At 42.8% G+C, this 288358-nt stretch overlaps 2 protein-coding genes and 1 pseudogene across 2 annotated transcripts; 1 reads left to right on the top strand and 2 right to left on the bottom strand.

The window, feature by feature from the left end:
* Positions 1 to 69769: 69769 nt before the first annotated feature.
* LOC124730936 (glutamic acid-rich protein-like) lies at positions 69770 to 162753 on the bottom strand. The gene is made up of 2 exons (XM_047248506.1): positions 162730 to 162753; positions 69770 to 70126 (listed from the first exon to the last, which is right to left on the bottom strand). Exons 1-2 carry the CDS (start codon positions 162751 to 162753, stop codon positions 69770 to 69772), a joined length of 381 nt encoding a protein of 126 aa, XP_047104462.1.
* A 515-nt stretch (positions 162754 to 163268) lies between these two features.
* Positions 163269 to 195008, top strand: LOC124730770 (histone H2B-like). Its single transcript, XM_047248503.1, has 3 exons — positions 163269 to 163274; positions 181119 to 181285; positions 194756 to 195008. Exons 1-3 carry the CDS (start codon positions 163269 to 163271, stop codon positions 195006 to 195008), a joined length of 426 nt encoding a protein of 141 aa, XP_047104459.1.
* A 54691-nt stretch (positions 195009 to 249699) lies between these two features.
* LOC124728182 lies at positions 249700 to 249817 on the bottom strand (annotated as a pseudogene).
* Positions 249818 to 288358: the final 38541 nt, after the last annotated feature.

Raw genomic sequence — 288358 nt, 5'->3', positions numbered from 1 at the left:
GGCAGTCGCATTTCAACAGCATTTTACGATAAAAATTAAGGTGATATTTTAAATAAAGAACTCAGAGGGGCTATTCTTGAACTACCTGTAACTGGAAGACGTGGCCCATAGTCGTTGCCGTATCTCGTCCGCAGCCCCTCCCCACCCCCCGCCCCCTGCGGCTGCTGTCACTGTACAGTACAGTACAGTACGCTACTGCGCGGCAGTGGGCAGGCTGAGCCGAGGAATGTCGTAGCGGACGACTCGCCTTTGTCGCGCGCCCACCCTGCGCCATACTCGACGAATAATTGATTCGGCCCGATTCACACTCAAAGGGCTCGTCCGCGCGGAACGGAGCGCTCTTTTTCCTGCAAAGGGCTCCCCCTCGCAACCGTGCGTGGAACGTGTCCTTTTTAAAATGACCAGACATATTTTCACAGGCACTCACAATCATTGGTCGTTCGTGTGAACGTTTAGTACGCTAAAAGAGAGAGCTAAAATTTTAGTCCTCGCATGCAGTCTAGTGTGAATAAACACCATAATCGTTGGTTTACCTTTTATAGTTACGCTCCATCTAATATTCAAAATACGATCCTCTGTTGCCCTATAATGTTTCCTCCGAGAGACAGTGTGCAAAATGCCTAGTATTTTATTATACAGGGTAATTCAGAATGAGTATAGCGATTACAAACGGCTATAACTATTTAAGGCACAGCGGTACATCGACATGAATTACGGGTGACGCAAATAAAATTTCAAATAAATTAGTTTCTGGATACAATACTTTCCACCTTGAAGAAATACAGTTGTATCTTCTTTTCCTTCACACATGTTTCCTTGAATTTACAGCATCAGGGATGGGTTTCTTATTTTTTTCTATTAGATAACAGGAAAAAAAATCTTAATTATCTGCACATGGAATATTATTTTTGAAGAAAAGTATTTACAAACTTGAAAACAGAAAAAAATTTCTGTGTATTCTTGGTAACACACTAATTTGTTGGCTCAAGGCGGAACCTATCGAAAAACAAAGTTATTTGTAAGCAACATAGACAGAACAGTGAAGTTCAAGCTCAAGATAAAATTTCAAAATTTAGAATAAGTCATAAGTGAAAGTGGCATATAGAACGCATTCTGCGTGATAGAACTGAAAACTAATATTCTGTCACCAGAAAGCGGAGAAGATGTCTTAAGTGATACACTCAAGCACCTCTGAACGCCAACAAAATTCGCAGACGGATTTTGGGCCCTTTGAAGAAACAGGATGTTTGTTCAGAGGGAGATGTATCGGCTGGCCACGATATCAAATGGTTCAAATGGCTCTGAGCACTATGGGACGTAACATCTATGGTCATCAGTCCCCTAGAACTTAGAACTACTTAAACCTAACTAACCCAAGGACATCACACACATCCATGCCCCAGGCAGGATTCGAACCTGCGACCGTAGCAGTCGCACGGTTCCGGACTGAGCTCCTAGAACCGCTAGACCACCGCGGCCGGCGCCACGATATAAATACCGCACACAATGAATTTGGCTTTCGTTCCAACCCAGTCCATGGAAACCGACGAACGAAACCAATAGGGAGCTACAAATGCTGCGAAAAAAAGTTCGGTGCGTTCACAAAACGAGACTGAAAGTGAAACAATACGTAACAGTAATTTTAGAGGAACTGCAACCGGGCGCTGCTGGAAGCTATGGAGAAAGAAGCATTTGATGCACGTCTCACTGTCAGCGATGAGGCAAACTTCCACAAAAGTGGCAACGTTAACTGACTCAGCGTTCGAATAATAGGCACAGACAAGCCGTGATGTGTAACTGAACATCAGCATGGTTCACTAAAGGTCTGTCAATTCTGTACATTGTACGGTCTTTTTTTATACATTGACGTAAGTGTTTAAACAAACTTTTACCTATACCCATGAAATACGAAGGAACTTAAATTTTCTTTTACATTCTCTTTATTTCTTATCGGTGCATCGCTGTGCATTAAATAGTTGTAGCAGTTTGTAATCGCTATATTCCTTTTGAATTGCCCTGTATTCTTAATACTAGTAACTTTCGAGTCATGGAACAATTGAAATAACTCTTAAATTCTTAAATCCTTCGAAATTTTGTTAATGACATTGAGCGGCTATTTGGGAATTTATGTTACTATAATTCGGTGTTTGAAATGAAGCCTTTAATAACAATAACCTACAAATCAGTAAATGTGAGTGCTGAGTATCAGCCAGCCTCAACATGCAACGTTTATGTAGGGATAGAGGTGATATTATAAGGTGCTGATACTATTTTCTTGACATTTAACATGTAACTCAGCCTGTTCGTGAAGGAATTAATTAAAGAAATTGGAAAATTGAATGGTGCCGGTTGCTGGTTCGTTTGTTTCGGTTTCACCTATTTCAGATTCTACAGTATTTATATTTTACTACTGTCTATTAACTCTGCCAACTTTTTATATATGCTGAAACGGTCACAAAGTCTTTGGTTCATCACAGCATCGAAATGTTTGTCTTTGACGAGTCGTCGGCCATCAGCAAATCACGTACCTTGACGGTAGTGTGGCATGTGCTTCTTCGTTCGAAACGAAGTGGGCTATTCCAATTTATCTTTAATCGTCTTACTAGTGTAGCATTGTATTGGAGAGAGTCGTTGTTCAATGCCTTGAAGTGTTAAGATGTGTCTGATTTTGGAGCCATATTAGGAGGAGGATACCGTTCTGGTAAAATTACTGTGAAAGGTTGTAAATTGTTTACTGTGCTGAACTGTGTCTTACACTCTGAGGAGTGTTGACTTGTGCTTCGTATCCTTGCACTTGCTGTTATACTTCCGCGCATTCACACGCAATGACGTAGGTAAGGACTGGTTGCAAAATATCAGTAATCAAAGACAAGTTCATTCAATTCTGTTTTGCATTAAATTATCTCATGTTAAATTTCTTGACAAACACGTAGTCGGTTTTATCGATTGTATCCGATTATACACCATCCAGTCACATTATTGTGAAAACCTTTCAAAAGTCTGCAGAGCCATCTTTTCTAGCATGGACTGCTGCGAGACGTGCAGGAAGAGAGTCAACGATGTTCTGGAAGGTACGGACAAGGATGTGGAGCCATGCCGACTTCCTCGAATGAGGATCCATGGCGCGAACAGCTCGATCCTGCTGCTCCCACAGATTGTCGATTTGTGGCCATGGGAGAACGGTAGATTCACCCTGGTGCTCTTCGAACCACGCATAGGCACAGCAAACTGTGTGATACGTTCCTGGCGGATGCCACCGTGTCGATGAAGAAAAAACTGCATGTGTTTGTGTACATGATCCCCAAGGATAGATGCATACTTGTGTTGGTCCATTGTGCCTTGCAGAATGGTGACATTACACAGGGAATGACACGAAATCATTCTCCGCACCATAACGCTCCATCCTCCGGCATGGAGCCTTCCGACGACTGTTTCAAGGTGTTTGCTTCCAGATGTTTCACGCCATACTTGCCGACGGCTATCTGTCCGATGGAGCATAAAGTGTGATTCTTCTGCAAAGACCACCTGTCGCCATTCAGTGGACTCCAATCGCGGTACTGGCGTGCATGTTTCAACCTTCGTTGCCAACGAACAGCAGTCAGCTGTGGAGGCCCACACGCAGGAACATTCGTTGAACGGTCGTTGTGGAGACACTGTTGATAGTTCGTTGCTTCGTTTGGGCGGTCAACAGCTCAACACATGCACTTCTATTCACCTGTAAACATCCCCGCAGCGTACGATCACCCCTGTCATCAAAGACCTGTGGTGTTCCACATTTGCCACGGCGCCGGTTTTGAATAGCGACATTTTTCCACGCCCGGTATACTTTAACGACGGTGACACACGAACAGTTTACAGATTTAGCCGTTTCGCAAAAGTTTCCAACCCTTGCAGAGAATGCCAATGTCATGTGCTTCTGGACGTTAGATACATCGCTCTTTTTTGTGTGTTACAACATCGGCTGCACTTATCCACCTGACACGCTTTGCATCGCTCCATTGTTACTGCTTCCATCTGCCGTCTGTGAGTGGTTATTGCATGTTGAAGCCGAACACAGGTGGTGTTTCCCTAAATCACTCCAGGCAAATGCCGGGATGGTTCCTCTGAAAGGGCACGGCCGACTTCCTTCTCCATCCTTCCCTAATCCGATGAGACCGATGACCACGCTGTCTGGTCTCCTTCCCCAAAACCAACCAACCAACCACAGGTGGTGACCACATTAATGTGACTCGACCCTGTGTTTTCGACGATGCTGGAATTTTCTCGTAAGACTGAATGTGAACAGTACTCTGACTTCAGACTTGTAATTTTTGTCTGCGCTTTTGAGAAACAATATACCCATTTTCAAAAAATGTTTTGGACATCATTTCTAAACTTTATTCATGTTTAGCTTAAATGTATTACACATAGGGTCCCGCCACCTTGATGACCTAAGGTTAGATGAGTAGTGGCAGGAGCGAAAGTTATTCCGATGATTATATTATGTGGCATGAAACAAAGTTTGAAACAGGTAACAGAATTAAGCACACTCTCTTTGCATGCTGGTTATCGTTTTCAGTCACTGAAGAATGTAAGGCGAGGTGAGGCTGTTACATGTGTTAACACTGTATCAACGAATCATATCTGTTTTAAATATGAGAAATGATGGACTTGTATTGAATGTTTGTTACTTAGCTGTTTTGGGCTCATAATGGAGTGCTCGGGGCTTGTTAAATCTCTGTCGTGAGTCGGCCCGGCATTGCAGTACCGCCGGGTAGATTAAACCAGACTTGGAAAACAGTCCCATTGCACTGGTATCGCTTCATGCGGGAAGCTAACAGATATCAGTAGCACCTGTTGCTTCCATTGAACTATTTCTATTTCGCATTCTATTCGATAGTGATATACGCAGGCTGTTTTTATCCTCTATGTTAATTATACGAAAATGTGTGTTCTCCGACTATCTCGGCGGTGTTAATATCTTCGCTGCTGCTACGGTCACAGGTTCGAATCCTGCCTCGGGCATCGATGTGTGTGCTGTCCTTAGGTTAGTTAGGTTTAAATAGTTCTAAGTCTAGGGGACTGATGACCTCAGATGTAAGTCCTATAGTGTTCAGAGCCATTTGGTGTTAATATGTGGCAATTAATGTTGGAAATCTTTAGGTGGTCATTACATATTACGTTTCCATACGACTGTAATATCAGGGCTTGCACGTAGCTATCTATGAGAGTGTTTGATGCTTTTCACCATACAAATCCACCTTGAAAGATAGCGGTGTTGCAGTGCACCCTTCTCTATTCCTGAGCGGCCAACATGCATGATTACCAGTCTGAGGGCTCCAGTTCGATGACTAGTACTGTGAAAGATTTTTCGTCACTGGAAAGAGTCTAACGTTCTGCACCCTCACTAACAATGACAACTGAGAAGCTACTTCAGGTAACGTTTCTGGTTTCAAAAAACCGCCACTAACGACTGAGAGAGCAATAGCAGTAAATAATCAAACCTTGTAAGGTCAGCAAAGAATAAAAATATATTGAAAACAGAAAAATGTAGTAATGAGGCCGATAACCTGATTGTTAAAAGCAATAAATTCACTTTAGAATGCAACACAAAAACAAAAATCGACTAAACACCATCCACATTGCTAAAGTAATTTCACAATTTAAGAACGAGAAAGCTATTTAGAAGGATGTTAGAGAACTGTATATCTGGAGACGAGCTATCATAAGTGGGGAAAATAAACATTGTCATTGCTAATCATAAGTTAATTCAAAATGTAGCTTAACAAAAATCTATTTACTGAACGGTTATGCAAATTGCAAAGAATAATACGACTACCAACTTTAGCTTCTACATGAACCTATAACCGTATAAAACATATAATCTTGTACTGATTATTAGTTCGAGAAGGACATCGTGTTCTTTTATCATTCACAGCTGCGCTGCGCTCATGTATTGCCAAGCGAAAAGCAGTAAGCCTTGCAGTAGTGATGACATTCTGCAAGGCCATGGAGCCGCGATGTCATCATCTTGAGAGGTGTCGGTCACTAGTTCTTGGAGTTGCGTGAGTACTGTGCGGATATTCACCCTTTGAACTCCGAGAAAGTGAATGCCACAGGGATCGAGCACGTCAAGTAACAGACGCCGCCAGGAGTAGTTCATCATCAGCAAATGTGACCGTTGTCATTGTTACAATGCTGCTTTTAGTGCTCTCCTCCTCAAGCTGTGTCCAGTATTGTAGTGTACGTCAGATCTGTCGACAACTTTCGAGTAAGACTCACGGAGGTTTTCCATTTTCGATTTTTGTTTTTCTCCACATTATGTTGACTTTTTTAATGAGCATATTATTCGGTTTATTCCTTGTGCAACGCTTTGTAAAGACCAGCTACAACGTATCTTCCTCATTCCTCACGTAGCACGTACGCTACGCGCAGTTTTTATTTCTTTGTGCCTTACGGAATAAACCAAATTCGCTGTTCCCCATTGTGCTATTAGTACATCCCTTTCTGTCGTTTCTGTATCTTCACAACAGGAGGCAGAAGATCCTTGAAGAAAGGCATTTTTCGCATTGTCAGCATGTATTCGAGAAATAAAGGTATATTCTGTTTTTCTTTTTGTGCTTTAGGACTAAAATTTGTTTAGAATACGTTGTAATTTACTAATAAATCCTATTCTGTCATAAAAGTGATTGTTTGTTTCATCACAACATACAGATATTTTATTTTATTTTTTTTTTCGAAGTAGAACCGGGTCTAAATTTGGCTACTACTTGTACTTTCATGTTCCTGTGCAAACGTTTTCACAAATTTCAAGTGTTTGAGATTGAGTGTTTCTTTAATATTTCACGTATTTCATTTATATTCTAAGATAAATTGTGTTCACTTTGAACATCTAAGGATTTTTAATGTTCTATTTTGGTCTAGTTTGGCGCCAGAACACTGCATTGACACAACTATAAATTTTCATTCATTAGATCAAAGTCGGTGCTGAGGAGGGTACAGGGTTTAGGAGTGACTACGCTGCTGTTCACATTAGCAACAACACTATGACTTTCTTGGGTCAGTGATTTCACAAACAAGTATCTTCGACGCGTTTGTGATCCCTCAGTTTCTTAAATTAGCAGGAGCTGACTTTTCCTTGTGGGAGTAACCTAAGGAACCTGCTTACAAAGACCTCAGTAGCGCCATTCCCGAACTGCAGAAAGCAGTTGATAGATACGTTGCTGCATTTCCCAAACAAAAGTTACAAAATGTGTTTAACATTAAGTTACATCGTATTAATTTACTTTCATTCTTGTTTCCCGGTGCGACAAGATTGCCATTTCCCGCTCCTGCTTTTGATGTTAAGCAATTCGTTATTCTTCTCTCTATGAGATCAGCAACTTCGCATGCGCCATTTTGAAATAGATGGCAATAGTGGGAAGTGGTGGTTTAGGAGGTAGGTCGTAAAAAATGTAGCAATAAACTTAGGCGTTTGTAAAAATAACACCATCAAAATATTAATCGATTCGTGATGGCATCATAAAGTCATTCTAGACTGAATATGTCAAATTTCTAGCCCAGCTCTCGTTATTTACGGGAAGTTTTAATTTTCTACATTAATGGAAGAAGTCGGCGGCTGAAGCTCATCATAAAATACTGAGTTGATCTATGGTGAGGCACCTATTAGCGAAAGAAAATGCACATAATGGTTTTAAAGCTTCAAGAACGGTGATTTTGACGTCGAAGACCGACGTGGAGGTGGAAGAGAAAATGTTTTAGGAGTACTGAAACCGAAGAAAGCAACCACAGGAGATTGTTATCGAAAGGAATTGATGCGTTTGAGCCGGTCACTCAAAGACAAACGGTCGCAGTAGAGCGATACATAGGAAAAGATGATTTTGTTGCATGACAGGGCTCGACACCATGTCTCCAAATCGATCAAAACGTGCTTGGAAACACTGAAATAGGATGTCCTACCACACGCGTTGTATTCTCCAGACATTGCGCCTTCTGAATACCTCCTTTCCCGATCAGTGGCACACCATCTGAATGACCAACACCTCCGGTCATATGTACAGAGCCGGCCGAAGTGGCCGCGCGGTTCTGGCGCTGCAGTCTGGAACCGCGAGACCGCTACGGTCGCGGGTTCGAATCCTGCCTCGGGCATGGATGTGTGTGATGTCCTTAGGTTAGTTAGGTTTAACTAGTTCTAAGTCCTAGGGGACTAATGACCTCAGCAGTTGAGTCCCATAGTGCTCAGAGCCATTTGAACCATTTGAACCATATGTACAGAACAAAATTGGACCGATTCGGGTATCTTCTCAAAAGGTGCCCAGCTGTTCCGCTGCGGTATACGTATATTGCCCTAAAGTACTTGGAATCGAAATTTATTTCTAAGTTTTTCACAATAAAGCCTAGGACTTCTAAAACTAATCCCAAAAAATTTTGGTCGTACGTAAAATATATGAACGCTACAAATAATTCAATACCTTCCCTTGCTGACAGTATGGGCAATGTAACTGATGATGATAAACAGGCCGCAATTCTAAACCTAGCCTTCAAAAACTCGTTTACGGTAGAGGACTGCAGCACCGTTCCCCCTTTCACTTAGCGAACAAACCAAAAGGATGGTAGACATAGTGTTTAGTGTATCTGGGATTGTAAAACAGTTAAGATCCTTAGACGCCAGGAAGGCATCTGCCCCGGCCGGAATCCCCGTAAGATTTTACGTTGACTGTGCTACAGATATAGCTCCATTCTTATCCATCACCCATCAGAGATCATTGGAACAGTGGAAAGTTCCACGGGACTGGAAGAAGGCCCAGGTCATAGCAGTCTATAAAAAGGGTAGAAAATCGGATGCACATAATTACCGACCTATTTCACTGACATCAATTTGTTGTAGAATCATGGAACGTATTTTGTGTTCCGGCATAATGACCTTTCTAGACTCTGATGTGCTCATCTGCAGAAACCAGCACGGTTTTAGGAAAAAACGGTCATGCGAGACACAGCTGGCCCTCTTTGTGCATGATATACAACAGGCTCTAGATGCCCGGCTCCCAGGTTGATGTCATATTTCTCGACTTTCGAAAGGCGTTCAACTCAGTTCCGCACTGTCGCTTGCTACAAAAGCTGCGGGCTTGCGGTCTATCCGATGACATACGCGGTTGGATAGAAAGTTTTCTAGCAGACAGGAAGCAGTATGTCGTCCTGAACGGGGTGTCTTTAACAGAAACAAGCGTAACTTCAGGTGTGCCCCAGGGTTTGCAGATCATAAATATGTAGTGCAATGACTAGCTGTTATCTCTCAATATTAGTAAGTGTAACCTACTGCGTATAACAAGGTGAAAATCTCCATTAATATACGAGTACAAAATAAATGCCCAGTCTTTGGAAGCGGTAGCATCCGTCACGTATCTGGTGGTGACTCTTCGAAATGATCTCAAATGGAATGATCAGATGACACAAGTAATGGGTAAGGCGAACTCTAGATTGTGGTTTATTGATAGAATCTTCGAGTATTGTTCGTCTGTGTGGGACCCTTACCAGTTGGGTCTGATTCAAGAGATTGAGAAGGTCAGAAGAAGAGCGGAAAGATAGAAGGGGCTGCCCACTAAATTCCGAAATCCGACCTTCAGAGAGGATGTAGAGCATATATTATTACCACCAACTTTCAAATCGTGCAGTTATCACAATTCAAAGATAAGAGAAATAAGAGCTCGTACTGAGGCGTTCAGATAGTCGTTTTTCCCTCGCGCGATCCGCGAGTGGAACAGAGGGGGGCGAGGGAAATGACTTTGGCGCGGATTGTGCCCTCCTCCACACACTGCTTGGTGGGTACCGGATTATATATGTAGATGTAGAGAAAATACGGTGGAAGCAAAATTGTAAACGTAATCCTATACTTCAAAGGTTTAATATTTGCTTTGTTGAATGTTAAGACAGATTTAGTGCAAAGTATGTTGCCGACTCCCGAAACATGTTTCCTAAGTCTTTCTTACGATAGACCAGGAGGGTCATGCTGCCTGCAGTGCATATAAAAGTCTGTAGCACCGACACAGGGTTATTTAATTCATGACCTTAGATGGGGAGAAAGATCTAGAAGAGAATTCGAAACTACATACGAAACGCTTCCCTGACCCGTTCCACGCACCATCACATTTCTTGACCAAGTGACCCCCTGACTAGACACCAACGATGTACGTTCTGCGATTGACACGGAGCGCCTGCCCTCCCGACGACGGCCGTAATCTGGTAATGAAGAGGGTCTCTGCTCGGCGCCAATCCCGACGGAGGCCGCTGGAGAAGGGCGCGCCGGCGCGGAAGGCGAGCCGAGCCGAGCCGGGCTGCGAGCCGCTGGAATCAATCAACGTCACGATTCCGCTGATGCTGGAGTTCATTAATCAGCCGATAGCGGCCTGGCAGCCCCTCGCGGCTTGGCGTCGCCTCCTCACCCCTACCCCCTGAACCTCCCCCTCCCGTACCACTCACCGCCCTCCAACGCCAGGCGGCGCTGTTTTTCGGGCTCCCGGAGGTCACAAATCACCCTTGTCAGTCAGCTTTGCTTCCGCCCAGACACCTTGCACCACGCCCCACGGACGGCCGGCTGCTGGTGCCTGCCTGTTGTAGTGTTGAAGCCTTGTACCGCTTCTGTCCTCTGCGTTAAATACTCTAAAAGCTCTCGACGTCCCCGCTCTCTTAATGATTCAAGGAGATGTGCCATGTAACCGAGAGTCAGGAATACAGCTTGGGCCACCTTTGGGTTTCTGCGTGCACATATACACATCCTGACATTTTCGTTCTGTGAATAAAGGTATCACGTTGCATGTTGTGTGTGCCATACGGGGATATGATCCGAGACCCTTAGGTTTCGCTGCCACCACTCTTACTCTGGAAAATACTAACGTCTCGCTTCACAGCTTTCGTCTTCCGGTAAATCTCTACAAGGTTGCTCATGGTCCTGTGGTGTAGCGCCCTAAACATCACTCTCCCGTCACACACACACACACACACACACACACACACACACACACACACAGAGAGAGAGAGAGAGAGAGAGAGAGAGAGAGAGAGAGAGAGAGAGAGAGAGAGAACCTTTCTGAAGTATTGCTAACCCTTCTGAAGAACCCCTGGGTAACTTCTGTAATATTCACGACACAATGTTCTAGCCATAAGATGTTAAAATGAACTAAGTGTACAAACTTCAACAAATATTATCGATAATACGTATAAAAAGACTGTATCGTGTAAAAATGACGATAATTATTTCTATAATAATTTAATTTCTGTGTGAATTGAAACTATTATCAGAGAACTACATTCATAGACAACGACAATTATAATCTTTTTTTGTTATCTGTTCTTCTTCCTGTGCTAACCGATGAACTGTTCGGACGTGGGACGTGTGAGGTCTGTAAAAAGAAAACCTGTAACTATATTGTTAATTATTATTTAAAAAATAGAGTCGCTATTGTCTGGACTTGGATTTGTATTTATTTAAATTGTAATCCAATCTAATTTATGTTTTTAAGTGTAAATTTTCAGCTCCTCAATTAGGAGCGCAGCCATTAGCGCTAGTAACTTACAGCAGAGTTTACTAGTAGCTGGTATAAAGAAATATGAAGTAATTTTCATTGAGAATAATTTTAAATGTTAAAGAATAGAGAGCAAAAGGCTTAAAGACTTTTATCTAAATATATTAACTTCATATAAAAGGAATCGAGAATAACAATAGACAAATTGACTACCGTCTGTCTGCCGCCATCTTAGCAAAAATATCTCCGCGGCAGTTTTGAATCGAGAATTTTAACAAACATAAATGTTGTTAGATGTAAATAAATGGAAATAAATGTGCACCGGTGGTACCGAATCTACTTTAAAAGACAGAACTCAACTCATATTAAATTTTTAAAAATAGTGTTCACAACACATTACGTAATATCAATTTCTTATTTGCTGATGTATGATGCCTAATTATTTCTGACGATTTACATGAAATATTTTAATAGGAGACATACGTCAGTGGTGTGCGAGGGTAGTATTTTGTGACTAAATATTCCTTTTACTAGAGAAAAGTGCTTCCATCTTAAGCAACAGTTGTGTAAAATCTGATAAATAATACGCAATTTAGTGCCACTCACACGACTTTAGAGACAACATTTCTGCACTACGTCAAGGGCAGATTTCTTTAGCAGAGCGAAAAATATTAGACGGGATAGTCATTTTTGAGATCAAACGAGTTGTTACGCTGACAATAGGTAATTGGTTTTATGTTTTTTTATCTACCTGAAATATCATTTATAAGTAATTAAAGTCACGAAGTACTATAAACCGGTTCCGCCACACTTCCTAGGCTAATATGAGTGCTCCAGGTGTGTAACAATGTTGCAGGTAATGATATTTTTGCAGTCTAAGATTTGGGTCGAGACTGAATCTCCTCCAGTACACATAGCTTTTCAATAACGTTAGTGAAGAATGAAATATGTTGTGTTGCAAATTCTTATCATATCTCATTTGTTAGTGAATGCCTCCCTGAAAAATGACAATAGTAAGCATATTTCACTTGTTAGTATAATTCACAACAAATATAGAAAAAAAGTGGACAAGTGAGAGTAGCAATCGCTCTCTGAGGGTTGTGTACTAAATTAATTATGTGTAGTTCTTCTATAGATTTTGATGAGTGACATAAATGGCCGTATCTCGCATTGACTTAGAAGTTTCAGTTTTTCACATCGTCAAGGGACTGTATTTGACGTAAATTTCCCTTGGTATTTTTACCCGTTCCAGAGAAAAAGATGTCTTAATAGACGGACAGACAGACGGGCGATGTGCCAGAAGTCGGGCGTATTCGGAAATAAAGCCGGGAATTTGCTTCGGATCTCCGTACACGGGCAAATAAATCGAACTGCCAGTACTACAGGGAGCGAAAGGCTATTTACAATTTGTACAGAAACCAGATGGCAGTTATAAGAGTCGAGGGACATGAAAGGGAAGCAGTGGTTGGGAAGGGAGTAAGACAGGGTTGTAGCCTCTCCCCGATGTTGTTCAATCTGTATATTGAGCAAGCAGTAAAGGAAACAAAAGAAAAATTCGGAGTAGGTATTAAAATTCATGGAGAAGAAATAAAAACTTTGAGGTTCGCCGATGACATTGTAATTCTGTCAGAGACAGCAAAGGACTTGGAAGAGCAGTTGAATGGAATGGACAGTGTCTTGAAAGGGGGATATAAGATGAACATCAACAAAAGCAAAACAAGGATAATGGAATGTAGTCTAATTAAGTCGGGTGATGCTGAGGGAATTAGATTAGGAAATGAGGCACTTAAAGTAGTAAAGGAGTTTTGCTATTTGGGGAGCAAAATAACTGATGATGGTCGAAGTAGAGAGGATATAAAATGTAGGCTGGCAATGGCAAGGAAAGCGTTTCTGAAGAAGAGAAATTTGTTAACATCCAGTATAGATTTAAGTGTCAGGAAGTCATTTCTGAAAGTATTCGTATGGAGTGTAGCCATGTATGGAAGTGAAACATGGACGATAAATAGTTTGGACAAGAAGAGAATAGAAGCTTTCGAAATGTGGTGCTACAGAAGAATGCTGAAGATTAGATGGGTAGATCACCTAACTAATGAGGAAGTATTGAATAGGATTGGGGAGAAGAGAAGTTTGTGGCACAACTTGACCAGAAGAAGGGATCGGTTGGTAGGACATGTTCTGAGGCATCAAGGGATCACCAATTTAGTATTGGAGGGCAGCGTGGAGGGTAAAAATCGTAGAGGGAGACCAAGAGATGAATACACTAAGCAGATTCAGAAGGATGTAGGTTGCAGTAGGTACTGGGAGATGAAAAAGCTTGCACAGGATAGAGTAGCATGGAGAGCTGCATCAAACCAGTCTCAGGACTGAAGACCACAACAACAACAGTACTACTGGCGCAAATGAGAAACCGATATCTTATCCCCATGAAACACCAAGTGCAATCATTTAAATAACTGTGGCGTTTCGACGAAACGTTAATTTAAATCTCTATTTCGTCAAGGGGTCTCAGTTAAGCGTTTATGGACGGAGGGCGTTGGCTACTTAGTCATAACGGAGGGATGAAAACCAAATCATACTATTTGATCTGCTGTAAAAATATATTTATTAATTCACGAATAACACGAAGAAAATATATTTCTTCGACACTCATTTTATAACACAAACCAAAGAGCAAACTATTTAGAAAGGCAAACTAGGGTAGCCACTGGCATATTACTGGACAATACTGGCTGAATTACTGTTAAATTACTGTCAGCAGTTTAATTCAACCGTGATTTATTCACTAAACTAAACTCCATCTGAACGGACTGTGAAGACGCAACGGTACCGACCGACTGTCGTGTCATCCTCAGCCCAAAGGCGTCACTGGATGCGGATATGGAGCGGTGTGTGGCCAGCACGCCGTTTTCTCCGCCGTTGCCAATTCTCGTGACCGGAGTGATTTACTCAAGCTATTCAAAAAAGGCAAGAACATGAACTGAGTTCACAGCGACACTATTAAAATAATGAGATAGAAATAATCGTATTAGTATTATCTCAAACAGATAATTCATCATTTTCAAGGCGATACCTGACTGGTGCTTCGTTAAAGTTTTCCCGGTGTTAACCATGGTAGGAAAAGAAAGACGTATGCAAACACTCGTGTGCAGTGAATAGTGCAGCAACAGATTAGCGGGAGCTAGAACATACAAATGAAACCCTCTCTCTTCAAACATCTGAAATTCCTGTCGCCAGTCGGTCACACGGCAGTGCAGGCTTACCGTGACTGCAATGAATCAGAGTGATGTGTCCGTACGTTGTGCTGTTGCGACCGCTACAGCTAGCTAGCGCATGACAGATATAACGAGTCTCTCTCTCCTTTATGTGTATAAAAAAATCTCTGTTCGTTTCGTTGTGAATCGTGGATGAAAACATTTATAAGTCGTGACGTAGCGTATATTCCGCAATCTCGTAGTAGCGGCTAAAATACACGCTAACAATCATGAGTGTTACCACATAGGCAAATAATTCTGACTAAAGGTACTATTTTTGATTGTAATAATTTACTTATGATGCTAACACACACGTATAGCTCAATAATACATGTGGTCTGCTTAAAACTGTAGTAGTTAAAGCTCGATAAATAAATATTGTTGCAGAGCGAGACAGGAGGTGAACACCTACGTAGCTGCACTATTATTCCCAATGTCATGTAATTTCCTTATTAAACATTGGCCTCTTACACTGTTAATTACGAATTCAATACTATTTTTTTACCAGTCATCAATTTACTCATAATCAAGCCTGAACCTCGTATTACCCAGTATTATTTTTTATTATGTATTTGGGTGAACCCCGAAAAACATGTGATTAATTACATTTCACGCAATGGCTGCCAATGCGCCATTACGACAAAAGCATGGCAGATGGCCAATGATAAAACCTGAATTCTAGCGAGAGGGGCAAAGATGTGAAATGAGATTACAAAGACGAATACTTCTTCATATTTTTTCTGAGAAAACCTGCATACAATTAACAAAATAATGCGCTTAGAAGCAACCACGTGCAAAAGGGTGTAGTAGCTTCGAGAGCTGACACCAGACTGATCGTTTCATTCATTCAAGTCTTTATCACACAGCTATACAGAAATACCATGACATGACATACTCGCAGTCTTTGTTATTCCTACTCTTTGTCATCCAGGAATATAATTGTTATTAATATTTTTATGTTAAATACTTCTAATGGTGGAGAGTTTTTCTCGTTCAAAAATACGAACAATTTAAATTGAAAAGAACACGTAGAAAATGTTGTGAGGAGGCCAGCGGAAGACTGCGTTTTATTGGCAAAACACCTAGAAAACGTAATGTATGTACCTAAGAGATTGTTTACGCTAAGGTTGTTTGTCCTCTTTTGGAGTACTGCAGCGCGGTCTGGGATACTTGGTTCAAATGGCTCTGAGCACTATGGGACTTAACTTCCGAGGTCATCAGTCCCCTAGAACTTAGAACTACTTAAACCTAACTAACCTAAGGACATCACCCACATCCATGCCCGACGCAGGATTCGAACCTGCGACCGTAGCGGTCGCACGGTCCCAGACTGTAGCGCCTAGAACCGTTCGGCACTGCGACCGACCTCTGGGATCCTTACCATACAGGATTAACGGAGTTCATCAGTAAAGTTCAAAGAAGAAGAGCACGTTTTGTATTACCGCTAATTAGATGATAGAGTGTCTCTGACATGATACAAGATTTGGGGTGGATATAATTGAAAAAAGCCGTTTTTCGTTCCGGCAGAATCTTATCAGAAAATTTCGAACAGCAGCCTTTTCCTCCGAATGAGAAAATATTATGTGGACGCCGACCTACATGGAGAGGAACGACCATCGTAATAAAGTAAGGGAAATCAGAGTTCGCGCGGAAAGATATAGGTGTTCGTTCTTTCTGCGCGCTGTTCGAGATTGGAATAGTAGAGAATTAGTGTGAAGCTGGTTCGACGAACCCTGTGCCAGGATCTCAAGTCCGATTTGCAGAGTATCTACCTAGATGTAAAGGTAGAGGTCGTAGTTCTAGATTTATTGAAGAAAAACGTACAAAAGTAAACATCAAACGCACCCCCAACACTCGCTCTAACGTCCCCTCCCTCACATAAGTTCGTAGTGTTTTTTCATAAGTTAAATAAGCACAGTAGACACACATAACAGACACATTAGTGATAAATAAAACATTCTCCTTCACTGTTTACAACAGTGTGCCAAACGATCGGGTAACTTTTCGATTCCGCAACTGTAGAAACAACGTGGACTAAGGTGAAGAACACTCCGAAGCATGTTCGGAGAGTATTTTCATCCCGAGAGGGAGTTCCTTGAAAGATGTCCGATAGAGGGCATAAAACGTAGAAGTATGAGGGCGCAAGATCAAATAAATAAGGTGGATGCGGAATGACTTCCCAACCCATCTCCTATATAGCGTTATTTCTCGGTCCAACTGAATGTGAGCGTGCGTTATCGTGGTGTAGCATCATTCCACGCAGTCTCCTAGGTCGTTGTTCTTGGGCTGCGTCTGCAAGACGTGTCATTTGTCGATAATAAATTTCAGCAGTAACTGTTACCCCTCGGGGAAGCAACTCGTAGTGCAACACACCGTCGATGTTCCACCAGACGCACAACATTCCCTTTTGAACATTTCTTATTCCATACAAATGCCATACAGCGGTAGACTGATCACAGTTCATCGTATCTGCTATTTCTCGAGTACAATGACATGAGTCATTGCGGATCTTTATCAAACTCCGGAGGTCTTTCTGAAGTGTCACTAATGTCAAAACGATCCTCTTTAAAACGAGAAATCCATTTTCTTGCCGTGCTCTATCCAGTGGCTTTATCCCCACACACGGCGTAAATGTTTCTGGCTACCTCCACTGCTGTCACCCCTCTACTTGAATCAAACAGAAGAATGTGTCGGAAATGTTCCGATTTCTCCACTTTGCACTCCATTTTGCCGCGTCCACAGCTCGACTTACTATCACCAGATGAGAAAATGACAATGTGCAAATTCAGGGGAGTAACAGTGAACTACAAATAAGAATTGAAAATCGATAAATAACCCAATAGCAGCCGGAATACAGTAGACATTCTTTTGTCTCCACTGACTGGCCTTGTTACGTCACCGGCTAAGTTGAATACTTACAAATTGCAAAACTGACGATCGCCTAATTTTTTCGTAACAACTTTTGAATTTTAAAAGCATAAAGTTAACACTTATACCGCCGAACTCGTCAGGCCTTCTGAATACGAAACTACTGCGCTTTTAAGGGATAAGTATGGATCGAGTTATCAACGACATCCGTTTCAGTATAGCATATACAAAAGTCGTTTTCCTTTCAGTACCCTGACGAGCACGATAAAATTAATAACGTTAACGAAATTGTCGACTATTCTGGTTGCGTAATAGCCCAATCGATAGAGACTGAAAAAGTTCGAATATCGGGAATAGTTCGTGTCGCTGGAAAATTTTTGCTCAGCGGAAAGAGAGGTGTCACGAACAACATAATACATACTTGAAAATAGGTTTTGCATCACCCCGGTTCCCAGAACTCCTCAAGATAGACGTTGACTGTGGATATTGTATCACAGACTGTTCAGAGGTGTCATTAAACCTGCCCAAAGATGTAAACAACCATGCATGAGCAGCGCCTATTAGACAGAGGTCGTCCCAACAGTCAATCAGTTCCAGACATTCCACCAGGAATGAGGTGCACGGCTCGTGTTGTCTGTAGTTCAACCATGTCTAGACGGTCATTACCGAGCTTCGATCGTGTCTGCATTGTTACTTTGTGCAAGGAAGGGCTCACAAAAAGAAGTGTCCAGGCGTCTCAGAGGAAACCAAAGCGATCTTGTTCGGACATGGAGGAGATGCAGAGAGACCGAAACTGTCAATGCCATCCTTCGCTCAAGCCACCCAAGGGCTACTATTGCAGTGGATGACCACCACGTACGGATTATGGCTCGGAGGAACCCTGCCAGCAACGCCACCATGTTGAATAATGTTTTTCATGCAGCCACAGGACATCGTGTTAAGACTCAAACCATCCGCAGTAGGCTGTATGATGCGCAACTTCGCTCCCGACGTCCATGGCGAGGTCCATCTTTGCAACCACGACACCGTGTTGCGCAATACAGATGGACCCAACAATATGCCGAATGGACCACTCAGGATTGGCTTCACGTTCTCTTCACCGATGAGTGTTGCATATGGCTTCAACCAGACAATCGTCAGAGACGTGTTTGGAGGCAACCCGGTCAGGCTGAACGCGTTAGACACACTGTCCAGCGAGTGCAACAAGGTGGAGGTTCCCTGCTGTTTTGGGGTGACATTATGTGGGGCCGACGTACGCCGCCGGTGGTCATGGAAGGCGCCGTAACGGCTGTACGACAGGTGAATGCCATCCACCGATCGATAGTGCAACCATATCGGCATCATATTGGCGAGGCATTCGTCTTCATGGACGATAATTCACTCCCCCATCGTGCACATCTTGTGACTGATTTCGTTCATCATAACGACATCGCTCGATCAGAGTGGCCAGCTTCTTATCCAGTCATGAACCCTATCGAACATGCCTGAGGTAGATTGAAAAGGGCTGTTTATGGACGACGCGACCCACCAACCACTATGAGGGATCTACGCCGAATCGCCGTTGAGGAGTTGGACAGTCTGGACCAACAGTGCGTTGATGAACATGCGGAAAGTATGCCACGACTAATACAGGCATGCATCAGTACAAGAGTACGTGCTACTGGGTATTAGAGGTACTGGTGTGTACAGCAATCTGGACCACCACCTCTGCAAGTCTCGCTGTATGGTGGTACAACATGTGGTTTTAATGTGCAATATAAAGGGCAGAAATGATGTTTATGTTGAACTCCTTCGAATTTTCTGTACACGTTCCGCCGGAACTCTCGGCGAGATGATGCAAAACTACTCTGGCATGTAGTAATTTTATGCTTCTGAAGAGAGCTGGATTAATTTAGCCGAAACCTGGTAAAGACCAGAAAATTTGAGCAACTGAGGCTGATCCTTCAAAATATCAACATTTTGTTATTTTCTATCATAGCTGTTGCTTAAGTGCTAACGATCAGCAGTGAACTTGAAAACTAAATCTATTAAAATTATGACCGCCCAATAGCGCCAATAGGTTGAATGATAATCAGGTACGCTGGTTGTGGCACAAATTGAACTGTAACACTTGTCATAGGAACTAGATACAGAGATACTCTGAAGTTTTCTATTCCTTCTTTCAGAGGTAGAAAAAGAGAGACCTTCAGGCACGCATTTCTGGTGGCAACCGGATGCCACAGGCTCATGCAACTGTCCCCCTCTCCCCCCGCCTCCCCTTACTGCGGTGCAGCGTTAGCCGAGGCAAACTCGGCTTGCAGTCGCTGCGGCATTTATTTCCAGCGGGTACTCACCAGTGGTACCATGCGACAAGGAAAGACCCCGTCGAAACACAGCGCGTCATTCGAATAAAAAAAAAAAAAATGTGAATTTCCTTTACCGGGAAGCGTAAATCACGGCTCTGGCCGCGTTAATGCGAGAGCTGTGTCGCCTACTTCGTGATGAATCGCCCCATTGAGGGAGAATTATGCGGCGATACGCTATTGGCGGGCGACTTTATTACGCGCGACAGCCGGCGGCAACTGTTGTAGCGGCGCTGTCAAATAAAATCTGTGGTCCGGCTCGCCAATGTGTGTTCCACGAAAAGCTAATACTCCTGCAAATGGGGTTATCCGTGACCTTTTCTGTCGCGAACGGATGCCCATTTCGAGAGATAATTCCAGCCGTCTTTTGGAGGCGGCAGCGATAGTGTATAGTAATGAAAGTCTGCGTGGCAGTCGAGCAACGCCGAAATTGAAAAATAATTCAATAGTGATTAATATTGCCAGTTATCATAACTAATACGTTGTAACTAATCACACTCGACACTTTCTTTCCAGTTCGAGGAAAAGAATCTCCCACAAAAACAGAAATTACCATTCCCGTTCTCCCACCCAATTGACATACCAGTTAATTCTTTTTCGTCCTAGTGTGCCAACATTTTCATCTCAGAGTAGCACTTCCGACCCATGTTCTCCGTTATTTGCTCTATATATTCCAATCTCTGTCTTCCTCTGTAGTTTTTGCCCTCTACAGCTCGCTCTAGTACCATGGAAGCTATTCCCAGATGTCTTAGCACATGTTCTGTCACCCTATCCCTTCTTTTTGTCAGAATTTTGAATATATTCCTTTCCACGCCGATTCGTCGATGAACCACCTCATTCTTTAACTTATCAGTCCACATAATTTTCAACATTCTTCGGTAGTACTACAACTCAGGTGCTTCGATTCTCTTCCGTTCCTGTTTCCCTATAGTCCATGTTTCACTATCATACAATGCTGTGTTCATAACATACCTTCACAGAAATATCTTCCTCAAATTAAGGCCTTGGTTTGCTACTAACAGACTTCCCTTGTCTGGTCTAGTTTGCATTTCACATCCTTCTCGCTCCGTCCATCATAGATCATTTTGCCGAACAGGTTCATTAACTTCATCTATCTCGTTATCATCAATTTTTATGTCAAGTTTCTCGCTGTTCTCATTTCTGCTACATCTCCTTACTTTCTTCGATTTACACTCAGTCCACATTCTGTACCCATTAGACTTTTCATTCCATTCAACACATTCTGTAGCTTTTCTTTACTTTCTGTGAGGATTGCAATCTCATCGGCAAATCTTACCAGATATCCTTTCACCTCGAATTTTAATCCTGCCCTTAAACTTTCTTTTGTTTCATTAATTGCTTCTTCGATGTACTGTAAAGAGGTTGAACAGTAGGGCCAAACACTACATTCCTGTTTAGCACGCTTTTTAATCCTAGCACTTCGTACTAGATCTTCCACTCTTATTGTTCTCTCCCGGTTCTTTCCCTACAGCTTCCCTCCGTTTTTCTCAGAATTTTCAACATCTTACTCCATTTTACACTGTCGAAAGCTTTCTGCAGGTCGACAACTTCTATAACCGTTGTTTGATTTTCCTTCAGCCTTGTTTCCGTTATCAACCGCACAACCGCAACGTCAGAACTGCCTCCCTGGTGCCTTTCCCTTTCCTATAGCCAGGCTGACCGCCATCTAACAGATCATGAATTTTATTTTTCTCTTCTTCTGTATTTTATTCTTGTTAGTAATTTGGAAGCATGAGATTTTCAGCTAATTCTCATACTTGCCGGCTCTCGGAATCTTCGGAATTGTGAGGATGATGCTTTTCAGAAAGTCTGATTGTATATTGCCAGGCCCACACATTCTGCACACCAACGTGAGTAATCGTTTCGTTACCACTTCCCCCACTGATTTTACAAATTCCGTGGAATATTGTCTGCTTCTTCTGCTTTATGTGATCTTGAGAAAAAATGGTTCAAATGGCTCTGAGCACTATGCGACTTAACTTCTGAGGTCATCAGTCGCCTAGAACTAAGAACTAATTAAACCTAACTAACCTAAGGACATCACACACATCCATGCCCGAGGCAGGATCCGAACCTGCGACCGTAGCGGTCTCTCGGCTCCAGACTGTAGCGTCTAGAACCGCACGGCCACTCTGGCCGGCTGATCTTAAGATTTCCAAAGTTCTTTTGAATTCTGATACTGGATCCCCCATCACTTCCCTATCGGTTGTTGTTCCTTCTTCTATCACGTCATCAGACGCGACCTCCAGGGACGGACCATAAAGAATTAATTTTCATCTTGAAATAATAAGTTATGTATTTAATTAATAGCTCGGCTGCAGGTACATGTCTGCAGTTCATATTCCCGTGCAACTGTACCTTAGCATACCTCTAGAGGAATCACAACTAGATGACACAACCCATCTCCACCATAGACTTACTTAACGAATTACACCGCCCATTGGCGCTAGTGTACCATTCCTATATTGAAGCTTCCATCTGAAGTTTAATGCTGTGTATGCAGTTATGATAACTGCCTAATGAAATCTTCGATACACAGTGATTTAACACATGAAAATGACGTTAATAAGGACTCTGTATGTCTGCTAGAAACAAATGTAAAAATGAAGTGACTAGTTCAAAGTATAATGGAGTGTAAAATTACTCAAATGTAAGTTAAGTGAAGGCAAAATAACTATAAAATTGTGGAAAGGAAGATGGATGAAATTGTGCCATACAAAAATTAGTTTGGAAAAAAGTACAAAAGACTAACTTAGAGATGGTCCAGGAAGTATTAATCAAGGACCGACAGTGAAAAACTTAATGAAAGATGCTGCTGTTTCGCCCAACAGCAGAGGCATCCCATGTTGACTAGGAATTATTACCAATACTGCCTGTTAGTAAGCCATAAGGAGAATGGTACCCTCTCTCTCAATCTGCCCAGTGACTCGTGAACCCACCACTGTTCGCCACTCACTTTTAAGTGAAGACGGACCGGTCAGATGTTGCGCATGTGTAGATGTAGCAACAGCCAGATCACGAGGGGATTCCAAACCTCGCTAAAGGTATCGCGGGTGTCGTCAATGGCGCCTCATTATCGCTGAAGCTTTGAGCAGTAGTACCATTTGGCCAACACAGCTGTTTACGGACTGAGCCAATTCTTTTTGTGTTCACTCGCAACAATCACAGGTCCTATCCATAACGTAACATATAAAAAAATCTCTGAAAAGTACGAACGAAGCAGTCAAGAGGAACTGACAAAGTACAAACATACCCCCACGGAAGAAAAAAATTGCTCGACTGTGGCGCTACTGAGGTACGTATGTATGCTAAATATAATGCGAGGAGAACAAACCAACTCTTGAATCTACATTGCAGAATTCTCAATATATCCTGTGACCGCAAGACCTACAAACTCTTTAAACAGAAATAAATTTTTCTACTGAAACTGGATGCATCAACAACTACTTTTCACTAGAAACTTTGCTAAAACTAACGCTAATACAGAAAATAATACGCGAACTCTAAACCAGTGATCTAAACTATACGCTGTATAATAATATGAGATTTAAATGGAATCACATGACGTTGTGCTTCTGGCTGCAGAAAGCTCTGCTAGAAAGTAGCCTCAAACAAAGATATGAACTAAACTTTACTACAAAATCTGAGAACAATTTAGTAAACAACAGTCTGCTCCGAAAAATCCTTCGAGCAGGTAATTAGAGAACCAACACGAAAACATAATGTCTTAAATCTCCCAGAAACAAGCAAACCTGAACTCATCGAATCTGTTAAAATAGAGGAAGATGTCAGTGGTCACAAGGCTGTGATGGCACCTATGACTACGCGTATTACAAGGAATGTAAAGAAAGGTAGGTAAGTATGTATGCTTAGCAACAGTAACAGGACACAAATTGAGTATTAGCTGAGTGGTGAACATCAAATATTCAGTGCTGAGAACGAAGATGTGCTGCACAAATGGAAAAAGTTCAAAGTTATTGTTCAGTACACCTTAGATAAGAATGTTCTGAGCAAGGTCTTAAGGGATGGAAAAGACACCCTGCTTTAATAGCCCTGTAATAGGTCGTTTGGCATATTTCATTTAGAGGGAATAGCTTCGAAACGGTAATAAATAAAAGAAATTTCTCATATAAAAGCTGATATGTAATTAACGTTCGTAAAACTGTATAAACGAATTATGTATTAATTTGAAATTTTGCCAAATATCCCACCACCACTAATTAATTCTGAAAAATCAAAAAAAAATTGTTATAACGTAAATTAAAGAAACTTTCAAGGCACATACATCTATGTGTAATAAAGCTCGGTTCTGAAATGCAATTTTTGGAAAATAAGCTGTACAAAATCTGCTTTAGAGTATTTTCAACATACCTACTTGAAATATCCGAACATTCATTATTAGTCTAGTTCTATATGTGTTTTATATTTGAAACTGTTATTTTACGAGTGACAACCTTTTCTTGTTTTTTAATTTACTGTTTCACATACGTGTATTTTGTTTGGCCGACCGGTTCTAGGATCTTCAGTCTGGAACCGCGCGTCCGCTAGGGTCGCAGGGCCGAATCCTGTCTCGGGCATGGATGTGTGTGATGTCCTTAGGTTAGTTAGGTTTAAGTAGTTCTAAGTTTTAGGGGACTGATGACATCGGATGTTGAGTCCCATAGTGCTCAGAGCCATTTGAACCATTATTTGTTAATTGAAAATACTAAGTGTATATAGATTGTATATATGTAGATGATTGTGATACAAAAATTTACAGTAATGACAATTTGTAAATAAATACTTAAAATATAAATTTTTCTTGCATGATGAACATCAAATGAATGAAATTCCTTCAAATACTACACACGATGGAGAACACAGTATAATATAAAATTTCAGCACGTTTTCAACTTGTCGCAGTTGATCCTCAAAATATGCTGTTTTGTATCAGGCATATTTCAGTACTAAGCCGTATCGAAAAGAACTGATTGTGTACTAGGGACTGCAACATAATTACATTGTTTCTCAATTACATATCAACTTTTGTATGATAAACTTCTTTATATATTTCACCGTTTCAAGATACTACTTCCAAACCTTATATGCCAAATTGCTTCTCCAGTTGTGTTTTATCCCTTAAAATTGAAATTGGACACAAATCGAAAAATGTGTGTTGTATTATTTTGCCCCCTTTACACACCCGTCAAGTTTCATCAAGGCCGTTTATTGGCGCTTGGGGTTGTGCTCTTGTTAGTAGTGGAAAGGCATAAGGAGCAGATGAGATAGCCGTAAGATTCTGCAAAGATTATGCAGAAGAAAATGCTCCTCTTCTAGCAGCAGTTTACCGTTATTCGCTGGATCAACGAAGGCTACCTAGCGACTGGTAAAAAGCGCAATCTTTCCCATTTCGAGAAAGGCTGTAGGACAGACACACAATTATAGGTCTATATCCCCATTTCGAGAAAGGCTGTAGGACAGATGCACATAATTATAGGTGTATATCCCTGATGGCGTCTGTTGTACCACTGTGGAGAACATTTTATGCTCTAGAATTATGCCATTGTTGCAGAACGAAAATGTCCTCTATAAAAATCAAGAGGAATTCCGCAAACAGAGATTTTGCGAAATTTAGCTCGATCTGTACCTTCAAAGCGATCCACAGCGCTTCAGACAGCGGCGCTCCGGTTGATGCCGTGTTCCTTGATTTCAGGCCTTCGATATCGTCCTGGTCTGCCGTTTAGTGAAATAATACGAGCTTATCGAATATTGGTCCAATACGCAAATGGACCAAGACTTCCTCGCAGATAAAACTCAACACGTCACTCTTAACGAACAGAGTCGACGGATGTAAAGACAATTTCCGAAGTACCGAAAGGAAGTGTGATAGGACCGTTACTGTTTGCATTGTATATATGCAGAAGACGTAGGGAGCACTTTAAGAATGTTCACAAATGCTGCCGTTGACTATAAGAAAGTAGCAACGCAAGAAGACAATACCAATCTGCAAAATAATCTACAAAGGGTTGATGAATGGCTTACGCTCTGATGGTTAATCCTGAACATAAATAAATGTAACATATTGTGCATACATATTGCGGGAAACAGTATATATTGTAGAACATCTAGGAGTAACTTTCAAGGGCGATCAGAAGTGGAATGACCACATGAAACAAACAGTAGGAAAAGCACATGCCAGACTGAGATTCATAGGAAGAACCTTAAAAAATGTAACTCATCCACGAAAGAAGTGGCTTACAAGGCGCTTGTTCGACCGATTCCTGAGTACTGCGCATCATTTTGGGACCCTTATGAGGTGGGACTGATGGGAGACGCAGAGAAAATCCAACGAAGAACGGCGCGTTTCTTCACGGGATCCTTTAGCCGGCGCGGGAGGGTTACACAAATGCTCAACTAACTCCAGTGGCAGACGCTACAAGAGAGGCGTGCATAGCGGGGACGATTAGCTGCTATTGAAATACATCCACTGCTTGCCATAACTGGAGAATATAATATCTCTTGCATTTGCGTCCAAGTGTGCATAGGAATAATAAAAAGAAGCATTAACACTCGCTTCAGGGAACACTAAATCAAATGTCGCCTGGACAAGACGAATAAATCAGCAGTAGCAGATCAAGCAGTAGGGCAAGGAAACCACCAAATTCTTTTCTCTGACTTCGTGGTTTTACCAAGACCTATCAATTACTACGCTAGGATGTACGAAGAGACCACAGAAATTGAAAAGCACAAAATCAATTTTAAAAGGAAGAAGAAGGATTGAAATTGGCCTTGAGACTAAATAAAATAAGCCTGCCGTTGTGGCCGAGCGGTTCAAGGCACTTCAATCCGGAACTTCGTGACTGCTACGGTCGCAGGTTCGAATCCTGTCTCGGGCGTGTGTGATGTCCTTAGGTTAGTTAGGTTTAAGTAGTTGTAAGTTCTAGGGGACTAATGACCTCAGATGTTAAGTCCCATAGTGCTCAGAGCCATTTGGACCATTTGAACTAAATAAAGTAAACAGTCTCAATTTCCCCCACTATTAGCTCTACAGCATATGTCAGCGAGTCTCGACGAATTCAGCCTTCATCGTTGATCCATTATGGATCGTGGGAAGACGGCTGGCATGAAATTCTTGATGCAATAATTTACCTACAGCCGTATGATTTGTAGAAGTGTATTTTATTTTATGAACTCCTATATGCTACCAGTTTCGGCATTACATTGATGTTATCTTCAGGCCCCACTCTTCATAGTTGTAAAACCGCTATACACGGAAGGAGCCATATAACTGGATCCGTGAATCAATCGTCCTGCAACAGCTCTTCAGTGTCGCCTGGCCATCAAGAGCTGTTGCAGGACGATTGATTCACGGATCCAGTTATATGGCTCCTTCCGTGTATAGCGATTTAACGACTATGACGAGTGAGGCCTGAAGATGGCATCAACGTAATGCCGAAACTGGTAGCACATAGAAGCTCATAAAATAAAATAAACTTCTACAAATCTTACGGCTGTTGGTAAATTATTGCATCGAGAAAAACTTAGCCTTCTGTCTAATGACCTCACGAACCGACTGCCGCTTGGATACATACAAACAGTTCAGTAAGCCGAACTTATTCGAGTCTTTAACTGCTTTCTGAATTGTTTCGGAAGGCGAAACGAAACGCAGAGAATTATGCATTTGATTACGGCCTTATGTTCATAAAACAAACATCAGCTCTTACGCTAGGGACTTCTGTTTGGATATTTAGATGAAGACTTCTGCTTTGGACGGACCTCTTGCTGTCTCGACGTCGGGTCCTCTGGACGTATAATAAATAGTGGCTGCAGACATTATTCTACCGTGCTCCGAAAGCAGGTATGACATCCGAAGAGAAGCCATTTACCTATGAAATGCGTCTTTTCCATGTTCTAGTGGAATGTTCTACGCAGTCAGAGACAGCTTAAATTTACATTCAGCTTCCCTTTACTTAGAATATTTTTGTTGTTGTGCAGTTAAAGCGTTGCTTTTATATTTATATTTCCTTCTCATTTTACTGATGTTTGAAATAATCCATTAGAGGAATAATTCAGTCCTAAATGTATATGGCAAAATATGCTGCTTGTCAATAATGGAAAGAACCCTTTAATAACTTTGATGAACATTTATACTCAGCGAAACCTCTAGAACTGTCGAAGATGCTGAAATAATGCCGTTGAGGATACATGATAGAAGTGTCTTGTGATTCATCTGTAATTTTCTCGACTAGTAATTAGTTATTCACTATAATTGGTCGAGTTGTTTATTTAAAAACAGCTACCATTCTGTCACCTTATCTATATGTATAAAAGGCAATGTCCTCACTGACTGATTTATCATCACACAGGACAAGCCACTAGGAATAGAAACTTGAAATATGGAGATGCTGTTGATCCTATACTGTAGGCGTCGTTTAAAAAGGGTTTTCCGAAATTCCACCACTAAGGGCGTGAAATAGGGCTGAAAAGTTTCTTGAAAACATAACGCTATTAAGGTAATTTTATTGCTACACCTACGAAAATTGTTGTTTGGGTTCTCTATCAGAAATAAGGAAATACGTGTTTCAGCATTTTGGAAATTTAACCCCTATAGGGCTGAAATAGGAGACGAAAGTCTTTTTTAAATAAATCATCATTAATGAAGTCCTAAAATATTTTTAAAACTAACTCTGTGAAAACTGGTATTACACTTCTCGGTTAGGTATAAAGAAATATGAGTTAGGAGATGAAAGTTTCTATGGAAGCAAAACCAAAACAACGCAAAGGAATGGTTAACAAAAAGCCTTCGACTCCAGCTACTAGAACTGCTTTTTGGTCAGAAGGACATTCGAAAAGAACCATGCTTCCGCAACCTTAATTGGCGTGAAGAGTTTAGAAGGTCTTGCAATTTGTGAACAACATAAAAATTCGATTAAAGAAAAACGAAAACAAACAAACAAAAACTTGTGCGGACCAAGCAGTGTACGTGAACAAAGTAGAGACCGTTAAGTGGGCTGTACAAATATTTTGTAATGTGTTTTGAATTTTTTTCAGCGGCAAGATAACAGCGGCTGGGGAAGGAGGGGGGAATGTTTTGAGGGTGAATGACCGAGCACTGTTAGTCTTCTTTCATTAATTGCTTCTCTTTTGGAATGTATAATTTACTCCATCCCCTCCCCAATCCCCCCCCCCCTCCCTTGCATCCGCGTAGGTACTTTATCCGATCATTTTCCTTCATGTACATAACGTTTTATGTGTGGCTACTCATTAGCATGATGTGGATCCGATCATGATAAAAACAGTAAGATGAAAGAGCAATTCAGACGAACCGCAGTCAGAGTACAGAAATTCCAGTGAGCTGCACCGTATGGTCCGTCATCAGTGAGTCGCGACAGTTCACTTGAATAAAACGATTTTATTTTATGAACTGCTATCTAACAGCACACCAATGAGAAACTTTCGTTTGAAAACCTCATTGTAAGGCTGATGGTAACGCCACATGCTCGTAAGTGTTTTGTACTGATAAGTGTCGTAACTGTGATATGCATGGATGCATTCGTTTCGTCGTTGTCCCACGATTAAGTAACCAGTGTAACAGCAAAATTAGTTCTGATATACAGGGTGGACAAAATAAAATTGGCCAGGAAAATATTTAGAACCCTGACGCTGATCTGACACTCGTTAATAAACAGGAGAACTGTCCATCACAGAAAATGCAGGAGGCCGTGATTTCGATGCACCAGACGTTTACTGTCACATTTACGCGCATGTGCTTCTGCGTATGCTTTGTCCCGTGTTTTTCGTTTTGTCATTACATTTGAGTGTGTGTGAGGAGCAGTCGTGTTTGGCGACCATTTTAATGTAATAAAAAATGGTGGTTACGATAAAACAGCGCGTATACATTCTCGGGTATTATGCGAAACGCTACGTGTGGAAAACGTATCCGGAATTGTTTTCTTGTTGGTTTGGACTGGGAGTGTTTTGGTAAAACCTCCAGCAAAGTCCACAATGCAAAACTTCGTGACATAACGCAGCGAAACGGTCTCTGTAGCAAATTAAAACCGTAACTATTCGAAAAGGATTCAAAAACTAGAAAAAATTGCTCGAATGAAGGGAACCACTATTTGAAAAAGAGTTCGCACACCATAAAAAATTGTTCGAGCGAAAGAAAGCCTGAAAGAAAGTCCAACGAAATTTCAGGGTCGTTTGTCCGTGCAAGAGAGAATCAAGAGATTGTCGTGTCAGATATTACCGTAAAGGACCTGCATCTGTATCATTATTAATTTACGTTTGTACATGAGCCACGGAATATGCCCCATTATGGATCAGAAAATCACTATTAGTACTCTGAAGAGCCGTTCCATAATATCAAGTTTGTTGTTTGGTGCAATTGTTGCACAATGGCTGTTGTCCGCATCGTAACAAGATTTTTTATTTATTTCTTTATTTTTCATTTTATTTTATTATTTATTTATTTTTTTGCAACACTGTTAATGTTAACTTGCACGTCCGCCGACTGACCACCACTCCCAGTTCCAATCGCAAATGCCATTTAGGAGGAATTATTTGCCGGTAAGCCACTGTAATACCTCTAATCTCTCTCATTTTCTCATCGTGGTTATTTTGCGAGATTTATGTGGGAGGAAGTAGTATGTTGCGCGATTCTTCCGAGAAAGTAGTCAAATATCCAACACATTTTTTTTAATTAGACACTGTATCGACACCGTATTTTCTGATTACTTTTCTGGAGCGATCTACGCAATCAGACAAGTTGTGGGCCTTAGTGCTCAACAAAACAAACAGTGCCAACTTTCTTACTCACTGCAAGCTCTATACCATACGTCGACGCGACTCTGCGATCTTGCTTCAGGGGTCGTTAAATCCTCTAATGACGTCTCCTGTATTGGAAAGTGAAACGCTAAGGAGACAGTTATGCTTTGGACCACTGCCTCATGACCATAAAACAAATATCAGCAGTTACGCAAATACTGGCCTTAAAAGCCTGCGCTCTCCTGCCTGTACATCAGAAATACCTACCCAATATTCACGTAACAAACATATGTTGATCTTCCTCCTACGTGATTTTTTCTTATTTCCGTCATCATTCAGCATACCTCTGAAGTTTGTCTCATTCTCATTGACGAAATTGTCTTTTCAGTCCCGGCAACTGTAAAGTTTGTTATAAATTACCATTGTGCCAACTTCCGACAAAGAGCTATGTTTATGGCTTCTTTCCCAGCTGTATTCGTTTTGAGTAAATTGGTTTTTCTCTTGAGTTCACCACTGAATGATCCTCGGTGTCATAGACTCTCATAGTCACGACCTTCTACAAAGTACTTTGCTATATGCCTTGCCGATCTGATTCCGATACACGATGGGTAATTTCCTCACCTTCTGCGTTTACTCTTGACAAGCATAGCGCCATGCTTCCACTACTTAAAACCTAAGGTACGCTACGAAATATTCTCCCCAGACAGATTATAATATACTTCTCTGTCTTTTCCATCGTTTTCCATACTGTCATTAAAAATGTTCCATTATGCTACAGGGTCAAATGTAGAGAACGTATCATAGAATAAAATTTTCCATATAACCAGATGTGCGGAAATGATTACAAGCGCGAAATAGGGTGGCAAGTGTTTCAAAGGTCATTACAGTAATTCTCAACATGGTAGGAGATTTCTAGAGAGGGAACAAATAATTTCTTCGAAAATGCCGATTTGGTAACAATATTTGGTACAGAAATTTAGATCATATACTGTACAATATAACATTTGGAAACGATGATTAAAATTTAATATCGGTTTTCTTTTTCATCAGAAGCTTTGTCTACAGTTGGCGAAATATGGTTTGACACAGCTCTCCGCGCTAGTCTACCTCGAGCAAGGCTCGGAGCCCCAGTCCTTTTAAAACTTTTACGCTTCATTGACAGACTGACTATCGCTTTTTTTTTTCTTTAGTCAAGTTGTGTCGTAAGTGTCTTCTCTCCCCAATCTGCATTAGCTATCCAATCTACTAACCTAACCCTCAGCATTGTTCTGTAGCACATCATTCCATAACCATTCATTCCCTTCTTGTCTGAACTGTTTAACGTTTCAGTTCCGTACGAGTTTACATTACAGACGAATATCTTGAGAAAAGATTTCTAACTTTTAAATTTATATTCGATGTTAACAAATGCAACATTTTCAGAAATTCTCTTGTTGCATTACCATTCCGCATTTTATATCCTCTCTGTATTTACCGTTGTCAGTGATTTTAGTGGGTACATATGACAGCTGTCTACTACTCTTAGTGAATAATTGACCCATCTGTTTTAATTGGATTAAATACCATTATCTTTGTTTTCATTTTGTTTATGTTCATCTTTATAAGCTTTTTTTTTAAGACACTGGCCATTCTGTTGCATTGTTCTTCCAAGTCCTTCGCCATGTCAGGCAGAATTAGAGTGTCATCAAAAACCACAAAATTTATATTTCTTCCTCCTGAATTTTAATCCAGTTTACGAATTTTTTCTTGGCTTCCTTCACAGCTTATACATTGTACAGGCTACAAAACTGTCTCATTCTTTCCTCGACAGCTCCTTCCCTTTCAAGGCTTTCGAACTGCATAGCTACAATGTGGTTTCTGTCCAACTCGTGAACAATCTTCTCCTCCCTGTATTTCATCCGCGTCATCTTCAGAGTTCCAAAAAGTGTACTCCAGAGAACATTGTCAAAAGCTTTCTCTAAACCTACAAATGCTACAAACGTAGGTTTGCCTTCCCTTAACCTACCCTCTAAGATACGTCGTAGAATCAATATTGCCTCGCTTGTTCCTGCATTCCTCCGGATCACACTCTGATCATCCAAAGTTCCAGCCTCAACCAACCTTTCCATTAATTCGTGTCAGTATTTTGTAACAAGACTTATTAAATTGATGGTTTGGAATTACTCCTGCCTTTCTTGGAATTGGAATTACCATGTTCTCGTTTAAGTCTGATATTATTTCACCTCATGACGTCTAGATTTCCCAGGGTTTCAGTAATTCCGAATGAATGTCATCTACTTCATGCGCCTTGTTTAGACTTACATCTTTCAGTACGTTGTCAGGTAATTCTCACGGTATCACATCTTCCATCTCATTTTCCATTTGCTAGCTCTTACTTTTCTATAAAACTGACATAAAGTTCATTTTTATAATCTTTCTGTATATTGTTCCGACCTTTCATCTTTCCCTTCTTTCCTTAGAACTACTTATTGTCTGAGATCTTGACATTCACACGGCTGCTTCTTATTTTTGCAAAAGTCTGTCTAATTTTCTGATACATGCCATCTTTTCTCTAGTCATGCATCCTTCAACAGTCTCGCATTTTTCCACTAGCGATACTTGCTTAGAAGTTTTCTACTTTCTATCAATATTATTTTTAGACCTCTGTTTTCCCTTACACCTGCTCCAATTGCTACAATTAAATATTTTCTCCTTTCGTTAAATAAATTAACTATGTTGTGTCTTATCAAAGTATGGCTATTTGACCTTGTGGATTTGCATGTTTAATCCTCTGATGCCTTACTGTCTCATCTTCCAAAGCTCTGCGTTCGTCTTCTGCTGTATTCTTTGTTACAGGTCATTGGTGTCGTGGATAACTTCCAGTGTCATTTTGCGTTATTGCTCTTTAGAATGAGAGAATTCTCAATTCACGCGGGAATAGTCCTCAGTTCACGTGTCTCACTGGTCTTATCCGATGCATTCCCTCGTCTCCTCAGTTTCCCCGAGAAAATCATCAGAGTTTGTTTCTCCATTGGAGATCTGTGATGCGGTAGAACACGGCAGACGCAGTAACCTGCTTATGTTACATCTCTTTCATTACCCTACATGATGGGGAAAAATGACTAATTAGATCCGAAAGAGAAGATAACATCGATTTTGGCAAAATTTACCAAATAAGCGCAGATGGGATATGCATAATTTTGAAGCTGCGTTCTCGAAAAGGTGGCCAATCAGCGACGATTGTGCCGAGTTCAACACAACTGAATAATAGGTCGCAAAAAATTTTTGAGGCCATGACAATCTGTCTCAACATGCTAGCAACTTACGTTTGTGTGAGCCAATAATATCTTCAAGAATTTCAGCTTTGTAGCGAGACACTTACTGCAAGAAAATTATATTTTAGAAACTTAGACGTTTTATTTTTTCCTTTCTTTCCTTTACATGAGTACCTTGTTCTACATTTTCTGTTTTGCTTGTTAGAATAAAAGTTCATTTATGTTTTTATTACAGTAACAAAAATGAAACTTCTACCTTCTATCGTGGAATTATTAAAAAAAAATTACATCGTACAGTGTCATATACGGATATGTCAAAACACTGTGACGTCTGTCCATTGCGAGAGGACACAACCGAAACATCCACGATACCAGAAAAGTATTTTTACTGCTACAATTCCTCAAAGGTGGCACATTGCACCATATAACTTTCTACTTAATACATGCATGATAGGGCCGCAGTGAAATAGAAATGTAGCGACACAGTGAGAAATAACTAATAACTTTTGTTAGGAGTATGTTACGAAATGATACATTCGTCATAGTTTTCTGCTTGGCACTTGATGTTTTAAACCATGGACAATGAATGCCAAACAACTTCGCTGTCTCTTGGCAGTCTACGGTATTATTATTATAATTCAATGTAATATTGCGACACTCTTGGCTGTCCTGTTACACCGTGACTAATTGCTGCTAAATTGGTATGTAGTCTTCTCAATAGAACGCATAGAATTGTGCCCCCTAGCGAAATTGGTGGTACTGCACTGAGCTGTCCGGCTGCACTGAAATATCTGGTCTAACTGCCACATGGAAACTGTGTGTGTGTGTGTGTGTGTGTGTGTGTGTGTGTGTGTGTGTGTGTGCGTGTGTGCGGGCGGGCGCGCGCGCGTGTGTCCGTAGCGCGTCGCGTTTTGTGCCAGATGGCGGAAGCAATATAGTCTACGATTGACATTGCTCCCTCCGTCTACTGGCAGCACTATCGCCGGACGCGTACCAAGCTTATATGTACAGTGCAGAGGCAGAAAGAGGCCAGAATTTGTGAGCGGTATCTCGAGGTTGCTGTATGGAACTGGGAGGCGCCAGGTGAGTGGTTGTGCCTGTCTACATCTACACCTTCTTCTGCATGATTACTCAGAAATTCACAATTAAGTCCCTAGCAGATGGTTTATCGAACCACTTTCAGGCCATTTCTCTACCATTCCAGTCTCTAACAGCGTGCAGGAAAAATGACACTTTAAATCTTTCTGTGTGAGCTCTGATTTCTCTTATTTTATTATGATGATCATTCCTCCCTATTTAGGTTGGCACCTCAAAGTATTTTCGCGCTCTGAGGGCAAAGTTGTCAGCTGATACTTCACGTGAAGATCCTGGCGCAACGAAAGTCGTCTTCGCTTTAATAATTTCCAGCCCAGTTCAAGTATTACATACGTGGCACTCTCTCCCCTGCTTCCCGATAATACAAGCTGTCCTTCTTTGATCTTTTTCAATGTCCTTCGTCAATGCGATGCGGAACCCACACGGCACAGCAGTGCTTCAGAAGACGGTGGGCAAGTATAGTGTAAGCAGACACTTTTGTAAACCTGTTGCATTTTCTAAGTGCTTTGCCAATAAATCGCAATCTTTGACTTGTTTTACCCAAAACATTACTTTTGTAATTGTTCCAAGTTAAATTATTCGTAATAGTATTCCCTAAGTACTTTGCTGAATTTACAGTCTTCAGATTAGTGTGTTTTATCGTATAACTACATGTACTCACGTGGATGATCTCATACTTTTCTTTATTTAGCGTTAATTGTCACTTATCACACTATGCACATCACTTTTCTAAACTATTTTTAATTTGTTTTGATCCTCTGATCTTGATAAGACGTCAAACGACGGCATCATCAGCTAATAATCTAAGAGGACTGCTCAGATTGTCTCCTAAATCATTTATGTAGATCAGGAACAGCAGAGGGCCTATAATGCTTCCTTGAGAAACACCACATGTTAATTCTGTTTTACTCGATGTCTTTCGGTCATTTGGTACGAATTGTGATCTGTGTGATAGGAAACCGCGAATACAGCCACACGAAGGGGACGATACTCCACAGGGACCCAATTTTTATTAGAAGTCACTTGGAAGGAGCGGTGTCAAACGCGTTCTGAAAATATAAGGATATGGAATTAATTTCGCATCCCCTGTCGATAGCACTCATTACTTGGTGAGAATAGGAGCTAGTTGAGTTGCAAAAGAACGATATTTTCTGAATCGATGTTAGCTCTTTGTCAATAAACAGTTTACTTCGAGGTAACATACAGTGTTGGAGCCCTATATATGTTCCAAAATCCTATTGCAAATCGATGATAGCGGTATGGGTCTGTAATTCAACGGATTACTATTATTTCCTTCCTTGGGTGTTGGTGTGACTTGTGCAACTTTCCAAGTTTTAGGTACGGATGTTTCGACGCGTGAGCGGTCATATACGACTGCTAAGTAGGAAGCTATTGTATCACCATACCATGAAAGCATCTTCACTGGCATACAATATGGACTGGAGGCCTTGCATTTATTGATTTAAGCTGCTTCGCTTCGCGGAGGACATATACTAGTAAGTTACTCATGTTGGCAGTTGTTCTTTACTCGAATTCGGGAATACTTTCTTCGTCTTCTTTAGTGAAGTAATTTTGGAAAACTGTGTTTAGGAATTCTGCTTTAGTGACACTATCATCCGTAACATCATCATTGTTATAAGGCAGAATCTGGTAGCTATCTCTCGCGGTACTTTTGTACACCCTTTCAAGCCTAGTACACAATATTAGTAGACTTTTCTTAGTCAGGAATGCCTGTGCTAGTCTGCTTTTTATCCTCTTCGCGTCCTGCTTGTCGTATGTGACATGAGGTTCTGGTAACTTTTGTCTGCGTACAGGACCCATGTAACACCAAAGATACATGTGCCACTAGTCTGCTCACCTTCAGCGTGGTTTCAGCGCTCTGAGTGGTCACTTATTGAAGTCAACTTTTGTTTATCTAACGTCTGCAGCGGAAGAACAGCAAAACGATGTCGAGATTCTGTAGCTGTGGGTTTTTTATTTATTAATTCACGTTCTAACTATCGTGAACCGATGCTATTTTATTGCCAACAGATTGATGGAATATTAACTCCTTGTGGCACTAGGACAGCATTTTCCAATATTTTGTCGCATAAAAGTGATGTGTGTGACGTATATTTGTACCTCGTAAAATCATTTTTTCATTCGCAAATATTCAGCGGTAATTTAATGCTTTCTGGCACGTTTTGTTATTTCTGGGTGATAATATGTGAAATAGCTGTTATAATAACAATAAATAATAATAAAAGTAGTAGTAATACAGAATAATGACTTGATTGATGGAAAAATAAATAAATATTTTTCCTTAATGTCAGAATATGAAATACGTCGTGAGCTGGAGAAGGCGGGCGACTCTTCGTGGAAATCGATCAGAATTTGGTAAAATGTCAAGCGATGTTGGGGATGATGAGACCTTTGTTCGACCTACTGACAGGATGTGTAGTTTTCTCGTCTGATGACTCAAACATGACATAGTCACAGTTTCTTCTGCCGTAGCGACGAAGTCATCCTCCATAGCGCCTTACAGACGAGTCTGAGCCATTGTCGCCTGCCTCATCTTCTGCAGAGGCACTTTCGGAGGCTAAAAGACGTTCATCCACACCATTATTCTATAAAATACATCACAGCGGAGATGTCTGAACTGATCACCATACGAACAAACCAGCTGTCATTCATATGTATTGGCAAGTCACCAAAAATAACAGCTGAAGAGAAAAGGCATTTTTTGGAATATCTGTTAAGAAGTCAAATCTTGTCTATCCCATAGTGCGCACAGCATTCTCTGTATGGAACTATAACTACGATACAGCAGTGCCTGTGTTATTTTGACTACGACGCAAAGTTCCTTTGGACATGCATGCATCTCCAAAGGAACTGTACACCATAATCAGAATAACTCAGGCACTGAAACATCGTATTTATCCGCCGACGCCGGACAATTGACTTTTAAATAAAATGTCTCACCTTTACGGGAATATACATAATGGAGGTACGGATACAGGTTGTAGACGCCTGACTAACGACATACGGAAGTTTGTGTCTAGCCATGAGTCCTTCACGGATTGTCGCATGGTGGCAGTCGGCTTTCGGCAGGTGAGAAGCGAGGACGTCTTGTTTGCGTTCCGTCTGCAGAGGCGCGATCGCGCGTAATTTTTTTACTTCCTCGCCGCAGCTAGTACTCGCGCCTGTTGACACAGAGTAGCGATGGCTCATGCCTACAGAAAAGCTACCATGAAGATCAATCTGCAGCCAGACCACGCTAGACCACGAGCCTCTGAAATGTAATGCTTCATCAGCGACGAAGTTCATACAGCTCATCATCGGAACCCACCTATCCATCACAAGTAGCATCGTCTACGTCAAGATGGTCGATGACGAGATATGCCACACTATTGTAAGCATATGTGCGAACACTTTCAAGTTCAAACTCTCTAATGGTCACATAGGAGCGGTTACCGTCGACTATGCAGGCTTAAGATTACACACACTACAAGCGCAGCCGGACGCAGTCACTGCGGCTTTCCGAACCTGAGCGACGCTGATTAGGTGCGTGGCCGAGAAATGGAGCACATTCGAGGCGTACTGGGTCCTCAACGGTGTTTAAACTTAAAATAATTCAGAAAAACATGTACGGTCCTATCTAGTCACAGGCGGATCTCGAACAATCGTGATGTACGATGGGCAACCTCTTATTTGTTCTGGGTGCGGTCAAAAGCATCATGTACGTACTGCGTGCATTCAAGGTGGGGCTGCAAGAGTCCTGTTATGTGACTCGACGCCAACCTACGATAACGGCCCTAGCTCTCAGTTTTGCAGTGGTGGCACGGTCGAAGGCCATGGCAGACGGAAGACCACCTAACTGCACACTGGTAGCATGTCCAGGATTTACCGACACCATTACAGAGTCGACAGCGATTTAAGGAGGTCACCTATTGATTCCACAGGGAGATTCGGACGAGACAATGGAACTCGACGCTAGAGTTGTACCGACCACTGCTTTTCTCCCTGAGATGGAAGCGGTGCGGGAACCACACACTCTTTCGGACGCCGAAATACACGTCCGCAAACAGACGTCACCCAGGAAACGTAAAAAACCGCGTCGTACACTCTCAGACGATTGCCTCCAGGAGACGCCTCCTCCGGTTGACGTCATGACGGCCGACAAGACGAGAAACATGAATGACAATGAGTCGCCATCACCTGTTGAGTTTCCTAATTTCGGCATATCTGTTCCCGCTCTTTACCACCATTTCTTGGATTCCTGCCAAAATGAATTGTAATACAATAATTAAAAGAAAACAACATAACAATCCTCACACTCATTGAACTAATTCTGTTCCTAAGTATGGAATTGCTGATAGTTAATTAGTAATTACTGTTGCACGTCACAATGATATTTGGCCTTAGGTTAAAACGTATCCTATAAATAAACAGATAACAAGAACAGCGCCCGCCGTCGGTACACAGCTAGAAATAACTGCGGATTTACCCTTTATCACCCAGCTCGCAGGTGTTTTACCGCAGTTACAGTTAACTTCCGGACCTTGGGCGAACGACACAGAAGATGATTCTACGTCCACTGTGGTGAATGAGGAGAGGTGTGTCTCCTCACACACCTCCGCCCCTCCTGAGTAGCAGGACGCGGCCTGCAGATGACAGGCACCAATGTTTACGGCGACGCTGACGGCAGCCCCCATTGCACGCGACGTTCTACAGACCTATCCCTTATCAACCATCAACGTTAACACCATTCAGACACGTACCAAGTTGTCGCTGGTCCAAGACATGCTCAGTGCAGCAGACACTGACATTGTCTCTCTCCAAGATGATTTCTCGGGTGGTTATATGGTTCATGTGCCTCACGCCTCCTTGACTAACAGCGGTGTCAGGGAGGGCCTCCAGCGGACGAAGCACGGTATCTCCCCGACGCTAGGAGACTGGGCGTAACGGCGCTAGGCGTTGTGTACACCCCTTCCGGAACGAATCGCCGTCGCTACCGCTCGCACTTCCTCGCAGAAGAAGTAGCATCGCTTTTTCAATGTAGGTACGACGAATTGTTGTTAAGGGCGATTTCAACAGCACCAAGACACCTAAAGATCGGTTGTCGCATCATCTACCGTACCCAGAACTTGGGACACTCATCAGCGATCTCCATCTGGTAGACACAAGGGAATATGTCCAATGAAATCGACCGCTCTTTGCACGAGTCACTCGTCTAGTCCCATTCTGCTGCGGCAACAGTGAGCGACGTGGAGGTGTGGCCAGTAGCCTATGCTGATCAAGAGTCCTATGTGTGATAAGTCACCCTTCGTCGCCACCGGGTGTGGCGCGGCTGTCATTGGAAGTTAAAACTCACTCATCTCGCTTCTCCGAATTACCTACGCCCCAACGAAGACACAGAGTTCGTGCGACGGCCGCCTCCCAAAGTGTCTTCTTGGTGGTTAAACTTCGCAAAGTCGGCCCTAAGGAGAACTTTGATTACGTATGGTCGTGAGACTGCTGCTTGGAGGCTACTACTACTACTAATACTACTAATACTAAAGGATAGGGCCCCTCCACGCCTACACCTACGTGGTGACCAAACTAAATGTTCTACTGTCACCTCCGTATAACATGTTAGTTTTTGAATCAGGAGTCATAGAATGCGGGCTGTGATGTTGTCCATGCGTCTGGGTAGGATTACTCATTAACATGGTCCGTCAGGAGACAGAAAGTGGACGAAAGCGATCGAAGGGTAGCGGTTTGTAAGGGCAGAGGGAGAAAAGTTCAAAGGCAAGCGCCAAGGGAAAAAGCCTCTGCGACAGTAGGATGGGTAGTAATGGCAGTAGCGGCTTGCTAGCTTCGACAGTGCATGCAAGGTGAGATTAGATTGGTGCGAGGTATCGTGCATCGCTACGTTTGTCGCTGTGGTACTCGTTGTAGCTGGGTTGTAGTTTGGCTCCTGTGAATTCTCCTGGGCCTGTTGCACCGGCTGCGTCCCTGTAACAGTCCGAGGTCGTCATACATTAGTGGGCGAACGGCCGTAGATCAGCTCACTGTATAGGGAGTGTGTGTGTGGGTGGTTTGCGTGTTGTGTACAGTACGGCTTACCTGCAATTGTCTGTTTTTCGGCGGGTCGAGCATCTGGGGTTTCCAGTAGTAGCTGTGTTGCAGGGGCTCGCCAGTACTGTTGTGTCAGCTTGCTATGGACCATAGCTGTTTAGTTCCTTGCTAATAGTGTCTTTGGTCTATTATGTATCCATCTGTGGTTGTGGTCTTGGCTCCCCAGTGAACAGCACGGCTTCGCACTTGTCAAAGTTTACTTTAATATGCCATTTCACCAATCAAGGCTATATCACTCTGAGTGCAGTCTGTAGTCGTGCATTAATGTTAGACGGTTGCCAATCTTGCGCGAGGATAGCAGTGTCATCCGCGTAGATTGCCACCACCGTGTTGCGTGTAGCTGGAAGGTCATTATAGTAGAGGTTAAACAGTATGGGACCTAAGATGCTTTCTTGGGGTACTCCAGCCAGGATACCATGTCGTGTCGATTGTTCGTCCTGCATGTCGGTGTTGAAACTCCTGTCCGTGAGATATGAGTGTATGAGACGTACGAGCCCGTCTGGGAACCCTGCGTCGCTGAGTTTGCGTATGACGCCGTTGTGCCACAGACGGTTGAAGGCCTTTTCGATGTCCAGGAACACCGCCCCAGTTGCTTTGTTTGTGTTGTATCCTTGTGTTATGCATTCAAAGACGCGGAGGATTTGTTGCGTTGTCGAGTGGTGATTCCTAAGGCCGAATTGCTCCGGCCTCAGCGTGTCGTTTGTAATGCAGTGCCTAGCGAGTCGTTTTAGTATTACCTTCTCAACGATCATGCTGTGCGTGCTCAGCAGACTGATGGGTCGGTAATTTTATGGGAGGGAGTGGTCTTTACCCGGCTTTCTGAACATCAGGACCTTGGCCGTCTTCCAAAAGGCGGGGAAGTGTTGGTGTTTAAGTTTGGCATTCGTGATGTGTGTGAGGTATTCTACTGCTTTATCCGTGAACTCCTGGAGGACATTGGTTTGAATGCCATCGTGACCAGCGGCCTTCCTAGCTATGCATGCCATGGTATGCATGATGGCCCATTTGACTTCAGCTGTGCTAGCCTGTCGGATGTCGTTGCGCGATCGTTGGGCCAAGATGCGTGCAACCTCCTGGTCGGTCGCAAGTGTGAGCGCTGGGTCTGAGGGACCTAGGTTCGGTGTGAATCACGCTGCAAGTGTGATGGCCAACAGTTCCGCTTTTTCTTCCGCATAATATGCCGGTCTGTCGGGCCCTTGTAGCGTGGTTGTGTACAGTTGCTCCCTGGTGAAGTGACGGACCAACTGCCACACGCCACGTCGTGTTTTGTCCAGCCCTTAGAGTTTCTGGTTCCACTGTTGTGTTTTAAATGTTTGGAATTTGTCTCGGATTGTTTCCTGGAGCTTGTTCATGGGCTAATTGAAGTGCTGGCGCCTGGTACGCTGCCAATGTCTCCTGAGGCGGTTCCTCATTGAGATAAGGCCCAGGATCTCCTGGGGCAGGGCAGCACTGTGTTGTTGTGGTGTGCGGATTGGTATAGTGTCTGCTATTGCGTTTTGGACGGTATTAGTGAGGGTTTCAACGACCTCATCAATCTGAGCTGTCTCGTTAATCGCGTAGGTATGTGGGATGTGACTGTCAAGCGTTTCCTTGAACAATGTCCAATTCGCACGCCTGTAGTCTAATATCCCGCGTTGGGCGATGTGCTACAGTGTTTCTTCAATATACAGTATAACAGGTTAGTGATTTTAGGGCAGATCTTTTTCAACAGTAACGTTGAGTGTCCTTGTTATGCCCCTGATGAGGGCCATGTCTATCACGTCTGGCCTGTGACCCCACCGGTAGGGAATGTGCATCGGTTCAGTCAGCGCTAGTGTAATGTAGTTTCGTCCTAGTTCGTGTTCGTATAGTTTCTTGCCGTTGGAGTTTCGTGTATGTGAGTGCCAGTGCTGATGTCGCGTATCTTGATGTTGTTAGGGCTGTTGTATGCTGACACCAGTGTAGTGTAGGCTCTGTTAATATGACCCTGACGGCCGTTGCTTCTAATTTTTCAAGTTCATGGAGCACTATGTTTGTGTGTTCAATGTCTTTGTGTATGATGAAAGCTGTTCCATCGAAACCGGAGCCGTCCGGTCGGTCGGTACGATAAACGCAGTAGCCAGTAAAGTCTAGATGGTTGTGTGGTTTGAGTTTAGTTTCACTCAGCAGTGCAATAAGGATACCCTTACGCTCCATAAGCGCCTCAAATTTCGGCCTTTTGTTGTTGATTCCGTCTGCGTTCCAGAACAGGATCTGTGACAGTGTCAGCCGGCCGAAGTGGCCGTGCGGTTCTAGGCGCTGCAGTCTGGAACCACGAGGCCGCTACGGTCGCAGGTTCTAATCCTGTCTCGGGCATGGATGTGTGTGATGTCCTTAGGTTAGTTAGGATTAACTAGTTCTAAGTTCTAGGGAACTAATGACCTCAGTAGTTGAGTCCCATAGTGCTCAGAGCCATTTTTTTGTGACAGTGTCTAGTTGTTTGAGATGAGGGCTGGGTGTGGCGTGTTATCCATGAAGAGGTGTAATGAGCGTGATGAATGCCATTTGTATGGCAGCCCAGTACCGCGCGGGTTGAGCAGTCATGAGCTGCGTAAAAAGTGTGGTGACGACCCCCATGAAATTGATAAAGATCTGAGCAGTCTTATGCTGGGGGGATAGTGTTTCCAATATTCCCCTTGGCGTTGTGTTGGTGTTGTTCGTGTCAGATTGTGGCTCAATTGTAGTGTTAACGGCCACTGGTGCGGGTGTTGGCGTTATGTGTGGGCTGGCGCTTGTGTTGCTGCTGTGTGGTGCAGTCTATGGTGCCTGTGTTACAGCTGTGGTGAGGGGAGAGAGGGGGGGCGGATTAATGTGTGTGCTGGTGTCACTGGCTTGCTGACTGTGTGCTTGCGTTTCGGTGTTCAGTTGTTGCTGGGTAGCTTGTTGTGGTGCGCGTGTGTTTCCATTCCCGTTCCCTCGTGGTCGCCTACGCTTTCTCTGAGTTCTGAGTTCTGGGGCTCCTTTCGTGAGTGCGTCCCCCTGTGTGGTGTGCGTGATTTCGCAGGCCGTGACCTCAGGGAGTGGGGTCGTGTTGTTTGGGAGAGCTGGTGTTGGCATTGGTGCGGTTGTAGTGTTTTGTGTTCGCTGAAGTGGTTGTGTTATTGTCACAGCGGTTGTGTCAGTGCGGGTGCTGGGCGCAGAGGTTCCGCGGCCCGCCCCGCTCCTCCACGGCTCGTAGCCATGGCAAACGAGACACCGTTCCTGACTGGGTTTGGTGTGGACCTTGGACGTGGTATGGCGTTCGATGCCCTCAGTTTTTGTGTTTTGCGCCTCTGCGCCTCTTTGTATACATCGCAGCCCCTGTAGTTGGCCGTGTGGCCTTGACCACAGTTGGCGCAACGGCGTTCGTTTTGCTGTGTGAGTGTACATGTGTTGCATGCGTGCTTGCCAGCGCATCTGCGGCAATGGGGTGCCAGGCCACAACGAAGGGCCGAATGACCGAATCGCTGGCAATTGTTGCATTGTTTGGCGACTTGTACTTCTACCCTGACGTCCATCCGTAGAAGGCTCTTTATCTACAGAAGACCGCGGAAATGGCCGTATCGGCCATCTCGACCAGGTGGTGTGGCAGTTGGATGTGTGAGTGGAAGCCCGTCATCCGGGAAACACTTTTGCAGACAAATCCCAAGAAGTTGAGCGCCGCTTGAACTGTTGTGTTTGGGGTACTGGGGTCCACTCCCTCGACCACGTACTGCTATGTTCGTTCTTCTAGTGTCCTGTACGTATAGGGCTCGATCCCCTTATCTTTGAGGAAGTTTAGGAGATCTTTGTATTCTGTGTTGGTAGATACGTTCAATGATGCACTATCCGCAGAGTACTTGATTTGAAGTGTGCAAGGTGTGTGCCTGTCCGCGAATGTAATGTTGAGGACACTAAGGTCCCTATAGTTCTGTATTACGATTGGGGGAAAACCGGTCTTCTGTTGTGCGGGCATAGCTGCGTTTGGTGTTCGTGTGTTGTTGCTGACTGCAGGTCGGCTCGTGTTGGTAGATGTGTTTGTGTTCGTAGTCGGAAGTGCGGTTTTTGGTGAAGGCAGCAGCGCCTTTCGGCTGCCTAGTGAGTGTGGTTGCTCGCTTGTTTGTGTTGTGTTTTTCTGTTTGCGTCATGAGCCCTCCACCTGCCAGGGCCCAGTGTAATGGTGTTCTGGGTCCGCATCTGTCGCCACTTATTCCGCCGCTGGAGTCAGCGGCTGTAGCGGGACGGTAGTGCAGGAATCACCAGTTGCAGGTGAATGTAAGGTGATGTGACGTGTGCTTGTTAACTGAGCTGACAAGAACACGGCCGATTATCGTTTTAATAACATGCGACATGCAGGAAGACATACCTGGATGACGAAGTGTAAGGAGAGTAACGCCACACACTTCACTAACGTCTGCGAAGCACATTTTCCGTTTCCACCATATATTACCTCGGCGTAGTAAAGTCCCAGGTTAACAGCGAAGAGGACACTGTGGCCAGGCGTCGGGTTACGACCACTACCGATTCTGCCCTCTCCTCCAGGCCCTGCTTTATCAAGAAAAAAAAAGCTGCGAATGTATGTATGAAAGTATAACTATTTTTTCATGTACCATGAAGTAATTGAACAATTTCTGTGTATTGGTTTCCTTTTCGTTTCAAGTTTACAGTATGTATTTATAATCTTTTTGCCTTGAACGCCAGTGTGTCGTAAACGACAACATTTTCTGGAAAATCTAGCAAATAAATTCTGAAAACAATTACATTTTCTTAATCGTGTTGGTTAAGTGATTAAATGTAATAGACATATTACATGGATAAAGATATTTTTTTGCTAGTGCATCTAAAGAGGTTACTTTCGCTTTGGTTCGTCAGCCATGTGTTATTTTGTAAATGCTGAGGTTCTCCCGGCCTATAAAATGTTCAAAGAACTTATGGGAATGCAGCCGAGTGCCTTCTTCGAGGCGACCGGTGTGGCCGAGCAGTTCTAGGCGCTTTAGTTTGGAACCGCACGACTGCTACGGTCGCAGCTTCGAATCCTGCTTCGGGCATGGATGTATGTGATGTCCTTAGGTAAGTTAGGTTTAAGTAGTTTTAAGTCTAGGGAATTGATGACCGCAGATGTTAAGTCTCATAGTGCTCAGAGCCATTTTGAGCCTTCTTCCACAGCGGCTGGTATTTCGACCGGTGCATCCACCATCTCTGTGCCTTGAAACTGATGGGATTTCAGACGTCGAAATAGCGGCGGTTGTCGGAGACGCTATCCGGTTGCTTTCTCCTAAGTTGTTTGGATGTCTGTAGTTTTGGTTCCAGCTTAGCAGTATTCCTTCTCTTCGCCTACTTCGTGGCTAGCAGTTTCGATGTTAAATTTATCGGTTATCACACTTCTGACACTCGTCATTACTTCGGCCTTTCTCTGATTTACTCACAGTTCACAGTGGGTCATCATTATAGCGTTCATTCTATTCAGAAGGTCCTGTAATTCTTCGTCACAATCACTGACGATATCAGTGGCACCAGAGAATCCCATTGTAAACATCGTGAGGTAACAGACGAGTAGTGGCGCCCTGAAAATATTCAAGTTCGGTGTTGGCGTGGCTGCACGCGCCGCTCGGCAAGCCTCAGCTCGTAAGCAAAGTGTGGTACCGAACAATAGCCGGAGCAGGTGGAGTAGCCACAGCGCGTGGCCCAGGCAGACCGCGTGGCTGCGAATTCGATGTTGAAGCTGTGTCGAGGGACTTGCTTTGTGTCGATAAAGGAAATTTGTATGCCGGGAGTGCCAAAGATAGCGGACTTTCTGAAACCATAATGGCACACATTTCACAGTTAATGTAGAAATTAATAGTAGCCAGACGAATCATGATACGTCAAAAATAAACATGTACATTACCATTATTTGCACGACGATTCTGATGGTGTGATCAGATCTTTAATATCTTTATTAGTTTAAAGTTTAATATCCGACTGTAAATTACACAAGTAACTTCCAGCAACGAATTTCCAAAATCTAAACGGTTCATCCAATTTTGTCAATCGACGTGTTTTTAGAAAGCTATTAGTGTAAACCTAAATTGGTATGAATTACAGGCATGTAACTTGAATAGTACATGAGTTATTGGAGGTCAAAGTGGCCAATTAGTATTTATCACGTCAGGCCATAAGTACTCCACAGTTACACGAAGAAACGGTAGCAGTATGCTTATGAATATATATTTATTCGTCTATGTCTTTGTTTATATCCGATATATACTATTCATTAAGAAATTGGTCAAATATTTACTGTGTTTTAGAAAGCACAGAGACATTAGGCTACTGGCCTACTTTTGCTTCTATTCCTTTGATATATGTTTATTTAATTTGTTTATGTATTTAATAATGTGTGTTAGAGCATGTTTATCATCCAGCTGTAGGAATATTTATTTAATTTCAAGTTATTTAAATGTAATTCCAGTATATCGTATGTGTTTCAATATATTTGTGAGTGTGTGTTGGCTTGGTGACATGGCGGGAGCGCTCTAGCCAATTACAGTGCTCATTACTACGGTAGGCGACTACCAAAGTCAATGGAGAGGCTGTATGGGACTGGGGTAGGAGCACTGGCCGGCCGAAGTGGCCGTGCGGTTAAAGGCGCTGCAGTCTGGAACCGCAAGACCGCTACGGTCGCAGGTTCGAATCCTGCCTCGGGCATGGATGTTTGTGATGTCCTTAGGTTAGTTAGCTTTAACTAGTTCTAAGTTCTAGGGGACTAATGACCTCAGCAGTTGAGTCCCATAGTGCTCAGAGCCATTTTTTTAGGAGCACTGTGTCGCACGGGATGGAGGGTGATGGATGGGAAGGCGTGACGGACGGTCGCGGGAAATACTTTGAGAGTGTTGAGAATTTTGCGCGTGGTCGCGGGAGATAGAAATAGTTCGTAGTGCTGACTGGTGGGCTTGTGAGATTTCCGTGGCTTCTGCAGTGAAGACGCAGTATGCATTTGGAAGTGAATGGCTCACGAGCTATGTTGTTGCTCATAATAACTACGTGAAGTAGGAATCTATTGTTTCCCTGTTATTCAACTTATATTTTATGTAATTTCTGGACCATCGACACCAATAAGTGTCTTGCAGTAATAAATGGCATTCTTAAAGGTACTTCTGCTAACGTACTCACCATTTAAAGTCGTTAAAATAGTACCTGCAGATATTATTTAATTGCAATCTTTCATTTTTAAATTTTTATGTTACATTCAAAATTCGTAACTGCCGAGTGATAGGAACCTTCGACCATTCGATTCATGTGTATATTCTCATCGTATACTGTAGACTCAGCAGTATTTGGCATGTAATGCGGCAACTACGTATCCCAGCCCCAAGGCAACGAAACCAGCCAAAACGTTTAAGATTTCAACTCTGAGTCTGAGGGTACGTAGTGGAGGGCCACCATTAAATTTTTTGAAAGCCTTCAATATCCTCTCACGTACAATTTTAGACCCAGTCGTAAATAATTCTTATGCGGATTTTTTTTTCATTCGAAGCATGTTCTAACCCCACTATATTTTTTCTGCATTCTGTAGACAACTATTATTATAACTACTTTGTTTTTGTTCTGCAGTATTGCTTTTATTATATTTACCGGTTTTCATGTTACAAGGCCATCTTCAGACTATTATCACCAAAGACGTTACAGCGCTTGTAAGCCACATTGGAAGAGAACTTATACGTCTAAATTGAAGCAGAAACATACAGTAAATAACAACTTTGACAGTTTGGGGGTAATGCAACGTAAAAAGTAAACCATTGAACAGTAGAGAAACATCAAAAGGAATAGACAGGTGAAAACTGTAACACAAAATACGAATATCATCCCTATATAACAGTTTATATTAATAGTCTAAACCAATAAAATAAAATAAAATTAGCAGTTGACAAGACTACTTCAGGAGGTATAAAACATGGAGAGTGATACACATACCAATTAACAGAAACAAGAATTATCAGTGTAACGACAGAATATATAAGGGACTTGAGTAATATCAGTAAGATGAGCAGAAATGAATAAATGCGGGAAAAAGGAGGAGTGTGAGGGAACACACAGTAAATACTATCTTTGAGAGTGTGATGGTACTACATTTTAAAAACTGAAAAAGACTGAACAATACACAAATATAAAAGGAGCGAACAGGAAAAACATTAACATTGTACTCAAAACATTGACTATTTAACAGATTGCATTAAATAAATGAAGCAAGTAAAATAAAAATAATACTTGATGAGACAGCAACGAGAAGCATTAAACATGGAAAGTAATACAAGTAGCAGTTAAAAGAAAGCCTTAACAAATGAAACTACAGTCTATATGGATTACATAGAAAATGTCAGTGAAATAAAAGAAATTAATGAATACGGGAAACTGGGTGTATGTAGGAGCAGGTAGTGTGGGAAGTAATGAAAAACAGAGATGATTATGTGAAGCTTAGGAGAGGGGAAGTGTTGAACTGTGTCTGGTCATCTTGGATTAGATCTGTGCTGTGATCTAGACGTTTGTTAATTTCCAGAGCTTCCAGCAGTGTGAGTTTATGGCATTTGTTTGCTAAGTGAAGGACATGGGACTCTGGCTGGTAGTTGTGACCCTAACACAGTACTATCTCAGCAAATGCAGGGTTAGAATTCTGCAACCTCCAGCTGCATTCATGTTGAGCCAGCGTAGTTGCTATGTCTATGCCTACTGACGAATGTAAAACTTGTCACAATTAGAACAGGTAATTTTGTATATCCCACTGTTGGCTAATAACTCACTGACCACGACTTGCATAGGAAACAGTGCGTTTTCTGGAGGTGGCAAATGGGTCGCCAAACAGTCATGTCCCAGTTGCCTCTTTAAATGTACTGTTAATAATGATTTTTTTCCTGTAAAATACATCATATTCGTTTTGCTAATCTGTTTAAATTATGTGCTCTTTTTGGCTAAAGAATCTGCTTTATCATCACTATCCAAGCCACAGTGAGATGTCATCCACTAAACTGCAGTTCGTTTGTGCTTCTGTTGTAGGAGTTTAATTACTTCTTGGATTTTTTTAACCTGGACGATTTTTGGATCTTAGAATGGACCTTCTTTCACTATCTGCAGCAACTTCTGTCGAGTTTGGAAGAGTTTTTGATTTAGAAGCCGCCAAAGGAGTCACCGATACCTTGCACTCAGGGTCTTCTTCCTACCACAGTTCTGATATCACGAGTGTTACACCACTACTTGTACACGCCTTGGACAACCCAGCACGAAACACCCACAAACGCAGCAACTTTACATAATGTATGCTCCACGACCTTACATTTACTCATGCTCACGTACATGCCCCGCTTGGAACATAGATAAATTATATTAATGTGTGATGTCTGTTCTTTCGGATATGTCCGAAAGGGCAAACACCACGCGTTCATGTAGCTGATTCGCCATTATGGGCCATGAATCCACCACCAACAATGCAGATGCATAATTACTTTAGACCTTCAGTGGGAATCTCAAAGCAGAGAGCGTGGAGGACATGGGCGATGCCTGCGGACAGGTGACGCTCGGTGGGAGTGTGCGTCAACCTGGAGGCGTGCCGAGATATCCGCGCAGTTGTGCTAAACGCTATGTTTCGCTGGTACACTGGTTAACGCAGCTGACTCGTAAGCAGGAGATCCACGGTGCGGGCCCCGGTCTGCCACACATCTTCACTCGTCGTCGCTGATTCTGCATGAAGTGCCAATACAACTGACATCAATAATTCCTTCCCTTTCCTTTCCTATCTCTATCCTCCACCTTCAGTTTACATAACAAAAATGTCCCACTGATCGCTAATACTTTTGCTCACGTAGAAGCAGTGTTCGTGCTGCTCGGCTCGTGATTCTATGCATGCGCTCTGGGGCAACTGATTATTTTGCCGGTAAGGTTACGTGTACTACATTTTGGATGAGGGTAACTGTTTTTCATCTGTCTACTATTACTGTTATACGATTATTTATATTTTAAACACTTAATGACATTGCGTCAACCGTTGTAGCGATCTGTTATACGGGGTGCTTTCACGGTCCTTATTACACACTTCTAGAGGTTGGAGAGACTCCTTAGTAGACCGAGTCTTACATAGGGACCTATGTCCGATAACGTTATCCAACAACGTTACAGAGCGTCAAAGTTATAGGCTCATAGCTCCTCTGGTATGATCTTTAGAGCCCATGTTTGCTGCACATTTTTTGCTTGGTATGGTCCATACCACCGCCACTAAAAGTTGCCTACCCTACAGTCTTAGTAACGGCAGTACCAGTACACGTATTCCACTGTTACAGGTTCCAGAACGGTTTTCACTTACAGCTTACGGCTCGTTCTTTTACCTGAAATGCGTGCATTTATCCTCCTCCTTCATTCTTCAATGTTTGTAACATCATCATGGGATCACAGGCGCCGACACCTATAACTTTGACACTCTGTTGCGCCGCTGTATGACGTTTCCGGACATGAGTTTCTATGTAAAACTTGATTTACTGTGTCCTCTTTACAGCCTCTAGAAGTGTGTAACATGAATTGTGAAACACCCTCTATAACTCTGAACATAGCTGACCGAGGGCTTATTTGTTCTAATATAACCGTCTATAACGTTACAAGATCGGATGATGACAGCATCGATCTGTCGAAACTGGTAACAGTAATACAAATAATTACCAGCGATCTTCACAAACATGATTCTCTAAGAATAATACACTCATGTTCAGAAAAAACAGAACACCTTGATCGAGTAGAGACAGGACGTTCATATTCCCAGGAGATGTACATCAGTATAGTCTGCAGAAAGGATTGACCTTTCAGTCACCTCTGTTAAGCATGTATCCTGTTGCGTAGTAGGCGCAGGTTGTGCCGTGGGCCCTGATTACTTGTCCCATGCGTGATGGCATCGACGCATGTAAGGCGTAAACGGCGTCCTGGCCTGCCGCCATCCATGCTGCGTTCACCTGGTTCCAAAGTCCATCTGTGGTGGTTGGCAGTGAGTCATAGCGCTGCACCCGTTGTTTCACCATGTCCCACATATTTTCGTTTGGCGAGAAGTCTGGTGATCGGGCGGGCAGGGCAAAAGACTGACGTCCTATGACATCAAGAAGAAACGTATTCATGCAGCAGCATGTGGTTGTGCTATGTCTTGCTGAAAAATGGCGTCTGGGGCTTTGTGCAGAAAGGGTGTGGCTACGGGTCCCAGCATGTCATTAAAATGGATCGTACTGATCACGGCGCCCTGGACACCAACCAGCTGTGATTTGTGGTTCTATCCAGTAGCACCCAACACCATAAGGCTTCGAGATTGCGTTATAGCTCCCGTGCGAATGCAGTCACTGTGAAGCCGCTCCCCTGTCTGCGGCGAACCAAAATGCGGCCATCATTTTCAAAGATACAGAGCCTGGATTCGTCCTAAAACCCTATCTGATTCCAAGTCCGTACTTTGTGGTGTTGTTCCATACACCACTGCCGCCTAGCATGTTTCTGCACATTCGCCAATAGAAGGCGGTGAAGTGTACGACGCTCACGTAACCTATGCCGGAATAAACGGCGACAGGCCGTCGCCCCTGATAGTGTAGGATGTGTTCCACTGTTCCACTAGAGCGGAGGAGAAAGAACGGTCCTGCAATACCATTCCGATGAGTTATCGATCATCTCGGGGAGTGGTCTGGCTGGTTCGACCTGACCAATTTCGCCGTGTTCTACGACATTCTGTGAACCATTCTCCACACACCCGTTGCACTGCCGAAATACTTCGCCCAACACAGACAGCGATTTCCCGGATGGATGCATCACATTCTCTCATGCCAAAATGGACCGTCTCACATACTCTCGGATTTGACGGTACGATTCGCGCATACGTCTGCAAGACATGGCTCACGTCTGCTCAGGTCACACCGATAAATTAACTTTGGCTTATACCGACAGTTAGATCCGCGGGAGCGTTTTACCGTCAAGTGGTGTTGCGCCGCTATATCGATGTTGACCTTGAACACTCCGACCGACACGATTCAAATGCTAATAATTTCTGCGGAACATACTAACACGTCCTGTGAATATGAACGTCCTATCTCTAGTCGTTCCAGGCTCTCTGTTTCTTCTGAAAATGGATGTTTAGTATGGTATAGTAGACGAATAAGATTCTCCCACTGAAGCAGTTCTAACCCTAGAATACTACGAGGATAATCCCAAAAGTAAGGTCTCCTATTTTTTATAAGTACATAGACCTGTTTATTTCTACAATGGTTTACACCAGATTACAGCTTGAACATTTAGCTATTTTTCGACATAATCACCATTCCTGTCGATTCATTTTTGTAGACGGTGTGGCAGTTTTTGTATGCCCATGCCATATCATACCAGCTCGCCGCCATGCTCTTCAGAAAGTTACGAACTGGCGTGATTGTTGCTTGGTCTCAGATGTAAAGTGGTATGCCCAGGTTTCATCACCCGTGACAGTTTGAGTCCAGAAAGGTGTCCTGTTCGGCTGCAAGGCGGTGAAGAAATGCGCGGGAAGTATCAACTCGTTGCCGCATGTGGTCCTCAGTCAGCATGCGTGGCACCAATCTTGCACACACCTTCCGGTAGTTCAATGTTTCCGTTAAAATTCTGTGAGCGGTGCTTCGGGAAACCCCAGGAACCAACGTGCAGAGATCATCCAGGGTGATTTGCCGATCTTCACGCATGCTTTGCTCAACCTTCAACACCGTCTCCTCAGAAACTGACCGTCTCCCGCTCCTTTATTCGTCGTGAATTTTGGTCCGACTCATCATACACTTCCGTCAACTGGCGATGGATTTCAATCGGCGCAGTGCCCTTTGCGTTAAAAAACCGAATAACTGCGTGCAATTCGCACATGGCGGTAACATCCAACGGGAGCTCCATTCTAAACGGCTGCCAAGCCAAGACTGAGCGCCTCAGCGTGGCGTGCGCATGTTTACACACAGAGCGTGAAGTACTCTTCATAACAGTGTGACCAACTGCCACACAAACGGAGTTCTGTACTTATAAAAAAAATTGGAGACCTTACTTTTGGGATTACCCTCGTAATTTGACCTTAATCAATTTTACAGTTGTTTCCCACCATTATTTACTTTCTGTCAAGGCGAAGGCGCATAATCGGTCGTCTTGTAACCTCTCCCTAACTTATCGACCTTAATGACAGTAAAAATTAAACCGCGTGTATCTTATGGAAATTTGGGAAAAGCAATCGTCACTGAAGTTAATCTGTCGGTAAAGAGGGAGGAAAGGGTTACATCTAAATGAAAGGAAAAATGCAAATGAAACTGGTGGAAATTAATTTTGAAAAGGGGGTAAAGTTAATAAAGAAAGTAAATGTGCTGTCGTGTCGTTAACAATTAACTGTCGATAATTAGATATTTGAGATTTGGGGAAAATTACGGTCGCCAGTCATATGGACAACTATCTATAATAACTGAAAAAGAAAGGTTATTGCACATATAATTAGCACGAAAAGCGTGGCAACTGAAGGCTGACACGTGTTGTGTGAAAACTGAATGTTTGTGAGAAGTAATAAATTTCGCTACACTCTGACTTAATTTAGCAAAAGAATTAATTTACTTACTGAAATTAATAGTGAACTTTGTTTCTGAATCACTACGAAATTCAATAAAATAAGGTTAGTCTTGGGCTACCTCAACAATCTTCAAAAGCTACTTGAATCTACGCAATTTAAAAATAAGAGATTTAACTTTGAACTTGACTTAAATGATTCTGAACAATTAACAATAGTAAAATTTAGTACGTTCCAAGCTGAGCTGCAGTCACAGGTAAGCTAAAATATGGTAACAGAACTCGCACTCTTAATTTGTGCTTGTGTAATCTAAATATTGTAGCCAGCTACGAGTACCTTAACTGAACTTTGAAATTAAAGTAGTGAAATTGAATGATATTTCTTTAATGCTGGCGTTTGACTTTCAACGACACTCGAGTTCATTTCGGAAAAGGGAGGGATCCTGCTTGGTAATGCAATTGGGACAATGAGCAACAAAGGTTCATACTAAGTTGCTGGATTTTAGTGATGCTAATGGAATAGTTTGAAAAGCTCAGGTCTACCATACAGTTCTAAAACTTTACGTGCTTTCAGTCTTCCTTTGTTGGCTGATTGAAGGTTTGAAGTCGTCGATCGAGGAGGTGGCGACAGTCACTCATTGTCGGCAGTAGCTGTTGCAGAAGCTGGACGTTGGCGCGCCTTCTTCTCGACACGGTCACCAGGCGAAACGGGTTCTTGATGTGTGTCTGCTAATGTTTCCCGTCCGCGACACCGTGCCAGAAACTATCGTAGCAAGTCGAGCGCAATTACATGCTGCCAAACCCCGGAAGCGCGGCAACTCCCGGGATCGTCACTCAACACACCTGCTCCACCGCTCTACTCCAGCCAGACTCTGCTCCGCCCGCGCTCCAAGCGGCAGAGTTAAGACCATCAAAGATCCTGAACACTTTGGTTCTCCACACGGCCTATCGATGTAATCGTTCGATAGCATAGTTTTCCCTAGGCAAGACCCAGCATAAAAATACAAATAATATTTACAAAACAAATCAAATATACATCGACATAAATGCATAAATATACAGGGTGTTACAAAAGGGTAAGGCCAAACTTTCAGGAAACATTCCTCACACACAAAGAAAGAAAATATGTTATGTGGACATGCGTCCGGAAACACTTACTTTCCATGTTAGAGCTCATTTTATTACTTCTCTCCAAATCACATTAATCATGGAACGGAAACACACAGCAACAGAACGTACCAGCGTGACTTCACTTTGTTACAGGATATGTTCAAAATGTCCTCCGTTAGCGAGGATACATGCATCCACCCTCTGTCGCATGGAATCCCTGATGCGCTGATGCAGCCCTGGAGAATGGCGTACTGTATCACAGCCGTCCACAATACGAGCACGAAGAGTCTCTACATTTGGAACCGGGGTTGCGTAGACAAGAGCTTTCAAATGCCCCATAAATGAAAGTCAAGAGGGTTGAGGTCAGGAGAGCGTGGAGGCCATGGAATTGGTCCGCCTCTACCAATTCATCGGTCACCGAACCTGTTGTTGAGAAGCGTACGAACACTTCGACTGAAATGTGCAGGAGCTCCATCGTGCACGAACCACATGTTGTGTCGTACTTGTAAAGGCACATGTTCTAGCAGCACAGGTAGAGTATCCCGTATGAAATCATGATAACGTGCTCCATTGAGCGTAGGTGGAAGAACATGGGGCCCAATCAAGACATCACCAACAATGTCTGCCCAAACATTCACAGAAAATCTGTGTTGATAACGTGATTGCACAATTGCGTGCGGATTTTCGTCAGTGCACATATGTTGATTGTGAAAATTTACAATTTGATCACGTTGGAATGAAGCCTCATCCGTAAAGAGAACATTTGCACTGAAATGAGGATTGACACATTGTTGGATGAACCATTCGCAGAAGTGTACCCGCGGAGGCCAATCAGCTGCTGATAGTGCCTGCACACGCTGTACATGGTGCGGAAACAACTGGTTCTCCCGTAGCGCTCTCCATACAGTGACGTGGTCAACGTTACCTTGTATAGCAGCAACTTCTCTAACGCTGACATTAGGGTTATCATCAACTGCACGACAAATTGCCTAGTACATTGCAAGTGTCCTCGTCGTTCTAGGTCTTCCCCAGTCGCAAGTCATAGGCAGGAATGTTCCGTGCTCCCTAAGACGCCGATCAATTGCTTCGAACGTCTTCGTGTCGGGACACCTTCGTTCTGGAAATCTGTCTCGATAAAAACGTACCGCGCCACGGTTATTGTCCCGTGCTAATCCATACATCAAATGAGCATCTGCCAACTCCGTATTTGTAAGCATTGCACTGACTGCAGAACCACGTTCGTGATGAACACCAACCTGTTGATGCTACATTCGAATGGTTCAAATGGCTCTTAACAGCTTAGGTCATCAGTCCCCTAGAACTTAGAACTACTTAAACCTAACTAACCTAAGCACATCACACACATCCATGCCCGAGGCAGGATTCGAACCTGCGACCGTAGCAGTGACGCGGTTCCGGACTGAAGCGCCTAGAACCGCACGGCCACCGCGGCCGGCTGATGCTACGTACTGATGTGCTTACTGTAGAGCAATGAGTCGCATGTCAACACAATCACCGAAGTCAACATTACCTTCCTTCAATTGGGCCAACTGGCGGTGAATGGAGGAAGTACAGTACATACTGACGAAACTAAAATGAGCTCTAACATGGAAATTAAGAGTTTCCGGACACATGTCCACATAACATCTTTTCTTTATTTGTGTGTGAGGAATGTCTCGTGAAACTTAGTAAAACAATTACAGAGACATCATATCTTCAGGTAACAAAATAAGGAAAAAATCTATAGTACAATAGATGGAAATAGGAGGATATGCATTTCCGGCGTTACAGTCTCTCCACGACAGTTTCAACAAAGGAAGAAAGAAATCATAGTTCTACTGTGATTACTCTGTCAGTGGGATGACGATAGAAATGTTTCACTTCGCCGCCGCTTATTTCCCGCCGGAAAGACGGTCAGCGCGCGGGATGGGAGGGACGTGTCCGGAGCAGCAGCGGTGATGCGACCGCAATAAATCCCGTAGCCGCTGGCCGCATTAGTATTCGGTGGGCGGTGCGCGTATAAATACAGCCATTTGGCGATTGCGCAGCGCGCGCTGCAGCCCGGACGGACACACGTGTGGCGCCGGCCGCGTCGTGTTTGGAGAGCAAATTGGCGTCGGCCGGGAGCTCGCCGGCCGTGGATCACTGGACGCAAAGCGCGAGGCGGGCGGGCGGCCGCGAGCGCTTCTGGCGGCGCAGCGCCTGCAGCCGAGTGAGAGGGGGCCGAGCGCGGCGGCGGAGGAAGCTGCAACTCGGCTAATCAACTGGCTGTGTACCTAAGTGCGGGGTCGGAGGAGACCTGCTTTGACCGACGCGTAAACGACCGCTTCTACTGTAACAAAAAAATGGTTCTGAGCAGTATGCGACTTAACTTCTGAAGTCATCAGTCGCCTAGAACTTAGAACTAATTAAACCTAACTAACCCAAGGACATCACACACATCCATGCCCGAGGCAGGATTCGAACCTGCGACCGCAGCGGTCGTGCAGTTCCAGACTGTACCGCCTAGAACCGCTCGGCCACTCCGGCCGGTTTCGCAAAAACAGTGAAGAGTGGCATGCTGGGTTGACTAAAGTCAGGGATTCCTCCTAATACCGTGTCGGACCTCCGTTTGCCCAGCGTAATGCAGCAATTTAGCGTGGCATGGACTCAATAATTTGTTGGAAGTTGCCTGCAGAAGTATTGAACAGTGCTGTCTCTCTATCCGTCCGTAATTTCTAAAGTGGAGGATCGGGTGGACGAACTGAAATGTTCAAATGTGTGTGAAACCTTATGGGACTTAACTGCTAAGGTCATCAGTCCCTCAGCTTACACACTACTTAACTTAAATTATCCTAAGGACAAACACACACACCCTTGCCTGAGGGAGGACTCCAACCTCCGCCGGGACCAGCCGCACAGTCCATGACTGCAGCACCCAAGACTGCTCGGATAATCCCGCGCGGCGGGCGAACTGATCTCTGGATTATGTACCACATTTGTTCGATATGATTGATATCGGGTGATCTGTGTGGCTGAATCACTCTCTCGAGTTTTTCAGAATGCTGCTCAAACCAATCGCGAACTATTGTAGTCCGGTGATATGGCGCACTGTCATCCATATTAATATCATCGTTGTTTGGAAACATGGTGTCAATGAATGACTTAAAATGGTCTCCAAGCAGCCAAACATATCTCTTTCCATTCAGTGACATAGTCCGTTCCATGTAAAGGCAAGTCACACCTTTATGGAGCCACCATCAGCCTTGCACAGTGACTTGTTGACAAGCTCGATCCATGGCTTCGTCCGGTCTGCGCCACACTATAATCCTCCCGTCAGCTTTAACCAACTGAAATCGTGACTCAGCTGACCTGGCAACGGTTTTCCACACGTCTACGGTCCGAACGATGTGCTCACAAACACAGTAAGCGTGCTGCATCCGATATCGTGTTGTTAGCAAAGGCAATGGTGGCGGTCATCTGCTCCCATAGCCCAATAACGCCATATTTCGCCACACTGTACTGACGCAGACAATCGTCGTACGACCCACATTGATTTCTGCTGTTATTCCACAGAGTGTTGCTTGCCTGTTAGCACTGACAACACTACACAGACGCCACTGCACTCAATGGTCAAATGAAGGCCGTCAGCCACTGCGTCGTCCATGGTGAGAGATAATACCTAAAATTAGATATTTTGGCACGTTCTTGTCTCTGAGGTTCTCGGCATATAGAATTCTCTAACGATTTCCAATATGAAATGTCCCATGCGTCTAGCTCCAACTACCATTCCTCTTTCAGAGTCTGTTATTGCCCGACGTGGGGCCACAACCTTGTCGGAAACTTTTCACATCAGTCACCAGAGTGCAAATTACAGCTTCACCAAGGCACTGCCTTTCTATGCTTTGTGTACGTGACACTTCCGCCATACGTATATGTGCGTATCACTGTATCAAGAATTTTGTCTCGACAGGGCAAGTCTCTAGGAAGGACCGGATGCAGTTGTGAATTTATGACTTTCAGTGAGCACCGAAAATAGAAAGGGTTTCGATCCAAAAAACGGAGTTCTGCTAGTGCGCAATAGGTAATGGGAGTTTGTGAAGTGGCATGCTAGGAAAGATGAACATCTCCTGACGTTCCTAAAATATCTCTAAAACAGCTCGGATCCACATTATGGATGGACGCCGAAGCAGACTGAGTTACTGTCCTTTTAGCAAGATTTTCACTTTTTGCGTGACCTGTAATGCTAGGCTGGGACCGAACGAGATGGCGCAGTGGTTAGCACTGGACTCGCATTCGGGAGGACGACGGTTCAATCCCGCGTCCCGCCATACTGATTAGGTTTCCCGTGATTTCCCTAAATAGAGCCAGGCAAATGCCGAGATTGTTCCTCTGAAAGGATACGGCTGACTTCCTTCCCCTTCCTTACCTAATCCGGTGAGACCGATGACCTCGCTGTCTGGCCTCCTCCCTCACAACAAGCCAACCCATGCCTCGGGCATGGATGTGTGTGACGTCCTTACGTTGGTTAGGTTTAAGTAGTTCTAAGTTCTAGGGGACTGATTACCTCAGATGTTAAGTCCCATAGTGCTCAGAGCCATTTGAACCATTTTGTTATCTATTCTTCCGGACATGTTCTTAAGAACAGACACCAAGAATTCATATAATAATGGTGCCTAGTTGGGCAATGGATCTACCGTCTTCGGTGTGAGTGCACAAATACGTCCGACCTCCTGTGGGAATCTCAGAGTAGCGAGCATGGAGGAAATGGACAGGGACTGTGGATAGGTGGCGCTCGTTGGGAATGTGAGTCGGTCGTGAAGGGTGCTGTGTCCCGGCTGGCGCTGTGGTTAACGCACCTGCCTAGTTACCAGGAGATCACATGTTCGTATCCCGACCCAATCAATATACCTTTCCTCTTGTCGCCGTTGATTCCTCGTAATGAACCGACGCAGCTGACAGCAGTTATCCCTTCCCTTTCCTTTCTTCCTCTATCCACCTTCAATTTACATAAAATATAGCTCAGATGCAAAGTATTGGCTTTCTTATCAGTCCTTCCTCAGTCCTATAGGCTCTTTGGGTGATGACTTCAGACAAACTGTCACTGTGATTATTATAGTACTCCGTCTCTTGCAGTAACTTACTTACAGCGTTAGGTAGCAGTACGTATAGTAGGGAACTTCTTTGTAACGTTTTTGTCAACATAATTTCGTGTTACTGCGTTAATATTCATGTGTCTTTTTATAATAAACCTTAGTGTTATCTAAATGTAGAGTTCATTATGATAACCAGTTTCTTTAAATGATAATATTATATTAATTTCCACCTTCAGATTCAATTAAAGCATTAGTTAATCCGTTGGGCACACTAAATATCGTACTAGTTTTCAAGGGTGTGCCTGATTCTTGATTAACCTCAGATTCAGATAGATGTCACATTTCTCTCTCTCTCAAGCGGGTTTTTGCACTAGTATGTCAAAAGATGCCACGGACCACTCGCGGCGTTTTCCTGAGGCACAACTTGAGCAAAATGAGAATTACTTTCTTAAACCGAATTCCGCTGACGTTTTTACATGCTCTGTCTGAATCAGTACTGCCAGCTCGATCTAATGTCAGTTATAGTAGCGTCAGTTGTGTTGCGTCCGTCAGTATAATGAGCTGGACGAACAGAAACTCTTACTTCGCAACAGAGAGTGCGCTGATATGAAACTTCCTGGCGGATTAAAACTGGTTAGTGGAACGAGAATTGTGCTCGGAACCTTTGCCGTTCGCGGGCAATTGCTCTACTGACTGAACTACCCAAACATATTATAGAATAGATATGTGTGTGTGTGTGTGTGTGTGTGTGTGTGTGTGTATGTGTGTGTGTGTGTGTGTGTGTGTGTGTGTGTGTGTGTGTGTGTGGAGGGGGAGGGGGGGGGGGAAGGGCTGCGTCCATGTCGCGCGTATGTGGTTCTGTATGTTCCACATCTCCTCCTGAACCACTAGACCGATTTCAAGCGAACTTAGTAGACATATCCCTTTCTGTCGGATACCAATTTCTCTGGGATAAGAAGCACCTACCTATCATAGCTCAGGAGATATGATGTCATAAACAATAAGATGCGTGAAAAACAGCCGCATTGTCCATGACGTTTAAATGTATTACTTCTGTGCTACTAGCTGTGTTCGCAATTTTGCGTCAAATCAGTAATATTGCTGGATGGAGGCTGGTATGAAAATATACGTGTTCTCATCGCATTCGAAACATGCTCCATGAGGAACAAGTTCATCGCATCCCAGACTTTCTCTACAGGGTGTTACGAAAGGGTACGGCCAAACTCTCAGGAAACATTCCTCACACACAAAGAAAGAAAATATGTTATGTGGACATGTGTCCGGAAACGCTTAATTTCCATGTTAGAGCACATTTTATTACTTCTCTTCAAATCACATTAATCATGGAATGGAAACACACAGCAACAGAACGTACCAGCGTGACTTCAAACACTTTGTTACAGGAAATGTTCAAAATGTCCTCAGTTAGCGAGGATACATGCATCCAACCTCCGTCGCATGGATGCGCTGATGCAGCCCTGGAGAATGGCGTATTGTATCAGAGCCGTCCACAATACGAGCACGAAGAGTCTCTACATTTGGTACCGGGGTTGCGTAGACAAGAGCTTTCAAATGCCCCCATAAATGAAAGTCAAGATGGTAGAGGTCAGGAAAGCGTGGAGGCCATGGACTTGGTCCGCCTCTACCAATTCGTCGGTCACCGAATCTGTTGTTGAGAAGCGTACGAACACTTCGACTGAAATGTGTAGGAGCTCCATTCCGCATGAACCACATGTTGTGTCGTACTTGTAAAGGCACATGTTCTAGCAGCACAGGTAGAGTAACCCGTATGAAATCATGATAACGTGCTCCATTGAGCGTAGGTGGAAGAACATGGGGCCCAATCAAGACATCACTTACAATGCCTGCCCAAACGTTCACAGAAAATCTGTGTAGATGACGTGATTGCACAATTGCGTGCGGATTCTCGTCAGCCCACACATGTTGATTGTGAAAATTTACAATTTGATCACGTTGGAATGAAGCCTGACGAAACTAAAATGAGCTCTAACATGGAAATTAAGCGTTTCCGGACACATGTCCACATAACATCTTTTCTTTATTTGTGTGTGAGGAATGTTTCCTGAAAGTTTGGCCATACCTTTTTGTAACACCTTGTATAAGTAAAGGATCAGGTGTACAAGCAGGTCAGTCGAGGGTCTGTATGTCCTTCAAGGTGTTAATGATGTGTCTATATTGTGAGGTCTTGCATTATCCAGTTGCAAATTCTCATTTGGTGCCCTGACCATGAAGGATGTAATAACAGGATTTATCTTTCTTGCGAAATACTGGCAGGCAATCAGTCCACTTCAACAATTAACCAATCAGTCCTGTTGTCATATTCGACAGTTTCCCACTCTGAGAGTCCCTGAGTTGGAGATATATGAGTCCTGAAAATCTCTGCTCACTCTCAACTGCACGAGGTCGTCCACTGCTAGCTTGTCGTCGATCTGACCGTCACAAACGGAAGTGAGACACAACGCTCAACACGACAGAACTCCAGTCAAAGTCCCATTTGACTCTGGACCTAATGTGTGTATGAAACCGGGGACCTAGAAACGATGGAGAGGCTTCGTCCCGCCGTAGCTCTTAGTGGTTCACAACCCTACAACAATTCACAGCAGTCCACCCACCCCATCGCCGTCCCACACCGAACCCAGGGTTACTGCGCGGTCCGGCTCCCAGTGGACTTCCCCGGGAACGTCTCATACCAGACGAGTGTAACCCCAAATGTTTGCGTGGTATGGTAATAATGGTGTGCGTGTACGTGGGGGCAGTGTACGCACAGCAATCGCCGACATAGTGTGACTGAGGGGGAATAAGGAGAACCACACCGCATTCGCCAAGGTAGATGGAAAACCGCCTTGAAAACCATCCACAGGCTGGCCGACATACCGGACTGTGACCCTAATCCGTCGGGCAGATGTCTGCCGGGGACTTGCACGCCTTCCCGCTCGGGAAGCAGCACGTTAGACGGCGCGGCTAGCCAGGCGGGCTACTTCGAACGCAAGTCACGCATGTCCCTGTTGTCTGTGGTATGGTGTAGCCGCATGCGACGAATGTAAACTTCAGATCTCAATCATGTTTCTGGTAATTCGTCATCAACGTTTCTTGGTGACGTTTTGCCGGCAGCCTCCGTCCAGATTTCAGCGGTTGTCATCGGGTCATCAATCTGTTCGTCAGAGCCAGTCGAGCAATTCCGCGATCTATCTCCTTCCGGTCCTACTTATCCCACCACACTGTTGTCCTGAGTCCATCTTGTCACCGCTCAGTCTGTCGTCATTAACTACAAATAACTGTCTGTGTAGTCTTCCGGTGTGATGCTGCCATGCCAGTAATTCGACCATCCTCTGAAATAAGGTGATCAGCACTACGTGCACTTCATCTGGGAACGCTATGTTCCTATCTCCACTGAAAATTTCCAGTAAGCTTAGACAAACTCAGTAGCCATCGTGTACTCACATATTTATTTGTAGGGATGATTTCTCCCTGTACAGAGAGTACGGAAAATAAACGCATTTAAGGATGAAAATTTAATCTACGTAACTCACAGAAATAAAAATACTGGAGCATCACTTGTGCAGCGTTTAGTGAAGGTGTTCACGGTGAAACATTTTCATACACTCTATGAAACTGAATACCTTTTCAATTATGTAGATACAAATGAAAGTTTTTGGTGTCGTATGCATAAAGGCGTAATGTAAGGTGATATAAGCTAAAAATGACGAAATTCATCGTATTGTATCATCTAGGACATACAATAGAGCGACATTCGGACTGCATTGCTTTTAATGAAACAGCATCGCAAGATTGCTCAATTTTCTGTCTTAGGTAATCTAGTGTGTATGGTTTTGCGGTGTACACTGTGTTCTTGAGAGCAGCCCAGAGATACAAGTCTAAGAAGGCTAAACCCCGTGATCGAATTGGAGACTGCCCAGCACTTTGTTTTCGTTCCATCTATTTTGAAGTGAAAGTGTGACTGAGAAATTCCCTCATGTTAAATAGAAAGTGAGGCGACGCCTCATACTGGTGAAAGCAATGATCTTCATTGCCGTTAAGAGTTACAGTTGTAACGTGCAACATTTCTAGATAAAAGAGTCACGTGTGACAATCTCTTCGAAGAAATAAGGCCCGGTTAACTCCCCATGACAAAAGCCCACACCAGACTGATACTCCTGTTAGATTAAAACGCCTTTTTTGAGATACGAATGTATTTTCCTTAGCCCGGTACACGCGGTTACGGTGGTTAACTGTCTTTTCAGTTTAAAGGTCTACTTAATCCGACTAAAGAATTAGACCTTGGAAAGCTTCATTTTCTTCACTCATGTTAATTGGGTTGTTTTGGGGAAGGAGACCCGATAGCGAGGTCATCGGTCTCATAGAATTAGGGAAGGACGGGGAAGGAAGTCAGCCGTGCCCTTTCAAAGGAACCTTCCCGGAATTTGTCTGGAGGAATTTACGGAAATCACGGAAAACTTAAATCAGGATGGTTGGGCGCGGGATTGCACCGTCGTCCTCCTGAATGCGAGTCCATTGTGTCCCTCATGTTAATGAACACCTCTTAGAATTCAGTTCTTGTATTGGGGTCAGACTTTGGGCTGGCAAAATTCTATGAACACTAGTTTTGCTGGTCTTAGTATCACAAGAGAACTGCCTCAAACACCTTTTTCTGCACGTCTGAATCACTGCAGCATTATCTCTGTTGTCTGTTGAACGTCTCTTTCATCGCTACTTCCCTTCTTCACATCTTGCTCCATTCCATGGACCTCAGACTTATCTCCGATTCTGGTAAGTGTTAACCGTGAAGGTGGTGACGTTTCAGAATTAGCTTTCGTACTTCGTCCAAACTCACTCATACTCTCTCTTCTCCAGTACCAGTCTTTCTTCCTTCTTTATTGCAGTCCAACAGCAAATGGAAGCGTTGCTAAGTTTCTCAATGTCTTCTGAATTATTACCCATAAAAATTATTTTTATCTCCTTAAATTTAAGAGAGATTCAGTTTCAGAGACTGTACACATTATTATGGGGTACCATATACACAGGGTGTTACAAAAAGGTACTGCCAAACTTTCAGGAAACATTCCTCACACACAAATAAAGAAAAGATGTTATGTGGACATGTGTCCGGAAACGCTTAATTTCCATGTTAGAGCTCATTTTAGTTTCGTCAGTATGTACTGTACTTCCTCGATTCACCGCCAGTTGGCCCAATTGAAGGAAGGTAATGTTGACTTCGGTGCTTGTGTTGACATGCGACTCATTGCTCTGCAGTACTAGCATCAAGCACATCAGTACGTAGCATCAACAGGTTAGTGTTCATCACGAACGTGGTTTTGCAGTCAGTGCAATGTTTACAATGTTAGATGTATGGATTAGCACGGGGCAATAGCCGTGGCGCGGTACGTTTGTATCGAGACAGATTTCCAGAACGAAGGTGTCCCGACACGAAGACGTTCGAAGCAATTGATCGGCGTCTTAGGGAGCACGGAACATTCCAGCCTATGACTCGCGACTGGGGAAGACCTAGAACGACGAGGACACCTGCAATGGACGAGGCAATTCTTCGTGTAGTTGACGATAACCTTAATATCAGCGTCAGAAAAGTTGCTGCTGTACAAGGTAACGTTGACCACGTCACTGTATGGAGAGTGCTACGGGAGAACGAGTTGTTTCTGTACCATGTACAGTGTGTGCAGGCACTATCAGCAGCTGATTGACCTCCACGGGTACACTTCTGCGAATGGTTCATCCAACAATGTGTCAATCCTCATTTCAGTGCAAATGTTCTCTTTACGGATGAGGCTTCATTCCAACGTGATCAAATTGTAAATTTTCACAATCAACATGTGTGGTCTGACGAGAATTCGCACGCAGTTGTGCAATCACGTCATCAACGCAGATTTTCTGTGAACGTTTGGGCAGGCATTGTTGGTGATGCCTTGATTGGGCCCCATGCTCTTCCACCTACGCGCAATGGAGCACGTTATCATGATTTCATACGGGATACTCTACCTGTGCTGCTAGAACATGGGCCTTTACAAGTACGACACAACATGTGGTTCATGCACGATGGAGCTCCTGCACATCTCAGTCAAAGTGTTCGTACGCTTTTCAACAACAGATTCGGTGTCCGATGGATTGGTAGAGGTGGACCAATTCCATGGCCTCCACGCTCTCCTGACCTCAACCCTCTTGACTTTCATTTATGGGGGCATTTGAAAGCACTTGTCTACGCAACCCCGGTACCAAATGTAGAGACTCTTCGTGCTCGTGTTGTGGACGGCTGTGATACAATACGCCATTCTCCAGGGCTGCATCAGCGCATCAGGGAATCCATGCGACGGAGGGTGAATGCATGTATCCTCGCTAACGGAGGGCATTTTGAACATTTCCTGTAACAAAGTGTTTGAAGTCACGCTGGTGTGTTCTGTTGCTGTGTGTTTCGATTCCATGATTAATGTGATTTGAAGAGAAGTAATAAAATGAGTTCTAACATGGAAAGTAAGCGTTTCCGGACACATGTCCACATAACCTATTTTCTTTCTTTGTGTGTGAGGAATGTTTCCTGAATGTTTGGGCGTACCTTTTTGTAACACGTGTGTGTGTGTGTGTGTGTGTGTGTGTGTGTGTGTGTGTGTGTGTGTGTGTGTGTGTGTGCACGTTTGTGTTCGGTACAAGATATGTCCAGAGCGACTACTGCAGTTTCAACTAAACTTGATGCGGCAGTGATTTACTTACTGTCTGTGAAAAGATACTACGATACGACGACACTTCAAGCAGTCCTAGCGGTGTGAGGGGAGATAGACGACGATAGTAGGTGACATGTTAACATAACCCTTCAATGCGTAACAAAATGTCGAGCAGACATACACACGTATTGCTTAGTATTTAGGTAAAATTTATGTTTAGGTGAGGTAGCGCTAGCTCCCCTATTTATGAGGTTGTGAGTGGACAAGTTAAAACATTCATACTCAGCCTTGTATCCCTTATATTCAGTAAGTCTTTAGTCAACTTTATAGCACAGTATAGTTTTCCTTGTGTGTGTTCGTATACAAAGTTAAATGTATAATCAACGAGACCACTACCACACAATTTACAACGAGAATAAAAGTAACTTATATCGAGATGACGACTCCACCAGTGGCACAGTATTTTCCTTAACTGAAGACGGCGTAATAACAATAAATAGTATTGAAAAACTAAGAGGGAAGAACTAGTCTGAGAAAGGCAACTTTAGCTGATGTAATGGTTGCAAAGAGTTATTGAAACTAAATAATAAAAATACGAAATGCACTCCGGCCATTCAGAATTTGGTTTCCTAAACCACTTAAGACAAATGCTGAGACATTTCCTTTCAGAATGACTCGACCGATTTCCTTCCCCTTCCTTGTCCAATACTAATTTATGCGCCGTCACTGATGATCTAGTTGTCGACGAGATCTAAAACCCTTAACTCTAATCAGCTGTTCTAGAAGAGGCACGCTCCAAATGCTTTAACTTCGCTGACTTTTTCTGCTCGTGTGGACAGACAAACCTAGTTTCCTTTTTTTAAAAAAATTAAATAATTAAAAAACAGTACGAAAACTCCGGCAAGCCATGGGTAGGGGTATCAAGACGAGTCGTGACGTATTCAGCGCTCGGAGATTGTCTCGTGCGCCCAATTCCCGGGGCACCACCGATACAACTCTCCTGCCGCGGACCGCAATTTGCCGACGTCACGGTTCCGGGATAGGAACACATCACTGCGCTGATTGTGCTGTAAGAACTTTCCGATTGGCTATTGTAGACTCCACGAATTACTACTAAATTGAATTTCTTTGGTTGCGGCCTGTTTGCTCATTTAGAGCTTTCTCGGTATACATTCTAATGACTCCACCTACCCACGATACAAATCTGTTGCCGCTAAAATGAGTAACAACCGTAATACACTGTTGTCTCAGAGTTGCTGAGGCGTATTCTCACCAACCTAATAGAACATTCTCAATCTTCGCGCACAATAGCACCGTTTCTTCGCGAAATGTGGGAGTTGTTTTCTTGGTGCATTCAGGAGGATCGTGTATTAATTCGTTCACAAATTACCGAACTACTCTATAGTGATATGGTAATGCCTCTTTACCAAAAAACAGTCTCAGAGTGGCGAAGTAGTTGTGCCCCCTGAAGATCTTGAGACAAACTTACATCCTGTCATCTCAAAATCATTTACTAACGCAAATTGCTATGGAATAATTCTTTTTAGGAGAAGCGATTCTGATTCACCTGTCTATCGAATTAAAAGTAACAGAATATTCATTTATTTAATTCTACACGAAACATGGATGCAAGGGTTCACGGCTATTCACAACTATCATCTTGAAAATTAGTACTTCATTTAATTAAATTGATGAAAGGAGTGAATCAGAAATAAGGATATGAGATTTCATTTAACTTAATATTTATTACATGATCTTAACAATTTAGATATTCTACACCTAACTGACCGATTAGGGTTACATGAGACGCGTAGTCCCTCCAGCATAGTCATACAAACACTAGTTCAATAAAGTACGTTTGGAAAAGAATGTAACGTGCAAAACGTATTTGATGAACGAGATACTTTCAGTATATCGATTGTGGTTGAGATGATGTCTTACTAAATCGAATACAGATCAAAAACAGAATGGAATCTGCCCTCTCTGCACGTAATCGCGCCACTCTGCTATGCATTCAGCTTCACAGCACAAGAAATCTTGTCAACTCACTATGGGTCGGTAACAATTATTTAAAAAACATGTTACTTTTTATCCAGAATAGTTACATGAGAGGAACCTTATAATTATGTGTACCAGTTCACTAATTAAATCCTACTTACCTCTTCTCCCCCAATCCCCTCTTATTATCCCCCCCCTCTCTCTCTCACCCTCAAAACCCCTCCCCCTCTTCCTCCTCTTCCTCCTCTTCCTCCTCCTCCTCTTCCTCCTCCTCCTCTTCCTCCTCCTCCTCTTCTTCCTCATCCTCTTCTTCCTCCTCCTCTTCTTCCTCCTCCTCCTCTTCTTCCTCCTCCTCTTCTTCCTCCTCCTCCTCTTCTTCCTCCTCCTCTTCTTCCTCCTCCTCTTCTTCCTCCTCCTCTTCTTCCTCCTCCTCTTCTTCCTCCTCCTCTTCTTCCTCCTCCTCTTCCTCCTCCTCCTCTTCCTCCTCTTCCTCCTCCTCTTCCTCACTCACCCTCGCTGTCTCTCGCCTGTCTCTCCTTCCACCCACCTCTCTCCCCTCTCCCCCTTCCTTTTCATCATATTAAATGCCACTTTCAACAGCACACCATAAGCAAAAACTACTTTCACTCTAACACAGGCTACAATGAACAAGAACCCTTTGTCCTCATTGAAAACTTGCAAACTAGCCTAGTCTCCTAGCGCCCATCCTTCTTACTCCTCTCATTGGGTAAGGATGCAGTCATGTCAAAGATCGTCGGCAGAGAAAACTGTTACAGCAGACGCCACGGAAGACGTACAGAGGTTCAGAGACTATGGCAAAGATAGCTCGTGAGTAATCGACACATTGTAAACCGAATATATTGAAGTTGACAAATATAGCTGATAAAGTTCAGATTCGTGTGGAGTTTTAGTGTTGTGTGTATGATGTTGATGTGATGGAAGGCAAGAGAGAGAAAACAACACGTTTCCATCACATAGCTTACTCTAGCACAAAACTGATCGCTGAATTTAGCCGAATGACAGAATATTATCGGCAGCGTCTGATGCCCTCGCTTCATCATTCTCTCCCGATAGGCTACAAATTTAACCCAACACATCAGTGCAGAGTATGCTGGTCAGACCACCAGCTCTCCCCCACTTCCCAGCCAAATACTAGTGATGAAAGTGTATTCCACCACCAGGACTCGAACCGAGAAACCCAGAGTCGACTGCCATCCCACTAGCATACATTATTCCTACGGCTACTGACACGGTTTCTCTACGACTGTGCACACATAAAAGTATTGTGGCTCTACTTGCAATTAGTGATTCTAATCACGAAGCCAACAAATGCAATAACTATCGCATAATCAGCTTAACATCTCACGCACCGAACTTTCGGACAAGAATAGTACACAGAAGAACTGAAAAGAAGACTGAAAATCTATTACATGACGAACAGATTAGCTTTAGGAAACGTAAAAGCATCAGAGAGGTAGTTCGGGCGTTACAGTTACAAGTTCGTAAGTTATGTTGACCTAGAAAAAGCGTTCGACAATGCGAAATGGAGCAAGATGTTCGAAATTCTGAGACAAACGGGGTTGGGCACAGGGAAAGACGGATAATCTATACGCATAAAAATTAAATGCAGTTCGTTGGCTCGCGCATCAGCTGAGAACGGCTGGAAGGTTTGGCTAATTTAAGAAGAAATGTTCGCAATAGTCAGAAAATAAGCCTTGTAGGAAAAAAAATTCGAAATACAGCCCAGAAAATTGGAAAATTCGAGAAAACCTGAAAACACATTTTTCTATAGGGTCTTCTATGAACTTAAGATCATAACTCGCAATTTGAACTGTGGATATGCGTAACTGTAAGTAAAAACTTCCTACTCCAGTAGAGGGGACAACGTGGGCAGGGAGAACAGGAGGTGACAGGAGGCAGAGGGAAGGCAGAGGAGGTCAGACATAGATGGAGAAGACGAGATGGACACAGAAATGGTGGAGGAGAAGATGGACAGAGGGAGAGGAAGGGGAAATAGAGAAAGGTAAGAGGAGGAGATGAACAGACAGAGTAGGAGGAAGTTCTCAGAGAAAGGAAACGGGAAAGGAGCATGGAGCGGGGAGAGAAGGTGATGGACTGAGGAAGGTGAAATGGACAAGAAAAGGTAAGAGGAGGAAGTGGACAGACTGAGGAGAAGGAAGTGCTCAGAGACAGAGAATAGGAGATGGACAAGGAGAGGGGGTTGAGAAGATGGAATGAGGAAGGGGACAGGAGGAGATGGCCAGAGACAGGGAGAAAGAAATGGACAGAAAAAGGGAGAGAGAGAGGGGGGAGGAGGGGATGAACTGAGAGAGCGAGAAGAGGATGTGGAAAGAGAGAGGGGGAGAAGTAGGTGGAAAGATAGAGGGGCTGGAGGAAATGAACAGAGAGAGGGGGAAGGAGAAGCCACATTAATAGAACTGCAGTAAATACATACACGGGAAATGCTGGGTATTCAGCTGGTATACAACATTTAAAGAAGCAAGGGGGGACAATAAGACTGGAAGACAAGTAACAAAGTACTCGAAATAAAACGTGTGTAAGGCAAAGACGTCTTCTTTTGCCCCCACTGTTCAGGCTATGCATCTAATAAGCAGCGACGGAAATAATAGATACTAGAGCGAGATTAAGAATCAGGGTGAAAGGATATCAACGATAAGACTCGCTCATTAAAAAGCTGTCCTCAGTGAACGCGAAGAAGGAATAGAGAATCTGCTGAATGGCACGAACAATGCAGTAGGTACTGAATATGGACTGACAGTAACTCGAAGAAACAAGAGAGTAATAAGATTTAGCAGAAATGAGAACATCTATAAACTTAATATCGGAACTGGGCATTACGAAATAGACACAGTTAACGGATTGTGCTACGTAGGCAGCAAAATAACCTATGATGGACGGAGCAAGGGGGACACAAAAAGCAGAACAGCACTGGCAAAAAGGGCATTCCTGGCCAGGAGAAGTCTACAAGTATCAAACACAGCCCTTAATATGAGAAAAAAGTAGTTGGAGCACAGTATTGTATGGCAGTGAAGCGTCGATTAAGGGATAACCGGAACACGAAAGAATTGAACCATTTGAGATGTAGTGCTACAGAAGAATGTTGAAAATTGAGTGGACTGCTAAGGTAAGGAATGAGAGGCTTTCAGCAGAATCGGCTTTTACAAAAATAATTTTTAATCTTGACTGACTAACCTGTGCTCTCCTTCAAAAGATCTTTATTTTTATGGCATATATTTTAAAACTGAATTTGAGTAAGCAGATGTTGACTCGCAGTAGGTCGAGACTTTGTCGTCTATGTGCAAACGTAGGGAATTCTCTCGAACAGAACGACCTCATACCTGCCAGCCAGCATACACATAGAAAGCTATGGTCATGGATAACATGTCTTTCTTTGCATAACATTCTGAAAGCGATGGATCAAGGCAGTCAGGTGGATACGGGATGTTTTTACTTCCGAAAATCATTTTTATCAGTACCACGCCGACATGTATTAACAATTGTACTATTATACGAGGTCTCACACAAAATTTCTGGCTTTTTTTAGAATTTCTTTATATGAAGGACGCAGCATGTTACCTTGGATGGATGTGATGATATTGTTTTGGGCGCTAAAAGGGAAGATCATAAGAGCCCTCTTGTTTGGAGAAACATCGATGAAGTTAAAATTAACTTCGGCGTGCCCTAGAGAAGAGTATTGGAATCCTCGTTGTTTATATTGTACGTAATGACGTGGTTTAAAATCTTAATAGTAACCCTATACTTTTTGCAGATATTGCGGTTATGTATAATGAAATACTATCAGCAAAAGCTGCATAAATATCCAACCAGCTCTTGGTGATGCTATTTCTTTTGGTTGGTGAAAAATATAAAACACTCACACCACAAAACGGCTAAATTTAGTGTCCCATGACTGCAGCATAAGTGAGTCACATCTAAAATATGTCATCTCATATACGGGTACCCTACCTACGTGGAAGATTTGTAGGATACGAAACTGAATGACAACATAGCCTCTGTCGTAGGTAAGACTTGTGGCAGACTTCTACTCATGGGCAGGATGCTGTGAAAATGCAGTCAGCCTACAAGGGAGATTACTTACAAATCGCTTGCGAGTTCCATCTTCGAATATTGCCCAAGTGCAGAGGACCCATAAGAAAAGACTAACAGAGGATATTGAATGTATAGAAACAAAGGTGGTATCTATGGTCGCTGTAATGTTGGAGCCCTAAAATGTCGGAGAAACTGAATTCACTGTTGCTAGAAAATAGACGTTTACTACCACGCGAAAGCCTACAAACAAAGTTCCAAAAAACCAGTTGTAAGTAAAGAATCTAGTGAGATTCTACAGACCGCTACGTATCGCTCGCTCCAGTAGGGACCGTAAAAACAAGATTACGTTAATTACAGCGCAAGCAGCGACATTTAAGCTATGATTTTTTTCGCACTCCGGACGCGGAACAGGAAGAATCCATAATCTGCGCTGCAAGCTTCTGCCACACACTTAAGACTGATTGGAAGAATATGTATGTATGTATGTATGTATGTATGTATGTATATATGTAATATGTTGATGTAGATGTACGTATGATTGTTTCCCATTGCTACTCAAAGAGCGAAACACTGTGGGTGCTTTTAGATAATTCTCAAATAACACAAGCGAGAAAAGATTCTTAGCTGCTTCTTATTTGTTGGGTATCAGTTGCGTAGTTCTCCATTCCCGTTACGAGCGAAAAAATATTTTACCTCGGGCTTGTCATTCGCATAATGTAGAGAAAATCATCAGACACCAGGTATTTTAATTTTATTAGACCTGCTACAGTGCAAAAACATTCCTTTTTGCACAGTAAGGATGGACATGCAGTTATCACCTGAGAATTTGATAAAACTAGTCCGCCCACGGTCGCGTAAATTGTAGACACACGTCAAGAGCAGAATACAGATAGTCCGCGATGGCGCAAGTCGGTCAGCATTCGTGCATTTCCAGTCCAAAGAGTTGTGCAAGTGAAGTCCAGTGGACATGCCAATCACGCATGCTCGTTATCATCGAAGTAAACACTAGAGCACAGCTTTATTTGGGGAGATGTATGTCAGAGTGGACCCCGAACAACGGTGCAACATTCGATATTTGATATTACGAAATCGTTGTTTCAGCTATTTAAAAAAACAAAAAAAAAGGCAGAATAAAGTTCACTGACCACCTGAGGTATAGTAGGAGACCTTTGGATTTGTAATCTGGAACACATTTATCCATACGTATTTATTCGAACTATATAGGTTTATATAATATATTGAATACAGTGTGATGAAGAATGCATCGTTTGGCAATTAAATTTCTTTCGCAATAACAGCGTAGGGTGAAGGGGCTGAGACTGGAACTCAAAATTTATCCAGGTCTAGTAAATGTATCGGAGCGCGGTTTACGCTGTGTTATAGCGGACAATGCGGCAAATTTTCCTGAACTACGCAACTTACTTTTAACTTTTATGTTTACCGAATTATGACACAGACTTTCTGTTTTTAAACGGAAAAATGTACTTTCTTCTGTCGCAGAGAGTCGTCGAAGAGTACTCCATCGACGTATTATATGAGTACTGATCTTAAAACTCGGTGGAAGTGAATGAAAGTGCGGGAGGTTTCACAGTCTTGCTGAGAAAACTGGACGCACATGGCGTGTGGTCAGAGTAGCTGTAGAGGCGACTGGCGCTAGCCTCGCGTCACTGGGCGGTTGAAGGAACGAGCAAAGGCATCGTGTGTCGAAAACAGAGCAGTTTCGGGTCACTGTGCTAGTGGTCTTGATTATAACATGGCTAGGAGACGACATCCGGATGACATCACACGAGGAAGAATCATCGAGAGACCGGAAGAGGGAAGACGTGTGACGACTGTAACCCAGAAGTTTGATATTGGTAGCAATATTTTTTCATTGTTGGGGAGCGTTCTTAACGACAGACACTGTTGCCTAGAGACGAGGAGATGGTCGAGCACAGGAGAAAATGAACGCTACATGATGCAACAGGCAAGAAGGGGCCCATGTCGATCAGCGGATGCCATTGTAGCTACATTTAACGGGACTGCAACGCACGCTCCACAGTGGCACGGCAACTGCATGGGGCTGTCGTCTTTGCCCGACTATCACTACGTTGTGTTTTGGTCATGTTCGCACATCGGCGTCATCGTCTGCAATGACAACAAGACCATCGGGACTGGAACAACGAGGAGTGGGGTCACGTGCTTATCTCGGATGAGAGCAGATTCAATCCGAGTAATGAGTCTGGACGTCCACAGTCTCATAAGAAGAGAAGTGGGAACTCTTACCCAGGAACAATGTTGAACACGATCGTTTTGGCGATCCAGATGTTATGGTGGTGGTGGGGGTGGGGGGGAGGGGGGAGGGGGGGGAGGGGGAGGAGCGCAATGGTGCACTGACCTCCAAACCTATGAACACTGCACATTGCCCGGTCAACGTTATTGTGACACTGTGCTCCTTCCCCATGTGCGTTTTTCAAGGGTGCATTAGGCCCTGGCTTCATTTTTGTGGATGTTACTGCGTGGCAGCATCAACGAAAACAGGTGAAGTATCTCTTGGAACAAGAGGACGTCAGTCGAATGGACCGACCTGTCTGTTCCACCAAATTAAATCCCATAGAATAAATGAATGATGCGTTGGGAGGACGTATTGCAGAACGTCCACATGCACCAGTGACCATTCAGTATTTCAAGACGTCCCTCAAAGAAGGTTGCGCATCGCAGATTCACATTTTTTCAGCAGGTAAAAATAATTGTTGTTGTCCTTTGGTACTATTTATGTATACGTTTTATTACATATGATCAAGTGATACAGTATTTAGCATATTTAACAATATTTACAACGTTGTCTTAATTTCTACGTAGCCTACCGTGTAACAACGTTACATATCCAGTAACAGAAATAAAGCTGAACACAAAAATATTAATTTCCTGTTACAGTGGCAAAAATAATAGGAATTATTAATAGAATACATTGCCTGACATACTGAAATGAAGCAATGTATATATTTAACTAAACTCGAAACAGAGGAAAAAGAAATTGAACTATTCAGTCAGAAGGTAAGTTCACACAAAATTCCCTGTATTGTACATAAAAGAATTTACAAATGTCGAATAAGACCCTCATTTTCCCCGCTGGTAGAGGAAGGAGCACTTTATATAAGATCGGATGCACGCACCATTTGAGCATCAACAATTTTCACCCGATCAAATTCGCTTATCTCCGACACAGTATACTAAGACACTGTACTTACCACGACTGACACTTTCAACTTGTTGTGGAGAGTGCACGGGCATTACACAGGGATGGGGATGTCAACTTGAAGGTGATTTTCTCTCTTGTTCTTAGCAGAGAATGACATACCCAAGGTCGAATTACATTATGACTAACACGCAGATACACTGAACCTGGCTCATCTCCATTGATACTCAACAATGTCACTTGTAGTTCTCAAGTTTGGGTCAGACTTCATGACTACTTCATGGACGTTCACAGCAACGAGTTCATTGTTGCTCGTTTTCTTTGTAATGAAAAGTGTAGTTAAACAAGCTTCAGATATTACACATCTCCATTCATAGGTAATCATAACATCCAATACTGTTCTATTCTTCCCAGTTAATGCAAAGACAGAAATGTATGCCCCGGAAAAATAAACTTACGTCCCACCGCTGCAAAATATCCCGTAAAAACAAGATAGTTGGTCAATAGCATGAATCTCCACTTGCTGTTTCACCCAAATCAGATCAACCAGATTATGCTATAGTATAATTTTACGTTATAAAGACATAACTTTGGATGTAGTTTTTCCAGGAGCGTTTTTAAGATCTTTAGAAATATAAGACTTCCCATAGTTCTTCCTATTTTTCTTGACATTCTATTTCCAATTTGAGAGATCTATTTTTCTTTACACGCTTTTATTTAACGGCGCAATAGCGTTTGGAGTGAAACTTCCATCAACCACGTCCGCCATTTTTATTGATATACAACGTTCTTCCAGGAGGGTCAACTTTACAACTAGAAGTAGCTCAACTTGTAAACAGAAAAGATAGACATTGTTGCTACTGTAGTACAACTCATGTGATCTACCACTTCATTCTAGGGAAAATTCAACTTGACTTAAAATTTGATGTTCGACGTTCCTTCAGCTGTCAGCCACACTGGTGAAGGAATAGAACGATCTACCAGGAGAACTCCTTACCAATCTTGTGGTCAGTATTGGAGCACTTGGAAGAGCACCCTATGAAAGACCATGTCCCGCCTTTTGTAACATCTCGTGAACATCGTACTTCTTGGTAACTTCTGTGTTATTATTCTCTTTGAACAAGATAAAAGCACCCCAAACCACTGTCAGCAGAGGGGGTTCCACAAACGTCTCCTCTACTGCAAACAAATATAAGCAGTCACTCAATTCGATTACGGCGCACGTGTTTATCATTAGGACTGTCATTTCGTTCAAATGCTAACGTTGTTACCCCTGAGTACTGAAACTTGCTTTAAGCGATTCCGGACTGGAAATATTGCAAGCTCACTTCCAACCGACCTTACTGCATCGCACAGCCCTTGCTGCACAGTTTTTTCTTGTCTTCGGGAGTCGTCGATATTTAACATGAATTCCAAGCCTAAGCGCAACTTGAAATTCCATGTGAATCAATCTAAAGACCTATAAGTTAAAGAAGAAGATCGTCAAACTGACTGAAAATTGATTTTAGGACGTTCCTGACGTGTGTCCAGACACTTAGTCGTTAGAACACTGCTTGTTTTCAAACTATATTTGCTGCGCTTCACTTTGGTACATAATTCATTTCATTGAGTACATTGCTGTTGCAATGTAAAGAGTTCTATTTCGTAATTAATATTTAGTTTATAATAGTAATTACTTATGTCTGTATAATTACTAAAAGAACTAACTATAGGTACCGGTTTTTCACCCACTGACTTAAATTGCTTCCGTACTAAATATTTGGATTCCTTGTCACTACCATTCCTCAGACCACGGACAAAACTCAGCTCCGTTCACAAATACCCCAAGTATCAAACGTAGTGTGGGGGAAAACACGATCACCTACAACCAAGACGGCAGTAGCCAATCATAACGTTTGTACACTCGGAACTTGTGCGGTACAAAAATTTTACCGAAGACACAACGAAAAGTGGCAGGGGATTTCCTTTTTATCTTCCATCTCAAAGGCGTAGACTGCTGGAAGGAATTAGCATTCCATCTGCATAAATAACCCCTAAAACTTTATCACGCAAGCTGACGGCTCGGAGGCCGCGTGAAATCTCCATGTTATTGTCGTCCGTCTTGTAACACGGCAGACCAGCACCGTTACACGAGAACTATAAGATTTCCTCCCGCCGCAAGCCTGGGGGCTTAAAGTTCCGCTGAGCTTCCACTGAGCCGTCAAATGTCCGTTTGAATTTCAGATAACCCGAGGAAAGTACGTCATTTGACTTGCGGGCGGACGATTCTTTCTCAACGTCAAGAATCCGGACATCGTGTTCATTCTAGTTGTCTCTGCTCCCATACCGTTCACTGCCGAACTCCATCAAATTGCAGAAAGCATTAAGACTAGGAGCGAAAGACTTTTCCCCAGATTTTCAGCATAGCGATTCGTTAAAACGAGTTACAAACTCTGCTGATACACAGTAGATAATATGTTTGCCTTTAGCTGATGTGCGAAGAATGCAGCAATGTTCCGATTGGGCCGGCCGGTGTGGCCGAGCGGTTCTAGGCGCTTCAGTCTGGAACCTTGCAACCGCTACGGTCCCAGGTTCGAATCCTGCCTCGGGCATGGATGTGCGTGATGTCCTTAGGTTAGTTAGGTTTAAGTGGTTCTAAGTTCTTGGGGAATGATGATCTCAGATGTTAAGTCCCATAGTGCTCAGAGCCATTTTTTTGTTCCGATTGTGATCTCTTTGTTTGTGGATTATCCGTAAATAGTCCGGTGGTTTTCTGAAAAAACTGCGCCTCGAATAACCAGTTACAATTAGAAATTTTATTTTTGTTTAAAATACCTTATTGTGCTTTTGAATCACGTTTTGCCACCAGCAGAGGATCGGACTCCATCCCACCATCGAACTTCCCTGTTTACTTGGCACTGCTCTATTAAGTATTTAATCCATTCTTCAGGAAGACAAAAAAGACATGGAATGTGAAAGAAAACGATATTAATGTACATATTTTCAGAAGTAGAAATTCAGTATTTAAAATATAAAACAGAATTTGCTTCTCCACAGAGCATTCCTCACTTAACCCTATCTAACTCTCAGCAGTGCTAGTCGTGACACAACCCTGCAACACCAGGTTTTCTAGGTGGTACAAACTCTTTTATGTCAATCCAGTTTTGCTGAAATTGCTTCAAACGTTTCAGCGCTATGATTACATACGATAAATTTCCCACCCTATTCCCACATAAAGGAGTTCTAGGGTTGTCTTATACAGCAGTAGTGTTTCTTAGATTTTGTACTTTATGCGTACCAGGTTTGGTTGAATTTACATTTTAGTACCTTATACGCATCGTATTCCATGGAGCCTACAGAAAGTGGTCTCTAGGATGAGGACCGAAGTATAAAAAATTCAAATGGCTCTGAGCACTATGGGACTCAACTGCTGTGGTCATCAGTCCCCTAGAACTTAGAACTACTTCAACCTAACTAACCTAAGGACATTACACACATCCATGCCCGAGGCAGGATTCGAACCTGCGACCGTAGCAGTCGTACGGTTCCGGACTGCGCGCCTAGAACCGCGAGACCACCGCGGCCGGCGACCGAAATATAAGATGTATATTTAATTCAGGTGCGATACAATGAAACGAGTTTACATTACCATATTACAGTGCTACTCCATAGACCCATCATATTATAAAAGTTGAAGTTATTTACGTATGCATATGTGACCATGTCTCCTCCTAATCCACTGGATCGATTTCAACCAAATTTGGTACACATAAATTACTTACTGTATGTGGAGGGGGGACGGGAGAGATGGTAAGAACCAACAACATGCTGTAGTGGAGTGTGATAACGTCAAGAGAGAAGTATGGGAGGAAGAGATGGATGGAAAGATAGGGCGAAGGAGATGGCCACAGATATAGGATGAGATGGACAAAGAGAGGGGCAAGAGGAGATGGATAAAGAGAGGTGGAGGAGAAGATGGACAAAGAGAAGAAAGAGGAGGACATGGACATTGAGAGGAGGTAAGCATGAGATGACTAAGAGGAGATGGGAAGAGGACGAGTGGAGAGAGAGTGAGAGAGAGAGAGAGAGGGAGAGAGAGAGAGAGAATGGTGACAGGGAGAGGAAGAGGTAGACAGGGGGGTAACAGATGGACAGAGAGAGAGGCAGAAGGAGATGAACAGAGGAAAGAAAGAGGAGAAGATGGTCGCTGAGGGGGTGGGGGGGGGACGGATGGAGGAGATAGACTACTTGAATTAGAATAAATACGTTCTCGGACAACACCGAGTACTCAGCTAGTTCTAGTTACGTAATAACCTACATTGTTACATTTAACAGTTTTTGTGAAAATTCTCTTCAGTGAAGTACAAGTAGATGCCCAAAAGACAAATATTTTAAGCTCCACCCCATTATCTACGTGATATTTAATGTGTTCTAACACTTTACTGAATACATGAATAGCAATGTATCTGACTCCGTTCTGTACTAGTGTTAAACTCTTGAGGTCTCTCTGTTTTTACGAAGGACATTATATATTATACACTCCTGGAAATTGAAATAAGAACACCGTGAATTCATTGTCCCAGGAAGGGGAAACTTTATTGACACATTCCTGGGGTCAGATACATCACATGATCACACTGACAGAACCACAGGCACATAGGCACAGGCAACAGAGCATGCACAATGTCGGCACTAGTACAGTGTATATCCACCTTTCGCAGCAATGCAGGCTGCTATTCTCCCATGGAGACGATCGTAGAGATGCTGGATGTAGTCCTGTGGAACGGCTTGCCATGCCATTTCCACCTGGCGCCTCAGTTGGACCAGCGTTCGTGCTGGACGTGCAGACCGCGTGAGATGACGCTTCATCCAGTCCCAAACATGCTCAATGGGGGACAGATCCGGAGATCCTGCTGGCCAGGGTAGTTGACTTACACCTTCTAGAGCACGTTGGGTGGCACGGGATACATGCGGACGTGCATTGTCCTGTTGGAACAGCAAGTTCCCTTGCCGGTATAGGAATGGTAGAACGATGGGTTCGATGACGGTTTGGATGTACCGTGCACTATTCAGTGTCCCCTCGACGATCACCAGTGGTGTACGGCCAGTGTAGGAGATCGCTCCCCACACCATGATGCCGGGTGTTGGCCCTGTGTGCCTCGGTCGTATGCAGTCCTGATTGTGGCGCTCACCTGCACGGCGCCAAACACGCATACGACCATCATTGGCACCAAGGCAGAAGCGACTCTCATCGGTGAAGACGACACGTCTCCATTTGTCCCTCCATTCATGCCTGTCGCGACACCACTGGAGGCGGGCTGCACGATGTTGGGGCGAGAGTGGAAGACGGCCTAACGGTGTGCGGGACCGTAGACCCGCTTCATGGAGACGTTTGCGAATGGTCCTCGCCGATACCTCAGGAGCAACAGTGTCCCTAATTTGCTGGGAAGTGGCGGTGCTGTCCCCTACGGCACTGCTTAGGATCCTACGGTCTTGGCGTGCATCCGTGCGTCGCTGCGGTCCGGTCCCAGGTCGACGGGCACGTGCACCTTCCGCCGACCACTGGCGACAACATCGATGTACTGTGGAGACCTCACGCCCCACGTGTTGAGCAATTCGGCGGTACGTCCACCCGGCCTCCCGCATGCCCACTATACGCCCTCGCTCAAAGTCCGTCAACTGCACATACGGTTCACGTCCACGCTGTCGCGGCATGCTACCAGTGTTAAAGACTGCGATGGAGCTCCGTATGCCACGGCAAACTGGCTGACACTGGCGGCGGCGGTGCACAAATGCTGCGCAGCTAGCGCCATTCGACGGCCAACACCGCGGTTCCTGGTGTGTCCGCTGTGCCGTGCGTGTGATCATTGCTTGTACAGCCCTCTCGCAGTGTCCGGAGCAAGTATGGTGGGTCTGACACACCGGTGTCAATGTGTTCTTTTTTCCATTTCCAGGAGTGTATATTGGGAGGAGAAAAGTTGTGTCACGAAATTCTAACCCTGGACAGCTGATGCCAGTGGGAACAAAAATTACTAATGTTGTATCGGTCGACAACGCACCATTTTTAAACTACGGAAACTTGGCACCACGCTCCGTTTGGCCGTGTGATTGCCCTGTTGCCGATCGTCGGTTGACGGGCAGCGATATGGTTGTCAGTTCACACATACAAAATTCACTCGTCCCGTCACTGCCCCAACGGGTACACACACGTGTGATACAGGTCTTGCTGTTTGTCACCATCTGACGTCAGAGGCATTCACACGTAAGCTTCGCTTCGGAGCGCACACACGTCACCTGCGATTAGTCATACAGTAAGCATGGCGGCACTGTATTCGTTGGAAGAACAAAGAAATATGGTTTTTATTTATGGACTAGCCGACGGTAATGCGCATGAGTCTCGACGGTTGTATGAGGAACGGTACGCAGCAAGACACCACCCACACCCGCAAACGTTTACAGCAATTCACTGCTGACTTGACGAGGCAGGCTCGTTAGCGGGATATCATGGTGATGTTGGAAGACCTCGAAAACGAAGAGATGCTGCATTTGAAGAGACTGTTCTCGAGCGCTTCGAGGAAGCACCTACGACAAGTACTCGGGCAGTTGGACACAACAGGCGTAACTCATTGTTTAGTCTGGGAGGTTTTGAGGGAAGACGGCCAGCATCCATTTTGTTTACACCCTGTTTAAGACCTAAATCCTGTGGCGGACTATGAACACGGTCTAGGGTTTTGCCGGTGGTTTCTGCGACGTGCTCCCGAGATCCCGACTTCCCCGCCATTGTGTCGCTTACCGACTGGTGCGCTTTCCATCAGAATGGCCTTTACAACACTCGCAACGTTCAGTACAGGGCAAGGGGAAATCCTCACGTCAAGTACGTCCTACGGAGACGAGGAACGATTTTCGCCCAACATTTGGTTAGGTATTGTAGGTGACTATCTGATTGGGCCGGTCCGTCTATCTCCTCGACATACCAGGGAAAATTACCTTCACTTGTTGCAAGAAAGTCTGCCTGCTGGAAGGTGCTCCCCTGGGCATACGGCTAAGCATGTGGTTGCAGCATCATGGGGCACCCCCACGTAACAGACGTGCTGTGGGCTGCTATTTAAATTGACTCTTCGATGGCCGGGTAATTGGTAGAGGTGCTCGTAAGACATGACCCCTGCCATCACCAGACCTCACGCAACCCGACTTTTTCCTGTGGGTATTCTTCAAGGTTGTAGTTTTCACCCACCCGGACGCGAACCACTTAGAAATGAAGTGGAATCAATGGATCGCATTCAACATGCCGCCAATAACATCAGCGCAAAGCCAGGATTCTTTGAAAGAGGTCGGCAAAACACCGTTCGACGTTGCCAAGCTTGTGTCGCGTCCTAGGGTCGCCAGTTCGAGCACCGGCTTTAAGTAAACAATGTCCTAGGGTTTGTTCCCAGTCGTCTTATCATGAAGCTGCAATGGATGTGTCGGGACCCCGGCAGATTGCCCTCAGGCCACCAGAACGGAAGACTGGCGAGCTACCACCGAGCGTGCGGGTCGCCTATGATACATCGCGATCTCCGGCAGGCAAAGCATTCGCGATCATGCGGTGTCCAGAGCATCCGACAACAGGGCAATCTCGCGGCCAATCGGAGCTCGTGGCGCCAAGCTTCAGTAGTTTAAAAGTGGTGCGTTGTCGTCCTACACAACATTAGTAATTTAAGTTGCAACTGGCGTCAGCTATCCAGGGTTAAAATTTAGTGACACAACTTTTTTCCACCCAAACAGGTTCGAATCTAAGTGATGGATGACATTCTCATTGCCTTTATTTGGTTAGTAAGGGGAGGACAGGTGGTGGCAGAAGGGTCTTGATCATCAGTCCTAATGCCAGTGTCTCAGATTAAATTTCAGACCTCTGCGCAGTGTCTTATGAAGAGAGGGCATGCCACACTTGTCTACGATAAATCCTTTGGATGGGAACGTTAAGTACGATGGACCCATTGGTATTGCTGAAGAGGAGTAGGCTGTATGCTGGCACTGGGCAATACAGTCTCCCTTCTCTCACTACCATCACACAACACAAACGCAAGACTAAAGTGTAGAGCCATCCATTACACGATAAATCAGTCTAATCCAAAGGCCGTAAATTCAAGTAAATACCTAGCACTTACAATTATGAACAACATAAATAGGAAAGATTACATAGAAAATGTCGTGAGTAAGGCTAACCAAAGGCTGCGTTTTATTAGCAGAACACTTAGAAAAAGTAACAACCTACTAAGGCGACTGCCTGCACTGCCCTTTTCCGTCCTCTTTTAGAATATTGCTGCGTGGTGTGGGATCCTTAACAGATAGGACTGACGGAGTACATCGACAAAAATCAAAGAAGGTCAGCACGTTTTGTATTATCGCGAAATATGGGAGAGAGTGTCACCGAGATGATACATTATTTGAGCTGGACAAGAAAGGCGTTTTTCGTTGCGACGGAATCTTCTCACGAAATTCCAATCACCAACTGTCTCCTCCGAATGCGAAAATATTTTTTTGGCACCGACCTACATAGGGAGAAACGATCACCACGATAAAATAATGGAAATCAGAGCTCGTACGTAAAGATATAGGTGCTTTTCCTTTCCGCGCTATGCGAGATTGGAAAAATATAGAATTGTGAAGGTGTTTCGATGAACCCTCTGCCAGGCACTTAAATGTGATATGCAGAGTATCGATGTAGCTGTAGATGTAGATGTACACGCTATAGCTACATATGCGACATAACTCTCTCATGTAAGCAAGTGAAGGGGCCAGTGTGCGTGGAGGAGGAAATCCTTAACCACCTCATGGGATATCCTAACCAACAACGCCATGTGACATTTACGTTTTCAGGAATATTTGTATTTTCTCAAACACAATGAAGCGCCTTACTTATGGTATTTTTGCAATACATGTGATTAAGTGATTTAAAAATTGAAAATAAATTTCATTCTGCGTATTTCTAGTCATTAATGAGTGATCGAATCATTTTATGGGGAAAATAAACTTCCAGATGTTGCATTATCAGAATAATGAAGCGTGCCACAGCAATTCTATCTGGTGTTAACTATATCAAAAAGCTGTATTGACAACGAATTAAATATATCCGCTGTCTCTCGTAAGAGCCGTCAGACATATTTTATCTGGTGTTTCTGCAGATATTTGCAATTCAGAACCATGGACTTTGCCGTTGGTGGGGAGGCGTGCGTGCCTCAGCGATGCAGATAGCCGTACCGTGGGTGAAACCACAACGGAGGAGTATCTGTTGAGAGGCCAGACAAACGTGTGGTTCCTGAAGAGGGGCAGCAGCCTTTTCAGTAGTTGCAGGGGCAACAGTCTGGATGATTGACTGATCTGGCCTTGTAACACCAGCTAAAACGGCCTTGCTGTTCTGGTACTGCGAACGGCTGAAAGCAAGGGGAAACAACAGCCGTAATCTTTCCCGAGGGCATGCAGCTTTGCTGTATGGTTTAATGATGATGGCGTCCACTTGGGTAAAATATACCGGAGGTAAAATAGTACCCCATTCGGATCTCCCGGCGGGGACTACTCAGGAGGACGTCGTTATCAGGAGAAAGAATACTGGCGTTCTACGGATCGGAGCGTGGAATGTCAGATCCCTTAATCGAGCAGGTAGGTTAGAAAATTTAAAAAGGGAAATGGATAGGTTAAAGTTACATATAGTAGGAGTTAGTGAAGTTCGCTGGCAGGAGTAACAAGACTTTTGGTCAGGCGAATACAGGGTTATAAATACAAAATCAAAAAGGGGTAATGCAGGAGTCGGTTTAATAATGAATAAAAAAATAGGAGTGCGGGTAAGCTACTACAAACAACTTAGTGAACGCATTATTGTGGCCAAGATAGACACGAAGCGTACGCCTGCTACAGTAGTACAAGTTTATATGCTAACTAGCTCTGCAGATGACGAAGAAATTGAAGAAATGGATGATGAAATAAAAGAAATTATTCAGATAGTGAAGGGAGATGAAAATTTAATAATCATGGGTGACTGAAATTCGGTAGTAGGGCCGGCCGCGGTGGTCTCGCGGTTCTAGGCGCTCAGACCGGAACAGCGCGACTGCTACGGTCGCAGGTTCGAATCCTGCCTCGGGCATGGATGTGTGTGATGTCCTTAGGTTAGTTAGGTTTAAGTAGTTCTAAGTTCTAGGGGACTGATGACCACAGATGTTAAGTCCCATAGTGCTCAGAGCCATTTGAACCATTTTTCGGTAGTAGGAAAAGGGAGAGAAGGAAAAGTAGTAGGTGAATATGGATTGGGGCTAAGAAATGAAAGAGGAAGCCGCCTGGTAGAATTTTCAACCAAGCACCACTTAATCATAGCTAAAACTTGGTTCAAGAATCATAAAAGAACGTTGTATACATGGAAGAAGCCTGGAGATACTGACAGTTTTCAGATAAATTATACAATCGTAAAACAGAGATTTAGGAACCAGGTTTTAAATTGTAGGACATTTCCAGGGGCAGATGTGGACTCTGACCACAATCTACTGGTTATGAACTGTAGATTAAAACTCAAGAAACTGCAAAAAGGTGGGAATTTAAGGAGATGGGACCTGGATAAACTGACTAAACCATAGGTTTGTACAGAGTTTCAGGGAGAGCATAAGGGAACAATTGACATGAATGGGGGAAAGAAATACAGTAGAAGAAGAGTGGGTAGCTTTGAGAGATGAAGTAGTGAAGGCAGCAGAGGATCAAATAGGTAAAAAGACGAGAGCCAGTAGAAATCCTTGGGTAACAGAAGAAATATTGAATTTAATTGATGAAAGGAGAAAATATAAAATCGCAGTAAATGAAGCAGGCAAAAAGGAATACAAACGTCTCAAAAATGAGATCGATGGGAAGTGCAAAATGCTAAGCAGGGATAGCTAGAGGACAAATGTAAGGATGTAGAGGCTTATCTCACTAGGGGCAAGATAGATACTGCCTACAGGGAAAGTAAAGAGACCTTTGGAGAAAAGAGATCCATTTGTATGAATATCAAGAGCTCAGATGGAGACCTCAGTTCTAAGCAAAGAATGGAAAGCAGAAAGGTGGAAGGAGTATATAGAGGGTCTATACAAGGGTGATGTACTTCAGGACAATATCAAGAAAATGGTAGAGGATGTAGATGAAGATGAAATGGGAGATACGATACTGCGTGAAGAGTTTGACAGAGCACTGAAAGACCTGAGTCGAAACAAGGCCCCGGGAGTAGATAACATTCCATTAGAACTACTGACGGCCTTGGGAGAGCCAGTTCTGACAACACTCTAACATCTGGTGAGCAAGATGTATGAGACAGGCGAAATACCCACAGACTTCAAGAAGAATGTAATAATTCCAATCCCAACGAAAGCAGGTGCTGACAGATGTGAAAATTACCGAACAATCAGTTTAATTAGTCACGGATGCAAAATACTAACTCGAATTCTTTACATACGAATGGAAAAACTGGTAGAAGCCGACTTCGGTGAAGATCAGTTCGGATTCCGTAGAAATATAGGAACACGTGAGGCAATACTAACCCTACGACTTATCTTAGAAACTACATTAAGGAAAGGCAAACCTACGTTTCTAGCATTTGTAGACTTAGAGAAAGATTTTGACAATGTTGACTGGAATACTCTCTTTCAAATTCTGAAGGTGGCAGGGGTACAATACAGTGAGCGAACGGCTATTTACAATTTGTACAGAAACCAGATGGCAGTTATATGAGTCGAGGGACATGAAAGGGAAGCAGTGGTTGGGAAGGGAGTGAGACAGGTTTGTAGCCTCTCCCCGATGTTATTCAGTCTTTATATTGAGCAAGCAGTAAAGGAAACAAAAGAAAAATTCGGAGTAGGTATTAAAATCCATGGAGAAGAAATAAAAACTTTGAGGTTCGCCGATGACATTGTAATTGTGTCAGAGACAGCAAAGGACTTAGAAGAGCAGTTGAACGGAATGGATAGTGTCTTGAAAGGAGGATATAAGATGAACTTCAACAGAAGCAAAACGAGGATAATGGAATGTAGTCGAATTAAGTCGGGTGATGCTGAGGGAATTAGATTCGGAAAAGAGATGCTTAAAGTAGTAAATGAGTTTTGCTATTTGGGGAGCAAAATAACTGATGATGGTCGAAGTAGAGAGGATATAAAATGTAGACTGTCAATGGCAAGGAAAGCGTTTCTGAAGAAGAGAAATTTGTTAACATCTAGTATAGATTTAAGTGTGAGAAAGTCGTTTCTGAAAGTTTTTGTATGGAGTGTAGCCATGTAGGGAAGTGAAACATGGACGATAACTAGTTTTGACAAGAAGAGAATAGAAGCCTTCGAAATGTGGTGCTACAGAAGAATGCTGAAGATTAGATGGGTAGATCATATAACTAATGAGGAGGTGTTGAATAGGATTGGGGAGAAGTGGAGTTTGTGGCACAACTTGACTAGAAGAAGTGATCGGTTGGTAGGACATGTTCTGAGGCATCAAGGGATCACCAATTTAGTATTAGAGGACAGCGTGGAGGGTAAAAATCGTAGAGGGAGACCAAGAGATGAATATACGAAGCAGATTCAGAAGGATGTAGGTTGCAGTAGGTACTGGAAGATGAAGAAGCTTGCACAGGATAGAGTAGCATGGAGAGCTGCATCAAACCAGTCTCAGGACTGAAGACCACAACAACAACAACAACAACAGTGTGTAGATGGAATCAACATGTTTCATGTGGCGTCAAAAGTCAATGGAAAACATCGGTTTGTTTCCTGTATCATATAAGAAGGAATTTTCTGTGCCCAGTCGTTAGAGCGGTGCCACGCTATTCTAGTGCTGCATTCGTTTTATCGACTTTTATTATCAGGAACAGAAAAACACGAAGAATAACCGGTACTCCAGCAGCGAGTAGGTAGCGCTACTGCATGGCGGCAGTACGGGACAAGGCGGTGTTGTCCCTGCTGGACTACTGAATACTAGTATTTTACTGTTCGTGTTAAAGCACGTCGTTTAAAAAAAATTTTGTTTGAAACGAGAAATTAATCGACACTTTCCTTCAAAATTGGGCGTCGCATTAAATACGTGGTGAGTTGTATTTCTTTGAGACGACTCCAGCAACACATAGCCAAAATTAAACTTCAAATACCTGCCGAAAAACGTGTGAAAATTCGCCTGATGACTATTGTTCTCGTACGGAATGTAAAAGGCTCACAATACTTAAAACCACGACCTCCCGAAAACCCGTTATAACCTGATCGTCACATAGCAGCGTTCGCTACATCTCAGTGTATGCTACTGCCTTGGGAAAAATGAGCAAAATCGCTGATGACCGATTGTTTGTTTAATTTTGTTGTCAGCCACACAGTCCTCCAATAAGTTGGTTACCAAAAGTATCTCGCAATGTACTTGACGCATAGCGTCGTGATAATTGTGAATTATCTCCTTAGATACAGAAATAACAAATATTACTGCCCATTTTAACATAAATGTGTACTGTTTTATAGCTTCATAACGATCGGTTCTATTTTCTTGATAGTTCAAAAGAAGAAACTCTCCATAGGATGCCATTTGAAGAAATTTCGAGCGCTGTTTAGAACAAAACATTTATAACTCATTACCACTGTCGTAGGTCGCTACTTCGGATCTCAACAGCAGTTCTTTTTACTGTTATTTAAATTTCGTATTTATTAACGAATAGAAACGTTAATAGGCAAATACTGAAACACAATTTACAATAAGAGTAACATATTTTTGTTTGTAATTGCTAACTGCATGAAAATGACAGTTTTAGCAGTAAATTAAATGTTTCTGCAAAACTACAAACTGTTAAATAGAAAATAAAATTCTCGTTTATTTCTAGATTATGAATAGTGTTATCAGTGTATACAATCTTGTTTTCATTTGACAACAAGGTATTTCTAGTATCTGTATAAAAATTTTCACTTCCATTAAATCTATCATTAAGTATAAAAACATGCTACTTGCATGTTGTGATACTGCCTACGTTTGGGAACCGCGATTGTGTAGAAAAATTACTTATTTGTATTTTCGCTTACTAGTCACTTTAATTTGTTTTATGGTTAATTTAACATGTTGCAGCGCCTTTCGAGCACGCCACGCTCATCTTCAGGTGTTTGTTAGTTAAAAATAAATTTTTTTTAAAAGAAATTAATATATTACATATAGTCTCGCTATTTTTTTATTTATTTTCTTTTTAAAGCTGACACTATAGCCTGTTTGAGACAGAAATAGCTTTGCACCAATTGCTACGGTGCGAAAATCGTGTGATACACTTTTTAATTTAGCAGTTGTTCACATACGATTTTTTCATACCGAAGCTTCGTTTGCATGACTGACATACTGGCGGAGCTGTTGTGACACATTACAAATAAATAGTGCTATAGTGTAATATCTCGCAACATCTTTGCCATTGTATCAATGATGCAAATGAAGCTTTAGTATGCGAAAATTGAAAAGTGAACAGCTGTCAAATTAAAAAGTACATCACACAATTTTCGCAGCGTTAACAACTGACTCTAAGCTATCAGCATCCCACACAGGCTGCGGTGCCAGTCATAATCTACAACGAGACACAGCGACACACCATCAGAAGACATCACTGGACAATAGTTTCTGGCCAACCACTGCCCCTCCCCAAGCCCTCCAAATATCCCAACAGCCGCACCAGCGGAGAACAATAAACAAAAGGCCCTATGTTAATTTAGTGTAAGACATTGTATTTTAGTAACAATTTTCTGTCTGTATAAACGGCCAAATATGGGCAGGACATGCTCTAAACGCATCGCAATATGTTAAATTAAACATAAACAAATGAAAGTGACAAGTAAGTAATTAAAAATATGCTATTCTTATTTCTAAGATTAAATATTTGTCAACCAACAATTTCATTTGTTTAAATAGGAAATTAAAATAAAAGTGAAAAGAACTGCTACTAACGAGATTCGAACCAATGACAATGTAGTGGACTGTAAAGCTACGCACACAGGTACCAACGAAGGTGTTGTAAGTATCACATTTTTCTGCTTAATATCTTTCGAAAATCTCCTCAGCTTCGAAGGCGATTTCTTTCAAGCAGTTTCTTTTTTTTTTTTAATTACGTGGTGCGTCTATAGGACATTGATGACTGGTCAGTGATCTTCATGTCCTTTAAGTGTGTACAAAACCTAGGAGGTAGAGTCAGTAAGGTGCTGTTGGCTACTGGTCGAAAAGATTACGTTGTCGGTCGTACGTGAGACAACACCGGCTTGAGGCCAGCACGCTAGCGAGATGCAATAGCTTCTCAGCCAAACAAGACAACACGAAAAAGAGGAGAGGAAACAAGGTAAACGGAGAAGCCGATGTTGTTTAGAGAAACAGACAGAGAGATATAGCTAGGTATAGCGAGAGAGAGAGAGAGAGAGAGAGAGAGAGAGAGAGAGAAGGCAGCGACGGCGACGGGTGTAATGGGGGAAAGAGGGGAAGGGAGGCAGAGGAACAGAGAGCGCAGGAAGGGAGTGGAAATTAAATGAATGTAAAATGGCGGAGGGCCCAAAGTCCTCGTGCGCCGTAATTCATTGCGGGCGCGGATTTGCAGCGCGCGCGCCCAGAAGGCGCTGCACACAGCGGCTGCCTACCCTGCTCGGCCCTGCTGCCCTGGCCGGCTGGGCGCGCTAATTCACGGCTTCTGCACCGATAAAACAGGGCCGCTCCATTAAAACCGCATTCTGCGCGACACCGCGCCACTCGCCTCGGCCACCTCAGCCCTTACCTCGTTTTTTATCCATTTTTCCCCTTTTTTCAGCAATAAAGTGGGTAAGAATTATGTCCCCCTCTGAACAAGAAGTAAAACTGGCTGTTGCTGGGATGCCGCCGAGCTACTCTAAGTACAACGTCACGCACTTTTGTTGACGGCTAGCTGTGGCTTTGGAAGTACGCCACAACAAAAACAGGTCATCTGGAAGTCTGTAGTATGGTTTAAGACGCCCTTTACACGTAGACCAACTATTAAATTCTGTGCAGCTACTACTCTCAGTGGCCGGCCGGTGTGGCCGAGCGGTTCTAGGCGCTTCAGTCCGGAACCGTGCTGCTGCTATGGTCGCAGGTTCGAATCCTGCCTCTGGCATGGATGTGTGTGATGTCCTTAGGTTTGTTAGGTTTAAGTAGTTCTAAGTTGTAGGGGACTGATGACCTCAGATACTACGTCTCATAGTGCTCAGAGCCATTTGATTTGAACCCGTAGTGCTGTTACGTGAGAATTAGTATAATGATTTGCGAGTGGGTAGTCATAGTCCTGACTTTGCGCTTGATATTGTAAGTAAGACTCAAGAAAAATCAAGACACGTTCACAGAATTTATCAACTTGGAAAAAACGTTCGACAGTATCCAATGATGCAATACGTTCGAAAATCTGAAACAATAGGGGTAAGCTATAGGGAAAGACGGGTGATATACAATAATGGTTCTGAGCACTATGGGACTCAACTGCTGTGGTCATCAGTCCCCTAGAACTTAGAACTACTTAAACCTAAATAACCTAAGGACATCACAAACATCCATGCCCGAGGCAGGATTCGAACCTGCGACCGTAGCAGTCGCACGGTTCCGGACCGCGCGCCTAGAACCGCGAGACCACCGCGGCCGGCGATATACAATATCTACAAGAACAAAGAGGGAATTGTAAGAGTAGAAGACCATGAATGAAGTGCTCGGATTTAAAACGGTGTACGACAAGGACTAAGTCTTTTCGCCTTACTGTTCAATCTCTTTACATCGAAGAAGCAATGGCTCAAACAAATGAAAGGTTCTAGAGTAGGATTAAAATTCGTGGTGAAAGTATGTCTGTTAAGATTTGGTGATGACATTGCCATCCTCCTTTAAAGTGAAGAAGAATTACACGTTGAATGGAATGAAAGATCTAATAACTACAGAATATGGACTGAGAGTAAATCGATTAACAGAGAAAGTAATGAGAAATAGCAGAAATAAGAACAGCCAGAAACTTAATATCGGGATTGATGAACACGAAGTAGGTGAAGTTAAGGAACTCCGCTACCTAGGCAGCGAAGTAGCTCATGATGGGAGGAGCAAAGAGGACTAAAAAGCAGACTAGACAAGAATGGAACTCCTGGCCTAGAGACGTCTACTGGTATCTGAGGCCTTAATTTGAGGAAGAAATTTCTAAGAACGTACGTTAGGAGCACAGCATTGTATGGAAATGGAACATGGCCTTTGGGGAAACCGGAAGACGACAGAATCGAAGCATGTGAGATGTGGTGTTACATAAATATGTTGTAAACTAGGTGGACTGATGAGGTGCTGTATGAGGATGTCGGCGAGGAAAGGAATATGTGGAAAACACTGACAAGAGGAGGGGACAGGATGGTAGCACATCTGTTAAGACAACAGGGAATAACTTCCATGATATTAGAGGGAACTGTAGAGGATAAAAACTGTAGAGGTTGGGTTGCTTGGAGGAAGAGACCAAACTACTAGGTCATCGGTCTCATCGCATTAGCGAAGAACAGGGAAGGAAGTCGGCCGCGCCCTTTCAAAGGAACCATGCCGGCATTTGTCTGGAGCGATTTAGGGAAAGCACGGAAAACCTAAATCAGGATGGTCGGACCCGGGATTGAACCGTCGTCCTCCCGATTGTGAGTCCAGTGTGCTAACCACTGCGCCACCTCACTCGGTAGCTGTTGAGGAAGAGATTGGAATGTATCCAGCATATAGCTGAGGACGTTGGTTGCTACTCTGAAATGAAGAGGTTGGCACAAGAGCTGGATTCGTGATGGGTCGCATCGAACCAGTCAGAAGTCTGGTGACTGAGAAAAAATGTGTCGTAACTGGAGTACTGTGGCCTGGGTGCTTGCCTGTGATGGCGTTTTCGTGATGGCGCAGTTATGTGACAGAACGAAGAAAGGAGGAAGAAGAAGTTGGGAAAGTTTCGGAAGAGATTTAAATGGGAAGGGAATGGAGATATATGAAAGGGGATCTTGAAAATATTAGTACCCAACTGTAATGAGCAACAGTTCCATAGGAACATTTTGTGTAGGAGGTGTTAGATAGCTTTCACAAAGGTCAGATGTATTAGCTTTTTTCATTGTGACCATCGATTTCGGTCACATTCTTACCACTTTCTGGTCATAGAAGACGAACTGAATTGTGCGTCCCACAAAGTGTTGAATGTAGGTAGCCTAAAACTTATCATGTAACAAACAAGTACTCTACCTTGTAATATAGATCTTAGTGTACTTGGAACAAATCTAGCGCCTAGTCTAGTGCTCCACAACAATCTTTTCCTTGTTCAGAGACGCTTTCCTATTGCTTGCGGATACCAGATGGAGCCACTATCATTATTCCATGTTAACCAACTCAACAGAAGTGCAAAGACTATGCTTTGCATTTCTTACTTCGTTTGTTAGGGTTTCGCATTGATAGGCAATGAAACAATGAGAAACAAATAGGGATATTGTAGCAAAGCAACGCGAACTTCAACTGCGTGATGCTCCATGTTTTGATTTCTATCTTACAAACAAGGAAGAATTATTCAAGTGTATACCTTTTATTTTACGCTGGTCTCCGTAGACGTATAAAAAAGCTTACAAAGGGCGAAGATTAAACAAATAACAACACAATGTCGTCACCTGGAAATCGGCGGAGAGGGGGTCAGGCGTCGTTTGCAAGGCCGTCTTTTGCCCTGGGCGTCTGTTAACCTTCTTGCGACTGATGCTGAATTTCTACGTACCAATATGTTATCCACAAATTACACCTCCCAACGGACTGTTTGTTGTTTGATTTTTTAATGAACTACTGGGACAAAAGGTAATCCGCTTTGTAACGCACTACAGCAAATTTATTTTCCTGACAAAACCACCACAAAAAATGGTTCAAATGGCTCTGAGCACTATGGGGCTTAGCTTCTGAGGTCATCAGTCCCCTAGAACTTAGAACTACTTGAACGTAACTAACCTAAGGACATCACACACATCCATGATCGAGGCGGGATTCGAACCTGCGACCGTAGCGGTCCCGCGGTTCCAGACTGTAGCGCCTAGAACCGCTCGGCCACCCCGGCCAAAATGCCACACAACATTAATGTTTAACACAAGGGTATCATATGAGAGAGAGTGTTTGTACTTTTCGAAGACCAAGCCCAACTACCTATTCGTTCTGTACCAAATGGCAGTCCGCACAGACATAATTGACGTTTAAAACAAAACTAATACCTGATTCTGACGCAATGACTGAATTTAATATACGATAAGTAAAATGTTATCGTAAAAATTGTATGCTCACAACGGTAATCCTGTAAAATGTACGGTTTTCTTCAATCGCACATAAAATGAAGAGAGATACGGGCGGTGATGTGCCTTATTCATTTTACCGCTCGCTGATGAAGTAGCCTTTCTGGCAGAATGTGGGACGGACTTCGAAGACCTGCACCTCATACTTAACACAGAATTTGCTTAGGAATAAATACCGCAGAGAAAAAGGCGATGAAGAAATGTAGAAATGCGCAATACAAAAATCTGAAACAACAGAACTGTAGAGGATTCGAAATCAGGCTCTTACACAGGATGGCCGAAGCAAGAAAAATATGAGAATTAGATTGCGAAGAGAGCCTTCTTCAGTGAAAAAATTCTACTGTTATCAAATATCGAGCAGTGTAGAGGGTTCGTGAGTATGCACATCAAAAGTGCACGATCTGATATTTGGAGAAGCGCAGAGTACAGGCATCTGAGATGTGGTGCTATCGAAAACCATTAAAAATACTGTAGGCAGATGTAGTACGAAATAAAGAAGTACTGAAAAGAATTTACGTATGCATCTAAATGCCGCAACCCGGCGACGCGCTTTGAATAACTGCTTAATTGCGTCAGTGAGCGCTGTAGTTACTCTAATCTTGTCTTCATGGTCATTGCAGAAGCAATACCTAGGGGTTTTTAGTATGTTCCTACATCCCCACTTAGTACTCGTTCTTCAAACATTCGCAATCACGTAGGGGATGTCCAAGTAAGCCACCGCCGAGGAGACTGCAACAGCAAATGTGGCATCGTTTATGAAAAGTCCACACCGCAGTACGCGCCGGTTATCAGCAGTATTCGGTGTTCAATCCTGCGTGTGTTGCTCACAGCCCAATTGCACCTGGACAAGTTAACAGTTGCAACATCACTTCTCGGCGGATGAACCTGATCGGCTGGTTCAGTTTGCAGAACGGGCTCTGGATCAGTGTATCAGGAATCAAAACTTCATACGGCAGGTGTTGTTCAGTGACGAAGCTAATTTTTATGTGCAAGGAGAAGTAAAGAAACAGAACCATCGTTAATGGTCATATGCAAACTCCTCGTGTAAAAGTGCTGGTGGTGAAAAAGTGATGGTTTGGTGCAGGATTTGGAACACGAGAATCATGGGTACGGTGTCTATTGATGGAACGCTGAATGGGGAGCGGTGCTGTGTGATTATGTGCTTCCAACGCCGCTGGATCCGCAGAGTGATTTCCCAACTTTTTTTCAGCGAGAAGGTGCACCTACCCTCTATGCTGGTGAAGTCAGGCAGTTTCTGGATGGACGGTTTGGAGGTCACTAGATGGGTAGGAGGGGTTCTATCTAATGACCTCCACAGTAACCTGATCTTACCCCTCTTGCTGCCGGCCGGAGTGGCCGAGCGTTTAAAGGCGCTACAGTCTGGAACCGCACGACCGCTACGGTCGCAGGTTCGAATCCTGCCTCGGGCATGGATGTGTGTGATGTCCTTAGGTTAGTTAGGTTTAAGTAGTTCTAAGTTCTAGGGGACTTATGACCACAGCAGTTGAGTCCCATAGTGCTCAGAGCCATTTTACACTTCTTGCTTTTTATCTGTGGGGATATTTGAAATCAGTTGTGTATGAGTTAAAAATAAACAATGTAACCCATATTTTCTGGCGTAGTGAGGAGACATATGCCCCTGTAGACCTACAGATACTGTGGCGTGTGCAGCATGACTGGCAAAAAAACAGTCCGAGTCTGTGTCCAGAGCAATGGAGGTCATATTGAGCATATGCTGTAATGCGTACCTTTCAACTATCATACACTTTAACAGGTCATAACTCCTCCACAACTAAAGATATCTTAAAACAGATTTCAGATGTGTAATTCTGAGAAAGAGGCAGTTCGAAATGTTGTGCCACATGACTCCCTTCCCATCTGAAACACGTAACCCAAATGAAAGAGGGAGGATTTCAAGACGGCCACCGCTGTCGCCACAGCACTTATAAGTTGCGCCCCCACCTGTAGACATCCCATAACAGAGGCCATCATGATTACTCACACCGTTCGACTTTTTTAGGGGTGTATCCAGACTTCTGCCTCACCTTGTATTTCACATCTGCGCCGTGTAGCAGAATAGATACACCAAAGAATCTGTAAACAGCATGTACCGCAACAGTAGCGAGAACCAATAAAAACTCTAAGGTCGCCACTGAGTTCTCAGGTCTTAATGAACAAAGCTAAGTCAAGATAAGACTATTTGTTATTAATATAATCACATCCCACTTACTAAATATTGTTTCTTGGCTTTTAGGAAGCACAAGATAAATCTTATACTAATTTTCTTACTATAAAGATGCTAGGCCACCAAGCATTACTGGTAAGGGAAAGGCTACGTAACTGATCTACATCAGCTCAGCAGTGCTGGGCACCACTGTACTCAAACCTATCCTCCATATGATGAGTGTCGATATAGAGGTCCCCAGGAAGTAGCAATCTCGTTTTTGTGTGGTATCGTCTCCAGACTGGATCACACAACGAGTTTTTGTGTCAGCCAACCATGGGTCAGTACCTCCCTCCACCCTCTTTAGTTTTAATACTACTTTATTGTAACAGAAGCTTTGAAAAAGCAATTACTCCTCCCACATGTGTTGATGGGACACACTCACTCTCTGGCTGCATGTCTTGAATATAGTAATTATTTTTGTAGTAAGCAGGTCATATACAATTTAAGTGCAAGTTTGTGAGTCACTGAGTCCGATTTCCGTCGGACTCCAGTATTTTTTTAGGCACGCCGGTCAGGATTAACCGTTACCTCTGGCACTGCAGGCAGCCAACGGCGTTTTCGTTAGCGCTAGACCGTCGACGGAATTCGCCGAGTCGCATTCCATCCACTTTTTTACGAAGACCTCTTGTGTCTCTCCAAACGCCCCACGAACAATAGCTCGTTTATTTCTACTTAAGCATCCGTCTTCACGCCGATTGTCATCACAAACACAGTGCCTGACGTTACAAGGATGTAACTCTTCATATTTTCAACCATTTTGGTCACCTGGTAATAATAACTTCCATTACGTTTTGTCATAAAGGTAAGAAAACTTACGTACGTCGCAACTGAAATTTATTCTTGAGTACGAGACATGTGTCTACTATTGATCTTAGGTATCTTCAGTGTCTTGAAGGATAAGCTATTGTTTATTTTTCTAAAGATGTTACTAATTTTGTGTGTGAGCTGATTGTGGTATGTCGGGGTGTGCCATTTTTTGTTAAGGGCTGTGTTTTCTGGTCTGAGCGTTCATTGTGCGTTATTGTTATTTGTTTGTGTGTTTGGACTGTTCTTAATAATTTTTGATGTCTTGTATCTGTATTTTCTTTTTGATTGTCGTGTAGTTCGTGTACTATGCTGCTGTTGTGTCCATTGTGTTTGTGTTATGTTAACGATCATGTTTAGCTCTTCTTGAAAGTTCATTTTACTTACAGGTATTCTGAATAGTCTCTGTAGCGTATGTCTAACGGAAGCAAGCTACTGAGAATGCTGGTGATTTGATTCCTAGGGAATAATTATGCCTGTCGAGGAAGTGTACTGCCTCTTTCTGTTTCTATGGTGAAATGAACGTTGTGATATATGTTATTTATTTGTTTGGGTAAACTGTTTACATGTTGTTGTTCACCCACGATGCGTATAATATCATCTACATGTCTGTCCCAGTATATTGCTATACAGTTTTCTGTTTCTATTATTTCTACAAAAATTTTGTTTTCAAGGTGGCTCATGAAGAAGTTAGCTAGTATGTAGCAAACTTGAATTAAACAAAAACTGTAGTTTGCGCGTAACAGGACTACTTTAGCTGAAGATCCTGCAGATCTATGGCATATGATAGATAAAACACAACAAACACATAAGACAGCTTTAACAGAACAACAGAAAACATAACAGAGGAAATTAAATGTACTCATGACAAAACCACTGCAGTAGGACAGAAACACACTCATCCTCACAGACGCGACATCCTGCTATCCCCCAAGATAATATCTCCAGCAGACACTACACATTTGTCCAAATCGAATTTTGGCAGTTCCCAGAAGCCGAACTACCTGTGTTAATGACCAGTAGAATGCTAGGGTGAATGCAAAGCGAGTAGCAGTGCGATGGAGAAACGACTGAACGCCCAAGCTACAAACTGAACATTATATCATGGAAGCCGTGAGATATCGTCATACCAGTGACGAAGCAGAAAATCGTAAGAATGGCTAGGTATAACGCAACAATAAGTATTCAGGTCCCAACCCTGCAGAAAAAAGCCTCTGAAAGGTGAAGTTGTGGAAGTCTGAAGTCACTAGAACAGCTGACACAAAGGGAAAACCAGGACACATGATGTCACAGACATCCCCACCGGCGCTGATTACTCAGTGCTGATTTCCGACTGGCCAGTGTGTAGTCCCAGCCCTTGCGTCAGTTGCAGCTAAGCCGTATGAGACGAGGCTATGATGGTAGACCCTCGGTATGCTTAGCTGTCTTCACTCGCCTACAGAACCACTAGTCTGACTGAAAGGCGCTGCTACTGCCAGCTGTACTAGTAACTTCTGAGGCAACACTGATAGGGCCCAAGGCCACCATCACCCTGCAAGACTGCCGGAGGCTTGACATGTGTGACACGGACGATGCTGTCATCCGCCTTCGGGAAGCACTTGTGCTACTCATCGCGTTTCTGTGACAGACACCGATGCTGCCAACTCCTGTCTCTTAAACAGATGGGTGGCTGGAATGTCTTAAGTCACCAAGGCGTCAAGGCACTGTTTTGGCTTCACCAGTACCCTCCACAATGGCTATATGCGACGTGCTACCTATGTGTACTGCTAATCTATGTTGTACTGTCTATTACGGTTACTACGTGCTGGTTGGTGATCGTGAATGTGATAAGTAGAAATAAATTTGAAGAAAATGAACAATAAACCTTATAATGTGTTGCATTATTTAATAACTGTTTAAAATGACTTACAGTAAGCTTACAAGATGTATTTCGTTTTTCCATATAACTAGTGAACCCGGCAGTGCTTCGCAAGTGCTAAGTATCTATGCGACATGTACATACATCCTAATCTCCGTCTCCCGCCTCTCTCTCTCCATCTCCATCTCCTCCTTCTCCTCTCTTTGTCCATCTCCTTGCCCCTCTCATTGCCAAAATCTTCTTCCTTCTACCTCTCACTATTCGTTTCGTCCTTCCAACCCTCAATCTCCCTCCATATAATCACCCCTCTTTCAGTTCTTCTCCTCCTTTCCCCTCTCTCTGTCGATTTTATGCTCCTCCTCAGGCCACCTCCTCTTCCCTTCTCTCTCTCTGACCTTGTTTATTGTTATTGCAAACGAAACCACGAATGGGAAAAGAAGTCACTTAAAATGAATGGTAAATCAGTTGGCGTACGGGAGACACCTCTCAAGCTGCTGTATCTCTGAGAAGAGTAGCTTCGGTGACAGTATGTCAGTTTTAATCTGTGACCATGCGGGATTGAGACGTTTCGGGTGATTCCGATTCCACAATACAGTAGCATTCTAATAATAAGTCGATTAGCCATAAATACGAATTCCTCATTTCTCTTAAAACTGACTGCAAAGAAGAAACCAACCTCCCGTCGGAGGTTCGAGTCCTCCCTCGGGTATGGGTGTGTGTGTTGTTCTTAGCATAAATTAGTTTAAGGAGTGTGTAAGTCTAGGGACCGGTGACCTCTGCAGTTTGGTGCCTTAGGTTTTATGACATATTTGAACATTTTTTGAAGAAACCAAACAGCACACTGTTGTGTATACAGTTTTTGTTTAAAGTTATGTATAAGAAGGAGGAACATATGTGGAAAAACAGCCGTGATATGTAAGTTAAAATTAACTTCAAGAAAAGAAATAACGAAACCGCACATTTTCAAGTCACGTCTTTCTGGCAGTCGGTTAGAACAGCAAGTAAATTTATGTAGTGTTGTTGAAAAAAAAATACAGTATGAGTGGCCAAAATTGTTAAAGAATTTTCTTAGCAACGCTTCCGATTTCTATATATCAAATATACACTTATTTATTACATGATATTATAAATGAATACGCAGTTCCAACTGATTGTTCATTAGCACACCTAAATATTTGGAATAAATTGGTGAAGAATGTTTCGATTAAAGAATTTTCTTAGCAACGCTTCCGCTTTCTATATATCTAATACTCACTTATTTATTACATGATACTATAAATGAATACGCAGTGTCCATCTGATTGTTCATTAGCACACCTTCTAAATATTTGGAATAAATTGGTGAAGAATGTTTCGATATTCTTTTTGAAAACCAGTCCCCCTTAATGCAGCCTATTTCATATATATTTAAGCAGCAAACATATTTTGAAAGTATGTAGCCTATGCCTGTGCATAGGTTTATTGGAATATAGTGTGTAAAAATAGGAAAGAAATCGGTCAAGAATTCTTGAAGTTTTTGGTAATAACGTTAAACTAAAACCTGTCTTTATATAATAGTATAGATTAGTCTTTTTTTCTCCTCTCGCCTTTTCTGCCTTTGGTTCATCCTTTATGTCTGTCTGCTAATTTTACTCTCTTACTTTTGCGTGTGGTGCCCTTCTTGCCGCATGTGTTAACGCCTTTATATCATAGTTGCCATGAAATTCCACTACTAAGCGTACTCCTTTTGAGACGGAAATCATTTACTTTCATGACAGCAAATACTGTTCTTTAAACTAACAGGTAACGAAGAAAGTCTGACGTGGCTTCTTACCGACAGTTACGCAACACTGATTCAAGTGGAAGTCTCTGTTTCGTACTGGGGACTGGGGGTGTCGGTGCGAGGCGTGAGAGCGCCGTGTGCAGGCTGTGGGGCGGAGGACCGAGATAATCCCTCCTTCCGAAGGCCTGTGAGCGCCCGCCCGGCCCGCTTTATCACGTAATGGGAAGAGGGGGTATTAATGCGAGCTAAGTAGGGGCAATAAATAACACCAAACGCCACGGGCGGTTAATGAAAGTGCGGGATGAGGAATTGCGCAGATAGCGACCGTGAGCGTTTGGCGAGCGCCGACACGGTGACCGCACGCCCCTCCTGGGGGGGAAGGGTCAGTCTCGCTCCAGTTCCCGCAAACCTGCAGTGCAGCTATTTTACGAACATCCAGGCGGGATCACCGCAGCATTTTCTGTGATTTCCTCGCCAACCAGAAAATTAGTTAACTATCAAATCACTTATCGAGAACGATGCCAGCTGCGCTCTACAAAGTTATTCTCCGCCAATACTGGAATGTCTTAGAACATTCAAACACAGAAGTCCCTTACACCGTTGTACTATCATTACGAAGACTGAGACAGCTCTTCATGCTAGTCTATATCCTGTATGTTTTTACGTATCTGTGTTATTGGGTATCTGCTGTAGCGCTGTATCTGGGCTGAGTGGAGTTCGGGCAGGTGGTTGTACTAGCGTGGGCTTAATTGGAAATATACTGACAGCCACATACACTCTAAGACAAAAAAAAGATGCAGAAAGAAGGAACCATCCGTAGGTGTGATGCACATGTGCAGAGAAGCAAATGATTAGAATTTCAGCAAAACTGAATGATTTATTCAAGAGAAAGAGCTACACAAATCGAGCAAGTCAATAACTTCGGGCCTGGAATCTCACTGACTGGAGCAGAATTGTCTTCAGTGATGAGTCCTGATTCGAATTGATCGCCGATGAGCAGCAAAGACCGGTATGGAGTCGTCCCGGACAGGGATGGGATACCAATCTTATTATCACCCGCCATACAGCTCGAGGGCCAGTTTTGTTGCCCTGCGTGGTAAGCCTTTTTGGGCTTCTATTTCAGCAATATGATTCCCGCACGCCAATGGCGACAGTTCTTACTGCTTCTATTTGTGGTTGCCAAACCCTACCTTGGCCAGCAAAGTCGTCGAATCTCTCCCCAGTAGAGAACGTGTGGAACATTATGGGCAAGTTCATCCAATCATGTCGTAGTTATGACGATCTAACGAGCCAATTGGACATGTTTTGGCACGGCATCCCTCAGCAAGGCATTCAGCAACTCTGTCAATCGGTGCCAAGCCGAATAACTGTTTGAATATGGGCCAGAGGTGGATCAACGCGTTATTGACTTCCTAAATTTGTAAAGTTCTCTCTCCGGAATTATGAATCAATTTTTCAAAATCTATAGTCACTTGTTTGTCTGCACATGTGCATTACATCTACCGATTTCCGTCCCATTGGGCTAATCCTTCGTGGTGATATTTTTTTTTTAGATTGTATTGTAACATAAAAACCCCATTATCACGAAGCCAAGGCAGGTAAAATCAAAAAATAAACAATATTCCCTGCAAGTAGTTTAAAATGGGAACAGCACAAAATATCGACAATAATAAAAAATTATTCTGAGTATACACAATATCCTTAAGCAATAATCTCCTGCTGCCCCCGTGGCAGACGTGTGGGCAGCACCAACGAAGAACGGATATTACAATATAATCCGGAGTACGTTTGTAACCAGGCACCCATAACCACACTGTACGCTAATAATGAATAACTGTCTCAACAAGAGATACCGTCTAATAGCGTCAACCTCCACAATCTACCCAATTACTACTGTGGATAACACAACTACACAGAGCTACCTATTACGTTGACACAGAAAAGCAGCGCAACACAAAAGAACCTAAGGTAAATGTAAATTTCGTGTGACTAGGGCCTCCCGTCGGGTGTACCGTTCGCCGGGTGCAAGTCTTTCAATTTGACGCCACTTCGGTGACTTGTGCGTCGATGGGGATGAAATGATGATGATTAGGACAACACGACACTCAGTCCCTGAGCAGAGAAAATCTCCGACCCAGCCGGGAATCGAACCCTTAGGATTGACATTCTCTCGCGCTGACCACTCAGCTACCGGGGGCGGACAGAACCTAAGGCTATAAACGATGATTGAATCAAATCTTCCTAGTGAATACCAACTTGATGTTATGTACACCTCTGCAGTATCTAAACGCTTCACGGTTCCTCGTCTCTGGCTGTGGGCTGCCGGAAAAAGACACTGCTCGCTGACCATGTAGGTGATGTTTATCTACAGTCGATGTAAAGTAACCCTAGGTTTTCCAAGCGATATGAAGAAGGACGCCACATCATCTGAATGGGAGAAATTACAATGGGAGTCCCACAGGTTTCGATTTTTGGTCCCCTACTGATCTTCCTTGATGTTAATAGTCTGCAATTTCATTTGGATCAGGAGGCAGAACTAGTCCCGTTTGCAGATGATACAATGATTGCTGGGAAGCCTAACACAGAAGCAGCAAAAGACAAAACACTCAACGATGAAAATTAATGATTTGATTTGGATAAGTGCAATAGCTTTAAACTTTGCAACAACCCAGTTAATTCAGTTTTGTAGTTTCAAGGACGTACCACCTCCTAGTTCCCTATTATACCAACTAGAAGTAATAAACAGGGCATAAAATAGTAAATTTTTCGATGTGTATACTGATCAAAACTTAAATTGGAAAACCGTATTGTAGACTTGCTACCAAAATTATGTTCGGGTACTTTTGACATAATAATAGAATATAGAAGTCAATATGTTAACATATTTTGTATATTTTCATTCTGGGGTAGCTCCTCGTTTAGTCAAAAAGTATTCATTGCACAATAAAAAGTAGTTAAAATTATGTGTGGGGATATCACACGTACATCATGCAGGTATCTCTGTAACAGCTGGGAATATTAACCACAGCCCCACAGCATATGTATTCACCTAAAACCCCTGGTATTGAGATCCCCACTCACTAAGGGTAGCTAATTTACACAAGGGTTTCGCTTTTCATTACGCATTCGTTTATGGATAACACCACAGTGTAATAATTTAAATAGCAAACAAGCTGCACAGTTACAATCCACTCCCAATTATGAAACAGCTATCAAAACACAACTTATCTGAACGCAGTAGGAGCTTATACATAAGTGAAAATAATTAGTATTTCTCTAAAGTGCCCTTTGAACACAGTCAAAAATCTTCTAAGAGAACAAATTTAAAGAACACAAGTTATCAAATCTACTCTGTCATCTCCACTGTGGATTCCAAGAAACAAATGTAAACAAATTCTGACCAATGCCACGCACGGTGACCAAAGCTTCAATAACATTCAGATTCCTTATTCATCTGTAGGATACGCAATGCTGGTTAACATTTAGACTGTAATATGAAAAGTAGCACTACTACCGTGCATTAAATTTACGAACTTAACGGCTATATCCCGCTTAGCATGATGGCTTCCAAATAACAGTACAAAACACCTTTACTTAAAACTACCCAAGAGATTCACTAAAAAAAATACCCAGTGCGCCCACACGCCGTTAAAACAACACAACTACGCAGCCAGCTCACGCCGTGGGTAATATGCAACGCATTTGATGAATATGAAGGGTGCAATAACCTCCCAAACAGAACGTTCTATGCAAAATAACAAAGCAGAAAATCACTCCTGTGGCTCACGATGTATTCCAGAAGAGAAGGCAACCAGAAAGGTCTGCGATAGTATTACTAGCCAGTAGCATGAATCGTCAAACTTCTAACTACTGACGTCAACATGCTTAATTCCGAATAGAGTTCTAAACATTTGTCTCATTTAATGAAAGCAGAGTACAGTCACAGTTCACCTGCTGTAATTTATAATTGCCTCGAACACAAGTTATCCCACAGCCCTTAAGACACCGGCCACAATTAGTTGGTGCGTCCACAACGTCTTACACGAGCTCCATGTGCGACCAATCATCCACTCAATACAGTGTGACTAAAAGCCTGATCTTCCATGTGTTGGTCACTCTCGTCCTCTCCAGTATGTACATACAGCCACAGGAAGTTTCAAAACGGAGTTTCATTTTGGTCTCCAGCAAAACTGCTCTCTTTCCGCAAGCGATGACCACTACCTCAGGCCACCTGCACTGCCGAGACCCATCGCATTAGCTCGCATTCTGCTATCAGATTGGGCGCTTCGCTTCAGTATCCGGTCTGAAAGTAGGGAAAATAACAATTCTCGGCACATGGATCGTTCACAATTCCCAGAGTACCGGCCCTACCCATCGGCACTTCGAAATCTGTGGGGAACCGGTACACACATGAAATTTATTACTAACAACCAGATATTTACAACACCAGAAGAGAAAATGATCTACATTACGCTTTAATGAACCTATCTTTGACACAGGAAGGGGCGAAATATGCAGCTATAAAACTCATTGCAATCTACCTATGAAAATAAAATGTCTGAAAGATTCCAGCAGTGTTTTCAAATATAGATTAAAGATGTCTCTCGTTAACAATTCTTTCTTTACCATAGAGGAACTCTCGAGCAGAGAAAACTCTTCATAAAAAGACGGCAAATGGTGAGTATGTAGCCATACAAATTTAACTTCTTATATATTTTTTTAAGTTGCTTATAAGTAGTCTGTCCTGTTCACAAGCTCCTTATTGTAAACTTTATCGTAAATTTCATCTAAGGAGCAAGGAACTAACTAACTACAGCTTGGTCACGCCCCACGTTGACCATTGGCTTCTTGTAACTCTCTCACTCTGTCCGAATAGGACTCTGAAGGCCCACCGATGTCTGCCGACCACTGTGCCAACCTCAGCCGATAGAGTCATTGGATGCGGATATGGAGGGGCATTTAGTCCGCCCACCACTCTACTAGCCCTTGTCAGTTTTCATTGCCACAACCGCTACTTTTCAGCAAAGTAGCTCCTCTATTGGCCTCACGAGGGCTGAGTGCACTCCGCTTGCTAACAGTGCTCGGCGGATCCGGGTGGTCACCCATCCAAGTGGTAGCCAAGTCAATAGCACTTAACTTCGATAATTTTATGCGAAGCGACGTTAGCACTGCAGCAGGGCTGTTGGCCCTGGTTCCGTGCAGAGCCCATGTAAATTAGTATGGCAATGAAAAAGTACCCTCTACAGGTCTTAACTTCGTGTTCTATCGAGAGCCTGCATACGTGTAAACGAGCAGTTAAGAATTATTAAACTCGTCTGAAACAGTCACCCGCTCCTCGCGAGAGGCGGCTGATGGCGCTCGTAAGACTTGTAAGGCCACGTGTTGTGGCGTACGTCCTGCGGCCTGTCTCTCATGGGCCTCGCTCCACGGAACACCATATTCCAGTCTCTTCCTTTTCCCGTCTCTCGCTTGCTGGCTAGCTTTCAACGAAAATCTCATTTCTCTAAACTGCTGTCCGTGCGACCAGCCTCCCAACCAACACAGCACGGTGACCCTCTGACATCCCCCACCCCTCCGCCCCGCCCCCAACGCAGGCTTAACAGCCGCTGGACTTCGCAACCCCTGGCGGTCGCTCAATTCGTGGTCGCCGGGTAACACCCAGGACTATCCCGCCAAAAAGCAGCTCCCGCCGACGCGCCTGTTTCTGTCTACAGACGAGCGGATATCTGTAACGAGGCCAAAACCGCGGGTGTGTTCTGTTCTGTGGATAGCCTTGACGGATCTGACCCGTCGATCTCGTGCCGGGCGTTTTCCACTAACGTGAATGTCCCGTACGTCGGATTTAATCCCTCAGATCTGCCCGGAGGTCGTGTTCCTTCGTGTGGCATAAATCGGCAGATTTTCGTGATATATCCACGGACGAAGAGGGACTGCGATGCATGCTGGACAAGCCATGGGCCACAGGCGAAGTATTTCAGGAGCTGCGACTATGTTTCGCTGAAAGTTCTTTCTACAGGACCGCTGTAGTACATTTTCCGGGTTCTGAATCTCTTTTATACTATCGAGAAGTCATTATGGACGACTGTAGGGACAAAACTGTGGCGATCGCAAACAGTTTGTGCGTTGTGTACTTTTTCTCGAAAGAAAAGCGCACAAAATGGGAGAAAACATAGACTTATAACGTAGTTCCCATCTTCCATTGAAAGCATAGCTTGCCGTGGAGCCGGGAGGAGAGTAGATGTTTAGTTCTAACGCTGGTACAGCTAGCGCTGGTTACTGGATCGAGCTAGCCGGGTGCCTGCTTAATGCTGCATGCAATACGTTACACATTCTCTCCATAAATCTGAAGAAGTGATACTAAAGATAAAACGATCTTTATCATACTCAGCATACCAAATTCTGTGGATAGCACAACCATACTATTAAAATTTCAAATCAATGAATTCATTACTTTTGGAGACATAAATTTTTACCTAAAACACACAATAACCGTGCTGGTATTTTGAAAATGAGTTAGCGACTGTAATGCACTCATCTATAGTATCAATTACAACTACAGACAAGAGAATAGATTCACATAATCTCATTTTCTGTGATTTTCTTTAGTTTCTTTACCACAGATTTCTGATGCAACGAAAAGTGCTTTGAAAAATTATTATTTCATCTTGTTTTGGTTGTGTGAGTTTTTTGGAGGAACTGAGAGAGTGAGTGGAAGACATACGTAAATTGAGAATATAATATTCTATTAAAACGACGTAAATGTATGAGCAAGAAAGTTGTTGAGCAATAAGGGAATTTGTGAAGTACGTCAGAGTGAGATTGCTTTCGTAAAACGCAGCCAGAAGGGGCGTTTAAACTGAATAGCAATATATTTTGTTGAAAGGAATAGTATTTTGTCTTCATTAAATTCTATTTAGTTTCGGAATCAGGAGATTTATCGTCTAAATTACTTGTGGTAATCTGATTGGCTGACATTAGAAATACTGCCAGTGTAAAAGTGCTAGAGATGGTCTGATTCGCCGTTTAACATACTAACCAATAGGAATTCAGCATTTCGCGCGCTTCTGAGTAGGACTCCCTGCCTCAGAGCTATGATTACAGAGTGTCGCACCAGACTGTCTTCTAGTAAACACCTATGTTGAGTCGTTTTGATCAAATATGTAACAAGATGAAGAAATTCACCCGTTTGATCGTTTTTCGAGTCATTGACGAGAAGCGATTACAGTACTGCGTATTTTCTTCAAGTTTGAATTTTATGAATGGTCATTTTAGGAGATATTCGGCTGCAAACATTTTGTGTCGTACATAAACTTCGCGTTGCGTGTTTCGTGCACATTACGAGACATTATGGCGAGCACTTCTGAACGAATAAGTGTGTTAATCCACGCAGGTAGTCGTGGGTTAGTGGCTGCTTAGGACGTACAAAATATCAGGTCTGGCTGCTTTCGGGTGTGTACTTGAAACAGAGACTTCAGTAATATTGCGTAACGATGTAGGAATATTAAATACGGACTCGATACAGATTATCTTTGTTTCAAAGACAATAAACCAACTTAAATGAAATTTAAGACATTTTTTCAAACGAGGCATTCAAGAATCCCGAACGCTCGATAGTTTAACTAACATTCAGCTACTGTCCATAAACTGGAGTAATGTGGCCTTTGCGTGATGGGTATTTAGTCAAACTTCCGTCAACGCTGGTTTTGTCGGCTTAACCAGTATCTAACATCGCAGAGTGCAGGAAATGACAACCTGAAACCTATCCAGGTAGGTGGACTGACTGTTTAAAGGATAGTGCGAGAAAAATCCGCCGCGCAGACTGCTGAAAAGCAATAATACAGCGTCACAGGTACTTCAGAACGTGTCGGTATAACTTCGAAGCAATGTTAAGAGCGTACGTTTCCTTTTTCTTAGCACTCTGTGGTCGATGTAGAGCGTCTGGTACAGAAAATTGTGTTCTAACTATTAGTGGTGAGCTCCAGTGTGTTCTACCAAGTTACTGTTTCCGTTTCATGCGGAATCTTTGCCCCATCAACCCAGTCGCCTTCTTCAGGTGCTGAGAGTTTTGCTTTACGTTTGCTCGTTTCCTGGTAGGCATTATGCTACAGAAACAAGACATACGAATGCCCGAAGACATTTCACTACGACAAGAATTTCTTCTTCCTGAATTGTCAACACTCTTCTGAGATTCGTGAAGGTTTCATATGCTTGGAAGAGGGCTCTTGTAAGTTTGTAAAGAAAAGTAGTCCATAGTACTTGTAAAATAATAGATGTAACACAGTAATGCGTGATACAATAAGGGAAGAACTGAAAAGGATATTGATATTTGTTCACTATTAGCTTTCCTTGGATACACAGGTGACAGTCGCACTTACTTTGCTTCACAGACGGCTCGCAATGTGGGGGCGCCCTCCCGCCGAAGTTTGGAGTCCTCCCTCGGGGCATGGGTGTGTGTGTTGGCCCAGCGTACGTTAGTTTAAGTAGAGTGTAAGTCTACGGCTCGATTACCTGAGCGGTTTGGTCCCTTAGGAATTCACACACACACACACACACACACACACACACACACACTCACTGTTCATCTGCAGTAACATCCATGCGTCGGCCGCTCCTCGCGTATGTTAGTCGCAGAGGGAGCCAGTTAGAATCGTGTAAACATGAGAGGTGGCATGGAAAGAATGATGAAATTACGTTTGTACTGACGAGACTGATTTCATAACATTGTTGTGATGTCTTTATTGCTTGAGAGAAAGATGTTTTGATTGCTTTGATGAAGGGAATAATTCATTCCCTTTTCTTTCATTGTCCGCGTGCTGCTGCCCGCGCACCTTTATAACAACTTAGTATCCAACACAGAACTTTCCTCTCTTCTTCACTATATAGCATTAGGACAGTTCAGGAAAGATTAATTCAATTAATGCGACCTTTCGCAATCTACGATGAACATATATGATTTGTAATAATCTATTGAGTATGACAGTGTTAAACAAACTACTTCAAAATATTTTCATAGCTTGTCATTTCTTTGCAATTCTTGATTATAATGAAGAATATGTTTGTAAATTGACATTTCTATACTTGCCAATACACCTTTTAAAGCGGCTGGCCCCGGCAGAGGTTCGAGTCCTCCCTCGGGCATGGGTGCGTGTGTTTGTCCTTAGGATAATTTAGGTTAAGTAGTGTGTGAGCTTAGGGACTGATGACCGTAGCAGTCCAGTCCTATAAGATCTCACACACATTTGAACATTTTTGAACCTTTTAAAGGAATCAGCATAAACGTAATTTACCATGTCATCATCCATATCCCAATCTTTGTCATTCACTAGATAAAGTTTTACAATTGCAACATAAAATGAAGGCACAGTGCGTGGACTCAACTGCACGCGGAGTTGACCTGTAGACAGTTTGCCGCGCAGTAAATGAGACGCGCCTTACAAGTACTTTCAGTAGCAGCAGCAGTTTACATAGAGCAATTGCCCGAGCGTCATTCATTGCCACAGGTAAGCCAGAAGAGACAAAGAAAATATTACGTTTCATATTTCAAGGGACTTACGTTCATACGACCAGCAATCAGTTAAGGCTTTGTCAAATTTCGTGTCAGAGAAGTAAAAAAGATTTTCGAAGGGAACTCAGGTAGAATCTGACTTTTCTTTGCTCGGCGACACAGTGCACTTTCTTGGAAATCACGCAGTCAGATTAACTTCTGTTTCTATTCATTGTTTGCAATAGACGTGACTTCTCAAACAACATTTCAGACAAGCCAAGCCAAGCAAAGCGACTGACAGTGGCAAAATCACAAAACAGAAACAATCTGTAAAACTAAGATTTTTTTTTAAAGAAACGTTCGCTACAAGCATATTTTTACTGGTTTATGTAGTTTATCCTTTCCTTATTCGGCTTCATTCAGAGGCCTCCACCTTATTGAACTCTTTCTTGTAACATGATTTAAAATTGTATAGATTTGTAAAATTAAAACAATAACAGGCCTTGGTCGCAAAATGAAGCCTTTTGACCTAGGTTTCGGCAACTACCTTCATCAGAAGTAAAACATTCAAAAATGTCCTATGACATAAGTACAAAGTTTTAGGAAAAAACTTTTTAAGTGTAAGTACTGACTAGCAGTACAAAAAAGATAAACAGTACTTATATGTCACGTATAAAACAAATATCAAGCGATAAAGGTTTAGTCACAAAATTGTAAAATAGAGAACATAGAAGGCAAGCCACTATGGGCTGCTCACACATGTCGACTCTTAGAACAGCCGTCTGGCTTCTGTACAAGCTGAAAATAGCCTTCCGCTCCCTCTATTTTTTCCCTTCTACCTTCTCCAAGGAGATTATTCCAGTCAACATCGCGAAAAGCTTTCTCCAAGTTTTCCTTTTATTAACCTACCTTCTAAGATAAATCGTAGGATCAGTACTGCCTCGCGTGTTCGTAGGGTTTTTCGGAATCATAACTGATCTTCCATTATTCTGTAAGGAATTTGTGCCGCTATTTTGCAACCACGGCGTAGTGAATGGTGGTTCGGTAATATTCACATATATCATTACCAACTTTGGAATTGAAAGAATTAAATTTTGCTTCAGCTCTGAATGTGATTTACCTGTCTCATATATCTTGCACGGCATATGGAATAGTTTTCTCATGGCTGGCTCTGACACGGCTATGAGTAGTTCTGTTGGAAAATCGTCTGCTCCCGGGGCCTTATTTGGAAATAAATCTTTCAGTGCTCTGTAAAATTGTTCTCGCAGTATTATATCTCCCATCTCATCTTCATCTACGTCCTCTTCCATTTCTGTTGTATTGCCTGAAGTTTATCGCCCCTTTATGGACCCTCTGTATACTCCTTCCGCCTTTTAGCTTTCTCTTCATTGCTTAGGATTCGTTTCCAGTCTGAGCTCTTGATATTCAGATAGCTCGTTCCCTTTACTCCGAAGGCATGTTTAAATCTCCTGTAGGTGTTGGCTATCTTTCCTCTTGTGATATATGCTTCTAAACCCTTACATTTGTGCCAAGCGGTCTGGGGCGTCCCATCACGGTTCGCGCAACTCGCCCCGGCGGAGGTTGGAGTCCTCCCTCGGGCATGGGTGTGTGTAATGTCCTTAGCGTAAGTTAGTTTAAACTAGATTAAGTAGTGCGTAAGCTTAGGGACCGATGACCTCAGCAGTTTGGTCCCATAAGATCTTACCACAAAATTCCAAATTTTCCTTACATTTGTCTTCTAGCTAGTCCTGCTTAGCAACTTCGCACTTCCTGTCAATCTCATTTTTAGACGTTTGTATTGTCTTTCACCTGCTTCGTTTGCTCCATTTTTATATTTTCTCTTTTCATCAAGTGACTTTAAGATCTCCTGCGTGATATCCATAGGTCCACTTATATTAGAAGAGCGAAAGACGGGACATAACTACTTGTATTTTTTAGAAAATTTGTTTGTTGATTAGCTTGAGGATGTTCCTTTGGCCACGCGGACTGCAGTGTATTCAAACATTGGAGAGCCCCTCCATTTTCTACCAGACGTATGGGGGAACATCTCAACCGCAATTATACTAATCGCTGCATTACTCATAGTAGTATAACTGATCCGTCAGTAAGATTGTCAGACCTTACTCCATAAAATTTTAGTTTACGGTGTTGGGTGAAGACTGAGGTGTACAAACGGAAAGTTAATAAGCGAGCTAAACTGCATGGTCGCATCGTGGGCGTTGCTGCCGTCATTAGGGAATTTGCAGAGGTACTCAGACAAGCAACACGGCATGTTATCCCAAGAATTCAGAAATACACTGAAGTTCACGATGGGATCGTAGAACATTTATTGCCAACTGTACACCGACTGCAGTGTGACGTGTACGATAATGTTTAGCGATGAGTGTGTTGAAAATACGTGTTTTTCAATTGATGCTTTGCAAATGCTTGTTGTAATGTTTACTAACTATGGGGCATGTGTACATGTGAAAATCTGACAAAGTATTGAATAAATCATAAAATAAATAACATTGTATATTGCATGTGTTCTTTCTTGCAAACCATACTGAATAGGACATACGTTCGTAGGAAGTTTTTTGTTTCAAATAATCCCTGAATATTCACCATTCCTTCCGGGACACCCTGTATAGAGCATACATGCAGACTGAAGCGACAAATGAAAATTTATGCTTGTGTAAGGATTCGAACCCAGGTCTCGTGCTCAGAAAAAAGATATGTTGACCATTACGCCACACTTCAACTTTGGCTGTACGTTACTTTGTGGACTGCCTTATCATGCCTCCCTCCTCAATCCAAATTCCCATTCACGCTGCAGCCCACTTGGTATTCTCTCTCAATTCGAACAGCACTGCAAGGCTCTCCAACTGTATTGGAATAGCATCTCAGCATCGAGCGAAATGGGGGATCCTGCCTAAACCTGCGGCATAGGTGCATTTTAATCAAATGAAACTATATGGTTCCAGAGCCCTTTTCAAGTCTCAGACGTCTATGATCCATGTATCCAGACTGAAGTGGCGAATGAAAATTGCATGATCGGGAGTTTTGGTTGAGGAGGGAGGCATGGTAGGGCAGCCCATGCAGTGGCGTAAAGTCACAGTTCGAGGTTGGCGTAGTGTTTGGCTTATGTATCTCCTGAGCAGGAGAGCTGGGTTCGAATCCCAGCCGTGCTACAAATTTTCATACATCTCTTCAGTCTAAACATGTACATCGTAGATGTTTCGACATGACAAGGTCTCTGGAACCATATAGTTTCATTTGAATACCATGTAGAGACTTGAAATCGATTTTGAATAAATTATGCAAAAAAATAAACTGGGAGATACGGCTGCATGGAGAAATTGACACCGTTACTGGAATGTAATAAATTAATTTATAAAACAGGTATAAATAGGATCTTCGCTACATTTATCTAGTACGCCTTTATGGCTCTGAATTCGTTTGTGCGGTGTTTCCTTCTTGGTGTCCCGTTGGTGAAGGGGCGCAAGAAACGTGCGGTAGTTTGTGAATGCCATAAATGTCTCGAACAAGATTTAGGGCGAATTGCATATAAGGCGCCTCCTCAGATGGGGGGAGGGGGGTGGCGGCGGATGAGGAGGGGTGAGGAGTAGGGGGCTGAGCACGCCTCATCGGCTTCCAGTTTCCGGTCCATAAATTGCGGAAGCGAAGGCGCGCGTGCGAGAGCTGCAGAGGCCTCTGACGGCCGTCCTGTAAATATTTGATGGAGCAGCAAAGTGGATGCAATTACGATGCGCCGAGGCCGCGCCTGCACTCAGCCGCTGCAGGTCTTAAGTTCGGCAGACCCTGGCGACACGAGCCCCAAAACAACTGCAGCTCGGCAACACTAGAACAACAACTAAGTAAAGGCCAAGTCTCTGTAGTTCCACCATTACAATTGTTTCGGACATCTGTCTTACTGGTTGCATGGGGCAGACTACGCATCGTGTCAGTAGATATACAGTTTCAGTGTCATCGGATACAGAAAACAGGAGAGAATCGGGGAAGACTAGAGAAATGAATCGGTCATGCCCTACATAAGCAATCATCCGGACATTAGCCTGAATTGAATTATGGGAAAATAATGGAAAACCTATATCTTCTTCGCAGAAGGTAATTTGCACTGCTATCCTAGCGAATACAAGCCCAGTACCTTACCGCTGGCTCGTTCTGTCACTTGTTAATGAATAACATCACGAATTAAGAGGCCTCGGATAGCAGTCAAGAGCGCTGAAAAAATAATTACAAGAACTTCGCTAGCACTGACTGGATGGTAGTCATACAGTGGTGAATCACTCTACTGAATGTTCATAGGCAGCGCTTGATTAGCCGAGCGGTCTAGGGCGCTGCAGTCATGGACTGTGCGGCTGGTCCCGGCGGATGTTCGAGTCCTCCCTCGGGCATGGGATACTTTAGGTTAAGTAGTGTGTAAGCTTAGGGACTGATGACCTCAGCAGTGAAGTCCCATAAGATTTCACACACATTTGAACATTTTTTGAATGTTCATTGTCGCATTCAGTTGCACGATCCGATTTGTGTGCATAAATGTTCCCCATAAAACTGAGTGCAGACTTCCCTTAACTGAAAAGCTTTCGGTTGCCCTTCTTTTTCCTCTTAGGGGCTGATAACCAAACTGTTGCGCTCCTGAAAACCGTAAACACACACACGCTCTCTCTCTCTCTCTCTCTCTCTCTCTCTCTCTCTCTCTCTCTCTCTCCCCCTCCCTCCCTCCCTCCCTCCCTCCCTCCCTCCCTCCCTCCCTCGTAGCAACCGGCTTATCACTGTGCCAGTTGACAAGATTCCGCAAATCGACTGGGGCTTTGCTATTGATTAGCGTCTAGCATCTTTTTCCTAAGGTACGAATCAGCGAGGCACTTAGAAAAAAAATGGTTCAAATGGCTCTGAGCACTATGGGACTCAACTGCTGAGGTCATTAGTCCCCTAGAATTTAGAACTAGTTAAACCTAACTAACCTAAGGACATCACACACATCCATGCCCGAGGCAGGATTCGAACCTGCGACCGTAGCAGTCGCGCGGTTCCGGACTGCGCGCCTAGAACCGCTAGACCACCGCGGCCGGCGCACTTAGGAGAGGAGCCCCCAAGTGGCAACAGGAGGAAGCATGTTTGCCACGCTGTGGCGGGTAACGGTGGACTGAGGAAAGGTGCTGAGTTCCATAGCTGAATTTTTGACGTGCTGCCGTTAACTGTTGAGCGTTACCGTGCATTACATTGTTATTTATGACGTTTCATAATGATGTGCATCGTGCCAGTTTAACATACGTTTTCTATACACAATATAATAATTTTTATAATTTTTTGTCTTTAAAGTTTTATATCTAAAAATTCATCTACTGAGTAGAGAGAGTTGTCACTCAGAAAGTCTTTTAATTCGTTTTTAAATGTTGGTTGGCTATCTGTCAGACTTTTAATGGTATTTGGCAAATGACCAAAGACTTTTGTGGCAGCATAATTCACCTCTTTATGTGCCAAAGTCAGATTTAACCCAGAATAGTGAAGATAATCCTTTCTTCTAGTGTTATAGCTAAGCACTTTGTTATTATTTTTGAATTCGGATGGGTTATTAATAACAAATTTCATAAGTGAATATATGTATTGCGAAGGTGCTGAGAATATCCCGAGTTCCTTAAATAAATGTCTGCAAGATGATCTTGGGAGGGTTGCAGCTATTTTTCTGGTCACACGCTTTTGTGCAATGAATACTTCTTCGCTTAGTGGTGAATTACCCCAAAATATGACGACATTTGAAACCTGTGAACAAAAATAGACATAGGAGGCTATTTTACTGATGATGTCCGCAGCTCGTGGTCTCGCGGTCGATTTCTCGCTTCCCGAGCACGGGGTCACGTGTTTGGTTCTCGGCGGAGTCTGGGATTTTCACCTGCCCCGAGATGACTCGGTGTTTGTGTTGTTCCCATGATTTCATCATCATTCATGAAAGTGGCGGGATTGGGCTGATCAAAGGTGTAACCTCCCCACCGTAATTTTAAAGGGAAAAAATGACAATACTTAATACAAATGGGAGCCGAGTGTAACCTCCCCACAAATAAATTTAATGACAATAAAAATGAGAATCGCGATCTGACTCAAATATAAGTTCTTCAAAAAAAATTAAAGTCCATTCAGTGATAAGAAAATTCAATTAAACCGAAACATCGCTCTTTGGCCCTGTGTAAAACAATCAGAATTAAAGTCTTACCTCAGAATAACTGGATGTCAAATTTCTGCTCTTTTTCGTGCGCACGGCTTGGAGGAACTGCAATGCAAATAATAATATCCTTTTTTTTATTTTACTGGAATTTTTCTTAAAAAAAAATGGAGTGAAATGGGAAGTGCAACGAAATCTTTAGTTCAATAAAAAAATAAAATTTTGAAAAAAATGGTTTTGAAATAAAAATTATTATTGGGGCACTTGTTGGAGAATAATTACAATAAATAAATTTTTACATTATCTAATGATTATATTAATTAACAGTATACCTCATTCAGCATCTTGACCAGTGTTGCCGACCGCCTACATCACACAACCGCACTGGGCTGCTACTACTGACCGACTGCTCTGCATGACGACTATTAGCGTACTGCACTACATGACGACTAGTAGCGAACTGCACTGCACGACTACTACTGACCGACTGCTCGCAACTAAACCGAGCTACAGACTGCCACGACTACAGACAGAGTACTGCTCTGCATAGCGACAACTAGCGAACTGCTCGCAACACTCGCGCGGTCAAGCGCATACTCTCTGGTCAGAGACGCTGCAATGCCTCGCCATCGCTGCTGCGTTACATACGTGTTTCATAACCCTCCACTAGGGGGGCAAAAATTTGGCAGCGATGGTGAGTCATTTGGACTTGCCAATCGCGGCAAAATTTTTAATTAATTAATAAACTTCTACAATTTACAGAATATTTAGATATAGTACATGAATTAAATGTTGTGCACAAGCACTAAGTACAAAATATATAAGACAAAGACAAGATATGAGTACAAAACATAGTAGCAAATCAGAAAAATATCTATACAAATTATTTGACAGAAAACAAAGTGCACACGCACTGAAAAAATTCTTTGGCATATTCAGAACAAATAAACAGACTGGCAAAAATATTATGTTGAAAAGTGGCATGAGTGCACATGCACTGCAGTTGAGAACATACCAGTAAATGATGAAATGTATATACAATTAATAACAAATGACATAAGTGCAAACGCATTGAAGTATTGAATATACAGAATGAGTACAAATCATATTGAAAAATGAGAAAAGTGCACAGGCACTGAAGTGCAGTAGAAAACATATTAACACCTAACATAAGTGCACATGCACTGTAGTTCAGAACATATCCTTAAAATAAAAAAAAATGTATACACAATATAAAAGACTAGAGTGCACATACTGTACTTGAGAACAATTCGAAAAAAATGTCTTTAGCATTTTGGCAATAAATAAACATAATGGCAAAAAATCATGTCGACCAGTGCCATTAAGTGTACTCACACTGGAGTTCAGTAAATCGAAAAATGTATAACCTATGAACATAAATGATGTTACCAAAAAATGATTTTCATTATGTGACAAAAATTAGGATAGGAAAGGGAAGGATTGCATCATGGTTGTAGCACTTTAGATTGCACACAGCTGTTCTGAAAGTCCATATCTTTCCACAGAAGTACAACACCAAGTGACACAATTTGAAGCTCTTTTCCCATCAGAATTTATCAGTGTAGCCAAGACACTGAACTGTCGTAGTAATGTTCCATGTTTTCATTTTGGCAGTACATTAGGTACACCAAACAGTCGGACCATAATAACGTCTTCATCGCTCACGGTGGTGGACAGCATGTCGTGTCAACACCACGCTCTTACAAGGCACACCAACGTAGAATTAGTGCAAAACCAAATATAGTGTTCCATGATCACTGGGATAAACAGGACATATGGACATTGCAGTAATTCAGGGTAGTTAACTCATGAGGTGAAGGACATCAAGTCACATACTATTGACAATTACAGACTTAATTAGCAGTTTGTGGCATTCATAGCCCAGTTATTGAACATTTCTGTACCAAGTATGTAGTATTACAGAAAAATGTTCATTAATTGTTTTACATAGAATCAGTAGTCTTCTTTTCCTAGTTACAAAGTATAGCATGGGTAATTAATCATTTGTCATTCCAATAGTATTAATCATTAGCCTTTTCCTAATTATAAAGCATTATTAAACAGTCACATTCCTTTCCAGTTGCAAAGTATCATTCCAATAGTATTAATCATTAGCCTTTTCCTAATTATAAAGCATTATTAAACAGTCACATTCTTTTCTGGTTACAAAGTATCAACATTGGAAACAAGAGCTAATCAATGGCATAATTAATAACAATTCCTCAAGTGACATTAATTATTGGCACTCAGTGGCCAGCAAGTATTGAATAGAATAAAACATAGTTCATCATTCAGTATTATTCACATCATTATGAAGTCATTATTAAAAATCAGTTAATTACAGTCATAGCATTAATAATCATGGGCATTATAAGTAGTCTCATTACAATAAACAGTGTTCCTCATTCAGTAGTATTCAGATCATTACAAAGTCATTATTAAAATCAGTTAATTACAATCAAAGCATTAATAATCACAGGCATTATAAGTAGTCTCATTACAATAAACAGTGGCAGTTATTAGCTAGTGACAAAGCATTATCTTAAATATATACTTTTTTTGTCTCATTAAGAAGTCATTACTCAAGTGACATACTATTCAGAGCTAATCAGTATTATTCAGAATTTTCATAAACTAGTGACATTATGTGGGACTGGTAATACATTTTTTTTTTTTTTTTTTTTTGTTAGCAATGCATTGCGTTGGGATCGATAATTAAATGCTGAGACATAACAATATTTGCTTTGACCTATTGCTGCAAATGAGGATAGGTAACGTCATTCGTCATGAGTCAGCTGTAGCAAGGTTGTGTAACAAGGCAGTATATGTGATCACATTTATAAATGATAAACACAAATGGGTAAGAAATAAAAATGCAAGTATTAGAACAGGTATAATAACTAACAGGTTTAGTAAGTATCATGAAAAGCTTCTCCTGGAAAAAATACAAAAACGGATTATTGACCTGAAAGAAGAAACGCACACTATGCTGAAAAGTAGTGAACTTCGAATTAACAGGTAGTGAAATGTGTATAAAATGTGTTCCATAGCTGTCCTTTCCAAAACTTTCTGTCATCCTACTATGCAATGTAACACCTGCTGTCAAAGCAAACTGCAACAAATACTTAAATAACTACGTAGCATAAATACATAACTTCAACATTATCCTCATCTGTAAAGAAAAAACTTCATTATCAATCACTTCATTATCCACATTATCATAACTTCATTATTATCATCACCTGTAAAGAAAAACTTCATTATTCATAATACCATTTCCTTCGTCATTATTCATCAGTATTCATTATCATCTGCAAAAAATCACTTCATTACTCATTATACAACTATTCCTTATCTCTAGCATATTTCATCACTAAAACTAAGATGTGTAGTTCAGTCTGACAGCCTGCATCAATCACCTTGTATTCTGAAAGAAAAAATTAGTTAAGACTGCTATTTTGTGATGAGTATTGTATATTCTTGTTAATGCCTGCCAATCCTGATCCATTTACTCTTCCTCATAAAGTTATTGCATCTTCTTTCGTTTATTCCGTAGGTGAAATTCCCATTTATGATAAATTTATTTCTTAGAATCATCATTCCTTTCTGAAATTTATGAACAAAGATTAATGTCTTGCATTTAAATCATATACCCACTAGATAATGACTAGTTAATGGTGACACAATTAAGCATACAGCATAACATGACAGAAAACGTAATATGTCAAAGACATTGACGGTGTTCAAAGCTAAAAATGTACAGAGAATATCACAATGCAGCAGCAAAATGTAAAACAGTCACGATGTTGAGATGTCATAAGGCAAAAAAAAATGTCAAAGTCAACTGGTGTGTGTTATATCCTAACTATTTCACAGTGCATATAAACAAAACTGGAATACAATCGTACATAAAAAGACAAAATGTGACGTTCGTTGTGTTCAGCTTGTATGTAGTGTAGTTAATAGAGGCGAGAATTAAAGACTTTAATGGAGAGAGAATTTGATAAAATTACTACGTCATTACATACAATTGCATAATTATTCATAAAATACGTAAGTTCGTCTGGAAAAATATGCACGGTCTGATGTGTAACGACAAGAAAAGCGACCTGCTAACCTTACCTTGCCGGGCACTTGCCAAGAAAAAATACGATAATCATCAGTAATTAGTCAGGTGAAATAATTGCATTAGTAAATGGCATCATAGTGTGTTGAATCATACAGTGGTTTTACTCAATAAACGGTTTAATGTTTGAGATATGGTGATTGCCTTTCGATTTTCTGGTTCTCAAAGTTTCGACGTGTACAACATTGGGGTGAGGAATGCTGCGAATCCGATATGGACCTGCATATAGAAGTTCAAATTTACTGCACTTACCTTTTAATTTACTGGATAAATAGTGTGTACGTATTAGTATCTTCTGTCCAACGTGAAAGTCGCGGCGTGTACAAACCTGTTTTTGCTGTCTTCTCCGGCGCTCTGCGGCACGTTTGATGCTGTTCAGCGCAATGTTTATTATTTCGTGGTGTCGTAGGCGATGACTTTTGGGAAATTTTACTAATTCTTTAATTTTGTTTGGTGGTTCAACGTTTTTCAGTATAACAGACGGAGATAGCATAGTGGATTCATTTGGAATGGAATTAATTACATCTTGGAATGAGAGTATGTGTGTATCCCAGTCAATATGTCTTTTGTGGCAGTATATTCGGCACAGCTTACCAATTTCTTTCATTAATCTTTCACAGGGGTTCGAAGAAGCGTGGTACTTGGATATATAAATCGGAGAAATGTTTCTGGCTCGTAACATGCGTGTCCATACGCTACTACGAAATTGAGATCCATTGTCAGAAATTACTTTCATTACATGCCCTACATGAGATAGAAAATGTTTTACAAATGCTTTCGAAACAGTTTTGGCAGTAGCTTTGCGTAATGGAGTGAAAGTAACAAATTTTGAAGTGAGCTCAACAGCGACAAAGATGTAGCAAAAACCTCTGTTAGTTCTCGGAATCGGACCAAAAATATCTACTGCGGCCATATGTCTTAATTTAACAGGTATAATGGGATATAATGGAGGAATATGTTAAGTGGTGTCTGATTTAGCTTTCTGGCAAATTTTACAAGACGCTAAAACTCGTCGTATACGTTTCTCCATGTTGGTAAAATAACAGTTCTGTCTCAGTATAAGAAAACATTTTCGTGCTCCGTAATGTGCGTAACTTAAATGAGTGTACCAGATTAATTTGTTAACCAGTTCGTCAGGAATGCATAATAACCAATTGTTGCTGTCAGGATGAGAGCGGCGAAACAGAATGTCATTGCGCACAGTGTAATGGTTTCTAATCGTAACATTTTTCCTATCTTGCCAAAGGTGTTTAATTTCTTTCCACACATTGTCTTTATTTTGCTCCTTTGCTATGTCCTGTAATGACGATGAAATAAAGTTTTCAAATGCAACTTGTTAAATGTACATGACACTGAAATTTGTTTTGCAGAAGTTGGTTGCTACGTCTTGCTGATTGTTGCTGAGAGAACGCGATAGTGCGTCTGCTATAACATTTTGTGTACCGGGAATGTGAACTATTGTAAAATTAAATTCTTGTAAATATAGTTTCCATCTACTTAATCTATCGTGCGTAAATTTAGCTGAAAGCAAAAATTGTATGGCTCTGTGGTCTGTGTAAACGATGGTATGTCTGCCATAAAGAAAGTGCCGAAATCGCGTAAAAGCCCATACAACACATAATGTTTCCAATTCTGTAACAGAGTAATTTCGCTCAGCAGGTGACAAAATGCGACTTGCAAATGCGATGTTTTTAATTACTGTAGAACCGTCTTCTTCAATTTCCTGGAAAATGTGTACGCCTAAAGCGGTATTAGAACTGTCGGTGGCAATGGAAAAATTTCTAGTAAGGTCTGGGTGCGATAAAAGTGGTGCATTCAATAGAGCATGTTTCAAATAACATTCTCGTGAACAAAATTCTGCGTGTCAAAAGTAATGTTTGCGTTACTGTAATATGCAATCTGTGCTGTATCTGGTTAAAATTTATCGTACGTGTTATTGTTTACGGGAGAATGTTGTGGCATATCCACTATACGAACTGTTCTGTTATTTCTTACTGACGTGTTACGCTATGGATGACACCTATTGTCTGTTCCATTCATGATTATTTGTTGTTGCTGATGTTGTTGCTGCTCATAAGATCGACTGTTATTAAATGTACGCTGAAAATTGTGCTCGTTATTTTTAGTCTGTCATGATAGTAATTTCTATACGGCGCATTGCGATGCGAGTTGAAATAGTGTGTTGTCTGTACGTAGTTATTTCTTTGCTGCCATGCGTTACTATTTGTTGGGGCTGGGACTATACGTGCACGCGGCGAAACATTAAAGTTTGGTTGACCTTGTAGACTGCATTGTTGGTTAGGTATGCTAAGCGGCTGACTTTCATGCTATTGTAGTGAAAAACATCTATTGTTACCAAAATGTGGTTCCGATTGCTCAAAATTTTATACATACTGATGATTACGATTTTATCTGTTATTAAAGTTACGGCGGTAGTTGTCATTACGGGAGTGCTTAATAAAATTGTCACTTTCAGTAAAAATTTGTCACATCGGGTTTTCATTACTTATTCTTAATCCTAGATAGAGCAATAGTTAAAGAGCAGTTTTGATAGATATAAAGGATAGTAGAAGAGAAGGCAGTAGTGCAGAAAACTAAAGATGAAACAGCACTACTACAGCTCGGGGCCCTATGCTCGCTATGGCACATATTCATTAAAGTGTAATGAACCCCCTGAGGACTATTACGCACTGAGAATAAATTTTAGTTTTTGCGTTACAGGCAATTGCGGTAAAAATCCAAAAGTAAATCGCTGTATTCTTGCTAATTCCAGTTTCTGCATAATACGTAATGCTGATGAAAATACAATAGCAAATTGTCGCATCAGGTTCAAAGCTAGTTTTTGCATTACAGGTAATAGCGGTGAATGTACAAAGGTAAATTGTCGTATACAGTGCAAAGCGTGTACCTGTACGCTGTCATTATTAACTTCCTTACATTTTCTGGCGGATAAAAACTGCTCGTAATCTATGTTCTCGCCACTGAATTTGAAAACACGTTCGGGTTTGTGTGTGAATCCGTTCGTCTGTGTCATTTCGGATTTCAAGTTGCATAGCTTTTCAGATTTTAAGTCGCGTAGCTTTTCGGATTTTAATTCTCGTAGTCTCTGTAAATTGTTCACATTATACACGCTGCGTGAGTCAGACAAATGTTCGCAAAGTGGCGGGTTCTGTGACGTATTGATGATTGGAATAGTTTTCAACTCTGTTACTGTAACACTTTCGTCAATTTGATTGATCTGTCGTGCAAATTTCTCGTCAGCTTCCGTATTCGGAGTGTGTGAAACTTCCAATGACTTCAAATTAAACTCGTCGCGAATCTGTACTGCGTTTTTAAGGCATTGTTCAGTGACTGCATTAATTTCGTGTATCTGTGTTTCGTTTGCTGAACATTGTTCGGTGACTGCAATAATCCCGTCTTTATGTGATTCTGTTGTGTCTACACGTGTGCTACTTAATTCTTGTGCAACAGTGCCAACTTCTTTATTACTGTTTTTAGCACAAGCCTCAGTATCCTCACGTAAATGTACTTTATTGTCCCGACATTGCACGGTAACAGCTGTAATCTGCTCACTAACTTGTTTGTTCTGTTCTTTAAGATCGTCTTGTTTTTCGTTTGTGAGTTCGAAACTTTTATCAATTGTTTCGCTAGGTTGTTTGTAATGGTTGCGGAAACTTTCATTCTGTTGTCTGATCTGTTCAATAAGTTTTCTAAAATTTTCGTTCTGTTCACTAAATTGTTGTTTGAGATTTTCGTTATCTTGTTTGTTATCTTCCCTAAGTTGTTTGAACTGTTCATTAAGTTGTTTGAAATTTTGTACCAAAAATGCCATAAATTGACCCCCAGTAACATTACTTACTCCATTATCACTGCTGTTTGATTGTGTACCTGCAATTGTCGCGTTAAATGAATCCGTCGAATTTTCAGTACACTGACCATTTTCGTTCGAAAAATTTGTTTGTATGTTACTTAAATTTTCCAAACCGGTTGTGTTAAGCTGGGTAGCGCTCATTACAATGGAGCGTCCCGCGTCATCAATTGTCGTCAAATCAACACAAGACACAATCGAGTTCGTTTGTTCATCATTAAGACAAAAGTCATCATTAGTGGTTGGAATACACTGATTGTTAGTGAACGCAGGATTGACATCATTACACTGCGTGTCACAATTACTATCGGTTACGCTGTTTAAGTCGGTAATTTCATTCAAAATACCTCGCGATACACTATTCACAGTCTTTCGCGGCATTTTTTTTACAGTAGTCACAATTATTCACAAAACAAATAAGCACTATGCAAAAGCAACACACAAATACAACAGAGCAAACGAATTGTCGTTGATCTGTGGAAAGAAAGTCACAAGTTAATAAAAGCGTAGCGCCAAATCCTAATTATACTTAAGCAAATAAGAGCAGATATCTGACTGTTTTTCAAAAGATTCTCAACGAAATACGATCCTGGACTGGGTGTCGCCAAGTCTAACCTCCCCACCGTAATTTAAAAGGAAAAAAATGACAATACTTAATACAAATGGGAGCCAAGTGTAACCTCCCCACAAATAAATTTAATGACAATAAAAATGAGAATCGCAATCTGACTCAAATATAAGTTCTTCAAAAAAAATTAAAGTCCATTCAGTGATAAGAAAATTCAATTAAACCGAAACATCGCTCTTTGGCCCTGTGTAAAACAATCAGAATTAAAGTCTTACCTCAGAATAACTGGATGTCAAATTTCTGCTCTTTTTCGTGCGCACGGCTTGGAGGAACTGCATTGCAAATAATAATATCCTTTTTTTTTATTTTACTGGAATTTTTCTTAAAAAAAAAAATGGAGTGAAATGGGAAGTGCAACGAAATCTTTAGTTCAATAAAAAAATAAAATTTTGAAAAAAATGGTTTTGAAATAAAAATTATTATTGGGGCACTTGTTGGAGAATAATTACAATAAATAAATTTTTACATTATCTAATGATTATATTAATTAACAGTATACCTCATTCAGCATCTTGACCAGTGTTGCCGACCGCCTACATCACACAACCGCACTGGGCTGCTACTACTGACCGACTGCTCTGCATGACGACTATTAGCGTACTGCACTACATGACGACTAGTAGCGAACTGCACTGCACGACTACTACTGACCGACTGCTCGCAACTAAACCGAGCTACAGACTGCCACGACTACAGACAGAGTACTGCTCTGCATAGCGACAACTAGCGAACTGCTCGCAACACTCGCGCGGTCAAGCGCATACTCTCTGGTCAGAGACGCTGCAATGCCTCGCCATCGGTGCTGCGTTACATACGTGTTTCAAAGGTTGGGAATTTGTACGGGCGCTGATAACCGCGCAGTTGAGCGCACCACAAACCAAACATCATCATTGTAATATTTTACTGATATGTTCATCACCAAAATTTTCGATAACTCTAACAGCATAAGTAGCGGAAACTAAAAGTTTCAGCAGATCATCAATGTGTTTTATCCAATTCAATTTCTCATCACTCCACACATCCAGAAATTTTGAATATTCTGCCTTAGCGACAGACTTCTGTTGAGAATCTATATATACTGTACAGACTTGTATATACCGTGTTTTCTCAAAATTTAGTGAGAGTCCATTTGCAGAGAACCACTTAGTAATATTCTGGAAGGCTTAATTTACGAGTTCCTCAGGTGATTCTTGTTTGTTGGGTGTGATTACTATAGTTGTATCATCAACAAAAGGAACTAGCTTTGCTTCTTCATGAATACAGAGTGGCAAGTCATTAATATATCTTAAGGGGCTCCGGAACGCCCTATACTTGCAATGTTAAAATAACGCTTATAAATTACATCTTTCCTCACAAAGTATTTGAGGTAGGAAGTTGAACTTTTTACAGATTATTTATTGGAATATGGGCTACAACTTAACACAGGTATTTTAGAAAATTTTAGTTCAGTTATTAAAGATGATTTTTTTTCAATTGTAATGAAAATTCACAACATTTTTTTGCAATTTTTTATTTATATATTCAAAAATATACAGTTTTTTGGAAAAAGGCTGTGTTAAATTATGCTGAAGGTACTGTGTAACATTTACTGAAAGTTTGAAACAAATATGTTTGGGAGATCCTTAGAAAACAAGTAATTAGTATCAGAAAATAAAAGTTTTGGGAATCGATCGACAAAGATTGGATTAACTTTTTAGTGCATTCCAGGTCCATAGGATGGATTATCTTCATCCTCTGCAAATTCCTCCTCCAGCTTCCTCTTGTTCCTCCTCCTGTTTACTCTTGCTTGTATTTCTAGACTCTTTACAGCCCTGTCTGCAGCCCGAAGGCGTTCCTTGTCTAAAGCAAGCATCGCTCGTTGTTGTGTTCGTAGATTTTGCTACCATTTTCTTCAGTTGCAGTTACTGCAACACTGTTCCAAAAGGTGCTCATGTATGAACACTTATCACATTTCAGTTGTATTTCACTAGCAAGTCCTACGTGCTTTATTATGGAGAGTTCCAGACCAACTTCACTACAATGAATACATCTTACACAGTTTGACAAAAATTCCTTTGCGAACCGACATATCAAATATTTCATTCACATCCGATTCTCCCATAAAACATTCATAGTTTTCACTCATTGAACCAAGCTTCTTCTGTGAAGTATTTTTTTTCCCACTTTGACTGCTATGGGCAGGTGTACTTGAGAGGTTAGGTTCACTCACTTGGTTATCGTCTTTATTGTTTACAGTAATAACACATACCTTTGGCTTTCCAACATTTCTCCTTTTCTTAAAAGCCTTCAGAGGATTTCTAATAACTTTACTTTTACTCATTATTATACTTCAACAAAACAGACTCAAGAAACAGAATTAATTACGAATATTTTCGAGATAACGACAGAGTAAATAAACATGAAACAATCGACAACCACACCAGCGATATATATTGAACCATCACAGGTTAGCCTCAACACATACTTTATCTCACATCACTAAAATGTACTTGATGAACACGGACGGCAATAGTAACACCATTTGACAGCAGTTTAACAGCGCCACAGTGGGTCACGCCCATGTAGAACACATTTCAAAAAAAATTTAAAAATAGTTGTAGTCTTCGGAATTGAATAAATTATATATCTATTAAAAGGTAATAGTCTGCAGATTTAGAAAACGCAAAAAAGTAAAAATTGAACTTTTCATGATTTTGAGTCTTTCCGGAGCCCCTTAAGAACAATAAGTGACCCAAGAATAAACCCTGATATTGTGATGTTACGGAATTGTAACTGCATGAAATCATGTGATATCTGGATTTTAGAAAAGTTATGCTGCTGAACATCCCGTTGTCACTTGATTGTTAGAATACTGTCCGGTGGAGTGGTGCCAGGCAGTTTCACGTTTTCTGAAGCTCTGCTACCGACACTGCAGATGAGGAGACTTTGTAGAGTGCTGCGCTGAGCATGCGACGTTATGAGTGCCCGTGTACGAACTTTCGATTTGCCTCGTCGGAATAGGGAGCTGTGTGGACGGAAGCCTCTGTATTACAAGTGAAGGACTACTGGTTCTTGATCAGTCGGACGCATTACATTTTAGGAAACGCTCTCACTCACAGATATGGTTATGGAATTCTATCGGACGTACCCTCTCATCGACTGAAGATATGATGAGTAAATCATACGCTGGTATATTGGTGTCTTATATATGTAGTTGTGAGCATTGATATTTAGATGAATTAGTAATATGAACTAAGCTTACTCTTGATTATTTTACAGTAGAGTCACCTCTAGCCATTTAATAACTTTAATTCGGGGGCGACGTTGCGGGCACGGAATTTATGGTATTATCCTAAGAGTCAGCCTTTGATAACATTTGCATGTAATGGTTTCAATTTGTAGTTTCGGTGAAGTAAATGAATGTGATGAGGATGATGGGGTTTGTGGGGTTCTCAAGTCCCAATTATTACACATCCCAGTTTTCTACACAGTCATATCTAGCCATTGCCGTGAATGATGATAACGACGATGATAAAATGACGAGGACAGCACAAACACCCAGTCCCTGGGTGCAGAAAATTCCCAACCCGGCCGGGAATCGAACTAGGGACCCTGTGATCCAGAGGCAGCTACGCTAGCCTTCTTTTTTTAAAATCTCATTTCCATCTATATTGTTCGTTGAATTTGTTCGGGGTGGACGTCCTAGGACACTCGTTTAGGTTCTACGTTGATCCACTCACTCAGTTTTTTGTTACAAGGTGTAGCTAACCCTCTGACCGAACACGCTGAGATACCGTGCCAGCCTATTAGACCACGAGCTGCGGACTGAATGAATGTGACTATGAACTTTCTTCCTGATTAATTCAAGAGTACCTTAAATTTCCATGGCACATCTTTCTCACTGACCTCTCGTTCATGGAGGTAAATTTTTAAAAAAAAACTACGCGAATCTTAATTTTTCGGCTGTTGGAGGTTTGTTGCTTGCGAGATTGACGACACCCTTCATCCAATTGTTGTTGACAATAGAAAGCGCTTTACGTGTGAGGATAAAAATTGCCTTCCTCGAATATGGTCGAGAAATATTTGATGCTGTCTAAATTCGGCAGGACATAGATGTTCTCACTGTTCGAAACACCACGTTTCATTGCGGCCTTAGTAACAGCTATCTCCAGTAACAAGACAGCTATTACAAAAATAGCCTACACCTAACTCGTAGCGACGTGGAACAATTGTGGATTGCCAACGACAAAGTAGCACATTCTTTGGCTAAATTTCTCCTCTTATCTTCCCAGAACCCATACCACGTTTACTGTATCTGAAAGAAATTGAAATAGCAACAGCCCACTCTCTCTTTAGAGTTCCGATATTTCCCATAGACCGCATTTGTCCTTTTGTCCCTTCGGAACAACAGAAGTGATTTCACACTCTCTCGTCTTCTCGCAGCAAGCCAACTTTATGCACTTCGCTGTAGAGAGCTCCACACCAAAGACTTCCGAGCAGCTGCCTAACATCACTGAATGTGTACCCTGTCAGGCACAGAGCACTGATGTTACAGGTTCATTGCTTTCTCCCAGTACTGATGACATCCCGGGTTGTAATCACGATCTACTTATAAATGGTGCCTCTAACTAAGAAGTTTTGTTATCATTACCCCCAATATGACGCCCTGACAAGTTATTACTGAAGCTATGAAAAACCATTTGAAGTTTCGGTTAGCTATTGATGGAACATTCAGCGAGCTGTGAAACTATTCTCAATTACAAATACAATTGACTAAGGAAAACCCATCTGCCGAAGGTAGCCGACTACGGTAACCTTTTTTACCTGAAATGTATATTTTCCTCTCTTACAAACCTTCCGAACTGTAGCACTGAAAATAACCGCATTACCTCATCCATGAGGTGGTGTATGACAGTACGTCATATGTACACAGGGTGGAAACCACGAGGGCCTTCAATAAGTAAAACAACACCTTTTTTGCTCGGCCAGTTTCATTTGAAAAAATGCGGATTTGTTGTTGGACATCGTGGAGTTGTTCCACATCAGCCCCTTCAAGTGACTGCCAGTGCGGGTTCCTGTATTGCGTACACCTAGGTGTTTCTGCGAATTGATTGATTCCAAATATGACTCACTGATGTGGTAGTTGTAGGATAAAATCATATGCTTTTTTTGAAGTGCACAGTCCTACATTTAAAAGCAATTAAAGGAAATTGCCAGTCTTTGCAGCAGTTTAACCCAGTAATTAAAGGAAACTGCCTGTCTTCACAGCGGTTTAAAACCCTTAGTTTCATGAAGTTCCGATAGGTGGCGGTGCTGTAGATAGCCTTCAAAATAGCGTTTGAAATGGAGATGCAATGCAAACAAAGAGCTGTCACTGAATTTCTTTTGGCGGAAAACCAGAGCGTCACAGATATTGATAGGCGCTTGCAGAATGACTAGGGGAACTGGCAGTGAACAAAAGCACAGTGAGTCGCTGGGCGAGGCGTCTATTGTCATAGGAACAACATCGCGCAAACGTATCCGATCGCCCGCGTGCAACTTGGCTGGACACAGCTGAGAGTCGTGAAATGTTGGAATGTGCGGACACTGTCATTCGAGGTGATCGACGGATCACATTTGCACACCTTGCTGTTCAACTGGACGTCTTCGAGAGTAGCTCATAAAACTTCATTGGACTGTTGGTCTTCACCCTCCTTTCAGCCTGGAACACGCACCTTCCGACTTCGATCTGTTTGGTCCAATGAAGGATGCACTCCGCTGTTAGCAGTACGTGGCTGACGTGGAGGTTATTGATGCAGCAACAGGTTTGTTCCGACGTCGACTAGTACAGCGGTAGCATTCTGGCGTACTTTATCTACCAATAAAGTGGCATAAGTGGCGTGAGGCCATCGCAGTGAACGAAGATTGTGTCGAAAAACACGGTTTCGCAGTCAAAAGACTATGGAACAATATGGTGTACTTGAATGCTGAATAAAATCAACCTGCTTTCAGAAAGAAATTGTAGCGTCACTTATTGAATGCCCCTCTTATGTTTATAGTGTACCACAGTCATGTAGGATAGGTCGAGACGAACAATTTAATATACAGAACATTTCCGGTCTATGACGCCGAAAAAAAAATCTCAAATTGTCCTGCAAAGTCCACCTAAGCTACAGTGCATGCTTGTTGCGCGAGATTTTCAGTTTCCTCTAGCTTCGTTACATCATCAGCTTAGTCGGCTATTTCATTAACGTTATGAATTTATACTTTCTTGCCAGGGTAATGAATGTAAAAGGTAATCAAATCTAAAATTCGATCTAAACATAACTCTAATCAGCAAAGTAGTTTCTTAGTGTGAAGTCCGGGAAACAAAACAATTTCATCATTAATATTACGCTGTTAAAAAACACAATATTTTTAGGTAATTTTCATACAAACGTCAATTTTGTATTCTGTGTGGGCAGGAACAACATATTTTTAAAATTCAGAACCTCAGGTGGGGCGGCGCGGTGCGCATGCACCGTAGCTTAAGTGGCTTTTGTAGGCCAATTTCAGGCTGTTTCTCGGCTTCATAGACCACATAGATCAGTTTCTTCGTCTGAATTTTACCTACATCACTATGGTATTTTGATCGCATTTTTCGTTTACAGCGAGTACAAAAATAATCCCCAATAAAAATCCCAAATGAATAATTAGTTAACGAAAAAATATACTTTATAGTGAGTGATGCTTTATAGGTTACACTAATTCTATTTATTACACGAATTCTATTTATTTGTGCCTTATAGCCATAAACCTCATATTTTGTTAATTCTGTTTATTATTTTACAATAATATGACTTTTTTCAAGATGTTTCTTCTTTTCAAGGTGTGTGCCACATATACAAATTACTCTATTTTACTATCATCATCGCTGACCGGAATCAGGAACCGGTCATTCTCTAAAAATAAACTGTCTGGCCAGAAAAATTAATTGCCCTGAAGAGGCGGAGGAAACTAAATGAAATTTCACAGGTTAAGAGGGTATGTGATGTTATTTCAGAGCTTACAACATCAGGCCACATTTACGAAGAAGTTGGCAGTATGAGCCAATTTCTCAATATGACATTCCTCTGACCTCGATGCATACACTACTTTGGTTGTGAAGGGTGTCATAAAGCTATTGTATCCTCTCCTGAAGATAGCTGGCCCATCCTGTGTCCTGGATACGTTTTCTGGGGCGGAGTTAAAGTCCTAGCTGGTATTACATATGTTCTAACAGGGACAGATTCGGAGACCTTTCAAACCACGCAAATACGTTAACATCGCACTGACAGTTCACAGAGGCCCGAGCTGTATGTGAACGAGCATTGACCTGTTGAAGAGTGGCATCACGATACTGTCACATGAGGGATAATACTTGAGGGCGCAGGATGTTAGGTTGTCAAAGTTCTCTCGTTCGCTACCAGCTGTGACCTGAAGTCAAATCCGATGGCTCCCCACCCACGATGCCTTGCTGCAGTTCTTCAAAACACTGGAAGAGTGGAACCTATCCCAAGGTCACTGCATTACCCGCCGATGAAGGACATCCATGGTATTAAGAATGAAATTTTCGCTCTGCAGCGGAGTGTGCGCTGATATGAAACTTCCTGGCAGATTAAAACTGTGTGCCCGACCGAGACTCGAACTCGGGACCTTTGCCTTTCGCGGGCAAGTGCCCTACCATCTGAGCTACCGAAGCACGACTCACGCCCGGTCCTCACAGCTTTACTTCTGCCAGTATCTCCTCTCCTCTCCTACCTCTCTCGCAGGAGAGCTTCTGTAAAGTTTGGAGGTAGGAGACGAGATACCGGCAGAAGTAAAGCTGTGAGGACCGGGCGTGAGTCGTGCTTCGGTAGCTCAGATGGTAGAGCACTTGCCCGCGAAAGGCAAAGGTCCCGAGTTCGAGTCTCGGTCTGGCACACAGTTTTAATCTGCCGGGAAGTTTCATCCTTGGTATTGCAGAAAAGTGATTCATCGTTACGCAAAATGCGACGTCATTCATTAGCAGTCCACGCATACGCGTAACGTCTACAGTCCAGACGCTCCTGTATGTGTTGTGGTGTTGATAGCAGTCAACGTCTGGTGAGACAATTCCCTAATCCGGCTTCTTCTAACTTTAGACTGGTGATACGGAGTGACACAGAACATTATAAGGAATCCATTACTTGTTCTCGGACAGCAGGAAATGAGAAGGGATTACGATGCGCTTGGTTCACAACAGGGCGATACTCGTTTTTGGTGGTCAATCATGGTCTAACGTAACCTTGACGAGGAATATTCCTGCCCTCACTTCCCCATGAAATTCAACATCGGTCATTGTCATATCCGAATGCTCCAAAAATCTGGTTATTGCAACCACCCGGGAGAATGGAGACTTACAAGGATAACGTTTCAAAATCTGTATAGTGAGGATAACGCTGTCACAGTCGAGTACCTGTCATATCCTTATCCTTCACAGTGAGCTGTTAAAGAACTTTATATGCCCTACTAGACCTGGTAAAAACACGAAACACGAACAACGCTAATTCACTCTGGTGACCATTCTAATTGTAAGAAGACAACTGCAACTCTAATTATTATTTACATACTCGCCTACAGCATGTACGTGAACGAGTAACATTTACGTCTTTGCATGACGTGTGGGTGCGTCTCATATTTTGTCAGATAGTGTACCTTCTTTATCTTTTCACAAGAGGCCTTCCATGTCCCTTCAAGCCGGTAATCGGTAAATCTAGGCGACTACGTCTTCCTCCTAAGAAACGACAGGTGTAACAGACCACGGGGTGTATTAGGAGCGTAGATACGCTCTGATTTACCACATACAGTGCTACACATATCTTACAATAACGAAGATAAACAACTGGAAAATAGGTTCGTAGAGATCAAATCCCTTAACAGAAATTGCCTAATATCTGTCCTCTACAAACCTCCTGAAATAAGTAGTTTGCATGTATCGAAACTGCTCACCCAAGCCTCGAATCGATATACGAGCATGTAATTACAGCTGGTGACACTAACATAAATCTTCTCAACAACAGTCCTTCCAGTGTGAAACTTAGGTGGATGGTTCCTTCTTTAAATTTGTCGCCACTTCAGCCCGTACATGCTCATCACATGACCGGTAGTCACATTCTCATACACACATTTGCAACGAATTAACCAAACAGAGTAATTAGTAACTCTTCATTATCTGTACTTGACATGTAAGTACATGACATAATTTTCATGACGTACTCACTAGAATGACCCAGAAAAGAAACCAGAACTATGTCCGCACCGAGACTTCACATATATTTATTTAAACTTGCAACCGAGAAGCAAGAATAGGTTTGGGAGACGAGTACCAATCCCTTCTCGGACGTAAACGATAAATTCACGGGTTTATTGACAAACTTACACAAGTACATTACAAACTAAACTTATACCATGGGTAATAGAAGGACTAAAGCAGCTCTTGAATCTCAGAGACGCTGGATGTATTACATACAAACTACGCCCTAGACCTGAAAATCGTATAGCTTAGAAGCGGAAGTTTAACGCAGTCAATCAACTATGAGAAATGCTATGGCATGACCATACATTAACCAGCAACAGACATAGACTGAAGAACTTAACCGGTTCTTCACGTTACTTAGAGCCATAACTGACTCGCATACGAAACAAAGACTCACAAAATTTTATTTGAAGCGTGTTACCTGCAATACCGTCAAGAAAGCTATAATGTGTATCAGATCAGCATCTATTGGACACCATGGCATCAAACTTCATCATTATTGTTGACCCACTATTGCCCACTGCTGGAGATAACTTCAACCACTCCTTAACCACAAGTGTTTTTCATTAGACATGGAAACAGGGATTAGTTAAGCCACAACCTAAAAAGGACGATGCCACAGCAACATCTGGTTACCGACCTGTTTGTATTCCTCTTTCACTGTCCAGGGCCTTAGAATGTGTAGTCCACGCCCAGTTAAACAGTATACTAGACGAATATCTGTCAGGTTTCTGTAAAAATCGCATAATATCTGCCTTAATGAAGGAAACAGGTGAGCGGCTACGGACGAACAAGAGAAGACCATTATCTGCTTCTTGTAATTCAGCAAATGTTTTGACACGGTGGTCTTAGACATGTTAATTGACAAACTTAGCAGCCTCAACTTTTCGCAAATTGCATTGCAGTGGTTTCGCTCGTACCGGAGGTCCGGTACCATAAGTCACAAAGGAAGCGGGTAATATCGCGCGTCCCCGAGGGCTCGATATTAGGTCCTACACTTTCTTCACTGTATGGTAATGATGTGTCACTTTTTGGTCCACTGCAAATATCGCAGGTCTACTGATGACCTCCAATTGTATCTGAGTGCAAAACTAATAAACTTCATGGCAATTACCTAGAAATCAGTACTGATCTTCGTGTGATATGAAAATGCGCACAGAATATAGCATTAAAGCTCAAACCATCCGAAACACAAGCGGTACTGCTTGGTTATTCTAGGATCATCAGCCACAGATATTGGGAATCACTACCATATTTGTTCCTAAATGGGAGAGATGTCAATTTCTCTCCCTCAGCAAAGCGCCTAGTAGTAATAACAGATGAAAATCTTTATTGAAATGAGCGGGTAACTACAATACGCAAGATGGCGTCAACATCTCTCCATGCCTTGTAGAAATATAAATAGATCTTCCCTCTTGATCTGAAAAAGGAACTTGCACAAACTCTTATACTTCCAGTTATTGACTACAGCAGTAGTTTTCTATGCACTCTATCTTCTCTATTGTCTTATCAACGTACACTGTCCCTCATATCTCTCCTAGACCTTAACTCACTTGCTTGAATAACGTGGCTGAAACACCCTTCGCCATCAGAGCAAAATCCTTTATGTACCACATCATCGCTCAGCCACTATCTCGAACACCATTTTGTTAGTGAGAAGCAGGCTTCGAAATAACCTCCCACGTTGTATTAGAGACCTGACTAACAACTACAGTTTCAGAAGATAGTTAATGACATATCTACTTAATCAACAATAATGACTGCTATTGTCCCTGTACGCACTCATTATCCCTTTACATCCTTCTTTCCAGCTAGATGTTTCTCATTTCCCATTGGTCTTAGCTGGCGCAATCTCCCTCAGTTTCTCTTCCCCGGAACTCAACTGTGTCAGCCAACCGGAGTGGCCGAGCGGTTCTAGGTGCTACATGCTGGAACCGCGCGACCGCTACGGTCGTAGGTTCGAATCCTTCCTTGGGCATGGATGTGTGTGATGTCCATAGGTTAGTTAGGTTTAAGTAGTTCTAAGTTCTAGGGGACTGATGACCTCAGATGTTAATTCCCATATTGCTCAGAGCCATTTGAACCATTTGAACTCACTGCGTCAGACAATATTTATTTACTTTGTATACTTAGAAAATCATTTTATATCTGCCACTATCGCTGTTCTGTACTCCTATCAATTCTTATTATACCTACCAATACCATTATTTCTGTTATTATTATTATTATTATTATTATTATTGGAAGTAGCAGTACTAAAAGTACTGTTAGTATTAACTATTTCTTAGTTAGTGCCGTTTATCCACATTGTTTCTACGGAAACTAAAATTGCATTATTATTATTTTTCGTACTAACTATGATTTATAAAAGGTTCTTTATGTGTGAAACCCTGGTGGGATGTAAGTGAGGGCTCAAGGCCCTCATCCGATCAAGTTAAATAAATAAATAATCATTTGCGTCAAAGCGAGATGCAGAAACAATCTAGAAGGTTACAATCATCTTAAGGGTTGAAGCTCTTTCTCCGTGTTTGCTTTAACAATAGAGAATTTTGTTTTTTTAACCCAAACATGTTTCACTGTAGTTGCAGCATCTTCAGTGGGCTTTTACTTTATGGCTGTTAAAGATAGAGAATGTTCTTTACTGTTTGTATACATGTAACTATTAGTTTTTAAATCGTAATTACAGATATCTTAAAAACCACATAAAATTATAAATTCATACCTTTTTACGACATGGTGTAGTTTTTCTGATGTAGTGTTTCAACAGTGACTGTTTTATTTCACAGTTTGTCATCTGCAACCACTTACACCTTAAAGTAGATAAACTGTTTAAGCCAAAATTATGATTTGAAAATTCTATGCCTGAAATTACACACACACACACACACACACACACACACACACACACACACACACACACACACACCGAATTAATTAATTTCAGGCACAGAATTTTCAGTCACTGTAGAAGCACAATACATCCGAAAAACCGCAGCAAGTGGTAGAAAGGTATGAATTCATGATTTTATGTGTTTTCTCAAATACCTGTAACTACGTTTTAAAAACCAATGGTTACATGTATACAAACAGTTAAGAACATTCTTTAACAGCCATAAAATAAAAGCCCACTGAAGATGCTGCAACTGCAGTGAAACATGTTTGGGTTAAAAAACAAAATTGTGTTTTGCTAAAGGCGGGCCCTATCGAAAAACATATGTATAGAATGTTATTCTTGTTATACGAATCTTTGTGCACGGTCTCTCCTTATTTACAAATTTCCCATCTCACGAAGTAAAATATATTCCATATCAGTTAACTCATGTAAGGTATGTTCCTGTTATTAGTTTTAGCAACTAATGCTTCGATCGTTAAAAACTCATTTTTAGTTAAAAACTCGTTTTCTTAGTGGTTAATATCTTGCCTTGCTCTTATGTCCAACAAGTCTATACGCTTTTAACTTCAATGCTACTTTTTAATAAATTATTAACTAGTGCATATTTAACTTTAGCCCTCACACTGTGTTGCAGCTGACAGACAGCCTTCGTCGTTGACACTGTGCACTTGAAATTGTTCGTATATAAAATACTGATGAATTAATGGGCGGCTGATAGTGTACACGGTATGTCATTTGTTAACTAAACAGTTCATTGATCCATTATGGTATCATATCAGTCGTATGTTATGTTTGGAGGGAAGGTAAACGTAGGATTCGCTGAGCTAATGGTGGCAACATCTGTGTAAGAGGCATGTGTCATTATTGTTAAGCTACTGAATAATTAAAGCAAAGAGCGGAATCGTAAGCCTCACCACACGTAAACGAACTCAGATCTCATTACTTTCTGTTGACAGAACTCTGGAAGCACTTTGTAAATTTAGTTTGCGGTTTCATTGTGCAGTTTCCAGTATCTGTATTAATGTTCTTTCCAGCACGTCATTTGCAATGTATGCGTGACAAACTTTCAGCGTGAAATGAAAGCTGCTTTTGAGGAACACACTTTCTGGATCCTCTTACCTTTCTTTCCTCCGTCTGTCTTCTTTACCCCCTCCCCTTACCCCTTCTCCTCTTAGTTCCCGCGAACACCTCTGCCACCCCCAAGCCTACCCCGCCCTCTCTCTTTTCGTTGCAGACGCGTCAGTGAGTCGAACTCGCAAGAGTCTTCCCAGGCTTTCATCTGAATGAAAGCGCCCAAATGGAGTAACTTTCAGAAGATCTGCTGACATCTGTTTTTTGGTGAAGTCTCAAGTTGAGAAATAGACTACTCTACAGCAAGATTGTGATAAGATTTTTACGGGAAGGAACAGTAAGCCGTAGCGGAGGTACGAAACGCTGAGAAAACAATTCGTCCCCCTCCCTAAAACAGGCATTAAAGCAGGACATGATCTCAATGTACTGCCATAATACCTAAAGTAAAGGATATTCTGACCTCGCGCTTTGAGCTTAAGACCTCACCGCCATTTTCTGTGTGCATATGATCACTTAAGAAGGAACAACTGTTCACCAAACCAAGCTGTTTTGAGGAACACTCTACAATTATCGCAGACATACGGCAATGACTTAACGTTCAAGCCCGTACTCAATTGCAAAAAGTCAAAAATGTAGCTATCAGAACAAATCAGACTGTTTTCACAAGCTGCCTACTAGCATGGACCATATTGAGACAAACTGAAAGCGGTTTCAGTACTTCCGTGACCCTTATGAATATCTGTTCTATCTAAGGCCCCGATAGAAAAAAATTCTAGGAGTGGGACATTGCCATGATTAATTCAGAACAAAAAGTCGCGCAAGGGGTCTATGCGTGTCTCTGTTCTGCGAAAACGACATCGCCGTCATGTAATAGGATTAAAATGTAACTGAAATACATATGAATAATGAATATGGCCCTAAATAAAAGAAAAATGCCGAGATAATGGGAAAAATAGTACTGAAAATCTGAAAGGACGTTGGTCTCTGGCCAGAGTTGTCTCGAAAAACACTATTTCCGCATCTTCATCTTATTTCGCATCAAAGTATGAAAATTAATATGAAAAAACTCAATACATTTGGTCAGTAAAGAACAGCTCATATTAATGAGACACACACACGTTGCCCAACCAACGTCAACAATAATGAGAACCGATATCTCACTTATCTAGTCTCCCTATGATCTAAGACAAGTGTTATTTGCGGGAGTGATACATGGAAAAATACAAATGAAATGGTTACCAGTGTAGGCTAGGTTCTCTGCTTCACACTGGCTTTCACGAAAGGTTGTTAAATGCCAAACACTCGTCACGGTTAGGCATTTCGTAACAACATGGTGAAAACAGATACTGTGGAGTCTAACAGCTACAAAACTTGTATGACCAATGGTTTTAAACCATACTATTTTGAAGCACTGCATAGCCACAAACTGCACGTTAAAGAAACCAACTCAATACAAGTACAATGAAGTGGCCTGAGTTTGAAATACGTCAATTTCAATATAATTTGGGAAAAGAAATTCACTGAAAGGCAGTTGAATCCTGTAAAAATACGTAATACATTCTCATTAAGGAGGTCATGAATCTTGCGATCACGTGACGCTGACAGTATGCTGCTACCTGCAGACTGACGTCATCGTAATTCGCCACTAGCATTCCTCCGGCCAACGTTTCCTATTAGCCTCTTACGTCTCGTCATGTGACCGTCAGCAGGAAAAAGAATTTCTACTTCAGTGTTTTGTTCCGACTGAAAACACATCAGGCTTCACTAAAATGGAATGTGCCAGTTTAGAGGTGACAAAAAGTGTTTCTTTTTCCTCCTACGAACACTCAAAAATTTTGTATATGTAGTTTTTATAGTTATTTAAATGTTTCACACATCATGTGAACGATTCTTTTTTTGAAACGATGTGTAACGATGTTTTTATTGCAATTACGTGTAACGAGTCAGCTTACGGGATATGTATATGTGACCAATGTTAACGTAACTCCACTTTTTTTTTTAACTGCCTACCACTGTTTATATAGAAATTCGTCAGTGGAATAGAAGGAGTTTTCCAGGAGAAATAATTTTTAAATTAAATTTGAAACTTGCTTCGATATATGTCAGACATATTACGTTTTTCGGCAAATGAGCAAAAATATTTGTTGTTGCATACTGAACTCCTTTCTGAATCACTCAGAGCTTTCGCTCTAACGTTGTAGGTATGTTTTTCTCAAATTGTGACAGATCATTTACGGCGAATTTCATTAACGGACATACACTACTGGCCATAACAATTGTTGCACCAAGAAGAAATGCAGATGATAAACGGGTATTCATTGGACAGATATATTATGCTAGAACTGACATGTGATTACGTTTTCAGGCAATTTGGGTGCATAGATCCTGAGAAATCAGTACCCAGAACAACCACCTCTGGCCGTAATAAAGGCCTTGATACGCCTGGGCATTTAGCCCAACAGAGCTTGGATGGCGTGTAACTAATGACACCCATACCATCACGCCGGGTGATACACCAGTATGGCGATGATAAATACACGCTTCCAATGTGCGTTCGCCACGATGTCGCCAAACACGGATGTGACCATCATGATGCTGTAAACAGAACCTGGATTCATCCGAAAATAATCACGTTTTTCCATTCGTGCACCCAGGTTCGTCGTTGAGTACACCATCGCAGGCGCTCCTGTCTGTGATGCAGCGTCAAAAGTAACCGCAGCCATGGTCTCCGAGCTGATAGTCTATGCTGCTGCAAACGTCGTCGAACTGTTCGTGCAGATGGTTGTTGTCTTACAAACGTCCCCATCTGTTGACTCAGGGATCGAGACGTGGCTGCACGATCCGTTACAGCCATGCGGATAACATGCCTGTCATATCGACTGCTAGTGATACGTGGCCGTTGGGATCCAGCACGGCGTTCCGTATTACCCTCCTGAACCCACCGATTCCATATTCTGCTAACAGTCATTGGATCTCGACCAACGCGAGCAGCAATGTCGCGATACGATAAACCGCAATCGCGATAGGCTACAATCCGACCTTTATCAAAGTCGGAGACGTGATGGTACGCATTTCTCCTCCTTACACGAGGCATCACAACAACGTTTCACCAGGAAACGCCTGTCAACTGCTGTTTGTGTATGAGAAATCGGTTGAAAACTTTCCTCATGTCAGCACGTTGTAGGTGTCACCACCGGCGCCAACCTTGTGTGAATGCTCTGAAAAGCTAATCATTTGCACATCACAGCATCATCTTCCTGTCGGTTAAATTTCGCGTCTGTAGCACGTCATCTTCGTGGTGTAGCAATTTTAATGCCCAGTAGTGTATATCGCGCTGCCTGGTTTCGTCGCTGCAAAGATGGAATTCACCATGGGCGTCGGGAGTGAAGTTGCACATCATGCAGCCTAATGAGCACAGTTTGAGTCGTAAGACAACGTCCTGTGGCTGCAGAAAAGCATTATTCAACATCGTGGAGTTGCTGTCAGGGCTCCTCCGAGCCATAAATCGTAGGTAGCGGTCATCCACTGCAGTAGCAGCCCTTGGGTGGCCTGAGCGAGGCATGTTATCTAAATTTCCTGTCTGTCTGTATCTCCTCCATGTCCGATCAACATCGCTTTGGTTCACTCCCAGACGCCTGGACACTCCCATGTTGAGAGTCCTTCCTGGCACAAAGTAACAATGCGCAAGCGATCGAACCGCGGTATTGACCACCTAGGCATGGTTGAACTATAGACAACACTAGCCGTGTAACTCTTTCCTGGTGGATTGACTCGAAGAGATCGGCTATCTGACCCCCTCAGTCTAACAAGCGCTGCTCATGCATGGTTGATCACATCTTTGGGAGGGCTTAGTGACATCTCAGAACAGTCAAAGGGATTGTGTCTGTGATAAAATATCCACAGCCAAAGTTTATTTTCAGGAGTTATGGTAACCAGGGTGTTCCAAAACTTATTTTGATGTGTGTAGAAGAAAAGATAAAATTGTGATTTTCTCAAGGCGGACCCGATCCATAAACCAAGCAAACACGGGCAGAGGAACTTCAACTTCGATTATAGCACCATTATAAAATAAATAATAACTGACCACTGGAAGACGTAACTCTAGCTCTGTCTGGACTATGTATAAATAACTTGAACAGATTTGACAAGGAGAGTTAGATAACCACTGGTAAATCATATCGCTTGTAAGATGAGAGGCACTGTACAGTATTGCTGTAAGTCATCGCGGAAAATCAGATTTTATGCTGATGGATAGCAATTAATATGAGTCACTAAATACAACTGGTGGTATACGCCTCTGGGTCACTGAGTCGTATGACGGTGTTGTCCACGGCGAGGGATGGCTTCTGGTGACTGCCGGGCTACTCATTGCTGGTGCTTCAGTGTTGATCCTCCGTGGTAACTGCTGCATCTGTAACTGGCAGACCTGGTGCTTGGATACCCTCTATTGTGTTTGGCAGACACTCAATGTGCATAGGTAAAATAGTGCCATAAACGTAAGACCGTCTGCGGTGAAGCAAGCGCCGCGAGTAATAATGGGGGTGCTGCATGTTCCCCATGACTCTGCACTTGGCTGAATATGGTTCAAATGGCTCTGAGCACTATGGGACTATGGGACTATGGGACTTAACATCTGTGGTCATCAGTCCCCTAGAACTTAGAACTATTTAAACCTAACTAACCTAAGGACATCACACACATCCATGCCCGAGACAGGATTCGAACCTGCGACTGTAGCAGGCGCGCGGTTCCGGACTGAGCGCCTAGAACCGCGAGACCACCGCGGCCGGCCCGGCTGAATACGTCGGCCATCGTGTTTTCTGTCAAGCCGGTAGAATCGTGAAGGCGACAGTGGACCTATAGACCGGCACCCTGCTAGTCGCAATTGTGTTGTGCATAGGTGGGTTCGCAAGATACATATAGCAAATGTGCCTCGTCCTCCTTACAAGGAAATTCTCATTCAAGTCGTAAAACATAATTTTACGCCATGGGTGTCAGCAGAAAATTTTACTACTGGCAGGGAGGAAAATTGCGTTTTGTTATAAAATGATGTGGTGAGTTTGAAAACGTGATGTCCCCAAAAATTATTTTGACGTGAGGTTTAGAAAACTTGTTGTGTCTCAAAATATTGGCGGTTATCTATTTAGTTATTTTAAGGTCGTTTACTTTGATGTCGAAACGGTAACGTCGTTTCAGTGGCTTATGCAATGTATATTTTTATGTTATTAATAGACATAAGTGTGTCACCTTTTTCATTTTAACGATCAGAAGTTGCACTGTTAGGCAAAAAAAGAAAAGACACACCACGAAGGAGTTATTGGAATGGGACGGAAATCTGTAGATTTTATGTACATGTACAGACAAACAAAACGAAACATGATAACGAAGGGAACCCAGGATTCGTTTACAATTGTGGACGAGGATGTAATCAGTTAATATTGGTTGCGTTTTACAGTTACACACATTTATCTTTAAAACAGTAATTCCAGACTCAACAATAAATAAAAAATACCACACATTATTAATGTAGAAATAAACAACTGCCGCGCCGGATTAGCCGAGCGGTCTAAGGCGCTGCAGTTCTGGACTGTGCGGCTGGTCCCGGCGGAGATTCGAGTTCTCCCTCGGGCATGGGTGTGTGTGTTTTTCCTTAGGATAATTTAGGGTAAGTAGTGTGTAAGCTTAGGGACTGATGACCTTAGCAGTTAAGTCCCATAAGATTTCGCACACATTTGAACATTTTTGAATAAACAACTGTGTAAATAATAGTGTTTTCAGTGCGTTGATATTTAGCAAATCACCATAAAATACAGATACAGATAATACATAGAAAAAAGACAAGCAACTGTGATCACGGCTGAAGGCCTACCCCGCCAGGAATGGCAACAAATTAAGAATTGTTTAAAACTCGCTGCAGCTTAATAATTACAGGTATTGAAATATCAAATGCATGTCGCCACAAACACAGCAGAAGGCATCAGACATCAGGAATGGCAGTAAATAAGGTTTTAAGGCTTACTGCTAAAATACAAATACCAAAATAATTTTAAAGCAAATGACCACAATCACGGCTGGAGGCCTTACACGCCAGGAACACCAATAATATTAAAAATTTAGAAACCTGCTGCAAAACAGCAAATACAATAGCAAACGTTAATAAAAAAAACAAGCAACTGATCCAGACGGTGCTCCAGGAATCGACCTCTGAGAAGGTCTGGAAACAAACACTTTCACGGTCTTTCACAAGATTGCTAACTCAGACTAGTGGCAGTCTAACGAATGACTAATGATAATCTTGCTGAAGCTACCTGATGTCCGATAAACCAAATGCAACGATGGAACAATACGCCAAAGCCGGAACCGGCGGTCTACACTACGTCCCCAGAATACTGTGTTTAGAGCGCCCGGAACGAGAAAGGAACCACTGCCAGATTTCCGTACGATTCCACAAACTGGACAAACAAGTCACAGTACAGAACACCAGACAAACTAACAGTAACTAAACCCCCACTCAATTTGCGTGCGTGGCAAAACCGAAATGTAACCAACCAGAATCAGCAACCACACATCATTGCGGAAAAAATCACAAGGCGAGCGGAAACCAAGTACCAAATGAGTGACATCAAATTCATTAAGCACACAAACGCACACTGAACTCACTGTGACAACTCTGACGATGGTTGGCAGAATGAAAAAATCTCTTCACTGCTTTATTGATTTGCAGTTGAGTAACCACTAAGTCTACTCACTGAGCCAAGTGCTTTTAACACAGTAGGGTCTTCAAGTACGAATCGGTACGCAGATCCAACAAAATGCACATGACGGCGCGATGATAATCTGTCACAACATCACATGCGTACTACAGGGCCAATACGGGTGACTGACTCCACTCTACTTAGATTGAAATGCACTCATCTTAATGCTTGCAGGATCCAGTTTAAGACGAGGTCGTACATCCTCGTGACCACAGCCCTTCCATCTGACAGTCCATGCGTGCCACCAGCGGTCTCGGCGTGTTCTTGCACAGCACGGACCTGTCTCCTCCCGAGTCCCCAACCGAACTGCTCACTTACACGAGCCGGCAAAACAACGATGTCGCCCAGAAGATAGAGCAACAGTTACTACATATCAGTTAACGCCACTGCTGCCACTAGCGGACTGGCAACGCTTGCGAATAGAGTGGCATCAGTCAACACGAGAAGGAGACACACAACAGCAACAATGCCAGCTAAACGATACCGTCTGGCCTCCAACAGAGGGCGGAAACCTACAAACAGCACTAACGCGAGTCGCAGCACAGTTCACAAACCTTTCACAAAAATTTAGTGTATTATTCGAAAGAAAAAGTTCCATAAATTGGTGAAGTCAATAAAGTGTTGGTCTATGTATGGTAATAATATAGCAGTTACTCCACATGGCACTGATTGATAGAGCTTTTGGAAGTTCTCCTGAGGGATATCGTGACAGATTCTGTCCACCTGTCGTGTTATATCGTCAAAATCCCGAGTTGGATGGTGGGACCTTGTAATGGTAGTTGAATTACGTAACCATTACGGCACCTCAACCTCTCGATACCAGCAATATTCTACTGTGCTTCTGTGAAGTAGTTGACATATTTCTGAGACAACATTCAGATTTGATTTCATTAATCAACTTTGATACATCGATATATGCAGTGATATTATTCTTATTTGTATTCTTTCTTTTGTCACTATGATCTTTGTCGTACTTGTCACTCTGATTTTTGGGCGTGTAAGCGGTAAGCAGTTAGTTAGAGTCGGACCTTTAGAAAGTCAAGTCTTGGACGTCATATTGGAAAGACGCATAACGTAGTCAGCTTATAAAATGTGAACTTTAACAGTGAGGAAGATGTTTTCAAGTATGTTTTGTATTGTGAAGTGATGTTTTGTGTGTTACGTGATATTGCAACAAAAGCAACAAAAAGGAAGTGTAACTTAAATTGAGTGCCGATTATTTTTTTATATCACCATTGTGTTAACTTTGAAAGGTTTAATCTTCAAGAAAGGTTTGTGAAACACGTCTATAAAACTTTTGAATATAGCAGAATAAAACCTAGGCCTCTTTGCATCTGAGCTTGGAATCACCACCACCTAGATTTTTGACGATTGAGCCATGATTTTACAACGAGACCAGCGTGGGAAACACGAAAAGATGAGTGCCTAGTTTATTCATTATTACATGAAATGACTTTATTAACTGTGCTCTAATGACACCTGCCACATAATAACTTTGTTGTTGCCCGAAAATGCAGTATCTAGCAGCGTGAGCAACACCACAATCATTATTAAATCTTGACCTTTGTTGTGGTAGCGTTGTTTGCCCATAATGCTCCTAACGTCCTCAATTAAGGAGAGAATCAGCATCATCTCTCCTGGTTATGGGGCCGTAAGGTCCGTAACAATCAGGTCAGTCACTATCGCACCGGTGTTTGGGCGTGTCCAGACATGTCTTCACTGGTCATCGGGGCTCAGTTCGAAGAGAGATTCAGCACTAAAAATACTTCTACTACTGTCAATGAGATTCTAGGCCATGACACGTCCGGAGACGTGGTATACTAAAGTGACTTCCGCCCGCCATACAGCCCGACAACCAGGAGTCATGACTATCGTGGCATTTCATTTCATAGCAGGACTCCTGCGGTTGTCATTCGTGGCACCCTTACAGAGCAGTTGGCGATATTCTACACCCCCTTTTGTTGCGCTTCATAGCAAACCACTCTGGGCTTAAATTTCAGTAATAGAATGCCCTCCCGCACACGGCGAGTGTTTCTACTGCTTGCAATCTCTACCTTTACCCTGAAGGTTGTCGAATCTCTCCACCAAGAGGACGCTTGGAGCATTATGGGCAGGTCCCTCCAACCAACTCGGTATTTTTGATGATATATAACGCGCCAATCGGACAGAATTCGGCACCATAGCCCCCAGGATGAAATCGAACAACTCTGTCACTTATTGCCGAGCCGAATAACTGCTTCCATAACGGCTAGAGGTGGACCAACGGGTTACTGGCTTGCTTAATTTGTGAAACTCTTTCTCTTTAACATATTTCCCCGCAAGTGGCCTCCCGGTCAATGACGCCAAAGGCTCATTTCTATTTTTCTTGAGTATATCATTCAATACTTTTGAAATTGTAATCATTTGTTTGTCTGTACATGTATATCACATCTACCGGTTTCCCTCCCATTCGGATAATTCCTTCGTGGTGAGTAGTTTTTTTGTCTTAGAGTGTATATCCTCATTGTATGAAACACATCGTATCCAAGTAATTATGGACAAGAGAGAGAAAAAAATTCAGAAAAAATAATTACTCACGGTTCTATACTCTTACGTTCCAAGTGAAAATTAAAATCTTGAAAGAGGAAAAAGTGTTAGAACTATGGAGTAATCGCCACGTTATTTCTCCTGGAGGTCGACGAACAGAGAATAAACTTTTGAATGAAGCCTTACTGAATTTTGATGCCGTCTACGAAACTGTATCTATATAAGACTTCACATCTGATAACGATAATAGATTTACTTTCATTAGTTGCAGTTTCATTGTACTGGCGTAACTGAAAATGCATAAAATGTATTTTGCAATATTCATTAATTTTTAATGTTATGTGAAGTGTATCCCAGCGCGGTATACGACACGATAAATGGGGGAAACTTACCAACACCATTCTCAAACCTCAAACGGGCTGATAGAACCGACTTTTACCAACGTCGAACTGAACCAAGTTAATATTCGTCTCCTCAGATTATCATTTTATTGGGCATCCATGCCAACTGGAACGCAGAATTCACACATCTGTGAGTGCATGTGGCGCAGTGTTGCTCCCGTAGACTTAGAGAAGGTTCCAGTTCTAGAGAGGACGTCTTCTCAATCTTGAAATTTCACACCTTTTTCCACTGTCTTCTAGCGGAGAAAATGGTACTTTCGTTTTTCGACTGATATAATTGGAGTTCTACATCTACAGTTACATAGATAAATCGCAAGCCACCGTATGGTCTGTGGCGGACAGTACCGTGTACCACTACTACTCATTTCCTTTCCTGTTCCACTCGCAAATAGAGCGAGGGTAAAATGCCTATCTATAATCCTCCGTATAAGCCCTAATTTCTCGTGTCTGATCTTCAAGGACTTTACGCACAATGTTGGTTGGCGGCAGTAGGATGGTTTGGCAGCCAGCTTCAAAAGCTACTTCTCTAAATTTTCGCAGTGCGTTATTCATACACTGAAGCGCCAAAGTAGCTGGTATAGACATGCGTATTCAAATACAGAGATACGTAAACAGGCAAAATATGGCGCTACGGTCAAAAATGGCTCTGAACACTATGCGACTTAACTTCTAAAGGTCATCAGTCACCTAGAACTTAGAACTAATTAAACCTAAAGAACCTAAGGACATCACACACATCCATGCCCGAGGCAGGATTCGAACCTGCGACCGTAGTGGTCGCTCGGCTCCAGACTGCAGCGCCTAGAACCGCACAGCCACTCTGGCCGGCGGCGCTACGGTCGGTAACGCCTAAATTAGACCACAAGCGTCCGGCGTAGTTGTTAGATCGGCTACTGCTGCCACAATGGCAGGTTATCAAGATTTAAATGAGTTTGAGGTCTTAGGTGGGGATTTTCCCGCACGACCATTTCACGAGAGTACCGTGAATGTCAGGAATCTGGTAAAACATTAAATGTCCGACATCGCTGCGGTCGGAGAAAAGCTCCTGCAAGAACGGGACCAACGATGACTGAAGAGAATCGTTCAAAGTGACGGAAGTGCAACCTTTTCGCAAATTGCTACATATTTCAATGCTGGGCCATCGAAAAGTGTCGGTGTGTTAACCATTCAAGGAAACATCATCGATACGGGTTTTCGGAGGCGAAGCCACTCGTGTACCCTTGATGACTACTCGACAAAGCTTCACGCCTTGTCTGGGCCCTTCAACGACGACATTGACCTATTGGTGACAGGAAACATTTTTCCCGATCTGATGAGTCAGATTGTATTGAGCGGATGGACGAGTACGGGTATGGAGACTTTCATGAATACATGGATCCTGCATGCCAGCAGGGGATTCTTCAAGCTGGTGGAAGCTCTGTAGTGGTGTTGGGCGTGTGCAGTTGGAGTGAGCGTCCTGTTTGATCACCTACATCCCTTGTGCGTTCCGACGGACTTGGGCAATTCTACCAGGACAGTGCGACACCCCAAATGGTTAAAATGGCTCTGAGCACTATGGGACTTAACAGCTGAGGTCATCAGTCCCCTAGAACTTAGAACTACTTATACCTAACTAACCTAAGGATATCACACACATCCATGCTTGAGGCAGGATTCGAACCTGCGACCGTAGTGGTCGCGTGGTTCCAGACTGAAGCGCCTAGAACCGCTCGACCACCCAGGCCGGCGCGACACCCCACACGCCCAGAATTGCTACAGAGTTGTTCATAAGACTTTATGACCTTAAACACTTCATGGTGTCTGTCCCATTCCCTCTTCAGTGTATGTTTACATATCTAAGGTTAATTATACGAGGGCTGTCCAGAAAGTAAGTTACGATCGGTCGCGAAATGGAAACCACAGTGAAAACCAGAAACGCTTTATTTGCAACAGTTAGGTACACCTCCCACCTACTTCTCGACAAAGTCGCCGCTCCAACGTCAAGTTTTGTCGTATTGTTGTATCAACTTCCCAATATCCTCGTCATAAAAAGTAGCCGCCTGTGCTTTCCGTCAGTTATCTGCACTGGTCTGCAGCTCGTTGTCTATGAAAAAATTTTGTCTTCATAGCCAGCGGTTCTCGTGGGCAGAGATGAGACTCAGGGGGAGCCAATTACGGACTGTATTGTGGGTGATCAAACACTTCTCATCGGAAACGTTGCAGGAGCTTCTTCGTTGCCCCTGCACTGTGCGGCCGAGAATTGGTATGAAGAAGGAACTGCTCAACAGTTGTGTTATGTGGGCTGCATGACACAGGCGAAATCTCTAATCAGGACCTCACACTTGGCGGGAGACGCTATTCCCTATGCATCTTTACGTGCTCACTGTTCACTCAAAACTGAAAATAGCAAAGCGGCACTATCGATGGGCGTACTAGAGTCACTGCCCAACACATCTGTGCAAAGCTTCCTCGAATTTCCCAGTGGTTTCCATTTCGCGACCGATCGTAACTTACTTTCTGGACAGCCCTCGTATATTTACACACCTACAGTATAGCATGGCTCCTTTGTGCAGCTCGGTAAGGGCTGATCGAGGAAGTGACAGAAAAGATTGAAGACAGTATTTCTGCACCGTTCTGTGATGGTTCACATCCATCTTGACAGTAGAACAGTGCCGAAACTACAACCACACAGGTCATTATTCATAACTTCCCGAAAATACGGTGACAACTAAGTAACCCAAATATACAGCGTAGTCGGAAACAGTCTTGTAAGGATGTTGGAAAATTTTTGTTGGGAATAATTAATAAGAAGAAAAGATAAGTCGCACCGTTTCCGATTTAACTAGCACTGAAGTTAGCCAATCATGTTGTGACCCTCGCAAATTCAAGCTGCGTGCCAGAAAGAGCGTCGCCAAACCTGTTCTTAATTTGGCTTCCTCAAGCAGAGCTTTTGCTCACCTAACTTAAATTTATCACTGTCGAAAAAGACACTTTTTAACACGTAATGGACATTTCAATAACTGGCATCTCATTGACCCACAGATAACTGTGCATTAACGCATTTTAGCATGTGCAAATGGGTGAATTTGCATGCGCATCGATGTGACTGGCTAATGCCAATGGAAATGAAATCGGAAACTCCGCAAAAACAGATTTTTTTTTTCTTAGCAGTTATTTCTCAGTACAGCTCCCTGCATCTCTCTTACAAGCTTTCCGTACTGTTTCTGACCACTCTGCATTGTGATTTATGTACTAAGATTCCTGGAGGGGGAGGCGCCCCCTCTTTCCCACCTTCCCCAACCCACTTTCCTGACGAGTGTCATAATTGATCGTACTTTCATTAATAAATTTCGATGTAGTACTAAGTCAAATGCTTTTCTGATGTCGAGAAATACAACCTCTATCTGTCTGCCTTGATCTACTGCCTTCAGGTCGTATGGCAAGTTATCTCATTTGTAGACTGTACTTTCGCAGTATCCTTCTGACGAACTAAAGTCTGCCACCTGCTTTACCTACAATGCTTACTGAAATGTAGAGGCACATGAGCTGAGACAACTCCACATATAGGCGATAACACAGCACATAGTTCCGTGCAGTTAATAGATTTTCTCGACGCTCGTAAAAGTCGATCACCTCAATGGCAGCGGACGAGCGGTTTACGACAGGGAGCTCCGCCACTTACACTCTCAGGGGGCCCCTAAAAGAAATCTGCAGTAAATGACTTGTTCACTTACACTGACGTTATCGATACTACTATCGAATGAGGGCATCACACCTTACTGAATTCTTAGAATAAGAGGTTGCGCACTTTTCTGCGGCGCAGACAAATGGCGGAGTCAAGTTCTAAAATGGCTCATTCATTTACCAAAACAGTTCCTATATGACGAGAGCAGTTCATTTGCTTTTAGGCCAACCCTCGTATTTCAGTGGGACAGTGATATGTCACAGATGGTGATGAATGTGCACGGCAAGACACAGAACTATGTGGCGACAGATTTCCTTAAATATATTTACACTGTCTGTGCTTCTATACCGCGATGTTTACAGATTGTGATAGTACTAACGCATGAGTGCATTACACCTTACTGAATTCTTTGTCAGAGGTTGCGCATGTTTCTGCAGTACAAAACATACTGCAGATAGTCAATGGTATAAAGGTTATTTATTTATTTTACGTGATCAGATTAGGCCCTTCTGTAGCTCTCTTACTATGAACGAGGGTCTTGCAAGCACAGTATTTTCTTACATAAGAAATAACAATAATTGTAATGTGGCAATGGTAATAAAATTATATGAATGTATGTAGAGACAATGTGATTAAATAGTACTAACAATGAACTAATAGGGATAATTTGTAGTGATTCTACTATTGTTGCCATTAACAATAATAATAATAATAATAGTAAAAGACATAACAATAAAAACAATACTCATCGTGAAAGATATAAAAATAATTTATAGGTCTACAAAAATATATATTTTCTGATATAGTGATTTCTGGGAAAGGGAAGTTTAAGGAGACGGTACCGTCTAAGAATGTTGGGAAATGATGGAGATCTGTTTGGAAAAAAGGATGTGAAGGGGTAATAAGAGCGTACAGGGACAATGGTAGTCATTATTGTTCCTTCACTAGATATACCATTAACTGTCATTTGGAACTGGGAGCGTTATTCACTTCTCTAATATAATGAAGGAGGTGATTCCAGAGTCGGATTCCTGCTACTCAAAACATCTTCGAGGAAGTGACTGAGCGATGGCGGGGGACATCAAGGATTTTGCCCTGATGGGAGTGGTTGTTTCTGTCATTTTCAGACAAGAGTGCTAAGTTCGTGGAGATATATGAGGAACACTGAACGTTGATAAGAGAGACGAGGAGACAGAGTGTATGGAAATCACTGCGCTTGTTTGCACATAGGTAGGATAGCAATGCGTATGAAGGTGAAACATCATCGAAGAATAGAACGTCACAGATATAACGAATACAGGTGTTCGTAACCAGTTGCATATGCCTCGACGTTTCCTGTAAAAGACATTACAGGACAACATTGCTGTAATTAGCACTTGGACCTGTAAGTGTTTGTACAAGTTTCTTTTTCAGATCATGAGGGAAGAGCTTTTTCCATTTTTGTAGCTCATATAGAGATGCTGCTGCCTACTTGCACGTTGCAGTTACGTGCTCAGCCAAATATAGATTTTCATCTACTCATACTGTTACTCCTAGACTATTTGCTGAGGGAGAAAAGTTGATATTTGTCCCTTTTAGGAGTAGAGATGATAGGGGTTCCAGATATTTTGGACTAATGAGACTAGAAAGACCGGTCAGTAATGCTTGTGTTTTAGATAATTTAAGCTTGAATCCTTTATTCTGTGACCATTTTGATAGTGCACACAGGTCAGAATAAAATTATCGATATCTGCTATCAGTTTTATTGGTACTGTACCTAGATACAGTAAGATTTCGTAAGCATAGATGTGTTGTGTGCTGTAGGACCAAGCTGATGTCACATCATTGACAGACAGACGTCAGGTATGAGCGAAACCATTACACTCACTCGAGAGAGTTAGGTTGTTAAGCTTGGCAAATAAAATGTCGAAGTCGACAGTGTCAAAGTCGACAAAGAATTTGCTGAAGTCTAAGAGGCATATGATAAGCGCCTCTTGTCCATCCTTGGCAAGCTACCGTTCCTCTGTTGCCTTTATTAAGGTAGATATTGTGCTGCAATGCCTACGGAACCTGATTGGTATTCGTCTAACACAGTGTTCTCGAACCTTCGTTCCACGGAACACTGGCGTTCCGTGGCATCCGCGAAAACTAATAATAATATGGCGCTTTTCTTTTCCGGCACTTCGACGATATAAATATTTTTTTTAAACTTACTGTTATTCTCTATAATTAATACCGGTTTAAAGCTGAAGTAATCACTGAATAAACCATATCTGTCTCGTATTTAAAATTTTTTTGATTTTTAAACTTAACAAGATGTTCCATAAATGTTCCAGGATTCTAAAAATGTTCCACCAGCCGAAAAGCTTGGCAACCGCTGCTCTAATAGGCTGCTTATAGTTGCATAGTTTGTTAGCTGGTCGTGGGCTATATATTTTAAAGCCTTAGAAACTGCAGGAAAACTGTAAATAGGTCGGTTATCATTGGGTGTTGTGGCAGCGTCCTTTTTAGGTAGTGACTTAACTAATCGCTATTTGCAGGCCTCAGGGGAAACCCCTGGGGTTAAGGAATGGTTGAAGATACTTGCTGTAGTGTCTAGTAGTGAGTCAATAATAAGCTTCATCGTTTGGAGAGTGATGCCATCGTGCTCAGTAGATAGTGATCTGAAGCGCATATGGCTTCTTCGACCCTATTCCGAGTAACATGCTTTATCCAGAACTTTTCGTAGTTGCGATCGTTTACCCCTACGAAGTAATCAAAGAGTCTGTCTTTCATTCGTGGTTCAGTTGTCGTTGTAAGTAATGAGAAGTTTCGGTTCCCGGAGGAGGTTCCACATCTACATCTACATCCATACTCCGCAAGCCACCTGACGGTGTGTGGCGGAGGGTACCTTGAGTCCTCCTTCGGGCATCGGTGTGTGTGTTTGTCCTTAGGATAATTTAGATTAAATAGTATGTAAGCTTAGGGACTGATGGCCTTAGCAGTTAAGTCCCATAAGATTTTACACACATTTGAACATTTGAGAAGTTCCGGTTCAGTTCTTCGGCTGGGAAAATGGGATTAGCTGGAGCATTCACTTTTACTGTACCAAGACTAAGCAGGTTTTTCCGCTGGACAATGGTCTAAGTGTGCTGGCAATTCTATTGGCATGCCTGAGTATAGCATTTCTGACAACTTGACTGATCCTGTGGGGGTTCTGCTTGTGAGCAGATTGATTTAAAGGGATAGGGGTTATTTTGTATGCCTGATGTGGAGCGTCGCTGATACCCATGAGCTGTTTTAGTCTTTCAGTTGCCCAAGATGCTGGTTTCCTTCTTACTTTTCCGGTCTTTAGGGGAGCATATTTGTCATGTGTTTGAGTAAATTTGTTAGTAAGTCTACCAAGTTTTTCGTTTATGAACAGAGTACATGTCGTGTTCCAAACTGTTCCTTGCGTCTCTGTTGTAAGTTCAGATAAACTAATGTGTTTGAAGTCTCGGTTTTGGTTTCTTTATGGGAAATTCTAGTGAGTACGCCATAGACATTATGTCATGGCTAGCATGCCAAGTGCAGATATTTGACAGTACTCTGTTTGGGGATTTAGTTGCAGGTCTATCTTTGAGAGTGTGACTAATGGCAGTGCGATAGGAAGATGCGAGGTGAAATAGAGATACGTTTGGAGAAGAGAGCACCCGCTGAAGTTCCACGCTAGAAGGAGATCGTACAGAAAATTTATGTTGGTATAACCAACTACAATTATATGTTCGTATGTCGACTAGAGACTTGCGAGAAATGTTTTGAAGCAGGCAACCTCATCTATTTTAGCATGTTTTTGGAGGGCACATATTAGGCACTTAAAGAATTTGATCTCCATGAACATACATTCCAGACGTTTATCTTCATTTTTGATGGATATGTGTGGCACATTAGGTGGTTAATGAAAACATATGAACGCCCCTACTCCACTCTCTCCTCTGTTGCATCAGCGTGTCTTATGGAGACGTAGGTTAACCGAAGTTTTGGTAAAATTTGGTTTTGTCCAGCACTCGGACGGAAGTATCACATTGAAGTATGGGCCTTGAAATATATGGCGGAACTCGTCGAGATTGTTACTTCTATTAACTTTTTTTAAAAAATTTAACTAAGTAAATAAAATATATAAAATCTTCTACCCAATAAAGAAACTCACTTAAAGTCGTGAATAGAACAAAACTGTATAGACGTATTTCTCAAATTTTACAATATAGAGTATCTCCTGGAACTAATACCTCGTATCCATATGTAGGCCCACTGTGTGGTGCTTAGCTGCTAGCGTACATGCTGGAGGCTTTCTCCTTTCTAACAAATGGCTCTAAGCACTATGGGACTTAACTTCTGAGGTCATCCGTCCCCTAGAACTTCGAACTACTTAAACCTAACTAACCTAAGGACATCACACACATCCATGCCCAAGGCAGAATTCGAACCTGCGACCGTAGCGGTCGCGCGGTTCCGGACTGAAGCACCTAGAACTGCTCTGTCACTCCGGCCGGCTCTCCTTTCTAACAGTGCATATAAATTTGTGACATAATTATGTGGTGGATACAATAGTAACCTCGAAGAGTGCAGAACAGTCCACAAGCCGCCAAAAATTATTACTTTTTCAGTCATCTGCAGTTTTCATGTTATTGGTTACACAAACCAAAGGGAAAGAATTCTCTTCTTCTAATTCCATACGCCGTATACTCGTAGTTGAAGGCGTAAAATGGCAGTACTGTTGGCTGGATCGGGAGTCAACTTCCGTTAATAAAACACCAACAACCATTATTTTGGTTTTATTTGTTAGGCAACCAGTTTCGGCATTACATTATGCCATCTTCAGTCCTGCATGTAATGAGTAACCCTCGGGTTCGAAACCAGTGCAGCACTGTCAACTGGTATCGTGAAGATTTTTTTTCCCACCGACATGTGCGCTCCTTGGACTGGTTGTGTCTTCTGTACAAATGACTGAAATTGCTGGAACCGAACGTTGAGAAAATTAGGAATAAACATGCAGAGCCAATTTTCTCACTACTATATGCTATGCTCGCGTCTTTCAATGGCTGAAAACGCTCTGTAGCATCTAATGTATGCATCACGTAACAACCAGAAACTCACGAACTTTAGAACTACGTAAGCAAAATTTTTTCTTCCTGTTGACTGGAATCCAATTCATAAGGCAACGGTTACTATCGTTCGTCCATAACATTTTAGTCCATTATAAACAAATTTAAGAACGGTGTACATGTATTTCTGTTTTATAGATGTACGCTTATGAGCGATACAGTTTGCTGTTTTTATAATTATCACTCCCTCTGCTGGAAATTGGCTAACTGTTTGAGTATTGTTACAGAAACACTTAAACTATTTGAATTTTATCCCACTCATACAGTTACAACTGGTGGAGACTTCAATCTACCCTCGATTTGTTGGCGAGAATACATGTTCAAAGCCAGTGGTAGACAGAAAATATCTTAGGAAGTTGTACTAAATGCTTTCTCTGCGAATTACTTTGAACAAGTTCATGAGTCCACACGAATTGTTAATTGTTGCGGAAACACATTTGACCTCTCAGCCACAAATAATCGTGATCTAATAGAGGGCGTCATGACAGTTACAGGAATTAGTGAGCACAAGGTCATTGTAGCGAGGCTCAAAACCATATCAACCAAAACCACTAAAAATAAACACAAAATATATCTATTTAAAACAGGGGATAAAAATCCGCTTGATTTCTTCCTAAGAAAGAGTCTCCATTCCTTCTAAGCTAATTATGCAAGTGTAGAACCAGATATGGCTCAAATTCAAAGATACAGTATCGCCAGCAATCGATAGATTCATACCGCATAAGTTAATAAGAGACGGGACTGATCCACCATGGTACACAAAACACGTCAGAACACTGTTGCAGAAGCAACGAAACAAGCATGCCAAATTCAGAAGAACACAAAATCCCCGAGATTGCCTAAGTTTCACGGAAGCTCGAAATTTAGTGCGGACGTCAATGCGAGATGCTTTTAATAGTTTCCACAATGAAACATTGTCTCAAAATATGGTAGAAAACCCAAAGTGATTCTGGTCATATGTAAAGTAATCCAGTGGCAAAAAACAGTCAGTACAGACACTGCAAGATAGCGATTGAAATGTTACAGATGATGGTGCCACTAAAGCGGAGTTACTGAATACAGATTTCCGTAATTTCTTCACGAAATAAGACGAAATAAATATTTCAGATTTTGGAACCAGAATAGCTGTTAGCGTGAGTGACATAAAAGTAAATATCTTAGGAGTTGCGAAACAACTCAAATCACTTAAGAAAGGCAGGTCTTCCGGTCCATATGGTATACCAGTCACGTTACTTTCAGAGTATTCAGAAACAATAGCGCGTTTCTTAGCAATCATATACAACCACTCACCTGACGAAAAGTCTGTTCCTAAACACTGGAATGTAGCACAGGTCACACCAATATTCTAGAAAGGAAATAGGAGTAACCCATTGAATTACAGACCCATATCACTGACCTCAATTTGCAGTAGGATTTTGGAGCATATACTGTACTCGAAGATTATGAATCACCTTGAAGACAATGACTTATTGATACATAACCAACACGGATTCAAGAAATATCGTTCTTGTGCAACACAGCTAGCTCTTTATTCCTATGAAGTAATGAGAGCTGTCGACAAGGAATCTCAGATCGATTCCATATTCCTAGATTTACAGAAGGCATTTGGTACCGTTCCTCACAAGCGACTACTAATCAAACTGCGCGCATATGGAGTACCGTCTCAGTTGTGTGACTGGATACGTGATTTCCTCTCAGAGAGGTCACAGTTCGTAGTGATAGACGGTAGATCATACAATAGAACTGAAGTGATATCTTGCATTCCGCAAGGTAGTGTCATAGGCCCTGTGCTGTTCCTGATTTACGTAAATGATGTAGCTGATAATCTGAGCAGCCCCCTTAGATTGTTTGCAGATGACGCTGTAATTTACCGTCTAGTAAAATCCTCAGACGATCAATTCCAAATACAAAATGATCTTGAGAGAATTTCTGTATGGTGCGAAAAGTGGCAATTGGCACTAAACAGAGAAAAGTGCGAGGTCATCCACATGGGTACTAAAAGAAATCCGATAAATTTTGGGTATACGATAAATCGCACAAATCTAAGAGCTGTCATTTCGACTAAGTACCTAGGAATTACAATTACGAGCAATTGAAAAGACCACATAGATCATATTGTAGGGAAGGCGAAACAAAGACTGCGTTTTGTTGGCAGAACACTTAGAAGATGCGACAAACCCACTAAAGATACAGCCTACATTACACTTGTCCGTCCTCTGCTGGAATATTGCTGCGTGGTGTGGGATCCTTACCAGGTGGGATTGACACGGAGGACATCGAAAAAGTGCAAGGAAGGGCGGCTTATTTCGTGTTATCGCGGAATAGGGGTGAGAGTGTCACTGATATTATACGCGAGTTGGGGTGGCAGTCACTGAAACAAAGGCGGTTTTCTTTGCGGCGAGATCTATTTACGAAATCTCAATCACCAACTTTCTCTTCCGAATGTGAAAAATTTTGTTGACACCTAACTACGTAGAGAGAAATGATCATCATAATAAAGTAAGAGAAATCAGATCTCGAACGGAAAGATTTAGGTGTTTCTTCTTCCCACGTGCCATTCGAGAGTGGAATGGTAGAGAAGTACTAGGAAAATGGTTCGATGAACCCTCTGCCAGGCACTTAAGTGTAAATTTTAGAGTAAATATGTAGATGTAAATTGCTGTTCTTGAATCTACTTGCTACTGGCGTTATATAAAATCTGTTTTGGTGTACTGCGCCTGTTCTGCTAAAGAATCTATTTCAACGTCTGTTACAAATATTTGAAAGGTCAAAACTAATGACGGAAGTATTTACAGATTTGTTGAAGTAATATTATACAGTTAATTGCGTCTGTATTTTAATTTCTTATGTAAGTGTCTAACAGCAAACGAAAAGCGTAAGTCGATGGTAGCAAAGATATCCTTGCACTCGCGGAGGATTAGCCAGCATTATTATACCTCCATGCTCGCACTTATTTAAACAGATGCTAGTGAAGTCGTTTAACCAGTTACCGCAGATTTGCACGTGTTTATTCTTTATGAAGTTGACAGCTTATTGTTTGATGACGATGCTCGATAAACGTAATCTCTGCTTCAAACAAAAGCTATGTGTTGATTTAGTGCTTAGTTATGTTTCTTTAAACTTTTTCTAAAAATTTTAGCAAGAAGAAAACTTTTGTAATTGGTCTGTCATGAAGTCAATACGTAAGAAGTGCAGCTCACTACTCCGGAGAACCGCCGATGGCATAAGGAGCATTGGTATGTTTATTTCAGTGGCATTTTACCCATTCGCCTTTTTGCTGCTTTACAAAAATATTTCCTGTATGCTGGAGAGCGCACGATGATAATACGCACGGAATTATTAAAAACCGTTTCTCAAAGAGATACTACGATAAGAATTGTATGAATGTGGCAGCCCTCTGGAGAAATATAATTTTGTCTGAGGCATCATAACTTGTCATGTTTAAGTAGTTAGCGCATAATTGTGCGTGTATATTCTTCATGGGCTTGACAGCTTATTGTTTGGTGACGTTGCGTGATAAACGTGATCTTTGCATCAAACAAAAGCTATTTGGGGACTTAGTGGTTGTTTACATCTCTTTAAGCTTTCCTTACACATTTAGTAAGATTAGTATTTTGCTTCGTGGTCTACATTTTCTGTACGTTGGAGAAAGCGTAATGTTTGTAGGCACAGAATTATTATGAAATTTAACTGCGAGAGACATTACGACAAGAAAAGTAGAAATGTGACGATCATCTGAAGAAACTGCTACGCTGTGTCGCAATTTAATTTAGGACGTTGTTCCGTACACTGACAAGCGTAGAAAAATCTATATGGCTCGAACATATTAGAATAAATATGCTTGAATTTTAAAAATTGTGTGTCCATCCATAGCACGCCAGATTCCACAAACAAATATTTCTTTTCCGTTTCCAGCTTCAGTCAGCACGGTATGCAGAGGCGTCTCATTTCTCGAAGTGTGACGTGTTTCTGAATTTTCTAAACACAAACTGCTACAGTATTTCAACTAAAATGTGGAGTAATTTAAATGATTAGATGTCTTTTTCTGCATGGCACTCACGTGGGTGTCATTTCTCTCCGGCATCGTTAGCATTACAGGGAATAGAGGTTTCACTGGAAATATAAAGTGGTAGTTTGTGGGATATGTATTAATTCTTTCGTAACAGGATGGTAGGATAATTTATGCCGGATAGACCGACGTATTCTTTGATAATCTGTAAGCGACGGCAAAATGTGTGCAGAATATCTCATAGGAATTAATGTTACAGTTAAAAATCTGTTTGTTAAAATGTTTCGTATTTCAGCTTGGAAGACACAAAGTCTTAGTTTCGTTAAGCCTAACATAGCTGCCATACACTTCAGTGACGAACAAGAAAATTGCGTCAACTGCTGATGAGATACAATGGTAACTTCGATTTATTTTGTAATATAGCGTCTTCAAAAGTACCTCTATCATTATTTTACTGAATTTGCGTACGTCGTAGCATAAAGAATATTTTGTTTTGTTTAGTTACGTTTTCTTTAGACTAACCTCACAAATGCGTTGTATACGGGTGCACTTCCACTTAGCAGAATATCACATCCAGAAATAATGCAAATATGACAGTAAGTTTGATACTGAATATAATGAATGACGGGATTAATCATGATCAGAAAAAGACGCAATCCATGTGATGTGACTCAAATTTAAAGATCCCCACTCGAGTCTCTCCAATTTCGATTAAATTGTTACACCTTGTATGTAGAGATTCGCATGAAGCTATACTGGTTTATAGTTTGATAAGTAGTATGGTGAGTCCACTAGCGATGCTCTTGGAAAGGCTATTTTTTTCATATCGCGACAGTTATGGGTAAGTCACCGAGTTTCTTTTTCTGTGGCTGATACTTTGTAGGGAAATCGCATACTGAAACTTTGGAATCTGTTCAAATTTTCAGGTACAACAGTTTAGTTGCTGGACACGTGCACAGTGTGCAGCAGGTATCACGGTTTGCTGTCGAGATAGTTCATAAATCTTGTGACAGATCTGGAGCATGTTTTTTAGCTAGTGGCTTATGACAGAAAGACTATCTCAAGCTGATTTCTTCCTCATTCGCAACCTCCTAGCAAGTTGTAGGGCTAGGCAATTGGCATCTTCATTACTCAAATAATTATTTATGTACTGAAGATTATAATCCATTCAAAACTGAATAATCATCAGTTCGTGTGATATTCTAAAGGATAGATCTCAAAAGAGTCCTCTACATCTACATCTATATCTACATCCATACTCCGCAAGCCACCTGACGGTGTGTGGCGGAGGGTACCTTGAGTACCTCTGTCTTTTCTCCCTTCTATTCCAGTCTCGTATTGTTCGTGGAAAGAAGGATTGTCGGTATGCCTCTGTGTGGGCTCTAATCTCTCTGATTTTATCCTCATGGTCTCTTCGCGAGATATACGTAGGAGGGAGCAATATACTGCTTGACTCTTCGGTGAAGGTATGTTCTCGAAGCTTTAACAAAAGCCCATACCGAGCTACTGAGCGTCTCTCCTGCAGAGTCTTCCACTGGAGTCTATGTATCATCTCCGTAACGCTTTCGCGATTACTAAATGATCCTGTAACGAAGCGCGCTGCTCTCCGTTGGATCTTCTCTATCTCTTCTATCAACCCTATCTGGTACGGAACCCACACTGCTGAGCAGTATTCAAGCAGTGGGCGGACCAGCGTACTGTAACCTACTTCCTTTGTTTTCGGATTGCATTTTCTTAGGATTTATCCAATGAATCTCAGTCTTGCATCTGCTTTGCCGACGATCAACTTTATATGATCATTCCATTTTAAATCACTCCTAATGCGTACTACCAGATAATTTATGGAATTAACCGCTTCCAGTTGCTGACCTGCTATTTTGTAGCTAAATGATAAAGGATCTATCTTTCTATGTGTTCGCAGCACATTACGCTTGTCTACATTGAGATTCAATTGCCATTCCCTGCACCATGCGTCAATTCGCTGCAGATCCTCCTGCATTTCAGTACAATTTTCCATTGTTACAACCTCTCGATACACCACAGCATCATCTGCAAAAAGCCTCAGTGAACTTCCGATGTCATCCACCAGGTCATTTATGTATATTGTGAATAGCAACGGTCCTATGACACTCCCCTGCGGCACACCTGAAATCACTCTTACGCCGGAAGACTTCTTTCCATTGAGAATGACATGCTGCGTTCTGTTATCTAGGAACTCCTCAATCCAATCACACAATTGGTCTGATAGTCCATATGCTCTTACTTTGTTCATTAAACGACTGTGGGGAACTGTATCGAACGCCTTGCGGAAGTCAAGAAACACGGCATCTACCTGTGAACCCGTGTCTATGGCCGTCTGAGTCTCGTGGACGAATAGCGCGATCTGGGTTTCACATGACCGTCTTTTTCGAAACCCATGCTGATTCCTACAGAGTAGATTTCTAGTCTCCAGAATAGTCATTATACTCTAACATAATACGTGTTCCAAAATTCTACAACTGATCGACGTTAGAGATATAGGTCTATAGTTCTGCACATCTGTTCGACGTCCCTTCTTGAAAACTTGGATGACCTGTGCCCTTTTCCAATCCTTTGGAACGCTACGCTCTTCTAGAGACCTACGGTACACCGCTGCAAGAAGGGGGGCAAGTTCCTTCGCGTACTCTGTGTAAAATCGAACTGGTATCCCATCAGGTCCAGAGGCCTTTCCTCTTTTGAGCGATTTTAATTGTTTCTCTATCCCTCTGTCGTCTATTTCGATATCTACCATTTTGTCATCTGTGCGACAATCTAGAGAAGGAACTACAGTGCAGTCTTCCTCTGTGAAACAACTTTGGAAAGAGACATTTAGTATTTCGGCCTTTAGTCTGTCATCCTCTGTTTCAGTACCATTTTGGTCACAGAGTGTCTGGACATTTTGTTTTGATCCACCTACCGCTTTGACATAAGACCAAAATTTCTTAGGATTTTCTGCCAAGTCAGTACATAGAACTTTACTTTCGAATTCATTGAACGCCTCTCGCATAGCCCTCCTCACACTACATTTCGCTTCGCGTAATTTTTGTTTGTATGCAAGGCTTTGGCTATGTTTATGTTTGCTGTGAAGTTCCCTTTGCTTCCGCAGCAGTTTTCTAACTCGGTTGTTGTACCACGGTGGCTCTTTTCCATCTCTTACGATCTTGCTTGGCACATACTCATCTAACACCTATTGTACGATGGTTTTGAACTTTGTCCACTGATCCTCAATACTATCTGTATTTGAGAGAAAACTTTTGTGTTGAGCCGTCAGGTACTCTGAAATCTGCTTTTTGTCACTTTTGCTAAACAGTAAAATCTTCCTACCCTTTTGAATATTTCTATTTACGGCTTAAATCATCGATCCCGTAACAGCTTCATGATCGCTGATTCCCTTTTCTGCGTTAACTGTTTCAAATAGTTCGGGTCTGTTTGTCACCAGAAGGTCTAATATGTTATCGCCACGAGTCGGTTCTCTGTTTAACTGCTCAAGGTAGTTTTCAGATAAAGCACTTAAAAAAATTTCACTGGATTCTTTGTCCCTGCCACCCGTTATGAACGTTTGAGTCTCCCAGTCTATATCCGGCAAATCAAAATCTCCAACCACAACTATAACATGGTGGGGAAATCTACTCGAAATATTTTCCAAATTATCCTTCAGGTGCTCAGCCACAACAGCTGCTGAGCCAGGGGGCCAATAGAGACATCCAATTACCATGTCTGAGCCTGCATTAACTGTGACCACCCAAATCATTTCACATTTCGGATCTCCGTCAATTTCCTTCGATACTATTGCACTTCTTATCACTATAAACACGCTTCCCCCTTCAATGTCCAGCCTGTCTCTGCGGTATACATTCCAATCTGAGTTTAGGATTTCATTACTGTTTACGTCTGGTTTCAGCCAACTTGCTGTCCCTAGTACTATATGGGCGTTGTGACCGTTTATTAATGAGAGCAGTTCTAGGCCCTTTCTATAGACGCTCCTGCAGTTTACTATTAGCACATTAATATTGTTATTCCCTGTTGCATTTTGCCTACTCCTACCTTGCCGAGTCTCAGGAGGCGTCTTGTCGGGCCTAGGGAGGGAATTCTCTAACCTAAAAAACCCCCATGTGCACTCCACACGTACTCCGCTACCCTTGTAGCCGCTTCCGGCGTGTAGTGCACGCCTGACCTATTCAGGGGGACCCTACATTTCTCCACCCGATAGCAGAGGTCGAGAAATTTGCACCCCAGATCTCCGCAGAATCGTCTGAGCCTCTGGTTTAAGCCTTCCACTCGGCTCCAAACCAGAGGACCGCGATCGGTTCTGGGAACGATACTAAGAATAGTTAGCTCTGATTCCACCCCGCGAGCGAGGCTTTCCGCCTTCACCAATTCCGCCAACCGCCTGTACGAACTGAGGATGACCTCTGAACCCAGACGGCAGGAGTCATTGGTGCCGACATGAGCAACAATTTGCAGTCGGGTGCACCCAGTGCTCTCTATCGCCGCCGGTAGGGCCTCCTCCACATCTCGGATGAGACCCCCCGGCAAGCAGACAGAGTGAACACTGGCCTTCTTCCCCGACCTTTCCGCTATTTCCCTAAGGGGCTCCATCACCCGCCTAACGTTGGAGCTCCCAATAACTAATAAACCCCTCCCCCCGTGTACCAGCTCGGACCTTGCTGAAGGAGCAGCCCCATGTCCACTCACAGGCAGAGCGGGCGATGCCACACGGCCAGCCTCCACATTGACCCTCCGCCTCGTGCGTCTCGTGCGCCGCGAACGCCGCTGAACCCGCCACTCCCCTTGGGGAGAGGGTGGCCCAACCGCGCCCGGTACCCGCGAAGATGTCTCGACAGCAGGGACAGTGGGTGAAGCATGTAACACCTGGGGTGTACCTTGCGACGCACCAGACTCCCCACTGCCGCTACACTCCGAGGCAGCAGCCTGAAGACGGCTGACCGCGGCCATCAACACGCTCAGCTGTTCGCGAACAGTGGCCAGCTCCTCCTGCGTCCGTACACAGCAGTCACACATCCTATCCATCCTAAGAAATCAGTTTACTAAAGAGAGTTAATCAACTTTTAACTAGACTGCTAATTCACTAAAGGCGGCTGTTTATTGACTAAACTGTGGTAGCTAGCCACTTCTTGTAGAAAACAATGAAAATAGCACTACCTGTCTCTGGACTGTATTGAAAACAAACACTAGCACTACTGGCACTATGGTTGACTAAAGGGACTCTCTCTGACTGTATTCAAGACAAACACGAAATCTATGGAACATTATTAATACCACCCGACAATTAAAGCTTCCTAAAAACAAAAACACACGAAGGGGGAAGTGATAAGTAAGAAAAATACAGTTCATACTTAAATTAAGGTAGTTCGCTGCACAGCAGACGTGAAGCAGACGGCGGTTAGGACGACACTGACACTACTGGCACTATGGCTGACTAAAGGGACTCTCTCTGACTGTATTCAAAACAAACACGAAATCTATGGAATACTATTAATAGCACCCGACATTTACAGCTTCCTAAAAGCAAAAACACACGGAAGAAGAAGTGACAAGTAAGAAAAATACAGTTAATACTTAAATTAAGGTAGCTCGCTGCACAGCAGACGTGAAGCAGACGGCGGTTAGGATTAGATTTTCTCTTTACATAATTGAATAGAGCTTATTTTGTTTGATAATGAAATGTATGTTTCATTTTGAGACAAACCAGTTAAAAGACAAAGAAGTTAAAAAAAAAGCTTTGGCTGATATAGTGAGCGAAGAATTACGTGGTTTTCTTTTATGTATAACTGAAAATCCTGTAAAATCTCTTAAAGCTGATATTAATTGTCGTTGTTTTTCTTAAAACAGAAATTAATTTGCCCACTCTTTGAGCTGATATTCTGTTGTTTCTGCGCTATTTTGGAATTGACAATACTTCTCACGCGCAGTTTTTCAGGTGAAAAAACCCAGAGTTCAACAGTTAAAGGAAAAGTCAAGTGGGAGCTATAATGAAACTATACCTTGACGTTCAAGGCCTTATTTCTATGCATTGTAGGATTATTTTTGCAAATAATCCTGTATATCACTTAATAGCGTTTAAACTTTTTTTCAGACACACTATACTCCAGCATCACTGCTTTTGTAATCCAGCTTCAAGGTGACAAAGCCAAAGTCCGCAATTTTTTGACTGTTTTAACAATTTTTCTTCCAGTTTCTTAATCAGTAGCCTATGATCTACTCGTTCAGTTCATGCCTTACATGAACCAGGTGTCTGAAAACCTTTTGGAACAAGACTCCCAGCAGCAGCAATGTTATGTGCTATTCCTTTTTGAGTCTCACTTCTTTCACTTCTAGCATCCCTCAATGACGCCAGTTGAAATGTCAGAGGAAAGCTCTGAATACCAGTTAGGCTTGTGTTGAGTGATTGAGATGGATTTAATTTTTCTGCTTCATCTTCTGATTGTAACAATGCTGTCTACTGCAATAACACTTTTTTTTGCTGGAAATTATTTTCCATATGTTGAGTGCAATTTCTGACCAGATTTAACACTGCTCTTTATCATAGCTTTCAACTGATCATATGTTTCCAAAGAAACAATTCAGAACTTTTTGTTCTCTGACTGGTTCTTCAGAGCAAAATGATTACAACAAAATTTCTGTACAAATCTCTTATCAAAAAACAATGCGCTGTGATGAAAACGTATTTGGGTATCTTAGCGAGACAAATTCACTTTTTAAATAAAGTACGAGTAATTGTTACTGCTGTGCCGAAAATTCTTTTACTCTCTTGAAACCTTTTTGAGATGCAAATTTTGTCAGGTGACATACAAAATAACCTGAAACCTAAATAACTGATGCTACACCGCTCTGAAATGATGCCTTGAACATCGATAAAGTTACAGTTTGATATAAACTTCCACTTGATTTTGTTTTTTAGTAGTTAAACGTAAAACCATTGGATATTTTCACCTGAAAAATAGTGGCGTATTGATAGATGGTGAAAAGTGTTGTAACGAATTCCTAAACAGTACAGAAACAACACAAATGAACAGTTAAACATTTCTACATCTCTAAGGCAGAGGAAATTCATTTTTATTTGAAGAAAAACAATCAATAACAGCTTTAAAACGTTGTACATAATTTTCAAATATACATATTAGAAAAGTCTGTATGTCCTCCGCCCATATTAGGAGTCAAAGCTTGTTTTTGACCTTTTTTTTGTTTTCCAGCGTATTTATCTCAGAATGAAACGAATTTTTCCTGATCGAACTAAACAAGTTATTTCTAATAGTGCAAAGAAAAATCAGATTTGTGAGGAGCCTTTTGAGATCTACCCTTTTGATAATAACACGAAATTAATGATTACATTTTTTAATCGACTTTAATCTCGGATACCTAAATAATTGTCTGATAAATGAGGATGCAAGTTGCACAATCTGATTATAAGCTAGTAGGCTGCGAATGAGGAAGAAATCAGCATCAGAAAGTCAATCTATCGTAAGATATTAGCTGCGAAAACATGATCCCAATTTGTCACAAGTTTTATAGGCTACTTCTGCAGTAAACTGTGACAGATCCGCTACAAACGGATCTCATGTTTTATTTTAAGAAAATCAAAAGATTTAATGATACCTGTAACTGATTTTTACATCTTTTCAGATTATGAGTATTCAAAAAGTCCAAACATTCTTCGCGCATAGTAGCTGTCAACCCATGTTTATGAACTTACTTATTTAGTTTCAGCTGGTCTTTTCGAAAATGAAACAAACTTTTCCTGATCAAAAATAATAATCTCCTTTCAATAGCCTAAATAATACTAAATTAGAAAGGGCACTTTCCAGTTATATTCTTTTTAAAGTCGGACAAAAGTGATGATTACATTTTTAAACAGATTTCAGTCTGGGGTATCTCAGTAATTACTCGAGTAATCAAGATGCACAGGCTTATAGCATGGTGCGAATGAGGGAAATAACGGCTTCAGAATGTCATTCTGTCGCAAGATATTAGCTCCGAAAACTTGATCCAAATTAGACACGTTATGAGCTACTTGGTCAGCTAATTGTGACACATGCACTGTAAACTGAGGGAATGTTAACCAACTGGGTTATTTTCCGTAACAAATTGAACAGATTCATCAACTTTCAGCATGGAGGTCACCGTAGATCATGAGCCACAGTAAAGCAGACTTGGCGATGTATTCATATCTTCCGCAATATAAAAAAAGGCCTTTAGAAATGTGTGGCATGTCGCTCCTCCATATTATTTACTAAGCTATGATTTGGTTGGGCTTAATGTAAGGCATATAGATACATCCTGTAAGAATTTCATCAAAATTAGAAGCGGATGAATGGAGACTCTTACACCATTATGCATGAAATGACTTAATATATTTTTGCGTTTATCATCGAATGAATTGTACTGACAGATATCTTCGTATGTTATTTGTATTCCATTTTACTTTTAGTTCATTTTTTTCAGTCTCTCATTATATTTAATAAACTAAATGTGCGGGCAGTATCAAAGATAAGCCATGTTTTACATGAAATGTATTCGCAGTAGCGAATACGGAAAACCATCAGCTGTATAGACTTTAAATCTTGAACCGGAAATATGACGACACTTAAAATGTGAAACTCTAACGTCTAAAGCACACATTTTTCCAAACATAATTTTGTTGGCATTGCAACGTATAACCTCAACAGGTAAACCCAGTCACATAATCAACAAATATGTATCACACAACATTAATAGCTGCTCAAGTACTCTTACAGTATGTGCTGCAGTATTTTTTCAAGCAAGCTACAAGACACCATACTTAATTTTATGGAAAAACACCAAGAGATTTTTGTAATTTTTTACACGTAATGATGATGTGGTGGATGACATCATTCGTGTGCTTAAGGGCCCTTTTAACGATAGTGAATGTTGTGTTTGTAGATTTTATTGGATTTGTAGGGGGCGTTATAATTTGTGACTGTGCTGTCACAATCGTTGTCGTGATGTAGTTCCTGCTAAATAGGTGTCTGTACTCATACCAGTTTTTCGCTTTCTGTACAATGCTTTTCAGCTGAGCTGTATGGATCAAGTGGATAGAAAAGAATTTGTGACAGCAGCCGTTGGCTCTTATTAGAGATGTAGAGAACAATCGATAGGCATCGTAAACAAAATGGTGGCTATACACCATTTCGTTAAGGATACTTCGAAAGACAAAAAGCAGATACAGCTCTGATTACGAGAATTGTTACGTTTGGAAAGAAATAGTTCTAATTACAACTATTATGACCAGTCAGATATAAGTAAGAGAAACATTCCTTGGAAATAAAACGAGTCTACTAACGCAAAACAAGTTTACAGCGGTTATGGGCGTCAGCACACAGTACTAAAGAAAAAAACGTTGTCGGAAATAAATCGGAGTACGTGTCGGAACAAACTTTTTAGGTCAAAGTTCAAGTGGAGACCGCTACACGTCGTTCAGAATGCATATACTTGACAGTAAGAAATCAGATAGTTATCACAAGAAGAACTTTAACACTTTACGATAAGAAAAAGAATCAATATCGTAAAAAAAGCACTGTAGCTTTATTGGGAACCATGATAAACAGTATAAATTAAAATACGCATATACAGGGTGGTCAGAGACAGTCTGAAAAATTTGTAAGATTGTTGTAGGATAGGTTGTAGCAACAAATAGTTGTTTCGAAAATTATCGAACGTTGCACCTGCCCGCATCTCGTGGTCGTGCGGTAGCGTTCTCGCTTCCCACGCCCGGGTTCCCGGGTTCGATCCCCGGCGGGGTCAGGGATTTTCTCTGCCTCGTGATGGCTGGGTGTTGTGTGCTGTCCTTAGGTTAGTTAGGTTTAAGTAGTTCTAAGTTCTAGGGGACTGGTGACCATAGATGTTAAGTCCCATAGTGCTCAGAGCCACGTTGCACCTTTACCAAGTTAGTACTGAAGTTAGCCAATCAGGGCGTTACGTGTGCAGGTTCAAGTGGCCCGTCAGATACGGTATCGAAAACGTGTTCTTCGTTTAGTTTCCTAAAGTAAACGATGTTAGGGATTCGACTATCATCACAGCAAAATAGCACATTACGTTCGATGCAACATAAAAAGCAGAATAACACAGAAAATTGAGCAGACCTGGCCGCAGTGTGAGAATGAAATAACTGAAAATGTACGTTTGAAGTACAGCATTGTATGGTAATGAATCACGGACAGGTGGAAAACAGGAACAGCAGAGAATGGAAGCATTTGAGATGAGGTTCTACAGATGACTGTTGACTGTTAGGTAGACAGGCAAGATATGGAATCAGGATATTCTCCGCATAATCGGCGAAGAGGGGAACGTACGAAAACAGTGACAAGAAGAAGGGACAGGATGATAGGACATGTGTTAAGGCATAAGGGTATAACTGTCATAGTACTGGATGGAGCCGTGCAGGGTAAAAACTGCAGAGGGAGACACAGGCGAAACAAGTAATTGAGGATGTAGGGAGCAAGTGCTACCCTGCTTGGAAGACGTTGGCACAAAAGAGGAAATTGTGGCGTGCTGCATCGGGTCTGTCAGAAGACTGATATCTCAACTAGAAATATGGAAATTTGGGTTAGTACACGTCCAGATCGCGGTTTTCCCGTTGGATTCAATACTTATTACTTATAAGTGAAGACATTAAATTGTGGATGTTGCACATATACTGTAGGACATCCACAGTTTAGTGCTTTCCGTTTATAACTGTGAAGTTGTTCTACCAGGCTGCGATGAAAATTTCAGTGAACATATATATTTATTATTATGAGTTTGTACGATTCAAAAAATGTTTTCTATTTTCGTGCCTTGGGATACAGTAATGTCATGGTTGCCTTTTTAAAATAAATTTTGTCTTGCATTTAGGACTTGCGGTTAACTCGACAAAGTTGACGGATTGCAACCTGATTTACCAAGTAGTTTCACTATGCAGACACAGTTACTTCGCATGTTAATTTCAGTACAGTACAGCTCAATTTTGCACACAACATAAAATGGAAACAGAGACGATGTAAATTATTTCGTTGGAAGCTAAAATTTTTGAAAAATCCACAGAGGTTAATACACTTCCTAACAAAAAAAGTGAAATCCCCAGAAGACACAGGAGTGTGAAAATGGCCCGACTGCCACGGAACGTCAGGGCAGGCGTAATCGTCAGGATTCCAGTCGGCCACCACGAGAGAGGATTGCCGTTTTGTGCATGAAGCACATCATAAACCCTTCATATCCACGCCTGCCATCCCAGAGCAGTGAAGGACTCCCAGCAACATTCTGTGCCATTCACACCATTGGTGGGAGACTAGCAGCGGCCAGACTGGGGGAACTACGGTCCCGTATGTACATTGTTGTTGTTGTGGTCTTCAGTCCTGAGACTGGTTTGATGCAGCTCTCCATGCTACTCTATCCTGTGCAAGCTTTTTCATCTCCCAGTACCTACTGCAACCTACATCCTTCTGAATCTGCTTAGTGTATTCATCTCTTGGTCTCCCTCTACGATTTTTACCCTCCATGCTGCCCTCCAATACTAAATTGGTGATCCCTTGATGCCTCAGAACATGTCCTACCAACCGATCCCTTCTTCTGGTCAAGTTGTGCCACAAACTTCTCTTCTCCCCAATCCTATTCAATACTTCCTCATTAGTTATGTGATCTACCCATCTAATCTTCAGCATTCTTCTGTAGCACCACATTTCGAAAGCTTCTATTCTCTTCTTGTCCAAACTATTTATCGTCCATGTTTCACTTCCATACATGGCTACACTCCATACAAATACTTTCAGAAATGACTTCCTGACATTTAAATCAATACTGGATGTTAACAAATTTCTCTTCTTCAGAAACGCTTTCCTTGCCATTGCCAGCCTACATTTTATATCCTCTCTACTTCGACCATCATCAGTTATTTTGCTCCCCAAATAGCAAAACTCCTTTACTACTTTAAGTGCCTCATTTCCTAATCTAATTCCTTCAGCATCACCTGACTTAATTAGACTACATTCCATTATCCTTGTTTTGCTTTTGTTGATGTTCATCTTATATCCTCCTTTCAAGACACTGTCCATTCCATTCAACTGCTCTTCCAAGTCCTTTGCTGTCTCTGACAGAATTACAATGTCATCGGCGAACCTCAAAGTTTTTACTTCTTCTCCATGAATTTTAATACCTACTCCGAATTTTTCTTTTGTTTCCTTTACTGCTTGCTCAATATACAGATTGAACAACATCGGGGAGAGGCTACAACCCTGTCTTACTCCCTTCCCAACCACTGCTTCCCTTTCATGTCCCTCGACTCTTATAACTGCCATCTGGTTTCTGTACAAATTGTAAATAGCCTTTCGTTCCCTGTATTTTACCCCTGCCACCTTTAGAATTTGAAAGAGAATATTCCAGTCAATATTGTCAAAAGCTTTCTCTAAGTCTACAAATGCTAGAAACGTAGGTTTGCCTTTCCTTAATCTTTCTTCTAAGATAAGTCGTAAGGTCAGTATTGCCTCACGTGTTCCAGTGTTTCTACGGAATCCAAACTGATCTTCCCCGAGGTTGGCTTCTACTAGTTTTTCCATTCGTCTGTAAAGAATTCGTGTTAGTATTTTGCAGCTGTGACTTATTAAGCTGATAGTTCGGTAATTTTCACATCTGTTAACACCTGCTTTCTTTGGGATTGGAATTATTATATTCTTCTTGAAGTCTGAGGGTATTTCGCCTGTTTCATACATCTTGCGCACCAGATGGTAGAGTTTTGTCAGGACTGGCTCTCCCACGGCCGTCAGTAGTTCCAATGGAATATTGTCTACTCCGGGGGCCTTGTTTCGACTCAGGTCTTTCAGTGCTCTGTCAAACTCTTCACGCAGTATCATACCTCCCATTTCATCTTCATCTACATCCTCTTCCATTTCCATAATATTGTCCTCAAGTACATCGCCCTTGTATAGACCCTCTATATACTCCTTCCACCTTTCTGCTTTCCCTTCTTTGCTTAGAACTGGGTTTCCATCTGAGCTCTTGATATTCATACAAGTCGTTCTCTTATCTCCAAAGGTCTCTTTAATTTTCCTGTAGGCGGTATCTATCTTACCCCTAGTGAGATAGGCCTCTACATCCTTACATTTGTCCTCTAGCCATCCCTGCTTAGCCATTTTGCACTTCCTGTCGATGTACATAGGTGCTGTTAACACCACAACACAAAGGGCTGAGTTTTAAATGGTTCCGTGACTAGGAATCAAATACTGCTGATGAATGGCGTCACACTGTGTTCAGGGATGAATCGCAATTCCGTACTACCCTGATGGACCATTGTTCGTGAGTATGTCGACGACCTGGGGAGGTGTCTCATTGTTGCAGTGTTTTGGAGAGGGGCATCGGTGTTACTCCAGGCGTCACTGTGTAGGGAGCCATTGGGAATGAGGTCAGGCCATGGCTGGTAGTGACTGAGGGATGTATTACGGGACCATGGCATATTATAGACATTGTCCGTCCTTATGTGTAGCCTCTCATGCGAAAATAGCGTGATGGCATTTTCCAACAGGATAATAGTGGTCCGCACCCTGCATGCGTGCCTATGAACTGAATGCGTGAAGCTGCGGTACTCCCAGCGCCACCAACATTCCCAGATCTGAGCTCGACAGGATACAAGGCGGATCATCTCGTGCTTCAGTTCTATCCAAGTACCAGTATACGGGATATCAAAGACTATTTACAACAACTGTGAGCCTTTTGTCTCAGGAGAGAATATAACTGTTTCAGGACATATTTCCCAAATGACTCAGTCCATGCATCCAGGGCAGAATGGATCCAATTTCATACTGAGAAGTGGGATAATACTGCAAGTACTTTGTAAATTTCACTCGATTTTGTAGTAACTGAAGTAAGAGCACCTATCCTCCCATCCCGTGAAATTTGGCTCCTTTTCCATATCCGCTACTGAGTGCTTCACTTTTTTGTCAGGCAGTGTACACATTACACAATTCATTTCATTCATTTAGGGTTGTGCAAATACAGAACAAGCCACGTCACATAGCGTCGTCACCTAATATACACAGTAAATATACTTTATAGCCGCTATAAATAGTGAATCAGGGCTAAGCAGCAATTCGAAACCGATCCTAATATTATGTACTGTGAGGAGACAAGGGTGGAAATTCAACATCAGGAATTGGAAAAAGTAGGAGCATTTGACTCCAGTCTTTATAGAGATTCACAGTTATTGCGGCTGGAACAGACAGACTTACACATTGCAGTAATCTAGATCGCACTGTATGATGCTTCAGAAGTAATCGAAGCCACAGTCTGCAATGTAGGAGGCATTTGCATCAGCACTGGCATGGTGTGTGCTTAATCTAGCGAAACCAAAATTGAAACAGCGCAGTGGAGCCTCATATCGGAAGAATGGTGTCGAGTATAAGCGCCTATTTTTGTGAGTGTAATTTTGACATCTTTCCATGTGTTTTTCACTTTTGTTGAAATATATTAGTTTTGTTAAACTTTAGTTCTTCGGTATTATTTACCTGTAATAGTTGTTTTGTTTTATTCATGTATTCCTAATTTTTCATTAGCACAACACAATTACGTTTGTCTGCTATTGTAGCTATTGTCCCGCTTTACTGAAGTTCTTTTTTATATTGTTAATTGTTAGTGCTTCTTTGTTATCGCTCCTTTTGTTTCTGTGGATTTCCTTGTTTTGATGAAGTCATCTTATTTTTTTTTGTCCTGTCAATTTTCGAACTAGTCCTGCATTTAAGTATATGTCATGGTTTCGGTTTTCTTATTTTTGCGCTACAAAATATTCAGTCTCTATTATGATCTATTGATGCCTGCATTTGTTAACTCACACTTTTTAATGCTGTATTTTAGCGCTTATGCTAACAAATTTTTTTCTGCGTCGGTTAGCTGTTTGTCTCTGGGATTCATGACTTTTGGGTAAAATGTGTGTATCAAAATGTGCTGCCTGTGTGAGTGTGTGCGGTATGTTCTCCTGCAGTTGTTTTACTTGGGAGTATATTTAATTTCCTCTTTTTTGCTTCCGCTGTTCTTTTGATGTTCCCTTAGCTGTCTGTCCTACAAACAGTACAGTTTCTTGTTTAGTTCAAGTTGTTTTGCATACTGTTGCTTAATTCAATTATTGAAACAAGATCTCTGTGCTGTTAACTTTGATTTCGGCTCTTCTAGAGAATCTCTTGAGAGAACCTGTGTTCGAAGATGACTGCGTGACCAATATGCTATTACCGACCTACATCTCGCGTAGACATCATGACTTTTAGATCAGAGAGATAAGGGCGTGTACAGTGGTATATAACAGTCATTTTCCTTCGTTCAGCAAGCAGATTGAGTATGAAACAAAACGATACCACTAGCATGATGTTACCTCCGACATTCATAGTGCCGTGGCCGGCAGAATGTTCACGTTGATGTAAATGAACGAAATAGTAGAGACATAACGATGTCATAATGCAAATAAGAAGTGCAAAAGGTTTACAGGCAGAAAGTAGCATGCTTAATTCTACTAAATCATAAGAAAGAATATTCCCACGAGTAACTACAGGCACACTACAAAAACCAATGTAAACCGCGTAATCACGAAGTAGAAATTGGAATTCCGGCAACTATGTATGGTAACTAAGTTCATAGGAGAGATGACATTTCTACGCAGGCAACTAGCTCCATGGTCTCCACTGGCGACCATAGCATCGATCACTGTTTAACAAACAACATTTCGAGACTTTGCGGCTACAGTTTGTCAGCGTATACATTCACGTGTGTCCTAGTGACAGGTATCGGCGCCTGTAAGTTCGAGGTTCAGTCAGTAGCGTCGTTGGATGACGTTTCCGGACGTGTTTGCCTATCTCTATTTGTTCCTCAAGACGCCCACACCAACCTTTAGAAGCTTGTCACAACGTTTCTAGGCCACCTTTACGGAAAGAAAAGCAGAAGGTTCACGAAATTAGACAACAGAAAATAACTTACAGCTCAAAACAAACTGCTCTTCGTTTTCAAAGTCTTTCTGCCTACTGCCGTGTCCCGGTACCATCCACTCTTCCGAAGACGTTGGCACATTCTGTCTGCACCAACGATCCTACATCACATCACTTGACATCATGCACAAATGAGACGCTACGTATGTAGCAAGTGCCAAAGGCATCACTTAGCACCACAGATATCTATACTACCACGAGTGACATTCTTACAAGAGAATAATGTCAATAACCAAAGCGAGCAAAGATATTAAGTTAAAGATATCACTACACCGGTGTATCAGGAAACTACAAGACATATACCAATCAGTGGCTGGGCTGTATCTCCAAGTTTGTACTCGTAATACATACCTCGGCGTATCTGAAGAGCGCACCACTAGGGGGCAGGTGTGTAAGAACATGCAAACGAATCATTCAGTTAATTTACACTACTGGCCATTAAAATTGCTACGCCAAGAAGAAATGCAGATGATAAACGGGTATTCATTGGACAAATATATTATACTAGAACTGACATGTGATTACATTTTCACGCATTTTGGGTGCATAGATCCTGAGAAATCAGTACCCAGAACAACCACCTCTGGCTTTGATACGCCAGGGCATTGAGTCGAACAGAGCTTGGATGGCGTGTACAGGTACAGCTGCCTATGCAAGTTCAACACGATACCACAGTTCATCAATAGTAGTGACTGGCGTATTGTGACGAGCCAGTTGCTCGGCCACCATTGACCAGACGTTTTCAATTGGTGAGAGATGTGGAGAATGTGCTGGCCAGGGCAGCAGTCAACATTTTCTGTATCCAGAAAGGCCCGTACAGAACCTGCAACATGCGGTCGTGCATTATCCTGCTGAAATGTAGGGTTTCGCACGGATCCTAGAGCCACGGTCGTAACACATCTGAAGTGGAACGTCCACTGTTCAAAATGCCGTCAGTGCGAACAAGAGGTGACCGAGACGTGTAACCAATGACACCCCATACCATCACGCCGGGTGATAAGCCAGTATGGCGAAGACGAATACACGCTTCCAATGTGCATTCACCGCGATGTCGCCAAACACGGATGTGACCATCATGATGCTGTAAACAGAACCTGAATTCATCCGAGCAAATGACGTTTTGCCATTCGTGCACCCAGGTTCCTCGTTGAGTACACCATCGCAGGCGCTCCTGCCTGTGATGCAGCATCAAGGGTAACTGCAGCCATGGTCTCCGAGTTGATAGTCCATGCTGCTGCAAACGTCGTCGAACTGTTCGTGCAGATGGTTGTTGTCTTTCAAATGTCCCCATCTGTTGACTCAGGGATCGAGACGTGGCTGCACGATCCGTTACAACCATGCGGATAAGATGCATGTCATCTCGACTGCTAGTGATACGAGGCCGTTGGGATACAGCATGATGTTCCGTATTACCCTCCTCAACCCACCGATTCCATATTCTGTAAACACTCATTGGATCTGGACCAACGCGAGCAACAATGCCGCGATACGACAAACGGCAATCGCGATAGGCTGCAATCCGACCTTTATCAAAGTCGGAAACGTGATGGTACGCATTTCTCCTCCTTACACGAGACATCACAACAACGTTTCACCAGGCAACGCCGATCAACTGCTGTTTGTGTATGAGAAATCGGTTGGAAACTTTCCTCATGTCAGCACGTTGTAGGTGTCGCCACCGGCGCCAACCTTGTGTGAAAGCTAAGAGAAGCATTGTCTTCCTGTCGGTTAAATTTCGCGTCTGTAGCACGTCATCTTCGTGGTGTAGCAATTTTAATGGCCAGTAGTGTTGTTCGTGACGGCAGATGGGGAACCCGATGAACAGGTTACATCTTCCCTGGTAGCAATCTATTCTATTCCATCAATGTTGGTGTCTGGTACGTCTCAAAATGTGTCCATATTGAGCACCGGTAATGAAGCGATGCTCTATCAACTGCCATGTGTCTATTTTCGTATGTGTTTAGTTTCTACATAGTTGTCTTACTTAGTACTTAAGAATAAACGTGTAGAGACTGTGGCACAGATAGGAAGAAAAGACAGCGATTGATGTAAGTTTTATGTAGTCTACAAAGACGTGGATGTTGACTGACAGACTTATTTTCACTACGTGAATTGAGTATGTGCCTTATGCATGGACACCGTTCAAGGTAGCTGTACGTTAGTAAAATTACGCCCACTACATAATAAACTGAAATGTGATAAATTTAGGAATAGACATGCCGACGGTTCGCACGGCTACAGTAGATGTGACAACTGTGTTGCCGCGCAGTGCGGCCGGGTGGGACGCCAGACACTTCCACCGATGCGAGCTGCAGCGATGTCGGCGACAGCAGCGGCACTCCGGAGAAGCTGGCGCCGGGCCTGCGCTGCGCGGGCGACGCGTCGGCACATCCCAGTGGCGGCGGCGGCAGCGGCGGCGATGACGACGTGCGGCGGAGGCGGCGGCAGCGGCGGAAGAAGGCGCGCACGCAGCGACAGATACGCTCGTACGCGCGCTACGTGCGCTCGCTCATGCGCACCATACACCCCAGGAGGCGTATTTCCAAGGCCGCCATCGACGTCATGGACTCCTTCCTGTCCGACATGCAGGCACGTCTCTCGCTGTTAAAACACCAGTACCTGTAGAGCGGTCATCGAACTGCGCCTCGCGGGCCTAATCAAAAATTCGTACGGCCCGAAGTTCTAAGCCATATTTTATGACAAAACGCATCGGCAGCTAACAGCCCATTCCAAAAACGTCAAATAACGTTATGAGATTCCTAAAAGCGTAGTTTTCCTGTTTGGTTACGAACAAAAATACTTACACACAAAGTAATGTGTTAAGACATACTTAATTTTAATTGCGTTTGGTAAATTTGGCCGTGGGCTAGTAAAACTGGTCGCCTACCTGAGGGGCAGAGGGGTGAGCAGCACTACCCCTGAGGGATTAGAAGATGTGAGAGGGGGATGCTTTAGTGTTTGTTTTCTAGTGCTGAAAACTCATGGACGTGCGCAACTCTTACCGATGAGTTTTTGTGGTATAAATTTTGACGTATAAGTAATTCGGATTCGTGAATGCACATTACAGAGATGGTCGTCTCCATAGGCGGCATAACCCGTTCAGTTTACAATTTTCACTTTAGCTGGACATGCTGCCAACTATTGGCGTGCATTGCTATTGGTTGTTTCGGATGACGGTTCGTGTACATTATGTTAACACTTTCTTGTACTTACAAGCAGTCGAAATGGAGAATAATAAGATAAAACAGTTGTTTTACAATCGAATAATTCAGCTATGAGTGCGTTTAGGAGACAATGGTGTTGTTTTACGATCTAATGAGTGAAACAAACGCGTAACACATTTTCTGCTAACACATTCTTCGACAGAGAATCATGTAAATTAAAAAAAAGAAACTTGTGTTTTTGTATGTAATAATTGGGCGTGCAGAATATGAAAATACTTTCGCTGTTACTATATTATTCTTTAGGAAATGATACAGAAATTTTGGTGTAGGATGTAGTAACTGACAGAGAGGTGCCTACTGAGGGCATCGCCTTTTGAAATCGTGCAGACGGTGATGTATGTTAGGGTCCTAGGTATAACATTCTGGATCGATTCACCCCAGTGGGTCTTCGTTCGGAAGAAATGGACGTAAAACAATAATTTTCGCAACTTCGCGCGAGAATCGATACTAATAAAAGGAAAAAAAAACACGTACTGCCAGCTGAAGTAATGCAGTGGACAATACGTATGCTTACTGTGCAAGAGTTTGTGCGTTCCAGACACACAATTTACAAAACAATTGAGAACGTCGAATTCTCTACATCAGCAGCAGACAAGAAGAAGAATACACTGAAGAATACCGCTGCTACTGCACTTGTCGATGGACCATGTATTTTCTGTGGATGTAGACTTAATTTTAGCATTGTGTCTGGAACGACGACAGTTTGTGAATATGTAGACTTAATTTTAGGATTGACATTAACGATTCCTTTACGCATGGTAATGGTTGGCTTACTGTAGCCATCGTACGAGGTGGTAGTGGAGTTCCGTCTGTTGGTGCCCTTGAAAGTTTTGTAGACAGAGACATCATTGCGTACCGTACCTACGATATTGGAGAACTTGCTAATAAAGACTTTTTATTTTCAGATCTTTCTGGAAATGACTTCGATCACTATATTATTAAATCTGCCTGTGAAAACTACATTTTTGACAGCATTACAGAGTCAGAAGAAACAGATTACTCAACTTTTGTTTTGTAATCAGTACATCAGGGTTTTCAAACGTTTAAATATTACGATGGATAAAAAAATAATTAAAATCCCATCAGAAGGGTTCCAAATGAAAAAACAAAGACAGGAAAAAAAATTTGTCTTAATGAAAAAACTTAATACAATGTTTTCAACAACATATAATCCATGTGTAAGGGGAGAACACCTAGCTCTTCTGCAAACAATTCTATCTCATCTACTGTCTGGATACAGCTGTTGCCGATGTCCGAAGCCGCTGTTTCTGTCTAGTCTGAATCTGCCTCGTCAAATATATCCTCAGAATGAGGCAACGAAATTTCACACTCACTGTCTGGCTAAAGTTGAATAATTACGCTCTCAATAGCTTCGTCCATCAGCGAGTCTCTGTGCCAGTATTCGCTCATTATAGTCATCATTTTATCTCACGCCTTCTTCCTGTCGTCTTTCGTAATGCTCTGTATTGAACCCGTTGTCATTTGTTTATGTTGACAAAGGGTAGCGCTGCTGACGTCGTTCGATGAAACTTTCTGTTTCATTATATTCCCGTTAAGTTCGATGGGGTTCAGAACACAGTTGTAGCGTAGAGGGAGTAACACTGTGAGCCCTTTACCGGGTTCCTTTAGTACTCTATTTATCGTATATACTGGCGCCGTTTGTGATGTTCCACAACTTCCAAGAGTTAGTTGCTTATTACATTTGCATCTACATACATGCTCTACGATCCACAATAAAGTGCGTTGCAAACGGTACCCTATACCATAACTAGACGTTTCCTTTCCTATTCCATTCACGGAAAGAGCCTCCGTATGAGTCCTAATTTCACGTATAAAATCTTCGTAGTCCCTAGCGAAATGTATGTTGGCGGCAGTACGGTCGTTCTGCAGTTAACTTTAAATGCCAGTTCTCTAACTTCCTCAGTAGTGTTCTTCGAAATAAATGTCTTCTTCCTTCCAGGGATTCCCACCTGAGCTCCCGAAGCATATCCGAAACACATGCGTGTTGATCGAACCTACCGGTAACAAATCTAGTAGCCGCCTCCGAATTCTTCCGTGTATTCCTTCAGTCATACCTGGTGCAGATCCCAAACATTTCAGCAGTACTCAAGAACACGTCGCACTAGAATCGTATATGCGGCCTCCTTTACAGATGAATCACATTTTCCTAAAGTTCTCCCAATAAACCGAGGTCAACCAGTTGACTTCCCTCCCACAATCCTCACATGCTCTTTCCATTCCATATCGCTTCGCAACGTTAATCCCAGATATTTAAATCATGTGACTGTGTCAAGCAGGACACCGCTGACATGCCCCGCAGACATTAGCTGCGATAGATACCGGGGAAAACATCAGACAACGCCCGAGGGCCAATGCTTTTACGTGGAAGTTGTGGGGAGTTTCGGCAGGCACTGGGTCTCTAATAAAAGCTTCTTTTACCTTTAAAATTTTTCAACTATATTAACTTTATTTTATAAAGCAAGTGAACAATCGTTATCATGAACAGCAAGATCCTCAATATATTTTCTCAATGAAAGTTCCTGAAGTATTTAACAGATGAAGGAACAGCTCTCAGAATCAATATACAACGCTTAAAACTCAAAATCCCTTCCGAAGCAAAGGAAAAATACAAATTGCTTAACGCAAGGTTTAATAAATGATCTAACACCACATGACAATACCTTTTTTTTCTAGATACCACTTGTGATCTCTAAAGGCAATAAAATATTGAACGCAAAATTTTGATTAAAACAATAACTTAAATGCAGTGAAATCTGATTACTCTAGACGTACACTTAAGCCCGTAGACTACGATGCGCATCTTATCACAAAATATTTTCCTTCCTTTTAAACACATTATAACATAAACCTCCCTACATGTGATTCATACTACACCCTACATCTACATCTACATTTATACTCCGCAAGCCACCCAACGGTGAGTGGTGAAGGGCACTTTACGTGCCACTATCATTACCTCCCTTTCCTGTTCCAGTCGCGTCTGGTTCGCGGGAAGAACAACTGCCGGAAAGCCTCCGTGCGCGCCTCTCTGATTTTACATTCGTGATCTCCTCGGGAGGTATAAGTAGGGGGAAGCAATATATTCGATACCTCATCCAAAACGCACCCTCTCGAAACTTGGACAGCTAGCTACACCGCGATGCAAAGCACCTCTCTTTCAGAGTCTGCCACTTGAGTTTGCTAAACATCTCCGTAACGCTATCACTCTTACCAAATAACCTTATGACGAAACGCGCCGCTCTTGTTTGATCTTCTCTATCTCCTCTGCAACCCGACCTGGTACGGATCCCATACTGATGAGCAATACTCAAGTATAGGTCGAACGAGTGTTTTGTAAGCCACCTCCTTTGTTGATGCACTACATTTTCCAAGGACTCTCCCAATGAATCTCAACCTGACACCCGCCTTACCAACAATTAATTTTATATGATCATTCCACTTCAAATCGTTCCGTACGCACATTCCCAGACATTTTACGGAAGTAACTGCTACCAGTGTTTGTTCCGTTATCATATAATGATACAATAAAGGATCCGGTACAACATACTGGATTGTATCGCTTAAGAAGCCTTCGAGCCAGTAACATATCTGGGAGCCTATTCCATATCCACTTAGTTCCGTTAAAAATCCGCAGTGGGGTACCGTGTCGAATCCTTTTCGGAATTCGAGAAATAAGCACCTTGCCTGCTGCTCTACGCCCATAGCTCACGGTATATCATGTGAGAAAAGAGCAAGCTGGGTTTCGCACGAGCGATGCTGATTCGTGGACGTGAGCTTTTCAGTCTCTAGAAAATTTGCTATATTCGAACTCAGGATATACTCTAGAATTCTGCATCAATTCGATGTTGAGGATATTGTCTGTTATCCTAGTTAAATCCGCACCGAACGGAACTTTATGCTTAGTCAACCATGATTGTATATCTGCTTTAGGAGAAGATGTGTTAGGCGCTTTATTTTCGTAAAGTCAATGGTAGAGTGCTTTGTATAACATAATACATCCATCTGGAATATTTGATATTAGGCGCTCTTACAATCGCTTTACATAATTTCCATTATTTATTTGATTGTGATAATCTTCCGATGTTGTTGTTGTGGTCTTCAGTCCTGAGACTGGTTTGATGCAGCTCTCCATGCTACTCTATCCTGTGCAAGTTTCTTCATCTCCCAATACGTACTGCAGCCTACATCCTTCTGAATCTGCTTAATGTATTCATCTCTTGGTCTTCCTCTACGATTTTTACCCTCCACGCTGCCCTCCAGTACTAAATTGGTGATCCCTTGATGCCTCAGAACATGTCCTACCAACCGATCCCTTCTTCTAGTCAAGTTGTGCCACAAACTCCTCTTCTCCCCAATCCTATTCAATACTTCCTCATTAGTTACGTGATCTACACTTCTAATCTTCAGCATTCTTCTGTAGCATCACCTTTCAAAGGCTTCTATTCTCTTCTTGTCCAAACTATTTATCGTCCATGTTTCACTTCTATACATGGCTACACTCCATACAAATACTTTCAGAAACGACTTCCTGACACTTAAATCTATACTCGATGTTAACAAATTTCTCTTCTTCAGAAACGCTTTCCTTGCCATTGCCAGTCTACATTTTATATCCTCTCTACTTCGACCATCATCAGTTATTTTGTTCCCCAAAGCAAAACTCCTTTACTACTTTAAGTGTCTCATTTCCTAATCTACTTCCCTCAGCATCACCCGACTTAATTCGACTACATTCCATGATCCTCGTTTTGCTTTTGTTGATGTTCATATTATATCCTCCTTTCAAGACACTATCCATTCCGTTCAACTGCTGTTCAAAGTACTTTACTGTCTCTGACAGAATTACAATGTCACTGGCGAACCTCAAAGTTTTTATTTCTTCTTCATGGATTTTAATACCTACTCCGAATTTTTCTTTTGTTTCCTTTATTGCTTGCTCAGTATTGCCTCACGTGTTCCCATATTTCTACGGAATCCAAAGTGATCTTCCCCGAGGTCGGCTTCTACCAGTTTTTCCATTCGTCTGTACAGAATTCGCGTTAGTATTTTGCAGCCGTGACTTATTAAACTGACAGTACGGTAATTTTCATATCTGTCAACGCCTGCTTTCTTTGGGATTGGAATTATTATATTCTTCTTGAAGTCTGAGGGTATTTCGCCTGTCTCATACATCTTGCTCACCAGATGGTAGAGTTTTGTCAGGACTGGCTCTCCCAAGGCTGTCAGTAGTTCTAATGGAATGTTGTCTACTACCGGGGCCTTGTTTCGACTCAGGTCTTTCAGTGCTCTATCAAATTCTTCACGCAGTATCATATCTCCCATTTCATCATCTAGATCCTCTTCCATTTCCATAATATTGTCCTCAAGAACATCGCCCTTGTATAGTCCCTCTATATACTCCTTCCACCTTTCTGCTTTCCCTTCTTTGCTTAGAACTGGGATTCCATCTGAGCCCTTGATATTCATACAAGTGGTTCTCTTTTCTCCAAAGGTCTCTTTAATTTTCCTGTAGGCAGTATGTATCTTACCCCTAGTGAGATAAGCCTCTATATCCTTACATTTGACCTCTAGCCATACCTGCTTAGCCAGTTTGCACTTCCTGTCGATCTCATTTTTGAGACGTTTGTATTCCTTTTTGCCTGCTTCATTTACTGCATTTTTATATTTTCTCCTTTCATCAGTTCAATGCAGTATTTCTTCTGTCACCCAAGGATTTCTACTAGCACTCGTCTCTTTACCTACTTGATCCTCTGCTGCCTTCACCACTTCATCCCTCAAAGCTATCCATTCTTCTTGTACTGTATTTCTTTCCCCCATTCTTGTCAATTGTTCCTTTATGCTCTTCCTGAAACTCTCTATTACATCTGGTTCGTTCAATTTATCCAGGTCCTATCTCCTCAAATTCCACCTTTTTGCAATTTCTTCAGTTTTAATCTACAGTTCATAACCAATAGATTGTGGTCAGAGTCCACATCTGCCCCTGGAAATGTCTTACAATTTAAAACCTGGTTCCTAAATCTCTGTCTTACCATTATATAATCTATCTGATATCTTCTAGCATCTCCAGGGCTCTTCCATGTATACAACCTTCTTTCATGATTCTTGAACCAAGTGTTAGCTATGATTAAGTTATGCACTGCGCAAAATTCTACCAGGCGGCTGCCTCTTTCATTTCTTAGCCCCAATCCATATTCACCTACTATGTTTCCTTCTCTCCCTTTTCCTACTCTCGAATTCCAATCACCCATGACTATTAAATTTTCATCTCCCTTCACTACCTGAATAATTTCTTTTATCTCATCATACATTTCATCAATTTCTTCGTCGTCTGCAGAGCTAGTTGGCATATAAACTTGTACTACTGTTGTAGGCGTGGGCTTCGTGTCTATCTTGGCCACAATAATGCGTTCACTATGTTGTTTGTAGTAACTTACCCGAACTCCTATTTTTTTTTATTCATTATTAAACCTACTCCTGCATTACCCCTATTTGATTTTGTATTTATGATCCTGTATTCGCCTGACCAAAAATCTTGTTCCTCCTGCCACCGAACTTCACTAATTCCCACTATATCTAACTTCAACCTATCCATTTCCCTTTTTAAATTTTCTAACCTACCTGCCCGATTAAGGGATCTGACATTCCATGCTCCGATCCGTAGAACGCCAGTTTTCTTTCTCCTGATAACGACGTCCTCCTGAGTAGTCCCCTCCCGGAGATCCGAATGGGGGACTATTTCATCTCCGGAATATTTTACCCAAGAGGACGCCATCATCATTTACCCATACAGTAAAGCTGCATGCCCTCGGGAAAAATTACGGCTGTAGTTTCCCGTTGCTTTCAGCCGTTCGCAGTACCAGCAAAGCAAGGCCGTTTTGGTTAATGTTACAAGGCCAGATCAGTCAATCATCCAGACTGTTGCCCCTGCAACTACTGAAAAGGCTGCTGCCCCTCTTCAGGAACCATACGTTTGTCTGGCCTCTCAACAGATACCCCTCCGATGTTGATGTAGAATCATAGATGAGCTCTAGTGCTCAGTCAACCCCACTTCTCTTCCAGCATGAACCACTATTGCTCTTTATTCAGAAACTTCATTTTTCCGCACACCTGGTACGTCAGTATGCTGCCAACATTTACTGTCTGTATAGTGTGTTTGCACCCATGTTACATCAGTATACACTACGGGTTGAAACCCGTTTTTTGCACGTTTCTCGTTTTCTCTTGATGTTCTAAGACAGGGTGCACACCATACTATGTCCTCCCTCTCATCCAGAAATATTCGTCTATTCTTACATTTTTTGAAACTAAACCACAAATCACCCAAAATTTTCCACAAAGTGGTGCGTTTGCCCGTGAAATTAATGTCTGTATCCTCCTTCACCCAGTTGTAAGAGCCGCGCGGTCTGGGGCCTCTTGCACGGTTCGTGCGGCTCCCCCCGTCGGACGTTCGAGTCCTCCCTCGGGCATGGGTGTATGTGTGTGTTGTCCTTACCGCAGGTTAGTTTAAATTAAATTGAGTAGTCTGTAGGCCTAGGGACCGATGACCTCATCAGCTTGGCCCCATAGGAGCTTGCCACAAATTTCCAATTTTCCAGTTGTAAGGCTTTCGAAGAGTGGATATTTCTCTTTTAACGTCGTAATATTCCAAGGATTTCCTTTTCAGTAAACAGTTATCAAAGTCGTCGAGACACTACGTTTTCTTGCTGAGTCTGTTCTTCCTTAATGCCACAGTTTTATGACGACATCTTCTGGCTTTCTTAATATCGTTCACAATACTACGCACTGCCCTTTAACACTCTTTCCTACTGCGGTTGCTGCTCTGGACTCTCTCCAGAGCTGTTTTCTAGTGGCATCTCGACAGAGTTGAATTATGTTATTAATAAAGACTTTTCCGTCTGAGTGTACTCTTCGATAACGTATATTTTCACGACCGAGGTCCATTCCGACAGGCTCTGACAGTGTACAGCAGTAGTAACGCACTATGACCATAACGTGACTGTACTATGCTAAGCCGCGGCCGTTATTAGCGCATCGTCGAGTTTTGTCAGACACCTTCGGTGCCATTAGTATGTAAACAAAGTTTAGTTCCGCGTTCTGCTGTCATAAATTGTAAAATGAATAGGTAGTACTTAGTTGTAACAATTAATAAATTATTATACTAAGAGTTTTACAGTTCAAAACAATGAAGAGAACAAATATGACATTCAAAAATTTTCATAAACATTTGTGATCGTGTCTGGTATCGCAAAGGCGTTTAGATAGCAGTACAATTACTCACACAAACAACACAACAACAGTTCGTCAGGCAGTTGCAGTCTCTCAACTTTGCGGGCGCTGGGAATGGCAGCAGTATGAAACAGGATACAGTCAGCACCACTTGTTCTGAATAGTGACGACTTTTAATGTTCAGTAGTTGGAGATCAGCGGCCACCTTATCGCGTTATTGCTATAGCTAGTCTATTAAGGACTCATAACACATTGATTTATGTAGGTTGGTAGTTAACAAGATGATCGGTACACACGCGGCCACAGGTTTCCCTCCACAGTATTGGCTCTTGTGCAAAAAATTTGACGATTACTGCTCTATACAGGCTCTGAGCACTATGGGACTTAACATCTATGGTCATCAGTCCTCTAGAACTTAGAACTACTTAAACCTAACCAACCTAAGGACAGCACACAACACCCAGTTATCACGAGGCAGAAAAAATCCCTGACCCTGCCGGGAATCAAACCCGGGAACCCGGGCGTGGGAAGCGAGAACGCTACCGCACGACCACGAGATGCGGGCTGCTCTATACAGTCATGAACGTCAGTCCCATATTTGTCCGATGATTTATCGCGCAGGAAACGTGGTATACCTCTTCCAGCGCTTGAGGAAAGCAGAAGGCGTTTCAGAATGATGCATCCGCTGTAACATGACACTACCGAATTTGTTTATACATCTGTTGAAGCTACGCGGTTAAGAACAACATTTTGTGTTCAGCCACAAATTTGGTCAGATATTCAGGACGCGCCCATATTTATCAGGAACCGATTTGTGGAACTGTATTGAATGCCTTCCTGAAGGCAAGGAATGTGAAATCAACCTGGACGTCTTTGTCTACGACGCTGCGGATTCCGTGTATGACAAAAGCGACCCGTTTTTAGAATGAATTTTCCCTCTGCAGCGGAATGTACACTGATTTCAAACAGCCTCACACATTAAAATTTTGTGGAGCTGGGAGTCGAACGGGGATCACGACCATGGGGGTAAATGCTCTTACGGAGTGAACCATCGAGGCACGAGGCACGAATCGCCTAAAGTTTTACTTCTGCCAGTACCTCCCTCCTACCTTCAAATGTTCAATGAAAATCGCTGCGTCAGTAAGAGCATATAAGGGGAAAAGCAAGTTTCCTGATCGAGACCCCGGTCTAGTAAGCAATTTAAATCTGAAAGGGTGTTTCAGATCAACTGAAGGGTTCAAAATTCTGGAAACTATCGACTAGACTGTGGCTAAGCACTTTCTTCGCACGATCGCTATTTCCGGATGCCCTAGTCATGCAAGGTTGCGAAAAATTGTGTGAAGTTTGCAATGTAGGAAAGATGATATGTCCGATATCAAGTTTTAGCGGTGTGTCTTGAACCGCTTGTGCGTGGTTCATTACGGAAGGCGAACTACTCGTTGTTGAGACGAATGTCGTTACACGTATTGCCAAATGCACTGAGGTTGACGGACATCATTTTGAGCATTTATTGCATTAATGTGGTATTTACAGGTAATCACGCTGTAACAGCATGCGTTCTCAGAAATGATAAGTTCTCAAAGGTACATGTATCACATTGGAACAACCGAAATAAAATGTTCAAACGTACCTACGTTCTATATTTTAATTTAAAAAACCTACCTGTTCCAACTGTTGGTCTAAAATTGTGAATCATATGTTTGTGACTAATATAGCGCCATCTGCCACAAAGCGAAAAAAGTGGTCCAACTAAAACATTCATATTTCTTTACGTACTACACGAATATGTAATAAAAAATGGGGGTTCCTATTTTTAAAAAAACGCAGTTGATATCCGTTTGACCTATGGCAGTGCCATCTAGCGGGCCAACCACAGCGCCACCTGGTTTCCCCCTTCAAGCTAGACGAGTTTCGTTCTTTGTAGTTTTTTCGTTTGATGTTTATTTCGTGAGATATTTGGCCCGGTCACTATCAATGGGCCACCCTATATACATACATATATATATATATATATATATATATATATATATATATATATATATATATATGTAATATGATACGTGCAGTTCAGAAGTCAAATCTTAATTAGCCAAAACATGTCGATGCAACTCTCATTACTTCACCAGGAAATGGAGTTTGAAATTTTCCAAGCGTCTTCAAAACCCAAGAGTAAAGACTACCTTTCTGCAGGTAAGCAGACCATGGCGTACACAGCTAGCCCGCCACGTAGGGGTTCTGGGTTTGTTTCCTGGCTGATGCAAATATTTCAACAAACGCACATTTCTTACAAGCATTAAATCTGGGCCACTGATGTGGAAGATGAGCACTCTTCCACAAAACCACGCGGCCTGTCAAAAACAAATTTCAAACCCGATTTAAACGAGAATTTTTGAGACTTGCATCGAACTACGTTGGAGAAGTGATATTCGAAATCTGAACTTCACGTAACATCTCTATGAATCAATCAAAGAATCAGATTGCCATGCGGTGTCCCTGTTATTTGGGACGATATGTGCAACTTACTTTCTCAAATCCGTACATAAAAATTCTAACGTAAATATCAGTGAAACAATGGCTAAGCAGGGATGGCTAGAGGACAAATGTAAGGATATAGAGGCTTATCTCACTATGGGTCAGATAGATACTCCCTACAGGAAAATTAAAGAGACCTTTTGAGAAAAGAGAACCACTTGTATGAATATCAAGAGCTCAGATGGAAACCCAGTTCTAAGCAAGGAAGGGAAAGCAGAAAGTTGGAAGGAGTATATAGAGGGTCTATACAAACGTGTTGTACTTGAGGACAATATTTTGGAAATGGAAGAGGATGTAGATGAAGATGAAATGGGAGATATGATACTGCGTGAAGAGTTCGACAGAGCACTGAAAGACCTGAGTCGAAACAAAGCCCCGGGAGTAGACAACATTCCATTAGAACTACTGACAGCCTTGGGAGAGCCAGTTCTGACAAAACTCTACCATCTGGTGAGCAAGATGTGTGAGACAGGCGAAATACCCTCAGACTTCAAGAAGAATATAATAATCCCAATCCCAAAGAAAGCAGGTGTTGACAGATGTGAAAATTAACGAACTATCAGTGTAATAAGTCACGGCTGCAAGATACTAACACAAATTATTTACAGACGAATGGAAAAACTAGTAGAAGCCGACCTCGGGGAAGATCAGTTTGGATTCCGTAGAAGTATTGGAAAACGTGAGGCAATACTGACCCTACGACGTACCTTAGAAGCTGGATTAAGGAAAGGCAAACCTATGTTTCTAGCATTTGTAGACTAAGAGAATGCTTTTGACAATGTTGACTGGAGTACTCTCTTTCAAATTCTGAAGGTGGCAGGGGTAAAATACAGGGAGCGACAGGCTGTTTACTATTTGTACAGAGACCAGATGGCAGTTATAAGAGTCGAGGGACATGAAAGGGAAGCAGTGGTTGGGAAGGGAGTGAGACAGGGTTGTAGCCTCTCCCCGGTGTTATTCAATCTGTATAGTGAGCAAGCAGTAAGGGAAACAAAAGAAAAATTCGGAGTAGGTATTAAAATCCATGGAGAAGAAATAAAAACTTTGAGGTTCGCCAGTGACATAGTAATTCTGTCAGAGACAGCAAAGTACTTTGAATAGCAGTTGAACGGAATGGATAGTGTCTTGAAAGGAGGATATAATATGAACATCAACAAAAGCAAAACGAGGATCATGGAATGTAGTCGAATTAAGTCGGGTGATGCTGAGAGAAGTAGATTAGGAAATGAGACACTTAAAGTAGTAAAGGAGTTTTGCTTTGGGGAACGAAATAACTGATGATGGTCGAAGTAGAGAGGATATAATATGTAGACTGGCAATAGCAAGGAAAGCATTTCTGAAGAAGATAAATTTGTTAACATCGAGTATAGATGTGTCAGGAAGTCGTTTCTGAAAGTATATGTATGGAGTGTAGCCATGTATGGAAGTGAAACATGGACGATAAATATTTTGGACAAGAAGAGAATAGAATCTTTCGAAATGTGGTGCTACAGAAAAATGCTGAAGATTAGATGGGTAGATCACATAACTAATGAGGAAGTGTTGAATAGGATTGTGGAGAAGAGAGGTTTGTGGCACAACTTGACTAGAGGAAGGGATCGGTTGGTAGGACATGTTCTGAGGTATCAAGGGATCACCAGTTTAATAGTTGATGGCAGTATGGAGGGTAAAAATCGTAAAGGGTGACCAAGAGATGAATACACTAAGCAGATTCAGAAGGATGTAGTCTGCAGTAGGTAGTGGGAGAAGAAGAAGCTTGCACAGGATAGAATAGCATGGAGAGCTGCATCAAACCTGTGTCAGGACTGGAGACCACAACCACAACATCAGTGAAACGAAACAAAACTACTCCACCTCACTTAAAAACTAGACATACAAGTCGCAGCTAGGCAGGCATACAGTTAAAGGCCGCAAACGATTCGTCTGATTGGATCGGTATTCCGTGCTATCAGCAATCGATCATTCTGATCTGCAATTTGCCCACACACGGGCAGCCTGTCGCTTGCGTTCCACGATCGTGTGTGATGCCCGTTGCAGTCCCACAACAACTGCTGTCGACAGTTACAGTTAGGGCTGACACAGTGACTGTATGCGGCAGGTGCGGCTGAGCGAGGAGGCGCGTCGGTTGTGCCGCAAGGCGGGCCGGCGCACGCTGAAGGCGTCGGACGTGTGCGCCGCGGTGCAGCTGCTTCTGCCAGGGGAGCTGGCGGTGCACGCGCGGCGCGAGGCGGAGGCCGCGCTGCAGCTGGCCGCCGCCAGCAGAGCCACGGCCGGCGACAAGGCGGGGGCAGCCGCGGCCGCCAGGACGCGCTCCCAGTCGCTGCCGCCCTCCTGACCTCCCGTGTTCCCTCTGTCTGTGTCTTACTGTTGTGCGTCTTGTTCTAATAAAGTTAAGTAGAGTTAGGCAATCACTCTCTTTCTGGACTCTCTCTCCACAGCGCTCCCGTGCAGTCGGGTGGAGTACCACTCGCGTCATCGCTCGGAGTCAGAACACACTTAAGGACCCCATACACATTCAGACGAGCCTGGCCTCCGATCCTTCCCCTCTCCCCCCCCCCCCCTCCCATCCCGCTATACCCACTGGGAATACCCTTACTCCTTTCCCCCGTGTGTGGGCGATGGGTAGGTCTGGCCCTAACTGATCGCCTATATACAGGCGGTGTGATCACAACATGGTCCCTCGAAGACTGTCAGCCCCCACCCTTTCCCCTCTGGGTAAGCCTCTGGTTAGTGATCGGACTCTCCAGTGAGTGGATTTGCCCCTACCCATCCCCCTGTATGTGGGTAACGGGCTTATTGACGGATTCCCTGCTGAGTGAGTCTGCCCCTAGCTACTCACCTGTGTGTGGCGATGGGCTCACGGTTGGGTCCGGAGCTAGCCCTGACCACCCCACAATTCGTCAGTGCAGACAGGTAAGATCGACCGAGCAGTCACCGTTGTCCACGCACAGTCAGACAGGTCAGCGAGCAGGTCGGCGGGTGGTCACCACACCGGACAGGCTGTGAATGAGTGTCTTTAGCACCATGAGGTGCGACATATTGCTATGTAGACTTCCTCCGAAACGTTTTTTGACGGACTGGGATTGTTTCTCTGTTTTGGTATACATATACTATCGTGCTAAAGAAGCCTCACCGACCTCGCTTTTATCCACAAATCACCTAAAATAGTCATTTCTTCTACACCAGCAATGCATGCCTTGTAGCATTCTAGAAACTTTCAAAAGTCTCTCAGATCTGACCACTGAATTGGAAAACGAGCACCGAGGACAGTCACTACTCGTCTCGAACAGGTTTATAGTTATCCTCCATAAACAAAATTGGATGACACCGTGAAATTGAAAGTAATAACGACACACACCAGCACAGGTATCTACGGGAAAAATGAAATTTATTCGCATATACCGGGTAATTCCGTTACGATGATACAAATTTTTAGGGATGATAGAGAAGGCTTCACTTTGAAGTAAGGGAAACGATTGACTCGAAAGTTATAAGTTAAAGTCGTTCTCATACATCTGACTGGAATACATGTACTGGTATTGTTGTTGCTAAGAGTGTACGATAGGCAGCTTCAGAGGTGGTAGTATAGACCAAAACGAAACAGAAGTGTCTGGTAAATATGCACTCTAAAATTAATACTTAAAGAGTTTTATACACTTGTTCATCTTCACTACTAAGAAACACATCCTTACTACTGAATTTTGATATTCTCGGTACGTTCTCCAGCTCTTATGTTCTGGTACAGGATCGTTTCCCTTTTTTCCATTTTAACTTTGCTGCCGGGTGCCCTATAGTAAGTTAACTTCAGGAGACCAACAAGCGGTAATCTGTTTATGAATGGTGTAAACCTGTGTTCTGACTGTTATCTCATTTTAATTGTTTCTGTAATTTTCATAACTGCGACATAGATAGTAGTCTGTTCCTTCTATGATCATAAAATTTTTGGGACTTCAGACTACAGATTTCGCTTAGCGATGACCGTCTTCAGGCCTGTTCTAAAGCATGTCTTAATATAATGAAGCCAGAGTGACATCGTCAAAAAATTCACACAAAATGAGATTATCTTCGCCAAACATATATATGTATATTTAAAATACGAGTATTTTACTTATGCACTACGATGCTGAGCTGATTTTGTGTGTACTTTCTGACTATGACGTCACGGCTGCATTATACTAGGACGTTTTTTAAAGCAGATCTGAATATGATTATCGCTGATCGAATCCGATAATCTAAGGACCAAACAAATGTTATCGTAGACAGAAATAAAAAAAATTATTCTAATGTTTCTGTATAGTGTTCTCTTAGGCAGAGACTGAGGAAAGTGAGAAACCGCCTAAGATCCATTCTCAGGATAATGATTGTTAACGCACCTTGTGGAATTGGCCTGAGTTTGGCTCCCCTCCCGTTTTCTCAGTCAAGTGCGCTGTGTGTTAAGCAATACGATCAAGTCTACTTGCTCCTTGAACCAGACATGTGATCCATTAAAAAACTCGTATTTTCACTGAAATTTCCAAGAGCATGAATATCACTTTCGTTCGTTAGAGACAACGTTAGCCACACAGTGGCTGTTTAAGAAACAGAATAATAGCATAACACAAGCACTGCCAATGTGGCTTGCTCGTGTTCATTACGACTTTCTCTTTGGTCTACTAGACTTAGTCACATTATCATCCAACCAAAAAGTGTCTGCGGCACCTATCTTTCCAGGCGAAGTTTACCAGAAAATTGTAACTAAGGTGTAACTACGAATTCACTCATTTTCGTCATGGGTAAATGAAGTCTTTAACTCCATGAACCGAGCCAATGACTGAAACAGAAAATTCTTGTCTTTAGTGAAACTGTCGTGAAAACTGAAGACATTCGGATAAACCGATGATATATGTAATGTGTGTCTAGGACAAACGTACGAGAAGTTTAACCGAAACCAAACTATACAAATAAAATACGTAGTTGTTTACACGTAAATGCTAGTGAAACTTACCGAACGACTAGTATTCAGAATTTTTTACGGCCAGTGGAGAGTCAACTTGTCTCTCGAGTCTTGGCAGATCCACCGTCATCCGCGCACACAATATCTGAAACTAGTCTGGTCACTGAAGAGATCGGGCCAAAAGGTGCATCTTTACCCATTAGTCCGCAGTAGCACAATCGCCAAACACGGCCGACAAGAGAAGCGAGTAGAGACTACACCACTGATACATCCAAATAGTCAGCACCGACGCAGGTTCCGAGATGCCCTGGACTAACCATTGTCGAGCCTTGGTTACCCCAGTTTCTCAACAAGTACCCACGATAGATTTATCTAATCGCTTTTTACGACTCTCCGCAGAGGACACATACCACCTTTGCGCCGCCTCCCTACTGCCCATTACCCTCAAATGTGGAATGATGTAATTCACACGGACATAAAGCTTCATATGATCTGCCCAAGACTTCATTACGCCATGAAGGTTCGTTGAATTCGTGTGAATCCCATCACTTAGATAGTAGATAATACTAGACAGTCCACGGACAACTTAGATGGCAAACACCACATAAAATGCCCAGGGAGTTTGTAGTTGCCCAGAAGGGATAATTGATACCAATAATCTCACAATGCAATGTACAGCAGGAGGAATGGTCGTCATTCAGCGATATGATGATCGTCCGAAGCAAAAATATCTAGTAAAAGTGGGCTATAAATGCATATCGTAAAAGCTACGGGTACTACTTCGTCTTTAATATTGTGGAACTAGTTTCTTCTACTGCAAACTCTTTGCTTTCCATATCTTCGGGAGACATAGTATGGACCAAACCAAGAAAACAAGACCACTTAACATGGCCTCTAAAAGGCATACCTTAAGAGCTATGAGCTTTTCGATCCCAAGTTTAATAGACAATCTTTTATTCTTTTGCTCGATAGTACCACTTCTCAAAATTAGAAAACAATGAGGAGTTTGCTTTCACAGTATCGAAAATGAGAGGTACTCATAGATCTTAAGGTATGCATTTTAGAGCCCATGTTTACTACAAATTTTTGTTTCGATTGTTGGTTCTAACCTATTCCTGAGTACTGACCAGTCCTTCGTGGACATCTCCATAAATGGTTTGACAACTCAGATATTGAAAACTCAGTGGTTACTCCAGGAATACACTACGTCTAAATCTTCCCCAACAGTTCAGCGAACGTTTCTGCATATGAATTTTTTGAGCAGATAGGTGGCTCTTGCTCTCATGTCAATAACGGCATACAAATGGAAGAGGAAAGTGCTCGACCTTTAACAGCTGCAGACAGTACAGCGTACAGCAAAGTCCAGTAGCCTGTGGAGGACTGCGATCGGCGGTCTGATACCAGCAGTCTGAGATGCAGCTTTTCTCACAGTTACAAATATAGCAACATAGTTTAGCGCGTACTACCAGCGTATTATAACAATGAGACTCGACAGTGTTCACGACTACAGTCCGCATCTGATTGAAACGGTGTTTCAAGCACTTTTATAGGTTTATCAAGATTCTGGAAAAATCTGTGTATTACTATGTTTCCCTACAAAATGACGTTACTCTTACGTTATCTTTCCAGCTGCCCTATGAGTAATAGGGTGTCTCTGTATAGTCTTCATGCTTTTGAACGTAAGTGAAAACACGCAAAACTTCTTTCGAAACTAAAAATTCCAAGGAACATTTTACTGTTTTTCACCTCGTGATTAGAATTTTCTTTTTTAATTATTACACCTGATTCGATCGAATCACCTGTGAATGCAGCATGGGACGGAATGAAATGTTTGTTTTTAGTTTTAGCAAAGAAGTAAATACATCAGATATCATTAACTGACTATAGAAACGTAGCAAAAGCATAACTGACTTGCTAAATAGACGAAATGTGCCGGTAACAGAATATTATCTCTCGATAATAATTCGCAGGGATCTACAGAAGTAACTTTTGCGGGTTGTTATAAGTTGGTCGTGAAAGACACTAAACACAATATTTGGTATTGCTAATCATCACATGTCTGCTAAAAAAATTCTAGGCACCATGGATTCGAGTTCATGTATTAGATTTAGCCATATATGTAGTGAGGCATGTACAGTATTGTTTGATGAGCAAGAGTATAAATAGCGCGTCTTGTTTACTGGTAAATATCTCAATTAGTTCCCGAGCATCAACATTAGAAACGAAGTTAAATTGTTTCATAACTCCTAGTTAATGAATGACTTGTTTATGATTTTCTCTGTCCACATCGAAGATTATGGAAGCGCATGTTACTTATTTTGGCAGTATACTAGCTTGATATTTGTTATTTCATTGTTTCGTCCTACATTTGTTGTACATTGTTGTTTCCACCGTGCGTCTAATTTCGTTCTTAGTAGCCAGAAGTATACTGAGGCAACAGAGAATAATGTATTTCCTACTTCTAAAAAGTAGATGGCAGACAACCACAGCGGATGGCTGTGCTTGTGAGGGAGTGCGTGAGTGAGAAGCAGTAAAGTCGCAAAAGTCACTAGAGCAAGTGATAGGCGTAATGAAGGACGATGTAGGAACGAAGAAGGAGGTTTATCGGAGTGCGGAGTGGAGATCTGAGACACAGAATATTAGGGAGTGCAGTCATAAATAGGGAACCGCTTGTCGAAGTGCATGAACATCAAAGAATTATATATGGGTGTGCGTCCTCTTATTACAGATACCTTGATGTCAAAAATTCGTAAGTGGAAAATACATCTCATAAATCATTTTGTACATGGTTTGAGTTCTGAATAACTTTGTGTAGGCTTTGACGTCGCAAGGGTTCGAAGAGAGAGGTGAAGTGACAAATAGTGAGGTACTGTCCAAATAAAATAATTGATTATTTACAGTTAGTTTCGACGAAAGGTCAGTCACCTGATAAAGCACGCACTACGTTCTTTGGTTAAAGGTAATCGGTGTACAGGTTCGAAAACGATATGTTTCCTATTTACGGATGGTATTTTCAGTGTAGTTTTGTTGTCTCTCTAAAGAAAACCACATACACTTTAATACGAAATGGTTCATTGCAGCGGGTTTGTCCAGGATTGCCTTGCTGTGCGACGGAAAGGAGTAGTGTAGTACCTATATTTTAGTGGGAGAAAGTAGGTTTGACTATTGCTACTACATATAAACATTGCCGGAACTGACGTCAGAATTACTCTAATATGTTTAACCGAAGGTAGATAAGGGATCAAGCTGGACACGGAAGAACTTAAGACATTAGGTAGCATTCTATAGACTATGAGTTTTATGTACCGTACTTGATTGTTTTTCGTTAGTGGTGAAAGCATAGCTACCAATACTGCAGTCGCAGATAATGACACAGATACAAAAAATATCTATTTGTATTACCGACAGTACTGTAAAATTCGTACTTGCTTCGGTTCTTTAGTCGCTCGCGTGTAAGCGTCTTTGACCATAACGCGGTGTCACTCGCTAGCAGTCCGTGCCTCCCCATTAGCCCAGAAGTCGGAATGCAGCGGTATATGGTCTGTTTACGGAGACATCTACTTACGAGAGCAGTGGTAAATTAGGTCGACAAGAACTGGCTGTAGAACGGCACACAGCGTTGCATGGATTCTTAATAACAAAGTACAATAATATGTCATACAAGGCGACTCACAATTCCACGCACCGACTTTCACAGATTGTTAGGGATGCCTTCTGAGTGTTTTGCTCTACGACGGCTCGTTACAGAGTAATACCACTTAGTTCGGATTCTTGCTCCAAGTTGCTTTGGATCTGTATTGCACCGGAAATAGTGTACAACAGTACAAATGTCGATGATATGCTCTGTGTACTTTGTATGCATTTGCTGGCAGTACCTTCCATTAAGAACAGTAGTACCCATTTCACTCTCCACCATCAAGCCTGCATTTAGTACCGCTCGATCCTGTGTTGTGTTTGTTTCTCCTTCAGTGATAGTTACAAGTCAACAGTGATACACAGCTGTATGGATAGGTTTACAGATGAAGAATAGGCAGATATGCACCTCGCGTGTGGGTTCATTGAATGTAGTGGATGAGCTGCACAACGACTCTATGTTGACCTGCCCCGCAGCGAAGACAACCACGTCAGAGTACAATGTTTGGTCTAAGAGTTGTTGTTTCATGACTCCGTGTTTTTTCAAGCTTGCCATTGTGGCACATGTATAAACTGGCATGTTTACGGTCCTTGTACAATGACAAATGAAATGTAAATTAAGCTATAATCAATTGATTTTCAAAATAAAAGCGTGTAGTAGCTGCACGATGAAATTTCTTTTCTCCATACCCCTTTATTCCACTAATATTTACGATGTTCTGTATATCTTAAGGCGATGAAAGACTGCTGGTACACACTGCATCATAGAGCCGTAGCTACGGTATCAGAGGTATAATATAGGATGTTCAAGGAGGCAAGGTGAATATTCAGGAATATGCCAGGAACGATCATTCGAAGAAAAAAAGTCTAGTAAACATCGGCTCTGAAATGCATACCTTAAGAGCTACGAGCACTTCAACATTGATACTCTAAAACAAATCTCTTATACTACAAGGTCTTTGTTTTCCATATTTGGGAGGAGGTAGTGATGACCAAAATAAGAAAAAAAAGTCCAGTAAATATGGCCTCTAATGTGCATACCTTAAGAGCGGAGGACCTCTACAGCCCATGTTTACTAGACAATTTTTTCTTGTTTTGGTTCATAATACAACTTCTTAAAATATAGAAAGAAAAGGCTTGGCAATGGAAGAGATTTGTTTCTGGTACTGGAGATGAAGAAGCGCTCATATTTCTTGAGGCAGGTATTTTTGAGCCCACATTTACTGTAATTTTCTGCTCAAACGATCCTTCGTGTCGTATCCCTGAATATTCACCTTGTCTGCTGGGACGCACTATGTGCGGAGTACGCTTTAATTATTAAAAATTACAGGCTTCTTACTGTTGTGAAAGTATTTTCACAGGAACATGTATGACTGCGGTAACAAACCAAATTCTTATTCTGTGATGAGCCATGGGAGACCTTGAGTCCATACACCAAACTATTCTGAAGGTACGAGTACTACTGAACAACGTCTGAAAGTTTTCCCATCGAGTCCTGGTTCACCTTGTATACTGCGTAGAGCACAATTCGACTTTTCCTCCCTCGTGTGTCACTTGATTGCTCGATGGTCCGTGGCGTGCGCCACTGCCATGTTGCTTGGCTGTGTAAATTCATGCTGCTGTCACTTCAGGGAGTCATTCATGCTTAAAATTACGCTTTCCAACAATGCATAATCCAAAGTCGCTAATGTATTGGGCACAGTGTTATCCACGGTAGATTTTCTGAGCTCTCTCTCACTGTGCCACGTAATCTCCTTACATTTCCATTCGCCATTTCAAATCTTACACGTGCTGGGCTCACTGGCGGTTTTAAGCAGTAGACGTATGAAATAACTATACGCGCCTGTGCTCCAGTTATTGTATTCATCGTAATCTCACGAGAGTTTGCACTAGAGCTTAAAGCCATAAACTTCGACTGACACGACGAAATGCTCTGTTTCTTTGCTTTCAAAACCTGGAAAATGGGTAATGTCCAGGATATGCTGTTTTATGTGCTGAATATGTTGAGATCACACATAAATTAGAACATGAAAAACACAGACATTAGAGATCCTGTTTAATGGGTTGCTTTTCAACAGAATGTATTGTTTACCCATTGCCCTTCTTATGACGCCCTATATACATTAATAAAACGATACTTGACAGACAGCAAACGATGTTTGGACTTTACTGGTATATATTTATTAGTGTTTCTACACTTTTCATCATGCATACTCAAACGTTTATCTTTACTAATTATGATTCTCTATCATGTTTTAGAAACAACGTCAGTGGCTTTTGATCTGTCACTGAAACTAATAAAAAACCGTTTGTATGGAACAATATTTTGTAATAGTTTTTAAATTTCGCTTTAAATGTCGCCTCTGGCTTAGCTTTCGTACAATTTGTCTCAGAGTTTTTTCATTCGTTATTTTTTCTTAATTTTCTTAATCTCACAAATGTAAAGACAAAAATTACAGATAAAGTAAAATTACAATTAATTTTAGTGTCCGAACAAATTACAGTAGTATATACTGTTGTTACTGGTATGTTGCAAATATTTTTAGAACGAAAAACTTGTTTCAAAAAAATGGTTCAAATGGCTCTGAGCACTATGCGACTTAACTTCTGAGGTCATCAGTCGCCTAGAACTTTGAACTACTTAAACCTAACTAACCTAAGGACATCACACACAACCATGCCCGAGGCAGGATTCGAACCTGCGACCGGAGCGGTCGCTCGGCTCCAGACTGCAGCGCCCAGAACCGCACGGCCACTCCGGCCGGCTAAACTTGTTTAATATTTTCAGTAATTTACGCCTGAGGCACAGGTTCATGTATAGAGTAAAGAACGGTAATTTGGATAATTTCAGAATTTTAGTATTTTTCTTGAAATTCATGTAGGTGCTTTTGAATATTAATACATAATATTGTACATACATATTAAAAGAAACTCGACAAATTTTATAAAATAAAAATATCTACAATTTAACGCACAGTTTAGCCATCCGATTTACACACCAATTTCTGAGAATAAAAAAAAAAAAAAAACTGGAGGACGAAGTATATATTGTGGAATAATATTAATAATACTAAATAAACTGAAAAATCATGTGAGACGTTATTTTAAACACAAATTTAGATATTTACCTTCAAATAACAAACACGGATACATATTTATGAGCAACATAACGCTCGTGGTACCATGTTTTTAAACTTTGACACCGATTCCAATCCCCCTTTTTGGAACAAAGTTCAGGATAGTAGCTAATATTGCAAAATCCTTAGTTACAGTTACATTCACTACTCTCAAATCTCAGGTCTCTTACTTCATTGCCATTGAGACTCGCTTCTTCTTGCCCGCGCTCGGTTCTGGACCATTTCTTCTGTTTTGTCCAGATTGCTCTTCTCAGACTATTTAGACTCTTTGTCAGCTTTCATCTCGTGTTTCTCTTTCACAGTTTTAATATTTTTACGAGATGTGGTGTTATACACCTTAGGTGTGAAACGTTTGCCTTTCTTTCCAGGCTTTTTTTTATGGGCTTTGAAGTGCCATTTTTACAGGAAAAGTGCGTTTTGTTTGGGAGCTTGTGACGAATTTGTCTGTTGTAGTTCTACAGAAATTATTTCCTCTGAAAAATAATTGTAGGTCTCTGATCGGGCGAACCTGAAGTCTTCAATAGCTCGTTAACTGAACGGATAAATTCCGGTGCATGAAAAACTGTTGACCGTTAATCGAACTGACGCCGTTAGTTTCCAGACCTGCGTGAAAAATAGTCCATACTGGAAGTTAGTGATAGCAGAACCAGGGATCCGATGATCAGCATTGTAGTCACCTGATGGTAGTAACTGTTTGGAGCCTTAAAAACGCAGAGGTCAAGCGGTTGGTACAATGGAGAGGTAAGATGACAACTTAGATCCTATGGTTCAGACAAAATTCGATAGCTGATAAGGGAAAATGGGATGTATGACCACCCACAATTAACAAAACTTTCTCTGGAAAACGATGTTTCGCAAATTTTCAAGAAATTTCGCGAATTCGTCATCACTGCTATAGCCACTCTCATTCATGCATAGAAATGATCCGTTAGGTAGATTATTTTGTAGCTCAGTCTCTGGTCGCACACCTTTGAATATCACTTGTGGGTGATAGTGCCAATAGCATTACAGCATGTTACAATAGTAACATTTTTTGCAACGTTCAGCATTTGTAACGTTGACGATTCCCTTTCTCTCTTTCTCTGTCGCTATTTTAGGTGGTCTGTTATTGATAAGACTTTCACTCTCATCCGTATCGTAGATACAGCTTGGACGGTTATGCAAATCGAATGCGGTCATAACCTTTTGTAAGCGGTTGAAACAGGTTTGGACTGCCTCTTTGTTAAATCCTGCTGCTCTAGCTGTAGATATCCCTTCCGGCTCTTTCTGTTACCAAAACGTAGGTACCAACTTTCGCCTGCTGCACTTTTAGTGGCCATGATTCTGGTACCTCACGGCTGCAACGTCTAGCACATGAATATGCAGCAACACAGCGTTCTCTCTGGGTTAATCCGAAACTCCTTGCCTCCAAATATTTCAAACGGTCTGCTGAAGTTTTCTCCAGATTTGCTCTAAATACTGATGTACGCCGAATATCACCAATCGGTTTAGGTATATGAGGCACCAAATCATCAGTTACCAACATTTCGCACAATTACATGAGAATAAGTGTTGTGTACTTTTAATAAGGCCTAAGGAACTTATTTTCAACTCAGAACAATGAAAGAGGGTAATTTGTTTTGGTACTCAACAAGGTAGGACTCTCTCCAGCCTTAGTTTTGCTTCTCGGCTCTCTCCTTTTGGTGCAAATAAGTATAGTATGAAAGTTACATTAACTTCTAAAGCCTTTTCATGTTTGTTTGCTGTACGCAAACTGCAAACTTCTAAAGCTATTATAAGCCACTTTCAGGAGCGGCGTCGGGTAAACTCAGATCTAAAGTCTCTGTCGGAGCCGCTCTGTGAAAATGTGATGGTACTGTTCGGCGCCTTTGTTGTATTTCCATTAAATAATATCGATCTGAGAGAGATTTTCTGTTCCATCGGTTACACTAACTTCATTCTCAAATTTAAGCGTCCAGTAGTGTAGTTCCTCAGAAGTATTCTCAGGATCCATTTTGTTTTTTCAAATGGGATTGTGCTGGATTGTAATCATGTGTAATAATAGCGAGAGGTCGCCACAAGATACATTGTCCTTAACGTGAAATCTCGATAATCGTTATCACTCTCAAGTGAAACTAGTTCGATCCCAAAAGTAAATCCATATCAATTTGATAAGACTGAACTGCCATAGCTATGATAAAAAGTAAATAGTATGCGTGTAACATCACAGAGGTTTTATTGTGCGTCTATGGACGAAATGTAAAGGATGATCATAAACTAATATCAGGTGATGTGCCTTTTTACGTGGCCGTGTTATGGTAAATGCCAGACGTACTTTAGCAGTATAGCTCGTTAGCTATCGTAGCATGATTTCAGATTCGATCATTTAGGTCGTACATGCACGGAGTAAAGCTTTTCGCCTATTTTGACTTTACGTGTTACACAACGTGCCTAATTTGGGTTAACTATCGTCTAGGAATTAGTATTTAAATTATTCTTAATCACAGACCCAGTTCAAGTACATTAAAAACACCGAATAACTGCTGCTGAATTATAGTATTGGTACAATAGGATAGTGAGCGGTTAAGATTATATCGGAGAACTAAGTAACAAGTCCTCTCAGTGTCAACTTCGTTCAACATTTACTATACCGTTAACGAATTATTCGTTTATCTAGAGACGATAAAATCCCGTTAATAAACAGTATAATGTCAAATATGCACCCCCACCACTCCCATATTGAGAAAAACAGTAATTAAGGACAGCTGGTTATAATCTAGCCTGGAATGCAACGCAGATGAACCATAGTCAACAACACTGCACGAGAAGGTGCAGCTCCATTCTCAAACTAATTTCGGATAACTAGAAAGAGCAGGATGATCAACTGAAATACAACTAACAATAACATTATGCATTTTCATGCGACTATAACGTAAATGTTCAACGGGGGGACGTTGATAAAATTGACCAAAAATGTCACTTTTCGATTTATTTTTTATTTTTTAGTACTTATGGACAAGCTAAGTTCCAAAAAGTTTCAATCTTGAAATAGCATCCGAAGTGCCTGAAAATTAATTAAAAGCGTGACGCGGCCTCCCTGCCACGCCCACGTTTTGAAGCAGCACTTCCATACGAACCAGCTCAGTGAACAACGATTCTGTGTGTTACTTTCAACCAAACGTGTGCGGGATACATCTAGAAGGCCGTGACGCATACCCTTTGGTTTTATAGATCAACTTTGGCCGACCCTGCACTTCTCAGAAAAAGTGCTCATGGCAAAACCTAAAATCCAAATGAGTCTCTAAGTTCACTCATATGGAAACGATGCCCTAAAAACGCATTTGCATCTGCTACAGTTGTCAGAATCGCAACTTATGATGCAGTTATTGTATTTAATGATGAGAACGTCGGGAGTATGAAGATATTAGAAAAAATGGGCTTCAAGATAGGAAATTTTACCCAAGACATACTGATAAAAATACATTTACAACGCGTCTCTGCAGCTGTAAAGTCAGTTGAAGACCTGGTAAAGGAAAGAAGAGACACAACAAGAAACCAGAAGAGAAGCCTTGAAGGGAAAGATGACCCAGAGTACACATGTGGTGCCTTCTGAAGATGTGACATAAGAAAAAAGTTAGGTTGAACTCTAAATTGCCTTTCCTGAAAACTGTTTTTTTAAGTTTATGCACCTTTTCCACACATTCTATGAATGCTGGAATTATGAAATTTTGTACACATATTTCTGTAAACCTAATAAACGTTGTCTCAACAGCAAATTTGATATTCTGATTGCAAACTGAGATACGGGGCAAAGTGCTTGGAATTTTGCATGAATTTAAAATTGAACTTGGAATTATAATTAAAAAATTATGAAAATTCTCCTATTTGACTTATTCTAAAAACCTCATGACAGAAGCTTACAACATATAAAGAGATGAAACAGAGACATTTTTGTAGAAATCTCTTGAATATTTTCTGAGAAAAAGGAACATAGATTGTTTTTTGAAAATATAACTTAAAATTTCATTTAAAAAGTTGAATATATACAATCAAAGCATTTTATACGTAAATGTGTTACTTTCATGTAAAGCGTGGTACAACATTTCATTGCCATTTCTCCAAAACTACGGTTTTGGTGCATTTATGAAGTAATGTGTGTTTTTCATCAACGTCCCCCCTTAAATGAAATAGTTATTGCAATCAGAATTAGTTAACCGTAACATACAACAACTGAGCAGGCGAAATTACTAAAAATAATATACTTCAAGAACGTAACAAATTTTGAATTTGAACTGCTGGATGTCCAATTACTTAAGATCAAAATTCTCATTCAGTTAATGTTCTGGGATAACGAAATTTGTCGGGATTGAATGTACCAGGCAGCACAAGGTATTGAGTTAACAATGCTTTTAAGCACTTGACTGGAAACTGCTCATGTTATATTTCAAACAATCACGTCACTCAGCACTCGTGTATGCTGGTGGTGCTGCCTTAAAAGGTAATGGGCTACCGTCTACGACGTGTCCACAGTGGAGTTTGCGAAGGTTTACAGTTCATAACAAATTGTGGAAGATGCAGCGTGCTCGTTACAGGAACTTGAAGACACAGACACCTACCTGTTGGAGGTTTCTACAAACAAATTTCTCTGGAGTATAATTTCAGGTGGGACAAGATTCACAATCAAGGACTTTCTCGTTAAATTCACATTTCGAAGAATGCACTGTCGATGGTACTGGATGCTGTTACAACCGTATCGCAAGCAACGCGTGTGACCAGTGGGGCCAAACTATTTTGAGCCCACAGTTCTGTTCTGGAAATAGATTATCCAGTTGAGTACTGCGAAGTCGAACTGACTACTTTAAATCGTGATTAGCAGTTATGCCTGGAGTGTTTATAGGCCGTTCGGCTAAGGTGAATTTTGTTTTATGGGCATCAGGTCGTGTTCCAATGCATGTTTGCGAGCGGATTGTTACGACTCCTAATGCTGGAGACATCATCAGAAGCCTTAAAGAAGTAGATAAGTTTTAAAATTTAACCAGCTCAGTAAGGCGGACTGTTTAGACGTATCCACGCTTCGAGAGTTATGTGACGTCATCAAACAACTACTTTCTTTTTTTTACGCTAAAACTACTTTTGTTGATAAAATATTCTCGGCTTGTCAGCCGAGTTGTGGCGTCGTTTTGTCGAGACCTTTCAGTGCGTTTCCTGTTCGTCATCTTCAGCGTCTTGTTCGTGTCCAGTTCGCTCCTTTATAGCCACTCAATCACATAGTGGGCCAATCGTGTGCCTCCGGAAGATATGCTGCTGCCTCCACCCCTTAGAATAGATGAGCATCAGCAGAACTGGAAGTCGGCCCCACGCTGGACCCCTGCTTATGGCAACCTACTATCGGCCGCAGCAACTCCTCCGGAGATCCGCGATTAGCCGACCCGTTGAGCCCTCGCTAGAGAATTCTGCAGTCTAGCGGCTATAAAGGACGAACCGGACGTAAGCCTGACACTTCATCTGACGACGACGAATACGAAACAACGAAATTCGCCGAGAAAACCCGCGTTCCAGTACACCTGTTTCTGCGCTTTTCAGTTTCTATTGCCTCTGCGTACGTCCTAGCTAATAATTGGAACTTGATAAAACCGTAGTCTTGGAGAAAAGAATTTAGTCGTTCTCTGTCCTTAATGCATCTTCCGGTGCTGCTGATTTAGCCGTGTTTGCCAGGCGACAGTTACCCTTTTGCTTCTTGCGTCGTGTGTTAGAGCTTGTATTTGTAGTTCCAATCCACACCTGACTGCACTACTTCTGTGGGGAGCAGTGGGAATAGGTCGTATGCAGTGTTCAAATTTCCACACACCTTTTTTTGCTAGTTTAAACACTGCGTCAATACCGAGTGTTCTTAGCACTCTGCTCGTCTCGGATCACCGTCAAAAGATCTCTGCCAATGTAAGGGTGGGTACTGTACAAGAGCATGTTGCAGGTGGTTATTTCCTGTCACTCTATTTGAGTGATCCACGTTACGTGGTGTTCGTTCCATATGTGCTGCCACAGCTCTTAGGGACTGCGCCCATAGATGCGCACGAGAGGATGTGTTTCAAACGTGAGGGTGTACCACCTCTCTTCGAACTGAAAGTACATGTGCTACTAAAGAAAAGATTCCCCGCATCGTTGGAGTGGGAACAGGTGTCCTGGCGACTGTTGCTTTGAAGAGTCGCTATGAGCTGAAATCGTTTCCATAAAATAAAACCTAAATAAAACCTTAAATAATACAACATGAATGCCTTGTCTCAGAGCACTCATTTTGGGATCCTCTAATGCCTGTATGATCTCATTCTAAAATACACACTGAATTTAAATCTTAGCGGGAAACAAATAAGTAAAAAATGGTTCAAATGACTCTAAGCGCTATGGGATTGAACATCTGAGGTCATCAGTCCCATAGAACTCAGAACTACCTAAACCTAACTAACGTAAGGACATCACACACATCCATGCCCGAGGCAGGATTCAAACCTGTGACCGTAGCAGCAGCGCGGTTCCGGACTGAAGTGCCTAGAACCACTAGGCCACAGCGGCCAGCTCAAATAAGTAGCGGACGGTATTTGAATCTGTGAGTCAAATACATTATCGACGGTGGACGACAGTGCTTCCTACCTTACTGTTGCCATGAAGATCGTCAGCGGCGTTTTGCAGCGGTGCAAATGAATATATTCATTTCAGTTCTGAAGTCGCTATAGTTATCTTCTTTTAACGGTCGGCAGGCTACCACGGACAGACTTGGCTTTCATACTAGGTAGATCATGTACAAATATTTGTCTCCAATTTGGTGCAAGCGAAGCTGGCGTTTCCATAGTGGTAGCCTGTATCAAAAGCCGCTTAAGAAGAATTTTCATCTCTTTCACCCTCTACACCTCTACATCAATAACGTTTTGTTTACGATACCTATTCCTCGTTACTCAAGTGTTAGTATTTTAAATAGAGATATCGAAATGAATATACTCTATGTTGTTACAACCAGCCTAAGTTAAGTGAATAGATACGGTGTAGAATCGTAACATAATTGCGGTATAGAAAAGTTATACATTTATTCCTCAACTTGGTAAAATGACTCCTGAACTTTAAGGCTGCTTTGGCCGCCATAATTCTTTCTTAGGTTTGTTCCCATTGGAGATGTAAGCCTTTGACTTCCTCCAACTTTTGAAGAAGTTGCCCAGCCACTTATGCGGGGACCCTACAGTTTAACGTGTATTCCGAAACTACCTTGCAACTCGGCACATTTCGTAACACCAAACGCCCCAGGAGGAAAATGAAATTACAAGCATACAGTTTACATGTCTAACTAAGGAATTAGCCCCAGATCTTTGGATCAGTAGTCTAGCACGTAACCACTGATCCACCTAGTCACACTGTTTCTAGATATGGTTTCTAATAGTAAATAAAGGTGAAAGGTATTCCTCCACGCTCCTAGACATACTGAAACCCTACAGCACTGACACAGTAACAGATATGTACATTAGAGATTCAGGGTAGGAAATCTGACAGTTAAAAATAAATTAGCACGTGTCCGTGGAGCTGAGAAGTTGGTAGGCTTCCATCCAAAGTTAGAACTCTTGTACCACAAAGCAAGTATGCTGCTGAGTATGTTTTATGAGATGACACAGGAACCTCTCATTGAACGATGATATTGTTTACATCCGTTATACCGAGTGTGAGAACGAGAGAGAAACCGGATAAATGAACTTAGTTGTTGTTACTGGAGAGTGAAAAAATTATCGATTTTAGAATTGTTTTGTTCTTGGTAACTGCTTTATACACCGCAAATGAAATGTTATTCGAAAAAATCATGTGCCTTGACAACTGTAGTGCGTGTTACCACTATGATATTAGTAATAGCACAACCGCGTCGTGTTCCTGTCGACGGCATTAGTCCCACATTAACAAATGTGAAAAAATAATTGCATCTGGGGACGTTACTCAGTCATTGCCATAAAACGGAGATGCGGAAAGTGCTGTGAAAAAGGTTTTATTGTATTCGTATCCGCATCCTTCATATAGTAAGCAGCTAAACCATTACTCTGATGGGCCTACTAGTGACGCTTCTAATTTGCGTGAGAGGTGCTCTGTTCTATCTCTGCTAACTAACTGTCTCGCTGTCCATTTATCACCGTAGCAGCGAGACATTCATCGGAAGATCCTAGCGTAACTGAATTCCAGAAGGGAGTGCCACGTCAAGTACACACTGTGGAAAAACCCAAGGCTATTTCTCCTCTTCTGCATACTGGTCACTTGTTACGGTCTGTTAACGGAACAAACACGTTTGCAATTTGAAGGTTTGGCTTAAAGTTATGATGTGCTTCAGAAGTAACTTCTAATAATCATGGATCAGATGGAGCATCATCTTATCAGTACCTGTAAAGGCAGGTTTTTCCACAGCAAAGCTGTTAAGAATGTGTTATAAGAAATATCCACATACATTAAGTATCGAAATATAAGGACTTTGTTATTAGACCAGCACAATAAAGACAAACCGAAGACAAGGCGGGATAATGAGCTTTGATTAATTTATTTATTCATCGTGAAAAGCTTATGACTTGTTAACATCTTGGTACTGTTCTTTTAGACGTAATTTTGGAATAATACAGGGTGATTCAAAAAGAATACCACAACTTTAGGAATTTAAAACTCTGCAACGACAAAAGGCAGAGCTAAGCACAATCTGTCGGCGAATTAAGGGAGCTATAAAGTTTCATTTAGTTGTACATTTGTTCGCTTGAGGCGCTGTTGACTAGGCGTCAGCGTCAGTTGATGCTAAGATGGCGACCGCTCAACAGAAAGCGTTTTGTGTTATTGAGTACGGCCGAAGTGAATCGACGACAGTTGTTCAGCGTGCATTTCGAACGAAGTATGGTGTTAAACCTCCTGATAGGTGGTGTATGAAACGTTGCCATAAACAGTTTACAGAGAATGGGTGCTTGTGCAAAGGGAAAAGTTCTGGACGGCCGAGAACGAGTGATGAGAATGTAGCACGCATCCAGCAAGCATTTGTTCGCAGCCCAGGAAAATCGACTCGCAAAGCTAGCAGAGAGCTGCAAATTCCACAATCAACTGTATGGAGAGTCCTACGAAAAAGGTTAGTTATGAAACCTGAACGTCAACTACCCGAGGCGATGGATCGGCCGCCAGGCAGCCCGTGACAGAGCACTTCATCACTGGCCTCCAAGAAGCCCTGATCTTACCCCCTGCGATTTTTTCTTATGGGGGTATGTTAAGGATATGGTGTTTCAGCCACCTCTCCCAGCCACCATTGATGATTTGAAACGAGAAATAACAGCAGCTATCCAAACTGTTACGCCTGATATGCTACAGAGAGTGTGGAACGAGTTGGAGTATCGGGTTGATATTGCTCGAGTGTCTGTAGGGGGCCATATTGAACATCTCTGAACTTGTTTTTGAGTGAAAAAAAACCTTTTTAAATACTCTTTGTAATGATGTATAACAGAAGTTTATATTATGTTTCTTTCATTAAATACACATTTTTAAAGTGGTGGTATTCTTTTTGAATCACCCTGTATAGTACTGTGCAATAGGCTGCTCACAGAAAAGTTCTGCATTCACAGCGAAACTGTACTTATGCATGCTCATGACGTAAGTACATCTCAAAAGTAAAGAAAAGTCATAATAATCAACTGAAAATTTTGTAAAGTGGTAATGTAGGTCAGAATGAAGAGAAATGACTTGCGGCATCCGTCAGTATCGAAGGTTATAGCGGGAAAGTAGCCAAAGAAGTATTACCCTGCGGATATGAATTAAAATGTCCTTCATTAAATAAGAAAACTGTAAAACCAGTGTGCTCTGCGAAATAGACTTATTGTTGCTGCAAGCAGCATCACAGATTTCTCAACGGCGTCTGTATTGGTGGAAACAACTGTTTCGAAGGTGACTTCAGCCATGTTCTGAAGTTTATTCTCTTACTGTTATGAAACCACACAACAATGTAAAACTTACAGTAGTATAAATTGGAGTTTCTGGCAGAACTTTCCAACTAAGTTTATTTTTATAACAGGCAGAGAGGTGGACTACTTGCAGATGGCCAGATGTGTCATGGGCAGCTGTCAAACGGCGAGCACTACTGCACTATGGGATCTATTATAGTGTTAAGGTGCTTATTTAGGTAACTTACTGGAAAATTATATTATTCCAAGCAAAAAGTGAAGCAGTGGCCTCGCAACATCTCAATGGATCATGCGTCTCAAGCACTGTCGTGTGGTTTAAAGATACATGTCATATAGTGAGATAAATATTCGAGAAATGTCAATTATCACTAATTAATTTTTGTAACTGCATCATAAGTAATTAAAAAAACAAACATTCGGATGTGATATGTTCCGCAATTAGTAATAATAACACAGCTTTATAGATTCATATACGTTTCAAAGTTAAAAATACTTTTCAGAATATTATATTGCTTACCTGTCTACTACAAACCATAAAAGCGTAAAAGAAAATATTATGCTTTAGCTGACGAAAGTTGTAAGTACTGTTCACACACCGTCTAAAATTCTCGACGTTCTTCCAGACTGCTCTTGTATGGGCGGCATTAAACTTGATGCTTTGTCATCACTGTCATTTACGGAAATATGTAGTCGCGGCAGACGTATCGGTAGCCGGGTATCATTTTCAGCGACTGTATATAAGGGCACTGGAAAGTCTTGATATTTTGCTAACTTTCAGGAAACTGTGGGCCAAACGCTTATGCTTGTCGATAGCGAGAAAATTAAATTTTTATCGCTAGTCAGGCAAATATTGTCAGGTGAAGCCTTGAGTAATAAGAGCGAAAAGATTATTAGAATGTTTGGTTTCACAAGTGCGTTTGGATAAGGTTTCCTATAAAGGTACAGTGTAATAAATGAACTGATAGAGTACTGTACAAAGAAGGAGATATTAGAAAACCAGACCGAGTACTCAGTTCTTGGACAGACGAACCCCATTGGTCGGGCTTGTCAGACGCTTCCACGTTCATAAAGTGAAAAACGGAAGCCTTCCTACAATGTGATTAATTTCCTTAGAACTCATAAATTCTATGTTTAATCAATGCATTAAGAAAGCACTCATGAAACGCCAGTTCTGAATAGCGTTATCTGAACCTCAGTAAAGTTCATGTGACGTGGGGCAAAAGTTTCTTTTTTAAAAAGTGCTTCAGGAAAATTCATGTCCTAGAGAAACAGCAAATTGATAAATAGATCGAATTAATTTCTGGAGACTAAAAGTTCAAATGTGGTTTTTCCATAGGAAATTAGATTCCACTTCGCTTGCACAAATTTCTCCAGGTAGTTGTTAGAACTTATCGTTCATCAATGCTACTGGCCATACCTTAACTGTTTATTTTGCTAGTACTTTTTGTCTCTAGTGAAACTACTGTCAACAGGGAGTCAAGAATAATGTTCCGCAGGATCTTCTGTAACGGTTTAGAATATATTTAGAAAATTCAGTATTTCTAATTCCAGGTTCTTAAGAAATTTTCTTCAGTCTATAAAGCTGCATTTTGGCAGTCCTACATGATAAAATGATCTTTAACAGTATTGCCTTGGTAAGTAAACTTAGTTCTAATAATGTTGTAAACAGAGCTTGTACTCTGAGAACAGCGTCTTATTGTCAATCTGGAGAAAAAGGCTCTCGTAGCGTCGTTAATTATCCTGTTGCATGTTACCGAAACTATACTTATTCCGTGGAATGTTTCTAATTAATTTTTAAGGAGTTTACTGTTTTGCAATGATCTACCAGTTATATTCGGTCGTTCCGAATATTTTAGTTATAGATGGACGCCACGACTGCTCAGCGATGTCAGCTTCCGTAAAAGCAAAATTTAGCTAGAGGTCACAGGATGATCGTCAGTAAAAGCTTATCTCTTTGTACTTCATGACTGCTACAATGAGCTCGCCTTCACTGGAACATCCGGCAGAATTGGGTAATCGACTAATTCGGGTAGCTAGTCACGGACTATCTTTCACAGATCGCCATTCATCTGATTGCCGATGGTTACTTAACAGCTGTACAATTTATTGGTCAAGGGTACACAAAAAAATTCTTTGTTTGCATTTCAATTTCTCACGTTTCTTATGCAGTACTAGTGGGTATCATCAGCGAACCTCTGTAAGACAGACGCATTAGTCTTCATGCAAGTTTTCCAATTGGACAGAATGTGTTCCATATTTCACCTGACTAATTACGTATACTACAGGTTCTCAACACCATAGCCATACGGACGTCTAAAAACGATAGGCTTTCGAACATAATGCAGATGGTATCTGAGGTACAGTGGTATAGAACTAAATGAACATAAACGTAAAACAAGGGCTTTTCGCTACGAAAAAGGAAAGAGGAAGAAACACGGCATCAAAGAGATCGACAGTACTAAATTTATTTTCTGAATGCTGTTGTTCTTAAAGGCTCCGTATCTAATCACATCATGTTTTAACTTTTATCGCCTCAAGAGACATTTAAGGAATTGACTTTGAAAATTTGCGTTTAAAATAACAGATGTATGGCGTAGTGTTTCCATCTTGTGTGTGGACAGCGTATTAGACTCAGTCGCTTCTTTACCTCTCCAAGAAGATACGCGATACAAAGACACTTCCTTCCGAGGTAATGTATAAAAGAAAAGAAATATGAGTATTAGCTGCTCGAATATTAGTAATTTCGTAAGCATTAGGTGGAAACTTGAGCTAATTCATTTTACGCACACATCAGCGTACTGCCACTGTCTATTTAATAATTAGGGATTATGGAGAACGTAATGACATACTTTAGTTGAAATGATTAATTTATAAATTTCTATTTAAGAGACAAAGCTGAAATGTTTTGTTCACAAGGACGACGCAAGGTTGCTTCGGACATACAATTATATTAGAAGGAATAAACACTGCGGTGACTACAGAAGCTATGAAATGCGTGAAATGTGTCCACAGTTGCTAATAAAGACGACACCAGCTGTGCAGTTGAATGACAACAATGAAACTGTGTTCAGGGCCGGAACTCGAACCCGGGTTTGCTGCTTACCGGGAGCGATCGCCTTCCCATTAGGCTATCTGAGCACGACATACGGCCAGACGCAAGCGTCCATATGTCGTCAACGATGTGTCTATAAGCTTCTCTCGTGCATCCATTCTGTATAATCTCGTACAAGTGAGACGTTTTAATTGGTAGTCGCTTGCCCAGTGTCGACCCATAAATATGATATTGCAATACTTGTGTTGTTCAGGTATGATGCAATGTTGCTTCGGAAATAGCATATTAGCATTGCGTTATGACACCATTAGATATTTTTCCTGAGTCCAATTGTAAGCATGAGTTTGAAACAACTCCTATTGTCCCTTAGCCTTGTTTTTTAAAAAAAGGTCCAGCTTTTAGTCGTTTCTGCCGGTTTACCAACTGCGAAGTGGAATTAAAGCAGTGTGCGCACATTGTCCGTTACACCTGACACATAAACGGAAGTCACGGCGGTACTAGTGGCGACAGCGGCTGCTTCTAAACAGGAGTGAAAGACCAGCTGCTGTCCGCAGTGGCCGTTATTTTACCTCCCTATGTCGGCGCTATTCTGGGCAGATGTGGCAAGGCGTGCGGTACGACCCCAACATGCTGCGATGGCTGTCCCGTGAAATGCTGCAATCGGCATGGACCCTGAGTCGAGCCGGGTGCAAAGTGTCTAAATGTACCGTGCGGCGCGGCCCGACACAGCTCTTCTAACGCAGGGTAACACTCTCGAAACCGATGTTACGGTTGTCAGTACCAGGATCGTCATGCTGCCGTGTGCATGGTTTACCATTACACAACGCACCTCTCCGTTCTTCATTGAGCGCATCAATTTGTAGCTTATCTTACTTTCTCAAACTACACTGAAGAGCCAAAGAAACTGGTACACCTGCTTAATATCGTGTAGGGCCCCCGCGTGCACGCAACACGACGTAGCATGGACTCGACTAACATCTGAAGCAGTGCTGGATGGAAATGACACCGTTAACCCTGCAGGGCTGGCCATGAATCTGTAAGCGTACGAGGAGATCTCTTCTGAATAGCACGTTGCGAGGCATCCCAGATATGTTCAATAATGTTCATGTCTGGGAGTTTGGTGGCCGGCGGAAGTGTTTAAACTCAGAAGAGTGTTCCTGGCAATTCTGGACGTGTGGGGTGTCGCATTGTACTGCTGGAATTGCCCAAGTCCGTCAGAATGCACAATGGACGTTACTGAGTGCAGGTGATCAGACATGATGCTTACGTACGTGTCACCAGTCAGAGTCGTATCTAGACATATCAGGGGTCCCATATCACTCAAACTGTACACGCCCCCCATCATTACAGAACCTCCATCAGCTTGAACAGTCCACAGCTGAAATGCACTGTCCTTGGATTTTTGAGGTTGTCTCCATACCCGTACACGTCCAGCCAGTCGACACAATTTCAAACGAGACTCATCCAACCAGTCAACAGGTTTCTAGTCATCAACAGTCCAATATCGATTTTGACGGGTCCAAGCGAAGCGTAAAGCTTTGTGTCGTGCAGTCATCAAGGGTACACGAGTGGACCTTCGTCTCCGAAACCCCATTTCGATGACACATCGTTGAATGGTTCGCACGATGACACTTTCTGATGGCCCAGCATTTAAATCTGAAGCAATTTTCGGCAGGACTGCACTTCTGTGACGTTGATTAATTCTCTTCGGTCATCGTTGGCCCCATTCTCACAGCATCTTTTTCGGTCGCAGTGATGTCGGAGATTTTATGTTTTACCGGTTTTCTGATATTCACGGTACACTCGTGAAATGATCGTACGGGAAAATCCACTCTTCATCGCTAATTCGGAGATGCTGTGTCCGATCGGTCGTGCGCCGACTCTAACATCACGCTGAACCTCACTTAAATCTTGGTAACCTGCCATTGTAGCAGCAGTAACCGACCTGCGCCAGACGCTTGTTGTATTCTATAGGCGTTGCCGACCACAGCACCGCATTCAGCCTGTTTACATGCCTCTGTATTTGAATAGTCATGTCTATACCAGTTTCTTTTGCGCTTTAGTTCAATTTCCAAAACGCTCAATCAATCTTTGCAGCTTTTGGGAACCTCTCATTCAATTTTTCGCAAGTTGTTTCTCGCCTCCTCAGCAAACATGTCGTGCAACAGCTGCAAGAGCTTTTTATCTGCGCAATATCTTCGCTTTTGGAATAAGCATAGCCACATCAGCTAAATTATGAGTATTGCAGAAGAATTATCCCGAGATTTATTAAAGAACCTACTGTCGTCTGTTTATCTTTGACAGTTAATTTCAGTGATCTTTCCATTTCTTGTTTCGTTAACATCATACGTCTTAATACTCCCCATATAGAGAAGCAAATAACATCATTATTAAAAAAATTAAATCTCTTCATCAGGCAGCAGCTGTAAGAGGTATACGTGAAACTACACAAAACCAATAACGAGAAGAGGCGGACTACCACTGCCTGTTCGTTTCTTTCTGCTGAGCTCCTTCGGTCTGCGTGACCCACAAATACGCTAATTGACAATTGCTGAGAACAATTACGCTAGCTAAGAAGCAATTGACAATTGCTACGGAACAGCCAACAATTGCCACGGAACACACCACCAAAAACAGTAAAATGAAATTTAGAGGGTGGGACGTCTTAATTGCAGCGAATCGTGCGCACGCGTGCTTTGTATGCATTATTAGTTCATGCAGCGGGGTATCTACCGAACGTTGTCTTGGAACCCATCAGTTCGACATACCATGTGGTACGACAACATGTCTCTTTCATTTGGGTGCTTACGATCGTGGGCGCCTCGAAGCCGGTCAAAGTGCCAGTACTGTGGACACAGTAACAAGTGTTTCCAAAAGTGTCATATCGCGATTTGAAAAGGTCGCTGAGTGCGAAAATGCTATGCGAAGGCATGCTGGTGGTCGTAGAAGGATCACCACACAGCAGGAGGATGATACATTTCACTAGTGGCGAAAAGGAACAGACATCCACTCCTAGGCAGACGGCCGCAAATCTTGCAGCCGCCACCTGCACACGTGTCTCTACCAGAATCCTTTCGCGGTGATTAAATAAGGCTGGTTTGTATGATCGGAAGCCGGTTAAATGCATTCTACTTCATTGACGCCATCGTCAAAAAAAGAGTACGTTGGTGTCGGGAGCATGTTGGTTGGCGTCGGCAACAGTGGTCCAGAGTAATGTTCTCCGACGAGTCCCGCATCACTATGGCAACTGATTCTGGCCAACAATTAGTGTTAATGGAAAGAAAAACACGTTACACACCACAGAATGTTCATGAAAGTCATCGGTACGACCTAGGCGTTACGCTGTTGGTGGGCATTATGCACAATGGCCGAACACGCTGCATATCTTTGTGCGAGTTGCCATCACAGCCCACTGGTATTGCAGGGAGGTTATTCTATATCTTGCCCTTCTGTTTAGGTCCAGACTTTGTGCTTATGAACGAAAATCTCATCCCACAGTGGACCGCTGAGGTAGCGGACACACTGATAAGTTAAGATACTGAACTTATGGAATGATCTGAATACTCGCCGGACCTAAACTCTATGTGCCACGCATGGGCAGACGTGTTTCTGAACGAACACCACCGCTTCGAACCGTGCAAGAACCGATAAACCCCTTGAGAGAAAAGTGTGACAACTCCCCCCCCCCCCCATGAGAATTCCACAACAGTTTTGGAACAGTTTGACAAACAGGTGAAAAATTTGCATTGGTGCCCGAGGACAGCATATTCCTTGCGGAGAGTTCGATATCCACATTTCTGCTGGGAGTCTGACCTGTGTCGAACATGAACGTTATGAACGTCTGTTATCCTTTTTTCCCATGTGGTGAAATATCTACCACTTGTCGTTTTAAATATACCGATTTACCTCTACTGTGTATGTACGTACTGTGTTTCATGTTGTCCATCACTACCTGTGATTATTCCTGTGTAACAATGCTTCTGCCGGCCGCGGTGGCCTAGCGGTTCTAGGCGCTCAGTCCGGAACCGCGCCACTGCTACGGTCGCAGGTTCGAATCCTGCCTCGGGCATGGATGTATGTGATGTCCTTAGGTTAGTTAGGTTTAAGTAGTTCTAAGTTCTAGGGGACTGATGACCACAGATGTTAAGTCCCATAGTGCTCAGAGCCATTTGAAAAATGCTTCTGTCCCTTTGCAGTTGTCAAGCAGTGCAAAATACTGACAGATGACCTCCTCATCTCTCCACTGACACTATACGTACAATGAAGAGTTGGGACTAACAATGGTAGTCACGTGTCAATCTAACTGAGACGTCAGAAACCGTTCTACGTATCTCACAAAACGTGGAAAGCAGTTGGGAATGCCACCTTGTACGAGTATTGTGTTTAAGCTACATTCCTCTACTGCAGCCCTGTTGTCCGCAGTGGAGCAGTGGAACTAAACTAAGGAAAAAATTGGAGAGGGGGGGGGGAGGGGGGGAGGGGGAGGGAGGGGCTGCGGAATGAGAAAAAGCATATGGATGTAATTTTTTTAAAAAAGTTACGAAGTTTATCTATTTCTCGTCAAGTCAAAACTGAGTTTACTACTAAATGTGGCGATAACTGTTTCCAAATTACACTCAATCCCACATTATTTCTTTCTTCTTTTATCCTCCTCTGCGTTACCACGAATGACATTTAACTACCTCCATTTGTGTTGGAAAAGCAGAACATGCGGGAGGCTTAGTCGTATTCTGCCACTTTAATGTAGAACACAGACACGAAATCTCACATACATAACGTTGCCCCAGTCCAGATGTAGAGCTCTGGTCGCGAGTTCTTTGCCCTCGGAGAGAGGATTTAAAATAACTAGTGAAGTGGCTAACGTTTTCAGTTCTACTAATTGACCTGATAAGTTCGAAACTAGGGATACCAATATTTTTCAGTGATACCACACGGAGCAGATAAAGCTAAAAACTACTAATAAGTTGTTTTTCTTATGCTTGATTACAAAGTTACACGTTTTAAATCTCATCTTAGAATCAATCACAGTCCTATTACATTTCGTGTAGAGTACATCTTCACAAAATATATACATTGCTATCCTAGTCTTCTTTTTCTTGCACGCAGAGTCGCATTATTTGAATACATTACTATGTGGGCCGCATCAAAGATCGGAACTGAGCTGCCATTAATGGGAAACATACCGTTCAGCCCCTCTCACCAAGCTGACTAAACAGCTCGAATCACTTTGCTTCGGAACCCGCTTTTGGCGGTAGCCGAAGAAGCGCGAAGTGCTTCGTCTGAATATCGTTATTCCAATGTTATAGAAAATTGTTACAAAAATTGAATGTGACATAAGTGAACTGAACTTCGCTATTGAGCTTGACATAAAATAAAACTTGAATTACATATCATCAAATATTAATAAATGAATCTGACAAATTTGGCGCTTTGCCTTCTGTGCCGGCATCCAGTCAAGATCTTCTACTAAACTGGCGTAATTTCTCACAATTTATTGTATTTCTCTCTGCTAGTCTCGTACGTCAAGCCTAATCAGCTGTAATTTCAGCCAAATATGGGGAGGGAATCTTATGGCTCTAATGCCGGGAATATTACACTTCGTTCTATTTCATATTTGTATACCAGGCCGGGACTCAAAACCATGACTCTTGTTTCATGCGGAAAATGCACTTACTGGCTGATTTGTGCAGTAACGTCTGCTGTGCGGCATCCATAGCGTCAGCTGTACCTGAAGATCTCTCGTGTCCCAGATTTCAGTGAAAATTTCATATACACCTCGTTGAAGCAGCAACAAAGGACAGCAGGGAAGAAGTATTACGAAAGTGGAAAACTCAGGTCATCAGTCTTGCCTCGATAACACAGTTCGTAATTGCATTTCCGTAGAGAGTAACCGACCTCGTTCGGGAGCTTGTCTGCAAACGGTTTTAATTCCGTCAGGACATTTCAAAGAAGTGCACACTGCATCATAGCGTGAAAAATTCATTCTGCAAACTTTAACGTATTCTTGCAGAGAGGTGTAAGGAACAGGGAGCCTCGAGTGTGTGGCATACCTCCTGTTGATGGGGCCTGATTTAGGAGGAGTGCTTAGGTTCATCAACAGCCCATTCGAACTTGAATGCACCTAGCCATCGCTCCAAGTACACACTACACAAAGACTCTTAAAAATATACATGCCTTAGTAATTTGTTAACTATCTCATTTAACTAGCCCTGGATATTCTTTCCAGGTATCGGAGTTTGTGCTCAGTGTAGGGAGAGTTTTGAACTAAAGCGACTACTAAAAAATTGCAGACAACACTGATTTCACATAAATCGCTCCAGGCAAATGCCAGGATGGTTCCTTTGAAAGGGCACGGCCGACTTCCTTCCCCATCCTTCCCTAATCCGATGAGACCTATGACCTCGCTGTCTGGTCTCCTTCCGCAAACAACCCAACCCCCCCCCCCCCCCCCACCCCCTCATTTCACAATACTTTCTGAAAATGTGACGTCACTACGACGTCACACCCAATGCCGACAGCCGTAGAACTGTTATCGACTTTCGTGATAGTTCTATGCGAGCCTTCCTCCTATGGGTAACCGCTCACACATGTCGTTATGGGCGGAAACGACATTTGCTTGTAGGAAGACTTGCGAAAAGAGTTTTACCTGTGGAATATTTGTGACATGGGAGGATGTGAATGTTATTGATCATCATTTCACTCGCAGAAGTGCAAGCTGCCCCATTAGGTTCCTGCTTAACCACACTTCGAAATCGCCACATATTCGGAAATAAAGAGCCAAATGTTTGTTTCGTCTTTCGTTGTGTAATCAGATGAATACACTCCTGGAAATTGAAATAAGAACACCGTGAATTCATTGTCCCAGGAAGGGGAAACTTTATTGACACATTCCTGGGGTCAGATACATCACATGATCACACTGACAGAACCACAGGCACATAGACACAGGCAACAGAGCATGCACAATGTCGGCACTAGTACAGTGTATATCCACCTTTCGCAGCAATGCAGTCTGCTATTCTCCCACGGAGACGATCGTAGAGATGCTGGATGTAGTCCTGTGGAACGGCTTGCCATGCCATTTCCACCTGGCGCCTCAGTTGGACCAGCGTTCGTGCTGGACGTGCAGACCGCGTGAGACGACGCTTCATCCAGTCCCAAACATGCTCAATGGGGGACAGATCCGGAGATCTTGCTGGCCAGGGTAGTTGACTTACACCTTCTAGAGCACGTTGGGTGGCACGGGATACATGCGGACGTGCATTGTCCTGTTGGAACAGCAAGTTCCCTTGCCGGTCTAGGAATGGTAGAACGATGGGTTCGATGACGGTTTGGATGTACCGTGCACTATTCAGTGTCCCCTCGACGATCACCAGTGGTGTACGGCCAGTGTAGGAGATCGCTCCTCACACCATGATGCCGGGTGTTGGCCCTGTGTGCCTCGGTCGTATGCAGTCCTGATTGTGGCGCTCACCTGCACGGCGCCAAACACGCATACGACCATCATTGGCACCAAGGCAGAAGCGACTCTCATCGCTGAAGACGACACGTCTCCATTCGTCCCTCCATTCACGCCTGTCGCGACACCACTGGAGGCGGGCTGCACAATGTTGGGGCGTGAGCGGAAGACGGCCTAACGGTGTGCGGGACCGTAACCCAGCTTCATGGAGACGGTTGCGAATGGTCCTCGCCGATACCCCAGGAGCAACAGTGTCCCTAATTTGCTGGGAAGTGGCGGTGTGATCCCCTACGGCACTGCGTAGGATCCTACGGTCTTGGCGTGCATCCGTGCGTCGCTGCGGTCCGGTCCCAGGTCGACGGGCACGTGCACCTTCCGCCGACCACTGGCGACAACATCGATGTACTGTGGAGACCTCACGCCCCACGTGTTGAGCTAATCGGCGGTACGTCCACCCGGCCTCCCGCATGCCCACTATATGCCCTCGCTCAAAGTCCGTCAACTGCACATACGGTTCACGTCCACGCTGTCGCGGCATGCTACCAGTGTTAAAGACTGCGATGGAGCTCCGTATGCCACGCCAAACTGGCTGACACTGACGGCGGCGGTGCACAAATGCTGCGCAGCTAGCGCCATTCGACGGCCAACACCGCGGTTCCTGGTGTGTCCGCTGTGCCGTGCGTGTGATCATTGCTTGTACAGCCCTCTCGCAGTGTCCGGAGCAAGTATGGTGGGTCTGACACACCGGTGTCAATGTGTTCTTTTTTCCATTTCCAGGAGTGTATATTAAATAACATCGAATATTGCACAACATACTTGCATTACATTCATAATAAAGTCCCAGAATGTGTTAACAACGCTAAGATGAAGAAAAATATTAGCATGTAGTGGAATGCGAACCTGAGTCCTTCGACTACGTTATTTTTTTAAAAAAACAAAAAAGAAAAAGGTGTGGCTTTATCATATGGTATTTGTCTCATGTCTCGTTCATCATAGTACGTCTTGAAGGCTTATATCGTTGATGCATTATGAAGTTCAAAAATGGTTCAAATGGTTCTGAGCGCTTTGGGACTTAACTTCTGAGGTCATCAGTCCCCTAGAACTTAGAACTAATTAAACCTAACTAACCTAAGGACATCACACACATCCATGCCCGAGGCAGGTTTGGAACCTGCGACCGTAGCGGTCGTGCGGTTCCAGACTGTAGCGTCTAGAACCGCTCGGCCACTCTGGCCGGCCAATATTAAGTGACATTCAGTCTAACGGGTGACGTGTTTATGGAACATTTCAAAGCGCTGTTACCCTGAAACAGCATACTGGAAGTTAGAATACAAAATCGCTAAATACGCCAAAATAAATATGGCGCTTGCCGCATAGATTGTCGATACTGCGTGTGTCGTCCCAAAGACGTCATGTTTGCAGGAAGTCTTGTGGGATGACAGTTACTCAAAAATTTCCACTTTCACGGAACCTATACCTCTTCCTAAGAATAAATGAACTGTAAATTTCACGTGAATAATTTTCTTGCGCTCTAAGAATGTAACTCACGAATGTTAATCTTCAAATCAGCCAACACATTGGCAGACACACTTAAGCAGAATCCAGCTACTAATCAAAACTCGATAAATCCTGTAAATCAGTGACTAACATTGTTCTTCTTCTTATACAGATATTTCGCCACTGATTCCCTGATTATATATTACTACTAGGACAAATTCAGCGTTGCCCTGGTGCTAATTTTGCCAATTTCCTGTTAGGAACGAAAGCAAAATATGAACTGTGTTTATAGTGAAGTATCGAAAAAATTTCATTTCCATTTATTTGCAAGCACACCTGTGAAATTCTCGAACAGGTAGAAACACGCATAATATACAGATTTATAATTACAATACCCAAATTCAGGAACATGGTACTGCGCAGTTTCCGTACGCTGGACGCAGCTGCCTCGCGTGTCTGAAAGACAGTTTCGTATTCATCTCTGTGGCAACGCCTCTTCATAGATCTACAGACGGCTATCGTTTTCACCTACAGCCGTTTGTGCTTCGTAGTTGGAAGTCGTAAAAAGCGCTGCCAGTTGTAAGGGATTTCCTTAAGTTGATTCACTGTAGGAGTGTCTTAGTAGTGAGGAATAAGGGTCTTAAAACGTCATGCATGAGGCTGCATTTTTTCACTTATCTTCGTGGTTATGGCATCCTATCTCTAAAACTATGTGTTGTACAGTGATATATTTGTCCGAGTACATTCAGTAGCATATGTGAATACTGTTAATGAAATGTGTTACGAATAGATTTAGTAGCTAGGAAGTAATTGAGATGCCATGCTAAACCCTCAGGACAGGTAGTTTAAATTGTGTAAAGGGGCCGAAATAAGCGGCTGTCAGTTACATTCGAACATACAACTTTGTTTATTTGACCAAACACTACAAGAGCCAAGAAAATAAAAAAATAAAAAACACAGAGTTAATTTTTGGAACTTAATTACCGGCTGAATGCGCCATACAATCTCATTCCTTAAGGGCAAGACCACTTTAATTTAAAATCGGCTGAAAGCCAATGACTTAAGACTCAAACCAAAATCAGAAATTTAAAAGGTAGAAGGCCTTATTTTAAATCAGTTTTTTCAATTAGGCTGAAGGCCCAAACAATCTCACACCTTAAGAGCAAAAGAACTTTAATTTGAAAAAAAAAAAAATCGGTTGAAGGCCCATCCCTTAAGACTCAAACCAAAATAAATTTTTAAAAGGCCAATGGCCTTATCTTAAAACAGTTCTTTAGTTAGGCTGCAGGCCCAAACAATCTGACACCTTAAGAGCAAACAACTATAATTTAAAAATCTGCTGAAAAGACTCAAACCAAAATAAATATTTTAAAGGCCAAAGGCCTTACCTTAAAACAGTTCTTTAAGTTAGACTGAAGGCCCAAACAGTCTCACGCCTTAAGAGTAAAACAACCCTAATTTAAAAATCGGCTAGAAACCATACAAATACAAACAACAAAAACACACAATAAAAGGCAGTACACCCAACGGCGCTCAGAAGTTTCCGAGGGTCAGCGTGGAATTCAAACACTAACGTTCGCTCGGGTGAGACGTACAGTCGGCCCAACCATTCTCGACCCGACGACAATCCAACCGGCAGATAGTCAACGGACCCACCGACTAGATAACTTCCGCTCCACCCAACCAACACACAACAGGGGGTTCAATGGAACAATGTAGAAGGTATTGGCGCTCACAACCAATTACACATTGAGCTGTCAAACTACACACCATGCTGGGCAGCGAAAACACGATGAGGAAAATACACTGCCTGAATTTACGTCAACGGCCAGGGCAGGTAATCGGAACGTTAACGGCCACAAGGCACAAAATTCCGCTGGTGCACTTCAATTCAAAATAACCAAGTACAGTTAAACTCCACCTGAGTGTGGAAAAAAATTGCCTACTTGAAAACACACGTTGTTGATCGCGGGAATGTCCCAACAGCCGAAAACTAAATCCAAAAGACGCAATGCGAAAAATCGTGACTTGCTGGTAGATTAAGTCAAAACTCAACTTTCGTGTCCAGGATCGGTGAGCCACGGACCTCGTAGCAATGGGAACAACACCACACACTCCTCAGCGAAACTACGCGCCGAGGAGATTTCCTCGCTGCTCTGCGCCAACCGACCAACTCATCGCACACCGCACAACCTGAATTATAAGCGCCAGGCCTAAAATAGTACAAGGTGCGAATATCGATACACACCACTGCTGCCACTCGCGGAGAGAGAGGATAACAGCATAATCGCGATAACCGCGGGAGACTAAACACAGAACAGCAATCAAGGTTTAATCCAATACATAACAGCCGGCCGAAGTGGCCGTGCGGTTAAAGGCGCTGCAGTCTGGAATCGCAAGACCGCTACGGTCGCAGGTTCGAATCCTGCCTCGGGCATGGATGTTTGTGATGTCCTTAGGTTAGTTAGGTTTAACTAGTTATAAGTTCTAGGGGACTAATGACCTCAGCAGTTGAGTCCCATAGTGCTCAGAGCCATTTGAACCAATACATAACATGAGACAGCCATGGCTCAGTAATAAATTTTAAAGTCGTGCATTATGCGGCAGTTTTCCTCGTGGCTCAATGTTTATTACGTCATATCTCCCGATCTATGTGTCATAAGATCATATAATTTTTAGGTTGATTCAGCGGCGTATGTGGATACTGTTGCAATATCTATAGCTAATAGAGTTAGTAGAACAGAAGTAATAAATTTAAACATCATGTACAATGCGGCACGCTTCTCAGTGTTTATAACATCACATCACCTGAACAGTTTGTGGTACCTTGGTGCATTTGTGGCATATGTGGATACTGCCTGCAAAATTTATTGCGGGTGCATTTAGTAACGTCATTCACGATGCCACAATTTTTCACGCATGTCATTTTTCTATGACTTCATACTTCCTGAACTAATGTCAGACAGGTAGTTTTTGCCGCCACAGCGATTGTTGTGTACCAAGTCTGGTTGATTTTGGCGTATATGTCGAATACACCTACCAACACACACACGCACACGCACACACACACACACACACACACACACACACACACACACACACATACACACACTCACACATATATAATCCATGCTTATGATATGTATGGCTTTAATTCATTCGAAATTAATACCATTGAAGCCTGACCCGGCACGTTCGTGCAGTAGGAGGCATTATATATGACAAAACAACACAAGACTGGTTTTTAACACTACCATCATCAAATATTTTCATTCGTCGGCTGGCGCACTCTTAACGTTCCTTGACCGCCGCTGCATAGTATAGCCGCTCTGTCCGACAGCTCGCAACGAATTGCGAAATCAAGGCAATAGTGGCCAATATGTTTGTCGTTTCGTTAAGTATATTCGTTTATAAAAGTCAACTTGTACGACGGGCAGAGATAACGGACTACTGCAATGGCCACAGTTACTATTTATGACAATGCTGTATACAAATTATCTAGTCAATAAGTTCTTTAAAACAACTAAAATGATATTTGTAATAAGATAAGATAAAAAGGGGCTCTCTTATTTGTGAGTAGTAAGTTAGATTTGTAAATTATAGGTACGAAGGTGGGAGCCCATGATGTACTTTCGCTTATAGAGTTAAGTCTGTTTAATGTTAAAGTTTTCCACGAATAGTATGTTTCAGCCCTAAATCGATATTCACTGTCAGAGGTCGCTTAAAAAGCCTTTCTAACGGTAACTCTTCCATCACTGCACGAATAATACGTGTTAAGAAAAGGGGACGTTGACTTGAGAAATAATGTACCATTTATGATGTGGACGCTTAAGAGTCGTAACATAATCTAGACGAGCAGTATCCATTGTAGTAGTGCAGCTTATAACAAATAGTTACTGAAGTTCCTAGACGCTGTTTTGGGTACGAGAATAGTCGTAATTCGTTGTGCCGGTGATTATCAATGGCTTTTTCGTCTGAAGTGACAATGCAATTGAGAGTGTCTGTGCTGCAAACCAGCATAAACAGGTTGACGGTAACGATTTTATTCATTGAACTATCAGCTGCAGAATTAATACGTAGCTCAAACCATAATCGTCCCACGTCATACCTTGAGTGTGCTAGGAAACTCTTCGAAATAACAATCCACTTTCCAGAAGGAATCCTTCGCTCTACAGCTGAATGTGCACTGCTACGAAACTTCTTGCCAGATTAAAATTCTGTGCCAACCGGGACTCGAACCTTCAATCTCAGTTTTCGCAGGCCGTGGTCTTATCAATTGAGTTACCGAGGTACGGCTTCCAAGCTGCTCTTATATCTTGAGTCCTCTAGCTTATCTCTCCAAGCTTCAAAATTCCGCTGCCAAATGAAAGATTCATTCCGGAAACGATATTCTAGGCTGTGACGTTTCTCGACAATATAATTTTGTCCAGGAGTGCTGGCAGCGCTTTGGCGTAGGAGAGATACCGGCGCAAAAACAGCTGCGAATATGGGTCGGTAGTAGTGTCTGGAAAGCGGAGTCAATAAGGATACTTAATCTGACAGGAAGTTTTCACCTCACAGCTTCCCACACATATATAATTTGACGCCTCTGAAATTCCGTCAACAGGGCAAATCTTTTGGTATGTCTAAGACGTCTGCTGACCTGGTGGTGTTGTTCCACGAGCAAGAAAAAAGAAAATGCCGTTTTTAAGAAGTTAAGCAAAGTTGGTGTAGAGTAATTCTTAAGAAGCTCGGTATCTTCTCAGTACACAACAAGTTCCACTGGGAAACGGGCGTATCTGATTTTTGCAAGTGACCTATCCCAATACGTTTCACCTTTCTCATGTGTTCAGAGGAATTTATATCTCATTTTTCTATGTAGAACATCCGTTAAAGAGTGTTGATTATCAAGCAAATCTTGAATTATCATTTAAGTACTTGCTAACGAACATTTACTTGAACGGGGCATAATTTGTGTCTATCTTTTAATAAAACATAGTACGTTCTCAAAGATAACAACTGTAGTCTGTGCAATACTCCGCACAGTGAAAGAATAGCTCTTACAGCTGGCACCGCTGTTGTCAGCTTTCAAGTGCGAGTTGCAAAAGGCTGGAGTCACGTCTGAAAGTCATATTCGGCTAGAACTATATCAACAGTGAGTGTTGTCATATAGACGTGTACGAAATAGCATTACGTGATCGGTCTTGGCAGGAGCACGAACTAGTTGTGACAAGCCCCAAATCCATCTTAACTACCAGGCGCTTTCTTTCGCCGCAAGGGCAGCAGATACAGTTCAAGAGTTCTCCGACTACGATTAAACATAACGGTGTAGGTAGTTCATAGTAAAGGCAATCGAATAAGATTCATTGGTGAAACAGATGATGCCACTGTTAGCCTGTGCATCTTTCTACATCAACATATCTACATATATACACCGCAAGCCACCGTACGGTCGTGTCGGAGGGTACTGCGTGTCGGAGGGTACCCGGTACCACAAGTAGTGGTTTCCTTTCCTGTTACACTCTCAGATAGAGCGAGGGAAAAACGACTGTCTGAATACCTCCTTATGAGTCCTAATTTCCCGTATCTTACCTTCTTGCTCCCTACGCGAATCGTATGTTGGCAGCATTAGGATCGTTCTGCAGTCAGCTTAAAATGCCGGTTCTCTTAACTTTTTGAGTACCGTTCTTTCAGTTCCCGAATTATATCCGTAACACCTGCATGCTGATCGAACCTACCGGTAACAAATGTAACAGCCCGCCTCTGAATTGCTTCGATGTCTTCTTTCAGTCCGACCTGTTGTGGACCTCAAAGACCCAAGCAGTACTTAAGAATATATAGCGCCAACGTCCTATATGCGGTCTGCTTCACAGCTGAACTACACTTGCCTATAATTCTCCCAATAAACTGAAGTCAGTCATTCACCTTCCCTACCACAATCCTCCTTCCAAGACAAATAATGTGTGCTCTGACCAGGAGCGAGAAATTAAAGAGCAGCGCAGTACCAGAACCTTTTAAACGTAGAGGTTTAAGAAGGGGAATTGTCAAGATGCCACATTCTTGAAGTCGACGTCACCCGTGTTGGTTGCAACAAACATTTGCTGCTGCAGTAACTGGTTTGGTCAAAAATTCCAGCTTTCACCATTTACCTGTGTACTAATCGTTATGTTTATAGAGTAAAGTGTAAAGGAATCATATTTCATTTGTAAGTGGATTTATGTATGTGATATTTTCCTTCATATGCATGAATTTTTGTTGTGTTGTTTACTTTTACGGTAATAGTTTTCTGTCATGACTTTGGATTTGCAATCAATGTGCGGGCTTTCAAATAATATGAAATGGTCTGGTGGCCCTCAGCTACGCACTCACAGACCCAGAGTTGAAATATTAAAAGTTTTGGCTGGTTTCGTTGCCTAGGGGCTGCGATATGTAGTTGCCACATTACAAGCCAAATACTGCTGAGTCTACAGTATACAATATGAATATACACATGAGTCGAATGGTCAAAGGTTCCTATCACTCAGCAATTGCGAATATGACGTAGAAATTTATAAATAAGAAATTGCAATTTAATAAAATCTGCAGGTACTATTTTTAACGACTTTTAATGATGATTGCGATAGTAGAAGTACTTTGGAGAATGTGGTATGTTTCTGCAAAACACTTACTAGTGTCGATGGTCCAGCAACTAAATAAAATATAAGTTGAATAACAGATTCCTACTTCACATAATTAGTTATGAACAAAAACACAGGTCACGAGATATTCGTTTCTAAACGCATACTACTTCTTCACTGCAGAAGCCATGCAAATCACACAACAACACAACTTAGCACTCCGAAATATTTCTATCTCCCGCGACCACATGCAAACTGCTCCACACTCTCCAAGTCTCTCCCGCGGTTCCGCGTCCAGCACTCACTCCCGTGTCCTCTCCTGGGGCTCTCCTGTGCCCCTCCGGAAACGATGCTCCTCCACAAACTCCATACGTCTCTCCACGCGTCCTTTTTGGAAACGATCTCTGTGATTGGCTAGAGCGCTCCCGCCCTGTCTCCAAACCAATGCACATTCACAAACATAATGAAACACTTTTCAAATACTGGATTTACATTTCAATAACTTGAAATTAAATAAGTATTCCTACGGCTGGACCATAAACACGCTCCAGTACACAAATTCAATAGACATACACTCCTGGAAATTGAAATAAGAACACCGTGAATTCATTGTCCCAGGAAGGGGAAACTTTATTGACACATTCCTGGGGTCAGATACATCACATGATCACACTGACAGAACCACAGGCACATAGATACAGGCAACAGAGCATGCACAATGTCGGCACTAGTACAGTGTATATCCACCTTTCGCAGCAATGCAGGCTGCTATTCTCCCATGGAGACGATCGTAGAGATGCTGGATGTAGTCCTGTGGAACGGCTTGCCATGCCATTTCCACCTGGCGCCTCAGTTGGACCAGCGTTCGTGCTGGACGTGCAGACCGCGTGAGACGACGCTTCATCCAGTCCCAAACATGCTCAATGGGGGACAGATCCGGAGATCTTGCTGGCCAGGGTAGTTGACTTACACCTTCTAGAGCACGTTGGGTGGCACGGGATACATGCGGACGTGCATTGTCCTGTTGGAACAGCAAGTTCCCTTGCCGGTCTAGGAATGGTAGAACGATGGGTTCGATGACGGTTTGAATGTACCGTGCACTATTCAGTGCCCCCTCGACGATCACCAGTGGTGTACGGCCAGTGTAGGAGATCGCTCCCCACACCATGATGCCGGGTGTTGGCCCTGTGTGCCTCGGTCGTATGCAGTCCTGATTGTGGCGCTCACCTGCACGGCGCCAAACACGCATACGACCATCATTGGCACCAAGGCAGAAGCGACTCTCATCGCTGAAGACGACACGTCTCCATTCGTCCCTCCATTCACGCCTGTCGCGACACCACTGGAGGCGGGCTGCGCGATGTTGGGGCGTGAGCGGAAGACGGCCTAACGGTGTGTGGGACCGTAGCCCAGCTTCATGGAGACGGTTGCGAATGGTCCTCGCCGATACCCCAGGAGCAACAGTGTCCCTAATTTGCTGGGAAGTGGCGGTGCGGTCCCCTACGGCACTGCGTAGGATCCTACGGTCTTGGCGTGCATCCGTGCGTCGCTGCGGTCCGGTCCCAGGTCGACGGGCACGTGCACCTTCCGCCGACCACTGGCGAAAACATCGATGTACTGTGGAGACCTCACGCCCCACGTGTTGAGCAATTCGACGGTACGTCCACCCGGCCTCCCGCATGCCCACTATACGCCCTCGCTCAAAGTCCGTCAACTGCACATACGGTTCACGTCCACGCTGTCGCGGCATGCTACCAGTGTTAAAGACTGCGATGGAGCTCCGTATGCCACGGCAGACTGGCTGACACTGACGGCGGCGGTGCACAAATGCTGCGCAGCTAGCGCCATTCGACGGCCAACACCGTGGTTCCTGGTGTGTCCGCTGTGCCGTGCGTGTGATCATTGCTTGTACAGCCCTCTCGCAGTGTCCGGAGCAAGTATGGTGGGTCTGACACACCGGTGTCAATGTGTTCTTTTTTCCATTTCCAGGAGTGTATATCAAAGGAATAGCAAAGGTAGGCCAGTAATCTAACGTCTCTGGCTTTCTAAAACTCAGTAAATAACTGACAAATTTCTTCATGAATAGCATATATCGGATATAAACAAAGACATAGATGAATAAATATATTTAGAAGCGTGCTGCTACCGTTTTTTGTGTAACTGTGGAGTACTTATGGCCTGACACGATCGATAGTAATCGGCCTCTTTGACCTCCAATAACTCATCTACTATTCAAGTTAATGCCTATAATTCATACCAATTTAGGTTTACACTAATAGCTTTCTAAAGACACATCGATCGACGAAATCGGGTGAACCGTTTATATTTTAGAAATTCGTTGCTGGGCGTTAGTTGTATAATTTACCATCAGATACTAAACTTTAAACTATTAAAAACATTGAAAATCTGATTGCACCATCAGAATTGTCGTGCAAAGAATAGTATTGTACTTGTTTCTTTTTGAGGTTTCATGATTCATCTGGCTACTATTAATTTCTATACGAACTGTGAAACGTCTGCCATGATGGTTTCACAAAGTCCGCCATCTTTGGCACTCTCGGCATACAAGTCTCTTTCATCGACACAGCGTCACCATGGAATTCCCAGCCACGCACTCAGGCTGGACGCCTCTTGCTTCGGCCAACGCCCGGCACCACGTGGTCGGCCTGAGCGGCCCGCGCCCGCCGAGCTTCCCGTGCACGCACGCCAACTCATAACTTAGAATATTCTCAGGACGCCACAGCTCGCCCGTTACCTCACAAGTCCAACTCGAGAAGTTCTCTGGGTGAGCGCCATATGAATGTAAGACTGGAGCCGACCAAACGTAGCAAAATATGGGCTCAGTATTTTCGATAAGACGACGTAAACCGAACATCAGTTTTAAGGAAAATGCTGAATTCCGAAAGTAGCCTTTCCATAGCACATACTTCTCTCCCTTGTTATTAGAAACTGAAGATCACGTTACATTAACGTCATATTGCTGAATCAAGTACGCATATAAGACCAGAAATTTGTTTGAAAATCCTTTCGTGACACTGTGTTATTCACGAATGCAGTGTAACTTTCATTGATTTCAACAACTGTTGCGCCCGCACGACGAAAATTAAGAACTAGAAGCTATCGTAAACAGTAGTCTGCCAATCTTTTGAGGAATTTAACATGGTGGCGCTGGTTTCACAGCAACATGCACCGTTTTTCTCAAGTGCTATCTCCCCTTATTATACTGCCATATTTTTACGTTATTAAATAACTTCTTTGCAAAACAGTATTGTTTACTGGAGATAAACCGAATGTTGTATTGTTCTTCTAAACAGACTGGCGCTGTATTCATAAGGAAAGAGACCCCAATCTTACCCAGGCCATCATGCCTTAGGTTCCTTGGTTTTCCTAACATAACTGCAGGTAAACGACAAGATGTTTCCTACTATAAAGGCCACAGCGGATTACCTATCCCACACTTGTCAACCTAGACCTGTAAGTATGAAAATGCCTGCATATATGAAATAAATTATTTTTTTATTTCTAAATTGTAATAACAAAACCTGTCTAATATCCTTACACAAGTAATTTATGGCTGAATAAATCAGCTACTGCTGCGTAAACGATGCTGTATATACCTGGAGTGTGACACCGTTTATTCTTATGAATTTGTGTTTCTGTTTAGCGCGCGGCGTATTGTTTCCTTCTCTTTAGTTTTAACTACAGTTAATTAATCAGTTAGGTGGTAAGGATTGTTAGTTGTTTAAATTTCTGTGTAACTGAATAAAAAAATATCTGAGTGTTTTCTTCAAGCTATAGTTTGCTTGGTAAAATACACCGAACGAAACGGCGCAGTAGTTGACGCAACGTTCCGATCTGTATCTGGCCCCCTGGTTTTAGGTTTCCCTGAATTTTACAAAATAGAATACAACAAATACCAGGGTGGCTATTCTCAAATGCGCAAATGATTACGGCCGGTTCCCTGTTGCCTCTCTTTATCAAACGATGATTTTTGTGTCTAATAATTGTCGCTTACGGGACATTAAACATAACATTCCTGCCTTTGCTTTTAGAGCACTAGAGCAGCAAAGTATTTATAAAAAAGCTTCAGTTACAGCTAGTGTATACTTCTTGTGACACTCGTTGGGTTATTTTATTCACATGTAGCGGAAAACAATCTTAGAAGTATAAAGTTATAATTCTTGCATGTATGCTTTTAAGCATTGTAATAATGTAAGACTCGTTCTGAATTACAGTGGTCCGTTACATGTGTATTGTTCAATTAACCTTATTAATCTCACACTGATTATATGGGTCGTTTTATAGTTGGGTTCAGAAATAATCTGAAACAAGTGCAAAATGTTACGGCAGAGCAATCAGGAAAAACATCTTTAAACGAAGCCACACTCGTCTTCCGATTTGCCTTAGTATTTCTGGCGTTAATTACGCGCTGAGGAAGGGCAGATCATTTGAAATTTGAAAGACATACAAAATATGCTCTTGCATGTGTACAATGATAGTTATGTACTTATCACCTGGAGTTTTACCTTTGATTTGTGCGGCCTGGTATTGCCAGTTACGTACGCAAGCGGTAAGTACATTTCATTACACATTTATTAATCATTACTGCGATACAAATAAGAAGTTAGATAATCGTTTTCAGTGCATCCCTGTGCACTACAACTAAATTCTTACCGATGGACCACGGAATCGCACAGAGTTCAGTTTTGTGACTGAGCACAAGCTCAGTGCCTTGACAATTTCCTGTACGTAGAGCGCCCTTACTGGTTTCGTCACACAATGTACTATTTTGCGATAATAGCCGCATGAACAGGTATGGTAAGTTGTCCTGTTTAAATTTTTGAATGCTTCAAGAAACTTTATTTGTTATATTCTGAGCTTTCACCGATGTGATCTCCCCTAGTGATAACCGTTTCAGCCGGCCGGTGTGGCCGTGCGGTTAAAGGCGCTTCAGTCTGGAACCGCGTGACTGCTACGGTCGCAGGTTCGAATCCTGCCTCGGGCATGGATGTGTGTGATGTCCTTAGGTTAGTTAGGTTTAAGTAGTTCTAAGTTCTAGGGGACTGATGACCACAGCAGTTAAGTCCCATAGTGCTCAGAGCCATTTGTACCATAACCGTTTCCCCCTGTTACCCTGTCATGGTCGTTCAGCAGCCGTGACTGATTATCTCGGTGCTGCCTTAACCACACGGAAGACGTGTACTTTTTTTTACTATCCCTGCTCTAACGTTACGTTATGAGTAAAGTGGATGGAGTCTGGCACTTATGGGTTAGTTGGTGATATACTGAAGGAAACCTTACAAATTACAGTAATATTTCAACTGGCCGTTCTAACATTTTGGCTGATATATAGCTGTTGCCAAAAAGTGTATGTGAGATTTAACCATTTCAAAGTTAATATATTACTGGATTAAGGAATTTCTTTTATTTTTGCTGTTATCTCCTTAGCTTATTTTTTAAATCATTTTAGAAGCAAGATTAATACAAGTATATGGACCCACTTTTGAAATATACTTGGCTCACAATGCTTCGTTTTATGCACAAAAATAAACAACATTGAAATATTGACTTATGATAAATAGACTGATCCTTCAATAATTGCTGTACGAAAGAACAATAACAACACTCAGCTATGCAATGGAATACATTTAACCAACCACTTTTCTGTCTTCTGGCAGTCAGAAGTTGCTGCACATTGCTTCATACACATGTTGATATACGAGTATTTAGGGAGATGCCCGTCGTGTGGAGGAACTTGTGCAAGACGAAGAGACTAAACATTTCACAAATGTGTTACTGAGGCTTCCTTTCAGGAAGAATATTTCTAAGACACAGTCTGAAAGGGTTAAAATGTAAAGCGCATTTGGAAAGAAATACATTTCTGGAGAAGCTAAATTTAATTTTTACATTGTTTTTAAAATGAGAAAGTCATATGTTCCATTCACTGCTTCTTCCTCACTTAACTCTGGGTATGAAGCTTCTTTCCCGGTTCATAGCACATACTCAACAGTAAGAAGTATATTGTGACAAACAAGGTACACAGTACAAGTGTACAGTGTATAATTTGCTATAATGTACAATAAATTCAAGCACTTGTGACACACAAAGAAAAAATATAAAATACTACAAAAGTGTTTCATTCAGAGAAAGTGCTATTTTACAGAGTCGACAAATAAAGAGTCCAGAATGTTATGTAACAGTAGCAGTATTGATGTTAGTATTCCTCGCACTTTCGACATTAAATCCAGTCTTCTGCTGGTGAATTATTGAACTTTTCAGTACAATTTTGCAGTGAAAAGTGTGTACATTTGCTTTCTTTCTGTTTGATTAATCAAAATCGAAGAGTTTTCTCTTTGGTTTCTTCTTTTTAGTTCTCTTAATTTGCGATTCTAATTGTTTTAATATGATACCCAGGTACTATTTCTGATTTCCTTGCTTTCTTCTGTCTTTCTGAGACAGAAGTTGTTTTACTTAGCGAAATGAATCAACTTCGTCCTGGCTGTGATTCATATGTAGGTGACTCTGGAGAGACCTCCACTGTGATTTACGCACTGCGCAGCTCTACCCTGTTTGCAATGCGTGACCTTACCCCGTACTGCGTGACTACAGATCTTGTCTTCACACGAAATTACTTTGTAGGAACGTCGATGTACTAATATATCACAAGAATTACAATACGTTGTAGTACATGGTGGTATTAAGTTAAACTTTCTCAGTCCTTTATTGCCAGAGCAGTAATTAATTTTCACAGTATAAAAGGGCGTATGTTTTTGCAGTTTGGCCCAGCAATTAGAACCAAGAGATCATCTACGGAAACAAAGAGTGAGCCGCATGAGGGGGTTTCGTCCTCAGCAGAGTAGCTAGATTATTGGAACTGAGATGTAGTTGTGGAGTCTTACGCGCCGCCCTGAATGAATTACCACGCTCTACTCAGTATTGTGTTTGACTTATTCATAGTAATGTTCTTGTTAATCTTTCATGTAACTGTAAGAAATGTATTATTATGTATATCGTGAACGCTCAGAACTCATGAATATTATCTGTTGAAGAATTTCTTGCATCACTATCACTCAGTATCTCATTATAAAACCCAGTGCCTTCAACTCACCAGGACGACTGGTACGGCCGTATCTCCGGCCCAAAGGAATACACATTAAAGAATGTTCTACTCGGCGTTACAGCCCACAGTTTCTGAATAGGCCCTTGTGCTACTTATACGTGGCCGCGCGCTCTTCAGCCACCGAGCGTGAATAACTTTTCTCCGCCTGGCCGCAAAACCGTCCCTTTCAGAGGCGCGAGCTAAGTCTGCAGTGTTTCTTTAACATAAATTACTCTCCTCTCTCGGATGTTTAGTTTGACGACCGCGGACCGGAAAAGATCGCTCCACTGAATTACGTGAGCCATCAGCCGCGCTCATCTAGGAGGCCAGCGAGGTGCAGTGCGGTGCTGCGTGCTATCACCAGCGGTCGCTACGCAGCCCACGCGAGAGGCTCTTTTAATTTTCCGCTTTCTCTTGTTGCGTGCCTTAACTGCTGATATATGCATGGGAGACGGACACAATGTGCGCCGCGTTATGAGGCGAGGCACTAGGACTTCATTAAATCCGGTTAAAGATATCTGGCGGGGGCCGGATTACGGTCGCGCCGTAGACGCGCTGCGGTGGGACGGTATCTTGCGGAGCGTCTCAGGTGGCCGCCGGGGAATGAATAGCGCTGTGAGGACCGGCGGGAGGGGTGCGGGTAGGGGAGAGGCAGTGGGAAGGGTTGAGGGAGGGCTCAGTGCCGGCACCGGCGCGACGCCTGCGGAATTATTAAAGGCAGCCCACGGGCCGCGCGCGCACCCTGGCCTGCTTGTTAGGCGTCGGAGCTGCAACCACGCCACACACCGCCAGCACGGCCGCGACACTCGTTCCTTCCGCTCGCATATGCCTTCTGCATGCTTGGTGTTGAAAGTACAGAGTGCCCTTCCTGACTTCCAGATGCAATTAAAAAATAACTTGCGGTTTTCGCGATCATGTAGGGCAACTCAACTAGCTTTTTGAGAATTTTTTTTTTACAAACAATTCCTTTTCTTTTCCTGCAGGTATTAGACAATTCAAAACTCTACCGTCTGGTGAGCCAGATGTATGTGACAGGCGAAATACCCTCAGACTTCAAGAAGAATATAATAATTCAATCCCAAAGAAAGCAGGTGTTGACATACGTGAAAGTTACCGAACTATCAGTTTAATAAGTCACAGCTGCAAAATACTAACGCGAATTCTTTACAGACGAATGGAAAAACTGATAGAAGCCGACCTCGGGGAAGATCAGTTTGGATCCCGTAGAAATGTTGGAACACGTGAGGCAATATTGACTGTACGACTTATCTTAGAATTAGGATTAAGGAAATGCAAACCTACGTTTCTAGCATTTCTAGACTTACAGAAAGCTTTTGACAATGTTAACTGGAATACTCTCAAATTCTGAAGGTGGCAGGTATAAAATACAGGGAGGGAAAGGCTATTTACAATTTGTACAGAAATCAGATGGCAGTTATAAGAGTCGGGGGATATCAAAGGGAAGCAGTGGTTGGGAAGGGAGTGAGACAGAGTTGTAGCCTATCCCCGATGTTATTAAATCTGTATATTGAGCAAGCAATAAAGGAAACAAAAGAAAAGTTCGGAGTAGATATTAAAATCCATGGAGAAGAAATAAAAACTTTGAGGTTCGCCGATGGCATTGCAATTCTGTCAGAGACAGCAAATGACTTGGAAGAGCAGTTGAACGGAATGGACAGTGTCTTGAAAGGAGGGTATAAAATGAACATCAACAAAAGCAAAACGAGGATAATGGAATGTAGTCGAATTAAGTCGGGTGATGCTGAGGGAATTAGATTAGGAAATGAGACACTTAAAGTAGTAAAGGAGTTTTGCTATTTAGGGAGCAAAATAACTGATGATGGTCGAAGTAGAGAAGATATAAAATGTAGACTGGCAATGGCAAGGAAATCGTTTCTGAAGAAGAGAAATTTGTTAACATCGAGTATTGATTTAAGTGTTAGGAAGTCATTTCTGAAAGTATTTGTATGGAGTGTAGCCATGTATGGAAGTAAAACGTGGACGATAAATGATTTTGACAAGAAGAGAATAGAAGCTTTCGAAATGTGGTGCTACAGAAGAATGCTGAAGATTAGATGGATAGATCACATAACTAATGAGGAGGTACTGAATAGAATTGGGGAGAAGAGGAGTTTGTGGCACAACTTGACAAGAAGAAGGGACCGGTTGGTAGGACATGTTCTGAGGCATCAGGGGATCATCAATTTAGGATTGGAGAGGAGCGTGGGAGGTAAAAATCGTAGAGGGAGACCAAGAGATGAATACACTAAGCAGATTCAGAAGGATGTAGGCTGCAGTAGGTACTGGGAGATGAAGAAGCTTGCACAGGATAGAGTAGCATGGAGAGCTGCATCAAACCAGTCTCAGGACTGAAGAGCACAACAACAACATTAGACAATTACTGGAAATAACTACAGATCAAGAGAGAGACCAATACATGCTGAAAGAAATCCGCCATAGCTGCCTAATGGAAGTCCGACGTGTTGCGAATTACAAATATATCAACCAGAAGTTAAGACGATCAAGATCGGGTTCGCACTGAGACGATACGATATGCTATAGGACTCGTTTCAATAAAGGTGGCGCGACGCGAAGCTTACCGTTGCGCTACTCCCATTCCGACTGGGATGAAACGATATGTGATACCACCAGGTGATCCATGCGAAATTTTTACGCTTCCATAGTTTTAAATATGACAGTGTTTTGAATAAGTGAAGTCGTTGGCATAAGGTTAGTTGTGGTAAAGATGGGAAAACATCTTTAAAAACGGACAGAACGACGTGGAATAATAATCATGAATTTATACATATTTCCGTGTGTCAAAAAATGTGTTTTTCAGCGGACGTGTTTGTCCTAGCTTGTACGACGGTCAGATATCAAAAGTACCTACAACTTTAGCTGGATATACGTTTTCAGGAACATTAGGCGCGTTAGGCTGTAGTAGCAATAAGTAAATCACGATTAGAGGTGGTAGTGACAGATACGTATGTTTTCCTTTTGGGAAACAAAATTCGTTCAGAAAAGTATGACTGGCAGAGATAATGGATACCACAGTGGTCACAGTTATCATCTATGACAATGCTGTATACAAATCATCAAGTTATTAAGCGCTTTAAAACTATTAAAATGGTGTTTATGATAAGATAATGTGAACAGGCAATCGCTTATTCTTGATTAATAAGTTCGCTTCGTAAAATATAACTATTAAGGTGGGCATCAATGATTCTCTTTTGCCTACGACGGCTAAAAGTCTCTCTTAAGTTGAAAATTTTCCCAGCTAGTAAGTTATGGCGCAAACTCAGTGTGCAATGTCACAAGACGTCCAAAAAACATTTCTAACGATACTACATTCATCCCTGTAATAGTTGTGCGTGTTGAGGAAAAGGCCTGTTGATTTGAGATTTAATGTATAAGATACGCAATGCAACTCGTCATTCGGCAAGTTGTAAGACAGTACGAATCACGTTTCCGTTTCAGTTTCAGTTGAAATCAAGAGCTGTTCTGAGAAGGAGTTATTGTGGCTATCACGGACTAAATCTCAATAAACGGGAGAGGAAGAGGAAGTATTTGGAGCACATGTAAAGTGCTATAAAACATTATTCCACTTTGGTTTCTTGTAACCTCTCCCAACAGTCACAAATCACACGAATTCTACAGAATGAATCCATACAGTTTCCTCTTTTGAACCAACTTGTATTAGCTACTCTGCCAATGAAAGATACAATTTTTCAACTTGATAGTCTCCTGTTGAGAAACTAGCCGCTACAAGTGGCAAGTTGGTGCAAGTGTTTGAGTGGCGCTAAGCACGTCACTATGAAAAATTAATTTTAGTAAGACCACCCAGTTGTTGTTGTTGTTGTTGTTGTCGTTGTCGTTGTCGTTGTTGTGGTCTTCAGTCCAGAGACTGGTTTGATGCAGCTCCCCATACTATATCCTATGCAAGCTTCTTCATCTCCAAGTAACTACAGCACCCTACATCCTTCTGAACCTGTTTAGTGTGTTCATCTCTCGGACTCCCTCTACTATTTTTAACCTCCCACGCTTCACTCCAGTACTAAAATGGTGATCTCTTGATACCTCAGGACATGTCCTACCAATCGATCCCTCCTTCTAGTCAACTGCACCACGAATTCCTCTTCTCCCCAAATTTATTCAGTACCTCCTCATTAGTTACGGGATCTACCCATGTGATCATCATTCTTCTGTAGCACCACATTTCGAAAGCTTCTATTCTCTTGTTGTCTGACTATTTATCCTCCATGTTTCACATACATATATGGCTACACTCGATACAAATACTATTAGAAAAGACTTCCAGATACTTAAATCTATACTCAATGTTAACAAATTTCTCTTCTTCAGAAACGTTTTTCCTGCCATTGTTAGTCTACATATTAAATCCTCTCTTCTTCGACCATCGTCAGTTATTTTGTTCCCCAAATAGCAAAACTCATCTACTATTTTATGTGCCTCATTTCCTAATCTAATTCCCTCAGCATCACCTGATTTGATTCGACTTAATTCCATTATCATCGTTTTGCTTTTGTTTTTGTTCATCTTGTATCCTCCTTTCAAGATACTGTCCATTCCATTCAATTACTCTTGCAAGTCCTTTGCTGTCTCTGTCAGAACTACAATGTCATCGGCAAACCTCAAAGTTTTTATTTCTTCTCCACGGATTTTAATTCCTACTCCAAATTTTTCTTTGTTTCCTTTACTGCTTGCTCAATAAATAGATTGAATAAAATCGGGGATAGGCTACAACGCTGTCTCAATCTCTTCCCAACCCCTGCTTCCCTTTCATACCCCTCGATTCTTATAACTGCCATATGGTTCCTGTACACATTGTAAATAGCCTTTCGCTCCCTGTATTTGATCCCTGCTACCTTCAGAATTTGAAAGAGAGTATTCCAATCAACACTGTCAAAAGCTTTCTCTAAATCTATATATGCTACAAATATAGGTTTGCCTCGTAATGTTAAGGAAAATTACAACGTGTCCTTCTCACCTCCGTCTAGCTGCTTATTCAGAAGTAACACCAGTACTGCTTTCAGATACCATTTACACCTGTCATCAAGTGTCCTGAAATCAGGGAGTATAGACTGAAGAAACATCCAGTCAGCATCATCAGCTGATAACTCCCGGTGTCTTTTCATTTCAGTAAGTTTTTCATTTCCAACTTCGGCTTGTATCGGTAGCATACGAAAAAGAGAACCACAAGCTCCTCTCTGCTGCCGCTTATCTGTCAACCTCGTCGGTAACAACCTCCAGTATATCCCATGTATTTTCTCGAGAATGAAAAGCGGTATGACTCTCTTTCCTCTGTTAAAAATAATTTCGGTATGTTGGTTACATTTCGCATCCGGGAATGTATGCTACAAAATACAACAAACGTACACTGTCCAGTGACCACAATTTCACTACAAACCTTTCAAAATATGCGCGGTATGTTACTTTCATTCGAAGTATCACAGTTCACAGTTGAGTGTCTGGCAGAGGAGTCATCAGGCTACTATCTCTCCATTTCTCTATCAATCCACTCTCGAACAACACATGGGAAAAATGGACTCAAATATCTCTCTGTGGGAGCTCTGATTTCTCTTCCTTTCGCGCTATGCAGAAGGGCCGTCAACAAAATATTTTTTGCATTCAGAGGAGAAAGTCTGAGGCAGGTATCATGCCGCAAAGTAAAACGCCCTTTTCACGTACCACATCCGTGACACTCTCTCCCATATTTCGCGATAGTACAAAACGAGCTACCCTTTTTCGTTCTTTTTCGATGTCCTCCGTCATCGCAGTCTGGTACGGATCCCCTACCGCACAGTAGTACTCTAGCACTGTAAGAAGAAGGTAAAGTATGACAAGTTCCTAGCCACTGGGGGTATAAACAGGTCAGGCAATAGCAAAAAACGAGAGTTTATAAAATGGTGGAGGAGATCGGAGACACCTTACAAAAAAGCCCATCAAAGGCAGTACGACGAGCGTCATGAGGAGCAAACATCTCTTATTCAAAATTTCACAAGGTGCTGCATAACGATTTCACTTGCACACTTATAGAGTTCAAATCGTCCAAGCATTGTAGCTAAACTACTTGTAGCTTCACCACGAAGTTTCTGTTGAAATTTTGGACTGCACTGGGATAAATCCCAATTATGTATGAAAGGTTTCCTCTGATGGAACAACCTTCCAGACATGTAGGAAGGTTTATGGGCACAAAATCGCATCTGGGTTACAAAAAACCTCAGTTTCCGGGAGCATGTCAGAGATAAAGGTGAATGTCTGCTTTGCTGTGCTGAATGACAGCTTAGTTACACCATTTTTCATCATCGAGTAATCAGTAATGGCAACCGTTTATCTGGACATTCCTACGCAATTTGCTGTCCCTCATGTTCTTCCTCATCGGCCAAATTGTGACCTTCCAGAAGCATGGTGCAGCACCGTACTGAAATTTACATAAGCGTGAGTTCCTGAACCGAACAGCTCTTCAGCGAAAGATAGGACTTTGTGAACCAAGAGCTGGCCACCTCGGCCTCCGGAAATAATGGCTACGGATTTCTTCTTCTAGGATTACGTAAAAGAAATTGTGACGTTGACGATTTTCGCAGAGTAATTGTGGATGCGATAGGTTCCATCACCCCAGACATCCTTGGGCGTACATGTTACGCCTAGAAATTTTGCGGATTACGAAAAGAGCCCATGCAGAAGTGTGTTAATTTTTTATATAAAACCTTATGAATTACTTTATATGATACCACAAGCATCTGTGTCTCACACTCTTTTTTAATTACAGTTGGAAATCAGTGGGCAATATGTGGACATCTTGTGTAGGACAACAACGCTTCAAGAAGAAGGGAATCAGCAGGGAGTGGAGTAAGTTGGTTCAAATGGCTCTGAGCACGATGGGACTTAACATCTGAGGTCATCAGTCCCCTAAAACTTAGAACTACTTAAACCTAACTAACCTAAGGACATCACACACATCCATGCCCGAGGCAGGAATCGAACCTGCGACCGTAGCGGTCGCGCGGTTCCAGACTGTAGAGCCTAGAACCGCTCAGCCATTCCGGCCGGCGCATTAGGAGTGATTTAAAATGGAATGACCATATAAAATTAATCGTCGGTAAAGCAGATTCCAGACTGGGATTCATTGGAAGAATCCTACGGAAATGCAGTCCGAAAGCAAAGGAGGTAGGTAACAGTACACTTGTTCGCCTTTTGCTTGAATACTGCTCACCGGTATGGGATCCATACCAGATAGGGTTGATAGAAGAGATAGAGAAGATCCAACGAAGAGCAGCGCGCTTCGTTACAGGATCATTCAGTAATCGCGAAAGCGTTACGGAGATTATAGATAAACTCTAGTGGAAGACTCTGCAGGAGAGAGTAGAGCCCACAAAGAGGCATACCGATAATCTTTTTTTCCACGAACAATACGAGACTGGAATAAAAGGACAACTGATAGAGACTCAAGGTACCCTCTGCCACACACCGTCAGGTGGCTTGCGGGGTATGCATGTAGATATAGATATAGATATAGATCTCTCCAGAACTGACTGAGTTTCCGACCAAATCCACAGCTCGTTTGTACAAAACAGCTCGCTTGCCGAGAGTGTGCGAGCAGCAATGCTGGTACTCTCAAGCGCAAGTGAACCAGTAGCACACCAGTGGGAGAAATAGATTAAAGGGTATATAGCCAGTAGAACAATAATTAAAGGGTTCCGCTAGTCCGGATGAAGACTATTGCTGTTTATCAGCGGATAAATTCGGATTCCACGCCTTACTTAAAAGAAAATACATATCACTATTAATAATATTATTAGAGAATCGAATTTCAGTAGATTCCTTTAAAATACATCCCCACTAGCGGGCTGTAGGAGCGATCATTTGGTTCTCATTATAAAAATTCTTACGTGCGTCATTACGACAGTGTTCTGCCACTAAAGATGTCTGTGGCTGGAGGAAACTAGTGTGACGATGGTGCTCGACAGATTGATTAGAAATAATGGTATATTATCAGTTCACCACTTCTTTTTCACAATTTTAAGTTTAACTTTATTCTTGTTTTTAATTATTTTACTTTATTACTGGTACGGCTTATACACTGGCTATGCCCACTATAGATTTTATCTATTGTACTTGTGATTTACTGCATACTACACAATTCCGTAATTGACGAACACTGACCGAAACCGGTAGTCCAAGAACCAACAGTGTTGCGATCAGTGGTGGAAATAAAAGAAATTCATTCAGTAGTGTGGCCAATATAAGCCTGTGTATACACGTGGTATCCTCAGTCCCAAGTCATACTTTACCAATCCCAGATGGGCTCTAACCTTAGCCAGTGCCATAAATACTCTTTTGATGTGAACCTTCGTAAAATTCTTGAAATTATCTAGTATAGACTCTCAGAATAACGTTTAAAAAAGTAACATATTCACAAGTATCACCTGATGGTCTTCTCGGTGATCCGAACTGTAGTGAATGGTATACTTGTTTGTCAATATAATCAATTTGCTTAAAAAAACTTGATTTTTTACCTTTTGCTAGGAGTATATACACGAAACTTTCAAGAGCTTTAAGAAGACAGGAATTTAAATGTGTATTTATGCCACTGACTGAGGTTAGAACCCATCTTGGGTCGGTGAAGGATGACAGGATGACTTGGGATTGAGGAAAACCAGAGTGTACAAAATACATTGTCGTTGAGCGATAGCTTATATTGACCAAACTATGCGTACTACTCAGAATCGATATGCAAACACCTTAATCACACTTGTTTACTCCAGGCGGGGAAATCCACAGTGGCAGAACACTGTCTTAATGGGAGATATTAGATGTTACACAATGGGACGTAAATGGCAACTCCTGCTTCCCACTACAGGGAATCTATTGAAAACGAATATCTGATAATATTATTAATAGGCAGAACGGTTTCCCTTTAGGTAAGACGTGGGATCCGATTTTTCTGGCATTAAACAATGATCTTCATTCCGAGAAGCGGAACCTTTTAATTGCAATTCTACTGGCGACATATAATTTAGTCTATTTCTTCCACCGGTGAGCTATTGGTTTACTTGCGCTTGAGGGTCACAGCGCTGCTGCTCGGGCACCCGTCGTGGGCCAACCGTGGTGTACAAAGGAACTACCAGTTCTGTTCGAAACTCGGTTGCAGTGAGATTGTGCATCAGCATACTCACCTGAAGACGGCGACCAATTGGTCCGCTGAAATATTGTGTCAAGGTGACTACATTATCCGGCTGCATACCCGAGGGGAGTATCATGACCATAAATTTCAGATAGCTAGAAACTGTAAGATACCGAAAATTAATAATAAATTATTAACACACATATTTTGAAAGACTACCTCATTGTTACAAAAAGGAGACTTGTGCACAAAATTTAGGAACGAAAATAAGTTTACTATAATGTGCCGTAGTTGAAGTAATGTAGCTCGATGGAACTTGGACTATAGACATTAAGAACTGCTACAGTATATCACTCCGTCTTCAGGCCACGAGTGGCCCATCGGGACCATTCGACCGCCGTGTCATCCTCAGCTGAGAATGAGGATAAGAGGGGCGTGTGTTCCGCAGACCGTTCTCCCGGTCGTTATGATCGTTTCCTATGACCGGAGCCGCTACTATTCGGTCGAATAGCTCCTCAATTGGCATCACAAGGCTGAGTGAACCCTGAAAACTGGCAACAGCGCATGGCCGCCCGGATGGCCACCCATCCAAGTGCCGGCCACGCCCAACAGCGATTAACTTCGGTGATCTGACGGGAACCGGTGTATCCACTGCGGCAAGGCCGTTGCCCACAGTATAATACAGAACTTAAGTGAAAGTAGTACGCAATGAGATGAACGTGTGGGATAATGTTGCTTGGAGGCTTATTTGTTACTGCCTCTCACCATATGAGGGTATGCCCAGAGTTGTCGAACATGGTCGTTTTAGCGACCGAATTTAGAAGACGCAATGATAAATAGGCGTACTGATCTCTGAACCTCTAAACATAGTACACTCACTGATCAATGCTATTGCGGCACTATATTCCTTCGCCATGTGCGTGTATTCAGGGATGCGTTCGGCCTTGACTTCATTTTTATGGATGACAATGCGCACTCCATCTAAAAGCGCAAGTGGAGGAACTCTTTGGACGACAGTATACTTGGCGAATGGAGTTTGCTTTGTGAAGACGTATTTCGGCACGCCCACTTGCACCAACGGCCGTCCAGCAGTTGTCAACCGCGCTGGTGGAGTAATGAGGCGCCCTAGCACAAGAACTACCTAAGAAACTTTGTGTGCAGCATGGGAAGACTCTGAAGAACACACTTCGCCATCTGTGATGGTCACACACCGTATTAAAAGCTATGACCCTCCGGTTGTAAAGTCCGGACGACCATTATAAATCGCGGTTACAGCAGAAATTATTTCCTCTGAATAAAAGTGTCATTCATTCCTGTTCGTCTTACGGCGTTTTTCTTTAAGTTACCATGATTTCTGTATTGTAGCAGTTCATTCTACGTATGGTCCAAGTTTCAGCGAGCTATGTTGCTTGTCAGTCGTACATCATGCGAAAGCTACATTCGTCCTTAAATACAATAATACAAAACTGTATTCCTTTTTGATGTGTAGATCATCATCCAGATATCTTCTTGAATAATTCCACCGTTTTCTCTGTGTAACTTTGTAAGAAAGCGTTGCTTCTCTCTGGCTTCCTGTTTGCTGGATCGGAAAGAAGACAGGGCGTTGCTGAATTAAAGAAACACGAAATAGACTCGAAACTGTGTGGATCAAGTGTAGGTGTTAGGTGCAGTCACGCGTCTGTGTGGATTACAGCGTACACTGTAGCATTAATCTTTCTGTGTAACAAAACCGTATTTTTTTGTGAATTTGTCAATGACTCGTGCGAAAAAAGTCACCACGATGAACATGAGTGGATTCATTCATTATTTCGGTTTCTGCTGTCACGCTGTATACAAAAAAGTCTCGAAAGTTCCTGGCAGATTAAAACTGTCTGCCGGACCGAGACTCGAAATCAAGACCTTTGCCTTTCGCGGGCATGTGCTCTACTGTCTTGCAAATTTTGCAGGAGAGCTTCTGTGAAATTTGGAAGGTAGGAGACGGGGTACTGGCGGAAGTAAAGCTGTGAGGACGGGGCGTGATTCATGCTTGAGTAGCTCAGTTGGTAGAGCACTGGCACGCGAAAGGCGATGGTCCCGAGTTCGAGTCTCGCTCCAGCACACAGTACAGTTTGCTTTCGGCTGCGGTGGGGCGAGGCTGTCCGCTGCGCCCCACCGTGCGCGATCGTGAGCGCTTGCTTGTGTTTACCTTCTCGCAGCGCGAGTTGTATTTGTTCCAAGTTCAGTGCGACTATGGCACACACATGGCGCCACAATACGATCAGAATTACCTTCCAACCACATCACGCGCGTTCTGGAGCCTATGAAATAGAACAGTTCATACGTGACGGTCTACGTTTAGATCCGGCGACTGTCATCGGAATACATTTTTCTATAACGGCGAGCGTAGTTTATGTTAAAATGACCAGTGCAGAGGTCTGCGCGACAGTGGTGTCTAAATACCCGAACTCACTCAGGTTCAAACATTCTGCCGGGCGTATCGGTGCAGTGACGGTGGATCATGCAGGCATGGGCCTGAGGACTGTAAGGGTTTTTGAGCTCCCCTTCGTGGTCCCAGATGGATGGATTGATATGGTGTTATGGGCGCTCAACAGTGTAGTCTTTAGCACCCGTGGTCCCAGAGGAAGTTGTCAAGGACGCCTTCCGACCATATGGCAATGTCATTAGCCACGTTGCAGAAAAGTGGAAAATTTTTTCGACGTATAGGGTCTACAATGGTGTCCGCCAAATTAAACTTGAGTTCAAGAAACATGTGCCGTCTTATTTGAACGTCGGTAGCTGTCGTGCAGTCATAATTTACGACGGTCAACCGCGTACCTGTTCCGGATGTGGGCAGAAAGGCCATGTTCGGCTGCTTACAACGTAGAATTACGCAGACACCAGTGGGAGACTCCGTTTCCCTGACGGGAACGACAATCCTGGCCCTCACGTACGCTCAGACGACGATGCGCACCATAGATGAGGATGAAACTGGCGATCGGGTACATCCATCGACGTCAGGAGGACCAAGGGAGGAAGAGGGAGGACCCCCGATGCCAAACCAGATGTCGCCCTCTCCACACAGCAGCAACAGTCCCACTGAATCCAGACGCAACATAACATTCAGGACGAGATGGACGTGAATGCGAACATTGTCCCGACCGCGGCTTTCCTAGCGGAAGGTGATATGACGCTGGTTTACCTCCCACATTCTGATACGGATGTCCACGTTCGAAAGCAACGTTCGCCTCGACGACGCAAGCGACGTCGGTGGACCCTTTCTGACGATTACCTCCTACACACGGGCGGTCAAGAAGGTGACATCTCGTCAGACGGAATGGATGCTGCGCCTGCTGAGGATCTAAGTGGTGTAGACGGTTCGCTAGCCCATACCACGAGTGCCCACTTACTTTTTGCACCACAGATGCAGCGGGTCGTGTCGATGGGTGGTGCTCAGTCCACCTCTTCCAAAGACGACGTGGGTGAGAGAGATTTAGGTGCCGATCAGCTACACAGTATCGTGTTGCACCCACAGTTGTCGAACGACGTTGAGGAACTTCCTGGAGAGGGCACGGGTGACAGGGAAGGGGGTGGCATTGGGGATGCCACTCCTAGCGTGAAAGACTCATAATTTGTAACGGATTCCGTGGGTCCGGCATCTCTTGCTGTTAGCTTTGATTGCCATGGCGTCTACCCTAGGTGAAGAGGCTAGGCAGCACACCTTTGGCCTTGCCACAATCAATATCAATATCAGTGCGATAATGTCACCACACAAACTGACAATGTTACAACGCATGCTCGATTCTGCGGACATCGACGTGGCCCTCTTACAGGAAGTGTGTGTCGCTAGTTTCCCTGACTTCTACCGATATACCACCCACATCTCCCACGCCTCTTCTACCGATTGTGGTTTGGCTATCCTCCTACGGGAAGGCTTGGCGGCTACGGACGTACTGTACCTAACGAATGCAAGAGCCATGGCCATAACTGTCAACGATGTACGACTCATCAATGTATATGCCCCTTCAGGATCAGGAAGACGGAGAGATCGGGCCCGCTTTTTTTCGGAAGATATTACGACTCTCTGTATGGGCCGCATAGACGATATGGTGATCGGAGGAGATTTTAACTGTACTTCATCTCCGTCTGATCAGCAGCCACATCACGTCCCGTGTGCGGAATTGGAAATGCTAGTGCGTGACCTCCACCTGCTCGACACGTGGTGCCACATCCATGGCCCAGCTCCTGGTTACGCCCATTATACAAGTCATTCGTCAAGTCGGTTAGACAGTATTTACGTCACAAACAGCCTTTCGACGGTGACGAGATGAGCTGAGATCTGACCGACTGCATTCAACGACCACACAGCCTATATTTGCACCATTGCCCTACAACCTGCACGTGTGTGGCGCAGCTGCCCCCCCTGGAAACTGAACGTCGCCCATCTGGACGAGCCGGCTATCGAAGAGCCGTGGAACGTGTCCTTACAGCGTCGTGGTCGTTACCGATCGATCCTCAGGTGGTGGACTGAATGTGTAAAGCCTGCTCTTAGGCGCACCTTCATGGCGTACGGCCGGGAAGCGGCCGCGTGGAGGAGGAGCACGGAAAACTTTTATTACACCGTCCTACGGGAATGTCATTCTATGTAGACCTGACCTGACAGGCAGATCATAGTCAATCGCGCGAAAGCGCAGCTCGTCTCCTTAGCAGGCCATCATTTACAGGGCGCCGTTATACGGTCGTGTGCTCCAGACATGCTACAATGAGAAAGGCCATCTATGCACCACATGCTCTTTGAGCGCAGGAGGCGCCGTAGGGCGCTGGTAACCGACATGATAATGGACGACGGTCGACACGTGGTAGAAGAAGCAGATGAAGCAGAAGCCTTCTATGGGCATTACGCTCAGCTTTATCAGCAGTGCTCCCTGAAATGACGACGGTAGACACCGTTTCTGCACATGTCCACGGTACAGTTCCTCCAGACATGGTATCGACTTTACTAGGAGAAGTGACAGAAGAGGAAGTGCTCGACGCCATTGGTAAAGGTGCTCCCCATTAATCACCAGGAATCTACGGACTACCATTACAGTTCTATCGAGCCTTTAAACAACTATTGGTACCGTGTTGGGTTGAAATTTGTCAGGAATTGATGTCCCCGGGTATACTGTTACCTGCACCGTTCTTGGAGGGACTGATTGTACCCATCCATAAGCCGAAGCGAGGGAATTATGTCTGTGATTATCGCCCCTTAACTTTATTGAATAGCGACTTCAAGATCTTTTCGAGGCTGCTATCAGAACGTATTCGCGGCACACTACTGCACGTCCTGTCCAGCGATCAGACGTCCTTGGTGGGACCCAACAAAATCAGAACTGCGTTATATCGTTACAGACATCCCATCTCCCTTACACAGCAGAGACGTTTGTTGGCAGCCCTGGCGTCAATCGACTTTAGCCAGGTTTTTGACCGTGTGAGCCACACTTTCCTCATTGCCGTCCCATGGCGCATGGAATACACCGACCGCTTTATCACAGTGTTGACACGCCCTCTACATGGTGCTACTTCTCGAGTTCTTGTTAATGGAAGAATGACGGCACCCATGCCGATCCGCCGATCAGTTTGACAGGGATGTCCATTATCTACATTGTTGTTTGCATTGGCCTTAGAACCTTTGTTATGTGGTCTCCGAGACAGGCTCACTGGAATACAGTTTGGTGGCTCCATCTATCGCTGTACCACATATGCGGATGATTTGATGATCGTCATACGTGGAGCTGACGATATGGCGGCGGCTTTGGAGTGGGTTGCAACCTACGGTGCAGCTTCTGGTAGCAAAATCAACGTTGACAAGTACGTCGCCTTGAGCATCGGGTTTGGGCTACCACTGGAACACTTTGCCCCCTTACGCTTTAGTGATACTGACCGCTGCTTGGGCTTAGATTTCATGAACGACATGCGACGCGCGCTCAATTATGGACGCCTTCTTAAACAAATTCGGGCCGGAACTGCGAATCAGCGCTTGCGATCCCTCAACATCGTTCAGTGGGCGCATCATGCAAATGTCTACCTTGCGTCCCGCATACTGCATGTCTCCCAAACGCTACCCATTCCGAACCCCTTGGGGCCTCGCATTATGGCAGCGCTGGGATATTTCGTCAGCGGTGGTATGTTACTGAAGATCAGATACGTATAGCTTACCTTCTCCAAGGAAAAAGGTGGTCTCTGCCTAGTTAACGTCCATGACAGGGCCATTGTCCACTATGTTAGTTCACATTTATGTCTGCTGCGCCGTTGTCCTACACGCCTCACGAGTTTGCTTCTGACGGCGCTACGACCTGCTTCGCTAAGCCGCCGGTGCCGCTATAGGACATCCCAGCGCCCCTCTTCTATATAGGACGTTTCTATTTAGAACAAAGTTATTCCAGTGTAGAGCTCACGACACCACGAATGGCCACAACTCGACGCCTATATCACGACATGCTGCAACGCCGCCCCATAAATGTGGTCGAACTAAAATATCCTGATGTACGGTGGCGCGTGGTGTGGAAGACTGTACACGATGTCATGCTTGATTCCTATGTTGTTTCCCAATGGTACGTAGTCGTTAATGGGAAGCTGGTGACCCAAGAACGTCTCTACAATATCCACATGGCAGAATCACTCAATTCTGTGGGTTGTGATACAGTATATTCTGACGAGCACCGGCTCAGCTGTGGAGAGGCGGAGCCGGTTTGGCACCTAGTGCGGCAGGTGCTGGCTTATCTCTTGCGAGTTACGCCGGACCATATATCTGCACGCACGTTATTGTTTCCGGATTAGACATTTTACCCCAAGACTCGGACCAACTCCGTCACCTGGATACGTGGACATGCGGTCCATTACCTCTATCGTGACGTACACAAGAATTTACTTGACTTCTGGCTATATTTGCAAGAAATACATCATGCTATTGCCAGGCATACCAGATATCGACAATGCTTCGCAAACTACCTATGGAGTGCCTTTCAGAGTCCGCCGTGTAGTTGGAATGTTCCAAGCAGTGGTATATGAGGTCAGAACGAACTGCAAACGATCATACATTGAACTATCTTTATCAGTGGGCGCAGTTGCTGGGAAGCCTAACTACGAAGTGGTAGCTTTATTTTCATGTTATTTATGTTTACTATCTTCGATGGTGTCTTCATTCTGTTTTAGTTTTCCAGGCTTGATTAACTATGACTGTTCGCACATTGATATCTATATAAATAAATAAAAAGTTGGTAGAGCACTTGCCCGCGAAAGACAACAGTCCCTAGATCGAGTCTCGGCGCAGCACACAGTTTTAATCTACCAGGAAGTTTCATATCAGTGCACACTCCGCTGCAGAGTGAAAAGTTCATTCTCAAAAAAGTCTTGATTGTTAATTCAAAATCAAGCGCTGGCTTCTGTGGCAAGGGACATCTTAAGAACATCCGAGTTTATAGGAAGTTTATAAATGTAGGACATGTACTTGACCTGCATATGTTCACCTGCGACGCCTAAAGAGAAATGTAGGCCCACAAAACCAGCCAGACTCTGACTCCCTTGGCAGTCTTGGTTTAGAGAGAGAGTGTCGCATTCCCTGGAGACATTTTCTCCGCATGTATATGCTCTAAACCTCTCCTGTTTCATAATTGAAGGCATAATATCTACAGAATACCGCTACCACTTTCACTAGAAATACAAAATCCGTCAAGGCCACGTATTTATTTTACTGGATAACCGTTTTCAACCTTTCTCTGGGCATCCTAATATCCATTAATTACGAATTACCACGGAGCGTTGGTCATCAGATGGCAAAGATTCACTTAAGCTACCAGCTAACGACCAGCTCTTCACGGCAATTCATAGTTAATGAAATGCGGATAACCAGGAAAGGGTCGAAACTGGTTATCCCATTACGAAAGTGACCAAGACGGAATTTCTCTTTCTGCGTCTTCTGTTACAGAGAAACATCCTTCAATATTTTTGAAACAAGACTTTTCACTACTTTAATGCTACTTCCAGTTCAGATGTATCTGCTCGAATTATATTCAGTGCACTTTGTAACATCTTTTTCAGTAGAATTACATTAATTTCTTAACACTTGACTTAACTCTCGCATTACAGATTCTGTGAAACCTAGCGGGGACCCGATCTTCACTGTCCAATGAACTAACCACACACACAATGTAGTGAGAAAAGTTGCATGGGCGGGCAAGAGAAGAAGCTCAGATGCCACGAAAGAAATTTATCAGAAAGGTCAAGATACGAGGTAGCGACAAGTGAGTGTGGCCTACAGGAAAGCTAGAGGTGGCACCGATCTGGCGATCTCGGTTCGCAGCAGGCACCAGTGTGTCGCACTCCATGTTGTTTCTCTACAAACGGCTGTTGCTGGACGTGGTGGCATTTCCTCCCACCCGTTATCCCTCGACAGGGAGGAGGTTTTCGGAACTCCCCGTTTACCGTGCGAACAGCCTGAGGCGCGAAATCGCGAGTTTTTGAACTGTAAGTACAACCACATTGAGCTATCTCATTTAATAAACAAAATAGCAAAAAGGCCTATAAGCCCCGTAATGAAAGGAGACGCATGTCTCGACCAAAAATAATGATAAAATACTATTTTTCAGTCTGGGAAAGTGGTCTGGATTTTCCTTGGGAATCTGGCGAACGCCACCTTCGGCTTAGTGGCGTCAAGCAGGCCGCGCGGGATTAGCCGAGCGGTCTTAGGCGCTTCAGTCGTGGACTGTGCGACTGGTCCCGGCGGAGGTTCGAGTCCTCCCTCGGGCTTGGGTGTGTGTGTTTGTCCTTAGCATAATTTAGGTTAAGTAGTGAGTAAGCTTAGGACTGATGACTGTAGCAGTTAGGCCCCATAAGATTTTCACACACATTTGAACTTTTTTTTTTTTTTTTTTGCGTCAAGCAGGGTGGACTACTTTATTTTCTGGGGGAAGGTGGTAGGTGGTGCTGCCTCGTTGCAGTGATGGCCGTGTGTTGGTTAGAATGGGGCTAGTTTACTGCCAGCAGCAAACCAGTCCGCGTGCTAGAGACACTGGACCTAGAACCTCGTGTTATGGTCTGTGGTGCGATTTCGTATGACAGCGGGAGCACTCTCGTGATAAACTCACGCACCGTGACTGCCAATTTATACGGCAGGCTGGTGCTTCATGCTGCTATTCATGAACAGAATTCCAGGGGGTGTTTCCCAACAGTATAATGCTCGGCCACAGGCTTCTGTTGTAACCCAACATACTCTACAGTGTGTCGACAAGTGGCCTTTTCGATCACCATATGTATCTCGAATCGAATGCGTACGGGACATCATCGGACGGCAACTGCAGCATCATCTACAACCAATATTTAAGCGTCCCTATATTGATCGACCAAGTGATAGAGGCATGGCACTTCATCGCACAAACTGACATCCGACACCCATACAGCACATTGCATGCTGGTTTGCGTTTAACATTCAGGCAGTAATTACTAATACCAGCATTTCACATTAGCAATGACTAGTCTCGCGCTTACCTCCAGCTACAATGTTGCAATGTAGATCACTTACACATGTTACCTGCACCAACACATCCAAAAATAAATTTATTCTACTGTAATTTGCTTTTGGTGTTCCAAACTGTTAACCTACATTGTGTTATCACTTTAAAGAACTTTTTAAACGTGTGTTATAATGTCCCGGTGTGAATAATACAACTGCGAGACAAAGAACTGCAGTTGCTACGGCATTAGACGGTAGAAGCGGGCTAGTGGGTGATCAGCATGCCTGCGGACAGCGGAGAGCGGCGCAACACAGCTGCGGGGCAGGGCACGCTATCCAGCTGCAGATGCAGCGAGCGCGCGACGCGAGGCGCCGAGCTGCAGCGGCCGTAATGCGAAATTTAAAGCGGACCTAGCCATCGGGCTGCGGCCGCCTGCAGTGCTAGCTCAGTCCAGAGCGCCATTTCTCCGTCGAACGTAAATTTGAAGTGCAGAGGAAAACTGGGCAGCAGCTAGATTAGGAGGTAACCTTCAGTCGACACTGAAGTCATCAGCGGAGCAACAAAATCAGACTGGGGAGTGAAGAGATTCCGCTCATTCTGAAGAAACCATTCTGGTTTACTGGAAAGTTAAGTGTGGGTCTCCTGATGGGGATGCGAACCAATCTCCTTCCGTTCATGACTGCCTTTCTTTTCTTTCTTTATTCAGGGTTCCGTGCCTCAGTCTGTAAAAAAGGAGCCCTTATCAGATCGCTTGTTGTCCGTATATGTCTGTCCGTCTGTCGAGCTATTAAACACCCTTTTATCAGGAACGCGTGGACACATAAAATTCAGATTTATGCCAGGCAGTCGAAAAATTTTAAGCTCCTAAGTAATTTCAATAAAAACATGCGGCCATTACGTTACATATTTTGATACTCGAAAACTCAAGCGTCATAAGTTATCTGATATTTCTCGCTGACGTAGAATCCTGAAATTGGCCAAGAAGCAAGGTTTCATAGTACACCTAAAGTAAAAAAAATCTTAAAATTGTTAAATTGTAATTATATCACATAAAAATATCTATGTGTCATTAGAACATACAATGCTTTCATCATCTGTCGCCGGCTGTTGTGGCCGAGCGGTTCTAGGCGCTTCAGTCTGGAACCGCGCTGCTGATACGGTCGCAGGTTCGAATCCTGCCTCGGTCATGGATGTGTGTGATGTCCTTAGGTTAGTTAGGTTTAAGTAGTTCTAACTTCTAGGGGACAGATGGCCTCAGATGTTAAGTCCCATAGTGCTCAGAGCCATTTGAACCATTTTGAACCAATCATCGTCTGTCAAAAGCATAATAGACGAAAATTAATGCATGCAATCATAAAATGTAAGTTTCAGTCATGTTTTAGTAATGAAACAAGAAATATTTTATTAAATCTTCAATGTCATATATATAAATTAAAATTGTGTGCTTAATTCTTTTCATGTGGGCGGAGTAGTCTGAGGAATAACTGCAAAGATTTTGATACAGTCTTGGAATTCCCGGGATCGGTAACTTGTTAGTATCTATATTGAAGACATACAAAAATCGTTGATCTATCCGATTCCCAGGGTGGATGAACGATATGTTTACAATAAAGTTCCCTTGGAACCTCAGTGCGCGAACGCTATTCACATTTGGGGATTTATTTTCCCTATTTCCACGCTGCGCGGCCTTGGTGTGCCGATTCTCAGGGAACGCAATATATTACACAACTGGCGACGAAAAAGTTTCCGTTGGAAGGACGTACAGTCCAGAATCGCTGTACCAATCAGGTGCTGCGCCACAAGTAAGTACAGGCCTGAATTTGGGGAATTCTTGTAAATTTCGCGCACCTATGGCTGGAAGGCAGTAGTTAAGGGACCGATTGGCACATCCCGATGGCAGGAGCTGGCGCTGCTGGTGTTCCGCAAACGATTATTCTAGGCCGGCTTGTGACACCGCTCACAGGCTAGAATGTACGGCGCGGCGGGCACTGTATACAAATGGCTGAAATGGCTCTGAGCACTATGGAACTTAACACCTGAGGTCATCAGTCCCCTGGACTTAGAACTACTTAAACCTAACCAACCTATGGACAGCACACACATCCATGCGCGTGGTTGGATTCGAACCTGCGAACGTAGCAGAAGGCGGTTCCAGACTAAAGCACGTAGAACCACTCGGCCATACCGGCACTGTATACAGATGTGAAGTAATCAGGGCACCGACTTGCTGTGAAGAGCCCACACGCTGCAGTTACAACAGCGCCAAGCGACTTTGGTGTAGGCGCTGAGGAAAGCTGACGTCGTAATTATCAAAGAATACGCCACTTTTCCCCTCCAGAGGACCTGAGTCAGAGGCGTAGGGGAAAGCCGTGTAAATGAGCGATCGCGGACGCTCAAAGCTGGCAGTCGTGTCGCGAATTTTGTCCGCGTCTAGAACCGGAGAGAAGGATAGGACGTGAGACGAGCCGACTTGGAGCAGGAGAGGCACCACAGTACAATTTAATTTCCACTGTCTATACTTTTACAAATAAACTCATAAAACCGTGTCAGTATGATCAGGAAGGATTCAGGATTCAGGATTCACACTCACAGTGGAGTTCAAAAACATTACAAAATAATTTTTTTTACTCTTACATTTTTTTCTCTCTTACTTATGAAGAAAAATATACCTATAGCAACAAATGTAGCCAATAGTAAGTGAAAAAAATTATTGAATTCCACATGTAAAAATGTTGCTTTGTTATCTTTTTGAACTTCTACTGTTATGAGTGTGAATCCTAAATCCTTCCTGGTCATGCTGACAAAGTTTTATGAATTTATTCGTAAAAGTATGGAAGGTGCAAATTAAAATGTCCTGTGGTCCCTCGCCTGCTCCAAGTCGGCCCGTTTGACGTCCTACCCCCCTTAAGTTGAAGACTTACCACGACGACTTTTCGGTGATGGATATCGGCGGCTTGTCGGCCCGCTGAAGCTACGTCCAGCCTCCGCTGAACGAACGCGATATTGCTGTGGCGGGGCGCGTGGTACCTTGGAGCTACACCGCAGTGAGAAGCGAGAGCGCCGCTAGCATCCGCTCCCTGGGCGGGGCCGCGGAGCGAACTCGTGGCCTCCCGGATAGGGAGCTGTCTGTGGGCACTGAAGGAGGTGCCGTGGGCGGACGGCCGGAGCTGCTAAGGCTCACAACGACGACGACTGTCGGCTGTTTCCCCTTTGGCGCTCTACATGGGGAGAACGATTCGCGCATGCGGGAGATGTCAAACGTGTTCCGAGTTATCGTGCGGAGATAACGCACGCGACGGCCACTTAGCAGTGGCGTGAGTAGGTGCGCTACGTCCCCAAGGCTGGCGAGGCGCCATCGCCGAGTACAGCAGAACGCCCGCTGTGTATCTTCAATGTAATAAAGTCAATTAAATACTTACCTGGGTTTCTCTGTAAGCTTCGGCATGGGTCTTCCCTCTCTCCCAAACCATACCTCTCGGTCGGTTTGACAACCCCACCGAAGCTAAGTTGAAGATACCCGTTTGGTAAAACATCGCATCGTGCAGAGCCAAAGAGTCCTTAACTACCTACTGCACATCCTCGTCCGAAAGAAATCGTCGACCCTTCAAGACCTTTTTTAAGCGGCCGAAGGCTGGGTGCTCGAGTGTATACCACTTGAGTTAACGTATCTTCTTCGTTACATTTGCAGTGTGGGGACGTGCGTCATAATTAAGCAGCAGCATCCCTTGTCGCACCATTTTCCATCACCCGTAATAATGCGCTAAAGGAACACTCAATGCTTTCAGTTTTGAAACACATCAGGTGCTTCAAACAGCCACAGATGGGGCTGGCCTCTCATACCGACTGGCGTCTTGTCTCGAATCGCGACCAGCACGGAACTTGGCGCACCATTCGACAGCGCTGGTTTTCGACAGACATGCCGTCACTCTCCGATGGATACCTACCGGTATTAGTCCTTCAGCAGCGAGAAAAGAATAACAGCAGATTGGTCCTGCTTGGACGCATTTCGTAATAACGTCGCCGTATTTCACATTACCGCATTTACCGTAAATATGTCGAAGAGATTGGAATGCACCACTATTACCTTGCCTATATGTCGGTGCTTGTATACCCGCATCAGAGTCGTGGTACTTTGGATATACGCTACAGCAACGACCTCAGCCGAAAACTTTTATCGCCCCTTATTCTTTGACCTAATTGGTCGGTTTATGTTAATTTGAACACAAATGCTTTTCTTAAATTAATCTCCCACTGGTTTTAAAAATTAACAAAGGCCTATAGCTTCATGGCGTTAGCATGGATGAAAAAAAAATACTTTGAAGGTCACGTTGCGTCAGTCGGCTCTCTCTTATGTTTGTCATTAAGTAAGGAGCAACCGACTGAATTGCAGAGAGTTACTGCGTCAGTTGGCATTTGCGAGGGACGGCCGTCATTCGGTTCTCGCAAGCAGGAGGAATCAGTGCTGCCGGGATTCATTGCCGATTGTGTCACGTGTATCGGCATGGCATAACAAATGGTGGTGTTTTGAGGGATTGATGCAGAAAATTGAAAAATGAGTTCATAAGTATGTGTGACGAAAACAGTCCAGGACGACGCATGAATGATAAACTTTGTGCAACATGTTGATGAATTTGTACGTATGAGACCTCATTTTACAATTTCCGATCCTTTTCAATATGTGCCTCACATCTCAAGGACGTACATCTCTAACACTGTCCCAGAAACTTTAAGCTATCGCAAGTTTTGTGCACGGTAGGTACCAAAAACTCTAAGCCGTATTTACATGTTTTGGTACCGCAAAGGAAGTTTGACACCAGATTTTGTGGGACTAACGAGTGAGAATATTGTGACATCATAGGTCCAGTACGAGACATGAAACTCCAAAGGTCAGTGCAAAACAAACGGAGCCAAATAATGACCGAAGGTGTCATGCCCCTAAACGACAATGCGCGACACAATACTATGGATTAAACGAAGGAAAAACTCACTTTCTTTTTCTGGGAGATTTCTCAGTGTTCTTCTCATAGTCCAGACTTGGCAACAAGCGATTTTCATCCCCTGCCCAAGACGAACGTATGGTTTGCTACTCAGCGCTTTAAAACCGACGATAATCTCACGGATGCCGTCAACAACTGAATGAAGCCCCAGACGCCACCATTGTTTGATGAAGGCATGAAGCAACTGCTGTCACGGTACGACAGATATTTCAATTTGCGCCGCGACTATGTAGAAAAGTAATATAAATTCAAATTATATTCAAAAAAGTTATCTACTTTTTTTCTTATTTCAATAGCCAATCGTAAGTTAATTTGTGAATAGCCTTCGTAAAATGCTTTTGGGTGTTGGGTAAGAGAGAATGACTATTACATCAACTAACTGGAACATTTAATTCATGGAGTAATTAGGCGATGAGATGGTGTAGCGTGAATGAGTCGCAAAACGCGCTTGCGGTCCACTATAGGTAAGAAGATTATGAATGTGCAATTATTAATTAATTTCAATGCAGTAGCAAGTCACCGCAGTGCGACAGGAAAAGGTGCATAGGTTCCAAATACCACAGGCTGACCGGAAGCCGCCACACTGCGTTGAACGCCCAAAACAAACCCTGCCATTCACTGCCGGTACAAGAGAACTAGCAGCCCAACGGCACCTGAGCCCTGGGCTCGAAAGAGACAGCTTTACGAACTCCGTGCAAACCAGCCTCGTCTGTTATGGAAGTTTTAACTGTCGCCGTAGGTCTAGGCTAGACATTTGTCAGAAAAATTTTTCTTGTACAAGAGCGAGCGAAAGTTCACGACAACAATGATTCGTCGAGGATAACGTACGGAGGTCGGGACCACTGCTCTGCACAACTGATTTCTAGTTCAGTGTCTACAGCTAGCTAGGGCAGCAACAATTATTATAAGTCTTAAATGTAGTCTTTGGCCGACACAATAAACCCAAAGTTAAAACAATGCATTTGCCGTTTACTTCTTTGATGAGTCCTCTTACCTAATTGCCGCCAATAAGAGTCTGATGACCACCCTACACACCTATTGACTGTTAACATGTTTCGTTTTCAGGAACTTGCTTTCGATTCAGCCCTTGGCGTCACAGAGTCCGAAACAAAAAAACAAAAAAAACAAAAAAAAACAAAAAAATAGTATTAATGTCGTAAAGTAATAATGTAACAGACAGACTATTAAATTCAATACTTTTCTCATGAACAACAGTTGTCAATAACAAGAGCATTTTCTTAGTTCCTACATAGGTAACCGTTTTATACTTTGAACACTTTATCACATTTGGAAAACCTTGCGTCTTTGGAGTAATTTTTGCAACTTCACAGAAACAGTTCAGCCCACTAAAAGCGAAGACTATAATTTAAAAATAAAATCAGAAAACACATTAAATTTATTTTGTGAAGACGGCTAGAGGTGAAAGTCTGAAAAGTGTTTCATGGTACAATACTCTCCCTTACTAAAAGGATGTTATAAATACAATCATTCAGGAACAAATATACTGAACAATATTTTAAAAATTAATCCTTATTTTTCCCGTAGAGTAGCTCTCAGTTCCCTGAATAGGTCTTCTGTTAAACGTAAAGCTATGGGTCTTCATAGCATCCCGCTCCCTAATTTCATCTCCTAAGGAATTTTCGGTTTTCCCAGATGATAACAAGCGTTTGCTAGGCGTGCATGCGTGACTTCAGTCATACGTTTTTTCGCCGGCCGCGGTGGTCTAGCGGTTCAGGCGCTCAGTCCGGAACCGCACGGCTGCTACGGTCGCAGGTTCGAATCCTGCCTCGGGCATGGATGTGTGTGATGTCCTTAGGTTAGTTAGGTTTAAGTAGTTCTAAGTTATAGGGGACTGATGACCACAGATGTTAAGTCCCATAGTGCTCAGAGCCATTTTCATACGTTTTTTTGAAAGAGTCTATTGTGTGCAGCACCTGTAGGTTCTGCGTACCAGGGAATTCAGTATTTTTGTGCTGAGGTGGCTCAGTGCAGCAATCTAATTAACAGAATGCAGTTTATAGTGTGATCACTGATTAGTATTGAGCTGCTGGGGTGTATTTCAATCATATGTTTTAGTTTCTGGTTTGTAATCGCCAGTTTTGCTTTAGTGACCATTTTAATAAAGCTGCGGATGTTCGTAATTTCGTCCCCCGTGCAGTTCCTGTTTTTGCCCCAGGGACGTAGTTTGGAGCTCTCATTAAAAATAAATTTTATTTGATATTCCTTTTTTCGCACACGGATGCGCGGAACGGAGAGAAGCAGATTCGTTGCACGAAATACTTGGTTTGATATCAGGAAACATGCTCTTTATTTACACATACATACAAAGTCATGTGGAACATATCTTTAGAAGGCTGAAACTTGAAATCATTATTCAATCATGACCTTGAAGCGATTTGTAATAGTGAAAGTGTCTGGCAATACTGAAGTGGAAAAATACAGTTATATTAATTGTATTTTTGAGAACTTTTTATGGGAGACGAAATTACGAGCACCTTTTTGTATTTCTGTTCTTGCTGTGTTGACGCTTGTCAAATACTGTCTTTAGTGTGTTATAACAGTTTAATTGTAACTTGATTGGAAACGGAAAATAAATTATGGAATACATATACCTATTTGTAGCCTTTTCCATAACCTTTCAGGACTTAACGCACTTCCAATATACACTATGTGATCAAATGTAACCGGACACTTAAAAATACATACGTTTTTCATATTTGGTGCACCGTGCTGCCACCTTCTGCCAAGTACTCCATATCAGTGACCTCAGCAGTCATCAGACATCGTGAGAGGGCAGAAGGGGTCGCTCCGTGGATATCAAGAACTTATTTCATGGTCGAGCGGCTGCTCATAGGCCACACATCATGCCGGTAAATACCAAACGATGCCTCGCTTGGTGTTAGGAGCGTAAACATTGGACGATTAACAGTGGAAAAAAGTTGTATGGAGTGAAGAATCACGGTACACAATGTGGCGATCCGATGGCATGGTGTGGGTATGGCGAATGCCCGGTGAACGTCATCTGCCAGCGTGTACAGTGCCAACAGTAATATTCGGAAGCGGTGGTCTTGCGGCGTGGTCGTATTTTTCATGGCTCTGAGCACTATGCGACTTAACTTCTGAGGTCATCAGTCGCCTAGAACTTAGAACTAATTAAACCTAACTAACCTAAGGACATCACACACATCCATGCCCGAGGCAGGATTCGAACCTGCGATCGTAGCGGTCGCTCGGTTCCAGACTGTAGCGCCTAGAACTGCACCACCACTCCGGCCGGCCATATTTTTCATGGAGGAGGGCTTGAACCCATTGTTGTTTTACATGGAACTATCACACCACAGGACTACATTGATGTTTTAAACACATTCTTGCTTCCCACTGTTGAAGAGCAATTCGGGGATGGCGATTGCATCTTTCAACACGATCGAGGACTTGTTCATAATATACGGCCTATGGGGTAATGGTTACACGACGATAACATCCCTGTAATGGACTGGCCTGCACAGAGTCTGATCTGTATCCTATATAATACCTTTGGGGTGTTTTAGAACGCAGACTTCGTGCCAGACCTCACCGACCGACATCGATACCTCTCTTCAGTGCAGCACTCCTTGAAGAATGGGCTGCCATTTTCGAAGAAACCTTCCAGCACCTGATTGAACGTGTGCCTGCGAGAGTGGACGCTGTCATCAAAGCTAAGGGTGGGACAGCACCATATTGAATAACAGCATTACCGGTGGAGGGCGCCATGAAATTTCAGCCAGGTGTCCGGATACTTTGGACCATATAGTGTATTAAGGTGACAAATTTGGGCCCACTATCTTACTTGCCATTTCATATATCTTTGTAAAAGAGAACTTTTCAACGTGAGAATATTTTCTTATGTTTCATTTAGCATAGCTACGCTCGTTAGCAGGCTTTTTCCGGCTTTTAGGGAGGGGCGCGGGCTTCGAATCGAATCTGCTCTGGGGATTAACGACGGGGGCCGGTGAAAGAAAAGTGTTTGAAGAAACAGATCTTTGTATTGAAAAAAAAAAGGATCGTTCATAATTTCACTGGTATTCTTTAGCATACCACGTGTTTCTTTGTTCAGTTAAGAGAGATTATACTAATTAGAAGTAACAGTATATATGTAGTCTGAGATACGCAACAAGTAAAGATCTGTGTGTGTAATAGCCACTTACAACCACATATTCTCGTAAAAAAATTCTTATTTTGATTGCATATACATGAATATTATTGTATGATTACTATGAAACACCATCTTTGGCATACGCTAGAAAATAGCCCTCGTAAGGCAAGCCACATTACGTTAACGTAGATAAATCACGTACTCATCGAGTACCGTATATATAAATAACATGCTGTAAGAAAGTTTTGCCTTCCGTCGTACCGATACGGCGGATGATGGTCGAACACCAGAAAATAGACCGATAAAATAAACTTCTACCAAAAGGCGGTTTACGACAAATACATAATTATTAATACGACACATTTACAATAAAAGAGTGTGGGGTGGGTTCGAGGTAGTACTTCAGGCGGAAGACCTGGAGCCACTAGACAAATAACAACAAGGCACAACGTAACTACACGTAGGCCGCATAATTACAAAGCAGCAAATAAACTATGCAACTAATATTTCGACCGGCTCAGCACTCGTTCTCTTCAGGATTGCTCTGTAGTTTAGACGCTAGGAAGACTATCTAAACGTAGGCTTTGTAGTAGGTTTTTTACATCATAAAGACGTGACCTAACATCCAAGAAGATTTTATTCACACTTTTGCGCGTTTCAAAGTAGGTAGTAGCACTCCTCTAGTGCCAGAATTCCTAAACCGTATTGATATTCCGGTGAGCTGGCAGATAGAGGTGCTTACAGGTCCTTCTCGGAGAATGGATGAATATCGAGACGTACGTTGCATTCATTTAGTGGCTCAAGTATTCCCCAACCAGTTCTTTCGTTATGTCACTGCTCCCGCAGATCAGCTTAATAGTGTTCGAATATGCAGCGTAGTATTATATTATTAAGTATACGCATACAAAAGAGTTGTGCTGCAAACTTATTACTGCACTGTACAGTACACAGAAATAGCGAACTGTTGCTCGAGACTTCCTCTTCAGGATGTACGTGAACATGACAGTGACAGCCTGTAGTGCAGCTAGCAGAGTTCTGACACACCATCCAGAAACTCAGGCCGATCTAATAGTTTTGGTTCTGTAAGTACTGTTTATCTGTTCCAGTGTTCATGAGTGTCCAATCACTGTCAAAGTTCAAACCTGGAGACGAAGAGACAAAAGTAAATTAATATGAACTGTTAACCAGTGGAAATGCTATTATTGTCGACTTTGACACAAATTTAATGGTTTATGAATTAATGGAGTCGCGCAAATATTCTCAGTGTGATAGAGATACAAACATAACTGAGGTAGCGAACTGAACGCATTATTTTGTAGCTAGTCACTCGAGATTAACGATTCACTTCATCAAAACAATCTGCAAACAGCGCTATCAAACTCAGCGATTGTCAGTATAATTCTGAGTTATGACTAATCCCACGAAATGATGAGGAGAAATATCAGTACGATGGTTATATTAAACTGATTGCAGTTTCTTGCGAGAATGTCAGAACAGGAGTTATACTGCACCGATGGCAGAGATAACCAAACAGCTATACAGGAGTGTAGTACTTGATAGATAGCCATACCGCTGCAGACCATTAGCCAGTTCTATGCCTGAGAACAACCGGTGACTAAAGATAGCATCCAGAATTAATCCATCGGTGCGGCACACGAAAATCTCCACCCTGTACTTCTATCTCTGGTCACCGCACGTCACAGAGGGATACTGATTGAGATAAGAAAAGAAAAACCAGAATTACGCGCCTGGACTGATGATTTATTCACTAAATGCCAAATAACCAACGGTACAGCCATTCGTATCCAAATACAGAGATATGTCAACAGGCAGAATGAGGCGCTGGTGCCGGCAATGCCTATATACGGCAACAAGTGTCTGGCGCGGTTCTTAGATCGGTCACTGCTACTACAATGGCAGATTATCAAGATTTAAGTGAATTTGAACATGGTGTTGCAGTTGGCACACAAGCGCTGGGACACAGCATGAAATGGGGACTTTCCCGTACGACCATTTCACGAGTGTACCGTGAATATCAGGAATCCGGTAAAACATCAAATCTCCGACATCGCTCCGACCGGAAAAGATCCTACAAGAACGGGACAAACGACGACTGATGAAAGTCTTTCAACTTGATAGAAGCGCAACACCTCCGCAATTTGCTGCAGATTTCATGCGTCAGCTTGCGAACCATTCAGCAAACATCATCGATATGGGCTTTCGGAGCCTAAGGCCCACTCATGTACCCTTGACGACTGCACGACGCAGAGTTTTACCCCTCGCCTGGGATCGTCAACCCCGACATTGAACTGTTAATGACTGGAAATATGTTGCCTGGTCGAACAAGTCTCGTTTCAATTTGTATCTAGTGCATTGACTGTACGGGTATGGAGACAACTTCATGAATCCATGGACCCTACATGTCAGCGGAGGACTGTCTAAGCTAGTGGGGGCTCTATATTCGTGTGGAGTGTGTGCAGTTGGAGTGTATGGGACACGTCTAGATACGACTCTGACAGGTGACACGTACGTAAGCATCCTGTCAGATCACCTGCATTCATTCATTTCCATTAGACTTTGGCTGTTTCAGAGAACAACACGACACCCCACACGTCGTCAATTGCTACAGAGTGCGTACAGGAATACTCGTCGGTGTTTGAACACTTGCACTGACCACAAGACTCCCCGGACGTGAACATTATTCCGCATATTTGGGATCCCTTGCAACGAGCTGTTGAGAAGAGCTCTCCATCCCGTCGTACTCTTACGGATTTATGGACTGCCCTGCAGAATTCATGTTGCCAATTCCGTCCAGCAGTACTTCAGACATCAGTCAAGTCCACAGCACATCGCGTTGAGGCACTTTTGCGTGGTCACGGGCGCCCTACACGATATTAGGCAGGTGCATCAGTTTCTTTTGCTCTTAAGTGTAGAACATGTCGGAAAACCTCTAGGCAGCAGGCCACCGTTCAGGAACATGCTTATGGTTTCCCCGTGTGGAGGATTAGGTGAGACGACGTAGAACGCCTAACCAAGGCCTGCTTAAGATCCAAGCGACCCAAGCCACCGCTTTCACTCGAAGTTGAGAGGGGTGTTCTGGGTTCTTGAAAGCTGAAAACCTGACCAGAGAGCTGGCCGTCTGTGTCACGTCAGGTTTGTAGCAACACGACACGCAGATGTTGAGTCAGCGTTTCGTCAATGCCACTGTTCTCAGTAGCACTCATACAAACCATCCCTACGGCGTTATATACGGGATGTAGAAGAAATGCCGCACATGGGGGTCGGCATGCGATTCTTCATCCACATTAGAGACAAAAGTTCGCCTAATAGACTGAGCTCGAGTGAATTTTGAAAACACATGTATGGAATCGAAGATTTGAGAACACTGTCGCATCGTGCAGGGCACCGGGATGTACAGAGGACTCTACCAAACGACGTACATCATTGGGTAGATTGATGGGGCATCACACACACATCCACCGCGGAGCTGTGGTTCGAAGCCCCGATAGATTCCTTTCTTTTATATTTTAGACGACCATTCCATAGTTTTCGTCTTTTATCAACAGGACGTCGTCTTGTCACACGACAAAAACCTATAAAATGACAGTGGGATCCATGTGACTACTGACCACGCAGTGTCAATAACTTATCCTGTCAAGTTCATGTAGAGTACACAGTAGAGTTCATGGAGCACACAAACGATGAATACATCGATATTCTTTTGGTGCTGGGTGCATCCCATAACCTAGCTGCTGCTGCTCGTGCGTATGCTACAGGATATCTTCAAAGGAGATATCCCGATAAGAATGTTTTTCATTGACTGGATCAACGCCTTCCGGAAACTGGTAATCTCCGTCCACAAGTAATGGACAGAGGTCGCCCAAAGACTAGACGTTCTCCACAAACCGATGACCAACCACTTCACGAAGTACCCATGATATTGCAAGGCAGTTCCAGATATCTCAGTGACTGGTTGCAGTATTTCACGATGAAGAACTGCGCCTATATCACTACAATTTAACAGCTGCGGCCAGAAGGCCGCTGTCAACGAGTACGGTTTTGTGAATGACTTTTGTACCAAGTGGAAGATAACGGTCACTTTCTAAATAAAGTAATATGAGCCGAAGAATCTAGTTTCACTTGTGAAGGTATTTTCAATCTTTCCGATATCCATTATTGTTCAGAACATAACCGACATGCCACCCATGACTGTGGCTTTCAGGTACGTGTTGGCATAAACCTTTGGGCTGAAATTGTGGGAGGAGTGTTCTTGGGCCCTTACATATTGCCGGAAAAGTTGAGCGGGCCCTTGTATAGTATGTTTCTTTGCAATAATTTGCCTGACGCATTAGAAAACCTTCCACTTCGTTTTCGTCGAAAGCAATGGTTCTTGTATGATAGTGCAGCACCACGCGTTAGAATTAATGTCAGTAATTATTTTAATGAAGCGTTTCCAGAGACCTTGGTTAGTTATGGAGGTGTAATGTTCTGGCCTCCACGTTCTCTGGATCTTATTTCATTAGATTTTTATTTGTGGGGACACTTAGAGGAACAAGTTTTGGTACTCCACATATGGATGTACACAATCTAATAGCTCCCGTGCAAGCCATTTCGGCAGTGGTGGATGCAGGTGTTACGTGTTCGGTCCAGCTTGGATGTCAAACGTACAGAAGGCAATTGTTGTGCGTAGCATAACGTGTAATCTAGTGTAGCCTACGTATGGTGTTTCTTGCTCCTCATCGGATATAGCCACTATTATTTTCTATTGGGTTTATTTGTGTCATGGACGAAACAGAATAGTCGTCTACATCAATAGACGTTCATGTTATTTCTTAATGCTTGGATAAAGATAACAGCAACAGAAAGAAATACACAAAGATATGGCACTGTGTAGGTGTGAACCTGATATAGTTGAATGCTTTAATAAAAAAAAAAAAAGTTTGGCGCGAACGCGATTCGAACATCAGAGAGTCTGCACATCGTCCCCACGGCATTGCCTCGTCTCACAGAGGTAATGGAACAGCTCCAGGAGAGCGCGGAGTTCCTGTTACCACGCTGCACGCAGTTACAGCTTCACCAGAGCCGCGTTTCTTAAATAGGATTCCTATTGAACCTGTAGGCGAGGCTAGGTTTCGCTAGATACACTTTTATCCTGAATTGGGATGAATAATCGCATGCCGACCGCCAGTTGCGGCATTTTTTCTTCCCTCTTTGTGTGTCCATCCAGCCACGAGGAACGTTGAGGCTAGTGGCCGTAAACAGGCAGCCGCTGAGCTACTGGACCCTCTAGTATTCGATGGACAGCCGTCGTTCATCGTCAACCAGCCAATCGTATTCCAAGGCCTAGAGTTGTGGGCCACAAATTGAGGCCCCGCCCTAGTACTGCAGCCGATACCTATAAGTACAGTGAGCACCAGGTGCCGACCCAGCCCCCGGCTACGCAGACAACCTGGCGCCCAGAACAGGCCCTGTGGTGGGGTTCCAGTTGACGTAAGCCTGAGGCTGATGTCTTACTGCACCCACGGACAAGGGCACACACTTGTCTTCGGCGGAGTCTTGCTCACTGATTCCTGACCTCCAAGTCCGCCACCGAACCCACAAAGCCCGGGTGGGATTGTTGCTACGCCATTCTGGCAACAGCACCCCTCCGGTAGCTGTCGTATCACGTTCCATTACTTAAATACTTCAGTTGTAATAATAAAACGTAAGTAGACCGGCAGATTATCAAAGAAAGAGCTACTAGATATACTAAGCAAAGAGGTCTTTAGGATACCAAAGTCAGTAGAAAGAATGAGTTAATGGAACATCTGAGGATTAAATACTTCAGTTGTAATAATAAAACGTAAGTAGACCGGCAGATTATCAAAGAAAGAGCTACTAGGTATACTAAGTAAGCAAAGAGGTCTTTAAGAAACCTATGTCAGTAGAAAGAATGAGTTAATGGAACATCTGAGGATTTCAAGAAGCGTCAGTTTGGCACTACAAACAGCAGTAGAGGTGGTAAGTTGTTGGGGCAGACAGACGTTTCAGCAAATAAAACAAACGACTAATAATGTACATAGCAGGCATGTACAGGATGAGTACAATGAAAGTTAAATTTTCAAACCTCTGTAGAAATAACATCACTGGCCAGAATGACGTCAAACTGCAACGGAATATTTTCGGAGAAGGGGGGAAACGCATGGCAGAAGAAAAATAGAAAGTACAAAACGTAGCAATAGATGGCTCTGTAAGCATCATAATTTGATAGTGGTCGTCTAAAAATGACAAATGAATCATACAGCAATGCCTAATGTGTACGTTTGACGTTAAACTAACTGTAATACTCAGTGTGCACGGGTGTACAGGTGTGATACTGTTAGTTACGTAAGCCCATCCACCACGGCAAGCTCATATCACACTCCACCACGGCAAGGTCATATCACACCGGATGGGAAAAATCGGTTTTCAGTGGTCCTGAGGCCAACAACCGCATAAAAAGCGTCAACCAAAATCAAATCGGATTATTAATTTCCGTGTGACTGGCGCAAGATAAAGTGCAATATGCTCTCCACCGTTTTCTGCAACAAGTTGAAAATGAGAAACAGCAACTTCCACAGCAGATCAAAGTGTTTCCGGGATCACGTTCAAAATGTGTTGCGCAATCCGTGCCTTCAATGCAGTTAAGTTTCCAATCGGAACGCTGAACACAACATCTTTCGGATAGCCCCACAGCCAGAGGTCGCATGGATTAATATCAGGTGATCGGAACGTCCAGGCTGTAGGGAAATGGCGGGTGATAATTCTAGCATTTCCGAAATGGCGCTTCAGCAGCTGCTTAACTAGATTTGAAATGCTCGGAGGTGCGCCATGTTGCATAAAAATGATCCCATTCACCCATCCACACTGTTGGAGAGGTGGAATGACGTGTTTGCGAAAAAGACACTCATTGCGCTTACCAGTGACGGTACAGGTAACAGGACGAGAAGCACCTGTCTCTTCGAAAAACTATGGGCCTATGATAAATGATGTCGTAAACCTCACACACAGTGACGTTTTCGGGATGAAGTGATGCTGGCTGATTGACGTGTGGATTTTCCGTTGCCCATATTCGACAGTTCTGTGTATTTACATATCCTGTCAAATGGAAGTGGGCTTCGTCCGTCCACAGAATCTTCCGCGGCCAGCAATTGTCCACTTCCATGCGAGCAAGAAATTCTAAAGCAAAAGTCTCTCTTGCTGGCAGGTCAACAGAAAGCAATTCGTGCGCATGGGTTATTTTGAATGGATAGCAAGCAAGGATGTTTCGTAGCATTTTACGCACCATGCGCACGCGTAGGTCCAAAGTTAGGGCAATTCTCTGTACACTACACGTTTGCACACCACCACTCGTCTCCTCCTGCATTGCTGTGGCCACTGCTTACACTGACGTCGAATCAATTCGCTTCCTCCCTCTACCAGGTTGCACACTAAAAGAACCCGCCTTGTCGAATTTCCGAATCATGTTCTCCAAATCCACCTCAGTCATCGGACCAACGCCTTTTTCCAAACCCTTCACTGTCCTCAACTTATGCAGGGCGACGTGTGCACAGTCATCATTCTTGTAATACAGAGTGCCATCCTGCATTGAGACAGTCATGGCGAACGTCGCAGACGCGAAAGGAGGACAAGCCGTGTACCCGGCGTGATTATACCAACTACAGTGGGTCGTGTGCATGACAGGTGTTTTCATTTGCGTATTCTGACACTTACAGCGCCATATATTGATGAATCTTCACACTATTTTTTCTCTGCCTTACGTTTTCCCTCCTCTCCAATAATATTCCGTTGCAATGTGACGTCGTTCTGACCAGTGGTGCTATTTCACAGCGTGTTGAAAGTTTAATTATAATCACCCTGTGCAATACCTAACCAAAAGTCTCTGGACACCCCTGTGTAATCTGAATTGACCACTATATTTCATGAAATGTCGACCCAACAGTTGAAAAGGAGACGCGGAGTGTTGTCTTGTCAGTAGAGATGCAGTAACAGGAGCTCGCGTCTGTCAGGATAGCTCGGTGACTTCGAATATTCGGCTGGTCACTGGCTATCACTTGAGTAACAAATCCATCTGATACATTTCATCGAGTTGGACTATAGGTATTGTGACAGCGAAGTGGTAACGCGAAGGAACAAACACATCTATACCAAGACAAAGCGTACCTCATCCCTGACGGTCAGGGACAGTCTAGTATTGCTGAGGATGGCTGTAAATAACCACTCGTGAATTCCAAAGTGTTACCAGCAGTTCATCTACCATGATTACTGAGCGTAAGTGACACATTTCTGAAGTCAGATTTAAGCGACGCATGAGGCGGTGTGAAGAACGCCGCCACAGGATACTGGATGACTGGAAACTAGTGAAAAGGGGTGATGAATCACTGTGTGGCAATCCGATGGGAATGTTTGGGTTTGTCGAACTTCTGGAGCACAGTACACGCTAACATGTGTAGTGTCAACAGTGAAGCATGAAGGAGGTAATGTTAGGATATGGTGGTGTTTTTCGTGCTTCGGGTGCGGTCCTCTCATTGAAATTTTGAAAACATTACATATGGAAGTTTACAGTATTATATACTGCAATTTTGTCAAATAAAGGTATGTATGGAGACGGGGTCTGTTACATGAAATAAACTGTTCGTGGAATACAGCACCCAGCCACAAATTAGTTTTAGGTTACTTTATTTAAAAAAAAAAACCGTTAACGGTTTCGAATTTAATTATCTCACCCTCGGACAGATTTCTTGTCTTCGCCCAAACAAATTAGGTATTGGTTTACCCAAGAGTTGCCCCATGATAAACAATAATTCACAGTTACAACTGCGTACCAGGGATAGCTGCGCTACAGTAACGGTGAGTTACTGCTTACCCTACGGCAACTCACATGACAAGCAGTTCGTCATTTGTTTTGATGAAAGCATGACAGCCGTCTGAGAATCAATCGTGTTAGTTCGAGATCGGTAAGGTTACTGTTTAAATAAAGTAACGTAAAACCAGTTTGTGGCTGATTGCTGTATTCCATCAACAAGTTATTATATACCACGTATTGCTGAGAAACAGTTGGGAGGCGATGGCTATTTCTAGCAGCATGATAATGCACCGTACCTTGAGGCAGCATTTGCGAGACATTGGTCTGAGTACTTCAACATTCCTGAAATAGGCTTACCTGCATAGAATCACGACCTGAAGGCAATGGAAAAGCCTTTGGGATAAGCTAGAACGTCGACTTCGCTCCAGGCTCCAGCATCCAACATCATTACGTTCTCTGGTTCAGGCCTCAGGAGAAGAATGGGCTGCTGTTCCTCCAGAGTCATTCAGACACGTCGTTGAAAATTTCCCTAGTTGACGTTAAGCCGTTATTAAGGGGAGGGCTGACACACCCCACGTTAATGTCCCCTAATACACTACTGGCCATTAAAATCGCTACACCATGAAGAAATACAGACGATAAACGGGTATTCATTGGACATATATATTATACTAGAACTGACATGGGATTACATTTTCACGCAATTTGGGTGCATAGATCCTGAGAAATCAATACCCAGAACAACCACCTCTGGCCGTAATAACGACCTTGATACGCCTGGGCATTGAGTCAAACAGAGCTTGGATGGCGTGTACAGGTACATCTGCCTATGCAGCTTCAACACGATACCACAGTTCATCAAGAGTAGTGACTGGCGTATTGTGACGATCCAATTGCTCGGCCACCATTGACCAGACGTTTTCAGTTGGTGAGAGATCTGGAGAATGTGCCGGCCAGGGCTGCAGTCGAACTCTTTCTGTATCCAGAAAGGCACGTACAGGACCTGCAACATGCGGTCGTGCATTATACTGCTGAAATGTAGGGTTTCGCAGGGATCGAATGAAGGGTAGAGCCACGGGTCGTAACACACCTGAAATGTAACGTCTACAGTTCAAAGTGCCGTCAATGCGAACAAGAGGTGACCGAGACTTGTAACCAAAGGCACCCCATACCATCACGCCAGGTAATACGCCAGTATGGCGATGACGAATACACGCTTCCAATGTTCGTTCACCACAATTTCGCCAAACACGGGTGCGACCATCATGATGCTGTAAACAGAACCTGGATTCATCAGAAAAAAATGACGTTTGGCCATTCGTGCACCATCGCAGGCGCTCCTGTCTGTGATGCAGCGTCAAGGGTAACCGCAGCCATGGACTCCTAGTTGATAGTCCATGCTGCTGCAAACGTCGTCGAACTGTTCGTGCAGATGGTTGTTGTCTTACAAACGTCCCCATTTGTTGACTCAGGGATCGAGACGTGGCTGCACGATCCGTTACAGTCATGTGGGTAAGATGCCTGTCATCTCGACTGCTAGTGATACGAGGCCGTTGGGATCCAGCACAGCGTTCCGTATTACCCTCCTGAACCCACCGATTCCATATTCTGCTAACAGTCATTGAATCTCGACCAACGCGAGCACAATGTCGCGATACGATAAACCGCAATCGCGATAGGCTACAATCCGACCTTTATCAAAGTCGGAAACGCGATGGTACGCATGTCTCCTCCTTACACGAGGCATCACAACAACGTTTCACCAGGCAACGCCGGTCAACTGCTGTTTGTGTATGAGAAATCAGGTGGAAACTTTCCTCATGTGCACACGTTGTAGGTGTCGCCACCGGCGCCAACATTGTGTGAATGCTCTGAAAAGCTAATCATTTGCATATCACAGCATCTTCTTCGTGTCAGTTTAATTTCGCGTCTGTATCACGTCATCTTCGTGGTGTAGCAATTGTAATGGCCAGTAGTATAGTTATCCAGACACTTTTGATCAGATAGTGTAGATATGGGAAGATCAACATAAGATTGCCGGCCGCTGTGGCCGAGCGGTTCTAGGAGCTTCAGTTCGAAGCCGCGCTGCTACTACGGTTGCAGGTTCGAATCCTGCCTTGGGCATGGATGTGTGTGATGTCCTTAGGTTAGTTAGGTTTAAGTAGTTCTAAGTTCTAGGGGACTGATGGCCATAGATGTTAAGTCCCATAGTGCTCAGAGCCATTTGAACCATTTTTGAACCGAGCGGTTCTAGGCGTTTCAGTCCGGAACCGCGCTGCTACTACAGTCGCAGGTTCGAATGCTGACACGGGCATGGGTATGTGTGATGTCCTGAGGTAAGTCAGGTTTAAGTTGATCTAAGTCTAGGGGACTGATGACTTCAGATGTTAAGTCCCATAGTCCTTAGACCCATTTGAATCAACACAAGATAGGAAGAGATGAAGGATGGCATCAAACCCACAGAAAGAACCGAAACGCTTGTCAAAAGCTGTTGAATTCACTCGATGCACAAGACTCTGGTCTCCAGCTTAGATGGATCAGGGCATGGACAGTAGCGGAAAGGTACAAATAAATTGGCGCCTCTACGCACCGCGCGGAGCTTGCTCAACACGGATGTAGACGTAAAACCAATATGTGGTTAGGAACAACAATAGCTCGTCACGGTATTACAAAAAGATAGCGATCAGTGGGAGACAAGGATCTCTTTCAGAGGGGTCGCAGTACAGAAGTTGCGTGCGCTTGCCGTTCGGCACCGGTGTGAGCTACGGCGCAATCGCCGTTCCCTACAGGCAGTAATGACGGCTGCCCTGCATTACGCCAGTGGCAGCAGTGGGGGCGGCGGGGGCGGCGCCGGAATGGCCGGAGGCACGCGACGCCGCACAAACAGCCGCCGGCGCGGCCAGAATTGCCTGGGGGCGCCAAGCCGCCTCGTAATGACCCAGGCTCACCTCACCGCACCTCACGGGTAGCGCGCAGGCGCCGGCACGGGCGCACTGTTCTTAATGACGCGGCGTGGGGCCAGGCGGAAGTTTCCAGCTGTTTGTACAGGGACGCTTGCCGACACAAAATTACCCTGCATCGACATTTCGAGGCATGCTGATATGCGCGCGCGCGATAGGATCTATTGGTGTTCTGCATAGGTTATATAGTCGATTGAAGTTTGCTTTAAGAGAGATTGAATTTCATAAATAACAAGAAAATATTGATAACTCAGGGAAACACAACTGCTACGACGTTATATTCTCATCACAATACTGGTACATAATGTTACCAGTTGCAAAGCTACAGCAATTATTATTTACTTATTTTTTAAAAAGTTCATCAAAAGTCCATCTCAATATCTATCTTATATCTGACCTCTACTATACCTACCCAGGGAGTCCCAGGGAAGTTGCGGGAAAGTTCTACGAACTCTGGAGGGTGTCTTGAGGAACAAATAGTGATGAACCCACGTCCAGAAACATCGTCCGATGGGACTACATAGCGTCGAAGTTACAGGGGCGGCGCCTGCTCCTAGGCTAACCATTTCGCAGGAAACGTGACTTCGCTGACGGACCATACACAGAGCGTCTCGCAATGTTATTTATTGTTCAGTATTCGCGACTAATACGACTGACCTCGGCGATGACCAGTGGAAAGGATAGAGCTAACTCATGCATAGGAGAGCTTTTTCTCCTGGAATGCGAAGCTTCAACCTGGAAGCCACTAAAATCTCCGGTGTTTTTGGTATACAGAGGAAAAACTAACTGCAAGATGGAACTGTTACTTACAATGATTCGGTCATACGTCATACGTAACTCACCCTGTATAAGTTAAAGTCCCCCACGATAGATTCCGTCTGTATGTTTGGGCTAGTCTTAGGAATTACTGTTCTGATTCTGACATGGTTTTCAGTAATAGATAAACTGATCCACGAGGAAGAATGTGTGTGCAATTTATAAACATTTCCCGTAAATTGGGTGAACTGTCCTGTATTAAAGACTCCCACCACTGTCAAAACGATATCATTGCAGTCTGATGATGGATGGCATAAATCTTTGGAACCTTATAAGACCGCCCGATTGCGGTGCCAGGCGGACCACAACAGGGAGGCTAGTTCGAGCTACTGCCAAATTCCTGAGTGACCTGCGATGCGAGATGTGTCAGATATTAAGCTGATGAGAACACATCTTACTGGTAAAGGGTTAATGTTCAGGAAAATGTAGGAAAAGATCACACAGGAAGTGTGGCTCGTGCTGTAACGGTACTGCATTCAGGTGGCCGGCGGATGGCCGCAACTCGCTCTGAACTGGTGCTGCAGTCAGGCACACTGGGAGGCAAGCTCCTCGTAGTTCCCTCCACTGCCACGAATCTCACTCCGAAGTCCGCATAAATATGGAATAGGTAATATGCAGTCCCCCTGAGAACTTGCCTGGCGTGCGCTGCTTAAATCGCATAATTTATGTGGAAGTGATGATATTCAGTTAACTAACTTTTTTGTTCTCTGACTTTTAATCATAACTCTGTGATGTGGTACTACGTCATACAAGTCATCCGGCTGGGGCGTATTGCTAATTTCGTCATTTTACATAAACGTTCGTTGATATGCAATAGACAAATAAAATTATATCATAAAGTAGTGGTAGGTAGGTTCATATGGGACCAAACTTCTGAGGTCATCGGTCCCTAGGACTACACACTACTTAATCAAACTTACGCTGAGGACTACACTTACACCCATGCCCGAGGGAGGACTCGGACCTCCGACGTGAGGACCCGAGCGAACCATGGCAAGGAGCCTAAGACAGCGTAGCTACACCGCGTGGAATCATATGTAGCAGTCACATTAAGTAATATGAAACACTTTACGCTAGAGATACATGTATTTTGAAAGGCAAATTGTCTTCTGTAATGCACAAGCTGCTAATGATGTTCATGCCCCTGACACTAATCCGGCAACAAGATTACCTTTATCTCCAAAGTGCGGCGTGCGGGCACACACACAGAGAATGACTTACAAGTTCGTGGCACCCTCCATCAGTACTTCTGGAATTCAATATGCTGTTGGCCACCCTTAGTCTTGATGACAGCTTTCACTCCCGCAGACTTACGTTCGATCAGGCGCTGGAAGGTTTCTTGGGAATGGCAGCCCATTCATCACGGAGAGCTGCATTGAGGAAAGGTATCGATGTCGGTCGGTGAGACCTGGCACGAAGTCGACATTCCAAAACATCCCAAAGATGTTCCATAGGATTCAGCTCAGGACTCTGTCCAGGCCACTCCATTACAGGGATGTTACTGTCGTGTGACCACTCCACCACAGGACGTGAACTATGAACAGGTGCTCTTTCGTGTTTAAAGATGCAGTAAAAAAAATAAAAATAAAAAATAAAAGACATGGTTCAAATGGATCTGAGCACTATGGGTCTTACCATCTGAGGTCATCAATCCCCTAGAACTTAGATCTACTTAAACCTAACTAACCTAAGGACATCACACACATCCATGCCGGAGGCAGGATTCGAATCTGCGACCGTAACGGTCGCGCGGTTCCAGACTGAAGCGCTTAGAACTGCTCGGCCATACCAGCCGGCAAAGGTGCAGCCGCTATCCCCGAATTGCTCTTCAATAGTGGGAACGCTAGAAGATGCTTAAAACATCAATGTAGGCCTGTGCTGTAATAGTACCACGCAAAACAATAAGGGGTGTAGACCCCCTCCATGAAAAAGACGACCACACCATAACACAACTGCCACCGAATTTTACTGTTGCCACTGCACATGCTGGCAGATGGCGTTCACCGGGCATTCACCATACACACACCCTGCCATCTGATCGCCACATTGTGTACCATGATTCGTCACTCCACACGTTTTTCCACTGCTCAATCGTCCATTGCTTACGCTTCTTACACCAAGCGAGGCGTCGTTTGGCAATTACCGGAGGGACGTGTGGCTTATGAGCAGACGCTCGACATGGAATCCGAGTTTTATCACCTCTTGCCTAACTGTCATAGTACTTGTAGTGGATCCTGATGCAGTTTGGAATTACTGTGTCATGGTCTGGATAGATGTCTGCCTATTACACATTATGACCTTCTGCAATTGTCGGCTGTCTCTTGTCAGTCAACAGACCAGTTGGGCCTGTACGCTTTTGTGCTGTACGTGTCCTTTCACGTTTCCACTTCACTATCACATCGGAAATGGTGTAGGCGCCCCGGTGGCCCGGGTCGCCTATGGTGGACTGGATGGTCGAGCGGTGACCTCTCCAGTTGTCAGGATGCTAGGAAATAACTGTGGATGCGTCAGAAACGCCAAAGAAACATTATTAATTCACAACACCTTTATTCCTGCCGATTACAATGTGGCCCGCATAACACAGGCTGGCTAAGCTTGGTGATATCAACGACCTTCCCCGAGTCCTCGCTGACTCGTAGCGATGACACCAGCTCTGGGCCGCACAGTCTTGCTAGCGCAGTGCCGCGTGCTGTGATGTAGCGAAGGAATGTCCTTACTTCGTACTTCGGCCGCGCGTGGCTGGTGGCCCCTGGCTGGCCGGCCGGCTCGGCTGCGGACAGCAGGAGGCTCCGGGTTGGAGTCCCGGCGCTGTTGGCACGAGAGGCGTTCTCGTAGTGCGGAGTGTACTCTATCCCACCCCGTCTTCTTCCCTGCTCCTCCTGGTGGCTCGTCCGCAGTGGACGGGCGGAACGGGCTGCAGTCCCCCAGCGTCGTCGGCTCAACCGGTTGTGACGGCGGATGCACAGGGCCTAGGCCGCACACGATCTCGACGACGGCTCACTGATGTCGTCAGTACTGGCAGCGAGCGAGTCTGCCGCGATGGGTTGATGATTGACAGCGGCAGCAGAGAGGACCAGAGCTGGTACTGCCCGGTCAAGTCTGCTGCTGGATGGGCCGCCCTTACTGCAACATCTCCTTAATAAAGATTAACATGTCGATCACCGAGCTGAGCGCTACGCAGCGTCCCAGTACACGTCTAACTGCAAGTCTAACGGCGAGTGCCTTGTTGCTATCAAAGCTGGCGTATTTAAAGAAAGCACGAGCGACGTCCTGACGTCATGCTCGTTTGTAATGAACGCATTCGTTCCACTTATACTGCTGATTCATCTGTCGTACTCGCCCCTTAGGTGTTCTTGCGACAGAGTTACGTGTTGTTATGGCAGACTTACGCGAAGTTGTGAGATGCAGTACAGCTGACGCTATACCTCTGTCTTGCACTCTACGAAAGTCTCCGTCTAACACAAACCCGCGTGCTAAGCAACTCTCTCTCGCCTGTTGTGTGTAACCAGGCCATTGCCCCTGCATGACGACACATTCCATACATGTGCAACCCTCTTACCTCTAGGCTAACCTACTGCCTCTGGCTCTCGGCATAGGTAACGAAACTTTGACAATATTCCACGTTACCAACTCTTTACTATTCCGCGATACTACAATGGTGGACCTAGGGATGTTTAGGAGTGTGGAAGCCTCGCGTACAGTCGTATGACACAAGTGGCACCAAATCGCCTGACCACGTTCGAAGTCCGTGAATTGCGCGAGGGGCCTATTCTGCTCTCTCACTATGTATAATGACTACTGAGGTCGCTGATATGGAGTACGTGGCAGTAGGTGGCAGCACGATGCACCTAATATGAAATACGTATGTTTTCGGCGGTGTCCGGCTACTTTTGATCACATAGTGAATATAGAGGGTTTCCTAGAGTGTAATGCATTGCATTTTTTCTTTCCCAGACGAAAAGAATGCTACGAATACGAAATAGGACTAGAATAAAAAATATTGTTGATGCTGTTCGGATTATAATGTCTGAAGTTTTGAAAATAATTACAATTGGTAGAATTAATGCAATTTCTACATCAAAGATTAGTAAAGTTACTGCGATGTGGAAGAATCGGAGGGAGAATGGTATAACGATACGTATGTATTATTTGAAGTGTACCACCGCGCGGAGTGGCTGTGAGGTTTGAGGCATCATGTCACGGACGACGCTGCCCTCCTGCCGGAGGTTCGAGTCCTCTCCTTAGCATGGGTGTGTGTGTTGTTCTTAGCGCAAGTTATTTCAAGTTAGCTTAAGTAGTGTGTAACTGTAGAGACCGATGATCTAAGCAGTTAGGTTCCTTAGGAATTCACACATATTTGAACATATTTTGAAGTCTCCTGAGAGAGTGCGCCAAGTTTCCATCACTTCCGGCACGTATCGTAGCTGCAGGACAATTTCAAAATGGCGGTTATAGGTGATGTATTTTACAAGCAACGCGCCGTCATTGAATTTCTTACCGCAGAGAAAGAAACTGCGTTAAAAGTCTATGGAGCATCAGCTGTCGACAGATGTACAGTTAATCTCTGGGCACGGAGGATGAGGTCTTCAAAATGCAGTTCGGCCTGACTGCACGTTATGCAGCGGTCGAGGAGAACATCCACGGTTAGCCCTGACCAAGCCTCCTCGGACTTCCACTTGTCTGAGCCATTAAAGGATGCCGTTCGTGGAAGACATTTTGAGGACGGTGAGGAAGTGATTCACACAGTGAAGCACTGGGTCTGAAATCAGGACAAGGATTGGTACCGTCAGGACATACATACCATTGTTTCGCACTAGAGGGAGGCCTTAGAACTAAATGGGAATTACGTGGAAAAATAGGGTGTGTAGATAAAACGCCATTCTTTCCCGTGTGTAATTCATATTATGTTCAGTAAAGAAGTGTTGATGAAAAAGAACGTGGTGCACTACTTTTAGGGAAACTCTCATATATATATATATATATATATATATATATATATATATATATATATATATATGTGTGTGTGTGTGTGTGTGTAACGACAAAAGATCGTCCCGGAACACAATACAGAGCTGCATCGCATCCACGTCACCACAGATGTTCAAAGTGGCCTCTTTGGGATGCAATGCACCCGTTCATTCACAAGTCATATCGTGGGTTGCCGCAATTTGTCGCACGTTCCAGCCTTTCTCCAAATTGCGTCGCAGACGTCGTGAGCACGTTGTTGGAGGATGTGCACATCAGAAACTGGTTCAGCAGACACAAGCTTTTCAGATGACTCCAGAAGTAAAAATCCGGTGAAGGTATTGCTGAGGTGTCCATGAACTTCAGTGTGGAATTGGCGTGATACTCCGTCATGCAGAAACCATATAACATGTTATTGTGCCAAAAGCACATTCTGACGCGACCAACTCATAGTATTTCGCAGGAAGTCTAGGTACGTTCCTCGGTCAAGGCTTTGTGTAATAATAACCGGTCCAAGTAGGTGATCGCCAAGAGTCCCTGCCGATGCAGTGATGCTGAACCGTTGATGATGAGACGCCTCAACTATTCTGCAAAGGTTGTTGTAGCACACATTTTGCTGCTTACAGGACTCTTCGTAAATCAGACAGCCTGAAACACACAAAGAACACACGGTCAGATGAAGTTTCATTCGTCAGCGCCACATACCGTGGCAACGGTGCATTTCCGGACACATGTTCATAGGAAGTTTCCATTCCCTTTCCAGTCATGAATCCGTTCCGGCAGTTGGTCAGTTTTATTGATGTTCACCCTGTACAAAAAATGGTTCGAATGGCTCTGAGCACTATGGGACTTAACTGCTGAGGTCATCAGTCCCCTAGAACTTAGAACTACTTAAACCTAACCAACCTAAGGACACCACACACATCCATGCCCGAGGCAGGATTCGAACCTGCGACCGTAGCGGTCACGCGGTTCCAAACTGAAGCGCTTAGAACCGCACGGCCACACCGGCCGGCTCACCCTGTACATATAGCGTGTTTAAAAAGCCCGGAAACATTTTAAAAATTTTATTGTAGCCGAATGAACCGTATCACAATATAACAATTACATTATTTGAAAGAAAAAACTGGTAACGTTTTTCTTTCTCTTTGCAAGTGTGAGGTGTTGTTTCATGTATGGTCGCTAGGTGGTTTCATAATCAAGATGAGGCTTTCGGGATCACAGAAGGCTTCATGTGTGCTAGAATTTGACGAAACAAAGAGTGCAAGTGATGTCCAACGAAAATTTAGGACGAAGTACGGAAAGCAGCACCGACCAAAATGACGTCTACAGTAGGCATTTAAAGTTCGTTGACAAAGTGTCTGTGTGAGAACACGAGAAGTGGTTGAGCAGGTGTGAATGCAAATGACTGTAAACGAGTGAGAGAAGCTTTCACAGTCTGTCAAAATCTGTATGATGAGCTTCACCTGACTCAGAAATGTCAACAATGACTGTGTAAGGTGTTCTGCGCAAAGAGTTAATCTCAAAACTATAGACACTACTATTAGAGCAAAAGTTTTATCCTAAAGACAAAGTTCAGCAATTCGAATTTTGCTGTGCATTGCAGGTCGATGATGATGGTTTTGTGAATTCGAAAATTTTTTCGGAAAAGGCAACATGTCATGTAAATGGAAAGGTAAACTGGCTCAATAGTAGGATTTGGAAAACAGAATAACCGTGAAACATTGTAGAAGGGGAGCGAGATTCTCCGAAGGTCAATGTTCTTTGTGCCATGCCTCGCAACAAACTTTATCAGTCTCTCTTCTTTTAAGAGCAAACTGTTGTTGGTGGGTCCTTCCTTGAGATGTTCCAGAACATACTTGCAAACAGAATCAGGTAGCTTTGTCCATCAGTTATATGGTGCACTTCCACATTTTCAACGTGATGTTAAGGCATATCTGAACATAGTGCTGCCCAATTATTGGATTGCTTGTGGTGGAGCAAATTATCATTGTCTCTTACAACGGCCTCCGAGGTCCCCGGATATGACCACATGTGATTTCTTTTTATGGAATTATGGAAAGGACCTTGTTTATGTCCCTCCTCTTTCAGATGATGGAGTGGAATTGGAAAGGAGAACTGAACAAGTAACAGCCACAGTCTCGGAACACATGCTGGCCCATGTGTGACTAGAGTTCGATTATAGGGTCAATGTCCATACGATCACACATAATTCCCACATGGAATGTATGTGCAGCGAATTATGTTAAAGAAAAAAAAACATGTGTAATGTGTACTCTTTCGAATTATGTATATTGCTCCTTTTCAATGCTACACGTTCGGCTACAATAGTTTTTAAAGTTTGCATACATATATATATATATATATATATATATATATATATATATATATATATATGAAGAGAGTTTTCAATTCTTGCAACCTGCGGGGCACCACTTATTTAGGACATTTTTACCATTTCGTCCTCATATAAAGTTAATTCTTAAGTCTCGTTCCATGGTGATTTTCGTGACTTTCAGGTCATTTGGAAGCAAATTCATTCAGACCTGGACTACTAAAAGAAGTGCTGCAAAGTACAGATTGGAATCAAATGCTGTGTATACATCACACGGTATTTGTTATTGATAATTGCACACTGCATCAGAATATGTTGTCAGCTGAACATCTGAATTACTGAAGAGTCATGTGCTGCTAACTTAACTACGAAATTTTCAGTCACAATTATTACACAGTCAGTCATAAGGGTCTACGGAGTGAACCTTTCATCATTGAAAAGTGGTTCACAGTTTGCTTTCATTACTTCGCTTGTAGTAATGAAGCCAAATAATATACATACACATTCCAGAACCCACCATATGGTGTATCGCTCAGGATACCTTCCAGCACTAGCTGGCGTCTCCAGACACGTCTTCGCTGGTCATCGAAGCTCAGCTCGAAGAGAGACCCATCCCTTCTTCTCCAGTCAGTAAGTTTCGAGGACGAAGACATGCCTGGAAACATCCCAGTCAGTGGTGGGACACCAACCTGACTCTCGGCCGCCATACTGCCCG

Source organism: Schistocerca piceifrons, chromosome 1 (assembly GCF_021461385.2).
Source record: "Schistocerca piceifrons isolate TAMUIC-IGC-003096 chromosome 1, iqSchPice1.1, whole genome shotgun sequence".
In the NCBI taxonomy this organism is placed as follows: Eukaryota; Metazoa; Arthropoda; class Insecta; order Orthoptera; family Acrididae; genus Schistocerca; species Schistocerca piceifrons.
The sequence above is the reverse complement of the archived record's forward strand: the minus strand, read 5'-3'. Positions and strand labels throughout refer to the sequence as shown.

Excerpts from the sequence above, each read along its gene's own strand:
- LOC124730936 (XM_047248506.1), bottom strand. The coding sequence starts at position 162,753 with ATGCCGGAGAGAAATGACACCCAC. Across the intron at positions 70,127-162,729 it reads CGGAGAGAAATGACACCCAC|GAAGGGGGAGAGGGGAGAGA; the intron begins GTGAGTGCCATG and ends TATGATGAAAAG.
- LOC124730770 (XM_047248503.1), top strand. Across the intron at positions 181,286-194,755 it reads CTCTCGCTGTTAAAACACCA|TGACTGTATGCGGCAGGTGC; the intron begins GTACCTGTAGAG and ends GGGCTGACACAG.